The sequence below is a fragment of the Chelonia mydas genome, chromosome 2 (genome assembly GCF_015237465.2).
Source record: "Chelonia mydas isolate rCheMyd1 chromosome 2, rCheMyd1.pri.v2, whole genome shotgun sequence".
Lineage (NCBI taxonomy): Eukaryota > Metazoa > Chordata > Testudines > Cheloniidae > Chelonia > Chelonia mydas.
The window spans coordinates 77,208,092-77,496,449 of NC_057850.1; the positions used below are offsets into that span (position 1 = coordinate 77,208,092).

A 288,358-nucleotide genomic window follows, 5' to 3' on the forward strand; every position below is an offset into this window, starting at 1 on the left:
GCTATGTAGATTATTATTACATTTCTATTTAAACTGTGCCCCCCGTTGTGAATAATGTGGTAAAGAGATGGAGCAATATAGCCTGACTTCTTATAGAAAAGGAGGATAAATGCTTTGGAAAGCAGCACTGAAGTAAGTAGAATTTAGCTTACACAGCAAGCAAATAAAATTCTCAGTGTGCAGAGGAGCTCAAGCCAATATAATGTCAACTGACATGCTTCACAAATTCAAAGAAAAGGAAGAGATCATACCAGCGATAGTTGACACCATCTAATAACAAGGCTATAGGTTGCTGAATTGAGTGTTCCTAGTAGCGAAGGTATCTGGAAGTTGAGCAGTCCTTGGATCTTTTAAATATTCATTTTTAAATTTTAGCTTCTCATGATAAAGAGAGCTAAAATAAATATATCAACCTAGTGTAAAAGGATGAATGGGTTCATACTAATCCAGCAATGTTAAATTAGTTAACAAGTGAAGAACTAAACATTTTTGCAAGTAACTCAAAAATACAAATAGTATAAAAATATCATAAGTCTGTAATGAAATAATATGCTTAGAAAAAAATATACTATGTAAATACATGTTTAAAAAAAACAAGGGATTGGTTTCCCGTGAAATTTATCAGTAGGTAGGAGAGAAAAGGTAACAATGAAGCTTGGTCATATGGGAAAGTTACTATATAAATAAAATGACAAACTCACAGACTGGCTTGTTATAGAGAATCCATGTGAAAGTTTAAGAATTTGCTTAGACCCTGGAGTCTTGAATACATCTATACTTGAAGAGATTACTTCAAAGCTTCTAGATGCACAGGACTCTTGAACCAGAGACAAGTTGCAGGTTTTGGTATTTTAAATTAGATTAACCTAATCTCACGTTTGGTGCTTTGAAAATACCATATAGTCACTCGAGGTTTCTCAGATGACTTTCTGGAATAAGTTCAGCACCTGTAGTGTTTTGTAAAATAGTGACACAACTGTTGGATTATGAAGTGGGGATCATAGAGTGGTGGTCATTTAAACAAGAACATGGGACACACCACAGGAAATGACTAAGGAGGTTCTGAGAGATGCTGCCAAGTATTGAGGAAAATTTCATTATAGGGAAGTACCTTTTAACATTTTGTAACAAAGAGGAATATCATGTTGAAATGAACTCTTTGGCAAATGCAGCTATACATAGATGACATTTTGGCACAGAATGCTGCTAAGAAACAGCATGACCACCCATTAAGACCAGCTGAAGACGAGACACGACAAGCAAACCTCAAACTAGAGAATGGCATGTGTAAAACATGCAGTTCAAAAATTCAGCTCAGGGGGTGCATGCTTGTAGAAACTGAGGCAAGAACAACCCACTGTTGAAGCTGTGAAAAGTGAATGGCACTGAGAATAAGGCCTAGTCTATTCTAAAAATGACCTGTTGCTGAAATGGGTGTTAGCAGGGGGTGCAGCTGAATTGGTGCTGGACATATTTTAGCTGCTAGCATAGCAAAAACCAAACTGTGCTCATAAATGCCTTTAAAAATGTTTTTACCATCAGTCTCTCCATTTTCCCATCTTTAGCGTAAGGCTAAAAATATTCACTTTACTCACAGACACATGTGAGAATAAAACACTTTGAGAGTCTCGGATGGGAGTTGTCAAATGTATTAAGTGCAATTTATTATTTCTATCATGGATTCTATACAGACCAAAAGGACAGGAATGGGAAATACTGTAGAAGGATTGTAGTCAGCTGCCCTTGAATAAAGCAGTGAGAATTTATTCCACTGAGTAGCTGATGTTGTGGTTTATAAACATGTGTACTTCTCAGTAACAGAGTTCCAGATCATGGCTCCTGCCCTGATCCATACATGGTGGTGGTGCATGCATCACCCTTCTGTCTAGAAAGGGTGGGTCAGCTGCCTTCATGGCACCACCTAATTGCATCTTTTCTGTGTTTCAGAATGAGCTTTGAGGGGACAGAGATGGTGTGGACTATGATGGAAGGGGACAGAATAGTGGTGACAATTCATACAGCCTAAGACACTATTCTATTTCCTGAATGACTATACTCCCAAGTTTGTGGGAGTAGCAGCTTTCATGGAGTACAAGGTAGCATAGTTTTGCTGGAGAGCATGGGGTGGGGAGATACTTTGGGGGCTGCAGGATCCAATAAGTTTAAGGGTGAGTCCGGCAGCTATTTCCATGTGGAGCAAATCCCATTTCCCTCATACATACCCCATGTCCTCCAAATGGACTGTGTCGTTGGAAGGATTACCTTGTAGAGAAGTTCTCTAAAAACTACCTTCCCTCCGCTTTTCACACAGGAATGGATAATTTGTCCCATTGTTTTTATGCTAGGAAATGGATGTAATGTTGTGGGATTCATTCTGAAAGTGTAGTCATTATTCAGAGTCACCACTAGGGGACCTATAGTAAGGAGTCTTTGTAAATGGGAAATATAATAGAACCTCAGAGTTACGAACATCCTGGGGATGGAGGTTGTTCATAAGTCTGAAACTTTGTAACCCCGAACAAACATTATGGTTCTTTCAAAAGTTTACAACTGAACATTGACTTAATACAGCTTTGAAACTTTACTATGCAGAAATAAAATGCAAGGTGCTTCTACAGAACTCATTTGATATGGCTACTACTTTTACTCTGACTTTCTTGTAATGTTGGTATCGCTAACCGGATCGTTAGAACATCTGCAGAAATTGTTAACTTTTGTAACATTCCGATCTCCTTAGATAATCATAGGACTGATATGAATCTTAAAAGTTTTTTGTTAGACTAGCAGTGATACCTGTTAAATTCTAAATCACAAGTGTTTTATGCTTATATCATAAATAATTCCTTTCCTCAGTAATCTCTGAACCATATGTCCATATGTGGAGAAGAGTACCACATTCTAAATCAGTCTCCTTTTAATCCACCTACAATAAAGCTGATTATGTTTCACCTCCTTAATGGGATTAGGGACATAATAGGAAGAGCTATGAAATTAACCTGATTTCCTTTGCATTGTAGAGGTTGATAACTCTACTAACTTTGAAGGTAGCCTTCATTTTGTCTGCAATGTGTGTGATATATTTTGGTAATGCCCTACTGGGTCAGATTCCTTTGTGCGTTACAGCCCCCCTTGCACTGCTCAGGATATAAAGAGGCTGTAATTTGGCCACAAATTTCTAGCGGAGAATTCCCCTGGCGTAGGGAACTCAGTGCCACTGTTAGGTCGGTGCCTCCACCTACCCCTGCTTTCGGAGGAGGGGTGCTGTTGGGGGTGGGAGAGAAGAAGGCACATGGAGGGTGTGGTGAGGGAGAACGGAATGGCACCAATCCTCCATTCACATAGGGTCCATTACATAGGCGCTGGCTTCCTCCAGGCCCTGGGGTTGCTCAACCCCCCGCTCTGCCCCAGGTCCCACCCCCATCTGCATCCTTCCCCCAAACTCCCACCCCTGTCCTGCCTCTTCCCACCCATGGCCCACCTCAGGCTGTAACAGCGGTTTTCTGGGGCAAGAAAGAAGCTTGTGTTTTTAAGATCTGGAGTGAGATCCTTCCCTCACTCTGGCTCCTTTATGTTTGATAAAGAAGCCCTAAAAGCCCTAGTTTCAACAGGCGGAGTAGTCGCCACGCACAGGTACTGCAGAAAACAGCCATAAGGCTGCCTCCCAAGGATGCCCTCACAAGACTCGGCATAAGGGGCATGCTGAAGTGAAACTGAGGGTGGGGGGACATGTTGGGTGTGGTGCTGCAGCATATTGCTCAGTATACTGTTGGCCGAGGCTATTCCTCAATACGAGGATGTCTGCCAGGGGGAAAATGTCACTGAGGAGACTTAAGATAGCTGAGGAGTCCAATCCATGCTCTACAGGTTTTTCCACGTATATATGACAGATTGTTGCTTGGAGAGAGCACAGCTGCTGGCCAGGATGCTGTACACTTCTCTTTCTCCTTTGCCGTTTCTCAGCCTCTCGAGCAAGGTGATTCTCTCAAAACGAGCTGCAGCTTGATGTATGATGCAACGCCATTGCAGTCTATTGCTAGTCGGCTCTTTCCAGTTCATGGGGTCAATGTCTCCCTTCTTATGACATACTTTCAGGTGGTCCTTGTAGTCTTTCCTCTGTCGCCCACGAGTCCTCTTACAATGACTAAGTTGAGAAAAGAGGACTTGCTTTGGAAGACGAGTATCAGCCATCCGCACACAATGGCCATCCCAGCTAAACTGATATTTCATAAACTTTGCCTCAAAACTGGTGATGTTAGTTGCTGAGAGAATGCTGGCATTGGTGTGACGATCTTCCCATCTGATATGGAGAATCTTCCTAAGGCAGCGCTGGTGGTACCACTCCAGATGCTTAAGATGGCTTTGATATGTCACCCATGTCTCGCACCCATAAAGAAGAGTGGGGATGCCTATGGCATTGTAGACCAGGATCTTCATCTCCATCTGCAGATCTGTCAATAAAGACATGACAAAGCAACTTTCCGAAGGATTCACTGGCACAAAGGATCCTATGTTCGATCTCCACTGGGAGAGGTAGCTACCACGGTAAGGGAGATGCTCAGTGTTTTCCACTGATGACAATTTGTGTGTGTGTAGGGGGGGGGGACAACTTATGCTAGACAGGCTGTGGAGCACCTTAGTCTTCCCAATGTTGAGGCAAAGTCCCAGACTATGATAGCCACCCGAGAAAAGATCTAGGGTGGATTGCAAGTCAGTGTATAGCTCTGGCTAATATGACCCACATGGCAACTCCCAGAGGCTGCTCTGATTTAAATAGGGCAGCCCAAGATCAGGAGTGTGCAAAGTTGGCTTAAAGCCACCTTAGCCCCTGCTGCCCCTAGGCTATGACTTCTACGCTCTTCCTCTGAGAAGCATAGCACTGAATCTCAGTATAGGCATCATAATTTGCAGTTTACTGGGGTGGGGAGGATAATGCTTAAGACATTTTGCCCGTTGGTACAATGACTTAAGTAAATACACCTTTTCTTGAGATTTCCTTCACAGGAAAGGCCTGTGAGCACCCACATTTACCTCAGTGGAGGCAGGATTGGGCCCAATATACATACAGCTTGACTTACTCCTTATGTCTACTATAATATGAAATTGGGTCACATATTTCTGTAAGGTCCTTCACTATAAGTCTGCCCCTGATATAGAGCTCAAGAGCTCAATTCCTTTGAAATCTGTTACAAACACCCTCATCATCTGGCTTACATCCAAATTAGGCTTATAGAAGGAGAGTAGTGTTCAACTAAGTGCAATAAGCAATTGCGCCAGTTTTCTATTACATGTATATAGACTTTACCAGGATCATTCTGTATTTCAAAACTATCAGGGGAAAGTATTTTAAAAGGGATTTGTGTTTATAATACAAAAGGTAGGGTTGCTGCCTTTCTGATTGCTGGTAACTGGACCCTCAATGCCCCTTGTCCCCCAAAAGCCCTGTCCTGTGTCTTTCCCCAAGAGCCCGCCCGTGGTGTTTAGATGCTGCTTGTAATTATTAGAACTGGGAGCACTGGCTGTTGGGAGTCTGAAAGGAAACAGGAAGGGGGGCAGAGAATTGAGGAGGCTGAGTGAGAGCTACCAAGGGTGCAGCAGCAGCTTGGTAAAGAGGTTTCCACTTTAAGAATAAAGGCCTGTTGAAATTTGTTAGTACCTTGCCTGGTTGTTACAACATTTTGGCGACAAGGATGGATCTTCTGCCTCTGAACCCACCTGCACCCTTTCTGCAAAGCCCAGGTGAGCCTCCAATTGCTTTTACTGCCTGGATCCATGTTTGAGACTTATCTGCTTGCAATCAGTGCTACCGAGATTTCTGAAGTAAGAAAGCGTGCTCTGCTAATCCACTGCCTTGGAGCAGAAGGGCAGCGTATATTTTACACTTTTCCCCTTGCATACGATAAATATGAGACTGCACTCACTGCATTAAAGAACTTTTTTGTGCCAAAAGTGAATGTAGTAGCTAATCGCTACAGATTTCGTCAATTTTATTATATATTACATTTTTTCCTTGATAGCATTGTTTGTCCAGTAATATATTTTAAGACAGAGGTTCTTGAACTGAGCACTTGTGATTGGCTAGCACCTACATGGTGCTGCCTGCTCCTTCTCCACCTTTTCAGTTATTAAATTGCATTATAAGACATCCCAAAACAGCATTAAATATCTGCTTACTGTTACCTTTCCATGTTAGCGTTATTGTAATTTCTATGGGGATATTTTTAAAAATCACAAGTGGGTGAGGTGGTCTGTCTGATGCTGAATGGGAAGAGAGGTGTGCATGGGGGGGGAGGGATAGCTCAGTGGTTTGAGCTTTGGCCTGCTAAACCGAGGGTTGTGAGTTCAATCCTTGAAGGGGCCATTTAGGGATATGGGGCAAAAACTGGGGATTGGCCCTGCTTTGAGCAGGGGGTTGGACTAGATGACCTCCTGAGGTCCCTTCCAACCCTGATATTCTATGAGACAAACTCTCTGATAAAATGTGGAATGTTCCGAAGAGATTTAAGAATCCTTTTGAGTGGTGTTAGACTTAATACTTGGTTACTCAACTTTAGCATTCAATAAGAAACAAACAAAAGTGTTTAATATTAGATGTTCACATAAACCAGGGTAATTTACCAGTGAATACAGATTCACAAGTATATTTGCTTATAGTAAGAGGGAACTGCTCATGACTGTATAACCTAATTTTAATAGCTAGACCACCCTGAGAGTGAACCTGAGCTCTCTGGAAGAAAACACTCTTCCTTTCCTTAGAGACAGCATCTCAGAGGACAGAGATACAACAACAGTAAGGGAATGAAAACATCATGGAAATCTGATTTAGGGCTGATGATTACAAGCACAAAGGAACTTCTGCTGTCATGTTTTCAGATAGCACTCTTCACATGTTTGAACATAGCCCCTTCATTCAAGCTATACCTTCTAGGGCTAAATCTGGCTTACATTACCTGTTTAAATTAATAGGATGATACAAAAGGCTAGGAAGGATTTGGCTTCAAATGGGATTATGCTAGGACAGCTCTGCTGCAAATTTTACAATGTGTGAGCTCAGTTTTCTCAAGCAACATTTTGGATTTGTCTATCTACGCCGAGCCAACAGCTTGAGGGACAAACAGCTGAATTCAGAATCAACTGAAGCAGATTGTCCCTGACACCTCTGTCAGGACTCATTTTTTCAACAGAAGGACATGACCACTGATCCCTTCCTCTTGAAGCTGCATAGGAAATCACTCCATGTGGCTGTATTTGATGTCCCCAAATAAACAAACAAACCGAACTATATTCAAGGAACTCCAAAGTGAGTCCTGAGCTATCAGGGACGTTTTAAGCAAACAGCTGATGTTGTTGATGAAGGTATTTTTGTGCCCAGATTTTCCATTTTCAGTTTTCCAAGACCCAAACGTAGAAAATGAAGCTTTAACATTGCAAATCTGTCTGATGGCCTCTCATTCAGCTTTAAGACAACATACAATTTTGGATTCATGCAAACCTCAAAGTGGAGAAGTTATTCTGTACTTTTCCCTCTCCAAATCTGTTCTGTCTGACTGCCAGCATAGAATGACTGTCAGATTCTTTCCACTTCAGAAGTGGCTGAATTCCCTTGGGGTGAAAAAGAAAAAAGTTTTCAGAGCACTTTGGAATCCTTTTTATGAAAGGCACAATATCTAGTGAGGCAATACACCTCAGAATTATTACATTTATAATTGTACTTATGCAGTGGTTCTCTGAGAAATTCTCTCATGACATTAGTATCCACACATTAGCTGCACCTTACGCAGACACAGAAGTAGTGCAACCAGTGTACTTCCACTGTGTGAGGTTGGGGTGGTGGGGAAATCTACACATAGGATCTATGCAAATCTCCCCACTGTTAGCATGCAAGGCATGGGAGAAACTGACAAAATCTGTACCTGCATGGATTCCTTCCTGCCCCCAAACAGGATCTATCTAAAAAAGGTCCCATCTTAGGCTACATTTGGTATTAGGATTGAATAACTTCTGCAAAATGGTTCTTTCCCCCTTCCTCATCTTGATTGTAGGAAAGCTGCTGATCTTATTCTTGTTTATTAGTTAGCTTCTATTTGAATATATGGTAAAAATGCCTATAGCTTGGGAAAGTCTTTTATTTTTTGTAATAAATAAATGCTGTGTGCTTGATTAGTGACTTCGCTATCTCAAAGAGCCTTCAACCTAATCTGAATAACAAATAAAGGCAAGGTTCTGTTCTGCTGTTTATCAGGGAAGTGTTATGAGTGTTTGTGTTGTGTGGGTGGGTGTGAAGGAAAGTCTCGAGATGTTTATATTGTTAGCCTTTGTCTAATCCCCCCAAAACATGACAAAATTTTTTTTTAAAAAGTAGGAAGATGATGGTAAAGTCAGTTACAAAATTGTACATTTGATAGAAAGCTACATGGGGGAGTAAAAATAAAATCATAAAATAACACGAGACAAATGCAGACGGACTTAGGGAAAGATGAAAGAAAAGAGGAAAGTGAATACCAATAGTGGTCAGACACAGTAAAAGCAAAGACCAGTGATGACAAGTAATAAAGATCCAGGATCAGAGGTGAACAATGAAAGCTGTGGAAATGAGGATGGCTAGTTTCAGTGAGAATACTATTTTATTTAGGATGTTATTTTGATTAAAGCCAGCGAATCTGTTTAAATAGAGATGATCTGTATAGAAGGAGGAAATCAAGGCAAGGGAACCTGCAGTAAAATTCTCAAAAGCATGTAAGTGACTTGGCTTATCTACAGCAGCCTCTGTAGCACTTAAAGTGTAGACACTACCTCTGATGATGGGAGTGGTTCTTCCATTGGTGTAGATAATCTGCCTCCCAGAGAGGCGGTAGGTAGGCTGATGGAAGAATTTAACCTAACTGTTTAGTGTAGACCAGGCCTAGGACTCATTTTCAAAAAAGTGACTTTAGTTGTTTAGAGTCAGATTTTTAAGATATAGATGGTGACTAATGGAATTTTCAAAAGTGCCTAGAGACTTAACTCCAGGTGCCTAGGGGATTTTGAAAATCCACTTGGTGTCTATCTGCATCTTTAGACACCTAAATACCTTTAAAAATCTGGCCCTTTGGAGCATTTCAAGGGATGATTCACTGCTGGCACACCCAGTCATGGCTCTTCTCATCTAGCTTCTGCTCTCCCACTCCCCAGCAGCTACTCCAGCCCTGCAATGGTCCACCTCTTCTCGTGACTCAGCCCTCTGGCCCGGTCATTTATAGTCTCCACCTCACCCTTCCAGGATAGCAGAGCCCAACAAATAAAAAGTCCAGTATCCTTACATCAGGTCCTTAGCCTCCTCTGGCATCAGGGCTTCCAAGACTCCTTATCTCTGTATATCAAGGGGGTTCATGTCACCTTTTCCAGTGCTCTCTCCTCTTTGTTCAAGCCTAGGAACCCCTGGAATAAGAAGGCAAGGTCTGTCTATTCAGTCCCATCCCCTCTGACCTCCTTGGGCTTCTTCCTGTTTCAGCCTGTACAAACTTACAGCACTTCTGCCCTCAAGTTCAAACTTCCTTTCCTCCTATGTGTCCCCTTTGCTCTGTTCCTCACCTGAAGACCTCCCTGGAGCTCTATCCCTTTGTCAGGGCTCACCAACAGAGCTAGCTCCACCCCACTGGCTTCTGTATCTCTCTCCTGGTCTCTTGCCACTATCCTCTAATCAGGAGAGGATCCCAGCATTTCCTCCCTTTATGGTAGCCCTCCAACTACCTAACTCCCTCTCTTCTCCTCTAGTTGGGACTCATCTTTAATTGGGCCTGGCCCACACACAGGAGCAAGCAGTCACCCTAACTGAGCTCATCAGCTCCACTTAACTCTTTCAGTGCCAGTGTGGGGTACACCCCTCCCCACAGTCACACAGCCTAAGTCCCACTGACTTCCAAGAAAGGGTCTAACATCCCTTTTGGAAGTGAGACACTGGCACTTTAAAAATTTTAGCCTTCGGCTTTTTAACTGAGTTCGATCCACTCTTGTGGTATTTTTATAGGTGTGATTAAGACAAGCCTATTGTGAAGAAAAATCCAGTGATTTTATATCGAATAAAACAGCAGCAACATTCAGTACAAAGAGCTCTGAGCAGACCTGCTGGTGATGGTGTGTGCTTATGTAATGGCTACTGCCTTGGCCAACACCAGGTGCCCTTCAGGGCTGAAAGGGTGAGTAGCCACAGCTTGAACTAACAAGCCAGGCTCTCCAACTGAGAGCTGTAACAGACCAATATACTCTGTGGGTGACCCAGAGAGGGACATGTGGGACACACTGACTAGTAGGTTACACTTACATTAGTTAACACTGAATGAACCTCATGGGGAACAAGAGCCAGAGCATGAAAGGCTGGCTGCTGGGTACATGGATAATATGATATTCTAGAGTGAAAACAACAGGTGGGAAAGAACATACTCATCCTCTGCACACTGGCTTGTGATGTTTCCAAGAGGTAGGATTGAAGATGAAGGGCCAGAGCCTCCTGTCAAGGACACCCCATGTGTAATTCAGAGGAATCTGTTTTTTCTATGTAAATGAGTGGCAGCATCACGACTCAAACAGCTGCGGGAATTTGATGGCTCATAATTGGGTACAGCTCCCCAACACCTCCAAGGATGAGCTAGAAGGAAACAATATGGCCCCCATGTTATTTTGGGAGGGGCAAGGACTCAACTCAGCATCTGTACCCAGCATCTGATACTACAATACTACACAGTGCTTAGTAAACAGAAAAGGGAACAACTACAAAGGCATTGGCATCAGGCACAGGGAGAGAGACAGGGTCTGTGCGTGTGACAGTGAGCTGTAGGGCACCTGTCAGGCAGCAGCCTGCAAGACAACTGTGGAGGGAAGGCCAATCTCAGGTGCATAACAGCATGCTCCGCATACTGTAGCTGACACTGGTCTACCACAACACCCTGCAGTGAAGTTGGTTACAGCACGTTTGATTTCTCCTGGGCTTGTCCAATATTTCATTACTCACGCTTCTTATAATGGAGAGAAGCTACAACCAATTTATTACAAAGGTCAAATTCTGACGGCCTGACTCATTCGAGAACTGTTGTTAAGGAGTTTGTAATTCACAAGTGATTTGTGGTGCAGGACAGGCATATGAAGATACAAGTTAAAAAAGGGTAGCATCTACACATTGCTTTTATCCAAAGCTCTTGCTTAGATAAATTGGCTGAACAAGTAATATCTGGCTGGAAAAAAATTACTTTTATGCACTAGGAGAATCAGAGGTTAGAGCTGGGGGAGAAAGATAATTCCATTTCACAGAGGATTTTGATATTTCAATATACGGTTGAATTCCAATTTGGAACAACCTTCCCCCCTCCCAAATTTTGAAATGCTCTGTGAAAGAGACTAGAGCCCTAACTCCGAGGCAATCCACCTGGTGGACTTCTCTAGGGCTGTGGACATAAGAACAGCCATACTGGCCAATGCCAGGTGCTTCAGAGAGAATGAACAGAACAGGCCATCATCAAGTGTTCCATCCTCTGTAGTTTTCTCCCGGGTTCTGGCAAACAGAGGCTAGGGATACTGGTTAATAGCCATTGATGGACTTATTCTCCATGAACTTATCTAGTTCTTTTTTGAACCCTGTTATAGTTTTGGCTTTCACAACGTTCTCTGACAAAGAGTTCCATAAGTTGACTGTGCGTTGTGTGAAGAAATACTTCCTTTTGTTTTAAACCTGCTGCTTATTAATTACATTGGGTGAGCCCTAGTTCTTGTTTTATGTAAAGGAATAAATAACATTTCCTTATTCACTTTCTCCCCACTAGTCAAGATTTTATAGATCTCTATCATATTTCCCCTTAAGTTGTCTCTTTTCCAAGCTGATAAGTTCCAGTCTTTTTAATCTCTCCTCATATGGAAGCTGTTCCAAACTCCTAACCATAGGCACTGACGCCGTGGGTGCTCTGGGACTGGAACACCCAAGGGAAAAAATGGTGAGTGCTGAGCACTCACCGGAAACCCCCCTATCAATAGCTCTCCCTCTCCGCAGAGCTCCTGCCCCATCCCCTGGTGGGCCTCGCTGATCAGCACCTCCCCCTCCCTCCCAGCGCCTCCAGCCTGCTGTGAAACAGCTGTTCTGCGGCGTCAGGAGGTTCTGGGTGGATGGGAGGGGAGAGGAGAGAGGGTGCAGTGTGCTCAGGGGAAGGGGCAGAACAGGGCAGGGAAGAGGCAGGGCAGGGGTGGGGCATTGGGGGGAAGAGTTGGAGTGGGGGCGGGGCCTGAGGGAGCACCCCCTACAGATTAGAAACTCGATGCCTATGCCCCTAACCATTTTTGTTGTCCTTCTCTGCACCTTTTCCAATTCCAATATATCATTTTTGAATGGGGCGACCAAGTGGACCATGGAAACCCAGCCTACCCAGCCAGGTGGGCTGCCCAGAAGCCGGGCAAGTGAGCTGGCAGTATGCTAGGCAGGTTTCAAAACCCTGCCAGAGTTCCATTGTGACTTTGGCAAAATAGGACAGTCTCCGCAAAACATTTCAAATTTGCCAAACTAGCAAATTCTGACAAAACGTTTTGTCAGAATTTTTCTAATCAGCCCCATCAGATATATTTTCTGTTGAAAAAACTCCATCTAGAGCATAACTGTAGCTATAACATCTTTTACTTTCAACTTAGATACTCCAAACTACCCAGAAGACAGCCTTCTGCTTTTGTAGTAGGCGGTGTAATCACTATAATTCATATTCAGTCCCGGGGCAAATTTATCCTTGGGGCGGCTTCCATTCACTTCAGGGATGAGTTTGGTTCCTTTGTGGTTGCATTGCTTGCAAATTTGGGAAGGAATAGCCTCTCTCTCAGTTCCCTACAACAACTCCACAATTTTCAAAATAATATGGGCTACTGGAGCACAGCTCCAAAATGGATTGCAGCAGCTACAACCATCACCTAGAAATATTGAAATAATCGGCATATGGTCATTACGAGCTGAACTCTTCCTTAATAGGACCCCTTCAGCAGGCCTGCTTTGGTCTCCTATTGAAATCTGGGTACGCGGACTTCTAGCAGGGCTTGGAGTCTGGGGCTGACACAAACTGTTCCTGAAACGATGTGATAATTTTGAAATATGAATACTTCTAATTAATCATTGTTCTGAAAGGGTTTCCCACCAGGAAGGAAAGGATTATCCAGACCCTGCTCTTTGAAGCAATGAGCTGGCAGTCTGGCACAAACAGCGGGTGGTCGGCAGTGGCGAAGGCCTATCAATTTCTGCCAGTGAACTCCAGGCAGCTATTTTAAGCTATTTTAAGGAGCTTAATCGGCAGATGGGGTTAAAAACATGAAGGTTCAACAATGAAAAAACTAACAATTTAAAGAACAATGATTCTTTAAAGTTCCAACAATCTGTCTAATCACAGCCCTGTCTCTGACTGAAAGACACCTCCACAAGCCAAAGCTATTCTAAAAGCAGGAACTAGAAAGTGTGTTCCCTTCAATTTAGAATCCTACAAGGGCACAGTGAGTGCCATGTTTCATCAGCCTAAATAATTAACTGCAGAAGGACATGTAATATTCATCGCTGAAAATCATTAAGCAAAATAGGCTGGAAAAAAAATCTTAAACATGAAGTGATATTAATCATTTAGCCACAGATTCAGCTCAGAGCTTCTCTTTTGTTTAATTAATTTTTTTTAAAACCTATTCACTGGCAGATGTTGCTCTGCAAACCCACACAAGATATTCCCACATACGAGGCACCGAGCCCAAGGTTCCTCAGTATTAATTAACGTTATGAGGCATTGTTAATGACAGTGGACAAAGTTAAAACCAAGAGCTCTTTGTGTTCAGTAAATTGGGGATGAAAATGGGTCAAAAGAATAATGCCTTTCAAATAGCATTTGTCTTCTCAGATGCATTGTACACTCCCAGCTGTTCTTATTTGTGCAAAGATAAAGACAAAAACAACCCGAGATTTTTCTACATCTCCAAACATGCACAATGGGAAACCCCCGCAGAGCTCAGGATTTCAAAAGCAAAATGGATTATTCCAAAACCCAGAAGCTTCATTAAGATTTCCGAGCTGGAGGGGCTGAACTTGGCATGTGTAAAGGCTGAACTCAGCATGGCAAGCAGAGGATTTTAGAGTTATGCTGTCCATCTTTCTGATTAGGTGATTTCCGGGCAAACTCTACACGTCTGAATTGTTCAGCTCATGGCCCGAAGAACAATCCTGTACAAATTGACTGTGTCAGATCTCACTAAAGTTTCTTATTGTCCTCTGCCTCTGTGACATGTCTTCTTGTTCTTTTCTCTCTTTTTTTTTTTTTTTTGGCCTGGAAAACTACAACGGGCTGAGCCCCAGACCAGAATCTTTGTTATGGGACTCCATATTTCTTGACAGGTAGGAAGATATTTTAGCAGATAACAGTTAAAAATGCACAGATGAAATGCATTGCACTAGTCAGAAATATCTTGAATAGTTGGGGATGTAAATACCTGAATATCTGCTCCCTTAGTATTTTGTTTCATACCATCCAAAGAACGAATATTTAGAATTTGACCTTTACGAAGCATTTATTTTAATGCTAGTGGTCACATAGGACCAATGGAGTAAGTCCAGTAATTTGACTCATGTTGTGGATAATGCACCATGTTCAGATCCAGTTCTGCAAAGCTTTACTTGTGCAAATAATCCTTACACATAGGAGCAGTCCCCTTGCTGCCAATTGATGAAGACGACTTTGCAGACCAGCACTCTCAGTTGCATAGCACTCATGAATGACTTGATGGAACAAAAAATTATGCAATCAGACTTTCAGAGAATGTTCTTTTTGATTAGAGATATCTATTTCTGAACTGAAGTTTTGGAAGATACTTTACAAATAAAGGGCCAGATTCTGGCCCTCACTAAGGTCCCTTTGTGCTGCTTCAGGGTCTAAAAGCTGCATTAAATGGGTAACTGGGAATTTCTGTAGCACAGGCAAGGTCCAAAATGTTTTTTTTTCCAATCCACCATTTCATGAGACTCAAAGGGTAGGGCCCTGTCCTTTTTTTGCAGATGCAAAATAATATTAAATAAAATAAACAGCAACCTATAAAATAAAGTAAAATGAAAGACTTAGCCCTGAAGTGGCTCCTGCAGCAGCTCTTATCCCATGGGGCTGGGCCCAGCTTCCTGCTATAGGTGTTGCACATTGGGTCTCAACATTGCTGAGGTTTGGTCCATCTGCTTCTCCATCATGACAGGGCTAACTTTGAGTGAGAGGGGATCATGACCTGCACCCCTCTGTTATGATGGAAGGCAACCAGGCCAAAGCTGACTGGCACTACAACCCCGTGTGCCAAGTCGCAATGCCTGTAGCCGGGTCCAGCCCTACAGGACCGGAACAGCTTCTGCAGAGTGAGTGCGGGGCAGGCTCACTTCATAGACCACACCCCACATCCAAGGGCTCCCCCTGACCAGGCCTACCATGACAAAATAAAATAAAAATTCCTAAAATATAAAATGAAAAATTATAAACAATAAAAATAATTTCATGGGAGAGGGGTGTCTATCAAGGGGGCTGACTCTCCACTGACTTATACCTTGGCTCAGTCACTAACACCCACGAACAATAGGTAACATTTACCAAATCAGAATTCTCCATTCACTCACACTGGATGGTAGTATATTACACGCACTTTGCGCTGGTGGAAGTGACTGCACGAGGACAAACCAGGGGAGAATGAGGGCCTTACAAGTCATCCACTGTATTCCTATTTGTTGCATGAGGAATGCAGTCATACAAAACGTTTCCATAAGGTAATTCATATTTCTTTTAGGAAGTTAGATGGCATTCAGGAACAGGTACGGTATCTTGCACATTGATTAGTTGCAACACTTTCTCAGGGTGCCCAAGACTGTGAATCACCATTTACCCTCACTGCCTCAACAAGAGAAAGACTTGCTGGTGCTAAACTGGGCCACAGCTGTTCAACAGTCCAGACTGTACCCTGAGCAATGCTGTGATACCAACCTAACTCCGGGTGTAGATAGCACTCTGTTGACAGGAGGGCTTTTTCTGTCTACGTGGCTACCTCCTCTTGGGAAGGCTGGGTACCTACACTGAGGAGAGAAGCTTTCCCATTAGCATAGGTAGTGTCTTCATTAAGGGCTGCAGCTGTGGTGGTTTAAGGTCATGTCTACACCACTTCTTATGTCAGCAATATCTATGTCGCGCAGTGGTGTCAAAAAACCACCCTGAGTGATATAAGCTTTGCCAGCATACGTGGCAGGGTGCACAGCGATATGCTGGCGGGAGAGCTTCTCTCACTGACATAGCTACCACCGCTTGTTGTGGGTGGTTTAATTATGTCAATGGGAGAGCCCTCTCCTGTCAGCAAAGAGCGCTACATGAAAAATCTTACAGCTGCATCGGTACTGCTGTGCTTCTGTAAACTCTAGTGTTGACAGAGCCTTAGTGTAGACAAGGCCTTAGAGTTTAAACTCAACTTTACCAGGCTAAAATCCATGTTTAAAGCAGTTTCTCACCTAAAGCTTTCTTGCAGGATTTCCAGCCAGAACAGGTTTCCTCATTTCCTTGAATACAGTTGCACTGCTTGATTACTTCCTAAAGTGCAGGATGCAGTACCTCTCTGCCAGTCATAGTCCAGATAAACCTCTGAAGTGCACCCCTAAACAAAGCTCTTCCCTCCTCTCCCCCCACCACCTGCTGTTCAGCTCTTCCTGTTACATTTGCATTTAGCTCAGCCTTGTGACTATGAATGAGACAATACTCAATTTATATTTCAACAGCTAGATGGACAAACGTCTCTGGTCTGGCAGGAGACCAGTTTCTCGCTTCTGCTGGGGAGCAACAGCTTGATACAAACTATAACAACATATCTTCAGTATATAGACATAGCTTTTTAAATAGCATCAGTACATACATTTCACAATATTAATGACCAGCATGATCTGGGCTTTCATTTAAGATCTCACATGACACTCTTTATGGATAGACACTCTGAAAGCAATGTGTTAAGTGTAGTGAGTTTGTCAGGCCTGTTAGGACTTGTTGATACAGAGTAACAAGCCCTTTGCCACTGGCACCAGTGGGCCTCTGGTTCACACTAGATAAACAGGAATCATACACAAATGTTCAATATTACACGCTGTCATGAAGGGAATTACAAGCAAATTTAAATGTTTTCTTGGTAAAAGTTATTAAATCTTTTTCTTTTAAAAAATTACATAGAAAATTCAATTGTCCTATGGAGAGTTACTGTGCCAAATTGGGAGACTAAAATTTAAACTTTTAAGTATAAAAAAGAAATTTTAGTTCTGCTTTTAATAAAAAACGTTGTGGAGAATTTCATTAGAAAAAAGTGAATGATAACTGGAAATTTAAGAACACTTTAATAGATGCCCCAAAAGCCACATTAATGGAAGAAGGCAGTATTGGTTAAAAAAAAATTACCTGTCTTAGAGGGCAAGTGAAGGCAACTATAAAAATAAAATAAAATAAAATAAAATAATTAAATTTATAACAAATGGAAGAAAAGGGAAGTAAAATGTAATGAATATAAATCAAAAGTTAAGAACTGTAGAAAATTGATATAGGAAGCAAAAAGTCGCAAGGAGAAATCTGTGGCTTGCAGAGTTAAGGACAATACATAGGCATTTAAATACATTAAGAACAAAAATAATCTTAACTATGGTGTTGGATTACTATTACTAGATGGAAATGGTAAAATTATCCATAATAATGCAGAAAAGGCAGAAGTGTTCAATATTTCTGTTCTATATTTGGGAAAAAGCCATATGATGATGACACTCTTTCCATTTCAGTAGTAACTCATGAGAATAGTGAACAGCATCTACTGAAACCAGACATTTTAGAATCTGCATGTGCAGATAACTGGCACCCAAGAGTTGCTGAAGAGCTTACTGGACCATTAATGCTGATTTCCAGTAAGTCTTGGAATACTGCGGAAGTTCCAGAAGACTGGAAGAAAGCTAATATTGGGTCAGGATTTAAAAAGAGTAAACAGTCTGACATCGATCCTGGGCAAGATAATGAAATGACTGATGCAGGACTCCATTAATAAAGAATTAAAAAGAAGAGTAGTACAATTAATGCCAATCAACATGGGTTTATGGAAAACAGATCCCGTCAAAGTAAATTGCTTGTTTTAATGAGATTACAAGTTTGATTGATAAAGGTAAGAGTGTTGATGTAATATAATTAGACTTCTGTTAGGTATTTGACTTGGTACCACACCACATTTTGATGAAAAAACTTGAACAAATAAAAATTAACAAAGCACATGTTAAAATGAAATAAAAACTGGCTAACAGGTTTCAAAATGTAATTGTAAATGGGTAATCCTTGTCAAGCACGTGTGTTTCTAATGGTGTCATGCAGGGACTGGTTCTTGGCCCTAAGTAATTAACATTTTTTATCAATGACCTGGACAAAACAAAATCATCACTGATAAAGTTTGCAGATGACAAATAATTAGGGGAGTGGTAAACAACGAAGATGACAGGTCACTGATACAGAGCAATCTGAATCGCTTGGTAAAAAGAATGTAGGCCATACTTACAAGACGGAGGACTCTCTATCCAGGGAAGCATTGACTTTGAATAGATTTGGGAGTCATGGTGGATAACAGCTCAACATGAGTTCTCAGTGTGTTGCTCTGGCCAAAAGGGTTAATGTAATCCTTGGATGTATAAATAGGGGAATCTTGATTAGGAGCAGAGAGTTTATGGTATTTTATCTCTGTATTTGCCACTAGCGTGAACACTGCTGGAAAACCGTGTCCAGTTCTGTTGTCCACAATTCAAGCAGGAAGTTAATAAACTGGAGAATGTTCGGAGAAAAGCTACGAGAATGATTAAAAGATTGAGAAACAAGCCTTAGATTGATAAACTCAAGGAGCTAGCAAAGATAAGGTCAGGGAATGATTTGATTCTGTAAGTACCTACATGGGGAACTTCGACAGTGGGTTCTTTAATCTAGCAGAGACAGGTATAACACAGTCCAAGAGCTGGGAGTTGAAGCTAGACAAATTAAGATAGGAAATAATGTATACATTTTTAACAGTGAGGGTAATTAACCATTGGAACAATTTACCAAGGATCACAGTGGAGTCTCAATTTTTAAATCAAGACTGGACGAGTTTTTAAAAACAGATGTGCTCTATGTGTTATACAAGAAGTCAAACTAGATGATCACAATGGTTGCTTCTGGTCTTGGAATCTATGACCAGCTTCCGTGAAACCGTTCTAACTAGCATTAGTGATATTTTTAGCCTCTCATTCTTTGTTAATAAATTCCCAAGTTAACAGTTCCACTTTTTACATGGGATTGATTCATTCCACAGTTTCCTAGGTCATCCCTTTTAAAATATTGGCACTACATTGGCAGTCCTCCAATCCTTCGGAATTTCTGCAGTTTTCCAAGATTTGTTTAAAAAAAAAATCATTCAAAGAACTACTCAGTTAGTTCCTTTAAGTCTCACTTGTCTAATCCACCTGTTGTACCTTGTCACAGGCTCGACCGTGAGGTCTCTGGGCAGACTGTGTCTGTACTGTGAGCAGCACAATGATCACTGACTAGTGCCTCTATGCCAGAAGTGGGCAAACTACAGTCCGCGGGCCACATCCAGCCCGCGGGACTGTCCTGCCCAGCCCCTGATCTCCTGGCCAGGGAGGCGAGCCCCTGGCCCCTCCCACGCTGTCCCGCCTCCCTGGCAGTGCTCTGGGTGCCAGGGTTGTGCGCTCCTGCAGGGCAAGACGGCAGAGTGTCCGGCTCCAGCCGGGTGGTGTGACTCCAGACATGCTGCTCTGGGCAGCATGGTAAGAGGGCTGGGACCAGCCCGGCGGGTCCCGGGGGGCAGTCAGGGGGCGGTTGGATAGGTGTGGGAGTCCCAGGGAGCAGTCAGGGGGCAGTTGGGTGGGGTGGAGGTTCTGGGGGAGCCATCAGGGGACAGGGAAAGGGGGGGGTTGGAAAGGCGTGGGAGTCCCGGGGGCCTGTCAGGGGGCGGAGGTGTGGATAAGGGTCGGGGCAGTCAGGGAGTGGGGGGGGTTGGGTAGGGGGTGAGAGTCCCGGGATGGGGCAGTCAGGGGATAGGGAGCAGGAGGGGCTGGATATGGGGTGAGGTCCCAGGGGTGGTGGTGAGGGGCAGAGGGGGTGGTCAGGGGACAAGGAGCAGGGCAGGTTGGATGGGTTGGGGGTTCTGAGGGGGGCAGTCAGGGGGTGGGAAGTGGGAGGGGGGCGGATAGGGGGCAGGCTGTTTGGGGAGGCACAGCCTTCCCTACCGGGCCTTCCATACAGTTTTGCAACCCCGATGTGGCCCTCAGGCAAAAAGTTTGCCCACCCCTGCTCTATGCGATATTGTAGTACAAATAATAAATAGGACAGTTTGTGATCCCTGAGTGTGTTAAGTGTATACTAAGGCAGTGGTCAACTGAAATAGAACAAGTTTTACAGTTAGAATGTTTTTTTCAACATAATAAAACACACTATGTTGTGGTATAAAATGTAAATAAAAACCACTTTTTCGCAGTCTTTTTCTCTGGGAAGAGGGGTGGTGCTTTGCAGGAACAGCATGAACTGCCAGAAATGGATGCACCAAACCCAACCGTTCTGCAAAGGAGTCACAGCCTGGATTGTGCCTCCTGTATCCATGCTCATTATTTTGGCTTCAGCTGTAGCTGACTCAATCTGAGTAGCAATGGTTATTGCTTTTTCTAGTGTACATTGTAGTTCTAGAAGTAAGCGTTCTCTTACATAAAGCATGGTTGTTTTCTCAATGAGCTGGTCTCTAATCATCTCATGTGCCATATTCCCAAAGTCACAAGTTACAATCAGACTCCTCAGGGAAGCAATACACTGCATTATAGTCTCCCCTGTTTTATGATCACAAAATTCTGATACAGCCTAATGCACAGTAAACTCTTTCTACTGTACATATTTGTATTCTGACTGTTTTACGTTGTGGCAGTGCTTAGAGGCCCCAGTCAAGAATCAGCGCACCATTGTGCTAGGTGCTGTACACAAACCTAATGAAAAGATGGTTCCCGTCCCAAAGTGTTTACAATTTAAGTGTAAGGCAAAAGACAACAGATAGGTACGAGTACACTGGGTGAGAGAGTTTTGTCTAATAAACAGCAATCCCAAACCCCAACCCGGCCTCCCTCCAGCTGCCTAATTGTTGTCAGGTATTTTGTAGGCATCATGGTATAGGCCAGAGGTGGGCAAACTACAGCCCACGGGCCTCATCCGGCCTGCGGGACTGTCCTGCCCGGCCCTTGAGCTCCCCACCGGGGAGGCTAGCCCCCCCCCCCCCCCCCCCCCCCCCCGCAGCCACGCCGCCTCATGGGCAACACTCTGGGTGGCGGTGCTGTGCGCTCCTGCAGGGCAGCGCGGCAGCGTGTCTGGCTCTGGCCGGGTGGCGCGGCTCCAGATGTGCTGCTCTGAGCAGCATGGTAAGGGGGCCAGGGCCAGCCCGGCGGGTCCTGGGGGGCAATCAGGGGGCAGGGAGCAGGGGGTGGTTGGATAGGTGTGGGAGTCCCGGGGGGCCTGTCAGGGGGCGGGGATGTGGATAGGGGTCCGGGCAGTCAGGGAGCAGGGGGGTTGGATAGGGGGCGGGAGTCCCGGGCTGGCCTATCAGAGGGCAGGGAGTCCCGGGATGGGGTGGTCAGGGGACAAGGAGCAGGGGGGGTTGGGAGGTTCTGAGGGGGGCAGTAAGGGGGCGGGAAGTGGGAGGCGGGCAGATGGGAGTGGGGGCCAGGCTGTTTGGGGAGGCACAGCCTTCCCTACCCGGCCTTCCATACAGTTTTCCAAGCCCAGTGTGGCCCTTGGGCCAAAAAGTTTGCCCATCCCTGATATAGGCTTATAATTATAAATTGTAACAATTGTATTGTTCCTGTAACCCAGCCCACCGCTCAGACAGGCTTCCTTCCTCCACACCCAGCTTGGACTAGATGCCACAGACACTGAAAGCAAATATGTCTATGTGTGTATGTGTATTTGTTCAGTCATTCCTGAGCTATACGCACTACAGTAATATAGTTACATCTAAATTGATGATATGGCAATTGTATTTTCTTTGAGAAACTGAAAAATACAAATACTGTATTAGAATTTCCTGAAAAGTGTGTATGTCTGTGCTGTACAAAAGATGATTGTTTGCACTCAGTTGCAGTATTTCATGGTCTTATATCTGTTCAGATTTCAAAAATACTTTCAAAAGACAACTGTCCTCTTGCTCAGAGACACCCAGAAATGTATTAAAGCTCTGTTGGAAGTATAAAATCTGTTAAAAATGGAAAGTAGTTGATGGATTTCATTTTAGACAATAGAGCAATATTTTAAATGTACTTATAATAATTTATAGGTCAGTATTGTAGGTTCATTATAATTTCAGAAGTATATTTGTTTAAATGTTTCTAAAGCATATGCAAGATGGAAAGTGCTATATAAACCCACAATCCTGCAACTGACAGTGCTTCAGTGGATTGTTGCTTTCACTGACTTCAAAAGATCTCTCTGCAGGCAGAGCAATCCACCTACATGCTATCAATTGCAGTCTTGGGGACTAAATGGTTACAGTTATTATAATACTAAATTAAAACTATATAATATATAATTGAAATTCTATCAATACATTATAACCAAAACATATCATTAATAAACAGTATTAGAATTATCAATGGCTTTGAATTGTATGTTGTTAGTTTTTAGCATATCTTTGTAACAGTTGGACAAAGCTGAAAACAAAAATCAAATATGTACCAGACAACATAAAATAATTTACATATTGAATGATACAACTTCATATCAAGTTAATTACGGTCATTTTAAAAAAATTAATGTCTTTGTGCAAAATAATTTTACACTTTTGCTCACTGACACAAGGGCACCAACAGAGAGTTTGTCAGTCCAATTTTCAGTTTAACTTGTCCATTTGTCCACTCCTTTTTCTGGTTCACAGGCCATGAGGATATTCTGTTGCATAACTTAAGAGACGAGACCATACACTTTAAAGTTCTTCATTTAGTTTTTAATTAAGTCCAACACTCCACCATGTTCAATATAGTGCTCCCTATGAATGACATTCATCCCTGTGTAGAAGGCCCTATGAACCACGTAAGCTTTTCTTAAGTCCTTAATGTGAGATGGAGATGCTGAATTCCATTTTCTTACTTTAGTATATTTTCCTGCCAGAAACAATATATTTCAAGTGTTTCTCTTTTAGCATCTGTAGTGTTAATCTCCTTCATGGAGAATTCATTGATTTTCATTCTGATACCATTTTGGTAACTGTTACAGTTCTGCCAGCATATCTGCTTTTTTGGGTCAGAACCCAGTTTGTTGTCCTAAATTCCTTTCTCCATTACAGTTTTTCCAGCAGTGCTTATGAGGTAGTAATTCCATCATGTACAATCAGGAATAAATATAACAGAATCTATATAAAGGTTTATGCTGAGTTTTCATCAAATTATAGGCAACAGTGCTATGCTTATAAGAAGCACACAGAATCTTTTTCAAGGGGATAAGGCAATATGCCATGTTTATTGAGAGTACAATTTAAGCATTAAATTCAGCATATGCTTCCATTCACACACACACACACAAACACCCCAAAAGGTTCTGTAGCTGGATCTTATAGTTACCAGTCCTTAGTGTTGCTCGGTCAGTTCCAGTGGCCAGCTGAAACTGCACACGAGGGAGGGGAGAAGCTGGAGCTGGGTCTCTGTCAGATGCGTCCAAAGCTCCGATGTTGATGCAGAATGAACCCAAAGTCCAATGGCAATACACCCTTCTTTTATACTAATAAGTTCCCATACAAGTCCATGGACCTTGCTTTGTCACACTGGAGCTGTTAATCACGAGGTAGTCAGGCTCGCTCCCAATCAGCAATCAATTATTTTGGGTTGTTATTGGGAGTATCTGCAGCTGTTTCTTATTTCATCCCCCTGGCTCCACTCTTTATCTTGTCCTTTGGGCATGTGCCTTCGCTTTAGGGTCGTCAACCTGCCATCCGGGTGATTCTGATAATAAGGCTGGTGCCTCTTGACTTCTCCACTCCCCTCTCGACCATCCAGCCCATCAGCACTGGCACCTCCTGTCTCTTCTCTGTTAGCATGCCATACATTCTTCACTCACACACAAAACAGTAAATAATTTCAAAAGCAAGCATTACGGCCATAACACTTCTATCTTTCTAAAAACAATCATTAACACATAAAGCAAAGAATAAAACTAAAACAATTTCTTCTTACTAATTCAAAGGTAACAAAATAAGCAAAATGGAGTAAAATTTACTCGAGACAATTTCTCCCCATTAGGCTTTTGGCCTACAAGAGTACTGCTTCTTGAGTACCTTATCTCTTCCACTAAGAAGTGAAAGATGGTATTTTCAAAAGCACAGTGTTAGCACTTTTGAAAATCCCAGTCGAAATGTTTGTTCCTATTTATCTTCAATATTTATTTTGTTTAAACTATATGTAAACTTCTACCTGTTACTCCTTTCTACTAGGAATCCTAGAATAGAACTGTCTCTAAATCAGTTATGTCTTCAGTCACTTATTTTGTTGTTGTTGCAAAACTACACAGCTGGCAACATAGGTACAAAAGGACATTACAAAGACCCCTTCTGTTTCTGATATTGCTGGTATAAATTCTCTTCTCTGAAATAAACTACTATATTATTTAGTTTTCAGTTCTTAGCTAGGCTACTTTCCCAATCATTTAGGTCTTTTGGGTCAAAAGATGGAGGACTCCCATTGACTCCAGTGGGTAGTGAATCAGACCTCAAGTGATTTAACTGGGACTACCATGTGTTTTATTCCCAGTTACATATTTTATCAAAGTTTAAATGGAAATTATGCTTCTTAAGAATAGGCTTCTTATGCTCTGTCCATTAGAAGGTACAGGGAGATGTGGACGGAGTCAGCTCCTCCTCTGTTTGGATCCAATGTCAATCTTTATTCTAGGCTGCTTTCACTCTTGCAGTGTGGCCTGGTGGCTATAGTACTAGACTGGCACTCAGGGGACCCCAGTTGTATTTCCAGCTCTGCCACCAGCTTTCTGGGTGACCTTGAGCAAGTCACTTCACTTCTCTTTGTCTCAGTTTCCCCATCTTTAAAATGGAGATAATGATGTTGACCTCCTTTGTAAATCACTTGGGAATCTACTGGTGAAAAGTACCATCTGAGATATAGATGGTATTATTATTAATGAGCTGCCCAGTTATACTGTTTAAGGTTTGGAAGCCCAATGCCTCCCTGCTCTGAAGGCAACTCAACACTTTATTTTTGATCTAAGGGCTTTTTAAGACACACACAAATATTGTCGCAATTTTTTGGTCTACCTTTTCAAAGATCACAGGCAATTTTATAGGAAGCATATTAAACTAGTAAAAAAACCAAACATGCTGAAGCCCATATGTATTTATAGCACATTGTCGACCTAGTCAACTTAAATCAGACTTATTCGGAGTTCTAACTTTCTCCTTCAGTTTTTGTCAGAGGGGAGGAATCACAGCAACATAGAGTGAGTCCGCTGAAGCAACTACATACATACCTAAATATTCCGGGCCAGAACCACAGCTTGTATAAATCACCATTGGCATCAATGAGATGGTAACGTACACCAGCTGAGAAACTAGCCCTTTATTTTTGTAAACATTGAAGAGATCTGACATGAGGTTTTGAGCTGCTCTGTGGTTTCTTGCCTCATGAGTATATCTTTTACATATCCATTGTGACAGGGCCAGATGGCTATAGGAGCGTAATAGAAGGCAGATATATTAGCCCCAGGCTAAGTAGGTCCCTTTTCCCTGGGTAAAGTAACAGGGAAGGTTCCAGAACAATCAGGAACCTTCTGGAGACAATTAAGACAGGCTGATTAGAACACCTGCAGCCAATCAAGAAGCTGCTAGAATCAATTAAGGCAGGCTAATCAGGGCACCTGGGTTTTAAAAAGGAGTTCACTTCAGTTTGTGGTGTGCATTTGAGGAGCTGGGAGCAAGAGGCACTAGGAGCTGAGAGTGAGAACGTGGACTGTTGGAGGACTGAGGTGTAAAAGCATTATCAGACACCAGGAGGAAGGTCCTATGGTGAGGTTAAAGAAGGTGTTGGGAGGAGGCCATGGGGAAGTAGCCCAGGGAGTTGTAGCTGTCGCACAGCTGTTCCAGGAGGCACTCTAGACAGCTGCATTCCACAGGGCCCTGGGCTGGAACCCGGCGTAAAGGGCAGGCCCGGGTTCCCCCCAAATCCTCCCCCCCAAACTCCTGGTCAGACACAGGAGGAGTCAACCTGGACTGTGAATTCAGAAAAACGGCCAAGCTGAGGGCTGTCGTGAAGCTCAAAGGAGAGCAAATCCGCCAATAAGCGCAAGACCCACCAAGGTAGCGCAGGAACTTTGTCACACCATTTTGTAGCATGATATATGGCTAAAAGTATAAAATGCAGTTTTTGAGCATATAGCTGGTGTAAGATGCAGAGGTATATCTGTGTAAAAAGGCAATTTTGTGGCTTGCAGTTTTTATGAGTTCTGTAATATTCTTATTACCTCTAATTTCCTCTGCGAGTGGTTGTAGTGATAGGACAAATAGAAGTGGTAGGATCAGACATTCTTGTTCCCTTTTGGATGAATATTTGTTTAGTAAAAGAGCCATTTACCAAGATGTTGGTTCTTGCAAGTCAGTATAAATTGTTCTTTAAAATCACTCAGCTCTGGAGACCTATTTTTTAAAGCTTCCCTGCTTTCTTACAGATGGTTTTCATGTGAGTGAAATAAGGAGAAGGTTGTAATATCTTAGACCATCTCTCATGCAACTCTCATCATTTCTGCTTGGCCTGACAGCTTGAACTAAATTGCCTATCACACTGACACACTCCTCAAAATAAAAAATTAACGATCATCTTTGAGTGATGTTTATAGTTTCTTTTTAACAGTGTTTGAAACTACCTCTCCCAAATGCCTTTGGGTCCTTGACGGAACTTACAAGCCAGTGGTTTTTTTGAAGATTGTTGTTAGATAGGTGCCCTCGAAACTGTAAATAATTTTTAAATTCAAGAACCTTGTATTGCAAATGTCTTGTGTTTGGGTGAAATTCAGCTGGTAGCCAAGGCCACCAATGCAGCAAATGACCTATGAGTAAAAAGAATGCAGCTGTAGAAAAGGCAAACTGTATCTCTTCAGTGCACCACCTTTACCCTATGGAGCCATGTCAGAAATGATTGAGTCGCCTTATAAAAACCAGTTGAAGCTCTACCCCACCCACCACAATGGGTAAAGGAACCAGAAAATGCATCTACTCTTCCCGCCATCCCAAATAACAGTGGAAGTTTCCAGAACAAAGTAATAAAAGCCCTTATTTCAAACTAGTGTTCTAGCCTGATCTGGCTTTCAGCCCAATTTCCAGAACTTGCTTTCCTCCTCTGTTTTTATCTGCTTGCTGTTCCTCAGGTGATTATGCATTTGCCTAAGTAGCCCTTTGGTAATCTAACTCTTCTAAAAAAGATAGATTGTCTATTCACAAACCCCAACAGTGTACACCATATGGGTGGGGAGTAATGCAACATCATCTTCCTCTTCAGGAGTTCATATCTTGGCATGGGGATGGGATGTGCAATCACAACTCCTTCCACCCACAAGAATGAATCAAATGCGCAGACTAGGTCAGTAGATTCTTTTTAGCCGAGAACTATATAAAATGTGAATGTACTCCTAAAATGTATGTAGATTACAACGCTAATATCATCCTGCGGTTTTGAGGACATGAATAAATTACTTGAATTTCAATCTAATGGTTTAGGATGTAACCATAACATGCCTGATAGCATTATATCCTCATTATCTATGTGGGAGGGTACATTATTCCTCAGATACCAATACGACTACTGTTTTCCCATAATGGACTAACTGCTATGTCTAGATAGTTGTTTATCCCCTTCTAAACACTCTATCATATGATATACTTATTTTTCCTATGGGTTCCTTGGTATCCCCCAAATGTAACTCTTAGCACTGCTCTCATCAGTGGTGACCTTCCCTCCAAATAGGAGAGCAAGAGCATTCCTCAGAAGACTGAATGTTTTAGCTGGCCACAGGGGGTCACTAAAAATCTTTGGAAAAATATTCCTTCCTGCCTCCCACCCCAGACGCAAAGCAGCGCTAACATCTTGTATGACATTCTGTATTAATTTCAGGGATTCAGTGAGGGAACAACAGCTTTGATGGTTTTCCTTATAATTAGAGCTGGCTAGAGAATGAAAATTCACAACTTTCAAGGTTTCTAAATTTGTTTTCATTCCACATTGGGAAAAAAACCAAACTTTTTTTATGTTTTTTTGAATGGAATTGTGTCAAAATGTCCTTTTTGCAGTTGAAATGATCAAGTTTTTGATTTGGGTCTTTCGGTGGCTTTCTCTCTCTCTCTCTCTCTGGAATTGACTAGAAAACAGACTCTGGACTGGAGACAACTCTCTAAATTGACATCTCAGTAAAACATTTTGGCTTCAACAAAACAGAATATTTCAATGAAAAAAGTTTTGTTGAAAATGTTCCAACCACCTCCACCTATAATCAAAAAGCTTTTACAGCTGATAATTACCCATTTTTACTAGATTAGTGATTCCCTGAGACTATATCTTTTCCTTGGTCAACAGATCTCAGTGTTTAAAAGCAGAACTATCTATCCATTTCTTTAAGATGATCTCCTGTGTGTATCTCTCCATTGCATTTGAATATTAAAATAAGTGAGCATAAAGGTCTCCGTTTTGGTGTTGTAATATTTGTTAAAGCGGCAAAGAGTCCTGTGGCACCTTATAGACTAACAGACGTATTGGAGCATAAGCTTTCGTGGGTGAATACCCACTTCGTCAGATACGTGCATCTTTGCCGCTTTTACAGATCCAGACTAACATGACTACCCCTCTGATACGTAATATTTGTTTTGAGGGGGCAGAATAGTGGCTTCTTGCAAAGCATGGTCATATTTCAGGTTAGAATTACAAGAAGTGGCCAACTAAGCTCTGTTCACTTATCTATATGATGTCTGCCTCCTGTTTATTTTTTCCCTCCAAGTTTCCACATAGCTCATTTTTATTGTATCAGTGGTTGCAGCATCTAGTCTGCTCAGCATTCTTCTGTGTGTGTAACATTCTGTTCCTTCCAAAGGATAGTGGGAAATAGTCATGAGAGGATTTATTCTGTGAGAAAGCAAACTGTATGTACTATAGATCATAGTATTGAGGTTTTACTATCTGTCACTTTTGCAATTGACCATAAAGCTTGGGAGCCTCAGAGGCTTTCCAGTAAATAAAACAATCACATGAAAACATTTTCATCTCATAAAGTTAGCCAAATGCAATTTGATTATTTTCATTTAGGTGGCTAATGGGGCAAACTGATGTTAGTTAATCTTAAACAGGAATAGTGCATATGCTGAAGATCATGGGGACTTTGAAATTCCTTTACCCTTCAAGACTATAGCCATTTGTCTTGAGCAATTACATTCCAGGCCTGATACCAATCAAATAATATTTGGAATAGATTAGGAAATAGAGTTTAATTTACTGAGGCAGTTACAGCAAAAGGATAGGAATGGTTTTAAAATTAAAAAAAAAAGAAGGCCAAATGGTTGAAATGGTCAGGGAATTATGGTCCAATACAATGAGTTATTGCACTGGAAGCATTTTGCCTCTTTCTCATGATACAGATTGCATAAGGGATAGGAAGTAAAACTATCTAACTCTTTGCTTCTGACAAATTTGAATTTAACCCATCCCAATTTGCAGTTGAAGAGTAAAATCTCATTAGCCCTACTGTTGAGTGACTTGGGCCATCCAAGGCCATGCTATTATGAATGTACGTTTGGTATGCAAAATACAAAAGACTGATTTTTATGTTTGTCACAAAAATTCATACAATGAGCACTTCAGTGGCACTGGAGTTCAGTACCCCTCTCACTGCTGCTCCTTGCTGAAGGTTGTGTGTGGCAGCAATCGATTCTGAAGTGCCAGTGTTCTTCTGCAATGCTGATAATTCATTATAATTATTAAATCCATACCAAAAAAGCTGTTAAAAGAAAATTTAGGTTGCAAAGTCAAGCACCTGAAAGTTAGGAAATGCCAGACTTACAATTGCCCAGGCAACCTTAATTCTGCTGCCTTGTGCATGTATGTGTGCACTGAATGAGGCAGGAGTCCTGTGGAAAAAATATTATGTGATCATGTAATTAAAGGCTATATCATAAAGCATAGGTACAGAGAGCTGAATTAAGGCTGTGTGGGCAACCATAAATCTGGCATTTCTTAACTTGTGAATACTTAATTTTACAACCTATATAACATCCTTTTAACATACACTTTTTGTGTCACTTCCTAGAGACTTTTTTAAAGGAAAAAGGTAAAAACAAATTATGTTATTTACAGCTGTAACAACCTTCCCATCGTCATCATTAAGACTTGAGCCTGAACCTTCAGCATTGGCTTCTACTACTTGTGCTACAAGTCTATAAAATCATGAGTGGTGTGGAAGAAGTAAATAGGAAGTGTTGTTTACTCCTTCTCATAACACAAGAACTAGGGGTCACCAAATGAAACTAATAGGCAGCAGGTTTAAAACAAACAAAAGGAAGTATTTCTTCACACAACACGCAGTCAAACTATGGAACTCCTTGCCAGAAGATGTTGTGAAGGCCAAGGCTATAACAGGGTTCAAAAAAGAACTAAATAAGTTCATGGAGAATAAGTCCATCAATGGCTATTAGCCAGGATGGCAGGGATGCAAAACCATGCTTTGAATTGTCCCTAGCCTCTGTTTGCCAGAAGCTGGGAATGGACAACAGGGATGGATCACTTGATTACTTGTACCGTTCATTCCCTCTGGGGCACCTGGCATTGGTCACTGTCAGAAGACAGGATGCTGGGCTAGATGGACCGTTGGTCTGACCCAGTATAGCTGTTCTTATTAATTATATCAGCTGGTAGCGGGTGAAAGCTGTTATCTGAGTGCAGGGGAATGAATTGCTGGCACCATGTGCTGGGTCCCAGGGATGGTTATAATGAACCTGGTCCATCTCTCTCTCTCTCTCTCTCCCTTCTCCACCTTTAGAGTTGGAAGACCTCTAGCATCACGTGATGCTCCCTGTGGAGGGGGAAATGCTGGGAGCCAGGTGCATGGGGGGATGAGGTTATTGTGTGGGATCCCAGCCTAGTGCCTGCCCCAGTGTGGTTCTCTCAGAGAGGCGCATGGCCACTGGGGCCCTGTGCTAGGTCCAGCAGGGGAGGAGCTCAACTTTTCTTCTATCCTTCCCAATACAACTGCTCCAGCAGCTCCCTGGCATTCCCAGTTGAGTGGCGGCTGCTGCTGCTTTGGAAGTGGGGTGAGCCTGGCCTTAGAACATTTTGTTGTTTTGTGGACATGCTGCCAAAGTTCTCTTGAGCAATGCCAATGAAAGAAGGGAAATGGTGATATTTTGTATCTCAGAAAAAATCTGAAGAGAACTTGATGGAACAAAAGAGAGGCAATTCTGTAACCTTGCTGAATAGCAAAGGTCTGCTGCAAACAATGAAGGCATTTGCTTTTTTAAAAAAAGAAAATCCTGCCTCAGGGCCCAAAATGAGATCCCACTGTGCTACATTGTACACATTGTAAGAGACAGTCCATGCAGTGAGGAGCTCACAATCTGAATAAGTAACAGGGTGGCATGACACTTTTTGGGGGGTTACCTGAGATGTCTGGGATGAATCACTACCATCTGCTTACACCATGAGAGAGCCTTGTCTGTGCCCACCAGGGCAAACCCTCCCCAACCACTGGCTGCTGGAAACATCAGCACTCTGCTCTGGACTCCAGGGGCTCTCACACTCCATTTTCAGGCTAGCAATTTACACACCCCACTTTGTTACGCTCGAGTCCCTTATTTTGTGGCCACCTGCAATGAACACCAATCTGCTGCCTTCATGGTAGCTGTGCACCCCCATTCACTGGTTTCACTGCAGTTCAACTCTTTCCTTATTGCATGGCACTTAGATGTGTCTATGGTGAAACCAAATTGCAGTTTATTTAATGGAGCTTGAGGTACAGATTCAAATAAACACAAGTACAAGGGTTTGGAAATATAGGGCTACAGGTAAAAGAAAAATATAAAACTCAGTCTATAGCCTGTACTTATTAACGGGCAAGGTTCCTGTCTATGAAGGTATTTTTCACCAAATGGTCAGTCCTTGCAGCACTTGTGCAGTTCAGAAAGCTGGGAGCCACTTTCATAAGAGACGCCCTATCATAAATATAAAGGGAAGGGTAAACACCTTTAAATCCCTCCTGGCCAGAGGAAAAACCCTTTCACCTGTAAAGGGTTAAGAAGCTAAGACAACCTTGCTGGCACCTGACCAAAATGACCAATGAGGAGACAAGATACTTTCAAAGCTGGGGTGGAGGGGGGGAAACAAAGGGTTCTCTCTGTCTGTTTGGCTTTTGCCGGGACCAGAGCAGGAATGCAGGTCAGAACTCCTGTAAAGAGTTAATAAGCAATCTAGTTAGATATGCGTTAGATTCTGTTTTGTTTAAATGGCTGATAAAATAAGTTGTGCTGAATGGAATATATATTTCTGTTTTTGTGTCTTTTTGTAACTTAAGGTTTTGCCTAGAGGGATTCTCTATGTTTTGAATCTGATTAACCTGTCAGGTATTTACCATCCTGATTTTACAGAGGTGATTCTTTTACTTTTTCTTTAATTAAAATTCTTCTTTTAAGAACCTGATTGCTTTTTCATTGTTCTTAAGATCCAAGGGTTTGGGTCTGTGTTCGCCTATGCAAATTGGTGAGGATTTTTATCAAGCCTTCCCCAGGAAAAGGGGTGTAGGGCTTGCAGGGATTTTGGGGGCAAAGACGTTTCCAAGTTATATTTGTTAGACACTTGGTGGTGGCAGCAATAAAGCCCAGGGACAAAAGGTAAAATAGTTTGTACCTTGGGGAAGTTTTAACCAAAGCTGGTAAAAAATAAGCTTAGGGGGTTTTTCATGCAGGTCCCCCATCTGTACCCTAGAGTTCAGAGTGGAGAAGGAACCTTGACACGACCGCTGGTACAGTCTCTTTTCTGTAATGGATAACATCTTTTACCTTTTTTGTTTTGTTCATTCCCATACAGTTACAGATTATTGTCTTGTAACCCAGAGGCCTCCTCTTCAGAGATCTCTCCTTGGTTCTGTTGTCTTGGTAAATGTTCAAGTCTCCACCTGGTCCAGACAGTAAATGTAGGCTGTCTCCAAAGATGCTCATTGTTCTCGATGCTTATCGAGTTAGCCCTGACACCTACCTCACTTCGGGTGACAAGTTTCACTTCAACAGTTCTGAAACCCAATATCCTACATGCTATACAACTCTCTGATTATTTCCTGTACAAACATCACGCTACAATCATAACAATCAGTTAGTTCTTAGCATTCGGAAGAGACCACACAGGGCCCCTCTGCCTTGGGTGTAATATTGAGATGATTGGGCAAGGAGGCACTGTATCCACCCAGATATATCTATGTCATAGGTGGGAGACAGGGAGTTTCATCCCCATTTTAAAGATGGGGAATTGAGATATAGACAGACTACATGACTTTCTCAAGATAGCAGAGGCAGGAACTCACCCCAGATCTCCTGGCTCTCACTTCAGTGCCTTAACTACAAGACTATCTTTTCTCTCTTACAGCAACTTCCTCCTCCATTATTGTGTTCAAAGACAAATCACAGTACCTGGGACATAAGCCCTTACTGACGGTATATTTTGCCCTGTGGATTAGAAAGCAGCAATCAGTTTAACAATATGTGCTGTGGAAACTGTATTGTAGTACTGCATGCTTGGAACGGAGCGAAAGTTGAAAGCCCCAAAGTAGGTGCTTGGTGAGGAACAAGGGAGAGTTTGTTCTGAACTGAAAAAGAGAGATGAGGTAAACACAAAACTTAGCACATGCATTTTAAAAGGTGGGTGTGCAAATTGAAGTTTCCCTGGGACTAATTCCAGTAATTCTCTCATAAATACATTCTTTCTGAACTTGGCAGTATTACAGGCACCTACTATATTTAATAATGACTTTCTCATGGATAAATTCTTCAATGTATTAGGCACAAGCAGGCTTTTATTTAACATTAATTGTGGCATATTTTTCCACACATTTTTCTCAAAACTATTCATCATGACCATTGCAAATCAACATCCCCCTTAGTATCAGAGCTGCACCATGTCCTCCTCATAATATCCAGGGTAGCCAAAATACAGTGCACACTTCTACTCATGTCATCTTAGTATGGTACTGTAACAGGAGGCAGGGCACTGCCTGGTCCCCAGTGAGCAACTTTTAACTCTAGGTCAACTTCTCTCCCATTGCAAAAGGACTATTATATGAAAGATGAGAAGAAAGGATTATGGGAAAGTAGGGTCCATGGCCAAGTTCTTAGGACTGGGCTGCGTAAGTTTTTTCTATTTATTAAAGGGACAATCTCCCTAAGAACTATTTATGCCTCACCTAAATCCAGATTATAGCATTTCCTGTGGAGTTAAAGATGACAGTAACAAAATAAACAGAACACTCGATATTTCCTGTATCTAAAACATTTCAATAGAAGTACATCCTCACTCTGTTTTGATGCATAGAAGTGGCTAGATATGGTGATGGGTATAAATGTCTGAGTAGATAGACAAATTACTGTCTGGGTGATTCTTAAAGGTTCAGAGAGTTGACTTGGTTTGAAAAAGCATCTGAACATTTGGATGTGTTTCCTAATAGCATCCCAAATATTTAATATTTCCTACTTCCAGAGAGGAAGGAAATACTGCAACAGCATCCTGTTTCATGAGATTTTTGAAATTTCTGTTTCTAGCCCCAGCTGAAACTGGGAAGCACAGAGCTTCATGTAAATGAAAAAATAATCGAAAAGACCTCAGCAAAGGTTTGCTTTTCCAGGGTTCTCGGATACTGTAGTGATAAGCAGCAGCAGAAAAGCCTATGATTTCGTTCAAGTTTTGACCAAAAATTTAGGTCAGTATGAAAAATAGTCCAATGAAAAAGGACTCACTTGGCGCCTTGACTCATCATTTCCTCTTGTCCTTCATGAAGTCATCTGCACTGGTGCAAAAAATAGGTGTAAACTGCCTCCATTCTGATTGGGTAGCATTTTACACGTAGTTTCAATATATCTAAATGACAGCACAAGAAGCAAGAACCACATCCTCTTTCCATGTTTTAAATCTATTCTCACCAAAATGTCAGGGCAGCATGGTGGATTTTTGGTTGTGTGTTTTTTGAGTCCCATACTGTGTGTTGTCCTTCCTTGAACAAGATATCAGGTAAAGGCAGGACTGAATAAATTAATTATGGAAGGACAGGGTCCTTTATACTTATGGCTGTTGTTTCTAGAAACAAACAAAATGTTCTTTTCAAAAAGTACCAAGCCTAAGACTTTCCTTGAAGTGTTTCCAGAACCCAAAGCATATAGTTTTTCTCAGCCTTAGAATAATGTGTGTGTACGTTAGGAACTTTTTTAGTAGAAATCAATATCTTTTTATTTAATATAATGAATAATAATAGATACCTGTTATTTTGTGACACTCTGTTTGCAAATGAAAACAGAATTTTGCAGCTACTGCCAAGATAGTATATTATTAGATCTTAGTACTTAACTGAGTTTCCTCACAAACTTTGATTTGCTGTTGCTGTTGTTATGACTGTTTCCAGGTGGTTGTACAGTTTAAAGAAATATGCAATTAAATTTAATTCAGGAATGCACTATCACAAAACTATACTTGTTACATTTATGTCTGTCTTGGAAAAGCACTTTAAAGTGTGTCATTTGAATCTACTTCAGAAATGCAAGGCTCAGTTTTTACCAGCAGACTCCTAGATCTTTTTCACAAAAATAACAGGAAGAGAGACTATCTCTAACAGAAATGTCTCCCCAATTAGAATTGCTCCCCTGAGACTTCTCCACAGCCCCTCATAATGACGCATATCTCCCATTTTTGTCTCATGTTTATCTCTGATCTACCCAGACTTTATGTTCTCCCACTTTTAGGATAAAATATCACTTACCTCAGAAACACTGCATCCTAGAACTGAAGTTGAAAGGGAAGTCAATGCATGCTAAAGAAATGAATACTGCATCATTTTAGGCTTACGGAACCACTGTTATTTTTCCTGATGTCCCTTGTTCAGTGTCAGTTATAAGAAGTAAAACAACAAACTCAAACTGTAATGACCTCAATGTTCAAAAGTGATTTTGGGTGCCCAATTTTAAGACCCCTTAAAGGAATCTGAATTTTCAGAGGCTGAGGCTCAGCACTTTCTGGATATTAGACCCCTTTGTAACTCTTTGCTGCCCATTTTATTTAGTTTTTCAGGTGGTTAGTCGTTCCAGAAATTTTAACATATGCTACTGAAACTTTCACTGGGAGGAATTTATTTTCATCATCCCAACTATACTGCACCACAGTAGCAGAAAAGAATCCATTGGGTTCATTCACCTGCGTAGTTTGTTTTTCCATCCATGTTAATATTGGGCTCGGTCCCACAGTTTTGGACATTGGAAGTTTGGCCCAAGAATGGATCAGCAAGATCAGGCCTTTTCTATGTAGTCTATGAAAAGGCAGCTACTGAGCAAGTGTAGCACTGTTATAACAGATGGGCATCATGCATTCAACATCAACAGGGGTATCCTCTGCAGGGAAGCAGAATAAAAAGAAACTCTTAAATGATAAAAATGATGCAGAGAGTTAACCAGGGTTATGTCATCACACCTTTCCTATTCATTGCCCTGTTCATTACTTCTACTAGTACATGGGATCTGGGTTTCCACTTAAGATCTATCTCTGAAAATGCTATCAGGGCTTGGACTCAGCGAGTGCTAAGCCAAAGTCTACAAACGTGTGCTTTGAAGGTCTCTGTAACCTGAACACATTCGATATTCTTTGTTAGCAGTTGCCAGTTGGGATTTTTCATTCTTTGTGTGCTTTTCAAGGATCCATGTGAAAGAGACTTGGTTTAAGGCATTACAGGGGAGACCAATTATAATTAAGGCTACGAGTCGGTCACAGAGGTCATGGATTCTGTGATTTTATGTGACCTCTGCGACTTCAGCCCCAGGGCACTGGGTCTGAGGCTTCAAGCCCAGGGTGCCAGGGCTTAGACTTCAATAACTCCATGATTCATTGTTTATTGCCCACATCCTGTCCACGACTTTTAATAAAAATACCCATGACAAAATCTTAGCCTTAATTCTAATTTTCAAACATGTCAAACTTAAACACTTAAGTAAACTGGGGCTTGCTCCTTCAGCCATGGCCCATCTTCTATTTGCAGAGTTACTATGTGATTCCTGGAGTTACTTTTTTTTGTCAACATGGTCAAACTTTTTCTGATATATCTTTCAGTGTTTCCTTACCACTCTTCTGTTCTCTCCCTCCCATCTCCTCTTTCTCCACTGCTGTGTCTCTTTGCTCATTCCCTAGTCCTCCCCCTCTCGCCCCCCCTCCCATTTATTGGCTTTTTTTCTCTCTGCCCATATTTCTCTCCTGTTCTTGCTCCTCAATTTCCCCCTTCCTTATACTTTCCCCTGATATCCATTATTTCCCCTTCCTGGTCTTTTCTTCCACACTCCCACCTAACCTCCTCGTTCATCCAACCAAGCCCTTTCACTCTCACCCACAAACACACACATTGCCATTTTCCTTATGGCCGCCTCCTGGCGGCAGATGAAAATATGCTACACTTAGAACTGACGAGAGCTAAGAGGTGGGTAGGCAAATATGAGGCACCCTTGACTGGTGACCTTCTTCTTATTCTCTGTCATTCCTCCCCACAGCCTATCCTGCTTTGTGGACATAAGAGGCACAGCTAGAGCTAGGGAGCCAGTAGTTGGAGCAGTAAGAGTGAGGAAAAGGAGGCAGACCTGGCTGCTTTCTCAGCAGTCCCTAAACGGCTCCTCACACCCGGGGGAGGAGGGGGGAGGAAATGAGAGGAAAATTTTGCTGCCTCCCTGCAGTCTCATTGGTGAGTGACATGTCAGGTGGAGTGGACGGCCTGACTGGTGTCAGGGGAAAGGTGCAAGTATGGCATGTATGAATTGTTCTTGTACAGACCCCATACTGCTGTATTTATGGCATCACAGACATTACCATTGCAACCGAGCGGGCACGGGTAGAAGTAAAATGTGAGTCTCTGCTGTTATTACAGAATTATAAATACCTTCAGTGAAACCAGATGGAAAAGGATTGGTGAAATAATATTTTTGTTTATAAACAAAATTCAGTAAATATTAGTTTGCCCAAAGGCTGAAGTCCCCTCTGATGTAGCTTGAATTCAAACCATCCTACTTTTTTCTTCTTCTCTTGTCATGGGGCTACCTCTGCTCAAAAGCACACAGTGGCTGGTTGGTAGGATGAGATTAAGTCACTGGTGAAGTACAAAAGGCAGAGACACAGATACAGTAGGCATACGGAGCACTATCGTTTCCAATTTACAGATTGAAAAACTGAAACACAAAGAAGGCATCCTCAGACAGGTTGTTGGCAAAGCTGGAATTAGTTGCCAAGTGTACTGATGTTGTGTCTTTGCTCTACGTACAACATTAAGAATATGAGGAAACAACACGGACACAGTTACGTTTCAGATAACCATGTTTACTAACTATACAAATATACAAGGTTTAACTACATACATACACTGCTGCTCTGCTAGGGTTCAGATGGCTTCTGCAATAGAAGAAGAGAGGCCATTAGATGGCTTCCAAACTATTTAAAGGGGTATTACTACAACTGACAGGTTTGTGCTCAAATCTGCCTCTATTCCCCAATGTTAAATATAAAACTGAATATATTTGTTCTTTTTTATTAGTGCATACCAAAAATATACAGGATGTGCAACACAGTCAAGTTAACATTGCTAGAGTAACCTTAACTTTTGAAACTTCCTAACTTTTTTAAATGCTTGATCTCACAATTTTAGTGTTTCTTTAATGACAAAATTTTGTGTCCTTTTACGAAAATTAAGGTTTGGGCCAATCTTTTACTTTACCTCTACTGGTATTCTGTATTTATAATCATCTTATTACTTTTTCAGTTAGTTTCTTACTTTGAATGAATTCTTAAAGGGACAAGATACTTGTTTAAAATTTTCAAAAAGCTACAGCAAATAAAAATGGAGTAATTATGAAGCATTCAATAGACTGATGACACAAGAATATGTCAGTCTCAGTCGATAGGGAACAGTCAAGGAGATATTTTCACAGATATAGTGTGGTCTCAGTTTGCTTAAAAATCTCTTAGATGTTAGTGGGATTTTCAAGATGAAGAGCTTTGTATAGGAAAGATACAAATGTTTAGATTCTGCTGAAAATGAGCAATTTCTAGACAGCAAGAGAAAATGTACAAATCATATTCAATGTAACAAATCCCACAGTTTGTTAAAATTGCTGAAGAGAAATAGAAGGATAAGTGCTGTCCATAAAGTTTTAGATATGAATCTCTGAATTCTGAAACAGCAGAAATGAGCATTTGGTGGGAGCTTTGTACACAAACATGTTTTTCTTCATTTTAATCAGTAGCTGAAGATTCTGCTAAAAAACTGATTTCGATAATAGCTTTATATACTATTCTTACAAGTGCGGACATGTTTGGCAAGCTATATTTTCTAAAAAAACCCACTTTGTAATGATTTTCAGGAATCTTCTCCAGAACACGAGGCCAAAGGCAACTGCCATATAATTCCATTTGCTCTGGACTGGACAGAGTCATGGTATCCCTTAGGATAAGAAATTCAGTGTGCCTTAAAATCTCCTCAAGCAGAAGACACAGTGCACAGTCTATTGGGCATTACCTTTTGGCCTTGAAGATAGACTGGTCTACAGCTAACATGGAAATCTTAGGGGATTTGGGTCACTTTTGTGCCCTGTGCAGTGAATTAAAGAAATATTTCAAAGTCAGACTTGCCCTCCAGACACAAAAATATATTGGGCATGTCATTAAAGGAATTTCTATTGGCTAGAAATCCTATGACTTACAGTTTCATACAAGGCATCTATTGCTTATCTCCAAATGTAAATATTGGGTATTATGCAACATAATTAACTAATGAAAAAGCTTTTAATATATTGTTTATCTTTTCCTACATGGAGCGTAATAATACTGACCATGGCATTGTACCAACATATGAAAATTGAATAGAGTAAGCAAACATGAAAGCATCTGTTCTCTTGTTTAATTCAGTAATCATCAAGTTAATGGTGCAGTCATGTAAAACTTCTCCCTTTAATTAAATTTTAACCATCATCTAACAGACAGTATTATGTCATGTTATAGCCATCATTTGTACAGACAGGGCTGGCATGCATGCTCTAGCAAAAGAAAGAATCATGTAGCTAATAACATGCATTTTCATCACATATGATCTATTCCTGCTTTCAGGAATTGCAATTATTTGTGTTCCCACGTATTAGAGAAGTACATTAACCATTATATACTGTAATCCCAAAATCTCCCTTGTCCTGTCTAATGAGGCTGACAATAGTGCTGTCATTTGTGAGGGTGGGGTTTTGTAATGTGGATGTTTTGTTCACTAGAAGCTGGGCTAAGACTATCAAACAGCTCTTACCTGGTAATGCCTTTCACTGACTACCACCCTTGGCTAGATTTGGACTACTGCCGTCTTCGGCATTATAGGCAAAGCCCCTCAGTCTGAGGCTCTTGGTTGTTCATGTGGCAGCAAGTTCTTGTCTTAAAATAAAAAGTCACACTGGCTCAGTTTTGTCTTAATTTTAGGCATGTCTGATCGTGGCAGATGTGCTCAGCAATCATTAAACAGGCTCCAGATGGTAGCTTAAAAGTTGGCTTAAAAAGTTTTGTAACCTTCAGTTGCACTTCCTTCATGGAGAGCTCCACAGACGCATGACATGCTCGATTTTGTACCCAGCTCCACTCTGCAGATAAAATGTTGAGGTTCATGAAGAAGATGGATGATGATGTTATCTTGTCTTGAATCTGCTGCAAGTGAAATTTGTAATAGTCATCTGTACACTATTAGCTGAAAAGGTTACAAGGAAAAAATATCCAGGTAAAAGTGTATTTTTCAGTTCTCAAGAGAACTGAAAAAACGTTTTGACTTGAGTTTCTTATCCATCATTTGATAAAAATGAATCTATTTATGCAGGATGTTTACTTTTAAGTTATCCTAGTAAAGACTTTTACTTTTGCTGAGGTGTTTGTCCTTCTAACAGAGTGCAACTAAACTTTAGGTGTAAAGAGCGATTTAAAAAAAAAAATTTAAAGAAAAAAACCAATAGATTTTTACACCATTCGCTATTAGTTATTACAGGGTTTTCACCAGACCTGTGCAGACTCAAGCAATAGATTGATTGTTTGCCAAAACCTGTGAGAAAGTTGGTCTTCACTGAAAGCTTTGTAACTTAGGAAATAACTTCTAAAAATTTAGTATAGAATTTCCCATATAACTTCATTTTGAGACGTTATTGCTCATCTCTCCTTTAAAAATAGATGCTGTTTCCATAGCAAAGCTTCAATATTCCATCTCACATATGGCTATATGTGATGAATGAATATTTGTTTGATTTTAAAGAAATTGGCTTTGACATCTTTTACTGTTCTAGCGATAACTTTACTAGCAAGAGTACACACTGAAATGTATCGTTGTAAATGAATATGTGTATACAGAGTGGAAACCCAATTCTAAAAGCTACATTCACCCATTCAGAGAACAGAAATGTCCCATGTGACCAATACAGCCAATCAAACCTAACCAAAACAGAAGAAATTTTGAATACTCACACCAAGCTGTTTTCTTACTATCTACAGACCGAGAATTATTTGCTTCAATTTTTCAGTGAATGGTTTCAAATACATTAAATTGAGACCAAGAGGTGAAATGTGTTGAATAAATTATTTGCCATGGGTTATTCACTCCATCTTGATGTAAAGACCCAGTGATGGGGTGTACAAATGCCACAGTGGAGAACAAGGAGTTAAGGAGAAGCTCTGGGCCCAGGCTTCCGCACCCAGCTGCACCTGCAAAGCCTACACAACCTGGAGGCGGAGCTTAAAAGGGGAAGCTGAGCTGCTCAAAAGGAGTAAGCAGTGGAAGGGGACAGACCCCTCCGCTCTTTGGGGAAGTAATAGGCCAGGAGCTCTTGTTGCCTGAGCGCTGACCACATGACTAAATCAAGCCTGCAAAGGAGAGACTGGTGACTTTGTGGGAAGGTCAGAAACTTTATTTTCTGTTCAGTTCTTTAAATTTACCCTGCTGGAGAAAAGGGGGGCTCAGGAAGGAAGTGATCCAGACAGGTAGCTATTTAGCACCCTTAGGTGCAGAACTTAGCTGCCCACCACTGGGCCCTGGATTGTTCCCCAGTGGAGAGCATGGGCTCAGGTTCCTCTACCAACGCCAAAAGGTGGGACAACAAAAAAAAGTCTACCCCTCAGCAAGGTATGCAGTTGGGGAAAGCCCTGAATGCACAAGGTCCAGACCTGAAGCTAAGGAGAAAGCCTTTGCAGGTACCAAAAGACTTCTCCATTAGGTGCGCACATGCCCTGAAAGGGGTGGACTGCATTGCAGGACCTGGCCAGAAGGGTGAGCAGCAAAAGAAAAGACCGATCTCACAGGACTGAGTTCTGGAGGAAAGGGGAGACATCAGGAAGGGGGACCACTTGCCATGCCCTTGCCTGACCACTAGGCGGCACTTCAGGTGCGGGTCACTCTTCACAGGGCTATTTTCACCTAATACTCCCCACTATCACCACACCACCAGTGGTAACAGTAGGAAGAGCTTTAATGTAGACAGGGCATCAGGCACCCAATGGCTTTTTGACCACTATGTAAACTTAATACTGCACAAGGCAGGTCTATGCTACACTGGAGCCTTGACTACACTAGCATTCCCACCATTGTTACCACCAATGGAATTGCACCAATAGTAGTAACCACTTATCCACTGACATTTTAAAAACTCCCGCACCCCAATCTGGGTTTATGCTGGTTTTGTACTATGTATGTATCATGTGAACCTTGTAAACCAATACTTGTAATCCCTCATAACTCAAGCCTGGCCCCAGATGTACAGTACCTTTCCTCTTAACTTGTGTAAATTTGATTTTAAACATTAATTTTAGGGGAGTGGGGAGAGTGAAGCATAGACAAAGTCTGAAAGTTGAATTTGGCTCTTTATTTGTAAAATACTTTGAAATCCCTCTGGATGAAAAGTGCTCGATAAATATTGTTATGCTGAAGGTGTTAGTGATAGCTCTCAAGTGGGTTTTTGATCTATAGACATTTGCAGACCTCATTAAAGACAATGGGTGTGCTAAGCACCTTTCTTTCAGGTTAAATAGGAGGAGCAATTAAATGTCCCATTATGTAGTGATAGCTGGAACAATAGGGAGCCACCAAGACAAATGGCTGTATGGCAAGCTGAATCAGAATCTAGCCAGGTGGGCAAAGGGGTTTCCATGGGCTGATTGTAAAATGCAGAGACTAGGGGACTGATTGATTGCAGTGCGGTGTGCCTGTTTGTGAGGCTTTGTCTACACTACACAGCTTTTAGCGATACAGCTGTTCCACTAGAGCCGTGCCACTAAAAGGTGCCCAGCGTAGCCACTCTCCCACCAACAAAAAACTTCCATCCCTAATGAGTGTCGGTATCTTTGTTGGCAGGAAAGTGCTCCTGCCAACAAAGCACTGTTCACACTGTTGCTTTTCCTTGAAAAAACTTTTGTCTTTCAGGGAGAGTGTTTTTTAACACCTCTGAATGACAAAAGTTTTGTTGTTCACTTGTCAGTGTAGACAAAGCCTGAGAGGCAGGAAGTGAGAGATGTTTATGAATGTGGCACTAAGTGAGCCAAGATACAGAGCTTCCTACAGGTTTGTTACTGGCTGGAAAGACAAGCTTGGATTTCTGAACAAAGAAACTGCCTGATGTTATTTGTTTCTACTGTGTTCAGGGAAACAGGACTTTGTGTACATTCTTGTAAATAAACAAGATTGAACCCAAGAAATATCTGACTCCGAAACAACCCGGCAAGGCCCAAATATAGTCTAACTGCTTAGGCCAAAAAGGTGCAACAATATGTTTAACCTTGGCAGAATTTGATTATTATATTTTTGTAACATGGGATAATATCGATTTTTATTTTTAAGCATTTTTTTCAATTTTTCTCTCTTTGAATTTTCACAGTTATGGGAAATTAAGGGAGGTAGGGTTAGGGCAGTGCTGACAGCAGGGCTGCAGGAGGCTCCCAGTGCAGCTGAGGGTCCCAAGACATGCAAGGGCAAGATGCAGGGGATGCTGCAGTCCTGCTTGATGGAGGAGAGACCCCCCCCAGCCCTGGCTGTGGGGAGGAGGACTGGCCCCCGGCCATTTGGGAGGCCACCCTGCTGCTGAATGGCTCCTGCCCAGGGATGGCCTCTGCACTCCCAGCTAATGAGTGAGTGAGCGGAGCCATGATAGCGGGGTTGCTGAAGCCTATCTACATGGCTGTGGGGCCAGGGACACTGAATCCTTCTGGGTGTTAGGTGCAGGGGAGGCTGTCAGTGTCAACTGTTGTCAATGGGTTTTGGGGGTTTTTTTTGGTTAATTTCTGTGTCAAGGGAAATACACATTTACCGACAACTAATGATTTAAACTGAATCCTGCCAAGCTTAATATACTGCTTAGACCCCTTTGCTGTTAGCCTTTGTTGTACTTCATAGGTGACACAGCCATTACATCGAGCAGCACTGGCCATGGCTTTTAGCCTTTTATACCAAGTATTTAGGCAGCACCAAAACAATTAGCCATGTTCAGCATGCTTTATTTGTACTTGTGAACAGTGTAGCTACTACAAATATACTCTCGTACATTTTATTTCTGCACAACTGTTGGACTTATACTATGAATCTTTTCTTATGGAAGATTCTGTTGAATACAGTTTCAGAGTGGTAGCCATGTTAGTCTGTATCAGCAAAAAGAATGAAGAGTACTTGTGGCACCTTAGAAACTAACACATTTATTTGGGCATAAGCTTTCGTGGGCTAAAACCCACTTCATCAGATGCATGCAGTGGAAAATACAGTCGGAAGATATATATATATATATACTGAGAACATGAAAAAATGGGGGTTGCCATACCAACTCTAAGAAGACTAATCAATTAAGGTGGGCTATTATCAGCAGGAGAAAAAAAACTTTTGTAGTCATAACCAGGATGGCCCATTTCAAACAGTTGACAAGAAGGTGTGAGTAACAGTAGGGGAAAAATTAGTATGGGGAAATAGTTTTTCGTTTGTGTAATGACTCATCCACTTCTAGTCTTTATTCAAGCCTAATTTAATTGTGTCCAGTTTGCAAATAGTTATAATTTTATAATAATTTATAATATAAATTTGTTAGTCTCTAAGGTGCCACAAGTACTCCTTGTTCTTTTTGTTGAATTCAGTGTACGGCATGGAAAGGGATCAACTGTAAAAATGCTAAAATAAAATAATAGACTTTTAAAATTGTAAAGCTTTTTATGACTCAAGAGCCTGGGCAGTGCATTCATTTTAAGATGGCTATTCATCATAAGGCCTGAACAAATTAAATCAGCTGTACATGCCTGTTCTTTTCTCCTAAGAGGTGGCATGTATCCAAATCTAAGCCTGGCTTTCCACCCTGGGTGAACTCAATGGAGTTGTCAGAATTGTAATTCAGGGCCGAAATTGATCTGTGCAGCATAAAGAAAAAGGAATTCTTCATTCCATTGGAGTTATTGTGGATTGGAAGTTTTGATAATGATGAATTAAGGAGTCAAGATGAATTCCTTAAGTGTAATTTGAAACTATGGTACAAACTTGGTACAAACTTGTCCAGAAGGATGTTAAAATCAATATAACTACAGGGTGAGTAATTAGAATTCATTCAACAAGGAAAGTTGATGGAATCCTAAGATAAAACCAACACATATTTGGTGGAAATCATAATTGTAATGGGTGCATTATGTAAAATTAGAAGGTAACCTTGGTATATTCTTTAAAACTTACTAATTATATATCTCTCTAATACTCCCCCTGTGGCTCTCTGCTCAGTGCACATATGGCTCTCCATAGCTCTGTTCAGGGCTTTTTTCTTTAGATAAGTACGTGGTTACACAACAACCTCACTTCAATGTTGCGGCTGACCTGAGGGAAAAAGTGTCAATTTAAAATGAAGACACAGAGATTTTCATTTATGTAGGCAGATGGATTCAATCCATCTCTGTGCTGATAGTCAAGGTAATGTAAACTTTTATGCTGATGATTTAACTTTAAGAAAATTGTCCTGGTGCCAGTTCAATATAAACATTTCAGAGTGGCTGGAGCCTGGTCTACAATAAAACTGCAGAAAATTTTAAAATTGGTTTAAAGAAGAACTAGCTATAAAGCTATTCAGAATTAGTGGGGATGTGCAGATCACGTTTAAGTACTTACCCACCTTTTGTAAAACACGTTGAATATCCTAGGATGAATCATGAGTGCCCCAAGGGTCGGTCCTCAGGCCGGTTTTGTTCAATATCTTCATTAATGATCTGGAGGATGGTGTGGATTGCACCCTCAGCAAGTTTTCAGATGACACTAAACTGGGAGGAGAGGTAAATACGCTGGAGGGTAGGGACAGGATACAGAGGCATCTAGACAAATTAGTGGATTGGGCCAAAAGAAATCTGGTGAGGTTCAACAAGGACAAGTGCAGAGTCCTGCACTTAGGACCGAAGAATCCCAGGCACCGCTACAGACTAGGGACCGAATGGCTAGGCAGTAGTTCTGCAGAAAAGGATGTAGGGGTTACAGTGGACGAGAAGCTGGATATGAGTCAACAGTGTGCCCTTGTTGCCAAGAAGGCCAATGGCATTTTGGGCTGTATAAGTAGGGGCATTGCCAGCAGATCGAGGGACGTGATCGTTCCCCTCTATTCGACATTGGTGAGGCCTCATCTGGAGTACTGTGTCCAGTTTTGGGCCCCACACTACAAGAAGGCTGTGGAAAAATTGGAAAGCGTCCAGCGGAGGGCAACAAAAATGATTAGGGGACTGGAACACATGCAACCCGTGCAGCTCCAACTTTTTGATAACTTCACTATCATTCATTTTCCTACTTTTCTGTCCCTACTTCTCTTTCCCAAAATAAGAAAACAGAAAATAACAAACCAGTAACCACTCTGTCTGTTCTCTAGCCACCACACTTAAAACTCATTCAAAATCACCACCAGTGTTTCAGGGCAATAAGTTCTGCATACTATCCTGCTCGACTACACCACTGTGACGGTGCCTTAATGGGTCACAACTGAGAATGCCAAATTCAGAATGAACTGCTGAGAAATAGGGCAGATACACCCCAAGACTGGTAGCTAATCCCCATTAGGATATACCAAACCAGCAACAAAGGTACACTTCTGTTTCACCACACTGGCTAACGAGAAAACATAAAGGCAGTTTCCTCAGGCATTTCAGTTCTTACATCACCACCAAAAACACTGGATTCAGAGATGAGTGGTTCTTTACAACCAGTCTCATCAAATAATAGGTTCTTCTGATCCCAAAGGACCAGCCACACACCCAGGTCAATATATAACTTAGATCTTACCCAAAAATCACACTGATGCCAATCCTTTAGTATCTAAAATATAAAGGTTTATTCATAAAAAGAAAGAAAGAAAGGTGAGAGTTAAAACTGGTTAAAGGAATCAATTACATACAGTGATGGCAAGTTCTTGGTTCAGGCTTGTAGCAGGGATGGAATAAACTGTTGGCTTAAGTCAAGTCTCTGGAGTACATCCACATTCAGTCATTCAGTCCTTTGTTCAGAGCTTCAGTTTGTAGCAAAGTTTCTCCAGAGGTAAGAAACAGGATTGACACCCAAACGGAGGTGTTTCCAGGGTCTTTTAAAGCTTTTGCCATGTGGAGGGCATCCCATTGTTCTTACTGTGGAAAATTACAGCAACAAGATGGAGTTTGGAGTCACATGGGCAAGTCACATGTTCATGCTCAATTTCCCTCAGTCATTGCAGGAAGCCATTACCTCCACTCCAGACAGTACGTTTACATGACAGATGGGCATCTCCCATTGTCAACCAAGTGTTTCTTGATGAGCCACTTAATTTGAATAGTCCCTCCAAGATGTGCTGGCTAGCTACCTTGTGGGCGGTACATTTGAAATCCAGGTATAGAGTCAATACTTATAACTTCAAATACAAAAATGATATGTGCATACAGACAGCATAATCATAACCAGCAAATCATAACCTTTGCATAAACACCTTACTTTACAACCTTTGTACAAGGTTTGTTGCAAATATATAAAGTAGTTGCAACAATGATCTACATGGTCATATTTTAATCAGATAACGTCACACATTCAGCCCCTAAATTTTGCAGTATAAGTTCATGAGACACCTGTGTTTCTACAGATCCCACCAGATGTCTGGATGCCTACACCCCAGAGCAATGAACAAACAGGAGACGTTGGGAGTTCCTTCAGCTAACTCATGTGCAGGACCCAATCCAGGAAGTGTAGTCAGACCTCACCTATCGGACTGGGCTCTTACAGGTGAGCTTACACAAAATGGCCAGGGGGAGGAAGGTGACCTATCTCATAATCTTTAATCCAGTGGTTAGGGTACTCGTCTGGAATGTGGGAGACCCATGGTTCAAGTGTCCCCCTCCACCTGAGGGGCAGAAGGGATTTGAACAGGGGTCTCCCAACAATCAAGTGAATGCTCTAACCACTGGGCTGTGGGGTAGTCTAGTATGAGGCTCCCTCAGTCTCTCTTATTGAAGCTGTTCCACTGTGAATAGCTAATTTTAAAAATTCACTGGTGCAGGGGGACAGGATCCTTGGTCTCCCACCTGCCAGGTGAGTGCTCTAGTATTTCTCTCTCACCCAATGTTGAAGGTGTTGCACTGTGGATAAACAATGAAAGAATCATTGGGACAGAGAGAGGCCACCAACAGCACCGCCTCCCCGCATGCCCTGGGCTTCTTGGTGCCTAACACCAAGAGACGGTTTATAGCTGAGAAGCCCAAGCAGAGATAGGCACCTCCCTGCAGCCTGGGATTGAGTGTCTATCTCTGAGAGAGAGATGGGACTTAGCACACCTCCTTCAGCTTGGCACCTCCCATTGGCTAGTTTAGGCCAGGACCCTCCAAGTGTGCAGGCTTTTCTGCATCCCCCATTCTTAGGTCCCTGTATCGCCCCACTCCTTGTACGGAGAGCCTAGGTACCTAACTCAAGCTTTGTGACTCATGGTGCTTTTCTAGGTGCCCCAAAATTAGGAAGGGTTACACTGAGCACCACCATGCTTAAATTACTTGGTGAATCTTGCCCAAAGTGTACAGCTCCCACTGTATTCAAGGGGAGTCTATTCATTGATTCCAGTGGGAGTGTGTTCAGTCCTTTATACTGTAATAACATTTCTACATAACCTTTGCAGTTCTTTAAGATTTTTTTTTTAAATAAAAGAACAAAGAATTTATGATCAAGCACTGCATAATCTACCCTACACAAATCGTTAAATGTCAACCTTTCAAATTTTAGGGGAGTTGCCTAGCTAGGCACTAATTTTTGCCTAGCTAGGCACTAATTTAGGGGAGTTGCCTAGCTAGGCACTAATAATTCAGCTGTGAAGCGTGAGTGAAAGTTTTATAAGCCAAGAAAATAAAGATTATAAAAAAGAAAAAAGTAGGAATGATGAACAGAGAGGAAGTTGCAGTTTTAGCCTATTATCACTCTGATCTGGTCAGTACATCAATCTCAGAAAACACGGAATTCTAAATAATGCACTGTTATTTCTATGGTCTGTGGGTGAAACAAAGGCTTGGCTAATCAGGCAAAATCCATCTCCCAAACCAAGCAGCAAGGCTGCAGCATAGTCCCTTTTGGCAACTACTCCAACCTATAGGCTGCAATGCCAGACATAGCCCTTCCGTTTTATTAGAGTGTATTTGTGGATCCTGTGTCCCTTCACTGGGTTGGCTACAGGCTTGTCTCCAATGTTGCCATCTGTGCCAGCGTATATGGAGCTGGCACATGTCTGCTGCATAGCCACTCATTACCCCTCTCTCTGTGAATTTCACCATACGGGCTAGATCCTGGTCCCACTGAAGTAGCTCAAGGTCTTTTACACTGATTTCAGTAGTGCCAAATTTGGTAATAAGAGTATTCCATATATGTAGTATACTGTAAGATACTATAATTTTTTGTGGCTTTCTACAACTCCATTCACTGAAGTGCTTCTTATCAAATTAAACTCCATGTTCAAATTGCAATAGAACAGCCACATTTGCCTCAAACTTTTGTTTTATCACTGTTATGCATAAGACTGACAAGACATATAAAAGTATTTCCTCTGATTACTTCCTTCATGTTTCGTTAGAGCATGTTTCTGCATTAATTCAGATGTTTCATTTCACTATTTATGACTGCTTCCCCTAACACAAACAATTCTAGCTTGGTTTTAGAAAGAAAGGTTTATATGATTTCCAATAACTGCCTTAAGTGACAGCAGCCACCATTACTAGCTCACTACATCTGCAAGGTTACTGGACTCTAAGTGCATTTCTTGCTTTTAATTGAATTTCTACATGCTTCTAAGTTTTTTCCTTTGGTCTGATAATTAATTTCTTCATTCCCTCCTACAGTTTTCATGTTCACACACTAATTGTCTCTCTCAGGCTCCTGAGGTGTTGTGTGTCCCTTAACCTTGTGTCAGAGTCAGAGTTCTCTTCAGAATATTCTTGTTTTTAACTTGGGGCCAGAGTCTGCTCTCCCAAACCATGTATATCTAGAGTTACCCCATCCACTTCAATGGAATTATTCTGGATTTACACTGATGGTGTGATCAAGGACAGAATCTGGCCCTCAGTTGGGAATGAACTGCTTTTTCCCTGCTATGCAGCTCCTTGCATCACCTAGCATGTGGTACGGTATTCTTGACTGTTCTGCATGATTGCACCAAAAAGTAGAGCTAAAATGCAGGAAACAATTGCAATACTTGCTATTATGTTTCTTCTGCCTTCCAAATGATTGCAGTGAACTTGGTACCTAAGAGAAAGCCAGCATGACTAAAGGTTTAGTTCACTTCTCTAGAAAGAATGGCTAAATTCAAATTCAGCTGGTTACGTCTGCCTGGCCAGCTGCTATTTCTTCTTGTATGCCTGAGGAACTGCTCATTCACTGCTTGATTTAGGGACTGAAAAGCCATTTACAAATAATCATAGGGCCTATGTTTCCCTCTATTAAACAGCAGTTAGAAGCACAGGAGCAACTAGTCATACTGAAAATTGGCAGCAAGGAACAGACAGCTATATGGTCTGAGCCAATGGCATCATATATAAGCCATCAGCCCATCTGCAGCAATTACATGGCTGACCCATTATGCAGTACCCAGAGGTCTGGCCTGCCAGTGACGGAGGGGCCAGGGACTAGCCACTCACAGCATTTTCAACCTGGAAAAAGTTAGGCCACATTTTTGGCAGCATTAACTTTCTCTGTTCTAGAATTGCCAACTCTCATGCCGAAGAATTAGGGACGTGTTTGAACAAATCCGTTATAAAGTACTTAATGTAACTTGTTTGTTAATAACAAGCTTTCACACAAAAAACTAAAAATTACATCTACTGCACTGAGGTGCCTTCCATTTAAATTTCTGAATAATGTACGTCAGTAAGTACTGAAAGATAAAAATATATAAATGGAAATTAAAGATACGAAAATCATTAAATCTCTGATCAGCAATTAATAACAAATTTCAAGCACTGAAAATATCAGATACTAGCTCTCTTGCAACACCAGGTGATTCATATTGTATTAGGCGGACTATTCAAGTTATCCAGGAACAGCCATAGAGTTAGGCATACACTTCTGTCAGATGTTTTGCCTATCTAGTGTTAAAAGCAACACCTGAAATTACTCCTGCTGACCAGTATTAGAGAAGTGATTTTCTCTGTTTTTTCAGTTTGAGTATTTTGTTCACTTAAAGATGAGAAACCTGTTTAGGCAAAAAAAATTTCACCAAGGAAGACACAGGAAATCAGCCCCTTGCCCTTCTGTGGAAGGTCATGACAATGAGAAAGTCAACCGTCGTTGGAAAGAAGAAAGGTTGGTAAGAAATCTATTTTGAACAAAGACTGTAGCTTATTACGTTTAGTCTTAGCCACTGAAAAGCATATTTTGTTTTGTTTTACTTGTAACACTTTCTATCTTCACTCCTCTATATTTTAACTCACTTAATCCTATGTATATTTTGTTATTTTTTTAATTGTTACTATAAACCAACTCAGTGCTGTGTTTGAAGGGAAGTGTGTATTTACGCCAGTTAAGTTAATAAGATGTAATATACTTTTGTCTCTTTAAAGGAGCAACAACACATTATTTCTCTGAGTGGTCCAGGTGAAAGCTGGACACATCAGGGCACATGGTTTGGGGGAAATTTGGGACTGGGAGTGTGTTGGGGTCACCTTGCTGGTTGTAACCAAGGCTGGTGGAAGCCAGAGGAGGGCTGTAGACAGGCTGGTGGGGTCAGGGTTGCTGAACCATGGCTGGCTGCATAGCACACAGACACTCAAGGTGTGACCTGCATGCTCGTTGCGGAATTGTGAGTGTCCCAGGCAGAGACCTACAGTAGGAAAGCATTGTGAGGCACTCAGGATTAAAACGTAAAAAGTGACAACCCTTCAGTGGTCAGGATTGCACCTCAGTCCATGATATAGTCCCTAAATGCATGACTTTGCACTATTAAATTTCATCCCATTGCTATTACTCCAGTTTTCAAGGTCATCCAAATCTTGCAGTTGACTATTCCAGTCCTCCCTATATTGGAAATACCTCCCAACTTTGTGTCATGTGCACACTTTATTAACACACACCCACTTTTTGTGCCACGGTCATTAATGAAGACATTAAATAAGATTGGTCTGAAGACTGATCCTTGAGAAACTCCACTGGTAACCTGCCTCCAATCTGACAGTTCACCCTTCAGCATGACCTGTTGTAGTCTTTCCTTTATCCACTTTCGATTCTCATGTTAATCCCCATCTCCTCCAATTTAACTAATACTTTCCCAAAGGGAACTGTTTCAAATGCTTTATTGAAATCCAGATAGATCTACTGAATTTCCTTTGTCAGAGACCAACCTGATCTCTATCTTTTATAAAAATCGTGTTATATTTTATCCCAATTACCCTTTACCTCTATGCTCTCTTTTTAACTACTCTTTTTTCAAGACCTGTTCTAAAACCTTGCATACAATTGAGATCAAACAGGCCTGTAGTTTCCCAGATCACCTTTTCCCCCTTTCTTAAGTATAGGTACTATATTTTCAGGTCTCCAGTCATAGGGTATGACAGCCCCTCCCCCACCCTCCGAGTTTTCAGATTCATTAAAATCCTTCCTATTGGGCTTGCAATTTCATGTGCCAATATCTTTATCTGGGGCCCCTGGTTTGGTCCCATTAAGTTGGTTGAGTTTAGCTTCCACCTCAGATGTGGTCATTTCTACTTCCACATCCTTATTCCCATTAGCCACTCTGCCCCAAGTTCCTCATTACCCTTATTAAAAACTGAGGCAAAGTATTCATTTAGGCATTAGACCGTACCTAGATTATTTTTAATCCCCACCCCATCCTGTGTATAGCAGTCCCACTTTTTCTTTCCTTGTTTTCTTTTTATTTGTGTGGCTAAAAAATCTTTTACCATTGTTTTAATTCCATTTGCAATGTCTAACTCTGCTTGGCTTTTTGCAGTTCTCGCTTTTTGCAATTCTCACTTTTCCCCTATACTTTATGATTTCCAAGAGGTAGCTTTCCTTGTTGATCCATCCCATCTTCTATTCCTTGTAGGCTTTCTGCTATCTGTTAACCTGTCTGAGATGCTTGTTCATCCAGTTTGGTCTGCAACCTTTCCGTACAATTGTTTCCCCTTGCTTGGGATGCAGGCTTCAGATAGTTTTTGCAACTTTGACTTAAAGTAATTTCAAGCCTCTGTCACATTCAGATCCTTAAATTCTTCAGTCCAGTCCACTTCCCTAACTAATTCCCTTGATTTTTTTCAAGTTTGCCCTATTGAAATCAAGAACCCTCTTGTGGACCTATTTTTTGGTTTATCCTTCTATTTGGTTTAAACTGAATGAACTCATGATCACTTGAGCCAAGATTGTTTTCTAACCAGTTCTTTTGAGGTTCTTGCTACTTACCAGTACTAAATCTAAAATGGCATCACTGTTTGTTTGTTCAGTGATTATTTGGTGAAGAAATCTGTCGGCTATCACATCCAGGAATATCTGGGGCCCACCATTATTAGTAGCACTTGGAATATATTTGGCCCTCTTTGATTGCTTTGAAATCTCTGTTGAAGTTACAAAGTCATCCTAACACCCTTTGTCTCAGGGATCTGGCAACTACCAGGAAATGTGGTGCAATTAATGCACAAAATTATTATATAAGGCAAATTTCACATACATTTTGCAGGGCTGGGACTGAAAACCTGACCCATCAGCTCCTAAACACAACCATCTGCTGCAGCTGAAGAAGCCTTGTCTGCTGCTCGTAGTAGATCTGTAATCACTTCTCTACAACCTCAGCCACAAGAGGGCTTCATTACTTACAAATGCAAAGCATTGATAGCTGCCTGTTCTATATGTACCATTTTAAAGGGTGAAAAGTAACTTCCCAGGAACTGAGGAAAGCTGGGTATCCCCCCCCAAAATCTGCATAAGACAAACATTACTCCTGTTTGTTAAACTCAGTTTAGTTATATACATTTGATAAAAGAATGGTACTGAACAATTTAAACTTCATTTTGCCTGAAAGTTGAATTGGCTGCTGGTTGTTCTAACAGGCTGGCAGTGTTTCCCTGAAATGCCCTATCTTGTTAGCAGGTTTTGCTGTTGCTGTGGGATACTAAGTAGATTCTGCTGTTTCATTGAGACAGGTAGCTAGTTACCCATCTGGACAGAAGGAAAGTAGAAATGGTAGTCTAGAGAAGGATGACCTATGGTATGGGCTGAACATTTATGAGATGGAAACCCCTGGAGCAGCTAAGGGTAAGAAGATGGGTTGAGCTGAGCTGAGCTTAATGTTGTGTTAGTATGAATTTCTGTATTAAAATCAAATTCCAGGAAGGGGATGAATTTGGGTTCTATGTACTGTGTGGACTGTTTCTATCTTTGGTACTTTTATAGGGCCCACTCACTTTAGTTTGAGTGCCTCACACTCTTTAATGTATATAGATTCACAACACCACTGTGAAGTAGAGAAGTGCTATTTCCATTTTACACGAGGGGGAATTGAGGCATCGAGAGGCTAGTGACTTGCTCAAGGTCACAAAGAAAATCTGCGGAAGAGCTAGGAATTGATGTTTGAGAGCATGTTGCAAATGACACTCACTAATAATGATTGATGTGTGTATTTTGTACTATACTTGATATTTTGTGAACTGGGGAGTCTGAAAATGTACATAACTGTTTGTTTGCTTTTAAACACAATATTTAGAGAATGTCTTCACATCAAAGCCTAAAAGAGCTTATTTAAAACAAAGCTTCACAGTCTTACTGCGCTGACATGAGCAGCAAATGATAAGAAACTGGTGTCAGGAATGTACATAATGCAAAATCTGATGTCTGTGAAAGAGAATAAGAGAAGTCAATAAAAAAATCCTGTTACTTTAATCCACTGTTTGAAGTTTAAATAGGATTTGATCAGTGCTGCTCTTTACAGATGACCTGGAAATCAAAACAAAAAACAAAACCAAAAAACAAAACACAGAATGTATTTGTAAAAGCGCAAAAGTGTTTGCCTACAAAAAATTGAACATTTTATTTTGACTACATTTGAGACAATTGCAGTAGAAAAAGTGTCCAACAGTGGGGTGTCTATAATGCCCAAAGCTTCTGATTGAGGACATTCATGATTAATCTGGGCCCACATCCATCAGAAAATAAAAACAAACAGTGATGTTTAACTTACAAATCTATGATCATTGCTACATTATAGGATGTACATTTTGATTCCACTTCAAGGAATATTTATGTTAAAAATGCAAATTTTTCTCAAAATAAATGTCAGTGTTTGCTCCAATGATTGTAAAGCTTTTCCAATGTTTAGCTGAACGTTTAGCTTTTAGCAGCTAGTATTCACAGAACCAGGAAAAGTAATAAATAAAAACAATACATTTTCCTTTACTCCTTAGCTGCTTTTGTAAATAAGAGATTTATCTTAATATTACACAGCAACAGAGATGGTAAAACCTTGCTGTGTCCAAGGTTTGGTGAAACTCCCAAACTGATTTTAGGGTTTACAAAACTAGTTTGAGTAGGTGAATCTTTCTCCCCACCATCCCCTCTTCGGATTATCTGGATAGAAGTACTAAGGCACCCATCATAGTCAGTGATATATGAGCTCTAAAATGAATTAAACACATTCAAATAAAATGAGGACACATGCTTAAATAAAACATTCAGTCTGTAAGGCCACAATTTAGGAAAGCACAAGTAAGTCCCTTTGAGTATTAAACATGTGACTAAAGTAAAACACATGATTTCCTGGATAAAGATGGCGTGAGGCACATTCTTAAGTGCTTTCATGAACTGGGGTCAGACTGCATTTTCCTCCCTTTCCTCGTGTAGCATTGTGAGGGTGTGATGTTATGTTCTCTCGACGGATAGTTATTGGGGGAAGAAAGCTATGGGTCAGGTGGTTTTATTCTGAAGATGGAGCAATGCAGAATCGCTATACTGTCTGACAGAGGGGGAGTTCATTAGTCATGGGTCTGCTGCCAAGAAAACCTACAATGCAAGAGGGCTGAGACAGTTCCAGCACCTCTGATGAATGCAGCTGTTGTGCTAGGTCAAGGAAAGGGAGATGGTGTTTGAGATAGCTGGACACCAGGCCACCTAGGCCTTTGAAGACCGGGGCCTTACATTGGATTCATTAATGGACAGAGAACCATTGCAGCATCAGAGCAGAGGGTGATGTTTCTTTAATCACTCTGTGCTGCTCTGAAAGCAAGCTGCTGCACATATCAAATGGAACTGCTTCATGGCATTCACATTCAGCTCCTGGTACATCATGCTCCAACAGTTGATGCTGCAGGAAATACATAGCCACATTTGCATTTGACAGAAAGGGACAGAGCTGAAAATGGTAGAAAACGTTTCTGGCAGCCAGCACTGTCTCTATATGGAGCTGAAGACAAAACTACCCCATTGGTGGGCCAGCTCTTCAAAATCTTCTCCTCTTTGCCACCAGCATCACCTCTGTCTTGCCCAGACTTAGGCCTTGTCTATGCTACAAGGGAAATTCGATCTAAGCTCCGCAATTTGAGTTATGTAAATAGTGTAACTCAATGTAGCTTAGATCAACTTACCGCGGGGTCCATACTATGCGATGTTGACAGGAGACACTCTCCCGTCGTCTCCCATTACTCTTCTCGATCCGGTGGAGTACAGGAGTCGACGGGAGAGTGATCGGTGGTCGATTTAGTGGGTCTTCACTAGACCCACTAAATCGACCACCAATGCATCGATCACAGCTCCTCGATCCCTGGTAAGTGTAGACAAGCAAGTGCTTAGAGTATCTTGCTGTAGCACTGGGAAAGCTAGCTTGTAATGATGCCTGTGTTTGCTATGAAGGAGAAGTGGAATCCGGTATCAATGCATGCTCCTGGCACTTAAGTGCCTTTTGTCTCACAATCTCTTCTAAGAATTTTGAATATATCATGATGTGCATAAGACTGAGCCAATATGGAATTGCACACAACACTCTCTAAGATCTGTCTGAGACAACAGGGTGCAATTCTGTCTGTCCCTATCAGATCTCAGGCAAATCAGAAACACATCATGGCCAACTCTGTCGGAGGTGAGGGTGGGGATGGGGGCACACTGGGTCACGTGCTGCCCTCCCCCAGATTTCTCCCAGTGAGTGGGTTCAAAATACGTGAGTGCACAGTGGGGGAGTGGGTTCAAAATACGTGAGTGCACAGTAGTTTATTTCAAAACAGACACCAGCAATAGTGAGGTGCACCCCCTTTTTCCTCCCCCTTTGCAGGCCTGGCTCACATTGGTGCTGACCCACTGCTACCCTCCAGCAGGCCAATGGGCCACACCTGGGGAGCAAATTCCACACCTGCCCAAGGATTGCAGGGCTGGGCTTTCCAGGGGGTCACTGCTGACCGGTGGGGCCAGCTGCCTGCCCAGTGTTTGTTTGGGTCTCGCACAGAGATCCAGGCGGTGGAGGGATTTAACCAGGGCCATGAGGTGACTAATGAGCAGGAGCCCCTAGGTGGGGGGGACCTTGGAAGCCCTGGCTGGAAACCACCCAGCCCCCAGGGGCTCAGGGAGGGACTGTCTGACTCCTGCATGTGAGTTTCCTGTTAACTCAGAGTCGGCCCCGCTCGGTCACATGGTGCTTCCAGGCCCCTTCCCTGCAGAGCAGCTGGAAAAGCTGAGCCAGTCAACTGACCTCAGAAGCTGGGAGAGCCCCACGGGGAGAATCCGGAGCAACAGCTGGGCGCTGCAGGGAGAGGCCGCTGCTTTCCAAAAGGGGAGACTGAAGCTAAGATAGGGGCCGCCATGGTGTGGGGCATGATTCAAGTTTTTCGGGGCAGCTGAACCTTGAAATTGTGTCCACCCCTGCTATCAACAGTTAGGTGTCGTCTCTGAACTGTCAAACCCTGCTGACAGATCTAATGACTTTGCTAATGTACCTAGTCTACAGTTCATATCTAAAAGGAGGTGATTCACTAGAGCAATTGGTGCTGTCTCAGTGCTATATCCTGGTCTGAAAATAGCTGTGAGAGGGTCTAGGAAGTTGGCAGAAATCAGTTGTTAAAGTTCCCCCTTGGTTTTGCACCCTCAAGGGTGATTCAACTTCTAGCGAAAGTTGAAGCCTGTACTATGAATTATAGGTAACATTAAAAAAAATTAAAAAACCTTCCAAACTTAGGCTAGCACAAACGCATGACCTATATAAGGCACACATACTTTGATTCTTCACTGGGTTGCACCTTGTGCAGTCACTTACCCCAGTGTAAAGTGGATGTAGAATGATAGAGTTGTGCACCCATTTTGCCAGATGGAAAGGACTACACAAAGTACCTGGCAATTGAGAATCAGGCCCACTATATTTATGTTTTCATTAGGAATTCTCTCTTCCTGTCTCTGCTCCTTTACACAGTCTGTTTTTTCATTCTACCTCTGTTTTTGCTCTGGAATTTCCCTCTCTACTTAGGGTTGCTGATTTTAGTTGGACATATTCCCGGAGGTTTCATCACACGACATAATCTTTCATTAAAAATTAATCTTTAATTCCTGGAGACTCCAGGACAATCCCTGGAGGCTTGGCAACCCTATCTGTATTACTGTTCCTCCCACCACCCCCATAGTGTATGCAAGCCCAATAACATCCTCGGTTTGAAGTAGACTTTTGAAGCTAAGTTCTTTGAGTGGGTTCAAAATGTTATCATTTCTAGTAAGCAATGTAAACATTCACCACATAAAATGATCCTGTGTGGATAACCAAACAATATAATCTTTTGTTGCATTCAGTCTTCTTCAGAGGAATTTAGAATTTGATGTGTTGACTTCAGGGCAGCTGCTGGACTGTCATGCCTTCATATTTCTGCCCTACTTTTATTCCCAATATTTAGGGTGTTTCAGATGGCAGTGGAATCCTAATGCAGAGATTACATATTTAATGGTGCAGTGTCTTCATTCAACAGATTGAGAGTCACTTAAAAGGCACACACTGCTCCACATATCACATTGTCCTCCCCCCATCCATCTATAAAGTCACCTTGTCAACAGGTATAGAATCAGCGTAGAACTTAACTTACTATTGAGAGTGCTGCTGGAGTGAGAGAATTTGGAGAGTCTGGCTGTGATGGGGCTTAACCCCCATTACCTGTAAGGTAAGAGAAAGAATCCCAAGTAGTCATGCTCTGCACATGGCGAGGGGAGGGTGAGTAACTAATTGCCTCCTAGCCAGGGGAGGCAGAGGAAGGCCTTATAAGAAGACTGGGGGAGCTCCATAGGGGAGAGCCTATACAGGACACAGGTTTTTCTGGTGGAGATAAGCTCTGGGATAGGGTTTAACAGTGAAGAAGACTGTTACAGGAACAGGTCATTCTTCTGCAGGGAAAGGCCAGAGGTAGAGTCAACAAGGGAATTACAGTGAAGCCAGAGGGGGCAGAAGGGCTCTAGGCTGAAAACTTCTCTGGATTTTTGTGTTACCCAGAAGATGTTCAGATTTGTAACACCCGGAAAGCAAGTCAGGAGAACAGGCAGTTGGAGAGGCCACTGTAGGTCTAAGGGAGAAAAGCACCCTGTGCAGTGTTGTAACCGGCGATAAGGATGTGCTAGAAGGTGAGGACATGCTACTACAGTGGCATACGGGGGACATGTAATGACTAAAGGCCATATACAGACTTTACTTCTCTGACTTTAGTAGTTGTGTAAAAGATAATGAAACTCTTTTTATCTGCGTAATGCATTAGTGCAGTCAGTTGTAGCTGAGAAATGCAGAGTCCACATCTATGGTGGAGATGATCTATTAAAACGTTCCTTCAATCAAAATGGAAAAGACACACGTGAACAATGTTTCTGCTGAGATTTTCAGGAATGCTTTTTACAGTATTTAATCCAAACATTTTAGAAGTTCATGTGTTTAACTCTGTGTGATCACTAACAGCACTAGTAGATGAAACACAAAAAGAACAGTCTCCGATTCTTTGCAATGTGCACTAAAACTACACACTATTCCTTCTAAGGACATTACAGGGAGCTAAGATTATGGTGGGATAAACATCTCCTTTCCCCAGAATACAGACTAGAGAATTATAATGGTGCCCAGTTCTTCCAATGAAATTCAAAAGCACTAGGAAATCAGTCCTCCTTTTGAGCTTCCTGGGGGAAATGAATGAGCGCTGGTTTTCAACTGAACTTTTATCTAGTTTTGCAAATGAAGACAAAGGGTATCGGCTACCCGAAGATGATTCTGGTTGACCCAAGCCTTCTTTCAAAAGAAAGCCCCCTTATCCTAGTTAAGGAACCCAATTCTTAAAAGTTTTTTGGGGATGAGGTAGTCATCTTCAAACCTCACTTTTAAGGAGAAAGAAGGAGCCCTGGTGAAGCTGCTGCCTCCCAGTCTTCACAAGGGGTTTTTGGAGAGGACTCCCTCCCCACTACTAAAAAAATGGGGCATTCTCTGCTTCAGAATGCCATGTTCTGAGCATAATTTAGATCTCTAGCCACAGTCCAGCTGGGACTGTTTCCATCCCTGTTGCTGAAGGCAGGGCAGTAGCTATCATTTCTCCTCTGAAGAAGAGCCTTAGAGGACTGTAGGGCAGTGGACACATCAACCTAAAGAACAGAGACCAGGGAGGAAGTATTTGAGGTCTCCTTAGGAAACTGGAGCCCATTAGATTAGTCTATCTACACAACTATTTGATCGGAAAGCTTTCAGGCATTTTAAATATGAAGCTTTCTCAACTGAAGAGAACAAACCTCATTTGAATCAATAGATATCTTTGAATGAGCAGACAACAACAGTTCTTGCTGAGAGGCTTTGATGTCCCCTTCAATATGTGAATTAATGGATGGATATTTTTTCGGCTGAAATGCTATTGGGCTGGATGTTCCTAATGCTATAGCATTGCTTGATAGAGTCAAATTTTAGGCTTTTGACTGAGAGAGGACGAGGTATTCCACCTGGTCTACTTTATCATGCAATATCTCTGAAAAAGGGATTCTTGTGGGACTTACCTTTTATGCACACTTATTAACCACCAGCAAACAACAAAAGAAAACATTACCAGTAGATTTATATTCTACGTAGACTAGCTGAAACCCTAACACTCAAGGAATCTTTAAAAAAGAAATAAAACTTTGATTTACAGTGAGTCTTGAAGCAGAGTACACCACCAAATTCACATTTCCTCACTCAGGGCTTGTCTATCTTGGATGGGGGAAATCAACACTATTAATGTAGCTATGCTGGTGCACATGCACCAGTGCAGCGTCTACATTGGGTAAAACTCAACTTGCATCCATGTGACTTATCCTGGTGATTTGCTGGAGTAAACTCCACTGGAAAAGGATCAGGCCCTACAGACACATTTTCTAATCACGGTTGCTACTTGAGTCAAAGGGTTCAAGTTTTCTAAAAATGTTTTATAAAAACATATGACACCTTTGGGGTTTTATATATATGTAGATAGTTGTGTTAGGGAATATCTGAACCTGCTTTGCTGAAAACTTTGAGAACTGCTAAATTAAAACCTGGGCTATATGGCAGGCTCAATTAAGGCTAGTGCTTTGCCACAGCAAGTCTCATATCCTGTGACTTCTGAGATTTGGAGGAGGGGGGTGGAGGTGAACCAGAGCTTACATAGCTGATAGTGCTGAGTAGCAGCAGCTATGGCTTTCTTCTTGCACTTTCTTCCTCACTTCTGCTGCTGTGGGGCTGATCTGGCAGTCTACCCGAACAACAGTTTTAAATAGGTTTAAACTGGTTTTTATTGCACAACAATTGCTATTTTCATATTAAATAATTTTGGCAGGTTTCACTATACATTTGTGGCTTTTGCCTTTCTTCTGTGACCAGACCATGATGCAGCAACTGGGTCACTACTACTTTAGATGCTATCTCGAGGATTGCACCATGTGGACAAGAAAATAGTTTCTTTTGAGATATGAAAGTTGGCTCCCACAACTCCAGCTCCCAGACTCAAACAGCCTGCAACCACCCTTTCCTAATTGTTTCTCTTCTGCCATGTGCCAGGCTTCAAAGGGCTGCTGACTGAATTAGGAAGGGCACAGACCACGTACATGCAGTGTCTAATCTTGGGAAGATTCTTCAGCCCACAGCTGGAATATAGACCCTGTGTTGTAACTTGTAGGGGTAGTGTGGTATAAGCTTAGTACACTTCTGAAGTTGCAAAACAAAGTTTCCCTTTTTGTTATGGGACAATTAATCTCCTCCCTTTTCTTTGAAAGGTCACTGTGCCTGACATAGTTTACAGATATACCTTTAATCAGGTGAGGGCTGTGGCCTTTAAAGGCTTGTCTACACTACAGATGCAGTAGGTGTGCCGCTGTAACATGTACACTTGGTACAGTGATGGGGTTTTTCACAGCTGTAGTTAATCCACCCCCTCAAGAGGCAGAAGAATTCTCTCAATCCACGGTGTCTATAGTGGGACTTAAGACTGCTTAACTTCATCTCTAAGGCATGTGAATTTTTTTTACACCCTGCGTGATGTAGCTAGGTCGACCTAAGTTTTAGGTGTAGAACAGGTCTGAGATCAGCAGATACTTCTCCAGGTAAATCAAAGTTATCGCCTTCAGGGGGTATCTTCGATCACTACTAGAAGAAATGTGAGTATCCCCATTAGAATCTTTCCATTCGTCTATGTTGTCCCAGGAACCTGTAGCCCAGCATGTTTATTGTTTTGTTCTAACATTTATGTGGATAGTGCAACCAACTGAAATTTTCTCTGTAGTTTTTGCTAGGGAGTATGGCTACCCTAACATCAGATGCCTGCCAAGTTACTTAGGAAGAGGCTCTGAACTCAAGAAAAGTGGCAGGAACCCTACATGCCCATGTGTTGTGGAGTCCTGCTGACATTAAACCGACTGCCCAACTGTTGTATGTGCATTTGAGCCATGGCAATAGTGATGGCTGTGATAGTCTGTACTCCTATATTCACCCCCTTTACAGAAAGAACTCACCCCCTTGTGAGGTATCATTTCAAAACTTATAATATGCTGATCATTATCATCCTGGTGAAACGTGTGGCAATGTTGCATGTAAGGTTATAAGATTCCTCTGTATGGTATTACTAGACATGTTCCAAATCTTGGGGGAGCAGCCACAAACCAGTTCCTCGGAGACAGAAGGCTGGCCAATGTCTCAGTCAGCTGTCCACAAAATTAAATGGATCAAGTGGTCATTCTTTGGCAGGAAAGAGGATGTGGGTGAAAATGTACATCTTGACAAAGAAACAGCTGGGGGTCCCCATACACACAGCCTTTCCATCTCCTGAACCTCAGCTGGAGATGATTCTCTAAGAAGAGAAAGAACTATACGAGGAGCGAGAAGGTGCCCCAAATGATTCCTCCTTTCTCTCTACCCATGGCTTCCACAACACCTGAAGAACTAAAGAAAGTGCTTTGGACTGGAGGAGGAATACTTACTGAAAGGAATTCAGCCAGTAAGACTACTGAAGCATGTGGTGAGAGAGACCTTTACTTTGAATTCACTTAGCTTGTTAAGTTAGGTATTAGTTGCATTTTACTTTTATTTTCTTTAACCAGTCCTGACCTTTATGCCTCATTACATGTCATTTGCAGTAGAAAAGGAGCCTGAGACATGAGCCCTTGTATCAGAAGCCCAGTGTGAGACCTGAGGCCTGAACCAAAGTAGTGGTCGAGCCCTGCTAATAGAAAGCAAAGTTAGTAAAAGCCAGGCTGTGAGCAGACATCAGGCTTGGCCTGCATGCAGTTCACAAATCTGGCAAGAACAGGGCTGATATTGCAAAAAACATATGCATCCCTCCGAAATACTAGGCACAGGACACTCATGCAAACACATTCCAGAAGGGTGGTACCAGAATACCCCCATACCAACTATGGTACAAACACAATCTCTGAAGATGATACAAGGACACACTTACTAACGGTAAGGTCAGGGTGACAGTTTGATAGAGATGTTTTGATGGAACCAACATGTACACGGTAATGGGTGGTAACAAACCATGTCAGGGGACAGTAACTAACTATGTCAGAAGGGCAATACATAACTTTGTTTGTATCGGTGTATAAAAAGGAGTCTCAGAGGGAGTGCTTTGACCAGCCAAGGGGGAATGGAAAGTCCCGCCATTCACTGAGCTGAGTCCATTGCAACAGGTATACATGTGTTAGTATACCTGTAACCATTGAACCAGGGCATTAGGACCATGCTTCATTGATAATAAATCTAACAGAGTGCCTTCGCTTCTGAAATGGGTCTTGTGGTCTCACGGGGCAGTTTGATCGAAGTCTGCTGTGCCAACTATCTACGCAGAGCTGGGACAACACACAGAGAGAACACACATGCAGCCAGCATCTGCTGGGTCATCACTTAAAATCTACCTACTTGTAGTTAATAAACTGGTTCTACTGTTTTATCTGTGTTTGGACTGAAGTGTTTGGGAAACTCCATTTGGGATGACAGGATTTGTGCATATCATTTTCTATTCATAAAATGATGGACTCTATATGAGCTTGTGTTGTCCAGGGGAGGGCTGGGCAGTACAAGACGTACATTTCTGGGTGAAAGTCTGGGACTAGGAATTTATTGGTGTTGCTCTGCAGTGTAATTCATGAGTGGCTGGCTATAGCACTCATACAGTATAGCTGGGAGTGACTTACATGCTGGAGGCTTTGTGTGAGTGGACCATGGGTGGTAGCTCTCAAAGCAAAGTAGCATAAAAGGCAATCCAGGTTGGAGAATTGAACTGTTCATCAGTCCAGATTGTATTCTGGGTAATGTCACAGTGGCGATAGGGGTAAATGTGGCAGCATGGAAGACTTTCTATAACAACACCAGAAGAAATGTTGGCTCCATTATTGGCTTTAAGAAACAGGTGAGACTTCATTGCTGCAGAATCAAGAAACCGCCTAGGTCTAGTGAGCTAGTAGCCTCCATAGTGAACTAAGACTAAAGAAATCTCTGGGGTAAAAGAGGGACTGGAAGTTGAGAGGCTGTACCACCATCTTCTGCCATTGTCTGCTCACACAACACAAGCTAAGCAGAATCAGCATCCCCAAGGAACATATGTATACAAAACATAAAAATGCTGTGGCCATTTAATGTCTCTTTTTATATTAAATTGGTGTTATCTCTCGAGTCTTGGCTAAGTTCTCTTTTAGGTAAGTATGTTCTCCCTAGTTAAATCACTCTGGAAACTTCAATTGCAAACGGTATTTTACATTTGGTTGTCTTGAGTTGCTTTGCGATGTTCAGCAGTTATGTTTCACTCCAAGATTGGTGTTAAAATGATCCTGGGACACCATCTGTAGCTAAACTGGGCAAACAATGAAAGGATACATTACTGTTACTCTATTAAGGGGTTACGCCTGTAAGTGGGTGATGGGACAGAGTGTCAGTGTTTAATTTGCTAACTATTCACTGAAGTAATTCTAGGAGCAAGGTAGTATAGCATCTTAAATTCAGCTGGAGCTATCTGGAGTGGAGCTGCAGTAAATATTTTCAACCCCCTGAAGTTTTTACAGTATGTTGGGAGAGGAGGCTGTGGGGGGCTCTGGGAAATACTCTAAGAATTTAAGCCCTATACTTCAGTAAAATGCTTAAAGGGGAGAGAGGTGAAGACTAATGTTTGGGGCACAGGTCTGGGAATTTGGACGTATTGAGTGCTGATTCTGGCTCTAACAATAGTTCACTATGTGGTTTTAAGAAAATTGTCATTTTGCCTCAATTACCTGGTCTGTCAAAGGGGATAATACTACTTGCCTGCATCTCAGGGCTATTTTGAGAATGTTTGTTAGTTAATCTTTGCAAAGCATTTTGAACATGTAAAATGCTATATTAGTTTTAATTAAGGTATTTACTGTGGATTATAATCCCTAAAAGTTTTTTGCACCGAATTATATTACCTGCTACTGCAATCTTTAACCAGCAATACCATTGTTACTCCTATTACCAGCCCTCACAGCTTACTTTATGTGCCACAACCTTTATCTGGTCTCATTCACACTGGTTTGATATTGCTGGGGAGTCCATCTGGGTTTGTGCAAACAAAACATGTAGGATGTTGGCGGGGACGCCCTTTAAATAAAGAACTATATGGATTTTGCAAACAAACTTGTCCTGCTACCCTTATCATGCTCATTTACCAACCTTAGGTGTGGGTTTTTTTACAAGCTGATTCTCATGCAGTGCTAGCAGCAGGTGGAGGGTGGAGGGTGCAGACTCCAGGGCAGAAGTGACAAATCTATCACTTCTGGCACTGACCTACCACTTCCAGGACCAACGTGCTGGCCCCCGGGGCCCCCCAAAGTGTGGGGCCTGGAGCAGTTGCCCTGATTCGCTGTACCCCAGGACAGATCTGGCCAGCAGGGAACCTGATTGAGTGAGTTGGGCTTCACAGGGGAATCGAGTTTTCCTGTGTGGATGGGCTTATTGGAATGTAACCCTGGGCTAGTCCCTGTTAGGTCAAACTGGCCTTCAGTTTAGATTTTATACGGACAGGTTCATTTTTAAACTTCAGACCAAAACAAATATCTCCATGCAGTTTTGTATGCAGTGTAGTTGTACAAAAGTTTAGAGAGACAACATGGGTTATGCATCCGATGAAGTGAGCTGTAGCTCACGAAAGCTCATGCTCAAATAAACTGGTTAGTCTCTAAGGTGCCACAAGTACTCCTTTTCTTTTTAACATGGGTTAGGAATTATCTCTTATTGGACCAACTTCTACTGCTGAGAGAGAGAAACTGGGAGTACTGGTCCCTTATAATATGTGCTAACTACTTAAGCTAAACAGTCTGGTTTCAGAGTAGCAGCCGTGTTAGTCTGTATCCGCAAAAAGAAAAGGAGGACTTGTGGCACCTTAGAGACTAACAAATTTATTTGAGCATAAGCTTTCTGAGCTCACTTCATGGGATGCAACTGATCAACTGTTCCACCTTAGAGTTAGCTATGAAGCTGGGTATGTCTTTCCCACACCTGAAGAAGAACTCTGTGGGGCTCCCAAAGCTTGTCTCTCTCACCCCCCAGAAGTTGGTCCAATAACAGATCTAGCCTCACCCCCCCTCGTCGCTCCATGCCGTTTTAAAGAGGATCAGGCTCAAAGCAAGGGCAAACCGCTTCTGCTGCCGTGTTTGCAAAGTCAGACCGGGGGGGGTAGTGCCTGGGAACAGGAAAGAGAAAATGACCACACAGACGCAGGGGAAACTGCTAGCGCCCAACTAGGGGAGCGCCTTCCCAGGGGCTTCCGCGGTTGATTACCTGGCGCGTTGGTCACGTGAGTGAGGAACTGTGTAATGATTTCTAGGCTTTCAGCCCCACTAGCCGTAGCTCTGTGGGTTAATTCGCAACGTGTCCCCTGCAGCAGTGGGGTCAGTCGGCCCGCAGGAGTGGAGCACTAAGGACTGGGAGGCGGCGAGTGCCCCGCACGTGGAGCTGGGGGAAGGCGGGCCGGGGGCGCTGGGCGGGGCTGCCCCTCCGTCCGGTGAGGGGGCGATGGTTCCGCCTTCCCCCGGCAGCTCTGCGGGTGGCCGGCCAGAGGCTGGCCTGACTCGGCGCGCGGGGGCTCCAGCCTCCGCTGCCCCGGGAGCTCTCGCTAGAGAGGGAGGCTGGGGAGTTTCCGCTGGGACCCGAGCTCCGGCCGGCGGAGAGCCCGCGACCTCCGGGCGGCTCGCAGCTCGGCTTGCGGTAAGGGCCCCCCGCCGCAGGAGGCGGGCATGGGGGCTGCTGGCTGCGTTTGCCCGGGGAGGGAGCTAGGGACACCTTCGCAGCTCAGGTGACTTTGTCTCTGTGCGGTTATCCATGAAATGCGCTCGGTTCTTCCCCACCGGGCTGCCTAAACCTGGGCTCTGCTGGCAGCCAAATTACCCCGTCTCTGCCTCCTGCCGAGGGACCTGCCGCTGGCTCGCCGTGGGGCCAGGGTGTGCCCGGAGCTCTGGGTCGGCTCGGGCGCGGTTCCGATCTCTCTTTCTCCCCCAGAGAAAACCACTCTTGATCTCTCGAGAGCCAGGGTGGTTCTGTCTGTGGTGCCAAAGGATGCGGGGCTGAAATGTCAGCGCTCCTCTAATGCAAAGTCAGTCCCTTTGCAAGGCTGGAATGAGGGTTTCTTGTCGAGGTTTAAACTAACTTTTTCTTTCTTCTTGTCTTAAAAGTTATTTAGTTCATTCACATCCGTTTATTTTAAATCTCTTTGTGGTGTTGGCTTTCACGAGCTGCCCTTGAACTTTTAGGTCCTGATCCAGAGCTCACTTGAGGTCATTGGGGGGAAAAACTTCCACTGACTTCAGTGGGTTTTTGGATGAGCTGTATAGTAACTTATTGTAGTGTGTTCCTCGGTTTATCGGTGAATGAAGGCATGCAGAGAGTACCTGAGAAACGAGACAATTTATCAAAGTCTTGATGTGAACTTACTGCTTAATCATTCAAGGAGCCAGAAGGTATTTTCACATAACTGGTGTTGTATAATACTATAGATCACTTGGCCACTTTTGAGTTCAGTTTTGTTCAGTGTATGCAAATGATGTATATCCGTGTCATTTTAAATGTAACTAATTTTTTATTATGTATTTTAGTGGCACTCAAGTGGCAACTCAGCAATGAAAAACACTTCAAAAAAAATCTTCACAGGAATAAAAGAGGAAATGAGCTGGCTTAGTGGGTTTGGGGTAGGGGAGAGAAGGGGAACAGAAGGAAAACTTGTTGTTTTGGGGGGTTTTTAGGGACATCAATGTGTTATGGACAAATTATGTCATTAAGAAGTTAAAGGAACTCTGTAGCTAGGTTACTTTATTCTGTGACAAGTGAGCTAAGTGAAAAGATACAAACCTCCTACCTTTCCACTGACGGACTTTTTTGGGGGGCGGGGGGGGGGGCAATATTGTTGCACAGCAGAAACTTAGAATTCAGGACATGGGTTCAAAAATAAAAGGTAGTGTTACCTGTACAGTTTTTTGGGTAGCAGAGTGAGTGAGTGGGGCAAAAAGCAAGTCATCTTGGCATTCTAATACCACTTTGATTCACTGCAATCAATAAACAAGAACCCCTATTTGAATGTAGAGAAATTATGAAAAGATTTTGCTTTTTGTCTATCTAGTTATACGCACAAACACCAATCCTGCAAATGTTTGAACATGTTTTTGACTTCACGCATGCTAATCCCATTGCCTAAAATTAAGCATTTGTATAAGTATTTGCAGGATTGGAGCCTCAGGTGTTTTTAAGCAAGTCTGTGTCTTTATTACTGCTCTACCTCCCACGTTCCCTCCCATTGTTTATTACGCTTCCTTGTGTCTTGCCATAAATTTAACTGTAAGATCTTCAAGGCAGAGATTAAGCTGTTTTATGATTATTTACAGCATCTACCCAATTCCCCCAATCATGATTGAAGAAGAAAGTACAGCTTTCTATGCTTATCACTGCCCCTCTTCCTTTACATAGTCCCTGTAAAGAAAAATAAAAATCTCACGAAATGAGACAAATAATTTTCTGTCCTGAAGTGATTTTTGTTTGTTTATTGCTTAATTAATATGAATGCCTTCTATATGAAGCATTTAAGGGGTAGGTGCCATAATAAACTGAGACTGCAAAATCATATCCCAAAGACAGGGTAAATAGGAGCACATGGTTTACCTTCTGTATACCATTCATCCTATACAATATATGGCATGGTTTAAAGTGCATTAATAACAAGGCATAATTGCTATAACAGTATTAAGGTTTACATTGTAATAAGGGGAAATGAAATAGAAAAATGCTAAATACATGAGCAAGTGGGCTGAGCTGAGCTTGCTCTGGTAATGTTTGTATTTAGAATTTCCTGAGTGTTCTTGAAGCCTTAATATTTTTCAAGCTATAGGGATTGGAGGGGTTTTGTGTGTGTGGTTTTTTTGTTTTGTTTTTTAGCTCTGCTCTTTGAAGTGACTTGGAATTGAAGATCCATTTTTGTTTCAAATTCCACATCAAATGTGGAACTTTACAACTAAAGATTTTTTTTTTCCCTTCATCCTGACCTCTATGAACATTATGTTGGCTTCCTTACTCACAATATAATATTGCCGGTAATAAGGGTTCTGAAAGCCAAATGATGCCTTCAGTTACATTTGGGCATGGCTGTATTACAACTGGTCTAGCAATTTGAAGAACTGTTGAGATGTCTGCTTTCTTCTCCATCCCCTCATACTTCTCTCCCCACTGGGTTCCTGTGCAATCAAAATGGCTGCCAGGTACCTGTTCTATTTGACTGCCTATTAGTTCAATGCCTCTAATTAGCAGTTGTGCCCCCCCCCACCCAAAAAAAAAAAAAAAAATCCTGATCTTAGAGAGAAATGTATGCCTGCAACTGAATTGATACCTTGGAGCTAAAGACTCCACAGAACGCAAAAAGGAGAATGAGCATGGAAGGTGAGAAACTTAAGCCTAAATCATCCAATATGTCAAAGAAATCCTCTAAATTCCTCACTTTTATATTCCAGGCGAAGTAGGTGATACAAGTCCAATGGTTGAATGTTGAACCAGAAATAAGGTGCAAATTTCGAACAATGAGGGTAGTTAACACCAAGTGTCATGGTGGATTCTCCATCATTGGAAACTTTAAAATCAAGATTGGTTCTTTTAGAAAGAGATGCTCTTATTGAACTTGAAGCAGTAAATAATTCAGGGCATTACTTTATGTATTTATACATATTTATGTAATACTGTTATACATGAGGCCTGACTAGATGATGATCTATGAACCCCTTAAAATTTGAATCCTTAAGCCGGAACCTTTTTTATTTTTATTTTTTATTTTTTAAAAGCCCAGTCTACAGTAGGGAAACTTTCTAAAACTCTTCCGCCATTGCTAACATTGATTGAAGGCATTGTCAGTTAAACTCTGTCTTGGTGGGACAACTTGGTAAGAATTTTTGGAAAATTTCTCTAGCATACTTAGAGCTGCACAGTTCAGATCGGAAAGTTTTATTTCAAATGTATTCCATTTGTCCTTATACTGAACATTTAGTTCTCAGCCTTCTTTCACCTGAGCCCCCAGACTAGACATGATTTCTTGCTGGAGCCCACCCATCTCAGTCCTCTGACTGCAAAGGATTGTAAGTTAGATACGGGCATGAGCATTGATTGGCTGAGTGTGCTGAGTCTGCAGGGAGAATGGTGAATAGGTTGTATTTGGAGTGAGGTGTGGATGGATGTCTTATTTGGTAAGCATGGGTTTGTTTCCCCCCACCCACCCCTTCCAACCAAACAGTCAGCAGTAAGGCTGCACCACTTCAGATGGAAGCTGTGGCATTAGCTCATGTACTAGAGATTTTCAGTCTTGCAACTTGCACAGTGTTTTGGGTTGTTTTTTAAATCAGGTATCCTGTTTTGCTTACCCACCGCGCACTATGTCCACATGCAGCACTTGCTGCAAACTTTGCAGTGTCTGTGGGCTATTGCATCTATCCCAGAGTGCTCAGCTACGTTCCGGGAGCAGGAAAATGGCAATGGTGAATAGTGCACATGTTCACAATTTTGATTTGTTCCAATGACTGATAAGAATAGCTCTGTCCAGTATGAGGAACCACATGTGTTATGAAGGGCTAGGGCTATGACCTTCCACCTGAAGTTCCTATGGTAGAGTATCAGCACCTTCCTCCCACCTGTGTTCCTGGAAGTCTGGCGTACGACCTTTTTGAGTTTCCATAGTTGAAAAGGTGACGAGCTGGATTTTTCTTTCTCCTTTTAATTGCTTCGGTAACTTTTTATGTTTCTTGTTGCTGAACTAATAGCTTTTTAACGTCTTGTTTCTAGGATACAGAGAAGGAAATAGGCTAGAAACATCCATCCATGGAGCCCAGAAAGTTCTCCCAGCATGCCACAGCACTACAATGGAGTCACTGAGACACACACTGTTCTTTGGGGAAGGCTAGGGAAAAATGAGCGTGTGCTGGGGGACTGTGGAGAGGTAAGTGGCTTCATCTATGGTATGAGGGGTTGTGATAGCTCTACTATGTATCTTTCAAGTAATGACCCTGTTCTGTTTTCTGTTTATAGGTGTGTGTGAGGAACCACTGAGGTAGTGGGTTGACATCTGTGGCAACGACCAGTAAAATAAATGCACAGGAGGGGATTGTCTCAGTGTCTGTGTCCACCTCTCTAACAGTTAATCTTGGTCCTTTTCTGTCTTTCAGGAGAATACCAAGGAGAAAGGGGATGGGAGGAGACAGGGTTGCCAGACTTCTGTAGTTTACTATTTGTTTCTTTTACTCTGTGTTGACTTTGATTTTTGGGGTTGTGATGTGGCAGTTATAGGGAGGTTTGAAAGTAGGAGTTACTCAGCTCCTCTGTGCTCTGGCTACCACCAGATTGTCATGTGGACTTGCATGCTAGGAATCAAAAAAGTGATATGAGTGTCAGATATCTCTAGTGCAGACAGAACTGGGAAGTGTCATGTAGCTCCGGGACAAGTGTTTTGCTTGTGGGGAAGGGAAAGGGTGAGGACTGAATGAAGTGGGATTACTTATAAGTTGTGGCAGAGGCATCAGGATCTGCTTTTCCTCATTTCTGCTGGGTCCTGGTGCCCAGAGTATTTTACCAGGTGATGCTTATCCTGCAATGGGATGTACCTCTCTGGATTACACCTAAAATCTGAAGGGAGGAAAAATAAAATGACTGTATGTTAATGGTGTGGGAGGTTTCTTGTTATATATGACGATGTTACTAAATACTATAGCTCTTAAAAGAACTTGAAATATTAAAAGTTAATGAATATAGGCTCACTAAAATTTCTAAGCTCTCATTTCAAGCTCAGTAACTAAAAACTTGTTGCTGATTAGCCCTGGAGTTCAGTGCTGAAAACTGATATGTGCACTTCTGTTCTTCTAGCTTTCTTTATCACTTATAGATCAGAACAACATGTGGTAATGTATCCCAGGCCTCTAATGTCTAAACCTTTTGGTATGAATCTTATTATGGAATTCCTCCATAACTGCCTTTATTGAAGTCAGTGGGGCAGATTGTGACCCTGTTGACATCTGTGCGGGAGGGGTTCACCACCACTGGGCGAGTGCTGCACTTGAGGAGTGGTGGTATGGAAACACCAGAAGGGCCATAACATGCCAGTCTGGCTCCCCAAAAGGGTGCTGGGATGGCATCCTGGAGCATTCCGGCAGGATTTGAGCACCATTAGCCAGACTTGGCTCATCCCACCTTTGTGGAAAAGCAGGGCTTGAGGACTCCCATGGTGCTCTCTCACCTATTCCCCCTCTGCCTTTCTTGGATCTTTTGGAGCCCCCACCTTTGTATCTAAGGGTTTGTGCTTGGAGAGCTAGATTGGACTGAGGGAAAAGTGGAGTTGGCTCGGGGAGAAAGGGACGCAAGTCTCTCTCAGTTGCATTAACATTACCCTATAGCCCCCACTCCGAAGATTGCCTGGAGTAGTTGAGGTCAGGGGGAGTCCCTGATAGTATAGTTCCACTGGAGCCACACGGTCAAGGAATTAGGGATAGAAGATGACCCGGGGTTACGGCTAGAATGGGTTCACAGGCGGCTCTACTGAGGTTAGGGCAAGCTTTGTCATAGGGGAGGAGCAACCCTCCCATCCCCTCAACAAGGAGTGGGGACTAATCTCTGAGGTAATACTTCCAGAGAGTTCCTTTTTGTGGCGGGGGAGAGAGTTGTTCCCCTCCTGCAGTTTTTAATTCCAAAGGGGACAATCTGTCACAATGTTGCTGTGGCTGCTTAAAATGTTCTGCAGTAGATTTGTAGACCCAGAGGCTTTATTTTAACTATCTCTCTGATTTTTCATATATAGATTACAAATCATTGAGTTAACTAAATTGCACTAATTATTCAGGCTAGGCAGTTTTAAAATTGTATAACGAAGCTGTACGGCTCTGTTCAATGTGCACATAATAGTCTGAGCTGTGCTGTCTGAAGTGAAACTTGGCCTAAACATGAACACACACAATTTAAAACGACGCATGTAGTGAGCGCTCAGTAAAGAGATAATTGTGCTGACTTTAATTGATACTGTTCTTGTCAGATGGGTATATTCCTAACACACCGTGACTAATGCTAATTTGTGTAATTTCCCTCCCCGGCCCCAGCTTTCTTCCACAAATATAAAATATATGGGAGTGCATCTTGAGATTTCTCTAAAGAAAACACTGTGGAATTCACAACCTCAAAGCAGAAATTGTGCCAAGAGCAAGATGTTTGCTTTTTTTGCTAATGGACTACCTTAATCTGGTATCATCAGAAGTAATATTAGGTATCTTCCTACATGCTTGAACTGTGTCACTGAAAGGGCTGAACTGGCAGCACAAGACATTGGAGGCACAATTTCACCTAAGGCGCCTAATAAAGTCTCTCTTGTAGACCCCAAATATTGCATTAATTCCCGAGTGGTTTGATTACAGCCACTCCCCTATGATCAGAGAAAAAGAGACTGGAAGGAGAAGCAAGAAAACTGCACATGTTTAATTATGTGTGAGAGAAATTCCCATTGAGTGCATGTATTCAGGTTGTTTGTCTTTATTGCAGTAAGACACACAAAGCTATGCATCCCAAATAACTTTACCAAAAAAGTTCAGGGTTTGGTAACTGCTAGAGAACATGTTTCTTACCATTATACGTTCAGACTTTCTGAGCATCAAACAATGTTACTTGTTTTGTTCTGAGTTCTTATCCAAACTAATATCAATGTTATGCAAATAACACAGCTTTCTATGGGCGATTGAATTAACTTTCTCCTTATAACCAGAAAGGGATCCAAACTCTTTATGAAGCAGGAATGCTTCTATCTGTTTGTCAGAGCTAATCCTATGGATCTGAATACAGCACATTCGTTTTAGTAACTAAAGTTCAGGTACAGGGAGTGGCAACAATAAGTAGGCTTGTTCTGGGTCTCCCCTCCTCCACCCCAAAGAGCCTGAAGAGGTGAGAACACTAGGAGCACCATCGGGAAAGGGGTTGAATGGAAAAAGCCTCCTAGTTAAAAGAATGGAGGAGTTGGATCCCACCTCCCCCACCATTCTAGAAGCAGTTCACACTAAAAACATGCTGCATATAAAGGAGGGAGCACTGGTTTCTCCTTCCACCAGTTTCTGACTACTAATATCCAGGCAGTGTACCATATCTGTAGCTGGAAGTGGAAATAGCTTCCACAGCGGGAGATGACAGCTCTGCATGTTAGTTAACCAGAAAGGAATACTATGAAATAAAGCTACTTAATTGGCTTCCTACAGAGTTCCATGTCTGAACTAGTTGTTTCATGCCATATACAAAAAAAATCAGCCAGAGTATAAGTTCAAAATGGTGTCTGTCACACTTGTGTCTAGGCATCTACGTTCTTCATAGGCATAATGCATAAAATGGCAAATATGACATTGAGATATAGCTTAAATTTAAGCTAACAGGTTTGGAAGCAGTTTTCATTGTACTTTATGAAGGATTGTATTTTAATTAGGGCTGTCAAGTGATTAAAAAGTAATCACGATTAATTCTGCGGTTAATCACACTGTTAATAATAGAATACCACTTATTTAAATATTTTTGGATGTGTTCTACATTTTCAAATATATTGATTTCAATTAGAACACAATACAAAGTGTCCAGTACTCAGTTTATATTTATTTTTTGATTACAAATATTTGCACTGTAAAAAACAAAAGAAATAGTATATTTCAATTCACCTAATATAAATACTGTAGTGCAATCTCTTTATAATGAAAGTTGAACTTACAAATGTAGAATTATGTACAAAAAATTACCGCATTCAAAAATAAAACAATGTAAAACTTTAGAACCTACAAGTCCACTCGGTCCTACTTCAGCCAATCGCTCAGATAAATGAGTTTGGTTACAATTTGCAGGAGATAATGCTGCCCAGGTCTTTTTACAATGTCGCCTGAAAGTGAGAACGGGTGTTCGCATTGCACTGTTGTAGCTGGCATCGCAAGATATTTACATGCCAGATGCGCTACAGATTCATATGTCCCTTCATGCTTCAACCACCTTCCAGAATACATGTGTCCATGCTGATGCCAGGTTCTGCTTGATAATGATCCAAAGCAGAGCGGACCAACCCTTGTTCATTTTCATCATCTGAGTCAGATGCCACCAACAGAAGGCTGATTTTCTTTTTTGGTAGTTGGGGTTCTGTAGTTTCCACATTGGAGTGTTGCTGTTTTAAGGCTTTTGAAAGCATTCTCCACACCTGGTCCCTCTCAGATTTTGGAAGGCACTTGAGATTCTTAAACCTTGGTCGAGTGCTGTACCTATCTTTAGAAATCTCACATTAGTACCTTTTTTGTGTTTTGTCAAATATGCTGTGAAAGTGTTCTTAAAATGAACATGTGCTGGGTCATCCTGCTAGACTGCTATAACATGAAATATATGCCAGAATGCGGGTAAAACAGAACTGGAGACATACAATTCTCCCCCAAGATGTTCAGTCACTAATTAACGCATTATTTTTTAACAAGCATCATCAGCATGGAAGCATGTCCTCTAGAATGGTGGCCGAAGCATGAAGGGGCATATGAATGTTTAGCATATCTGGCATGTAAATACCTTGCAACGCCGGCTACAAAAGTGTTATGGAAATGCCTGTTCTCACTTTCAGGTGATATTGGAAATAAGAAGCAGTCAGCAGTGTCTTCCGTAAATGTAAACAAACTTGTTTGTCTTAGCAATTGGCTGAACAAGAAGTAGGACTGAGTAGACTGGTAGGCGCTAAAGTTTTACATTGTTTTGTTTTTGAGAGCAGTTATGTAACCAAAAAAATCTACATTTGTAAGTTACGCTTTCATGATTATGAGATTGCACTACAGTACTTGTATGGGGTGAATTGACTAATACTATTTCTTTATCATTTTTACAGTGCAAATATTTGTAATAAAAAATAATTTAAAGTGAGCACTGTACTCTTTGTATTCTGTGTTGTAACAGAAATCAATATATTTGAAAATGTAGAAAACATCCAAAAATATTTAATAAATTTCAGTTGGTATTCTATTGTTTAACAGTGCGGTCAATCGTGATTAATTTTTTTAATCGCAGTTAACTCACGCAAATAACTCAAAAAATTAACTTTGATTAATTGACAGCCCTAATTTTAATGGCACAGAATTTAAAGGAAAAAAAAAATTGACATTGTATTTTCAAGTTCTGAACATCACTTTACATTTAGAATTTAACATGAGCTTCCTATAAACAATAGGTATATCCATACTAAAATGTGCCAGGTGAAAGATTAAGCTTTCATACACAGTAAAGTCAAAGTTTATATGTCTGCAAGCACTGAGTTATTGAAATAGGTTAATATTTTCTTTCTTTTTGTGAAACACATGAAGCTCTGGATTTCTCTGGAAAGCATATATAATGGTTTTGTCATGCAAATATAACTTGTTAAATACCTGCTACTTTTTTGTTTCCACAAACATGAACACACTATGAATAGACTTATTCCTTTAACAGAGCTCTCATTTAAAACACTTCTTCAGTTGGTTACTCGTGTCATCTGAAAGCTTAAGTTTTCATTATAGTTTTGATTTAGTCTGCTAAAAGTGTCTTTTATCAGATATTCATTTACAAGGGCTCCATTGTACTGAATTTCAGAATATTTTTATTTGCGCTGCAATCTAATTTAACATGTACTTCTACATTGTACTCCATTGCTTTCAGAATCCAGCACATCCTAATGCACTTTAAGAAGCTTTATGTTTATATTGTACAAAACCTTTTGTACCTTACTTTTATGAACTCTTAACATCAGCTTTCAGTGGCAGGTGCTAGTTGCTAAAGGAACAGTTTCCTTCTCCTGTGGCTCTGTGCCATACAAGAAATAAGATTTTTTCAGCCAAGCTTTGGGCTTGATTCTGCTACCAGGGAAGTCGGTGGCAAGACTCAGGCTTTTAGCCTCTTTCTCTTCTCCCTCCCCCATATATTCGTAATGATTGCAAAGTAGCCAGATTCAAAATTCCATTAGTTCTCGTCACTTCAGGCTGGGTTATATAATCTGATAGAGGTTCTTACTGGTTTAGAGAAGGCTACATTTGACCTCAAGTAACTGAATGATGGAAGGTGAAATCCCTGCTGTGATGTGGGGGGCCAGTGAAAGACCTTGTATATCAGTTACTAATAAACTCCAGGTAGGGGCTGCAGTGGGGGACTGTGGGCACACCAGCTGTGCAAGGGTGAGTCTATCCCTTACTTGCTGTGGAAAGGGTCCTCACACTTGCCTTATGTAGTCTATAAAAGACTGGAATGGAGCAAGAAGAGGAGCTACAATATTCTCAACTGCATGGATTTAGTAACCCAACATTCTCCACAACTGGTATGGAGGAGCTATGTCCTTTAGTTTTATAGCTAAGAGGATGAAATGACTTTGTGGGGAGCTGTGCGTCAGCCTCTGGTCTTGGCTTCAGGTTTTGGAGTTGATTTCCTGACTCTCCATATTGCACATTCACAGAGCATGAACACTCTGGCTTTCTGTAATGGATTTTTGCCTTCACTCCAAAAATAAATAAATAAATAAATAAATTTGTCTTTGAGATTCATTCGGGAAGTGTGAGTATTATGGAAAAATTGTTAGGACTATGGACATAAACTCAAGTGTTGCCAGTGCCCCTTGCTTAGTAGCTTACATAACCATTATGCTTTATATTTACACAGGTTCTCCTGAAGAAAAGCCACTTAAGAGACATAGTTAGTTCTTATGTCCTTTTTTATTTCAGGTTGCTGTCTCAAAGGAAAGGATGCTAAAGATGATACAGCTAAATTAAGAACCTATTGAAAAGTGAATCATGCACCTTTCTGAAAGGAGCTGAAATGCAGCCCTCTGACAGGGTCATGAACCTGAGACAAGTCTTTGTGACTATATTGATGTTTGGAGTAGCAGGTCTACTCCTCTTCATGTACCTGCAGGCCTGGATTGAAGAACATCATACAGGTAAAATAGCTTTCTTAACTTTATTGCCTCCATTGCTTTAAGTTGCTGCTTTAAGCTAAAAGAATGATTTGTTGAGAGGGTGTGGTGTGGATTTTTTATGGGGAGGGAGGGCAGCGGAATTGGGACCGTAACACTTTATACTACAATGCAGCAATCAGCATACATATCAAGGAATTGCCCCATGCTATGACTTGCATTTATCAAGCATCTTTTGCTGCTACCTAAGGCCTTGTCTACACTACGGGGGTAAGTTGACCTAAGTTACGCAACTCCGGCTATGTGAATAATGTAGCTGGAGTCGATGTAGCTTAGGTCAATTTACTGCAGTATCTACACCGCGCTGCGTCAACGGGAGAAACTCTCTCCCATTGATTTACCTTATTCCTCTCATTCTGGTACTGGAATCGACAGGAGAGCGATCTGCAGTCCATTTAGCGGGTATTCACTAAACCCACCAAATCAACCCCCGGTGCATCGATCGCTGCAGCATCGATCCCAGTAAGTGTGGACGTGCCCTAAGTGTTCTGCATGAATAAACACAAATGCAGGCAGTGTTCCACTATGGCAGGAGTGCCACTGTTGTACTAACTCATCATATAGCCGTAAAACAGTTTTTGGCTTTCTCTGAGTTTCATCTGAGTGACACGTTGTCTTGCGAAGAGAAGGTTTTAAGTCCTCCCTTCCCTTCTCTCCCCTCAACCCTGAGCCCTCCCGCCCCCAATTTAAAAAGCAACTCTTTTTAGTCCAAACACCTGTATCTCCTTTACAGCACCTCCCTGCTGTTTACTGTCCCTGATTATGATCTCTCTCTTCTAAAAATATGGTCACTTAAATGTTGCTACTAAGTAAAACAATTTGAAACATTTGTGAACATACAGTGCAATTTGAGATTACTTTAATATGGATATTGAATTTACTCTTCAACTGGATTTTTTACTTTGTCTGTATACCTGTGGCTTTTTGGCAATGAACTAGCTTGGAGTTTTGGGAAGTTCCAAGTTGACAACTATCAAAAAGATTTTGTGTGCTTCTTTAATCATATCAGTAGCAGCGTGCTGCCAGTAAGACAGCTAGAGGTTCTTAGTCTGCAAATGACTGTGTTTTTTGTTTTGTTTAAAAAAATGTAAAGCATGCTTTGTGCACACTTTGGAACTGTCACGCTAAGAGCCTGTAGGGACAAATGTTTTTGCTGTAGGCAGAACTGGTTTTAGCCTTTGCAGTGCCCTGCTCAAAATGTACAAGTGTCATATCTGCATGCAGCTGCTATGTGACTGAAAACTGGCTAGGTTTGAGTTTAGAAGATTATCTGCTCCTACAGCACTGAGCATTCAGTTTCCTGGTATATCTTAATTGAAGCCTGGTACATTGCTGGAGCATCTGCTAAACTTCACATTATTGCTAATATGAATGTTCTACTCCGGTTTCAAAGGCTCTCCTAGCTGTGGTGTTGCCTCCTAACCAGACCTGGATTTTTGTAGGGAAGCAGAAAACTACGTGTTCATTAGCACTCTGTCCCCTGATAGGTTACAGGTTAGATATTTACTTCCACTCTAATCATTTTTTTTTCCTCATTAGAATACACTCTTTGCTATCTCTCCTCTTTCTCCAAGTGCTCATGTATGCTCACACCGGACGTAACTCCATGTTCTTCTATGGCTTGATCTCACTCACTCACCAGCCCCTCACACATCTTTCATTTTTCAATAGTGCTGTGACTCCCACATTTGCCTTATGAATGTCCTCTTGACTTGGTCTTCCCCAAGCACCTCTGTGTCCACTCTGATTTAGCTTTTCACACTTGCTCTGTCACTCTCACCTCTCAGGACCCAGTTTAGAAAGTAACTTGCTAATCTCAAATCCTTCCTGAGCCATCTGTTGATTCAGTGATCTCAGCTTCCAACTCTACCATGTACTCTACTCTTCTGTCCTCTGCTCCTCTCTCCCACTGCTCTGTGCACCTGGAATCATCTTTTTGCTCTTTCAGTTCATGCTCCCTGCCCTTGTGTACAGCAAGGAAAGGGGAAGAATAGTAGCTAAAGGGGTCTCAGAAGCAGCTTCTTTCAGGAGCCATCTCCTCTGGTTTGCCAGAAGGGACTGTCTGATAGGACTGAGCAGGTGCATCATACTGTCTTCAGTAAGAGAGGATGAAGGCCTCCCAGAGGGTGAGGGTAAGTATGCCCCCTACACTTATCTTAGATTACTAGAGCACTGTTGCCTGGTGTGCTGGATTGAACTGAGCAGAGAGCTGTATGGGGTAGCACAGCACTAGTGTGCTGAGGCATCAGTGCCTGAGGGGTTCCCTGCATGGCTACCGGCCTTACCTGGGCAGAACTTCCATTGAAGCCAACATGTATACAACAGTCTTGAAGTGTGGCCTTTTATGTGATGTCAGTGTGAGTTTTGCCTGAGTAAGGATTACTGGGTTTGGCCCATTCTCCATGCCATCTGATGTACTTCAGAGAAAACATCAAGTATTGTGGCATGAATTGAAATGTAGTAGCTATTTCTTAATGTTGTTCTTTAAATTTAAAGACCCTGTGAATAATAGCTGAGCTGTGTGGCTGAGGGACAGGTGCCCTTATGCCTGGGCCGCTTCCTACCTTGGCTTTTGTTCCTCCGTCAATGCCACTGGTCTGTTTCTGGATTCCTTCTGGAGTTCTCTGTGCTCCGAAGGGTCTTCCTTTATTAGTGGCAGTCCATCGTTCCTGGTCTCCATGGGGTAAAGGACTTATGGCCGCTCAGCAGTGGGGCCTGATCTCTGCCAGATGGAGCCCAGCAGCTTCTCTGCAGGAGCTTGCTGTTCAGGACTTTGTGCACCCAGACTGAGCTGAGCTGCTCCATTTTGAGCCCCACCTCCAATGTGAGCATGCCAAGCGGCTGTGGCTGGGCAGGGCCATCTGGGCCCAGAGCTATTCTTTAACCCTCAGTTCACCAGGGTGTATGAGCACTATACCATCGCACTCTTGCACACCAGCCCTGCAAAGTTACCACACCAGCATTCCAAAACATACAGTTAGGATCCTTAATTCCAAAATTTCTCCTCTTAGTTGATGTCTGGCTCCTGACATGAATTAATGTGGCTTAGTCAATAAGTACAGCTGGCTGAAGACTACAAAATAATTCATGAATAGATGCTGTAAGTTTGGCAGCTTGGTTTCATTGTTGTTTTTTTAATAGGGTTATATTGCTCATTGTTGGCAAGTATTCCAGTGTGTGGTTGGTGGTCATGAAAACGTACATGAATGCTGAATTTCCTTGGACTTCAGAACGAATGATTCATCTGGAAAGTTATGCCATATGCCCTCTCCTGGAGCACCACTGGTTCCTGAGGATGGAAAAGTCCACTTATTCCTCCCTCCTTGGTGGCTTTGTAGCTCACCTGAGACGAATCTGGGCTCTCTATATGCTTCTCTCCTTCCCTTCTAGAGCATCAGAGAAGCTGTGTCCCCTCCTGCTGCAGTCAGACTCCCTGAAGTTAACTTTCTTCTCCACAACTCCCGCTCTGTCTGGGCTCAGCAATAAAGCTGATCAAAAAAATTCTGCCAAAACATTTTTATAAGAATTTGCCAATTTGTCAAAATCAAAATGTTTCACCAAGATGGTTCAACTTCCACAAAATTCCAGAACCGAGGCAGGGTTCCATCACAAGAGTGCCTGGTTTCCTGCAAGCTCACTCACCCAGCAGCACACCAAATGGACTGCCTAGGACCTGGGGCTTGATTCCTTTTTATGGAGACTTCTGAAATTTTTGGTTTTTCATTCAAAATCTGAACAAAACCAGATTTCAAAATATTGATTTCCTCTGCAGAATAGAACATCTTTTTCTGCCTAGCTCTACCCATCACTCATGCCTGGGCAGTCTCAATCTTATGCAGGCTACCCAGGGCATGTCAGTCAGGCTCCTTGCTCCTACAGACTGTTCATGGTTCAGCCACATTAATAGGCAGATCCTTAAGGACTGGAGAAACCTGTTCTCATCTGGAACCTCCAGATAGCAGGGGGATACATACCTAAAGGATTAGATTTAGTATTTCTCATTTGTTAAGCTTTTATTAAAAGACAATCTAATCAGGGAGCAGAAACAGTGTCATGTGACTTAGATGACCAATCACACACCATGAACTGCCAAAGCAAATAATTCATGAATAAGCCTGTCATAACCATAAGGGTAGCCTAAAATTCCTCCTTACCTGTAAGGGGTTAAGAAGCTCAAATAACCTGGTTGGCACCTGACCAAAGGAACCAATGGGGACAAAAGATACTTTCAAATCTTGCGGGTGGGAGGGGGGAAAGGCTTTTGTTTGTGCTCTTTGTTTACGTGGTTGTTCTCTCTTGGGACTGAGAGAGCCCAGACAGAAATCCATCTTCTCCAACCCATCGTAATCCAAGTCTCCAATATTGCAATCAGTATAAGTAAGCCAGGCAAGGCGGATTAGTTTATCTTTTGTTTTATGTGAATTTTCTCTGTGTTAAGAGGGAGGTTTATTCATGTTTTCTATAACTTTAAGGTTTTGCCCAGAGAGGGATCCTCTGTGTTTTGAATCTGAATACCCTGTAAAGTATTTTCCATCCTGATTTTACAGAGATGATTTTTACCTTTCTTTTTCCGCAGGAACACCCTCTAAGAACTGCTCCATTTGCATTTGGAAGGGTAATCTTCTGGAGATTTAACACTTGCTCCTGATATCCAGGCATCCCAATGTTTCACAATGTGGTAGGCATGTCGGGTAAATGACACGTCTGGTTTCCACCTTAGGGCTCTGAACTGCCGACGGGAATGCTCGGGTGTTAGCCCCAATCTGACTCTTGCCTGGGTTTTAAAAAGTTCATAACTATTCATGTGTTCCTTAGGCATTTCAGCCGCCACCTCTGCTAAAGATCCACTGAGCTGCGGTCTCAACTCTACCATGTATTGGTCTGTAGAGATGCTGTACCCAAGGCAGGCCCTTTCGAAGTTTTCTAAGAAGACCTCACTATCATCATCTGCCTTATCGGTGGGGAACTTTCTGGGATTGGAAGCAGTACCTGGAGAAGGATTGCTAGGGTTGGTTGGTATATTCTGCTGAGCCCTTGCCTTCTCCATCTCCAGTGCATGCTTCCTCTCTTTTCCCCTCTCCTCCATTTCTTTTTCTTTTACCTCCATAGCTCTTTTGTGGGCAGCCTCTTCTTCACTAATTTCTAATTGTCTAAGTTCCATCCGTTTGTTATGGTCGTTTTCTTTCTCTTTTGCTTCCAGTCTAGCCAGCTCTAGTTTAGTAGCTGCTTCACTGGTACTCATGTTCCTGCTTTCTTGTGCTTAACTCTAGCTATACTCGAGAGTTAGGGGGAAAAAAAAACAAACTTGTGAATTTCCCTGCAGGAGGTTAACTACCCTGCCTTTAGGTAGAGAAAACTCCAGCTCAGAAAAGAAAAATCCCTTTGTAAAAACACCTCTTTCTCCAGGCAAAGAGTCAGAAAACCCTCTAGCTGCTCTCAGCTTAAAAAAACCCAAAACCTCTTCAGCCTGTGCTTTTGGTTCAAAATGATCCCACAGCTGCCACCATGTCCAGGTTCCTTCCACACCTTGAACTCTACGGTACAGATGTGGGGACCTGCATGAAAGCTCCCTAAGCTTATTTCTACCAGCTTAGGTTAAAACCTGGTACGCTGCCACCACCAAGCGATTTAACAAAGAATCAGGGAAGAGACCACTTGGAGACGTCTTGGAGACAAAATATCCCCCCAAGCCTTACACACCTCCTTTCCTGGGGAGGCTTGAGACTAGTATCCTAACCAATTGGTTACAAAATGATCAAAGACGCAAACCCCTGGGTCTTGGAACAATGGAAAAATCAGTCAGGTTCTTAAAAGAAGGATTTTATTAAAAAAAAAAAAAAAAGGAAAAAATCATCTCTGTAAAATCAGGATGGAAAATACTTTACAGGGTATTCAGATTCAAAACACAGAGGATCCCCCTCTGGGCAAAACCTTAAAGTTACAGAAAACAGGAATAAACCTCCCTCTTAACACAGGGAAAATTCACATAAAACAAAAGATAAACTAATCCGCCTTGCCTGGCTTACCTATACTGATTGCAATATTGGAGACTTGGATTAGGATGGGTTGGAGAAGATGGATTTCTGTCTGGGCTCTCTCAGTCCCAAGAGAGAACAACCATGTAAACAAAGAGCACAAACAAAAGCCTTCCCTCCCTCCCTCCCCCCAATTTGAAAGTATCTTTTGTCCCCACTGGTTCCTTTGATCAGGTGCCAACCAGGTTATTAGAGCTTCTTAATCCCTTACAGGTAAGGAGGAATTTTACGCTACCCTCATGGTTATGACAAAGCCTTTGTGTGAAATTTGTCCAAATATACTAGTCTGTGACTACCTAATATAATTGTAGAAACCAGGATCAGTGTGCAAAAAGGGCCAACTTAGCAATAGACATTTTCAGTGAATAATTTAACCAGATCCTTTTTAGTAAGCTTGAAATGCTTCTCTAATAGGAGTCTTGGGTAGCTTATAGGGATCATTTTTTGACTGTCTATCTTACAAACTCAGCAGGAGCAAAACAGTAATACAGTAGTCAACCATTCTTCAGTTACTGGTTTGAAATGCCCCATTTCTACTGAGGCTGCCCTTCTGGGAGTATTCAGTATTTATCCCTGTTGTCAAAATACCCACTGTGCATAATTTTTATCGAACCAGTAATGGCTTGAGGCAGAAAGAGAGGATTTAAAGGGATCAGTAAATGCTGTTTTGAGGGAGGTTATAGTGCTATTGGAAAATCTCCCAGAGAGAACAGGATATAAGTGGATGAATTTCACTATATAGATCAAAACAGAGTTGGCTTTTTCTGTATTAAATGTATGCTGAAGGGAGGCTGTGCAGTACTTTTCTACTCCTGTATTTGGCAAATATCTGTATCAAGGGTAGAGTTTGATACTTTGCATTGTAACAGTCTTAAGAGTAAAAATATAGGAAATGCCATACTGGATCAGACCTAATGAACTTAGAGTCTTATCCTGTCTCCAGCAGCAGCCAGGACCAGATATTTCAGAAAAAAAGTGTAAAAATCCCCATAATGAAGCAGAACAACCGTGTCCCTTGTGGGGGAAACTGCGTCTGCACTCCAAGCATCTATTGGTTGGCCACTATCCTGAAACCTTTCTTCTAACTTTGTTTAACCTTATGGTAACTGGGCATGCCCAATCTATATAAATATGTAGTCCTCTTAGAGCCTACTATGCTATTTTCCTCATATTGTGGCGGAGTTCCACAGCTTGGTTGTGTTCTAAATGGTTGATTTTAATTTCCTTGGATGTCCCCGTGTTCTTGCTGTGTAAGAGAAGGTAATCTGAGTGTCTTGGTGGCTTTCTCAATGCCATTTATTCAATATGTGTTTAAATATGACAAGTGAAATGGAAGTGGGGTGTCCTAAGCACCTGTATTATAGCTTCAGTTCTTACTATTCTGGAGAGTTATCCGTTCATGTGAAGTTGAAAATAGCTAATACATGACAAGAGGTGGGATATAATCTTTAAATGTACTGTAGAAGCATCGGGCACATGATTTCATTTGTTCAGAATGAACTGAACAGATGTTTTTGAAATAGGCACCTACAGCTTTACTGCTATAATGGGATGGGATTTAACTGAATTGTTTTTCATAACTTCCCCCCCGCCCCCCCCCCCGGATGATTGTCTGCCAGTTTCATTGTCCTCAACGTAACCTCTTTGCCAGAGTTGAATCTGGAGAATATATTGAAACAGTGTGACATCTTCAAATCACTTTCCTGTTTTTCATACCCTCGAAGCAAAAAAATGGATGGGATCTAGAAATCAAAGCAGTCAAATTTGCTGTACTGTTTTGTGTGAAGCTCTTGGTGGGTGATCTAAAAAGGACTGTCTATTAATGGACTGCACAGCTGATTGTACAATAGGCCAATATAATGTGTACTGATTAATTTCTTTATAATGCTGAGTCAAAAAGGGAACTTTATTATCGGCAGCCAGTGTAGTATCAATCCCCCACAACGGCCCAGGTATGGCTTTTATAACAATTCTTAGTTTAATAGATATATGATTCCAGGTAATGGTTTTCTTAGAGATTGACAAGTCAGGCGAGGAAACCTGCCTTGTTTCCTGACAGCTTGCCTGCCAGGTGGGCTACTGCAGAGCCTGGAGGCTCTGGAAGCCCCAGCTGGAGCCTAAACTCCGAGGGCTGCCAAGAATCCTGCACTAGGTGGGGAACCTAGAAACCTGGAGAGCCTCTGCTCCAGCCGGGATTGCCAGGTGCCTGGCTCTGAGTCTAAGGCAGCCTGCCAGGGGCGTGGTAGGTGAGCTTTCAAGAAATCAGGCAGGTTTCCACTGGACAATTGGATGAAACTGACAATTCCAGCAGAACATGTAGATTGTCAAACTGGTATTTTCCAGTTTAAAAAAAAAAAAGTTGAAAAATTTCCAGGCAGCTCTAGTTTATAACATTACATTAGTCTTATTGCAGACCTAGCATTTCATTTCATTTGGGGAATATTGAAGAGAGTCCATTGTCTGACTTTGGATGATCATTTGGTCACATCGGAGTTGAGCTACATATTATATTGGTATATTAATGGAGGAAGAATGGTCCAGTGCTTTGGGACCCAAGTTCAATCCACAGCTCTGTTTCAGGCTTCCTGTGTGAAAGTAGGCAAGCCACCAGCCTTAACAGGAATAATAGTGCTTTCTTACCTCATAGGGTTGTTGAGGTGTTTAAACATACTATGATGATGGGGTGAGGGGGAGGGCATATATACCTAGAATAGATCAATATTGCTATACAAACAGCATATGATTTAGTTGGAACTATTCAGGACCAATTCTTGGGTTGCAAAGTGTTCAAGGAAGAAAACTGTCTCTACGTTGGATAATGTTTTTTAACTAAAGAAAAGAAGAAACTCTGAAGATGATGTAAAAGAAAAAGCAAGACTAAAAGGCAATCGTTTAGTCTTTATTATAGTACTTAAGCACATGGGGACTAACTATTTTCTACATTGTTACTGTGTTTCTGTGGAAAACTTCCCACAACTTTTAATTGGGGTTCAATGCAACCTATTCATGGTCTTATATTTTAATTTGAGACTAGCGTAGCTGAAAAGTACATTTCACATCAGGAGGTACCTTTTCTTCCTGCTCTGCCACTTCAAATTTTGACCTCTGGATGTATTTGTGATGTGAATGTTACCAGAATACGGAGTAAACTAGTACCATGTATTAGTGTGGCTTCTGAGTCTTTGAAATCTTCTGCCAGTCAAGTCTGGTTTAGTAGTCAAATCAATATAATACAAAAAAATCTTTCATATTTTTGTGAAATCTTCACAATTAATTTATTTAGGGTAGTGATTTTTATGACTTCTGTAGGACAGTGAATTTTAGACACTACTATATGTACACTGTGGAAGAAACTGTACTCTGTTACACTTGTGCAGCCAGTGGAACTAAATAGGGTTGAATGTATGTAATGAAGAGCAGAATTTGACCATTTGGTTTAGGTGATGATTAATAGAAGACGTGGCTAAATCCCTCACGGCTTGGAAAATCTCAACCTGTATGTGTATCCCATACAAGGTATTAGCAATGTTATGTAGCAGCACTCCTTCCAATCAAATTCCCTACTGCAGGGCTTCTCCTGGAGACCAAATCCATAAGTATCATTGTCCTCTTACACAATGTGCATCTGTATCTTCTGACAAGTATTGCATAATGAGTGACAAATTTTATCACAAGACTTTGGCCTTGTCTTCACTACAGAGTTTTGTCAACAAAAGGCAGCTTTTATAGACAAAACAGTGAATGCGTACACATTGCAATGCAACTTTCTTTGGCAAAAATGCCGTGTTTCACTGATAAAATAAAACCACCCTGAGGGAGACACAAGACTTTCTGCACAAAATTTTTGTTGAGTGCCAGTGTAGACACCGTGCGTGATTTTATCGCTCTACTTGGCCTCCAGGAAGTGTCTTGTAATGCCCAATCTGACCACTCTAGTCAGCAATTTGAACTCCCACTGCCCTGCAGCCAGGTAAACAACCATGCTCCCCTCCCGCTTAGAAGCCCTGGGAATTTTTGAAATTCCATTTTCTGTTGGCTCAGCATAGAGAGGTCTCATCACATCTTCTCAGGTGACCGTGGCAGGTTATCGCAGCAAACGCTCTCCTGCTTGGACCACTGCGGAGCTGCTGGGTCTGATCAGTATATGGGGAGAGGAGGCTGTGCAGTTCCAACTGTGTTTGAGCTGTAGGAATTTTTATATCTACGGGCAGATCTGTTGAGGTTCATGCGAAAAGGACTATGATCTGGACACACAGCAGTGCAGAGCAAAGATAAAGGAGCTGAGGCAGGCCTACCATAAGGTGAGGGAGGCAAACCGTCACTCTGGTGCTGCACCTAAGACTTGCTGGTTCTCCAAGGAAGTGGACGCTATCCTTGGTGGCGACACCACCCTCACTGCCAAGAGCCCTGTGGATACTTCAGTGGGCCTGGAGGTGGTGGAAAGAGGACCTAACCCAGAGGACAAAGTCATTGATGAAGAGGTGGAGTTAGACAACAATGATGAGCTCCCGGTGGAGCAGGCAACCAGGAACTGTTCTCCACTCCGGAGGTGTCTAGCCAGTCTCAGCAGTTGCTGTCCAGCGAGCAAGAAGCAGGAAAGGAGATGCCTGGTAAGTGCCTGTGGTTTGTGTAGTGCGGAGGTGGGTTCAGGGTATAGAAATGTACAAGGCTGACTGTTTCTGTATGCTACACATTTGCCCGTGCATCTAATCATTACGGAGGAATAGGGTGTTGATGCACGCTGAGATATTTGGGGAATCCTCCAGAGCAGGGGTGGCCAATCTGAGCCTGAGAAGGAGCCAGAATTTACCAATGTACATTGCCAAAGAGCCAGAGTAATATGTCAGTAGCCCACCATCAGCTCCCGCACCATGCTCCCCGCACCCCCCGCCCACTGGCAGTCCCTTCGATCAGTGCCTCCTGCTCCCTCCCCCACCTACTGATCATCTGTTTTGTGGTGTGCAGGAGGCTCTGGGGGAAAAGGGGGAAGAACGAGGGCTCTGCAGGCTCAGGGGAGGGGGCAGGAAGGGGTGAGGTAGAGTGGGGGCAGGGCCTGTGGCAGAGACGGGAGTTGAGCAGCGAGCAGACCCTGGCACATTGGAAAGTTGGCGCCTGTAGCTCCAGCCTTGGAATCAGTGCCTATACAAGGAGCCACGTAGTAACTTCTGAAGAGCCACAGGTTGGCCACCCCAGTCCAGAGAGATCTCTAGGAAAGTTTCCTGGAGGTACTCAGCAATCCTGTGCCAAAGGTTCCTTGGCAGAGCTGCTTTGTTCCTTTCCCCATTGTCGGAAACTTTCCCACCCCATTCAGCAATCACTTGTGCAGGGACCAAAGCAGCACACAGGTGAGCAGCATAGGGACCAGGGTGGAAGCCATAAGTGTGTAGTAGATGTACCCTCACTTCCCTGCTTACCCTCAGCAATGAGATCTGCTACAATGATCCCTGCCTGTGGAAAAGTGTGGGAGAATTTTAGAATTTTTTCCCTAGTCAGCTGCACCACAACCCTTGCAGAGTGCTCTTTTTCCCCATGTAGAGCACCACCCCCAGCCAACATTCATCATGCTTTGGGTGTTTGTCAAGATGTGTGCTTTCCAAGGGTCAGTGAGAAAGTGATTGTTACGTTGCAAAAGGTGTATTTTACTGAAATGTTTCAGTGCATTGTTCCTTGTGCTTTGGAAGATGTGGCCTTCAGGAACACCCCCACACACACATACTCGCCGAGTGTCTCTGCCAGATAAGAAAGCGCCCAAAACGGAGAAAAGAAATGTGTTCCGGGAGGTACTGCATCTCTCCAATGCACAGAAAAGGGAACTCAAGGAGGGAAGCAAAAAGGCAGGACAGAAAAGAAAATCAGAAGTTTGTGAAGGACACTACTGAGCAGATGATTAAAGTAATGGAGGACCAAACACAGATGCTGAAGTCCTTAATAATGCTGCAGACTGAGTAGATGCATGCCCACCCTCCCTGCAGCACATTGAGAACTCTTTTATATGCGCGTCCCGCACCCCCCCCCCCCAAAAATTAAAAAAACAAATGAAAACCCTCTGCCTGCACAGTCCTTTCCGGTTTCCGGGTCTTCTCAGTTTCCCCTTCATTCCCTCTTTTCAAAATGATAGCTGGACATACACACAGCTCTGAAAGTCTGCCCTTCCATGGTACCTCCTTTCCTACCAAGTGCGCCTGTGAGTGTGTGTGTGTGTTGTTGCTTTATTAAACAAGAAAAGGTTTTGAACAATAACTCATCTTTGTTTCCTACAAATTGAGATAACAGGCACTTTCCACTACATACACAGGCAGTGTAATCATTTGCTTACTGGAATGTAAGGCCCTAAATGTCGTCATTGCTTCCTAGGAAAACTACATGTAATGTAACATTACAGCACCAATCACAGAGATATACATTATTGGTTCTCATTTTCAAAGTGTTGCCTCAAAGTCTCCCTGATTCGAATTGCCCCTGCTGGGCCCCTCTGATAGCCCTGGTATCTGGCTGCTCAAAATCAGCAGCCAAGTGATCTGCCTCAATGTTCCACCCCTGAGCAAACCTTTCACCCTTAGCTTCACAAAGACTATGCAATGTACAACATGTGTCTATGACCATGGGAATATTATCCTCATTGAGGTCTAACCTGCCACAAAGGCATCGCCAGTGCACCTTTAATCTTCCAAAGGCACATTCCATGGTTATCCGGCACCTACTCAGCCTGTTAAACCGCTCCTTACTGCTGTCCAGGTTTCCTGTGTAAGGTTTCATAAGCTATGGCTGTAAGGCGTACACCCAGGTCTCCCAGCATTACTATGGGTATTTAAACATCCTCCATTGTAATCTTCTGGTCCAGAAAAAAAGTCCCTGCTTGTAGCTTAAGAACATAAGAATGGCTGTCCTGGGTCAGACCAAAGGTCTGTCTAGCCCAGTGTCCTGTCTTCCGACCATGGCCAATGCCAGGTGCCCCAAAGGGAATGAACAGAACAGGTAATTATTGAGTGATCCATTCCCTGTTGCAAATTCCCAGCTTCTGGCAAACAGGCTAGGGACACCATCCCTGCCCATCCTGGCTGATAGCCATTGATGGACCTGTCCTCAATGAATTTATGTAGTTCTTTTTTGAACCCTGTTATAGTTTTGGCCTTCACAACATCCTCTGACAAAGAGTTCCACAGGTTGACTGTGTGTTGTGTGAAGAAATACTTCCTTTTGTTTTAAACCTGCTACCTATTAATTTTCATTTGATGACCCCTAGTTCTTGTGTTATGATAAGGAGTAAATAACACTTCCTTATTTACTTTCTCCACACCACTCATGATTTTATAGACCTCTATCATATCCCCCCTTAGTCATCTCTTTTCCAAGCTGAAAAGTCTGTCTTATTAATCTCTCTTCATACGGAAGCCGTTCCATACCCCTAATTTTTGTTGTCCTTTTCTGAACCTTTTCCAATTCCAATATAACTTTTCTGAGATGGGGCGACCATTTCTGCACACAGTATTCAAGATGTGGGCATACCATGGATTTACAGAGAGGCAATATGATATTTTCTGTCTTATTATCTATCCCTTTCTTAATGATTCCCAATATTCTGTTCACTTTTTTGACTGCTGCTGCACATTGAGTGGATGTTTTCAGAGAACTATCCACAGTGACTCCAAGATCTCTTTCTTGAGTGGTAACAGGTAATTTTAGACCCCATCATTTTATATGTATACTTGGAATTATGTTTTCTAATGCACAATGCTTTGCATTTATCAACACTGAATTTCATCTGCCATTTTGTTGCCCAGTCACCCAATTTTGAGAGATCCTTTTGTAGCTCTTTGCAGTCTGCCTCAGACTTAACTATCTTGAGTAGTTTTGTATCGTCTGCGAATTTTGCCACCTCACTGCTGACCCCTTTTTCCAGATCATTTATAAATATGTTGAATAGGACTGGTCCCAGTACAGACCTCTGGGGGACACCACTATTTATCTTTCTCCATTCTGAAAACTGAGGTTGGTGTTCCTGAAGATGCATGCATCATGCTCCTTCTCGGACCACCCCGCATTGATGTCAGTGAAATGCCCACAGTGATCCACAAGTGCCTGCAACACCATGGAGAAGTATCCCTTCTTATTGATATACTCCATCACAAGGTGGTCTAGTGCCAAAATTGGAATATGTATGCTATCTATCACCCTTCCACAGTTAGAGAAACCCATTTCTGCAAAGCCGTCCATGATTTCATGAACATTTCCCAGAGTGTCAATCCTTCATAGCAGGATGCGATTAATTGCCCTGCAAACTTGCATTAACCCAGTGTTTGACTTCCTGACTTCAAATTGATTCGTGACTGACCGGGAGCAGTCTGAAGTCACCAGCTTTCACACAGCGATTGCCACACACTTCTCTACCGATAGGGCAGGTCTCATTCTGCACAGTTTCTGCATCTGAAAGTTCTGTAGCCACTGCTTGTCATCCCACATCTGCATGACATATGATCCTACCATTCAGTGCTTGTTTCCTGAGCCCAAAAGTGATGGTCCACCCTCTACAGCTGTAAGCCAAATGCAACCTAAAGTTGCTCCTATCCATGTCACACAGTATGTCAGGCAACTGGGAGTCTTCTTCAGTTAGGAACTTGGTGATTAACTGCAGGAACTTTGTGATTAACTGCACTGTCATTCGCAATGTCTTCATGACAGTTGTCAAAGCATAGGAGAGCAGTGCGGGATCCATCCCTTCTCACAAAGATACCGGGGTGCACAGCAAACAAGGACCATTGAAAAATGCCACAAAAGAAAGCCGGAAGCCCCTGGAATGCTGGGACAGAAAGCAAAGCATCATGGCACATTTTGAGCCAGGTCCCAAGATGCGCCGCGATCCACTCTGCCTTCCCACAACACCTAGTGGCAGAAGGTGTCGAGCTGGACTGTGGGATAGGTACCCTCAGTGCATTGCTCACACCACTGATAGTGCTCCAACTGTGGACACCCTTTGCCAACACAGGGAGCGTGTGAACATGACATATCGATTTTTACCATAGCAATTTTTGAGTGTCTGTCACTTTTGTTGACCAAAACTCTGTAGTGTAGACAAGGCCTTTGTGTTCATAGTGACAATGCAACTTTCTATCTGCACGATCATGCTTGGCATTCACAGTGCACAGCTTTGCAAAAGCTGGCTGTGTAGGCAAAGTCATCCTCCAATTTCCTACTAGCCAGCTTATCACCCTCCATTAAAGACAATAATATGGCAATTATCAGCATACCCGAAGGCTAACAGAGATTTTCCTCTGAGCCTTTGCAGTGTATGTGGGCAGAATAAGTCTACTAAGCAAAGACAACTTACTTCTGGCTATTGCCTTCACATCTTATTATTGTAGTTTAAACTCAAATGTTAGCCTAAGATTCCTTCTAGAATTTTTTGATAGTCCTTTGACTTGCCATGACTGCAGAATTAGGATGTTACCATTTAAAAAAAATCTAACTGACCCTTGATACATTTACCAATAACCTTCTCCTTGATTTTTCCACTATATGCATTTCTCGGTTCTTGTGTTCTTTTGCTCTTTCACTTCATTGTGATTGGGTTTTTTCCTTGTCTGTGATTTGGAAATATATTTGATTCATATACAACCAAAACACTCAGACCAAAACAGAGGAAGTTTTAATGTACTTATTGACAGCATAGCTCTACTCAGATAGTCTAGCTTAGCTTCTTTCATCCCTGCCCCCTTCTCTGGTCATATAGATGGGCTCCTATAGGGTTTTTTTTTGCCTCCCCTCCCTCCCTCAAAGTTTGAGAGGTTGCATGAAGTATTTCACTACAAATAGAGCATATAATGGCACCATTTACCCTCGAATGGTATATCTACACTACAATGCAAGTGCATGCTTGAGACCAGGCTCAAGCCTAGCCCCCCTTGCGTCTATACTGCAATTGTGCTAATCCAGAGTCCCGGGATCTTGCAGGGCTAGAGGGTCTGAGCTTGAGTTAAGCCAGGATCCAGGGTCTGAGTCCTATTGGCTTGCAATGTAGATGCAGCCCTGCTTGACTTGGGTCCTAGGAATCAGTTGGAAGTATCCCACAATTCAATGGGACAACTTCCTTAGTCCTCTCTATTCTACCAATCTGCAGTCCACTCTATTGAAAACTGAAGCTACCCCCTCTTTGCAAATAACAGCAACTCAGGTCAGCATTAACCTATTCTCTTCGAATCACCGATCTGCAAGCACACTATCACAGAGCTTTCTGGGTTTGCAATGGAAAGCGAGCCAATGAAGCCTTTTGTAAAGTGAACTACTTCCTGGTAATGTACAGGGTGGGCAGTAAAGTTTTTTACCATAGTCCTAGGGGTGGAGTGGCCACATTTTGGGGAAAGGAGGCGCTAGGGATTCTGGGATATAGTTATTTTGACTTGGGTCAGCGCACTGTAGTGTGGGTGCCAGAGCACGGGTTAGAAGAGCCCTACCATATGGTTAAAATACAGTGTAGATGCTCAAGCCCAGAGTTTCTTGGCATGAGTCATCTGACTCAAATCCCACTAACTCTGGGCTTACATTGCCGTGTAGAGAGAGTGTGTGTGTATGTGCACACACTGCTTGTCTAAAGTATAGAAAAGTTGTTCTAAGATTTAAAAAAATAGAATATACGTTTTAAATTATGGGATGTGTAGGGTGAGAAGGTAACGTTGAGCTCTGTATCAGTGTATGAAATATCTAACTCTGTGGTCACATAATGTAATTTAGGTCGTATTAGCTGCATAATGAAGAAGCTTCACCCCAGGATCTCTCTTCCTCCTCACTCTCCATTTCTGCAGTATGCAGAATTTAGGAGGAAAGAGGGCAAAGTTGGCTTCAAGCTACCATTTTACATCTCCTGTGTTCTGCTGTGATGGGGTCTACAAATCCCACACAAAACATAGGCATGAAGATGTTGAGAACCTTCCCTGTATGCAGTCACCAAAACCAACCCCAGACCTGTTCAGGTCTGAGAAATCTCCATTATGGAGAGTGATGACCCCAGAAGCAGAAGCGGCTGGAGCCAAGGCCTAAATACTTCCCAAGTTAAGAAACCCAAGTAACTTATTACAAGCATCCACTTAAAAATAGCTCCCATGTGATCTGCGATCCTCTTAAGCTGTGGATTGTTCCTTGGGTTCACAAATCCCCTTACATGAGTTGATTGGAGGAGGAGAGAGTTGAAGGGTGTTTTTATGTTAATCCCGCAGGGAGAGCATGGTGTGTTGGTTTTAGCTAATTCAGTTAGAAACACTCATTTGTGTTAAATGTGAAAAAATATTCATGTCTGGCACTTCAAAAGTAGAATTTTGGAGGTGCATTGTGAAGTGAGGAAAGCATTTTTAGATGAAAAATGCTAAAATAACTTTCCTCACATAAGTTGTTTTTTTATTTCTTAAAGAATAGGCAGACACTATCAGCTGAGCTTGAGGGGAGCAAGCCTATTTGTTATTGCAAATCTCTTACGTCCAAAAATTCTCAAATTTGGACAAAAATAATGCCTTAATGGGGACATAAGTTTTGATAATCCCCATTCTCTTTTGGGAGAATGCAGTGGAGAGGGAAGTTGTATGGTTTAAATGAGAAGGCATTGTTCTTGACCTAGAACAGCCAGTGCTAACTTATTAGCATGGTATTTTATCTGACCTGGTAAACCCTAAATTCTGATAGTGTTTACTTTCTTGGTCTGAGATAGGACAGAAGTAGCAGATAGTCCCGGCATAGAATACTCTTGTACTGCTAGGCATATGGAGATAGACTTCCCCCAGTTCTCATACTCATTAAACCAGCCATTCAGTGGCTTTGTGACTACGGCTGGCAGATTAAATGAAATGACATGTATGCTATGCAAACTCCATGTGAGGATCAATGCTTTTAGTAGGAATGGCACGCGTTCAAACCAGTACTCTTAAAGGACATGCACAGTCAATCCAATACAAAACAGCTATTCTCATTGATGGTGGTTGGGAGAAAAAAGTCACAAACTTTGTGACCTGGTGTCCAGGGTGTTGCCCTTTGTAATACATTATGGAGCTCATAATAGAGTAAGAGGAAACCACAGCCCCTTCATTACAGGATGGCTATGAGAGAGAGAGAACTGAAAGCTTATGGGGTTTACACCTTTTTCCTTTGTCCTCCGCCTCCTACTCTGTTGCTAACTTTGCTCTTATAGCCTGTGACCCACAAACCTCTCAATGCCAACTGGCAAGGGGCTTACAAGGCTATTCTTATTCTGGTATGTAGATTCTAGTTCATCAAAGAATGTCATGTGAGGTCTTATGAAAGCCAGCGTCACATTTAATATCATTGTAAAATGTATGTACGGATACTCAGTACATATATTGAAAATCTGTTCTAATGTCTGTATCACAGGAGAGGTGGAGAAACCAGTTTCCTGTCAGATGTATGTTTGCCTATCTCTGTTGCCATGTAAATTTAACATTGTAAGCTAACCCAATGGGAGAGAGTTATTTACATACAAAGTCAACTGGGGCAGGAAGGGGATGTGAAATCACTAGGCAGCGCATCAGAGAATAAGTTACGGGGTTATCCTGACTCTGAGAACAGACAATGAACTCTTGGGGATATAAGGAGAAGGCAAGGAAGACACCCCTTTATCCTATACCTAGGAAGCAATCGGCTAGTGTGATTATAATCATGAAAAGAGATCACAGCCAGCCTTGTGAAACACAGCAAAGGGCATCTGGGGTGAGAAACTTCGTTAGACAGAAGATGAGCCTGTTAAATTTAATTTCTAGAAATTATGACTTTATTTTATCTGTAATTTGTTTCCATTATCCTTACTCACTAGCTCTTGAATCTTTTGATGATAAACTTGTTTTTCACTATAAATATATCTGTGCTGTGGTATCAAACAAGAAACTGATCCTGAATTGAATCTTGCCAGCTGGTGTGTACACTGTTCTCTGGGGGACAGCAAACCTGTATTTCTGTGAGCCTGCATTGGAGAAGCGGCTGGACATTATAGGAGAATGCTTTACAGGGGAGTAGGGTACACTTATGATTAACCTGCAAGACAAAGTAAGAACTGGCATAGCCCAGAGGAGAGCGTTTGGGTGGCCTACAGTCTGGTAGTGTCAGAGAGTTGACAGTTAAGCACCAGCAACTCTCCCTCAAGCTGGAGGCAGGCCAGGTAACAAGAACCTGGGTACCAAACTATCGAACAATCCCCACATTATAGGAGGGACTTTAGCTCTCAAAACTTGATTAAAACTAGCTGTAAGGATTGGTGGGTCTGGAACCCGGCTCAACAGAACCACCAGACATTGGACACCTCCCTACAGCTATAGCAGCTGTAATCTGGCAGCTTCCCACAAACCAGTGGATGTATGCTATAGGAAGTCCCACCTGAGAGACTGGCTGGCAATCTTCTTGGAGGCTCCTGATTGGCCCCATAGAAGCCCATAGGGTGTACCAGGAAGTGTTCAGGCAACCACATGGATTCCTTGCAAGCTGCCATGACAGAGTGTGCTTCTCTGCTCCCTAACTCCTGGCATCAATCTTGGCTCTGACTTGGGTTTTGACTTGGAACCCCAACACAACCAGGCCAGAAACCTGACCTCGGACTGCTTGAGCCCCAACCCAGGACCCTGACAGTTTGCATGTACTACCCCTTAGCCCTGGTGAAGGCCAGTCCAATGGGAACATGAAGGCCGTAGGTCATCCCCACCCAGCATGTCTCAAAGGGCACCACAAATGCCTGTACAAATTGACTGTCTTCAAGAGGAACTCCACATGTTGAGCACAAGTGATTGTGACTCTGGCCGGAGAACCGGACCTTGTGGGTGCAGACGACACAGAAAACATTGCGCTGTGGACTCAACTGGCATAGTACGCTGCCGAGGACCAGTCCTTGCAGAAGCAGACTCCCTTGCTCCTAAGCAAGAATACTGCACTCCAGACATGCACCACACCCAGCAGCCCTGCATACAGGGGCTGACTGTTCCCATTCCTAAATGCTTCAGCAGAGACTGCTGAAAATTCAGGGGTTTCTTAATGTCATTTACAGTTCCAGCTCCACCCCTAATCCTACTCCACTGATCTAGCTAAGGTAGGTTTGGTAATTAGCCTCTCAATGGGAGAGGGGTTGGATTGGGCCTCACTCCTGCTAGAACAAAGAACTCTAATGCTGATGAACTGGGAAGCCTTCCTTCAGCCATTTCCTGCTACTTTCTTAATGATCCTCAGTGCACTTACTCAGCTGAGGTGGCCCTGTGAAAACTATTGACAGGGAAGGAATTGTTTGCCTATGCTGCCCTCTTCAGGTGACTCATCTTTCACACTGAGTACAACGAGTCATCCCAGCTGTACCAGATTCAGTGGGGATTACACGAGTAGGTTTAAAGATGAACTAGCTTGTGTGGAAACGCTGACCCATTTGGTTGCCTTTTGTCAGTCCATATAGTGAGGTCAACTGATTGCGTGAGCAATGCAAAGAAAGGAAGGGGTCAGTGCCACAGTCTAGCCAACAGTCCCTGGTAACATCCCTCAGCCTGGTCCCAGAACCCATACAGCTTGCTGCTGTGTGATTCCAGAGGAAAGATGCCATCACCACCATGGTGTGTGGTTTCTATTGTGGGAAACGTGGCAAGTCTTCAGTTTCCCCCACAATGGGCACTCGGAGCAGCAGACAACTTAATGGATGCTGATGCTGCACAAGCTATGAGCATCCTAGTGCAGGCCCAGGCAGCCCCCAACTTCATAGATACTAGATGGCTCATTCCTGTCTTCAGGCCCAGTGACATAGCAGAGTATGCCTTGGGAAGTGTTATCCACAGTCACCAAGGTACCCTAAGGGTTGGAGTGATCCGCTCACCACGCTTCCCCATAATCCTCTGCATCTCATGGTTGGTGACCCCTGACCTGCACGCCCTGTGGCAGAAATGGAAAACCATTTCTCAAGACCTCATGTCTTTGGATCAGCTCAGTGGTAGGAGGAAGCCCCCACCCAATGAACATCAGGTATAGGATGCCTTACTCTATTTTAAGGGTTGCTTGTACATCCCACTGGGATGCTCCCAGCTGGAGGTCCTGGGACTCCGCCACAGTTTCTTGCTAGCAGGCCACGTTAGCAGCCTCAAGACCCTTTGTCTGACTGCTCACACCTTCTGGTGGTCCTGGATGTTAGCAGTGGTGCATTCCTACATAAATTATTGTGAAGTATGCACTCATGCCAAGAGGACACACATGAGACCCCCCTGCTTTGTCACTCCAGTACTTAGAGACCCTGGCTATACTTTGAGTGGCCACCACCCTGGACTTTATAACGGAGCTCCCTGTGTGATGGACACACTGTCATCCTCACCATGGTTGATGCGATAACCAAAACGGCCTGCTTCACTCCCATTGCACGCCTGCCCATTGTGGAAGAGATGGCTCAGTTCCTGGTGATGCACATCGTCTGTCTCTATAGGCTTCCCAAATAGGTCACATCCAACCAAGCTCTGCAACTTTTGTGTCACCGTTATGGCAGAAAACCTTGTAGCTGCTCAGGATCCTCACTTACATGTCCTCTGCCTACCAACCACAGACGGATGATCACTGTGAGAGAATGAATCAGGTTTTAGAACAGTATCTACGGTGCTTTACAAATAATCACCCAAACGATTGGTCGCTCTCCTACCTCAGGCAATATTCACCCACTATAACACCAACCATGTCTGCACCAGGCAGAGTCCATTCTACATGAATTTTCTTGTTCTGTTCCCATTTTCAGCTGGCTGTACCTGCCATCTCCATGTCAGCCACTGTGTGGGTATAGCAGATCCACAACGTCCAGGGGGAGCTTAAGACACATCTTGAAAATGCTAAGAGGAACTCCAAGCGATATACTGAGTGCCAGCTCCAGAATACCCTGACTTTTTTGGCAGTTGGACAAAAGGTCTAGATCTCAGCATACCACCTCCCACATGGACCATCTTTGTTGCAAACTGGATTACCAATAGCTCATCCTGATCAACCCAGGCTCCAGCTGCCCAGATCCTTCAGGGTATCCCTGGTGTTCCATGTATCGCTGCTGAAGCTACGTGTCAGCGATACACTCCTTTGCTTGCTGACAGCGGCCTCCACCCTCTCTAGTACAGGTCCAGGGTCACGATGAATACAAGGTGCATGAGATTTTTGGATTCTAAAATCAAACATGGTTCCTGTTTGGTACCTCACCAATTTGGGAAGATTACAGCCCTGGGGGGAGCAGTCCTGGGAATGGGCCTCCCAGCTCCGTGTGCCTGACCTCGTAGCAGCCTCCTGTGTAGTCCACATAGACAAACACTGTGCTCGGGCAGGGGGAAGGTGTCCCTGGAAAGAGGAGGTTAAGTAGGGACTCAAACCTGGGTCAGCAGAGCCACCAGACAGTCACCTCCACATTGCCACTTGACATCTGTAACCCAGCCGCTGCCCGTAAACCATTGCAGAAGTACACTGTGGGAAGTCCCATTCAAGAGACCCAATTGATAACCTCCTTAGAGGCTCCTGATTGGCCCCTTGACCCCACAGAAGCTCACACGGCATGCCAGGAAGTGTCTTAGCAAGAACATGGATCCCCAGCGAGCTGCTATGACCAACTGTGCTTCTCTGCTCCCAACATTGACTTTGGCTCTTGGATTCTGACCCTCGCTCTGGACCCAGATCCCCAGTGTCAAATTCTGACCTTGACCTGGAAATCTGACCTTGAGCTGCTTGAGCTGCCCCAGGAACCTGACACTAGTGCAATAAAATCTTTCTTTATGCTTCACTAATTTGCACAAAAATCTTTGTCATAGATTAGGAAAGATCATTTAATGACTCAGCACTGTACTGAAAGCAGTTGCTAGGACTTCATTATTTTCACAAAACATATTGCAGTAAATTAAAGTATTGTAAATTATTAAAATTAAACTTGTCAAAATGAGGAAATTACTCTTTGATGTATTAGGCTTACTTTTTTAGTCACTTAGCTGCTAACTCAAAAGGTTCATTAATTCACAGTGGGCCTCTGTCATTACTGAGAATTAACAAGGTACATATGTAAAAGAAATGTATTTGTATGGGGGAAATAATCCATTTCTTCCCCTCACTTGGAGCTCCTGATGATGTCAAACATTTCGACGCTGAAGTACCAAGGAAGAGGAAAAATAAGACTTGCTAAAGTGTTACTACTCCTATATTTTTAATGTTACCTAATCAGAACAAAATATCTATTTAATAGACACAAAGAATAAAATGGACTTGATTATCATGATTGTGATCTACAATTGTTTTGGCCCATTACAGATGGGGAAATAATTTCAGCATTTTTTCCCTCTGTCTCCTTTGTTTTACTTACCTACTTAAATGTTGAAAATGAGCCTGCACATTCTTGACTGCTTGTGTAGGCCAAAATAGTTACTGATGAAAGAGTGAATAGTTCAAAGATTTCATTAGCCCATGAGCAGAACTTCCTTCCTGCAAGAATTCATTCATATGGCTGAGGTATGTTACTTTTATCTTTTAAGATATGATTGATCACGGAGTATGACAAAACATTGACATCATGCTTGAGACTGATTGACACATATCACGCTACTAGATTGTGTGACTGATTGGCAGGTACGTGCTAGCCTAGGTGGGGGAGCCAAGTTTATGTCTCCAGTTACATAGGCTCACTTAAATATAGTGGAGTTGGGATGATTGTTTGTTTGCTAAGAAAAGCACATTTTGGATAGCAGTTGGGAGGCAATTTAAACCAAACAGAGACTGAGCTCTGTGATGACTGCCTAACTACAAATGTATAGGCTATTTTCTCAAGCTACAAGTTAACTTGAACATTTAATATTTTTAAAATGGAAGTATACCTGCTTAAAGTGGATGCCAGTCTGCATTTCAAACAATAGTATTCATTTGGGAGATATTTACTTTTTGTATCTTCTTATGCACTGTCCATTTTTTCCCTCTATTCCATGGGGCCCCACCCCTGGAAAAAAATATTTCAGTCAAATTGTAGAACTGAATTTTTGCTGTGGTCTGTCTTTCACGTTTAGATGGGCAGGAGGTTCAATTACAATTTCCATTTCCCATTAGAAATGAAGAAAATTGAAACTGCTTGTGAAACTCACTATCCTTTTTTGCCCTATAATTAGATATTGCTTTATGGATCAGTGGAATGACTGCACTTAACTCTAGAAATGATAGCTCAGCACTTTCTTCTCCAAGGGCAATGATCAAAGTATTAGCAATAGAAAGTGTGAGCACTTAACCAACTTCTGATGTTGACAGCAAGAGACATATGTAGTGGATTCAATGGGGTTTACTGAAACACAGTTTCATAACAAAAAAAAAACCTGGCAACAGAGTTTGCCATTAGCCCTTTTAATCTTTCCTCATTGGTCAGTGTCTGCCTTCCTCTTCCCCCACCCCTTTTTCTATTTCCTGTTCTTTTCTTCTCTTCTTTGACCAGCAACGGAATTGTGGAATAAGTAGATTGAGCTCACAGACGAAATAAAACCTTTTGCCAGATAAAGTAGATTGCTCTGTTCAGCCATCAGGTCTTTTTATATTAAGTAATGCACTTGCAATTTAGTATAACATCTGACACTGTCATCTAAAACCTGAACTAGAAATTTGATTGTATAGGAATACAATCATGAAGAGTGAAAAATGACTGAAGTTTTAAGGAATAATGAACATCCATGTATCAAGCTAGGGGTGTCTATTGAAGGCTTGGGGTTAGTTCTGGTGCACCTTAACATCATTCTTAATCTGGCATCTTAATAAAACTCACCACTGATAGATGAGGTAAAGTAGGAGGAATAACTTCTGTTGACAAATAATGTCCAGTGGCGGAAGAATAATCTGAAATCCAAGTATTTAGTGGAAGGAGGAACCTGAAAAGCACCAATAACCATGCATCCACAGCGGCATCATCTCACAGCCATGTTCTCAGCAGTGTGGTAAGAGTCCCTCTCTGTATTTGTCTGAACTAATCACACTAGATTAGTTTGTTCAATTCCCCTGGAAACACATTGCCAGAAAGATACTGACAAATTAGAGGCAAATCAAAGAGCAACAAAAATAATATGGTGAGTTTGGCAAATAAGGAAAGATTAAAAAGATGAATTCTACTTAGTTAGACTAGTTTATGATGTGCCCAGATCCTTTATCTAAAAATATTTCAATGTAAATGCTAAGGATATGGAGAAGAGACGTTTAAGGTGGTGTAATTAAAAGTGTTAAACAGAACTTTCCAGACTGAACACTGGGAGAAACATCTGGCAGTCAGATAAAAATTAGGCTTTGGAATTCCCCATTGTTTAGAGCTAGATTTGACAAAACACTAGAAAATGAACTGTAGGAAAAAAACCCTTCACTGGCAGATCTTCCAGTCTATTTATTCCCCACCCCCCACCATATTACTCCTTTAATTCTGTGAAAATGTTTTTCATGAGAGGATGTGTGATCTTTTATCGCTGAAGGCCACAGAATATTTTTCCCATTTTTGTCCCTACAGAGACAGGAACTTTGTTGTTTTGTAAAGATGATAGTTAAATAATGTGTGTGTTCTGGATCTACAGAAATGCACCACTAAAAGTGAGATTCTTCTTGGTGATCAGTACCTTCCACAGATTCCTCTAGCAAGTATTAAATGTAATAGGTTATGGATGGTTACATCACACTAACTACATATGTGCCAAAGGCTCTGGTTATATCTACACTTAAAACACTATGGTGGTGCAGCTTGCCACTTCAGAATAGACACTCATTACAGTGATGAGAGGGGTCTTCCATCACTGTAGTTAGTCCACCTCCCTGAGAGGCGGTAGCTAGGTAGATGGAAGAATTCTTCCATCAGCCTAGTGCTGCCTACACTAGGAGTTAGGTTGGCATAGCTACGTCTCTTAGGAATGTGGATTTTTTCACACCTCTCCAAGTCGTAGCTATGCCATTGTAAGTTTCCAGTGTGAACCAGCCCATAATAGTAAGGCTATGACTATGCTATGGACCTTACAGCAGTACAGCTGTACCACTGCAGCTGTGCCGCTGTAAGATCTCCTGTCTAGCCGCTCTTTTCTGGCAGGAGAGAGTTCTCCTGCCGTCATAATTAAACCACCGCCAACAAGTGGAGTTCGCTATGTCAGCAGGAGAGCGTCTCCCGCCGACATAGCACTGTCCACACCAGCGCTTTTGTTGGTGAAATTTATGTTAGTCAGGGCTGTGTTTTTTTTCACATCCCGACCGACAGAAGTGGTAGTGTAGAAAAAGCCTAAATTGGAGAATGCTGCTCTAATTACTTTAAAGAGGGGAATCTATTAAACTGTAGTCTTGACTCTTCTGGGATTTAAGTTCCACCTTTGAAAGGTCTAATTCTTGATTGCTTCCAAAAATGAGAGCTTGCTGGCATGAGAGGTCACAGGTCTGCTGGAGTTCTTGGGGTCAGGTTGAGCAGCACTTCCCTCTAAGCAGTACAGCATTTCTCTGCTAATGAGGACAGTAACAGGACTGAAATAGTCATTAGCTTTGTTGAGGTGAATGATTGTTTATGTTCAAAGCCAAGAAACATGCTTCTTCCAGTGCTGAGACTCAAAGAGGAGAAAATAAATGAGGACTCACATTTTATGCAAACTTTCATTAAGGTGGGCAGAATCCCATATTTATTTAACATGAACATGAGCAAAATAATGTCGCTTGTAATGATTGGCAAAGGAGTTTGATCTTGTGGGGTAGGAGAGAAGCATTTTACCATGAAGAGATACTATATACATGTTACCAAGGCATTGATATTTTTCTTTTATCGCCTTCTAGGATTAAGTAAATGTTAGTGCAGTCTAACAAAGACAACAGTAAATTTGACCAGATATGAGGAAGTAACTGTCAGCTTTCATGGCTGTTTTCATTTTGTTTTCCTGTCTCTTGTTTATATTCCCATAGATAGAAGCTAGGAAATTAAACTGCAGATATTTTTTCAGTAGTCGTGGAACATTAAGAAACTTCTTAACTATTTATTACCCATAACGGGATATAAATTCAGTTTATTGTATGCAAAAACCTCCTAAATTCATTCAAATATATTAGAGATCCATTGCAAATAACTGATTAAATGAATTTGTGAGTGAGAAAGAAAATAATAATGCATCACTTTATTTATTTGACAAATGTACTTTAATTAGTTGTGATAGTACTTCATAGAATACTTTCAAATATTCTGTAATGGCTTGTAAAAATAATTGATTCCTCTGAGACCTCACTACATCACTCTGCTGTTAAACTTTTACTGAGAGGTGAAGAAGCCTCAGAATTTCGTAAGTGAAATTCTGTGTGCATGGATGAGTGAAGTGTGAATTAGAGACGTTCTAATGCACCTGCTTTTGACTGCACTTGGTTAAATATGGCTGTAGATGAAACCCTCTTGGGGATCCAGTTCTTTCAAGTAAAACCAGCATGACTTTACAATACAGATTGCTGTTTGTTACAGGACTGTCAGCTACCCTAAGGGTTGTTTTCCCTTTTAAGTTGTTTGCAAAAGGAAGAAAGGGAAAGGCAGTCTTTATCCGTAGATCCAAATAATCCATAACTAGAGCAGGTAAACAAATTTTAAAGCTTTCTGAAAGGTAATTTTAAGCCATTTGGTTTTGTGAGGAGTCCAAGTGTTAAGTCTGCCTTTTTTTAACCTAGTTGATGCAGAAACCTGATATTTTTTAATAAATTTATTCAGATTAAAATCTTTTTACAGTATCAGTAACTATTTTTGGTAATTGTCCAACAACTAACAGGTACAAAAATTATTTTAAAAATTCTTGTGGTTTTCTGCTGACCTAGCTAACGTATTTCTTCTAATAAATCCTCAATCTTTTCTTCAGAGCATTGCAATAAACTAGAGCATGGTAATCACTCTAAGTTCCATTTTTAAATTGATAGGGTTTTATTTTTAAAAAAACCACGCTAATCTCACTGCTACCATCCTAAAACAATACTGGGTCCCTGAATATAAAACTGGATTTCTAAAGCTGCATAAGAATATTGCATTGTACATAAAAATGATTCAAAGTTTAGTAGCAGAAAGTGACACAAGCACTTGAACAGACAAAGTGACAAGTAATAGAGGAGACTGTAGGTTTATGTAAGCTTCATATAGCTTTTGCTTGATAGACATGTCAGTATAAGTTGACTTCCTGGCCCCTTAAATTGCAAAACGTCAGTCAATTGCAGTTTTTTACAGAAATTAAGTTAGTGTCAACTCACTTCAGTGTTACACTGTTGATGCCTAAAACAAATAAGACTTTCAACCTCACTTGTGGCCAAAGCAGTTTGAGATATTTCTTTAGCTGAACCATAAAATAATGTAACTTGATTTTCTTATTACATTCACAGATGACACAGCAGTTGCCACTAAACCAGCTGCATTTTCTGTGCCATGGTATCATAGCATCAGAGAAATACGCGCACGCACACACACACACCGGAAGAGATGAGATTACAGTGTATTTAAGTTCAATAATCCTTTAATACAGAAACCCATTGTGCTGACCCCCACACCCACTACTACATTCAGTTGTGTAGGATGTATATCTGACATGCAGTCTTCTCACAGTAGAATTAGAATTCTCGATTACCAGTTGCAGTTTGTCACCATTTCTGTTTCGTTAGGATCTAAACAACAATGCAGTGTGCCATTAGGTAAATGACCATGCTGACATGTGAGTGGGGGCAAAAGTATCAAACTCAAAAAACGTGGGGGGAGCCCCGCTTCAGTCTTATATTTATTGCGCATGAAGATGTGAAAGTAGACCTAAATGACTACTCATTTCTTGTTTGACCACCACCTGAGCTGGAAAGCAGGAGAAAAGACACATAGGTGTAGTACAGTGCGGTAGGGTTTCCAATCGTGCATCCCCACAATACTGGACAATACCACACATACATCTCCCCACACACACACACACACCTGCATGACCACAGTCACGCTGCAGGGAGGATGCCATTTTGACGAGCATGCTGTCCTGCCCCCGCTGGCATGACCTTGCAAGCCCAGTGCATTTGACATCTTACTGGTAGAGGCGAGTGGCGCACTCTTCAAAATAGTGTGCCCTGTCCATGATACCAGTCAAAACCATGTCTGATTTTGTCTCCGTATCAGATTAGAGATGAAACCGTAGAAAAAGAGGACTATTTGGCTTAAAGTCAGACAAATGGCTTACCGACAGTGATATGAGCTCTTTATAAATACCTGAAAAAGTGCAGAGGGCTTCCATGGAGCTCAGATAGCATCCAGACAAGAATATAAGAAAAGATTCATAATGCTAAGCTACATCTTGTTGCAAAGTTTTGCCAGGTTTCTTCATGGCTATCCTTTTTTTTTTTTCTTGTTAAGTGAATTGGTGGAACGCTGATCATGGAAAGCTAAATGCTCCTGTGAGGTATAGTGCAGCAAAGCACAAAACTGGTGGAGAGGGCCTGATGATGATGTGACTCAGTAAGGAGGAGAAATGGGGCTACACAACACACTCCTTTCTTTTCCTTGCAGTAAACCCACAGAAGTTTCTTTGTGGATTTTGAGGGAACATGTCTGCTCTTTGAAGGGCAGGCTCCATATGACATGTTTGGCTGGTAAATTGCCAGATTTCCAAACAAAAGTCTATGTGGGCATGCATGTGCCCTTTACAGTAGGATTTCATCACAAATCCATTTACCCCCTCCTTCTAGGAAGAAAGGATGACATTGCAGACCCTATACTGTGACTGAAGAGACCTAAACTCAGTTTCTGGCTCTGCCACAGAGTTCCTGTGTGACCTCGCACAAGTCACTTAATTGTTCTGTGCCTTAGTTCCCCATGTAGAAAATGGAAATACTACTAATTCCTCTACCTCCTGGGTTTTGTTAGATTCTCAGATCCCATAGTGATAGGACCATTGAAGTACCTAGATACCAAAGTCTTAACAGGTGCTTTCAGAATGACTTGTAATTCCTGCTGACAACCACTGGAAACTTTCTTTGTTGGATATTTTTAAATCTCGCAAATAGAATCCATGGAACTTCACATTCTTATTTTCTTTTTATTCTCTCAGAAAACCAAAGGTTGTTACACTTGGAATACCAAGATTTTATCTTGTAGTTCTGTGTTAAAATTGTTTTGGCTTTAATTGGCTTTAATTTAATTGGCTTTAATTGTTTATGAAGATGCTGTAATCCATTGATAGTATTTTAATATTAAAATACTATTCACCTAAATATAGTCCTTATTAGGAAAAGCAAACACCGTATTTGGAAAGATGAACAACATTTGATCAAACGCATCTCCACAACAAGCTAAAGGTCAGATTATACTAGCTGATTGTATGCCTCACATCACTGTATAGAGCAGAGACCTGGCTGATGTCAATGGCTAACAAAAAGAGATTGGAAGCTGCCCATCACAGATTGCTGAGGAAGATACTAAACATTCCATGGGAAGACAAAATAACATTCAAAAGTAAGTGAACTGACAGTAGGATATGTTAGAAAATACCATCAAAGGAAGAAGTCTCAGCTGGTTGGGACATGTCTCCCATCTTCCATGTGATGTACATGCTAAGAAAGCATTGAACAGGGTACCCAAGGGGGGGAAGACAAAGCAAAGAAGGTCAAGGAAGAATTGGCAGATGATAGTAACAAAGGATATTGAATATGCTGGAACTGCCCCAAAAGGAGTTCCGCAACTAGCAGGCATGACACAGAGGCCTATTGGTGGCAATCTGCAGTGTTCATTGTTCTTTACTAGCAACTCCTGTCTCAAACCTGACAAACTCACTATGCCTAATATACCACTTTCATGGTACTTATCAATAAAGAGTAGTATGTGAGGTCTCTAATGAAAGCTTGTACCTTATTAATACTCGTAATCATTGGTATGTGTTTATGGGTAATATATAAGGACTAGTTACATTAAAATTATGTCTTATGGTCTTGGAGTAAAAGTTAATGATCAGGGAGTCATATGTCTCAGTAATGCTCCATTCAAGCAAGAGAAAATTGCAATCCTCCCTGGTTCGCCAGTGACATAATGCAGGGCTTAATTGTCTACCCTTGCCCTATCGCCGAACAGTCAGTGGAAAACCATCAAAGACCACTGAAAACATCTGAAACCACATGGAGGTAAAAAAGGGAACATTATAACAGACCAGGGATTACCCAGTCTGTGAATAAGGACAAAACACTGATTCATTATATCACAGGGTGGAGAAAAACACTCTGCATCCATTCACTGAGGAGGCATCTTGTTGAGCAGAGTGTTTCATGAAAGACTGGATCCTGGTTCCTGTGAAACCAGCCAGCTCTGCAATTGACAGCACTTGGGGTGGAAAATCCTACTTTATGAGACAGGAAAGGTAACTATTAAATGTAGACCCTAGTTTATGTTTTATTATTTTGTTTTGTGTTGTAACTATTTGTTTCCATCAATCTCATTTGTAGTGGAACCTCTGTTCTTTCTTAAATACTTACCGCTATTGCATTTGGAGTTGGGATTTATATTTTTAATACAAATAGTTTATTTTTTTCTCCTGCCTGACTAGGTAATAGTGTTCTGGGGTAGTGAGAAGAGGGTTGTTTCTGTAAGTAGCTGAGATATGAATAATTAAAAATTCAACTTTTCCCTTTCCATCTCTTTCCCATCCCTCCTCTTCTTCCACCCATCCATCCATCTTTCAGAGCCATTTAGAGCAGAATTTAGAGCAGTTTCTCTCATCTCGTGCATTACTAATTGCAACCTGAACACACAAGCTTTTAGAACTTGCATTAAAAGTATGTGATATCTTTCTTTATTAGCACTTGTTACACAGATAATTCAGTGTGGTATAATGCTTATTGCAATTAAAAAAAAGCTTGTCTTACCAAGAGCTGTATAGTTTCACTATTTTAACTTTTATCAAATTGTAACTCTCAAGGTACGATAGGAAGGAGGGAATTAGAGTGGCTCTGAGAAGGAAAGGTATGCTTTGTTCCTTCTGGCTAGAAATGTAAGTCTTTCATTTGTTTTTGTATACTGAATTATCTGGAGGGGGTAAAAGTACAAAATGGCACTTTGTTTATTAAATGATTAATCTGCTGGAAGTTTAATGGTTAGTTGGCTGATGTAAAAGGACAAAACACTTTGCTAGTAGGTGTCACTGAAAGTAATGGCACGTACAGAGTTTCAATGAATCCAGGTAAAGCAAGTGAATTGAAACTAGTGACCATTACAAAATGTTTATCATCACATACTGTATTCTTATTGTGATGCTGAAACTCTGCAAACTAACTTTTCACAAAAGTTTGGACATGAAGGTGTCAGAAGCAATAGAATTAAAGTGGAACAGGTAAGCTGCTCACTCCTCAAACCTAACCCACTTTAGATATATTTGTGAATTACTTTGTGATTCTAAATCTTGGGTTTAAAAAAAAAATTTCTGATTAAACGGTCAAAAGTGGCAGAGGCTCCTAAATTCCCTTGATTTCCTATAAGACTTAACCACTTGGAGCCTAAATCACTTTTTACCCTTTGTTTTTAATTTCTCAGTGAATTTAAACAAAGATATTTGTGCAAAAATATTTTGCTATAGGAAAATGTAATTGCTAAATCACAAAAATCACCAGGGATATTGGGGCAGGGGATAATAACTGAACTTGTTTGTTTTTTGCAACTGACTAGATTTTTAAATGTTTCATATAAGTCTGACAATGTCCCTCCATAATATACTGGAGTACAGAGTATTTCACTCTTACAGGAAAACAGTAATATAATGGAATAGTTTTTTCCTTTAGGAGAGTGAACACCATAGCATTAAAGGGCAGTGTTCTTTGTTTAGGCAGCTTGGTTTTTGTTCACTGGTGTTCATTTGATTAAACTGAGGACTATCTAGATTGGAGACTCATCTGTTAGTAACTTATATAGACTGGTTTTTAAAATGTTCATATTGCAGTATTTACCTCACCATTGAAACTGATTGTTCATCTAGCTGTTTATTTTATGTTCTGTTTTGTATTTATAGATCTGTTGCACTATAGCAATTAAAAGTTTTGGCTCTGAAGAATTTACAAGATTAATATTTCAGAAGTTTGACAATGGTAATATTGTCTACTGCACAGGGTCCAGCAGTGTTCCTACAGTACCAGGGGCATGCAAAAGCAAGTGTTAAATATGTAAAAATGTGGATATAGGCTGCTGCAGTTTGAATAAAGATACAGTAACTCCTCACTTAACATCGTAGTTATGTTCCTGAAAAATGCGACTTTAAGTGAAACAATGTTAAGTGAATCCAATTTCCCCATAAGAATGAATGTAAATGGGGGGGTTAGGTTCCAGGGAAATTTTTTTTCCCATACATATAGTATGGTACAGTACTATAGTTTGGTGGTGCCCCTTGCTTACCCCACACAGGCTCAGCCCACTGGCACTGGAGACAATGAGGCAGGCAAAGAGGCTGAAGGCGCTGTAGGCAGAGAGAAGCATGTTGCACAGCAGCTGCGGCAGCTTCCACTACTCTGCAAGCACCAGGGGCGGGGGGCTCAACCCTCAGCCTGCCCACTCCACCCCTTCCCCTAAGCCCCCACCCTTAACCCGCCTCTTCTCCCCCCCCCTTTACTCCGCGCACTCCGTCCTCGCTCTTCCCCCCCGCCCCCCCCGCCTCCTGCTCACCAGCAAATCAGCTGGCTTGCAGCATTCAGGAGGGAGGGGGGAGGAACGAGGACATGGCGCACAGGCTCCCCCTCCCTCCCCTGCCTCCTGAATGCCGCAAGCCAGCAGATTGCCACAGGCAGGAGGAAGGGGGGAAGCTGAGTGCCGTGTCCTCATTCCTCCCCCCTCTCTCCTGCCTGTGGCAGTCAGCAGGCTTGTGACGTTCAGGAGGGTGGGGGGAGGAGCAAGGACTTGGCACGCAGCCTCCCCCCTACCTCCCGTGCTTCCTGCCCATGGCAATCAGTTGGTTTGCGGCGTTCAGGAGGCACGGGGAGCCTGCACGCCAAGTCCTCTCTCCTCCCCCCCCCCCCGTGAATGCCACAAGCCAGCTGATTGCCGCAGGCAGGAGGCGGGGGGAGGAAGGGGAAGGCGCTGATCTGCAGGGTTTGCCAGCAGGCGGGAGGCACCAGGGGGGACACGTAGAGGAGCTGATGGGGGGCTGCCAGCTGTGGACAAAGCAAGCAGCCAAATGACATTATAGCAAAGCATTGCACAACTTTAAATGGAGCATGTTCTGTAATTGAGCAGGGCCGTAAGATCAAAACATCGTTAAGCTAGAGGATGTTAAGTGGGGAGTTACTGTACACATAATCAGGCTTACTTAGACTCTCAGACTTTAAGGCCAAAAGGGACCATCCTGATCATCTGACCTTCTGCACGTTGCAGGTCACAGAACCTCACCCACTCACTCGTATTATAGACCCCTAACTTCTGACTGAGCCACTAACATCCTCAAATCATGATTTAAAGACTTCAAGTTATGGAGAAGCCACCATTTACTCTAATTTAAACCTGCAAGTGACCCATGTCCCATGCTGCTGAGGAAGGCGAAAAACCCCCAAGGTCTCTGCCAATCTGATCTGGGGAAAAATTCCTTCCCAACCCAAACTATGGGGGTCAGCTGGACCCTGAACATGCTGGGAAGACTCAACAGCCAGACACCTGGGAAAGAATTCTCAGTCGTAACTTACAACCTTCCCCAAGTAGTGTTCCGTTTCCTGCCACTGGGGACACTTGCTCCTTGCAGTCACAGATCCTCTACATGCCATTGTAAGCAGCTGTCATACCAACCCCTCCATAAACTTATCAGACTCAGTATTGAAGCCAGTTAGGTTTTTTGCTCCCACTGCTCCCCTGGAAGGCTGTCCCAGAACTGCACCTCTCTGATAGGTAGACACCTTTGTCTAATTTCAAGCCTAAACTTGTTGATGGCCAGTTTATATTTGTTTGTTCTTCTCTACACACTGGTGCTTAACTTAAATACCCTCCCTGGTATTTATCCCTCTGATGTATTTATTGAGAGCAATCCTATCTCCTCTCAGCCTTCATTTGGTTGGCTAAACAAGCCAAGCTCTTTGAGTCTCCTCTCATAAGGTTGGTTTTCCAGGCCTCTGATCATCCTAGTAGCCCCTTCTCTAGACCTGTTCCAATTTGATGTCATCTTTCTGAAACCGGTGAGAGCAGAATTGCACACAGTATTCCAGATGAGGTCTCACCAGTGCCTTGTATAATGGTACTAACACTTTCTAGTAGAAATAGGGAATACCTCACCTGATGCATCCTAGGATTGCATTAGCTTTTTTCACGGCCCCATCATATTGGTGGCTCATAGTCATCATGTGATCAACCAATACACTCAGGCCTTTCACCTCCCCTGTCACTTCCAACTTGCAAACCCCTAGCTTATTCAAAAAATTCTTGTTGTTAGTCCCTAAATGCATGGTCTTGCACTTTGCACCATTAAATTTAATCCCATTTCTGTTACTCTCGTTTTCAAGATTGTCCAGATCATCTTCTATGATATTCTGGTCCTCCTCAGTGTTGGCAATACCTCCCAACTTTGTGTCATCTACACATTTTATTAGCACACTCCCACTTTGTGTGCCACAGTCATTAGTAAAAATGATAAATAATGTTGGTCCCAAGACCGATCTCTGAGGAACTCCACTAGTAACCTCCCTCCAGCCTGACAGTTCACCTTCCAGTATGACCCATTGTAGTCTTCCCTTTAACCATTTCCTTATCCACCTTTCAATTTTCATATTAATCCCTATCTTCTTCAGTTTAATAACTTCCCATGTAGAATTGTATCAGCTGCCGTACTGAAATCCAGGTAGATTAGATTGTCTGCATTTCCTTTGTTTAAAAAATCAGTTATCTTCTCAAAGAAAGAGATCAAGTTGGTCTGACACGATCTACCTTTTTTTAAAACCATGTTGTATTTTATCCCAATTACCATTTACCTCTATGTCCTTAACTACTTTCTCTTTTAAAATATTTTCCAAGACCTTGCATACAATTGAGGTCAAACTTACAGGCCTCCCAGATCACTTCCCCCCCCCCTTCTTAAAAATAGGTACTATATTAGCAGTTCTCCAGTCATATGGTATGAATCCATAAACTCATAGCCCTGAGTTTATGTATTCATTAAAAATCCTTGCTATTGGGCTTGCAATTTTCATGTGCCAGTTCTTTTAATATTTGTGGATGGAGATTATCTGGTCCCATTAAGCTGATTGAGTTTGACTTCCACCTTGGATGTGGTAACTTCTACTTCCATATCCTCATTTCCATTAGTCACCCTGGCATTACCCCTAAGCTCCTCATTACTCTTATTAAAAACTGAGGCAAAGTATTTGTTTAGGTATTGAGCCATGCCTAGATTGGACCACCCATCCTCAGTGCTTAGTGGTCCCACTTCTTCTTTCCTGTTTTTCTTTTTTTATATATATATGGCTATAACTTAGTAATTTTGGAGGTGGTTGGAAGTTATTAAATTAAGACATCTTTGAGAAGTTAAATGCATTTGCTCCTTCACTCTTGTCATTATTCTTAATGAATTATGGAATTGCTGTACAGCAATATTGGAAAATATCTGTTGTCTGAAAGGCTACAGAATGAGAGGGTAGCAGGAGGGTAGCATTGCAGATACGAGTCAGCCAGTGACCTGTACTACTTTGATAAACATTTTGAAGATGTATAGTTCATACAATGATTTTTATGTTTGCAATTAACAATATTTGAAGCCTAGAACTGGGAGTCAAAATGTATCAAGATTTGTATGCTTATGCTCTAGAGATAATCTATTTCCATTTATTATACCATGTGGAAGGCGTTTATCTCAGTACTCTACTTAATCATGAGTATATTTGTTGCTCTCTCAATTCTGTTTATCCAGTTCAGTCCCAACACTCCTACCCTGTTTTTACATTCCAAATACAGCATCTTGAGGCCAATGTTACTGAGCTGCTGGAACAGAGAGAGGTGGAACTATTCACAAAAATAGCATATAGGGATATTGTAAAGTGGCTCCATATCAGAATTGGCTGCCCTGGTCCTTGAACTGAGAAAACTTGCCTCATGAGGACAGAATATAAGATGGAATGGAAGAACAAACTTAGACAGGGCCCAACTTCCAACAGAGGTCTTTCAAACTTTGGGGTCACTTAAAGAAATGGGGATATCATTGAGAGAGACTGTCTGTGGGGAAAGGAGTCACTGATCATTAGAAATGGTTGTGGTAAGTGGTTATTATGAGAACAATTCTATGACTTGCCTACAAGGTACAAAGGTGGTGAATCATGTAGAAAACTGAGGAAGGGGCTTGTGGTCATATATATTGGTAACAAAGGTATAGAAAGGTGGAAGGTGAGTTCTGGAAGCTTAATGTAAGTTATTAGGAGGCAAACTTAAGCTCAGTGCTTCCATGGTAGCTTTCTTTGAGGTGTTTTCAGTTGCATACACAGAGCCATCTAGATGGGGAGACTTCAGGGTGAAAGTGTGTGGCTGAGATGAAGGAGTCAGGAAGATGGATTAAAACTTACTGGGCACAGGAGAACTTTTGGATAGAGGGAGCGCCTGTACAGTAGCGATGGACTCTTTAACCAACGTGTAGCCATACCGGTGACACACACAACTAACTTTGCTTTGGTTGTTTAACTTAGAAATGTGGTGTAAAGCCAACAGGTACTGAAGAGCACTTTAGTCAGATAAAGACATCTGTTGGTGAGGTCTGTAATAGAAAAGCAGCTGGCTATCCAGTAGAAAGGGCGGGACAGAAATTACATCTGAACTGTAAGAGCAGATGGATTGAGATCAGAGGTGCATTTCAGAAATATAACAGGATGTCAACCACTGGAAGGTACTTGACATACTAGGTATTATTGAAAAATTAATGGAGTATTTGCAGGGAGGGGAGACTAAGTTGTAGAGGTGAAGAAATAGTATTAAACCTGAAAGATTTTAGAGATTCTAAAGAGAGAGAATTTTTAAGTTGAGAGGACCATACTGTATAGTAGTAGTATCTATATAGATACAATTCCTAACTCATAAAAATAAAATAATGGGGTTATATTACTGACAACTGCATTAGGTAAAAGATAGGGGAAGGGATAGCTCAGTGGTTTGAGCATTGACCTGCTAAACCCACGGTTGTGAGTTCAATCCTTGAGGGGGCCATTTAGGGATCTGGGGCAAAAATTGGGGATTGGTCCTGCTTTGAGCAGGGGGTTGGACTAGATGACCTCCTGAGGTCCCTTCCAACCCTGTTATTGTATGATACTTGTTGCCTCTAAAAGTGACGACACAAACAACACTGGATCTCAATGAATGGTAATAACTTAGGAAAGGTTTTCATTGTGTCTGGCCATCTTGGTACACACCTACCAATTTCCCCCTCAACATAGTAGCTGGCTGTCCAAACAGCTAAGGACAACTAACTGAAAACATCTGTTTAAGGCACAGTAGCAGTCAAAAGCAAAAATATTAGGATAAACAGGTTAGAAAATAATTCTGAAAATTATTGAAATGCCATTGTATAAAGTAATGATAGTCCGTCTCCATGAATGCCAGTATCACAAACTCAGAAAGGGTTTAGAGGTGAGTAGTGAAAAGTAGAAATATGGAAAGATTTCCAAGGGAAAAAAGATGATTCAGAGAAGAGATAAATCAGGGGTCAAAATGTAAAGCAGTGGTCCCCAAACTGTGGGGCGCGTCTCCTAAGAAGACGCAAAGGACATTCAGCAGGGTGCACGTCACGGCCGGCCGGCCCCCCTAGGGGGCAGGGAAGGAGCACCCCCCAGCCGCAGCTCTAGCCACGATTCTGTTCCACTCCGCCCCAGCCACAGTTCTGCCCTCAACCCTCTCCACCCGCATACTCTGCTCCGCCACCAGTTCCTCCTCCAACTCAAGCTCCTCTGCTGAGGAAGCCTTGGCTGTGCTGTAATGGAGGGGGGACGCAGACAGATCCCATTACTGGTAAGTGGGGATGAGACAGGAAAAGTTTGGGCATTCCTGATGTAAAGGTATGTAAAAATAATGAATGACATAGAGAAAATAATCCAAGTGCTTGTTTCCCTTTTCTCATAATACATGGACAAAAGGACATCCAGTGAAACTGAGAGACAACAAATATAAATTTGATCAAATACTTCTGCAACACACAATGAATCTGTGAAACTCACTGCCATAGTATACCATTGAGACCAAGAGTCTACCAGGATTTTCAAAATGGTTTAGGCATTTATATAGATGAAAACACCTACAGTTACCCTAGACAGGGTAAGAAATATGAGAAATGCAAGCCTTTCTACTTGAGGTCGTAAACCAATCTGAAACTAGGAAGAAGCTTCCCCTATGGGCAAGTTATTCCTTAGCTGTGCGTTAACGAGGGTTCTTGCATCTTGGCTGATACCTCATGTTTCCAGCGACTATTGGAGTTAGCTTACTGGAGCAGATGAACCACCGAGATTGATTTGATTTAGGAATTACTAAATTCCTGCACTATGTTCCCCTGAGCAAAGCTGTAGTAACTGTATGTTCATCACAAAACCATACTCTGACTGATTCTGCTTGCTTTTCTTACCCCAGGCTCTGACACCCATATGTTTTAAAAAAACTTTTATTCTAATTCTTGACCGAAGCAACTTTATAAAATTGCATCTTTCCAAATTGTGTGGGCTGCAATCCTGACCAGGCCAAATAAGATTTTTTTTCCTGAGAATTGTAACCACTAACACTTGTCTGTTATCAGCTTTCATGGCTAAATGTAGATCCAGAATACTACCACCATCTCCGATCACCCTCCTTCCCTTAAATAAATAAATTAAAAGCAGAAAGTGGCAAAATGGTACTTTGGGGACTGTCCCTCTACTGAAACTGACAGTCACAGATTAGGAGTTGAATGTATTTACTGTATCCCATGTGAGGAAAGAATTTTCTTCTATAAGCCTGAAATAGGGCAGAAAAATAAGTCAGGCAACAATATGGATTTACTTGCTATGGAACATTATTAAAGCAGAACTACCAAACCAGAAAGCACAGCCTTGTAAACTTAAAGCAATGTCATTTTTGATCTAGGTGTTTTGCTGTCAGAAGAAATGCTTAATCTTCTAAGTGAAACTGAACATTTTTTCCCTGAATGAATTTCAAGAAAATATTAGTGTAGTGTCAGTACAGTTTACTTGCAAGTAGATTTCCACCTGGATGAATCTCCATTGATAAAGTAGCATCATAGAACTCTTATTTTACCATAGAAATCAGTGCCATGTGTGGATAGTTGTAAACAGTGCTTGGCATAGATTTTTAGTAGCACCAGCAAGGGTGAATCTATAAAGATTTGATGAAATTTAATAATGATTCAGGTTGGCAAATTCTGGCTTTATATCCAGGTCTGATTTTTAGATTTGGAAAAAATGTTAACTAATGGTACCTTCTAGGGCTGTCAAGCTATTAAAAAATTACTCGTGATTAATTGTGCTATTAATTGCACTGTTAAATAATAATAGAATACCTTTTATTTAAATATTTTTTGATGTTTTCTACATTTTTAAATATATTGATTTCAGTTACAACACAGAATACGAAGTGTACAGAGCTCACTTTATAGTTTTTTTATTACAAATATTTGCACTGTAAAAAACAAAAGAAATAGCAGTGCTAGCTCCAAAGTGCCATGTTCTCATTTTCTGGTGACATTTTAAATGAGAAGCTGGCAGCATTATCTCCTGCAAATGTAAACAAACTTGTTTGTCTGAGCGATTGGCTGAACCATAGGCGCCGACTCCGTGGGTGCTTCGGGGCTGGAGCACCCACGGGGAAGAAATGGTGGGTGCTCTGCACCCACCATAGCTCCCCACCCCAGCTCACCTCCGCTCTGCCCTGCCTCCGCCTCCTTCCCTGAGCACGCCACATTGCGCTTCTCCCCCCTCCCTCCCAGCGCTTGCCACCGCGAAACAGCTGTTTTGCGTGGCAAGCGCTGGGAGGGAGGGAGGGGGGACGAGCAGGAAAGTGGCGCACTCAGGGGAGGAGGCGGGGCCGGGGCCAGGATTTGGGGAAGAGTCCAATAGGGGCAGGGAGGGGGTGGAGTTGGGGTGGGAACTTTGGGGAAGGGGGTGGAATGGGGGTGGGGCAGGGCTGGAGGAGGGGCTTGAGCACCCATCGGCACTGGGAAAAGTTGGTGCATATGGGCTGAACGAGAAGTAGGACTGAGTGGACTTGTAAGCTCTAAAGTTTTGCATTGTTTTGCTTTTGAGTGCAGTATGTAACAAAAAAATCTACAGTTGTAAGTTGCACTTTCATGATAGAGATTGCACTACAGTACTTGTATGTGGTTAATTGAAAAATACTGTTTCTTTTGTTTAACATTTTTACAATGCACATATTCGTAATCCAAAATAATAATATAAAGTGAGCAGTGTACACTTGGTATTCTGTGATGTAGTTGAAATCAATATATTTGAAAATGTAGAAAAACATCCAAAAATATTTAATATATTTCAATTGGTATTCTGTTGTTTAACAGTGCAATTAAAACTGCAATTAATAGCGATTAATTTTTTTATCGTGATTAATTTTTTTCAGTTAACTGCGTGAGCTAACTGTGATTAATTGACAGCCCTAGTTCCTACATATATAGTTTATTTTCTTGTTTGCAAGACCTGTGTAGTTAAAGACTCCTGGCTGCATGTTTTATTTAAATATACATTCAACTGTAAACCAAAAGTAAGATTTGGCCCCATACACCAAGTCTCTGCAGTCCTCCATCCCTGATATTATCTTTGAAGATGCCTGGTACCTCCTTGCCTTTACCAAGCAGAAGGTATGCAGTCTTGCCAAAACTGCAGATTTCTTCTGTTAAGGGAATGGACGGCTCCCATACGTATGCACAGTATTATGGCCCCTTCATCTTCCTTCAGAACTTATTGGGGTCCATTTTAACTTTCCACTCTAAGCCCTGCTGATGAATAATTGGGCCAGCCTCTCATTCCAGCCACTGTAGGAACTTTACCACTGGAATGGCAAGGGCTAGTTTGATTATTCAGCACCATTGTGTGAGGCACCCTGTCCATTCCTTTCCTCAAAATCTTAACATTGGATTCAATATCTTTATGAATAATGTCCAAAATAAAAATGCTGCCATCTTGGTAAACCTTATGCCTCCCATACACAATCTGTTTGTTTCTGACAATCTGACCCTTAATGGCCAGGATATGCATCCCAATCTCCCGTTTCTAGATAGTTTGGATGCCCCCCACTGCTAGATAGTGGAGTTATCCTTCATCCTGGTCCCGAGGCATGCAGGCCTTGTGCTTTAAGCAGCAAATCTATGCCTTTGAGTGAACTGCCTCAAGTGCTTAGAGGAAGCTGATAGGAAAGACCACTGCCAAATTTGTAAAGAATTCAAGTCCCGGATCCAGAAGGACTGTGCTGCTTGTCTGAAGGTTCTGCTCATGGAGGCAGCCTTAAGACTGGCCTCAGAGCCATGCTAGGGCTCAGCACCAAGCACCTCAACGAGAGTCCCTCGGCACTGATCATCTTCACCAGTGCCTAAGAAGAAACACTGCAAGTACCAGGAGAAGAGCTGATCTCTGGTGCCAAGGGACAAAAGGGACAGACAAAGTGAGACCTATGTCAGGCTGCTTTTCATCCCCAGTGCCGCATTGCCTGATGCTCACAGCCCTGGCTTCACAGCATCATACAATACCCACTCAAGACCAGTGTACCCCCAGGTGGCAGGGAGTCTGCACCAGCACCTTGACTGGTACCACGTCATCTGTCCCAGGGGAAACCCATGCTGAAAGCCTCCAAGTCCCCTCGGCGACCTTCTCCAGCACCCAGTGGCATGGCACTGCTCTGGTCTCCACAGTGCATCTCTTCGCCCTCATCGGACTCAGAGGGGGAATCATATTCCTACCACTGAAGCAGTCAACCACACTGTTCCCCTGGCCACTCCCATTCTGTCACAGCACCAAGCTCGTTGGAAATTCCAGGGGCCCCATCTGCTATGCAGTGGCCTTTTTGGAACCAGTGGGGGTTTCCACCATCTCAAGGGACCCCTTCGAGATTATCTTATTCGGTCATCTCAGTGGCTAAAGCACCTCTGGTGCCACATACCGAACATTATACCAACCCCAAGAGGAAGACTTGCAGGCTCCTGCTGAAATTGAGGCTCCCCATTTAATTGAATTGAGGCTCCCCGTCTGGTTTTAGCCTCCTCCTCATCCTCTCCAGATAAGGCCACAGTGGCACCTGGAGTCTCTCCAACTCCAGATGACCATAAGGCATATTAGGACCTACTGAAGCAGGAAGCCTCAAACCTAGGGGTCCAAGAGGAGGTGGTTATTCTGGCTTGTGTTCTTCCCCCTTGTTGTTAATATTAATTGTGTTATGTATCTGATAAACATTTTTTTTTTTAGTGAAGACTGAAGCAAATTAGGCATTAAGCACTTCAGCCTTCTTGATGTCATCCGTTTTTAGCTCTCTTTCCCTGTTAAGTAGCGAATGTACATTTTCATTTTTTTCTCTTGCTCCTAATGTATTTAAGAACCTCTTCGTATTGCCTTTTATGTCCCTTGTTAGATGTAACTCATTTTGTTCCTTATCCTTTCGGATTTTGTCCTACATGCTTGTGCTATTCTTTTGTACTCATCCTAAGTAATTTGTCCATGCTTCTGCTTTTTGTAGGATTCCTGTTTTAATTTTCAGGTCCTTAAAGAACTCCTAATGCAGCCACATTGACCTCTTAACTAGTCTTCCTATCTTGCCTTTGCATTGGGATAGTTTGCTGTTGTGACTTAAATAGTCTGTTTCAGAAACTGTCAGCTCTCCTGAACTCCTTTGTCCCTTCTATGGGGGAACACATGGAAAGTAATATATCTAAAAACAGATGTTTTTTAAACATCTAGGAAATCAATTTTATGCAGTAGATTTTGCCCATTTCATCTGCCTCAATGCCGTGTGTGTGTGTGCGCGCGCGCCCTTGACATCTATGCAGATGTGCCAACTCTGTGGGTTTACCAACCCATCTTTTGGGAAATCTCCTGTGATTAGTTGTTCTTCACCATTATCCTGGGGAAATGCAGCTAATCAGAGATACTGCACAAGCTTAGGGACAACCCAACCCTTAGCTACTGGAGCAGGCGGAAGCCTGACCATGCCAACCATCTATCAGCTGTGAAAACAAAGGGCTGAGGGCTTCAACTGTGCTCAGCCTTTGATTCCGGTCAGTTGGGAAGCAGCTACTCTTCCTGCCTCTAGCCAGGGATGGGCAAACTACAGCCTGGGGGCCACATCCAGCCCTTCAGATGTTTTATTCTGGCCCTCAAGCTTCCGCCAGGGAGCAGGATCCAGGGCTTGCCTGGCTCCATGCCATGGCTCTGCATGGCTCCTGGAAGCAGCGGCATGTCCCTCATCTGACTCCTACACATCGGGGCAGCCAGGGGGCTCTGCACGCTGCCGCTGCCACAAGCGCCCCCCCTGCAGCTCCCATTGGCCAGGAACTGCAGCCAATGGGAGCTGCAGGGGCGGCGCCTGTGGATGGGGCAGCTTGCGGAGTCCCCTGGCTGCCCCTATGCGTAGGAGCTGGAGGGGGGACATGCCACTGCTTCTGGGAGCTACTTGAGGTAAGTGCCGCCCGGAGCCTGCACCCTCTGACCCCCTCCTGCACCCCAACCCCCTTCCCTAGCCCTGATCCGCCTCCTGCCCTCTGAGCCCCTTGGTCCCAGCCCAGAGCACCCTCCTGCATCCCCATCCCCACCCCCAGCTGGAGCCCTCCCCCCAACCCCCTGCACCCCAACCACCTGCCCCAGTCCAGAGCCTCTTTCCACACTCTGAACTCTTCATTTCGGGCCTCACTCCAGAGTCCTCACCCCTTCCACACCCCAACCCCCAATTTCATGAGCATTCATGGCCCGTCATACAATTTCCATACTCAGATGTGGCCCTTGGGCCAAAAAGTTTGCCCACCCCTGCCCTAGCCCCTCCACCCAGGCAATGTGGACTAAGCCCATGCTCTTCCCACTCCTTGAGGTGGGTGCTTCCCCCTCTAAGTGCTGCTGTTCCTCACCAACTGTAAGGTGCCATTTGTCTCCTATGTCCCATGTATGGACTGCAAGACCCAGCTTCCGGCTTAATATGGGCATCTTCTGGAGAAGTAAAGTGGTCTCCTCTCCTTCTGACTCAAAGGGATGGCCGAATGCTTCCTACGTGTTCAGGAGACTGCTGTCCATTCAGTCCCATGGAATGCCAGGATCTTCAGGAATGGGCTGCAGCTTCCCCCCAACACAGCAGTGCCCACTTCTCAGACTAAGTGGTGCTGAATTCCACCCTGCTGGCTTTGTTCAACTTCATGCTTATGGGGCGGGGAGTTCCCCTGGGCCAGCGGGGTTGGAACCAGAACTTAACAGCTCAGTCTGCACATCATGGAGGGGGAAGCAGCACCCAACAGGAACATGGGGAGGGAATAGGGTAGGAGCAGCAGCATAGGTGCTGGAACTACGGGTGCTGGAGGCACTGCCGCACCCCTTGGCTTGAAGTAATAATAACGGCCCAAAGGCATGGTTTCCACCTTCACCATCCCAACTATAAACATTGTTTCACCACCACCACAGAGAAGCAGTAGCTCAGGGGAGTACAGTCAGAAGCTCAGGAGTCATGGGGAAGCACCAGCACTCATCCTAGGAGTGATGGGGGGCAATAGCACATCTGTTTGGGGGGCTCATAAGGAGTGCACTATGGGGAAAGAGCCAGTTGCATGGGGAGTGGGGAGATTTGCGGATTTCTTGGCCAGGGAAAGGGGAGACAAGGAGAAGATCACAGAGGCAGGGGGTGTGGTGTGGTGTGTCCACATGCAGGAATGGAACTTCTGAATGCTGGGAAACCTTGCTCTTCTCCTAGGCTCTGCCTCTAAGGCCTTTTATTCACAAGGAGAAAAGGGGTGGTGGTGACTAGAGTTAGCTAACCTGAGGTAAAATCCTAGTGAAGATAAGGCAGTGTGTAGTTTTCACACAACATAGCAGGTTGCATTAAAGACCATGAGAGATCCTAGGATCTTGACCTGCTAACTTGTGTGAAACCTACCAACTGCCTTGTCTTCACAAGGATTTTACTTCAGGTTAGCTAATGACTTAAATACATACCTTTTTTCCTAGTGAAGGTGCCCCCTAAAAGGTCGATCCTATGTTTGTGCTGCCCCACCCCTTTTGATGTGTAGGGGTTAGGCTGGTGGAGGCAACTGCTGACTGTTCTGGTCCTCTGAGGTGTATGTGCGGAAGGCCTGTATGGAACGTGTGAGTTTGGAGTAGCGGGATGTATATCGAATGAGTGGCTATATTTATGCAGAATGAATCAAAATCGGTGATAGCACTTTCCATACCTACCCATTCATTTATTTTCTCTGGGGAACCACGTGTGGGTAGAATGAAAGTGGATGTGAAATGACAATGAGTTGGGTATGTAATGGAGTAAATGCAGGGAGTGGCTATGAATGGGAGAAATGGCAGCAGTCTTCATGTGAATTTATACAAGTGTATGTATAACTTATACATATCTATGCTAATTAGAATCTACTGGGTTTCTCTTTTTAAGTGTTGGTAGTCTTTCCATTAACTTCAGCGGGTATTGGATTAGGCTCATAGTATACCTTATTTTGTAATAAGGACATCATTCCACTTACACTGCCTTCGTTCCCACAATTTATAAGGCAGTACATTATTCTTTGGTTTTTATACACTATTGCATGTCTGCCAGTTTTCCAAAAACATCCACTTTCCGAATGAAGCTGTGCCATGCAAGCTCAAGATTAAATTTCCCTTGTTTTTAACCTTTTTAAAAAATTCTTCTTTGTAATGCCTGTTCTACTAGCTGATGGTCTTGATTTAAAATGTAGTTATGCAAGGTAGTTTTTGTGTGAAATCTGTGCATTCCTCATGGCACTTTGTTAGAAAGGGAAACATTAAGTTTAAATGAACGTTCTTTGTATCCTAGCAACAGGATATGATTAATAATACCTCTTACATAAGTATTTGTGGATAAATGCCTGAAAGTGAAAGCAGATTCAGAATTGGTTCATGAGAGATTGGTAGGGCAGTCAGAGAGAGAGAGAGAGAAAGTAATGTGATAATTTGTAGTGATCTTAGCTATAAAAAGAAAATAAAGGATATATTTATTGAGAGAGATCTCTTCAAGTGCCAAATAGGATGCATAGAGACGTTCCCTTCCCCCCACCCATTAACAATTAAATGATGTATGGAGGGCCTTTCTATAAGAAGAATTATTCCGGAATAGCTATTCCTGAATAATTCCATTGGTGGACACGCTTATTCCAGAACAAAAGTGCCTTATTGGCAGGAGACCAGGACATGACTGGCCATGCCTAGTGGTTGGAGCAGGAGTCAGCTGCCATAGCCTAAGGCAGGAATCAGAGCTAAGGGTCAAAACCTGAGTCAGAGACCAGATGCCAATTCAAAGTCAGAAAACACATTTGAGGGTCAGGACTGGGTTACCTGGAGTGATGTGGGGCAAGGGCAAGGCTGGGTTCAGGCTACGAGCTATTACAGCCATGGGTGAATGCTTTGACCAGGCACTGAATTACTGTTGCAGCTAGTCTTAAAAGCCAGTCTGCTGACTTTTCCAACCAATCAGGTGGGGCCATCCATCAGATGAGCTAGTTGATGTGGCCCAGCTGTGCTCATTAAGCTGTCAGGATTCTGAGCAGGCAGAGCTGCTGGGGATTCCTGACACTTATTCTGACTTAATTTAGTGGATTGACCTAATTCAGAAGAAGGCACTATTATTCTGGAATAAGTGTCCACACAGGGAGTTACTCAGGAATACTTAGGATTTGAATTTAAAACAGACATCTTATTCCAGATGAACATTCATGTGTAGACAAGCCCTGAGAGGGAGTATATAAATATCCTTGTTTACCACTGTTAGTTATCACTAATTTACCATCCATGTTTTCAACTTGTGAAGAAGCTGAAACAATCAACAATAATTACTGTACTATCATAGTTAAAAAGAAATGCAGTACAATTTGATACTTATTTAATGTCTTCATAGGACAATATTAGCTGTCTTCGGTCTAAAACAGCTCTTTTAACTCAATATTGGGCTTCTTAAAATTAAAATAACTCAAACATAGGATATGGTATTTAGTTTATAATTAAACTTTTTTAAATACAGAATTGCAGTTTTTTTGTTACTGACCAATTCTGTATTAAATAACTGTTATTCAGCTATTAAAAATAAATAAATAAGCTTTCGTGCAGCTCTAAATTTAATCGTATACAAAAAACATTATGTTGAAACATAACTTATTCTATATAGTCTTGCATTCGAAAGTTAGGAAATGCCAAAATTTAGATTCCCTCTTGTGTGCTCATCGTATGCACTGAAAGAAGCACAGGTCATGTGGAAAGTAACAAGTGATCATGTAACTGAAGACTATCAATGCATATTCACTGAATTAAGGATGCATAGGCAACTGTAAATATGGCATTACTTAAGTTTCTACGGTTTGACTATGCAATCTTTTACCTTATTCATTTGTATATAATTTCTAGGGTTTTTAGGAAAAGAAAGGTAAATATAAATTCAGTAATGTGTAACTGTAGTGACCTCCCTGTGATATTCCAGGCTTGAACCCTGAACCTTCAGCAATGCAGCACAGATTTCTGTCACTTGAGATACATAATGAATTTTTTCAGATGACAGTAGGAACAGGATGTTCTCTTGGAGGGGCAGAAGAAATGGGTGTATGGGCTCGATGCTGACCTTACGGGGCTAGTTGTCAGGAATTGAACCTGGCTCAATCCCCGCTGTCCCCGCCACCCTCAGATGCTCCAGCAGCTTTTGGGTATTCCCAGCCCAGCATGTGCAGCTACTGCCAATTTGGTGGCAGCACGAATCCAGCCGTAGAATGTGTGTTCCATTTATTAATTTGGCAACTTGCCGGAATTCTCCTGCACAACCCAAACATGGTACAGAAAATTACATTTTTTAACAATTTATATCTCAGCAAAACCTGAATTGAATTTCATGGCACAAAGAAAAGGTTCTTCTCTGGCCCCAGGGATTTTTTTCCCTACCAAATATTAAAGGTCTGCTTCAAACAGTCAAGGTATTAGACTCTTAAAAAGAAAAAGTTATAAGAATTTTGTATAATGGAAGGTGTTATGCAACCTAAATGTAGAGGTTGCTCACAGCTCACCCTATAATACTGGGCAAATTAGTGTTTTTGTTTAAAAAATGGAACAGCATAGCTCCTCACATGCAGGATATACAGGTTCTAGTTATCCCCAATACAGTCCTTTGGGTTTTACCATACATACTAGCATCTTTATTCTGCCATCTTTTTTGCCAACAGCTTTTACAGAAAGCCTGAATCTTTATAAACCTCCACCTTTGGAGCAGAAATAAGCTATTATGATGCAGAAACACTGTGTCTGTACTGAAGACTATAGCTCAAAACCTGACGAAGTTATTTTTTTTCTGAATTGTTTAATTATACTGATAGTGCACTATCTTCTACATGGAACTAGTAAAGAATTTTTCCAGTTTTACAGTACTGCATATAGTTTATTTTTATTTGCTGTTCAATGTCAAAGTGACACTTTCAATTTATTACTTTTGAGTCACAGAAGCTGTGGAGAAAATCTTTTGCAAGGTTAACTGTTGAAAGCATACCTTGTAGCCGGCCTGCTATATTTTCAGTCACTAAACTACAGACCAGCAATCATTCTCCTCCTCACTTTTTTTATTCTATACATGCAAGGCTATTCTGTCATGCATTATTCTATACTTTACTAATAAAATAGATGGGAAATGTTTATGTCCTAACATAATTAGAAAATGTTATTTTGCTTAGTAGGATTACAGTTTGTGCATCATAACATAGTTTTATGTTGTAATTTTGTAATAGAGTAGAGGGTTAGGATTTGCTGTACTAAATCAGGAAATTGATCCAACTCAAATATCTTCCTTTTAGAAAGAGTTGACTTGTTTGTGCAACAATTGACTATTTTGCATCAATTGTAGCACAAGAGCATCGGATCAGCTGGACGTTATTGGGTGAGGGAGATACTCTTGCCTTATTTCCCTACTAGAGCTGCCCCAAATCTATTCAGCTGCAATGCTCTCTCCCAACATGGTGTGTTATCATGTCTGACAGCTGTCAGAGCTGACAGCTTGCTCAACAAGAGAACCTTTACCAGTTGAGACTCCCCCACAGAGTCTGCCCAGTTTGGCCATGCCCCTCACATTATGGCCCTCCCACACTTTCCCTCCTCTGCTCTGGCTCCACATGTCTTCATCTGGTAATCAGTTTGTGAATCCCTGGCTGAGACTCCATTTCAGCCCTCCCAGACATTCCCTTCCCCAGTATTGTCCTTTTCATGAACTTTTATCCATTTCTAGCAGTGTCTGAAGATCTGATTCCTCAGCCATCAATGGTTGACTGGCTGGAGCCATAACATGAGGAGTGGAGCCTTTGGTTCATCAGAGTGGGACTTGCAGCTGCCATACCTGTATAGTTAAACCTTCAGATGTTTCTACCTTAGAAAAAGAAAATAAAGTTAACAAATTGTACTTTCTCAGATATGAGATTAGAATCCATAGAGCCAGAGATGTGTGGTAGGCTATTATTAAAGTATAATCTCAGGGGCTGGTATTCGGTATAATAAATACACTCCTGAATATTGACGGTTGAAGTATTGACGATACTGTGACAAAGCCATTGGTTTTGTTTAGCCTTTTTAAAAACTCCTAATGCTTCACAGGAATTCCTCTAATATGTCATATCTAGAAAGGATTAGCTAAAATGAATCCTGGGAAGGAAACAAATTAGATATTTTTTCACACCTGGGGACTGATCCTGCTCTGACTAAAATCACCAGAAATTTTGCCATCAACTTCAATGGGAACAGGATCAGACCTTTATTACTCAGCTGGCTCCATTTTCAATGAAGTCTCTCTAGATCTCTGCCTGTGACCTACACGATCCATCTACTACAGGTTAGACCTTCAGAGCAAATTCTGTCATGAGATACATTTTTCTACCCGCGTTAATGGATTCCCTTTAAAAATACAAAAAGGACAAAAACCTATAACCACTTTCTTTTTGGATTATGGTTTCAGTGCAGCATTTGTTGTGCTGGCCAATTGTATTTTTCACCCACAAAAGAGAGACTCTGGCAGGGCCCTCAGTTAAAATAAGATGAGAAATTATTTTGAAATGTTACTTTCCAACCAGTCAAGTTCTAAGATAGAGTACAAGTAACAAAACAGCTGTGCTCTGCTGTTATGGAAATGCATAAGATTTTATTGTTTAACGTAGTATTGAAATACAGTGTGTTTATGCAAGCAAAACAAATCTGAAATGATAAATGGCTAATGCAGGGAAAACTGACGTTGCCTCATACTGACAAAACACAGATATGAAAATATTTCCATATGAAATAGGTGGATGCCACAGTATTAGATGAAATCCGTTACAAGTAGTGAAGTCTGTTTCCATTGACTAATAACTAAGAAAGGAGTAATTGCAGGATATGTTTGTTGCGGTGTACATAGCCTAAATTTTCAGAAGTCACTTGTGATTTTGGGGTAATTTTCAAGAGCCTAATTTGAGATTTCTTGAAGGCGCTTGTGTTTCAGAAAGTGCTGAGCATCCATCTGCCCTAGATCAGGGAGTAGGGGGACAAGGGAGAGAGGTAAAGGACTGTGGAGTTTGATGCCAGTTTTCTCCCTGACTCTGTCTTTTACTGTAACGTGTGCCAAGGTGGTTGGGTTTTTTTTCTGCAAGGAGAAAAGTGGCTGGAGAGGTAGAAGGAAAGGAGTGATTTGGTGGAGGAGAGGGAGGAGTGAGCATTGTTTCTGTCTCCCCATTTAGTTAGCAAAACTCTTGCACCCATCTTCCTGATGCTGAATAAAATGGTCTCCTGTGCCCCCCTGTTTCGCTTTGTGAATCCGATCACTGCATCTGTAAGTACCCTCAATATCACAGCATTTTGCTGTATTGATGAGGAACAACTACATAAGCTGAGAAAAACCTTTGCTAAAATATTTGTCTCTGGTCAGTTTTTTGGGGGTGTGGTGGGGTGGGCAGGATTGGGGCAGTGGGACCCTCTCCAAAAGAAGATTCCAGGAGCAGTTTGAGAGCACTATGTTGAGCTCATACCGAAGAGCAGTTAGACTTCATGGTTTCGTTCTTTTGGAGGTCTATGGCAGGCAAAGGTGCGCTAGTGAGTATATTATGTTTGCTGAATCCTGTTCAGCAGACACAGAGTGATGTTCATATGGACTCGCCCAGTTTTCTCTTTCACACATGCTTACTATGTACAATGTTACCATTGTTCCTCATTATGGAATGAAGAGAGATATGAGTTCCTTTTTTTTCTTTTAAAAAAAAGCAAACTGTCAAGTCAGACTAATCATTTCTGCTTTCAAATGGCTTCTGGAATCTTGTCCTCTAGTAAATAGGTAAATATGCTGACCCAGTTGACATCCCTTTTAAATGTAACTTAAAATGGCTTTGAGGCTGTTTGTTATTTTTATTCATACCTCTGCTTTCAAGTGTTTGGGGTTTTTTTCTTCTTCAACCTGATATGTTTGGCTTTTTCGTTATATTCTATTCTCCCAGTCTGTTCAACATTTAACTTGGTTTTCTGCAATTCAGTCTTTTTTCCCTCTGCTTGTGTGTATTTTCCTCTATTTCTGCCTTTTGTTTCATGAATATTTTAGAAATGTCTATTTTTCATATTCAGGGGGGAAACTGTGCAAGGGTAACCTCTCTCTTTTTTTACCCATCTGTGTATACTTGTGCTATCCAAGCCTGAGCACTTCCCATCAGTTTTGCCTGGCTATGATAACCCAGCTCCTGATCTGAGTGGCACAACTGGACAATACAACATCACCCTTCCACTGCTGCTCTTAACAGAAACGCTCTTCAGCTATAATGCTGCTTTGATCTGGAACTGGATTGCCTTGCACATCTGTTTAAGTATTCAGTTGTAACATTCTGATCTTAATCTTTGTTTTCCCCCGGCTAGCTGAGAAGCAGTGTCACATTGCTTGGCTATGAATTCATATTGTCCCAGACTCTTGGGGAATAACATTTTTCCAGTCTGCTGATCTATCTTTATTGCTTATATGAAAAAAAAAAATCCACCAAAAAAATGTAACACATACTCAAACTGCACTCAATAAGCCTTAGCTAGTTCAGTGAAAGTCTAGGTGGACTTGTGGGACACAGTGGTTGAAATGGTCTATTTTTATACTTACATTATCTGAGTGTGGAAAATATAGACATATTAGCTCTCTGGATAAAGCTGAAAGGCTATTTTAAAACAAATCTCAAATTCTCCTGCTTGTGAACTCTTTTGTTCTAGTAAAATTTTACCTGTTTTTGACCTTCAGTACAGGACAGTTTTTCACACCCGTTGTGCTTGTATTTGCACATGCACACAGGTATATGTGCATGCACACTGAGTAAGAAAGAGCTGGCATTTAAAAAAAACAGAAAAAAAAAAAAAGAAAATGAAAACAAAGAGAGCCTAAAAATGAAATGGCAAAAACAAAGCCACAATAATACAGTAAGAAAAGGTTTGCAGGGAACTAACAGTTTATTTTTAAAAATGTGTTAATGCTAGCTATGAGCCATAAGGGAAACAAGGGGAAACTTATAAAGATAGGCCCTGATCCTGCACTTGACTTTGTACAGAGCCCCATTGTAGTCAGTGGTGTATCTCGTGGGCATGGGCAATCACCTACACTTACACTTTTATTCTCACTTTCTCCATGTGTAAAATGTGGGCTGACACTGATCTGCTAAATAGGATTTGTAAAAGTACTCACTGAGTTAGACCCTGCAAGGTACAAAGAACTGGAGCATGTAAGCACATGCGTAACTTTCAGCACGAGTTCCCCTGTTGATGTCAGTGCGACTTCTCATGTGCGCTGAAGTGCTTTGATAGGTGCTCCGCACCTTGCAAGATCAATTTGATATCGCACTTTAAAAGCCTTCTTTAGTAGATCACTGTAATAACGATCTTACTGTTTTGCATTTAAGGTGAGTCAATGGCAGAGATGAACGGAACTCAACATCTCCTGGCTCCCATTCCAGTGCTTAGTCCATTTGATCGTTTCATTTCTGTGTGGGCATTGCTCTAACTTTTCAGCAGCTTTTTCAATATCCATTGACTTTTCAGCTTATCGCACACAGTCAAATTCAGTGAAGCTATGAGTACTCAGTGAAACTAGAGAAAATTTCAGATGTTTTACAAACTGTGAAAACAGCCAAAGTTTGTTTGGGGGGAGGATTGGGAGTTATGCTTATTTTGCCTGGCTGTAGTAATGCAACAATAAGCAGTATAGGCTTATAAAGGATAAATCCATCCAGATTGTTTTCTTTCCTGATACGATTACAAAATTAACTGTTGAAGGGGAAAGCGGTAGGTATACAGTATGCTCCCCATTATCTGAATAGCATGGGGGACACGGATTTTATTTGGATAACTGGGAGTTCAGATAATGGAGAGGGCAGGAGCCATTCAGCAGCATGGTGGGCTGCCCCCTGGCAAGTGGCTCATCCTCCTCGCAGTCCTGGCCAGGGTCTTCTGCTCTGCCCTGCCGGGACCACAGCCTTTCCTGCACCTTGCATCTGCAGGTGTCACTGGCCCTATGGCAGTGTTGAATGCCTTCTGCAGCTCTGCTATCACAGCCCCACTCCTGTGACGGTGGGTCTGCACAGCGGCCTCCCCCTGGGGCTTGGGACTTGTCCTCCTTTTTGCAGCACTGGTCTGGGGGCTCGTCTCTATTATCTGAACCTTTGCATTATCCGAACCGCTTCTTTTCCCCCCAGCATAGATTCATGCTTCAGAGGGTATGGATCTCATGATGGCGGACAAAGAAGGGATTCAGATAATAGGCTTCAGATAAACAGGAGTATGCGGTAGTATATGCTTGGATTTCAGTAAAGCGTGTGATACTGTCTTATGAAAGCTTACCTGAAAAACTGATTCAGATTGGCTGGGATGGGAACACTGACATGTGAACTTTAGATTAGTTGAAGGACTGTAAATAAAGAGCAGTGATAAATAGCGAAGTATTGAGGGGGTGGGGAGGAAGTGGACCAAGGGGTGCTGTAGGCATTCAAGTTAATCCCAATTTTTATTATTTAACATCTTCATTAATTCAGCTCCTGAATATACAGTTTACTCCCGTTTTCATTGCAAGCACTAGTAGATAAATAATACTAAGGCAACTAATGAGATTAGCCATGGCAGAAAACAACAAAATAAGATTCATCTTGGAAACATTCAGATTAATAAATCTAGTGAATAATCCAGAAACACTTACCTGAAAGCAGGAAGAAACAAATTAGTAATTCTGAGCGAGAGATAAGGGTTGTAGTGGGTAGCAGTTTTGAGAGATCGCTTTGTAACTCTTCACAGTGTGCTTTGGACTTAAATATCTTGAGTAATTTTGTATCATCTGCAAACTTCATCTGCCTCATGTTTTACCTCTTTTTCCAGATCATTTATGAGTATGTTGAACAGCACTGGTCCCAGTACAGAACCCTAGGGGACCCTGCTATTTACCTCTCTCCACTGTGAAAACTGACCATTTATTCCTAACCTTTGTTTCCTCTCTTTTTACCAGTTACTGATCCAGGAAAGAACCTTCCCTCTTATCCCTTGACTGCTTACTTTGCTTAAGAGCCTTTGGTGAGGGACCTTGTCAAAGGCTTTCTGAAAGTCCAAGAACGCTATATCCGCTGGGTCGCCCTTGTTCACATATTTATTGACCCTCCGAAAAGAATTCTAATAGATTGGTGAGATGAGATTTCCCTTTTCAAAAGCTGTGTTGGCTCTTCCCCAGTGGATTGTGTTCATGTATGTCTGATAATTCTGTTCTTTACTATAGTTTCAACCAGTTTGCCTGGTACTGAAGTTAGGTTTGCCAGCCTATAATTGCCAGGATCGCTTCTGGAGCCTTTTTTAAAAATTGGCATTGCATTAGCCATCTTCCAGGCAACTGGTACAGAGGCTGATTTAAGCAGTAGGTTACATAACACAGTATTTCTGCAATTTCACATTTGAGTTCCTTAGGAACTCTTGAGTGAATACCATCTGGTCCTGGGTGACTTATTACTGTTAAATGTATCAATTTGTTCTAACACCTCTTCTATTGACACCTCAGGCTGGGACCAGTCCTCAGATTTGTCACCTAAAAAGAATGGCTCAGGTGTGGGAATCTCCCTCACATCCTCTGCAGCAGAGACTGATGCAAAGAATTCATTTAGCTTCTCCGCAACAGCTTTGTCTTCCTTGAGCGCTCTTTTAGCACCTCGATCACCAGTGACACCACCGATTGTTTGGCAGGCTTCCTACTTCTCATATGCTTAAAAAAAATTGTTAGTTTTTGAGTCTTTTGCTAGTTGCTCTTCAAATTCTTTTTTGGCCTGCCAATCATGATTATACCTGACAGAGGAGACTGGAAGGCTGCATATGACAGGAGTCGCTTTACTTGGGGGTTCTTTAGCCATTTTTTCACTAGTTCAAGATGACTGACTCTGCTAGAGGAGCCAGATGAGGTACGGGGAGAGGGAATGACCCTGCCCACCTGAACACACATGGTCTCCCAAGGACTCCAAACAGGGCCGGCCCTAGGTACTTTGCCACCCAGGGTGAAAACCCCAATAACCCTACACCCCAATACCCCTCAAGCAAACTGGCATCTGAGTGATGTGGCACACTCAGAAGTCGACACTCAGGGCACTCTCACTGATTGTCCATGCCCAAGGCTGGCCCTGACTCCCAAGGAAAGGATGAGCTAGAGTGAGTAGCATTGTGTTTAGCATGTTTGTTGTTATCTATGTGATTTGTACCATCTGTGTGTTTCTCATGCTTGAGAGCAATGCTGTGTTAGAATCCTGTGCAAAGTGTGTGTGGTATGCTACACTTGTCAAATGGCCCTTTGAAGAGAGGAGACTAGAAGGCTCACATATATGGGTGAAGTTCTGGAGGAGGGTGTCTTTAAGCTATGGGGGAGCCTATGGAGCCAGCACTTGAGCCCAGGGGCTAGGCAGCTGTGTTGTGTGGTCCCAGCTCTCTGGAAGGGATCCTAGATAGAGGATCTGTACCCTGAGACTGCGTCTAGGGATCCTAAGACACGGGCAGTGACTGGACTCTGTTCATACTCTGAAGGGTTTAAAACACCAAGGGAAACTAGTGGTTGGCTCCCTTCACAGCAATCTGGTGAGCTGTCAGCAGGGGAAGCCCAGCCAGATCTTTGACAGGGCCTTATCCCGACATTGTCTGAAGCAGAATGCAAGCACAGCTGTGGTAGAAACAGGCTCCATGTTTACTGAGTGTCAATCCCCTCTGTAACTTCTACAGAGCTGCTACATGGCCACCAGGCTTCACCCCTTTCCCTAGAGTCTGAAATGTGGCCGCTAAGTCCACTTCCAAGCAAGTGTGTCATGAAAGGGGAAAACGCCAATGGACCCGGATGGGGAATTACACTCTAAAAGGTTAGAATTTTATACAGGCTTCCTAAGGTGTTCAGCCACATGTGGAAAATAACTGGAAAACCTTATGCTGAATAATCAACACTGAAGTGCCACTGCTTAAGGATTTTAACAATCTCAGAGCAGAATACCCACGGCGTGATCTCACAATCAACGCCACCAAAACAGGCGAGAACAGGTGTCCTTTTCAAAAGGGGTCACAAAGCACCTTTGATGTGGAATGGAAAATAACACTAGAACACCACGGTCAGTGATACCAGGGATAATCAAGTAGAGAGTTGCAGCAAGTGATTCACCAGACACTTGAACTCTGGAGAACAAATCCTTAGAAACCATGTGAAAAAGCTATGTAACTTGCTAAGTTCCCTCTACCACTCCTTGTAATTAATACTGCATCGATGCTGCAAATCTTTGTGAATCTTAGCTAGCACAGTAAAACCAAAGCAGTGGTCTTCCATCAAGTCTTCTACAGGTTGACTTGAAGGACTCTTAACACTAAGGGAGCTGAAAATAATAAGAATATAAATTGAGCACAGTATAGCTTAATGATTTTTGTGTTTTGGAAAGAGGAGGAAAATACTGTTATAAAAGCAAAAGAATATGTACCACAAATACATTTGTGTGTCATTGTAATGGTTTATGGGAGGCTAACCTCCAAATTAGTTTGACATTTTGTCAAACAATTAAGATAACTATTTTGTATTCTGCAGCATGTTAGACAGTACCATAGATTTTTACAAGTTCACTTGTGAAATGTCACTTATTTAGTGGTAATTATGTTTGTACCATTTAAAGTAATTGTTCAGTAACACACAGTACCTTGAACAATGTAATGCTGATCCTAATAATTTCAGACCAAAAGTTTGCTTTAATTTTCACTGGTATTTAATCCCCTGTATCTCCACTGATGCAACTGAAAGTATAATAGAACCTAGAGAGTTCTATCCTGCACATGCTGTAAGCCCTCAACTCATATTGACTTCAGTGGAAATTGAGCATTCGACACTTAACAGGATTGATCCCATACTTTGTAATTTATTAACTGAAGAAGCACCCTGACCTTCCAGATTCTCAGAAAGATGTAAGAGAAGAAGTATAAATAGAGAATATTCGCCAAATAAATTAGTTCACAGATGGATTGTTTAATAGTGAGCTAAATAAAAGTGGCTTCTGAATAAGAGACCATTGCCAAGAATTGGAGTGATCAACTAGAAGTTAGTCTGCCATACCACAACAACTGCCAGTAGAAAATATTTTTGTTTTCTTGAAAACATTTTGCAACAAACGAATCCTAGTTCAAGCATGAACTAAGAGAATATGTCTCTATCCCTCTTAGTTTGGAGCTGTTAAATGAGAAATCAGAATTCTCAATAGGAGAATGATCCTTCTACTTAATCTGTAAACTACTTGGGGCAAAGACGGTCATATCTGTTTTGGCCAGAGTCTAGCATACTAGACTTCTGATCCTGATTAGTGCTCCACACCACAACTGTAATGTTTAAAAATTATACTATGAATTTGTTTGTCAGGAAGCCACTAGGCATATTGACTTACTCTAATTCATGCTGAGCTACATAATGGGAACAAGAAGTAAAGCAGGCATGGGAAGATTAAGAATGTTAAAGAATGTAATGATGTTATGTAAATAAATAATTACACATAGCAACATGATGCTTGAGCAACCATCAGAGATATTGAAAGATTATTGGCGATGTTACACTGTTTTATAAGTTCATCAGCAACAATGAATATTACATTAGTAATGTTAAAATTGTGCAAACTGATCACCAATGTTGTGATCCGGTTTCTATTACATTCAGTGGTGGTCTTTCCGTTGACTTTTCTAAGATGAGTTGGTCCAGGTAATTACAGAACAAAGAGATTTGAGCAAAACAAGATGCTGTTTCACAGATTGTGGAACCAGGCCCTGTGTGGTAACTGCAAAATCCCCAGTAGTTGAAATACATGTAAACAGACAAGCATCTGGTAAGCAGACTGCTGATAACATCACATCTTCTAAATAAGTTGAAGACTTTAGCTATGAGACCTGAACTTTCTGCTCAACAAGTTATAGACCGAAATAAGCTTCTACTATTTCAAAGCAGAATGGGAATGAAGGGTAGAAGATGAGACATGCACATGTAAACCCCAGAGCTAGAAAGCTGGGAGAAATGGAATTCTCTACTTCTCACTATGGGTGAAAGAGGGAAAGCCAGCTCTGGGTCAGTTAATTTACATATTTGTCCCATCGTATATCTGTCCAATATGTATGTATTGGTTTGAGTTTCTGTTCTGTATTTGGAACTTATATTAAATGATTCATTTAATTGTATTTATGAAAGAGAAGAGAGCTTGTGAGAGGTATAGCCTGTGACAGTTGGGTCACCCTGAGCTAAAAGGTAGTGAACTCTGGGTGCAACTCCCAAAACTCAGGGCGTGCAGAAGGACTGTCTGAGGGACCTGGGGCTCTGTCCAGAGTGCCTTTGTTGTAGTCCTGCTGTGCCCTAGGCTCCTATCCAAATCCCAGAATCTGTCAGACTGGACTGATGACAGCAGCAAGGACTTGGGGTTTGCTAACATATTCTCTATAAGTATGTACGGCTTGTGTTTTCCAAATTAAAGGGGGTTGGTGGTTTCTTGCTACAGAGGATTCTGAGAAATACCTGGAAAGGTGACTAGCGAGGTTAAATTGTAGTTTCTGAAGTGGGAGTATGGCTCTGGATGGCAGACAGAGACATATATTTTGTTTGTTTAGAAAGGGTCCCCTGGGCTTATTGAATTCCTGGCCCTTTCTGTTACCATCTATACCTGGCAAAAAGATTACAGTTTGGGGAGGCTCACTCAAGATTTCTGATGTAGTAATCTTTCCTAGCAAAGTCTTGGACACTCCATTGATCAGAGATAAAAGAAATGTTGGTGTATTTGGGGAGATTTATGTTGGATTTTCATTATGGTTTTGTATATGTTAGAAAATTGGTGCAAAGGTGCATACTGAACCCAAGAAAATCATTTTAGTAATATAGGTAGCATTTAATGAGGGCACCACCGAGACAGTGGAAACAAAATGGGAAGGACATTTTTGATGACGATAAGGACTCCTCACAGATGATCAGAGAGATAAGTCTAAAAGATGTACTCAGGCTGAACTCTTAGAAAGTGACAAGTTTGCTTTCTTCAGTGATCTGGAAGGGACATGATGAGGATTTCATTCCTTAAAATTGGATAGAAAGCCCAGGATGGGTGTAACAATTAACTTCCCTTGCTGAAATCACATAGCTTCTCACAAATCGAAAACACCTGCATGTGAGTCTGAGTGCTGGATCTATAGGAGAAGCCAGTGGTGGCCAATGACTTATTAGAGATAAGAACCTTATTACCCAGCTCTCTGTCTCTCTCAAGCCCCTAAGGGAAGACCACAGCAACCCAAAAATTCAACCAATTTGATGAGAAACATGTTTTGGGTGATTCATTAATTATTTTTTTTTTAATCTGTGTGGTGTAGCTGTGTGTGTGTGTGAGAGAGAGAGAGAGAGGTACTGTAAATATCCTACCATTCTTGAACATGCTGCTACAGAGAAAATCATATTCTTTCCTTTGGCATGACAGAGAAAATAAAATCAATGGAGTATCCTAAATGTTATAATAATAGGGAGAGGGAGTAGGGAGAGGAGCAGAAAACATTTTTTATTTTTTCATTGTGTATGCTGGTAAAATTTACAGAGAGAGAGAGAGGAGAGACTTAATGCAGTAACCGTAGACTTTTGAAAAGAATATGAAAATAGGTATATATGTTACAAGTAGTAGTACCTATTTCAGGAGTTCAAATACTCTTAATAGCTGCTACCATCTTGTTGATACTTAAAGGCAAGTCTGAAAATGGACCTTTAAAGCTACCCTCCCTCTTACCAATCTAAATACATTAAAGAATACTTAACATGGACGCCCTTCTGTGGAAGCTGCTTTTATACTAAAGCAATTTATGCACTCTGCTTCACTGAAAAGAAAACTAATAGAATTTTGATCATTTTAATTAGAGTATCCACTTAGAATGAAGTGTATGAGGTCAAATGTTACATGTGTTATAGTAATATTACATTTCCTACATTATCTGCAAAGCCCGTGAGCATTTGTGCTAGTGATGAGATGGACTCTTAGATGAAATTTTTTATTCCTTCTGAGTACTTTCATTTGGAAAAAACATTTTATTTCTCGTTTATTGTTATTCAGTTAAATTTCTGATGGTCTTTCAAATATTAACCCCAGAATAATACTCATAATAGCAGGCAAGATCAGTTGGGCTCTTTGGGCTAATATAACCAATATTTAAGCATAGACAGGCTGTCAAGGCTGATTCCCCACTCTGGCACTTTGCGTGCAGAAGATGGGTGCCTGCAAGGATTCTAAAAATTAATACTGGCCACTCCAGGCTTGTATTAAACTCCCAAGGTTACAGCTTTTCTCGGACGTTGGATTGATAGATACTGCCACCACCCAAGTGCAGAACCCCTTTGAGAGCCCAAGAAGGAGCACTTGGGAATTCCTTCCTGTGGGATGCCCTCTATCCCTTACGCACACACACACACACACACCCCTGGGGGGGGGGAAGGAAATCCGCTGTTGCCACCAGCTAATTAAACAACGTGCACAAACCTCTTAAGACACACAAATCCAATTCTGTTCTTAAAAATGTAAATTTTATTTTTAAAAAAGGAAGAAAATACAGCTGGGAACTTAGGCTATTGCTAGACTTTAAAAGAGCAACTACAAGGATTAAGCACCAAGAATAGCTTCCTTGAGGTTCAGCTTAAAGGTTACAAGCAAAACAAAAGCACTTGGTGTTGGGACAGAGGAATCCACAAGCCACAAAGAAATAAAAGGGAGAAACCTAATCGCACCTTTTTACGCATTTCCTGATCTACTTACGTATCTGGGTTTTCAAATGAGTAGTTTCTAGGTATGATACTGATGATTTTTTCATACTTGGCCCAAGCTTCTTACAGCATAGCTCTGCCCTGTCCCCTCTCCCTGGGAGAATAACAACAGACAGACAAAAGGGGAGTCATTTTTCAATTTTAAAAGTTCTAGCCTTCCCATTGGCTCTTTTGGCCAGGTGCCCACTCACTTCCTTTTACCTATGCATAGCAATGAGACTTTTTAACCCTTTACAGATAGAGAAATTAGAGAACAGCTACTAAGAGGGATTTTATAGCTACTAGCTGGCTGGGTGTCCATAAAAGGGAGTTGCCCCCCCCCTTTTCATTTATCACACAGGCTGAGGCAGGTTGTTACAGTGGAGGGCTCTTGAGTCTGAAATTTTGTTTCTTCCACTCATCCAACAGAATAGGAGTCTGGTGTTCTTTAGGACATTGTGCCAGCACTATCTTTTTATGTTGGCTCTTTTGCAGGCAGAATGATTAGATTGGTTGGTGTATAGGTTGGTTTGGGATGGGTGAGAGGAAGGAAAGAAAATGGGGGTGAAGTCTTGGTGGTTGTTTTGGTGGGAAGGAAAAGTTATTTTTGTTCTTTACTTCTCTGATTCCCATAGAGTAGTGGTCTATGATGTGTGCTAATGGACCTAACTGGGTTCCATGGCCCTTTTTCCCTCATCTAGAACCAAGTTCCCTGGCCCAGCAGTTGTCGAGAACAGATTCCACTTTGGACTCATGATCTTTTTACTTAGCCAGTCCCAGTCATCCAGAAACTTGCAGAAATGTTACCATTAACCAACTGCTAGAACCAGGCTTAGAGTGATCAACACGCATTCTCTTCCCAACTCAAAGTATGTATTAGCACAAAGTTCTTGGCGCTCCCTGATGTGAAGGTGTCTAATCTCTCATCAAGTGTACAGGTTCCAGGGACAATGCTCCTGCTCCTCAGGAGGAGAATGTACACCCCTTTGTTTTTAGCTTTAAAAACTCAGATATAACCTGTGATTATACAGTGTTTTTCTTTGGCTGGAGCACATGGAGGTTTGAGTCTATGGTCTCTGACGCTTAACTCAGGCAGTAGATGCTTATCATTTTAGATCTATAGGTCCCAGGTTTCAGTCCTGCTGATGATAACGTACCCAGGTGTTTAATGACATCTCATTAAACAAATATAGGGTTTGTCTACACGGGGACACTCAGCAAAATTAATCTGAATTAACAAAAGGTGTGAATTTAAAGTGGATTAGTTAAACTGTATTAAACTTCTGTGTGGACATTCTCATTCAGAGGAGACAGGAAACTGAACCCCAGGGGATAAATTTGACCTTGAAAACCAAGACAGACTTTAAGATATAAGGACACACAGAAAGACTTGAAGTTCTCTTTCATGGGAGGAGACAAGGAAAACCAGCGCCTTGGACTCTGGAGGGATCCTGGCTAAGAGTTAGCCAGCTAATGCTGGGCAAGGAAGATTAGTGAGGAAACTATCTTGAACAAAGGCTGTAGCTTGTTAAGTTAGGTCTCAGCCGTTAGAAAGTGCTTGTTTGCTGTTGCTTATTTTAACCATATAATTTAACCTATATACGTTTGTTAATTTTTTTATTTTTACTATAAACCAACTCAGTGCTGTGTTTGAAGGGAAGGGTGTGTTTACCCCACTTAAGTTAGTAAGCTGTAATGTACTTTTTGAAGAAGCAGCAAACTTAATATCTTTTGTGAATGTACAGTGATAAGTGTTGTGCATTGCAGAGAAACATCTCAGAGGAACTCAGGGTCTGGAGTTCACTGATCGTTACCTGCTAGCAAAGGTTAAGAGTGGTAGAGTATTGAGGAGTTTGCTGGTTGGGAAGATGACTGGTATGGCAGAGAGCAGACACACAGCCTAATCTCCAACACAGTTCACCTTTGCTGAGGCAGAGAGGTGTAACAGTGGCTCACAGCTCTGGGTATCCCCAGCAGCATGTTACACCCTCAAACCGGAAATCCTAAGTTTTGACCAGCGCTAATAGCAATTACAAACGATTACACAGGGTTTCTCACTAGGGTATCCTTGCACTGAATATTAATGAATTTGTAGATAGCCACATACATAGACTGAAGTAATAATTTTAATATAGCAGTGAAACATTTCTTGGGGGAAGGCTTATGTTTTTATAAAGAAGCTGTAGTGCTGTGTGATGTTAAAGGATATAATTTGTGACTACTAGGTGCTATATTCAATGCATTCAGTGCACTTACACAGCCTGAAGCTTTTCTTCTCTTGAGAGCATCTCTTCTACTTCCCTCCCCAGACCTGAGGCCCATATGTCCCTAATGCTGGTTGGGTTGAGGTTGGGAAGTGTCATTGCCCAAGGGTAATGCTGTATATGTGGCTGTGGGTTAGGCCAGATGCTGACAAACGAGTAGACTTCATGCCTCCCTCTCATGTGACAGTACATGTGCATTCCATGCTCCACCACACCTCCTCCACTTATGCAAAAAAAAAAAAAAAAAAAAAGTTCTATGGTATTATAGGAGGCCAAGCTGCTGAAAAGACTATTAGCTGGTAATTGTCAAGGACCATCTTCTAAGAAAGTGCCTACTTATCTGCCCTTAACCAGAAAATCTGAATGCAAAAATCCCATTCCCTGTTTTCAAAAGTCATACCCTCTGCTATCCTTAGTAGTTGTCGGTATTCAAACAGGCTTATGAATTTCACACACAGCCTACTTATCGGCAGCACCTGTTCCAGATATTTATTTACTTAGGAAACTACAAAGTTTACCTCTCTTCAGTGGAGATTTGACTGTTGCTGTTTAAAGGAAAAATAGAGAAGAATGACCAAGGTTTTTATCTCATTTTCTAAGTACCATAGGGTTTCTAGTGGGATGATTTGATGAGCTGGTCGGAGAGAGAGAGAGAGAGAGAGAGAGTGTGTGTGTGTTTCACCTTTCATTCAGGAACAAAGTAATCTTTAAAGGCTCGACATTTCTAATTCCTCCCATTAAAATAACTGTTCTTTCTATTATGTACACAACCCAGCATCGATATTTTTATGTTTCTAAATTTCTGTATAATTTATTCTTGCTGAAGATAGAAACTTCTCAAAGTGTAACTACTCCCCTTGCTGGTCTGTTGCAGTAATGACATTTACCTTTTACTTTTTAACAATTTCCTCCCAATCTAGGACAACGAATCATCACTGTTTAAAGTCAGAAAATGTGAAACTAAACAAAGTCAACCTTGTAATAAGAATCAAAATGCTGGTTTGTTGATATACCCAATATAAGAATAAAGGGTTTTTTCTGTAGCTCAGTGTTTATTTGTGGCTTACCTCTTCTGCAACAAGACAATTTATTAAACTAATACATTACCATTTATTGTCACTCTAGTATGCAGATCTTTCAGGAGAGTTTCAGATTCTTATTACAATAATTATTTAAACATTGACATGATTATATTTTGGCTATTTTTGTTTTATGCAATGACTCATTCTCTAGAATGTAGATAGTGGTAATCAAAACTTTTTTTGTTCAAGATTTGGTGAAGAATTAATTATAAACACTCGAGAGTTTGATGTGTTTTTATTTACATTTTCAAAAATCAGTAATTGAAACCCTTTTCAGTGATTGTCAGTGTTGTTTTACTAGCTACTTCTGACAAAAACAGTATAAGCACTAAATTATTTCTGACTCACTCTTAGGCAAAGTGCTTTCTTTAAGGAGCAGATGGAAAAGTCACCTCCAGCCTCTGTGCCTGGCTATGCAATCCACCAAAATATTAAGGGATAGAGGAAAAACAACATAGAAGCAACATCAGATTTTTACTGAATTTGGAGTCTTCGTGAGGAACTTGCTGTGGTACATATCCCTGATACGTTTATTAGTCTTAGATCAGAAGATGATCCACAGCTATGTTTAAAAAATACACTAATTGCAACCCATTATAATAGTGTTTGGTGTTATGAAGTTGTAGCCTGAGACTAATCTAGGGTGCAAAGTGCACTAGTGACAGGTAACAGGTTCTTTACTCTTGAGGCTGTGTAAGATATTATTAATTATGAGACTTGTGAAACACGTAGGGACATGAAGATTTGATTTAGTATTTAGGTACAAAAATTATAGAAAAGCAAGATAAGTACAGGAACATATAAGTATAGTAAAGCACCCCTTAGCTCCCAGCTAATTGTCCATACTCATAACCAGATGGAAGCCAGTGCAGACGAAGATGGAAACAAAGTCAGAGGAGAGCATCCTAAAACGAGGTGATAGTCCAGGGTTCCACTTTCTTATCACCCCAATGTCCCAACAAGGGATGGGTTAACCCTTTTATACCCCTTTTTTCCAGGCCACCCACATACATCTGGGACTGTATCTAATTACGTCTCAACCCCCTATTCATAGTTGGTATTCCAGTTGACCAATTTTAGGATTCCGGTTATCCATATATGGCATTTTGTTTGACTGTTGTTACATTTCCAACAGTTAAGCCAACCATTCACGTCAGTCCCTTTCCCAATATTTTTGATACATCAGTGTGGTTAGCTCTATTAAAATGCTACCATCTGTCTGTTTGTGGATTACATGTTTATCGTGCATTGCCAAACAGTAACAAGATACAGATTGCTAAATTTTATAGCCTTAGATCAAGTACGTATCATTTCATAACCTTTGGTCAAGCACATAATACTCATACTAACTTATGCCAGAAGCCAACTTCTGCTAAACCTCGCTCTAAGCCTTTAACACTTAATATTTAAGACCTATAGCCAAGCCTATTTATAATACATATATTTTGATTCTTCTGCTTGATGTTACAACTTCAGTAATTTCTATAAGCATGCTTATGAGATAGGTTGTATTTTACCCAAAATTATAGACCCTCCAAGATCAAGTTAGGGGTCAGTGATCAACGTGGAATAGATTTCCTCTGAGGAGACCTCAAGGGACTCAACATTAGTAGAATGTGACATGTCTGCCTATCATTGTCCTGTGAAACAATAGAAGAGTATGTGATTTAAATTAATATTTTGTCCTTTAATGAGATCACCAAACTCTTTACAAAGGTGGATATGTCTTAGCCTAGTTTTGTAGATGAGGAAATGGAGGTAAGAATTCCTTAAGCGTGAAGTTCACCCTGTTGTAGAGGACCCACACAAGGTCCTTGCAACAATGTAAGGCCCTATGCAAAGATGGAGCTATTCAGAGAGCTTTTGGTTGGAGCATGGATGCAATGGCACCACTGCATAGGAGAGACTGCAATCTCTATTCCATCATTTGCCAGTCTCCCCACCATATCCTGCACAAAACTTGATTACTTGTGCCTTCTGCACTGTATTTGACTGAATAAGGGCCTGATCCAAAGCCCGTTGAAGTGGTGTGGGGGGAGGGTGGCCATTAACTTCAAAGGGCTAAGATCAGACCATAAACTTCAGTACACCTACCATCTGGAAATAGAAAATAGAATTATCAAATTGAATATTCAGAATATAAATTACATTATTGAAACATTATTGCTACATTTCTGTATGAGGTTAGTGTGATGTAGTGATGGAAGTAAGTATTGAAGAGGTCTGTGCCTTTAAAAGGTTTTCTATTCAAGTGGGCTAAATTGCCTATTTTTTTTAATTAAACCCCTGGAGGCTAAATATGGCTAGTTGAAGGCACTGTGGGATTGTAATCCAGAAACACAGAACTAATTTCCTTGTTTTACTTTTAAATTAGTTTTCTCTCTTCTGTTAACTAAAATTGAAATGTTTCAATTATGAATAATGCCAGGAAGAACTAGTACACTTCAGTGGATTTAATGAATCACATGTGTTCTTGCAGCTTTGTGAATGACTGCATGGAAGCGGAGTTTCTGAGAGCTATCATTTAATATATGCTGCAATGCATGTTTTATTTATGATGTATTAATTTTAACCATCTTAGCTTTTTTGTTTTATGAACATAGTTTCTGTAAAATCTTGAGTTCATTTTAATATGTGCCAACGAAACTTCCATGAACACTGAATTGAGTAGGTTTCATACCTCTGGAATACAGTTAAAGTAGCATGCTTCTTGGCCACATTTATTAGCCTTAAGAAACCACTGGATCAATCTGTAATGATTTAGAAAGTATTAAATGCCAATTTATTCAGAGTATTATTGTATGCACAATCTAATTGTCTTGGTCAGCTTAGCTGCATTTTGAAAATCAACAGAGTGTGATGTAAGTACTATCTTAAAATCAGAGAATAGAGCTGTATTGATGCTAGGATTTTGCCTTATTTTAAAGTAACTTAAAAGGCTAAACTTGAGTTCAGAGCATGTAGTGATGATTTCTATTGGTCTAAAGAGACAAAGCATTCTTAGGGAGTTTGAACATACATCTGTGTGTGTGTATACAGTGTGTGTATGTGAAAACAGTTACATCTTTGGACACATTTTATTCAGCTTTATTTGTTTTAATCCAGTATGAACTGTCTTCTGGATTCCATATCCTGGGTGATTTATTGTTGAAGAGCTGTTTTAAGTACTTAATGTGATATTCCAGAGCAATGTATGAGCTCTTCCTGCTGGATCTAACAACCAAGCATGCGGGAGGACTGTGCATGTTCCTGCGGACACTCTTGATTATGGTAGTGCAGACAATGAAGCAAACGAAACAAACGTAGTTTAGTTACTTCATTAGAAAAGCAGGAACATAAAATTCATGTTTATCAAGTAAGGGGGAAAATCACTGTTTATACAAAAGAAATCATATTCTCAAGCTTCCAAGCGAGCATTACAGTGGAGAATAACATTATTTATTTAAAGGAATTGACTGTGGCCTTTTTAAAGATGACCCAGAATTATCTTGGAAGCTCAATTGTAATTAACATTGTGGTGTTCTCTAGACTGCATAATGGAAGAACACTTGAACAATGGCAAAATTTCAATTTTCTTCAACAGGAGCAGGATTAAGCCTATGACAAGCGCTTTTGAAATTCACACACAAACTTGATAGAGTATTTAGGAAAAAAAGGCGGGGAGGGTTTTAGTGGACAAAGAGTTTTCCTCAACATCATCAATTAAATATAAAACTGATCAGCTACTCTTCTGCTCTCACCTGTAGCGGGCAGCAGTGCAAAACAAGGCCATCTGTAACCCCTTCTGAGATTGTTTCCAACTACATTAATAGGAGAAGAGGGAAAGTGCTCTTTTAAATCTGATTCATTTGCAGCCCCAGCAGTCCCTGAATATTGCCCCTTTAATCCTACATATTACCTGTAAATACTACAGATTACACATCTTTGCTTTAGCAGGTGAGGCTTTTTGTAGTAATGTCCTAAGGGCTTCGGTGTTAGCATAGAATGGTGATTTCCCCTTTACACTTTTTTTCATAGTTGTCAGTCAATGAGAAGCGTAAGTGAAAACAAAGATGTAATTGTTATATTGTATACTTACATTTATTTTACCAAGGGTCTGATCATAAAAATCCCTTACATGAATATTTCTATTGATCTCAGTGTGCAGAAAGACTGAGTGAAGAGTTTGCAAAGTTATGCTCCAAATAAATAAGTCTCTTATTAGGCTAGCACTTTGATTTCACAGAGAGGCATTTTTCTCAAAATTACATCTGTGATTTTTGTATACTAACGTAAATGTAATGACCGTATTTTTGTGGAAGTTGGGGAGAATTATATATATGGCTTGTAAATGACTGTGAAAGTAATCCAGAGTTGGACATTGTCACTAGGGGGCACTTAACCACACAAAATCAGCTTTAGTTTCCTTGAAAAACCTTTCTTTTTGAAAACAGATGACTTTTTGAAATAAATATGTTGATCTTTATGTGGGATCAAATGTATGAGCATATAGATATGGGAACAGTCCTATATATAAAAAAGAACAGCAAGAGTGCAGATCTATAGTATCTACATAGCACAAGATATATCGATCCATATGTAAGCTGCAAATATGGCAATGGAATTTATTGTTTTCAGTAGCATGTACTGTGCTTGTATTTAGTCTATGGAGAAGTTATCAGGTGATAAGAAGTAAAATGTGGGTAAAGATATCATTGATATGAGCACTGGAAAACCTACATGATTTTAAAAAACAAAACTCAATTTAGGACTATAAAAATACCCCCATTAAAATTTCAGCTTCAGAAAATTACATGCAAAAACTGCCCTGTGCATAAGTAAATACCCCACTAAGGCTCTGATCCTAAAAAGACTTTCATATGTGTTTGTTTTTTAAGTGAGTAATCCTGTTGTCAATGTGAGTACTTACGTGAGTAGAACTACATGTGTGCTAAGGGCCTATTGAAATTTAAATATAATCTGGACTCATTGTTTTTAGGTTGTTTGTTTCGCCAGAGCTGCACCTTACCACAGTGCACCTCTGATTAGATGCAAAAGATGTCTTTATAATAGATATTTGGCTCTTACTGGCATGACTTAAAAGGTGTATTTGTGTATATAAACGTACATATTACTCGTCAGTTATATGCATGGGAGGAGTTTGCCAAATAACCACTTCTGCCCATACCCCCCTGTTGTTGGCCAACTATCCACAATATGGAGAAAGGTAAATTGAGAGTTCTGCTGATGGGTTTTTCTGTGCTTCTCCTATCTGCTACTGCCAGTCATGGAGAGTAAAAAAAGATATTCTGGAGTTATGCACTGCCAGGCCATTTTAATGCTGAAGCATACAAAATACAAGTATTAGTTTACAAATACTTTAATCGTGGCATGCATTAGCATCTCTATATTTATGTGTCTGTTTAACATTTCTGTACTACACTCCATTTATCAAATGGCCCTGCTGAGCTTCTCACTGAAACTTCCCATAGAAGGTCTCAGCCTGATGGTAGAATTGTTTACTTTTGACCAGTTTGATTTGTTGGTTTGTACATTGAAGAGAGGCCATCAACTTGAAGTCTAGTTGATTTTAAAAACTGAGTTAAAAGTAGATAAATATTTAATGTGGCCATTTAAAATCCTCCAATCCACTCCCCTTTTCATGGGGGGACCACTAAAAGGAAGGCATAACATGTAAGGATTGGAGCTGGGGAAATGAAGATGTGATATATGAGGAATATTGCAGTTTCCTGAGTTTTCCCTGAAGAATCACCACAGATGGTGCATGGTCATGCCTGCCACACATACCGTAGGACCTATGTATGCACAGTTACGTAGTTTTAAGTCTGTCTCTCAACATGCCTTTCTTTATGTTAATACTTCACAATTTTGAATGCACTTTTACATTATAAAGTGTGTTCGATAATCATAGCATGAGTCATCATTCTACTACAAAAGGTTAGTGAAAACCTGTATTTCTGTACAAAATCAACTCATTTTCCCATAGCTTTCAGATACTTGTCTCCTAGTATAAAGCAAAATATTCTGTATCCATCTTATCTAAACTTCTTATTAATTCTGGTAGGTTGCAAGAATGAAAGCAAATAACATCAGTTCCATGAAATGTAGCTGTGACGTTACATTCCATATGTTTTATGGAAATATGCTTATGAGTGTGAATATGATGTAACTGGAATATGCTTTATGCAACAGGTCTCTTGTAAGGTATCATAACAAGGTTATAAACTACTGAATATATTCCTCCTATTTGTATGCATGTATCGTTCTTGTATCTGAAGCTAGAAATATATATGAGTATAACTCTGAGGTCCTATTGAAATTATGCAAAGTGTGGGCCATTAATGGTGGTTTAGAATCTTGATCTCTGCCATTGACTAGGCCAATCACTTAGGCCTTAGTTACTTGAAAGCCTTCCTGAGTACATGTGGGCCAGCCCATGGGGAATGGAGACTAGGGGTTTTACGGTGACATGTGACCATGTCACCTGATAATGAAATCCATCTTAAATCTGGTACATTTCCATTTAGAAGGAGGGGTGGGGACCCAGAGAGACCAAAGATTCCTGCCTTGTGCCAAAGCTATAAAAGGGGGTGGAGCAGGACAAAGGTGGCTGCCAGTCATGAGAAAATCCCTGCTTACCACCTAAGATGTCTGCTGGAACTAACAAGGACTGTACTGGGGAAAGGATTGGGCCCAGACTAGGAAGGAGTCTAGTCTGTGAAAGAAGCTTATTGGAACATCTTTGAGGGTGAGATATTACCTGTAATCAGTTTCTTAATGTATTAGACTTAGGCTTGCGTGTTTTGTTTTCGTTTGCTTTGTGACTTACTTTGTTCTGTCTGTTATTACTTGAAACCACTTAAATCCTACTTTTTATACTTCTTAATAAACAGAAGTGATTTTATTAATCCCAGAGTAAGTGATTAATACCTGGGGGAGCAAACAGCTGTGCATATTTCTCTGTCAGTGATATAGAGGGTGAACAATTTACGAATTTACCCTGTATAAGCTTTATACAGAGTAAAACGGATTTATTTGGATCCCATTGGGAGCTGGGTGTCTGGGTGCTGGAGACAGGTGCTGAGCTGTTTGTAGTTAAAGTCTGCAGCTTTGGGGGTGTGGCCCAGACCCTGAGTCTGTGTTGCAGCAGGCTAGCATGTTTGGCTCAACAAGGCAGGGTTCTGGAGTCCCAAGCTGGCAGAGAAAACGGGCTCAGAGGTAATTTCAGCACATCAGGTGACAGTCCTCAGGGGACCTCTGTGACTGAACCTGTCACAGTAGTAATATAGCCAAAGTTCAGCTACAACAGAATGGAGAATTTTGATGTCGGAACTTGCATTACTTGTCCCTTTTCTGGTAAGCAGCCTGCTGTTAATTTTAATAAATTATTGCAATCAGAAATGACCAAATCCATAAACATAATTTCATCATATGACCTGAGGTGCAACTAGCCGTTTCACCTACTGACCCAGTGTAAGGTGTTTTGTCAACTCTCCTATGGGTCAGTGGAGTTGGAGTTGAAAGTGCAGGTCACACTTGGTAAATCTTGGTTACTGGGAACATTGCTTAGGCTGGCTGGCTGGTAAGGCTGTTGAGCCAAAAGATCAGTTTGTCTAGTTTTCCATGCATTATATTGATAATGCTGCAGTTCATTCATATATATAATGTTTTTCCCTGTAGGTCTTTTAGTGACTTTGGCCACAATGGTGCAGTCTGATCCATGCAGACATGAAGGTCTGCCCACATGCCTCAGGTGCTCATATGGCCCTCATCACAGTCATATCTAAGTATTTGGATGGATGGATCAGGGTCTACATGCTGAAATGCTTTTTCCTCTGTCTGCTGTGTAAACAGGGTGACCAGGTGTCCAGTTTTCGACCGAAACACCCGGTCAAAAAGGGACCCTGGCAGCTCTGGTCAGCACCACTGACCGGGTCATTAAAAGTCCGGTCAGGAGTGCTGCGGAACTCAGGCAAGCTAGTCCCTACCCGTCCTGGCACCGCAGACCACGCTGCGCCCTGGAAGTGACCCTCAGGTCCAGCTCCTAGGTGGGAGGTTCCACGAGGCTCTGCGCGCTGCTCCCACCCCAAGCACTGGCTCTGCATCCCGTTGACCAGGAACTGCAGCCAATGGGAGCTGCGGGGGCAGGGCCTGCAGGCGAGAGCAGTGTGCGCAGGGCCGCCTGCTGCGTCTCCGACTAGGAGCCAGAACTGGTGGCCACTTCCAGGACACAGTATGGTCCGCGGAGCCAGGACAGACAGGGAGCCTGCCTTAGCGCCCCCCCCCCCATACCCCGCACTGTGCTGCTGATTGGGAGCCACTGGAGGTAAGCCTGCGCTCCGACTCCGAGTCCCTGCCCCAGCCCAGAGCCCCCCCAAACCCAGAGCACCCCGGACCCTTAATCCCCGGCCCCACCCCAGAGCCCACACCCCCAGACAGAGTCCACACCCCCCTCCTGCTGCCCAACCGCCTTCCCGAGCCCAGAGCCCCCTCCCACACCCTGAACCCCTCTGACCCACCCCCCAGCCTGGAGCCCCCTCCTACACATCAAATCCCTCATCCCCGGCCCCACCCCAGAGCCTGCACCCCGTGACGGATCCCTCACACCCCTGCACCCCAACCCCTGCCTCAACCTACAGTCCCCTCCCGCACCCTGAACCCCTCATCCCCAGCCCCACCCCAGAGCCTGCATCCTCAGGTGGAGCCCTGACCCCCTCTGGCACCCCAACCCCTTGCCACATCCTTGAGCCCCCTTCCGCACCCTGAACCCCTCATTTCTGGCCCCATCCCAGAGCCCACACCCCCAGTTAGAGCCCTCACACACTCCCGCATCCTAACCCTCTGTCCCAGCCCAGTGAAAGTGAGTGAGGGTGGGGGAGAGTGAGCCACCGAGGGAGGGGGAATGTAGTGAGTGGGGGGGTAGGGCCTCAGGGAAATGGCGGGGAAAGGAGCGTGGCCTTGGGGAAGGGGCAGAGCTAGCTAGTTTGGTTTTCTGGGATTGGAAAGTTGGCAACCCTATGTGTAAAGTGTCTCCACAGTGCAATCCACCATGCTGCCTAGCAAGATGGGACACTAATTTGCTTTCTGTTGCTTTTAAAGGGGGCTTTGTTCAGTCAAATTTGGCTTAAAAATAGTTTTTTTAAAAACAAGATTTTTGAATATTTGTAGGAGGGACCTTCACAACAAACATTCCCCTGTATTATTTGCAACCCAGAACAGAATAACATGGTGCTAGCTTATGAAAACAAGAAAATAAAATGGCCTAAAAACTGGTCATAAACAAAATAAAATGAGACTGGTCAATTTTTTTTCCTCAAGGCTGAAAGAAATGCAAAATTAAACAGCCCTGTAAGAGAAAATAAACTAGCATGTAAAAATGTCAGTGAGGCATGGTGGTCCAGTGGATAATGCACTAGGCTGGCATTCAGGGTACCTGGATCCCTTTCTGGACTTGGCCTGCCCAGTTGCTGAGGGACCTCAGGCAAGTTGCTTTTCTTCTGTTTCCTCATCTGTAAAATGTGACTAATAATACCACTGTAAAGTGATTTTAGATCTAGAGTTGCAAAACGCTACATAATAGATAGGTTGTAGTATTATTTATTAAGGTGTTACTAGTAGGATAAATAAGAGGTGCGTGTGTATCTGTGTATAAATTTTAAAACTGACAATGTCTCTAATGGGTATGCTTGTTAAATATTTATTTGTGTTTTGCCTGGCTAATTTTTCCATTTTTAAAAATCAGTGGTCTTATTTACCATAAAAATGATTCACTGGAAGGAAGAAGGAGGGTTTTTTTTAATGTACAAAGTTTAATTAAATCAAATGCAATGATATTAAATCTACCAATGTACTGTAATTAGAACACAGCGTTTGCTATAATGACAGTTGGGTTTTTTTAAATGAATGTCTGCTTTTATGAACCAATCCTACCTAATTTACTTTTTTAAAAGTTCAATATTAGAGACTTTGGGATGTATCCTGGCCCTCACTAGGGCTGCTTTGCCCAGCTCCACTGATGCGAAGCTACTAGAAGGCCAGAAGATCAGCTCCTCGGGGATCCTGCATGAGGGTAGAGTGTATTCTCAGGTGGCACAGTGACAGAACTGCTGTAGTGGCTCCTACATCGCCCCTCTTTCCCAGTGCTTGGCAGAGAAGAAGAATGGTCTATGGTTGTGGGGGGCAGAGGGTCTGGGACATGGGAGACCAGGATTCCATTCCCCGCTCCATCATAGATTTTCCGTGTGACCTTGGGCAAATCACTTAGTTTTTTTGCCTCGGTTCCTCATCTGTAAAATGGGGATGATAACACTTCCCTACCTCACAGGTGTGTTGTGAGAATAACTACTATGGTGCCGAGGGCTATATAAGTACCTCAGGTAGACAGATATCTGAGAGAAAGGGATTGTGGCCTGGTGCCTTTATGTCACAGAGACTCATGATTACTGGCCCTTTGGGGTTAAGAGCAGCTAGGCTACTGTTGCAAATAAAGGGTCCCCATGTCAGTCCCTGGTCAGCTGCAAAGTAAGGGGTTTTGTGACAGTTATTTTAAAGCAATTTTGATGTGCCACTGCACACACGTTTGTGTGTGTGTGCACATGCATGCGTGCGTGCGCGCGCATACATACACACAAGAACACATACAGAAGAACAATAACATATAAGAAACACCACCACCACTCTCCTTTCTCTAGCTTGGTCAGCAGTTCAGTGTGTCGTTAAGACATTAAGGGCATTCAGCTATCAAGGTGTCCTGAACAGACTCTGCAATAGTTTAAACTGTGGGTTTCTTTTTAGCTCCCCCTGCTGTTACAAGATATGGAATCACTGTTCTTCAGAGAATGTAAGCACTAGATAAGTTTATTTTATTTATCTGTGGCAAAAGAGATTAAATCTTGGGATCATGGAGTGCATACATTACATATGAACAAACAGGTAACGCTTCTGAGGAGAAGTGTGTAGGACTGTATGCTGTCCAAAGCAATGGTTTAACCAAAGATACTTTCCATGCTGAAAGACCAGGAAGTTATAATGCACTGGTAATTGCCCAGAGATCTGCAAATCCCCACTGTCATTACAGAGAAATGCGCCAATTGTTTTTGATACGGCCAGCGCGGTGAAATGAGGAGAGACATGTGGATGGATTTTAAGCGGCATGCTGTAATGTTTATTAAATGTAAACACAAGGGAGAGGCACTACCTGCCCACCACCCATACTCTCCTAACCCAGGTAGTTAATTGGCTTCAATGCGGGAGTTCCATGGCTTCTTCCATGTAACCCATAACTCAGGATAGGCTCTGTTCAGCCTACCCCCCAGGACTCAGCTCACTCTGGCCCCTACCACCATCATCACCACCCCACAAAGAGGAGAGAGGGTGCGGACCTCAACCTCTGAGGGCCACGAGGTCTCGCGCTATCCCATGAGCCGAAGACCCATCATCAGGATCCCAGGTTTCTACCTCTGGTAACCATGCATTTTATCCACACTGGAAACTGGCCCAAAGTTGCAACAAATTAACTCAGCCAAGTACCCCCACCAAGCACATTCCTACTTAACCTACTGTGGCTTGAAGGTGCTGCAAGGAAGGCAAAAACTCCCCAATCGTCTGCCAGTTGGCCCATGGGAGAAAATATTCTTTCGTGGAGCCCAAACAGCCAATTGGCTAGACCTGCAGAAGCTGTCAGGCCAGATTCCCATTCCTAGTTCAGGGAGGGTAAGTTGGGGCTTCTGGAAGAGAGCCAAAAAAGGCTCCACGTGGCCCCTGCCCCAGGTTAAACCCTGGGATCTGCGGAATGCTGGCCAGTCAGCATAACCCTACCCCCCAGCTGGCCAATGGGTGCCAGAGACTCCAAGGGGAGGGAGGAATTACTTTGTGTCTCTCAGTGAGCTTCTCCCTCCCTTGCTGCTGGGAGGAGATCTCCCCTTTCACAGTCAGCTCCCTTAGATCCCCCACCTGTTGAGATGTGATTTCAGTCCATGTGGCATTATTGGAATCACTTTTGCTTTAAAAAAGATAAGTAATGTACTGTAAGTTCCAGTTTGAAATATTTCTTCATCATATGAAATTTCCTGTGTTTCTTTCTCTTGTCTCTCATAAGTCTATGTTCCATTTTTTTAGCCGTAGTGTGACTATACTTATGTTTCATGTAACCATGGCTCTGTGCCATGATTAACAGAGATGTTTGTCTTTCCTCTGTGGTCTTGGGAGCTAGTTATCTGTAATCCAAAGGGAAAGAAGGTATTGTGGAAAGCAAACACCTCAGTGATACACTTTTCGTTAACGACAGATGAAATCGGAAAATTTAGGTTGATTGCAGTTCTCCAGTTTTGGAGTGTATAGTTAAACACCTGATTCTCTGCCCTTTGGAAAAATGCTGTCCACTCCCCTTGGCTTGGAGCCATAAATATTAACATGCAAAATGTATTTTCTGAAGATCTGTTTCTTTGAGGTTTACAGTATCTGGAGTCTACTTTTATATTTAAACAATCCAAAATTGAGAGAGCTCTCTATTAATAGCAATAGGCCAATATGTTCCTGGTGGTTAAGATCTAGAAGTATTGTTCTTCGAAGTCCAGTCTTGTGAAGTCATCTTTTTTCCCTTAGTTTCTTATTTAAATAATGTAAATAGTAATAGGTGTGGCTTTAGTTTTAATCCAAATTACTCTTTAATCAACAGATAGCTTTTCAGTTTCCTTTGTTGTTTCTTCCCACATTTCTTTAATTTAGGTTTGTAGATTAAGAATTATATTCCATTATAAATAAACAGCAGTAATGGGTTAACTGGAAATGATTTTTCTTTATCAGCAGAAGTTATTAAATTCTTGTCCAGGAAGAATAATAAGTGTGACATTATCAAGTTTTATTGATAATCAGAATCAATATCTTCTATGATTCTATTATTCTAAGAGCAAAGAGGAATGTCCAGTCCCAAATGCTCAATTCAGTAGAAATTAGTAATTTACATGATGAGCATAATGGCAAGATAGTCTGAATGTCACTTAGTACTTGCTGAAGCTAATTTGGTCAGTAATTCACATGCTAATTCACACCAAGCATGCATGATTATTTTTTAATGTGATGGAAGAGAATATAGCTCACCAGGGAAGAATAAGCATCATGGTCTTTTTAGTCATAATACAAATATTTTAACTTAGTCATTTGGTCCTAATGACTTTTTCAGAATTCTCTTTTCACCCTTGTGAAATAAGCATTTAAATTGTCCTCCATGGATGCATTATCTCATGCATGTTACTTGCTAGAAATACTCAACATGCAATCAGTAGTAACTAGATTTCCATTGTTAAATCATCCTTTTATTCATTAAAATGGTTTCGATTTCAGTTGCAAAATTCTAGATCTGCTTCTTGACATGGTTTCTGCCTCATGGTGGTGAGTATAAACATTACAACATTGTTTTCTAAACATTTATAGATCAATAGTTGTTGACATGCAGTATGGCTACATTTTTCTAGCAGGTGTCTATTAAATTGCACCTGCATGTTTTATGTATACAAATTGTGCCCAAGTGCTGGGTTTTGTGTGTGTGCTTTGCAAGAAGCAGTATTAATGGAAGGGGGGGACACAAATGTTTGCATATGCAGAATTTGTGGGTGTGGTTTTAGAGGCCCATTTGACTCCACAACATTAAAAGTGCACGTGAAACATCTATTTATAAATTTCAGTGTCATCATTTGGCACAAAATGCATCATTTTCTTTTTTGCCACTGGAGTACTTTATAAATGTCTGCACAACTCTTACTGCTGTTGTTTTCACTCTCTGTTTAATTAAAAGGAAATATTTAGCATGTTTTCAATGAAATGTGTAAGGTCTTGAAATGATTTCTCTAGATGAACTTGCTTCATCTCCCCTGCCGTTTCCCACTGTGTCCGCAGCACTGCCAATACCTAAGTTGGCATAGGAATGATGGCACTCAAAAGTGAGATGCAATTGAGATTTTTAAAGTAAACACAAGATCCCTGCCAAAGCAGAAACCAAATATGTGACAGTATTTGTAAAGCATGAAGTGTCAGGATCCAGGATGTTTCACCTGTAGCAAAGCCTGGAATAAAGGAGGAGATCATTACAGTTAGCAAATGAAATTTTAAACAATACATATTAATTTAAAATATCTTTATTACTCTGTATTTTTCAGCCATATGCTCTAATAGCAAAAGTTAACAGTAGTCTAGTTGTAATTGTCAGTTTCAGGATAACTGCACCTGTATTTCCCCCTCCACAGTCTCTTGAGGGCACCCACCGATAGACCCCTGCGTGTATCCACATCCGAGCAGCAAGACACAAAAATTGTCTCCGGATATCCGCGGATTTGCAGGGCTCTTCTTTCCGTGGCTGGGCTGAGGCTCTGAGTCACCCCACCCACCGCCGGAGCCCAGTCAGGGAGAGCTGTGTGGGCAGCTGTGGCGCCCACTCGGAGTCGCAGACCTTCCAGCCAGGTGGGGAGCCTGGGGGGTGGGGACATGGCCGGAGGCTGCTTTCAGCCTCCCCGACCCTGCACCGTGGGCAGGTGGACGTTCTGCCGCAGCTCCCCACAGCTCCCCAGCTGGGCTCCATACTGGCCTGGATGCGGGGGAGACCTGTGGAACTGCCCGGGGAGATGCTTCTTAAACTATCACCCAGCATGCAAAAAAAAATTTCAGAATCAAAAAGGATATGGGTGTTTGAGAGAGGAAGGTATACTTTTATATTAATATACCTTTTTTTAAACCTAACACTCCTACTTTTGTAACAGCTATGAAAAAACTGAGCTTTAATAGTATTTTTCTAGGGTGGGACAGGAGGAAGAGGTGATGGGTTTTAAAATATTTTATTAAAAGGAAATTGATTCAATCTAAAGTAAGCAAACAAGAAACCTCTTACCTGAAAATGCAGTATCTCTCTGTCGCTCTCTCATATGTATATATTACTGATAAATATTAGTATTATTTATATTCTATTAATGGTTGGATGCTGAAAAATATCAAATTGTAATTGATCTGCTGTTCCTATATTATTCAAATCAATTTCAAAACCAAAGATGATTGTCATGATTGTGATTTCCTCCGCCTCCCCCCGCCCCCCAAAGTTCTTGAGACTCACATGAGGCAAAAAGCATAAACCTGATCCCCTGCACTTTTCAAGCTCATATTATATTCTTGTCCATGAATGACCTTTTACAAATGACTACCAATAACTGCAGCTGAATGCAAGCACCGGTCTTGGTAGCAAAAGGTCATACTCCAGTGTTATAAAAATGTGGATAAATTTGTACTCCCCGCAGCAATGGATTGTTCTAGGTTTTTATATTGTATTTGACCATTAAGGAAGCTTACACTCTGCTTTTGTTTAGTTCTGCTTTTCCTCCTCCAGCCACCTTTCACTACAAATTAGACTTGTTAGAGAAAATTTATTTCTTTACAAGTTTTTAACATCCTAGTTCAAAGGACTGTAACCGGCTACCTTCCCCTTATTTTTTGCATCCTGTGCTCAAGGATTAAGGGCCAGATGCTATCACTCTTACTCCTTATATTAAGTAGTACCTTACTCTCTGAATAGTCTCTATCTAATGGCCAGAATCCTCCATCCTTATGCACTCTGGGTAATACTTACTTCATGAGAAGCCCCATTCATTTCAATGTGTGATGTTTCGGGAGTACTTAGGGCTGTGAGGTACCCCAATACCACCTGCCCTTAGTGCAAGCAAGCCTTGTGTATGTCTGCTATGGGTCAGTGCCCTAAGTCCACCAGCCTCTGGCAACACAAGCACTGCCCTCCAGGTCTCTGCAGGCCAGTGGGAGCCGCGATCGGCCGAACCTGTGGACACGGCAGGTAAACAAACCGGTCCGGCCCGCCAGGGCTTTCCCTGAACAAGCGGAAGACCGGCTTTGAGAACCACTGGTCTAGAGCCTAGTCTTACCTAATAAGGCACGGCCATTTCAAATCAAGTTTAGCTCACCTCAAAGTTTTTCCAGTGTGTTTCAGCCAGACTTGGCTGTGATCCTTTTTTTTTTTTAATGAAGCAAACTCATTGTCAGTTTGCTTCCTAGGTGAAGAAGTCAAGAGCATATTTGTCTCTTACAGTTGAAGTCCAAAAATCCATTGTCTTCACTTGCAAACAGGACTCCCTCCTGGTGGTTTATCTTCCTTTACATTCCCTCTCTGGAAGATTTCACAATCCCTTCATTAGCATCCAGCTCAGACTGTAAATGGGCATCCATTGTAAACCATACAATACTCAGTTTACATATAGCCGGACAGATAGATAAATATCTTCTGCTGGAAAGGAACTTGTTTGATCACCTTCTGGTGACAAGCCACAATTCGCAGTACATGCATTTTTCAATGATTATGGCAACCACATGAGACAGGCTTTCAGTAGAGCTCTTATATGACCCCCTTTCGTGAGGTAGTATGTAGATATCAAACCCAGGGAACCCCTGTAAGCCTTAGGCACCCCTGTGCCCTCTGCCAGTTGGCACCAAGAGCCCCTCAGTCACACAGGGGCTGCTTGTGGCTAAAGTACTACCCAGCATGAGTTAGGGTGGCCCCAAATAAAGGAACACACCAGGATTAAGTCAGTAGAGAACCCTTATGTAGTCATGGTAAATTGAAAGAGCTTTTGGCCTCCTGTTTCATTGGCAATTAAACACATTTTATTTTGACATGTATTAGCTATAGACTAGGCTTCCCATGGAGACTCTGCTTTGGGACTATACTTTGTAATTGCTGCCAAGAAGCTGGATTTCCCCCATCTGTAGTTGGACTTGCTGTGCACACATCAGGTATGCTTCTGCTTCAGAGATTCAAACGAGAAAACCCTTGTGGCCTGGTGTGTACTCTGCAGTTGTTCTATCAGATGACTCAAAAGGAAGCCTCCCTGGGCTTTCCTTAGTTGCAAGTTATAGTGCCATGTTGTGACACTTTCTTGGGGAGCCCAGAACTGTGAGTCACTTGTTCCCCCCTTGCCTCAGTGATCATAGGTTTCTTTGTCTTAGAAATGGTCTAATCTAATTGAGATTATTTGGGGTTTGCATGTTTTAGAGCTGGATTTCAGTTCTTTTTCCTAGAAGTGTAAGAACAGTGGTTTACCTACCCCAGAAGATGTCAGATTGCAGACCATGGGCTGCATATGGCTCCCCCAGTGTTTCTAATGTCACTGCAGCTGCTCCACTTTGGTTGGTGAAGCCATGTGTGTTCAATGTGGGCAGAAGTTGGGCAGGAATCAAAACCAAAGCAGAAATGGTGGTGTGGTGACAAGTCTACACAGCCCACAGCAGTCAGCCTCCCACACAATAAAAATAGCTGGGTAGCCATTGCAACTCAGGCTCTGAGGCCTAGGAAGGGGGGTGGTTTTCAGAGCCCAAGCCGCAACTTCAAAGCACTGTCCACGCAACTATTTTTAGAGTACTAGCCTGAGCCCCGCCAGCCCAAGTCTGTTAAACCAAGCTAGGAAGCTCATTGCTATGGGTTGTATAGATGGACCCTAAGTGGCCTAAGGTAGCAGTACAATGCGTTGATGAGATAACTGTGCATGTTCATGGATTTATTTCTGTGTGGGATGAGTAAGTACTGTGCTTTTAGTTTATCTATTTAGTTAGAGATAAAGAGATCAGTATTGAAATTAAACTCAGATCATAGTCTGGAGGACATTTTTACATAATATGTAATTTCCATGTAATCAACAGTTGTTGTTGCTATACAGATGTTGTGTAATCAGAAATGGGAGACGAGATGGTCTGTGTCATCTCAAATGGGAGGAGAGGTAGCCCTTGTTAGTTTGAATGTGAAGTTTCATGTCTGTAAGACAGTCATTGCATTATGATGAGGTCCACACTGTGAAAATGTTTGTGAAAATGCATCCATATGTTAAGCCATGATCCTTGCGTACTTAACTGCAGATTACTAGGAACCCAGAAAAAGTACCATGACTTGCCCCATTAGACCTTTCAAAGGGCAGAGAAATTTAGAAAAGTCATGAGGTATCCAGAAAAAGCAAAAGTAGATTTTCTATGGTGATTTGGACATAAACAGAATTAAGCAAACTACTCTTGTGATCTGTTGGATGCAGACCTACAACGTAATAAACATGGGAAATGCACACAGAATTCTGTTGGAAAATGTCACATTAATATTGCAGTGATGTTAAAACTGTTGTATGTAGTATTCTGATGTCTGAACGTGTAGTTATTAAAGGAACTATGATGATGAAACAAAGAAATACAGATGTAGCTTTCCAATAAAAAATGAATACCCTATACTACAAATGGAAATAGTAGAAATACTTGTTCATAGAAAATTATACATCTCTTGTAAACATTTGATACTGCTGCAGGCATGGTAAAGGCCAAATTCTGCACTGCCTTATATCCTGTGTATTTTCCTTGGTTTTAATGGGATTGCACAGAGTATGAGTCCATTCAAAATTTCACCCAGATTCCATTTTTTTTTTTTTAGAATGGAATCTTCAGTTTTCCCCTTCTAATGCTCAAAAGAATTCATGAACAAGGCGCTAAAAAAATCATATTAATACTAGAGCGTCTTTGTGAAACCCAGAAGAACAACTTATTTTGCTCCTTTTTGTTTTATTTGTAATTACTTCATTAGATGAAAACTAAATGTGCACGTGGATCAGCCCAAGACATTTGGCTACTTGAGCTTTCGTAAATGTTTAGGTTCCCAGGGTCCTTTGAACCTCCCAGGGAACAGTTCTGCATCCTTATTAGAGGCTGACAATTAAAGGTCTGTTTTCATATCAAAAATAATCACCAAAAATTAGCCAGGCAGACCTTGGAATGCTGTGAGAATTCAAACACTTTGAGATGGCCAACTTTCCTTCATTTGGTTCAATCAATATCAACTTGGGGTTCTTTTTATGTTTAACATTGCCAGGGTAACATGTGAGTTGGCCTCGTGACAGCTGAGAAGGATTATGCAATACCGTAAAGATGTAATTTAATGCATTGTGGGCCCTGGCAATCATAGTCAGTTGCATAATTAGACAGAGGTTCAGAAATATGTTAAAGGACATTTTTAAAGCAATGTTGTAAATAAGCAGTTTGTAATGTTTAAAACTGATGGAACAAAAAGGAGAAAAATGTCGTTGCAACTGAAAGATGTTTGATAAGAGCTATTGATACATAGACAGCAATATGATGAATTTTTAGGGGAGCATTCAGCTTTATCCTAGAATATTTTAGATTGCTTTTTTTGTGCCAGGTCACGAGAGAAAGCAATATACTGAACCCTCAGTAATGAACTCTCTTCCTCATTTGCCCACCCCCTTTCATGAAAGGACAAACCCAGAGCTGCAACCCCTGAACACTACGTCACAATGCCACTCCCTCAAGTTTAGCCCCGTGGCTCTCCCATCATGATGGAGGCCTGGTGGGATCAAACCTGTGCTGGCAGGGGGTGAACAGCAGGTGGCTGACCCCTGAATTATGGGGTCCCCTGTTCAACGGCCCTTCTCAGGGATGGGGAGTGGCACTGCACCTGGGCATTCCAGGCTGGATGTTGGGGCTGAGCATGGCACAGACTCCGTAGGTGAGGCTCTGGGACCAGTGGCTGCAGCGGGGATCTCTCCATAGAGATTATGGAGCATACCATATCAGAAATTTCACGGGATGGGGGGTGCCTGATTAAATAAAATAGTGGTCTTTTGCTTTTTGGAATGAAACACTTCACTGTTCCTCAGTGCGAAGGGAGGAAAAAGGCTGTCAGAAGTCATAATGTGCCTGGCTGTTTGAACACAAGAAACAGCAGCAAGCTATTCTGAGTACTCGTCACCAGAATAAATATTTCCTTACTGAAACTTCTGTAGCCAGTGATCTTAATCATATGTGCGCCGGAGGTAGTTAAAATCTGGAGGAATTATGCCAGATTAATCTGCAAACCTCCACAAATATCGCTTTCTCTTGTATGGAGGAGGGGTGATGTAGTGTAAATACTTACGTGCTGTTCTCTTCATACGTTGTGTATGTAAAGATGTTTGAAAAATAAATGTTACAGTACATCATGAGAGCAACAACTACTGCACGGCCTTGTATCCAATATCTGTCACATTGAAATACATTTCAGTCTTTATATCCTTCATTCAAGTAAATGTCAATTTTTATTTTATTGATAAATAAACTACCTTGGAAACACTAACATGTGACTGAAAACACTGAGAACTCTGAAAAGCATGGGCTCTGCATATGTTGTTTTAGGTTAAGTAACCTGAGGCTCATATAGGAAGGCTGCTTGTCACAGACTCTTCTAAAACAGCTAGAAATATTGTCTTACCTTTTTTGTGGCAGAAGAAAAATGGCTTTAAAATTATTTAAAAGACAATCCAGTGAATATAAGGACAGAATAGATGCAGTTCTCCAATTCAGTGATACTAAGGATTTTTAGGGGTTGTCTACACAAACAAGTAGTTTGTGGCAAGATGGGGTGAGAATCTACCACACACTAGTCTGCCACAGACTAACTACCCATGTGCGTTCTGATGACCTGCATTAACAGTTTGATAGAGCATTTTGAGCTAGTCCCAATTCAAAGAGGACTAGATCAAAGTGCTCTAATGAGCTGCTAATGCACTTCAGCTGGGTGCACAGAAACAGTTAATCTGTGACAGGCTAATGGGGGGTGGATTTGCACCCTAGCTTGCCTAGAACTAAATGTCTGTGCAATTAAGTGTCAGCAGGTTGGCAAGAATCCTGGTCTTAGTTCATACTGGTAAATGTAAGTTGTGATTCAATAAAGTCTTGATCATACATATTTGATCAGTGATGAGGCCTTCTAATTTGTCTGTATTACCAAAAGATGGTTGGATGACACTGCTGGAGCAGTTCAGGAGCAGATAAGTGGATGTCTGGTACAAAATCAATTTATGGGAGAATCAGCACGGAGATGGGACAACTAACCTGAAATGTAGGACGTTCCCCTCTTAACTGTAACGAATACATGTATCCAATTTCCAAGTGGAATTAGGATGGGATTAATCTGATGTGTCAATCATCCTGCTGCTTCTTGTGTATGTTTGTATCTCATCTCAGTGGTATTGGAGAAACCAAGGCTTATAGAACTTGGTGACTTTAATAGACATATATGACGGATAAGACTTCTGAATCAACTCAGGATTTCATGGACACCATGACAACCACAGGACTATCGCAGGTGGTGGTTGGCTCTACCATATTCTTGAATTAGCTGCAGGACTGGAATTAAAGGTTGGGTATTAGAAATTTTGATCAGCCATTGCCTCCGGTGCTTTGAGTTTGGAGCTCATGTCTCATATCTTCCACTTTTTAAATTGCTGAGCTGGGCAAAATGGTTACCAAAGTCAGCCATGAGAACAGCTGCCATGACATAGCGTCAAAACACCAGCGTCTTCAAACGGGCCGTAGAATTAAAACATTCATTCCTACTGTTAGTGTCCACAAAAAGACTACACTGTGTGGAGTTAAGGATGGATGGATGGATGTCTGTATGTGTTTTAGGAGCATGGAAATCAAGGGCCAAATTCTGGTCTCGATAAAGAGAACTCCGATTGTGCTCTTTGGGACTGGGATTCAGTCATAAAATTAGTGTTGTAAGCATAAAAAGTTAGAAATCTCTCTTTTTTTTTTTCCAACTCAGAAAGTTCTTATTGTTTATAATGCTTGTTAAAGTGAAAGGAGGTTAGCATTGATTGGAACCAAATATAATACATGGAAGCACTTTGCAAGCGGCTTGATATGGCTGTGCCAGTGTGCTTCAATCCTAATTCACAACATCTCTGCTAATACTGATCTTTGCCTCTTCTGAGATGGCTGCTGATGCCAAATCTATCTGGTAGTTTTCTAATGAGGTCCAATATCAACTAGTGAATAAACAGAGAATGCAATATTCAGTTTGCTTGTGACCTTGAGTTTGACCCCTTTTCTCCCAAAGTGGACAGTCAATGTTTGCCCTGTTTAGCCCACATCATCTTTGCTGGCAGTTCATAAGGATGTTTAAGTGACTGCCATTGTAGTGATAAAAAGAAAAGGAGTACTTGTGACATCTTAGAGACTAACCAATTTATTTGAGCATAAGCTTTCGTGAGCTACAGCTCACTTCATCGGATGCTCACGAAAGCTTATGCTCAAATAAATTGGTTAGTCTCTAAGGTGCCACAAGTACTCCTTTTCTTTTTGCGAATACAGACTAACATGGCTGCTACTCTGAAACCTCTGAAACCTATCATTGTAGTGATAGCATTGTGTTTAAACCACTAAAGAAAGGATGGTACCCAGTTTCTGCTTTTAATTTTCCTTAACTGTGTCTATTAAATTGTCACAGATGTATTTTCAAACTTTCACTTCATCTTTAGGCTTGTTTGAGGTAGATACCATAGGTTTTGATTGACAATGCAATTTGCATCTTGAAGCATCACTTTAAGTACAATGAAATGAAAGGTTACTTGCACAAAACTCACTTTTCCCTTTGGGCTGACTTTAGAAACTCATTGATGTCACTTCCTTCCTCAGTCAGCAAGTGAATTTTTGTTAATTCTCAAGACCAGCTGTCCATGCTGTCAACAGAAAGCTATTAAAATTCCTTTAAAGTGAATCAAAATAGCCTAAAAACAAATATACTAGAGAACAGGAAAGCATCAGTATTCAAAGTCCACAAACCTCAGAGCAAAATAGTGTTGATCCAACCAGAGATTTCAAACGTATTTTCCTAGCAACTTGTATATCATTAAGGAATGTTAAAACACATAACTCCTTAATCCTCTATTACCAAAAACCTTATTAGGTTAAAAAAATTAGCCCCAAGATTTAATTCCATTTCTCACAAAGATGATCTCAATAAACCTGGGAATGACTTACCGTAAGTCTCCCCTAAATGATGTTTCCTTTTTCCCTCTCGGACCTAAAAAATACCATTTACATCTACCAAACAAAAATACTACACCAACATGCAGGAAATAATTATCATAAGATTCATGCTATGTTACAGCCTAAAGTAGTGTGTTGTTTTCAGTTTTTCTCCTTAGGATGAGGCTCAATAGAGAAGATCATTTTTCTTATTAATAATACCTTGTATTACATTTAAAAATTCATAATATTGTTACCCAGTCTTAAAAAAAATCTATATTTTGTACACTCTATATGTCAGTACAAAGAAATTCTTATGAAAAGGGACACTATTTACATAACTATTCCTGGAGGAGGGAGTGCTTAATGTCACTCAACAGAAATCCCCTGGGCCAATTAAAGAGTGATACTGACAAGCTGCAAAGGGAGTTCCATCATTATTGGTCTAGAAAACCATGGCTAATATATGTAGAGCTAAATGTAGGTGAGGGTGAAATTCTTGGTCATCCACAAAGGATGTGGAGTACCTCCTAGCAGAGAGAGTGTAATTAATCGAGCCACACTTTTGACTGTTACTGTATGGTAGCACTTTGCAAGATAAATTTACTGTCTCTTACCTGAAGGTTGAGACTAGGTTTGATTCTACAAAGATATGTGATTTTTGATAGAAGCATAGAAACTCCCACAATGAAATAAAGAAACCTCTATCCAGGCTGGTATCTTGTCTCCAAAAATACACCATAGGGAAGGTTCAGAGGAAGGTCAAAATAAGTAAATAAAACCATAATTCAACTAACCAATTTGTGTCAAGTTATTATGAGATGGAATTTCTTCATGGCTGTGGCTGGGGAGTAACTTTTGCTGTTTGTGTGTGTGTCTCTCTCTCTCTCTCTCTCTCTGTCTCTCACACACACACACACACACACACACACACACTCTGAATGTTAATTTAGCTAGTGTAACTGTAGATGTCCGTCTTATTCACGTATGTGGCTAAACTTTATCTAAATATTACAGTGAATCCCACCTGTTAATTAAGATGATTCATAAAGTATATTTGCTATTTAACCATTTGAAATTTGTTTTCATTTTAAATGTCTAATGTTTTGGTAATGTCTGATGTAATTAATAGGGTAGCATGACTGGCTTTCTGTCTATACTATTCATTTTATGACATCTTCACTACATCTTTTCTTCTTCTCCTTTCCAAATGAAATAATATTTGTCTTTTTAACTTGTATGGAAGCACCTTCTTGTCCCATTCACCCAGCCAATGGATGTCTTCCTTTACAATAAAACATCTACCTTTGAAATCAGATCACCAAAATTCAGTGTGATTGCTAAGATGAGAATGTATCATTGACTTAACTGGGGCTTTCCAGATTTTTAAGGGGAAAAAAATATACTCTTCCAAGCAAGGCTTATCTGAGTTTGCTGAACTGGAACCAAGCTTTTTTCTTTTTGCCAAATTGCCTGTAGGTCTTTCTTACAAAGATGGGTACAAAAGTGGCCATCTCCCATTCCTCTTATGCTTTTAAGGTTAAACTGAATATTAACAGGTTAGCTACCTAATTTTTTTTACTTCCCACCAAATTCTGATAACTATGATCCTGGTATATTACTGCAATCTAGGTTCCATAGTTTCATCACCACCTTTAAATAATTTTTTGATACTCCGAGTGACTAACAAAGCCAGTCACCTTGATTGACTTCAGATGTTAGTTTACAATAGGTGTTTTCCCCATCTTCCTGTGTGGTGAAGATCAATTAAACTGAATTACTTAGCTGCTCTGCAATTTCCTTCTTTCTTTATTTGCCTCATTATGCCTTGGTGGTCTAATGATTCTGATCTCTTTATGCTTTGTTTCATATTATTAGTCTTGATGGTTTTGGTTGGCTTTCCATCAAATTCCCCCTTAGTGCTCTCAATCTCTAGTTTAAATGTTACAGACATTTGCTCCAGTCTATTAGTGTTATCACTTTGGCTGGATTTCTTTTTTAAAGATCCTTTTTTAGCCTTGTGTACACCATTCGTTATCATATTGTGTGTTCTGTTTTCCTTGACTGCCTCATTTTTATTGTTACATATGAGATCATTTTATTCACTAAAATATATTACAGCTAATTATTTCTGTTTCTTTTTCTTTCAGTGTCTGGAGAAAAATTACAACAGCAGATAATTAATCAGGTATTTTGCCATTTTTACACACTTTTTTGTTACTCTACATTTTTTTATGTACTCTTGGAGAATTTTAGCAACTTTGAAAGTGAGAAACTCATAGGAGAGGCTAAAGTTAGGCATAAGGCAGGCTGATGGTATGAGGTCCCCCCATCCCGCCCTGCAGATCTGCCTATGCACTTGAGTTTAGTATTGAAACACTTCTTTCTGTCTGAGGCCATGGCCTGTATCTTAAGCAATTATGTGTGCCAGTTTGTCATCATGCTCTGTGACATGGATAAAGCCAGCAGGCAATTTGTCTACTAGGACCAAGTTTGAGAATGCCCAACTGTTGACTTTGTATAAATGATAATTGCACCTATTTGACGGCACAACTTTCTAAAAGTTGGTATGAAACATTTATGCTGTTGTATTACTGCACCATGTGCAAATGATAAACAGTGCATTGCAATGTGAAGTTTTGGGTTGTTTTTTTTAATTACAACTGTAAATTTTTACACCTGCTTTGCTAAACTGTGACATTGCTTGTGACATTGTCATACTCCAATGGCTGAGCTATAAAGTAAACTAATTTTTTATTCTACTTTTTATTACTGCATCAATTAGGGAAAAATACTGTTTGCAAAGATAACATTTTAATATTATATTTACTATTTCTGTGTCAGAAGGAATGGGTACATAAATGAAGGTCATTAATAGCAATTCAGAGTATAGCAGCTTGCATATGTTTGAAAATTATACTGAAGTGGAATTGTTTCAGCCAATGAAAGGCCAGGAAAACTGTAGTTACTTGTTTAGAGCTGGTTGGGAATTTTTCAACAAATCATTTTCCTTCAAAAAAAGCTGATTCATCTAAACTGAAACTGTTTGCAAAACAGGTTTAGGTTTGATGAATTTCCCAGCTCCTTTCCTCCCCCTCCCCAGCCCCCAATATGTGAAGAAAATAGTTTTGAAATTATCAAAAAAAAGTTTGCACATTTTTTAAACGAAAAATTATTTTTTCTGGTTCAAATTGTCTCTTTGGGTTTTTTTAAAATTTAAGCCAATTAGACTAGTTTTTAAAAGGTTGAAATCAAAACAGCATTTTTCAAAATTATTCAAACAAAATGTTTTGGTTGACCTGAGATGAAAAAAAAAATCAGTTGTTTTGGTGCATAAATGTTTTTAAGATTTTGAAATTTTGTGCCAATTCAAGACAGGGAAAAATTTCAAACTTTTGAAAATATTTACAGGATGGAGAAACCATTTCTTGCCCAGCTGTATACATATTCTAAGCAGTACATTTTTTCTGGATGATGAAAGGATTTATTTTGCTTAATTATATTGTTTTTCCTAAATAACCGCAAAGTATGTAAATCCCTGTACTCTGACTTATTGACTGAAAGGTATAGCCAGTAGTTTGACTACACTCACGGTTCATTCTTAAAAATGTTCAAAAGATCAAATAACTGAACTTAAGCAGACATATTGTCTAAATAAAAAACAATACAGTACAAAAAGGAGACATACATATCCACCCTTCTTCAGGAAAGCAATTCTTATCCCATAGCGTGTTCACTTCACACAGATGGTGTGCTTTGAAAATATGCATTTAAACAGTTACAAAACTCTCAATATGTCACTAAAATTGAACCCACCAGTTCATAACAGTTCCTTAACTTGTTGTTTTGTTCTGTACTTTTCTTATCTCTCTTTTGGATACTACATTCGAAACCTGTAGTAGGACATAGAATGAATATATCTTGCCTTTGACAAGTTCTCTATTAGCTAATGCCAAAGCTGACTTCAGCTTTGCAAGTGTGAACAGAAATGTGGGAAGAGCATAATATATTCAGTTGGCATAACTTGGCCAACACTTATGTATACAATGTATATTACATTAGTAATGTGCGCATAGTACAAATTAATGTGGTGTAAACTATGTCTAACATATATGTAGTGGCTAATAAACTGAATACAGAAAAACATTTGCAAAATCATTGCACTTTTTAAAAAATGTTATAAAGTAATCATTCAAATCTGTGTACTCTGGCTGCAGTCCTAAAATTAACCATGGATACCTCAATTCTACCTATACTCCATGCCCAAACACCCAGTGTAACCCCAAATATTAATTTTAAAAGGGATTCTGCTAAGTATGACTCAGCTTTTTATGGGGTCCATTAAGAGGATATTACTGAATAGAAAATGGATCAGCAGCTGTGGTGGCCACATTTGATGGAGGCATAGGGAAGGAAAAACCTGACCGCAACAGTCAGTTGGAGCAAAGGAGTGTGTAGCAGCCAATCAGCATGCCAGGGTATGGAGTGCCCTTTTTGGTATGACATTAATTTGAGTATGCTCCCTGTTAACTCATTAATATCTGTTTCCTGTGGATGATAAACTTAGACTGTGTCCTCAGAATTTATGTAGCTATCAAGAACCTTCCAATTTTCTAGATAACCATAAAAGTATTCATCAGAAACTCTACGTTGAGCAAGAACGACGCAGTTTTATTTTAAAACATAATTTGTTACATTGACAGAGGGCTGCATTAGATGGCTGACTAGAGACCTAACTCTTGATATATTTTCAGTGGTGTATGGTTTTAAAAAATTAACCTAAACTAAACCCCAATCAAGAAGGGGGGTAAACTCTGTTTGCCTTTGACTAGGCTACTGTATGTTTCATATTACAAAGTAGGTTCAGTGTACGATGTTTCCTTTTACTTATAAGTGTAATGTAGTGATATAACTCATATTTGCTATAATGATCAAAGAGGCTTTAGGTGCCTTAGCTGTTGCACCTATGCCTGCTCCTTGTTTGCCATTGCATGCATGATACAATGTAATAACATAGTATTGTCTCCCCTAACTGGAATTGTTTAACTGCCCTATCTGTCTCCAATTGACTTTGGAACATTTAATTTTACAGTAGAAATGCATTGCCTTCATATGTTTAGTTCATATTGAAATAATGTTGTGGTTTTGAGCTAAAGCTGTATTTCCATTTTAAATACAATCATAGAACCATAGAGTTAGAAGGGTCATCTAGGCTATCCTCCTGCCCAGGGTGTAGGATTTGGTGTGTTTAAACCATCCAAGACAGATGGCGATCCAGACTCTTTTTGAAAACCTCCATGTGAAGGAGCTTCCACCTCTTCCCTAGGCGGTTTGTTCCATTATCCTACTGTTGTTACAGTTAGGAAGTTTTTTTTTCCTGAGATTTAATCTAAATCTGCTATGCTGTAGTTTGAACCCATTGCCTCTTGTCTTGCCTTCTGTGGAAAGAGAGAACAACTTTTCTGCATCTTTTTTATGGCAGCCTTTCAAGTATATGAAGACCGCTATCATGTCCACCCTTAGTCTCCTCTTTTCCAAACTAAACACACCTAGTTCCTCCAGCCTTTGCTCATATGGCTTGCATTCAATTTCCTTGATCATCTTTGTTGCTCACCATTGGATCCTTTCCAGTTTCTCTACATCCTTTCTACACATTGGTGATTAAAACTGGACACTACTCCAGCTGAGGCCTAACCAGTGCTGAGAAGAGCGGTACTGTCACCTCCCATGACTTGCATGCTGTGCCCCTGTTAGTGCAACCCAAAATTGCATTTGCCGTTTTTTTTTTTTTTTTTTTTTTGCAACAGCATCGCAATGCTGACTCATGTTGAGGTTGTGAGCCACAAGTCCCAGATCCTTCTCAGCAGTGCTGCTGCCAAGCCAGCTAACTACCCCATTCTGTATTTCTGCAATTGGTTTTTCTTCCCTAAATGCTGCACCTTCCATTTGTCTTTGTTTAATTTCATTTTGTAGTCTATAGCCCAGTTCTCTAATTTATCAAGATCCCTTTGAATTTTAGCTCTATCCTCCAAAGTGTTCGAAGTAGCTGTGTGTCATCTGCACATTTGATCAATATGCTTTCTATTCCTACATCCAGGTCATTAATAAAGATGTTAAATAACAATGAACCCAGAACAGATCCCTGTGGAACCCCACTTGAGACCTCCTTCCAGTCTGACATCATTCCGTTAATAGTTACTCTTTGTTTGCGGTTTTTTAACCAAGTATGTATCCGCTTAATGGTAGTTCCACCACTAATGGAACTGCTGGTGCCCTGTTCTATATTAATTCCCTTTGAAGATTTCCGAGAATAAACTGGAGAAGATTCATTTTTAATTTACAATCTTATTTTTAAACCTCTTTGAAAAAGTGTAGAAAGCATGAATGTGGTTTGATTCGAAGAAGTGTCACTTTGATTTAAAAAAGGTTAAAATGGGATGGATTCTGATGGCATGACACTTGCAGAAAGATTCTGTTTGTTTTCAGTACAATGTAAAAGATTTCACATGCATGGCCAGATCGTCAGCTTACGTAAATTGGTGCAGTTCTCCTTAAGTCAATGCAGCAGTAGTAATTTAAACTGGCTGAGGATCTGGCCCAGAACTTTTAGTGAGGAAGAACTGGTTCTGTGGAATGTTAATGTGTAACTAAATTAAATTAGAATCTAGGAGGACAAGTGCATGAAATGGGGTGGTGGGCGGGGTTTCCATAACAGGGCAAGGATGATTGAAGAGCAGACAAGAATGGGGAATAGGGTCAAAAAGCTACAAAGCTGCTTCCTCCTTCAGTGAGCCCCTGCTTGGTTAAATTCTGACTTAACAATGACAAATTTTGGACAGCTAGGTCCAAATGCTAACCACTCTTAGACCCTGAGAAGTCCATTGCAATCAACCCACTCATGGATTTCTATATTTTCTACAAGGTCATTAGCGCTCTCTAGTTTTTAAGCAAATTTTGGTGAAATATGTATAAATGTAAAATCAAGGCTCCATCCTCCTCCGGACAAAATATTTATTTACAGTTTGCCACCTTCACTGACTCTTCTTCCACTTGATCTTCAGCCAACTGCTGGCTTTCTCAGCCACCTCTTTTTGTCCATATTTGTTTTATTTTTTTAGCATTGCCACTTCCAAGATCCTTCCACAGCAGTGAGTCACCCATAAATATTTTGCTTTCTGCTTTTGTGTACCCTACTCTATACTACCTTGGCAACCTAACTTATATCCTGGTGTCTGTGTGCAGCCCAAGAAGCCAAGATGTGTGTTACGTACCACTGTGGAAAAGGAAAGGAGACAGAATATGCCTTGCACTTAAGACCTACTTTTAGTAGCAGTAATAACAACCCTGTGCAAGAAATATTTTACAGCCTGCCTGTTGAGATTTGTGTTCAAGTCAGTCCTTGGGCATCTAGTCCTGCATGTCCCATCCTTCACTCTCAGAGTGTTTGCAGAGTTAGACTATCACGGTAAATATAAAGTTTTTCTATGAACTATTATAAGTTCATTACATACAATATTTTGTGGGATTGACCCTTTCCAATTTAGTCCAGATTTCTTGCATCTCCAAACTCACTGCTCTGATCTTCCTCAGTTCTTTTCTTTTTCTCTACCTTTGTCTGAAACCCATTTAGAAAAAAATGAATCCATATCCTCCAATATGGAAATGAAGCTACTGTGGTTTTGGTATTGCACTATTATTTCTGTGGTTACGTAGCTGACATCCCAGCTTTGAGTCCCCATTCTTCATTGCTACTTACTTAATTCCCCAAAAAGTAGGGGTTTGAGGATATGCCTGAGACAGAACTCAGCACTACATCAGAGCCAGTACTGTTAGTCCTCTAAATCAAAGTAACCATTCTTTTGTTTCCTTGTATACCATTTTCTCCACTGGACTTGAATGTACACAATACCTGGCAAGGTAGGCTAGTTCTGCCCTGGAAAGAGACCAAACCTGTAGATGGAATTCTAATACCCCTGCAGGTATCATCCTTTTGCTTCCAGACTGGTCAAAGCGGCAAGTGATATGACTTGGCTGTATAACTATCCTATCCATTCTGAGTTTAGAACAGTCCCTCATTGAAGAAAACAATGTGTAATATGGATATGGTATTCTCTTCATTGTGCAATGAAAATGGCCTAGTCCTGTGGCTTAACCATAACTAACCATTCTATCTAATAATATTTCTGCCTCAAAGAGGGGTTGTGATTTATCTAGCTCATGTTTGTACAGCACGTTAAAGATGTGTAGCACTGTGTATGGGTAAATATTAAGTGTTAGTATGAATTTCTTAGTGTAAGACTGCATATAGCCAGAGATGTGTTTAGGCTCCTCGCCAGCCTGGGTTCCTATACAATCTTATTTATCTTTTTTTACATTTTTTTATTTAAAGATAAAGTCATCTAACTTTACTGAAACACAAAGTGTGATTGAGAGAAAATGTATATGCGTTGAGACCTCTAGAGAATTTACTCTCTCTTTCAAAGCAATTTGGGGGAAGTGGAATTTGTCATTGCTGAATTTATATCAATATTCTTCATTTGAACGTAGTTTTCATTTGATCCTCTTAGTGCTATTTCTAAAAGAACAGAATGTCTTGTTTTTGCAGATGGATAAGTGGGTTTACCTACAGATAAGAATGGAATGGTCTCTTTACCAACAAAAGTTCCCTGTGAAACCTACCACATCCTCAACTAATGTGGAAAATATCACTGTATTCATAGAGCTGCTGCATTGCATTATGTGCCTCTCTTCTCAAAAGAGCTTCTCCCCTCCCACTCCCCATTTTGTATACTTTTGCTTTTTTGGGGCCTTAATGTTCACAGCCAAAAATATGCTCTTAGAAAGACTGATGAAGATGATTTAGGTCTTGATTCAAATCCCACATGGCTACAATTAGGCTGTTTCACCATACTTTAAACATTATGGGCCCAGTTTTTAAACACTGGTGCCCTAATAGGACATCCAAATGCCATGTGTGGATATTCAGAACATCACTTAGGTGCATTTATTGTCAATTTAGACAGAGAAGAGCTTATCTGAGTGCCCAAATCTGGGGTTTGGATGTATTGTTAAGATGTTAATATTTAGAAATTAGGCTCTGTTTTTAAATGTATTTGATATTGATACAGTTATTAAATGTTATGTACTGAATTATTTTCCAGGTTTTTTTGTTAAATACTAGATGGGCTAAAGTGTGTCTGTGAAAAATAGTTAGTTGCTTTTAAAGTAAAATGTGATCAAAAATACGTGCCTGCTTTGAGTTATGAACATGCCAGAAAAAGAGATAACACTTATTTTTGTTTTGAGGTTTGTTTGTTTTTATTTTTCCTAATATGACCAGTATTTTAAAGGTTACTTCTTAACCTAAGTACAGTGTACCTGAGAGTAAATGACTTCCAGAAATACATTTATCAACAAATGGGAGCCATCCATAGCTTAAAGCACAGAGGGAAGTAAAATGATCTAAATAGAAAAAAGAGAGATTACATATTAATCTCATCTGTTTAGCTTAAATAAAAAATTAACATGTAACATACTAAACTTCCTGACTCAAGATTACCTAAAAATTTATTCTTTCCTAAGATCTAAGGTCTTTATATACATATAATTGGGGTGTGCGCTGTATGCCAACTGCCGCATTGTAGACATACAAATATTTTTGCTTGCCTAGAGCACTACAGTCATCTCTATAGTATTTTCCATAATGAAACTCAAATCATCCTCTTATCTGGTGTCAAAATTTCATTTGATGTTGCTTAGGCGACTTTCCTCTGCTTATGGATTTTAGCCTTGTATAGAGAAAAGAATGCAAGTTTGATAAACAACACTGGTCAAATATATTGACCTACTAGTGAGTCTGAAATGAAAATGCAACAAGCTAAAATCATACACAGAACTGATGGGACTCTTTTGCACTGATTCAGATGTGGTTTACTGGATAGCGATATATGCTGGTGACGTGAAAATCACAATAGTAATTTGACATATAGTGATCATATGCAAAAGCTTGCTGGTTGTATTGGATTAATGGATCAGGTATTCTGTGAGCCAGTATCTGTATTTCCTATAATGAGCATAGAGAAATACAAGGGAGAATACTGCAGATACTGAAATAGCTGTGTTTTTTTTGTAAAATTGTGACGATTCTCAGAAATACCACTTCCTATTAGTTGGCAGCATCCTGATATCAGAAAATTCTGGCCGAGTAATACAAATGTTACAGAAATAGTGTTGAACCACTTGTAACAGACTTAGTTACATTGTATTTTGACAATATATATTATTACACACACAAAATCTATGTTAAAAAGAAATTAAGGATGCAAAGTCAAGCACTCATTTAGGAAATGCCAGAATTAAGGTTGCTCCGGCAACCTTAATTTGGCCTGCCTTTGCAAATGCATTATGGTAAAGTCTTTAATTACATGATCACATGCTATTGTTTCCATAGTATCCCTACCTCATCCAAAGCACAGAACGGATGGTGCTCACTTAATGAGCAGCTATTAATTATTTTGTTTTCTACTCATTGTTTAAGGTGTGCTCCAATACCTTATTTACTGCACTCTGTTCAAACCCTGCTCTGAAAACAGAGTTATTAATTTCCTCATGGGGGTTTTTTTATGGTGCTTGTCACTATGGAAACTGAGTGCTTCACAAACATTAATTAATTTATCTTCACCTCTGTAAAATGGGGAACTGAAGTACAGAGAAATTGAGGTCCAAATTATCCACTGATTCTGGGTGCCCAATTTGTGATGCCTGGGATCTAAGTTTTCAGAGTGCTTATCATCATATAGCATTTTATGTATTCAAAGTGCAGCTCCCATTGACTTCAGTCGCAGCTGTGAGTGCCCAGCACTTCTGCAAATCAGACCCCAGGGTCTGAAGTTGGGCACCAAGAAAATGAAAACAAAGTTAGTGACCACCTGCTCAGCCCCAGGCAGGTGCATGCCACAGTGGATGGAATCTTTGTGGAATTTAGCTGTTAAACTCTAGCAAGTTTCAGTTGAGCATATGCGAACTGCAGTTTTTCAGAGGCTTATAATTTGGTCAAATTTGGGTGGATTTTCACAAAAAGAGCAAAATGCGCATCCCTGACCCAAAGAGCACCTCCTTGCCAAATTTCAAGTCCCTGCTCCAAAGCATGGCGGTGCTAGAGCTTTTCAAACACAAGATTGCCAGAATTGTTTAACATGGACAAAACAGTGTATTTTAGCCTTGTTCTCAGAAGTGTCTGAACATTTTTGGTTGAAATTATTCAACATTCACTTTGAGGCACACACCTAGCATGGAAAATATCAGCCCAAATGGTTAGTCTGGTGAAGTTATAAGCAACTGCAAACAGGATCTTATCATGGAAAGTATCGGGCAACCTTATCAGTGTTTTAAATAAATATATCAAACACTATCTACTCTTCATACCCATGCCCATTTCATTGCTGCTCTCCTTTGTTTTTCTCATGAACCTGAAACAGATACCAGTGGGGGTTCCAGCATCTGAATTACCATGCTAAAGTTATAGAAAATTCAAACTACCTTCCCTTGTAACTCTGCAAAGGTGTCTCCACCCCCCACCCCCAAATCTTTTTGAATGTGAATTTGGTGTTACTTAATATTCATTTAAGTCCTCTTACATTTACAGAATAGGAACAGTCCAAGCAACAAGAGAACAAATTTACTTAGACTAGATGCCTCAGCTCTGATTGAGAGGAGAGTTCACATGTTGATTCATTGATGTTGGTGCTTCTGCCGAGGAGTGCCAACAAAGATACCAATTAATATATATTATAATGGAGGATTCTGTGATATGGCTACCCAGTTTCTATATTCTTATCTCCTTACTGCCACTGTTGTAGCTGAGTGCTGTACTAATTAATATAACACTGCTGCGAAGTAGATGGTATCATCCCCATTTTATAGCTGCGGCAAAGGTGGGAATTAAACCCAGATCTCTTGAGTCCCAGGCTTAACCACAAACTATCTTTCCTCCCTCTTGATTGAAACCACTAGCTCATTTTATACAGACCCCTGGAAGCTGTTGAATGGTAAGAACATTTCCACAACGCATCCCCTGTGCCAGGTTAGAACAAGTGACCTAGACAAGAAAGGCGCAGCATCCTATTTCAAGTCCCTTCCACTTGGTGTCTGTCTACAGAAATGTGAAACAAAAATGTTCCTCTGTAAAACACAGTTTGGTACACTGGTGGCTGTTCCCCTTTGAATTTGTAAGCAGAGTTTTTTGAAAAATTAGGATTCCAGGGAAGACTGGCAGAAAGATAGCTTCACTGACAAGTGACTGAGAGGTATAACCAGAGGGGATGAGAAGAGAGTAGAGAACAGAAGGGAAGTGCTGACTGGGGACATGGCTAGGGAAGGTGTCAGGACATGTGTAGGCCTGGTGAGGCTTGAGAAAAGAGTACCACCAATTCTCCTTCCCTTCAGTGCAGCCCTTGATTTATATATAGCTTGCATAAGCCAGTGGTTTTCATCCTGTGCTTTTTTAGAATGAGTATTGTCAGAGACTTACCCTTAATAAACTGTAAGTAAGTGAAGTTAATAAGATACCAAAGAGTAGCAATCTTTTACCTTACGTCTGTGACGAACTCTTGGTCAGTCAGTCTCTTTCAAGAGCTATTATAGGGATTTGTTTAAGCTCATTAACACTAGACTGCAGAATTTCTATGGGAGGAATGTGTATATTTTTTTATTGGGTTTGTTGTAATAATTGTTTTCTGACCATTGCCAATTATTCTTGGCAAATATTGTCCTAGTACAAAAAGACTGTGAATAGCCACTACTCTTAACAGGCTTATAGAATTTGTTTCTATGTGTATATAATAGCAGTGGCTTCAGTCTGATATGTTGGAGGCGGATGCTATGCAAGCCCTCCACATACCGCTGCTAATGCATCTTAATTCTGACCCCTGCTGTCACAATCCTGAGCCTTTACTGAGGAGAGAGTTCTAATTGTGCTAAATTTTATGTGATCATTTCATAATTTAAATCAATGAAGACTGGGAAAAAACTACCAAACTAATTTTTACCTGTGACCTACATCAGGTTTAGAACCCAGGTAAAGAAGAATGTGCAATAACTCAGTGACCTAACCAGTCCCCTCCCCGCCCCCCAATGGAAGCATTCTGGAGAGTCTTTGTATATACATTTTTTCAGCCCTTACTAAGCTTTCATAGCTCTTGAGAATATCTTGGACTGAAACTCTTAATTGGAAACAATAAGTTTATGACCCACTATGGAACACAACAGGAAAAGGAAATCAAATTAACAAAGCAACAAAAAGAAGCTTACATATTTACACAATACTTTTCTTGTTCTCGGAACTTCCCATGTCATCATTTTCCCCCTAGTCTTTGTTCACCACCATATCTGTTTGGAGCCTTTTTCTTCTTCTCAGCTTGCTAAGAGGGGACCACTTTCAAGTGACTCTTGCTGTGTGTAAGTTGTTCTTGTGAAGTGTTACCTGAGGCTCCTCTGAATCGCTCAGCCCATCCTGCTCCAATGGAGTATTCACTCCTGTCACAAACGCTTCAGCATTGGTCCCTACATTTTTGTTCTCAATTTCTGAGGTAACCAGGTTGAAATCCTGTCATCTTCTTGTAGCTCCTTTGAGTGTCCTCAGGGATAACTTTGATCTTGGTTTTGAGTCCCAAATGGACCATTTCTTGACTCAGAACTGAATAAAGTCCATAGCAAGGTTATAGTCACCTCAGGAAGTCTATCCTTTCTCTTGATTTGATGGAAACAAGCCAGCTCTCCAGTTGTAAAAAGTTTCCCCATATGATCGTCCATCATACTACTTAAAACTCTTATACTTTATCTAAGGGTATTCAAATTTGCTCTGTCAAACATATTTTTGTATTGTGTATATATAGTCCAAATGATCCAAATTCCTTTGTTCCTCTTCCAAAGTGTTAGGGTCCTCAGCTGCTGATCAAATACGAGGAGTCATGAGGTACCATTATACCTCTTGATTTCTCTTTTTATTGAGTTTTGAGAAACACTGAAATCATCGGGTACTGTTAGTCAGTCAGACTCTATCTTAGGCAAAAGCGTGAGCAAGAACGTCAATAACCATGCTCCCCATTGGAGATACCCGCACCCCCAAGATGTTAGTCCCCTCACTGCCTTAGTGGGGACGCTCCTTTTACCAAAAGCACCATATTTTTATGTTGTTTCTGTGTTTTATCAAATAAAATTCTCTCAGAGGTTGGTTAAGGGTTTTGTAACCCCACAGTGTCCAGTTATTTTAGTATCATTGCATAACTTTAATACTAGTTATATAGATTCATCTACCTGCAGCCAGTGCCTGGTGTGTTTCCCTATTTCCTATACAAAATTGCATCTTTTAAATTCCAGACTTTTCCACTGTGACCAAAAGCATTTACTTTCCTCTGTATTCTGAGAGAACACTACTATATTCCACAATGGTTGTGGTTCTCTTCTATTGCGAAATTCCGTTGTTTCACCACCATTCACTGTGGTATCTGAATGCCACGTGAATTTACAGTCTTTCACTGGTGCAATATTCCCTGCTTCGGGACTCTTTCGCTCTTAGATTTCAGCACTCTCTTGAATCCTCCCCATTCTTGGGCAAAAACTTGGTCTCAGTCTCTAAATATATGCATCTGTCTAATATGAAAGGGGTTTTTTTTAAAAAATCATGGATGAGACCAAAGTGGAGGGCAATCAAGTGCCTTTTTGTAATTCTTTAAATACTAAATTGCACTCTGCCAACCACTAAAAAGGCTGTCCTTTTCACTGAATTCTATACAATAGTTTTACAACTGACAAATGGAGAAATAAGAGCAGAGCCTTTTAAAACTCTTTCCATCTGTGAGAGTTTGAGGCAATATAGAGCTGGCTGATTCCCCAATGACCTTTTTGGAAACTCCTTCCTCACTGATCATATGGCAGGGTAGGCTACTTCTTCTTGAAACTACTTGCATATCTGTAGGCTCAGTTTCAAAATGGTATTCACAAGCTTTATACCATCCAGTACTCTCTCTGTAAATAATTACAAATTCATGGGTGTAGTGCATAATCTAAAGAGGCAACACTACTTTATATTTGAAATAGCCCCAAAACTGCCAATTTTCAAAACCCCGAGTTGAGAGCCACTGTGGGAAATGAAAACAACTACCTTGTGTATCATCAAGTTGTGGCAAAGGTTAGAAATCCTTTAACAGTGACTTCATTGTTTTCCTATAGACCTCACAAACTCCAGTGCTGTTAGGAGAGATTTTTAAAACACGGGCCTCCTTTTTTCGCACCTGCTGCAACACCTCCACACACACACTAATCCACTGATTCCCAAACTAGAGGCTGAAACCCCAAGTGGGGTTGCACCATCAGCCGAGAGGGTCACAGTGATCCCAACTGTGCGGAGGAGGCCATTTTGCTCACTTGTACGGTGTGGGCGAGATCACGCTGCAAAATGGCGTCCTCCGCACAGCATGACCTTGCACGTACAGGGCATGCAGCGTCACACAGTGTGGAAGACGCCATTTTGTACTGACATACTTCCTGCTGTCTGGGATCATGGGAAGCAATAAAGCTGAAAATGCAGTCAAAATGTTTGGAAACCGCTGCACTAATCCTTTCAGAGTAGCTGCCTAAACTGTCACTGAGTCCCTGCTCACAGCCACTTAAATCCTGTCTGCGCGAGGAAGTGTTCTAAACATTTCTCACCATTGCTACACAGAGTTCAATTCCAACAATGTCTGGAACTTCGGGAGCCATAGTGTGGTCAGCCCACCACCTGCTAATACCGTTTTAAGCACTGTGCTGGCAAGTCTTGCTCTGGGCAGCTCTAATAAACCCAGTGTTTAAATTCGCTTCAGTGGTTGTCAGCTTGTCTACACGAGGGCTCTCAACATTGCTAACGCCAGAAAGGGGCCTAAGGTTTAAAGCCAGCAGGGTTGGGCAGGTGCATCAACCTCCCTATGTACAGCTGTTCTGAATCTCAAAAAGATACTCATTTCGACTGACTTACTGGAGCCCTTGTGGTTAAGAGGAGCTGCTGTTAACTAGCTCAGTTTAAAAGCATATATTGCTCTCATCAGTTAACCCAACTTATAAATAAATTAGATGTCTAAGAGTGACTGTAAACCTGTCCTGTGAGTTTCCTTCCCCATCTCAAATAGAGCTGCTAGCACAAAACGTATTTTTCATACCTCTACTGCTTTTGCCACAGTAATAATGCTTTAAGTGAATGGGGTCAGCCATGCCGAAATATGCTTTAAATTTTCATTCTTTTAACGTTTACAGGATTCCAAGCTCCCACACCCAGAGGAGCTTGCCACAGCACCAAAAAATCAGAGTGTTGCTACTAACCTTAACAAGCGACAGACAACTGTAATCATGGGCAGACACTCACAGGAGAAAGCCAGTCCTTTTGGTGAGATAGCCAGCTCTTTGGTGAGCCGATTATCTGAACCGCAGAAGATGACTAAAGCCCTTCTAAAACAGCTTAAACAAGTGAATTTACCACCAGTGATGCGCCCTTTAAATAAGAGTTTAATCAAAGATGACAGATGGAAAAACGTAGATGAAGCTCAAGAGAAACGCAGATATTTTCTTTATGACTTCTGTAAAAAATACAGTAGTGAGAACCGGCTCAGAACCCATCTAGTGCGTATGGTGTCCAGAATATACGTGGAGGATAGACACAAAATCTTATACTGTGAAGTGCCTAAAGCAGGCTGTTCCAACTGGAAAAGGGTTCTGATGGTGCTTAATGGACTTGCCTCTTCAACATTCAGTATTAGCCATGATGCCGTGCACTATGGAAAGCATCTAAAGAAATTGGACAGTTATGACTTAAAAGGGATACAGACACGTTTAAATACCTACACCAAGACCATATTTGTACGTGACCCCATGGAAAGATTGGTGTCTGCATTCAGGGATAAATTTGAACATCCAAACAGCTACTACCACCCAGTGTTTGGAAAGGCAATTATTAAGAAATATAGACTTAATGCACATGAAGAGGACCTGAAAACCGGATCAGGCGTGAAGTTCGAAGAATTCGTCCAATATTTGTTAGATTCCCATCGCCCAGTAGGGATGGACATACACTGGGAGCAGATTAGTAAACTCTGCCATCCCTGCCTCATCAACTATGATTTCATAGGGAAATTCGAAACGCTAGAAGAAGATGCCAATTACTTCTTGCAACTGATAGGTGCTCCAGCAGATCTGAAGTTTCCTAATTTCAAAGACAGACATTCCTCCGATGAAAGAACAAATACGGAAGTAGTGAGACAATACTTAAAGGAGCTGTCAGGTTCAGAGAGACAGTTGACCTATGATTTTTATTACTTGGATTATTTAATGTTTAATTATACAATGCCAATTGTATAGCTCTGAATGATTTCAAAATTCCATCAGACATTTAACGATTTTGGCCTCAGACCAGCAACTGTAATATTACCATACAGTTCTGAGTGGAAGAAATGTAACTACTAAGTGTAATTGTCTTGACTTTGTGGAGATTTTATAAATGAAAGTGACACCAATTGACACAAAATTGTTGGAGCAATGCACAAAAGAGACCTATAAACTATCTAATTTGCAATAAAAGGTCTGAAAAAAGCTGCTTTTGAATATGGATTATATTGTGGAAGCAGTAATCCAGCCAGCTGTTTCATTAGCTCAGCTAATGTTCTTGTAATGGTTGAAAAACATTCAAAATAGCATGGATTTGTGTGTGTCTATATAGGAATAATGTGTCGAGTGTTTTGAATGTATATTTTTTGCTGTCTGTGGCATATTAATAAAAATCATTGGCTAATTCTGTAAGACATATGTAGTGTTATCAGTGGCAGTGATGTACCCATTTATCACCTACTCACCTCTTGGCATTTTAATTTTTAAATAAAAATCCATCATGTGATGTAAACTATGATCCAAATCCTGAACCTAGTGGCCATCCTCGGTGTCTGGGCAGAATCATAGGGTGGAGGCTGTGGAACATCTGTAGAGGTTTTCTGTGGAGGTAACATCAGTTCAATGGCTATTATCCACCTCCACCGACAGTGGCAAATCCTCCAGCCATGTCCCCTGCTAACTATTGCCCGTGGGGTATGCACTCATTATTTCAGGACCACTGGTAACCATCAGTAGGAATTGCTCTATTGCAACAGATGCTTCCATCAGAATGCCTGCCACTGGTAGTGCTCTGTGTTCTGTTACCTTTTCTCTCCTTTGCTGAGTTTGGGCCATCAAGCAGCAAACCTCAGAAAGATGGAGGATGGAGCATTCTGAAATGACAGGAAGGGAAATGGCCACTGTAATCCCTGAGGCAGAATTATGGAATTTGAGTACAAAATCCCATCATCCTGGTTATAAAGGAGTGGAACCTGGGGGCAAGAGGGTGGAATACCCTGTCTGTGGCAGATAGAATGAAGCCAGGTATATCTTGAGACTATTGTATTTAACTTTATAGCTTTTATCTATATCTCTGTGAGCCAGGGATTGCACAATGGCTGGTTGAGGAGGGTTGTCAAGCTCCTCGAGGAACTAAAATCACTTGGAGGTCATTAATGCAAAATCGCAAGGCTGGTTATGGAGATACCCAGCCCTTTAAGGCTTGGGCTTTCTGAGGAAAAGGGGAAAATGACTGGTTTTAGGAGGCTGAGAAAAAGCTTTTTGGGGGTGTAACAGACTCAGGGGTCGCCTTTTTGATTCAGTAAATGGACATGGCCTTTTGTTCAAGAGAGCACCCAACCCTGCTGAAGGGTTGGAAAGACTGTGACCTGCCAGGGTCTCCATAGGACAGATGGGGATTTAGTTCCTGGTTTGGTTTTGTATGTTTTCATTTTTATCCATGAATAAACCAGCTCTGCTTTGGAAGAGCTACATGGTCATTGGTAAAAAACACTCTAATTATTCTGAAAGAGAAACTAAAGAGCAGGAGTTGGACATTTGTCAGACCTGCTTGGGATAATCACAGTGAAGTGCCAGCGGGACTGCAGGCTAAAACTTCGGGTTGGAAGGGAGTGGGACATGCATCTCTGCCCAGAGAGAGGTAAAGGCCTGGGACCTGAGCAGATCACGGAGGTGGGGTTAAAGGTGCAGTTATTCTGAAACTGTGACACCATCATCCCTGATGCGGACAGTTTCTTCTGACGCATTATGGAATAGATGCTTGGAATGTCCCAGAATGGGGGGAACCCTCTGCAAAAACTAAGGGAAAGTCCCCATAAAATCTCTACTAAACCTATGAGAACCAAAACCCTACATTTTTTTTATAGTTTTGAACAGTTGCTTCCAGTCTCGGAATATGAGGAATTTTAGAATGAGGAGACCATTCTACAGGAAACTGTCATAAGTAAGTGACTCCCCCTTCTTCACTATCAGAATTACTGCTTCCCGGATTCGTTGTGCCAAACGACTGTATGGCCCTGATCTTGTCTAAGGCAGTCGCTGGGGCGGGGAGATAGGAGAGCTATTTAGCCACCATATATACACTCTGAGGAATAGGGGGACCCCAGTGCCTTTTTCTACTCTCAACTTTCAGCCTGTGGCAAAGGAGAAGAGAGGGGAGGCCAGTTCCAACCCCAAAAATGCTGCTGCACGCAGCCGGTTCCCTCGCCAGTAGAACTGTTGAACAGCTGATGAGCGCAGGTAAGAGCACCACTCAGAGCTGAAGGCAGAGAAGTTCCACACTGAGCCATCAGAGGGGAGACCCTACGTTCCTCGCTGCTAGCTGTGCAGTAGTAAGGGGGAAGGAAGAGTCCACTCCCCACATGACTGGAGCATGTGGAAGGAGGAAGAGGACACCTTTCAGCTCTCCTCCCAGTGAGGAGGAGGAAAGTACAGCTAGGAAGGGAACAGGCAGCCTGTATTGAGGAGACTGTATGCAAAGGTTGGGTGGAGAGAGAAGAATGTGGAGAGAGGACACTGGGGAGGGGGAACATTTAGCTCTACGTGGACGCAGAAGTACACAATGTTCTAGGCATGTGTGCACAGGGAAACGTGGCAGCATTGGGTGCACACACCTAGATGTATACACAGTATGGACATATATTTTATTGTACAAATGTAGGACATTGTGGGTCTTTTGGAGGAGAGTACTTGGTACGTTTTTGGAGCCAAGTATGGGCAAAAATCACTCCACTGATTTTTTTTTCCCCTCTTCTTTCCCCACCCCCTCCAAATGTTTGTGTTGGTTGTTACTATGAATCCAGTAAGTCAATGGAACTGTACCTGTGATAAAATCATGTATGTGCTTCAGGATTTCGGGGATCAGGGATTGTGTGTTGAATTCTTTTCCCCCAGATGTAATTGCTGGCCTTTCTTCAAGGGCTTCTGAGTATTCCTCCTTGTAGGATTTGGCCCCCTGGCCATAGAACTGTGGAACTCCCTCAAAAGGCTGTGTCCATTGGGGGCATACAAGTGTGCTCATCTGAGGATGACCTCCGTGTACTACTCTCTATAAGGGAATGCAGCCCCAACCACCTCGGTTCCTGGAACTCTACCAAAGAGAGCTAGCCGAACTCACGCCTTTAGTGAACAGAACCTTCTCAGCCCCTTTTTTTGTACTTACTTAGTTTAGTGCAAGTATTTAACTAATCCTGAAATTCCCCCCTCTTTTCATAAGAACATAAGACTGGCTATACTGGGTCAGACCAATGCTCCATCTAGTCCCTTGTCCTGTCTTCTCACAGTGGCCAATGCCCGATGCTTCAGAGGGAATCAACAGAACAGGGCAATTATCAAGTGATCCATCCCCTGTCATCCACTCCCAGCTTCTAGCAGTCCCTTGCCCTGGAACTTTCTAGTTCCTTCACCAGGGCTATGCCCCACCCCAAGACCCATAAGCATTTCAAGAGGTGCGTCTCTTGTTCTGCTATTATACTGCAGTCTGATGCCCACATCCAGAGCCTATTTTGCCTGGGTGAATTGCCACAGACTGCACATCATCACCTAGTGTGCAGTCTGCAGTGCCTTTAATCCCTGGACCAGAAAGCAAAGAGACACATGAGGCTCCAGGCTCAGATGTCTAGAGCCCAGTGCTCTGGCAGGTCCATTGCTGGTGTGGAGACCAGCATCAGTGCCGACATCCTCACCAATCAAACCACAGAATCACCTCTCAACTCCAGGCTCAGTGCTGCCTTCCACTAAGGGCTCCAGACGAGGATCGCACTTATCCTGGGCAGGGGGCTACTATCTCAGCCAGTGTTGCTCTGGCTGAGAGAATTTCTCCCTGCAGAGGGTAACCCTCCTGAGGACCCATATTAGTCATTGTTGAGGGAGAACAAACTGGGCATCATCCATCTCCCTGCCTGGTGAGCATAGGCAGCCCGAGGAACTCTTGGGGAGAATGGCTGTACATAAGTGATCCACTTTGACATTTTCTAGGTTCAAACTACAGAAAAACTGGCTCTGTCCCTCAGAAGTGGCTGTCTTAATTCAGTCAAGAACACCTGGCTTTCACCTGTCTCATTCCCTCCTCTAGCCAGAGAAGGATATTTAGCAAGGGCCATCAGTTTTTATTCCAACAGCCACTGGCCAATTTCCCGGTGGTATCAGCAGCACAGGAGAAGTCTAGGGAGCTGCAACCTCTCAATCACCCCCCTCAGACAGAAAGAGGCATAAACTTTCTATTAGAAAGTCTCGACTTGCGGGACACCTGTTTTCATGTGGTGATCAAAAGAATTCGCACCAAATACCTCAGGTTCTGTGTGGGGTCAAAGCACTATCTCTTCAAAGTCCTGCAATTAGATCCATCCACCATGCCTCAGGTATTCACCAAGTGTCTTGCTGTAGCAGATGCTCACCTCAGATACCCAGGTGTCTTTGTTTGCCTGTACTTTGATGACTGGCTGCTAATAGCCAAGTCTCAGAACTTGACATGGGCAATTCAATACATGTGCAGTCTCTTCTAATCACTGGGTCTCCTAATTAACAGGGCAAAAGCTTTTCTTCATACCACACATAGGATCTCTTTTTTTCAGGGCACATCTCCACTTGACCAAAGCCAGGGCTTTTCTCACAGAAGAGACATACCTCAGGATGCAACAAATTCTGACTACACTCAGGGAGCAGAACAGACATTCAATTTTACATAAGACTATTGGGCCTGATGGTCTCCTTCCATATGTCATTCCTTATACTCATCAGTCCATGAGACCATTGCAACATTGGCTTGTAGTACATAGCACACTTTGGTGTAAGGTATATGCCTTGGTCATTGCCCACACAAACAAAGGCCACGTTCACTGCTCAGAAACCAAGGGGGGGTGGGAATAGTAAGTGATCAGAAAAAACTCAACAAAATGCAGATCAGGGGATTGCATGATGAACCCAAAGGATAAGAACAGGCTGGAGCACTTACAGTAATGATATACAAGTGGAAAAGATATTTGTGGGAAATCATTGGTCTATGTGAAATTAGATGGGAAGGCAAATAAGAACGCTACCACAATGAACACAGGATATCGATACTGGGAAGAGAAGATGGTGGATACCAGGATGGAGTTGCATTGGTGCTAAAGCTGAAGGCAAGCCAGGTTCTAATGTTATTTAACCTAATATCTCCTCATATATTTGAAGGTCAGATTTAGAATCAAATCTGAATCATATAAAAATATATGCACCGAACACAGTAGTGCCCAAGGAAAAAACTGATGAATTTTATAGCAATCTACAGAAAGCAATATAAGACGCTTCAAGATAAGACATGTTATTGGTGATGGGAGATTTTAATGCAAAAGTAGGACAGGACTAGAATTTCTGTGCTGGAGCCATAGGCAAATTCAGACCTGCTGAAGAAAATGCAAGAGGAGAAAGGCTACTAAATTTCTACATAAGTAACAAGTGGGTGATAATGAACACGCTATTTCAATAAAGAAAGCTGTGAGCAAGTGTAGTTGGATGTCACCTGATGGGCAAGTGAAGAACATAATAGACTTTGTACTTGTGAATTGCAGATGGAAATCAAATGTGTGGTTGTACAGATCATTTGTGGCCGATATTGAATTGGATCATCAATTAGGGCTGGCACCAATGAAGTTGAGGCTACCAGCAACTGAAAATGTACCAAGAAATAAAATTTATGACAGGGACAAATTGAAAGTGCCAGATATCCGGAAGGAACACAAAGAAGTCATGCAGAGAAACATCACATCTCTGGTGAAAGAAGAAATGATTGTTGAAGAGACATGGAACAATGTGTAAAATGGGATTATGAGAGAGGCTGGGCTACAAAGCCAAAATGAAGAACCCAAAGTGGATACTGATGGAGTGCTGTAATTGAGTGACAAGCACAGGAAGCTGAAGGAAACAAAAAGGAAGACAAAAATCTAAGAGCTAGGTTCAACAGGTTGACTAGAAAGAGAAAATAGAGAGAGACAGAAACAATTGGTTATGTGAACTATGTAACGAAGCAAAAGAATACACAAAGACAAATATGGCACGGGTTGTATCACATGATAAGAAAACTGACTGGGACATATGCATTGAAGATGTCAGTGGTGAGATACCAGCATGGGCAAATAATTGAGGACAAACAAGAAATGAAGTGATGAAAGAATATTTTGAAGAGCTGTACAACATGCAGAAGACAGTCAATGAAATGGTCCTGGAGAAGCTTGCCAGTACAAATAAGGGAGAGCAGATGCTGGAATTCTTAGAAGAAGTAAAGATCTCAATGGAAAGTCTGAAAAAGAAAAAGGTGCCAGCAAGTGACAACATAACCATGCAGCTTTACAAACAACAGCAAGTGCCGAGCGAATGGGGGAAAGTGATAATAGTACCAATCTATAAAAAAGAAGATAAGAGGAATTATCTTATTGAGCATGCCAGGAAAAGCATTCACCAAGACATTGCAGAGGAGAATGAAGAAGTATGTGGAAGCAGCACTTGCAGAGGAACAGGCCGGAGTCAGACAAAGTACAGTAGATCAGCTATTTGTGATAAGACAGATATTGGAGAAGTACATAGAACACAACTGAACCTGTTACAACAACTGTATAGACTTTGAACAGGCATTTGATATCATGTGGCAGAAAGGGTTATGGCAAGTCTTGAGAATGTACAGCATCCCTGAGAAATGATCAAGCTGGTGTTGCAAGTGAATGAGTGCAAAGAGAGTAGACAAGAAACTGACGGAATGGTTCAGCATGACCATAGGAGGGGACAAGGATGCAGATTTGTTATCATCAGATTTGTGCACCTTTGTTTTGGAATCAGTAATGGCTGTAGCACTCTGAGATGAAACAAGAGGAGTGCTATTATGTGGGAGGAGTGTGCATCACCTTAGACCTACAGACAGTGTTGACCTCATAGTATTGACCCAGGAGGATTTACAGAAAATAACTGAAAACGTAAATTGGAAAAGCAGAAAATTTGGACTGAAGATCAGCACAGAGAAGACAAAATTATGGCAATTGGAAGATGAGAGGAAGAGGTAAAGATCAAACTTGGAGACAAAGAACTGGAACAAATGGAACAAATTGTGTACTTTGGAGGACTACTATTGAAGATGACACAAAAAGAGGAATCAGAATAGCCACTATTGAATTCAGAATACTCTGTAAGAGCTGGAAGGCTAAAGACATTGTGATAAAAACAAAAATCAGTATGTGTGAGATCGTTATCGTGCTGATACTGCCGTATGGACCGGAATGTTGAAGTATGAGGAAAGCCAACAAATAAAAGATTTTGACTGTGAAAATGAACTAGCTGAGAGGACTACTGAGTGTTTGAAGACTTTAGAAAATAAGAAATGAAGTGATGAGAAATGGTTAGGGAAAGAAATAACATTGTTATAGGAGATCCAAGAAAGACAACTGAGTTGTGTCTTGGAGATGGGTCAAGAATGGACCCAGAAAGGATACCATATGTGGTAGTATATAGCACAAGGAACTAGAAAGAGAGGAAGACCAAGGATGCATTGGATATCTGTGGTGAAGAATGACACAAAAGAAAAAGGTTTAAAGATAAATAAAAATGTGAAGTTGGTATAAGACAGAAAATGGTGCAAAGGCTTCATTTGGCCCCCATTTGTCACTGCTGAGCTGATGGATGGGAATCAAAGAGAAAGACAGAGAGAAGACATTACGCCCAAATTCGTACAGTCTGCAGAGGAGAATGTCTTTCACTCTTTGTATGATCCTATAGCTATGTTTCTGGGAGAAGAGGGACAGTATCCTTCCAGGGGGCCCCTTCATTCTTGCCTCCCTTGCTCTCTTAATCACACCAATGCTTCCACTCTGGGATGGGGTGTGCTCTGTGAAGACCTCCAAGTGCATAACCTTTGGACTGCCTGGGATTCCAAACTCTACCTCAGCTTGTGTTAGAGCTCACAACAGTGCTGTGGGCTCTCGTGACCTTTCATCAGACACCATAACAGAAAGCAGTACAGGTAGTCATCTGCAACGCGGCCATGTACTACATCAGCCAGGGGGGAAGAGCACGTTCCCTTTCCCTCTTCTCAGAGACAAGAAAGTTGTGGCTGTGGTGCACAGAAATCAGGTTTACCCAAAAGCCACACATCTGGCAGGGCAGAAGAATGTGCAGGGGGATGTGTTGAACAGAAAAACATGGGACAAGCACACGAAGTCTCTAAAAAATAAGTGACCACAGCTCTGTTTCACAGAGATGGACCTGTTTGTTTCAAAGCACAACACTAAGTGCAATTTATACTGCACCAGAAAAAAAAGAGACAAAAATTCCCTTTGAGACAAGTTCCTGCTGAACTGAAGTCAACATCACCTGTACACCTTCCCTCCCTGGCCCCCAGGGCCCATAAGAAAAATCAAGGTAGACACAGCTAGTGTGGTACCTAGACCTCCCTGCACCTGTCTGGAGAACCAACCTACCCTCCACCTCTCTCTCCAGGCCTCCTGTCTAAGCAGCAAGGGAGGAGTCTACATTCTAATCCTGAGACAGTGTGGGGGATAATCTGTTAATTGCAGACTCTTTCTGCTCACAGGGAATCCAGATCATCCCATTGCAATCTAGGAAAAGCTCCGCTCTCAAGTGCTACAAGTAAAAATGGATTTGGTTCTCCATCTGGGCCAGTTCAAACAAAACAGAACAAAAACAAAGCCTAACCCTATCTCAAGCCAGGGTCCCTGCAACCCAGGGCTACTACTTATACCTGAAATCACAAGGACTAGCCTCAGCTTCCCTCAAGGTGTGTTTAGCTGCCATTTGAGTCCTCCAGAGGCATATTAAAGATGGGCCTATATGCTCTGCTTTTAGGTTCCTGAAAATCATTCTTTCTACAAAGGAGCCTCCTCTATCCTTGGATTGAAACTTGTACCGACCAAACTCATAGGCTCTCTCTTTGAGCCTCTTAGGGGACGGTGTTTTAGAGCATTTCCCTATGAAGGCAGCATTCCTTATAGCCGTCAATTCCGCAAGAAGGGCTAGTGAACTCCACCCATCCGTGGCCACACCACACTGCACCATGGCTCATAGGGACAAGGTGACCCTGAGGCCAGACCCTAATTTTATGCCCAAGTGATGTCAGACTTCACCTTATCCAATACATCTCCCTTCTGGAGTTCTCTCTACACCCCCGCTGCCACTCCCAGGGAACACCTCTGCACACGCTAGATGTTAAAATGACACTGCTTTTACCTGAAGAAAATCAAACCCTTTAAAAAATCCAACAGACTATTCATAGCCTATGGGGAAAGATACCAGGGAGAACCTATTTCCAAGCAGAGATTGTCACACTGAATAAAAAGACAAATCTTAGGTAACCCTGTAGAGACTGTGGTCCTACAGATGTATTCCACCAGAGCCACTGCTGCACCTGAGCATGTCTGAGCACATACCTATTATGCAGATATGCAAAGTAGTAACATGAAGTTCAATGCATATTTTTACCAAGTACTGTTCCTTAGACTTGGCATCCTACTCTGACGCCCAATTTGAGAGAGCGCTGCTACAGTTCAAGACCACTTCACCCCCCTTCTATCCAAGGGGCACTGCTTGCTAGTTTCCTCTGAGTGGGTATGCACACCGGCCTTCAAAAAAGAATGGAAGTTTGCTCACAAGGAACTTTTGATCTTCAAGTATTGCTCCTATGCAGATCTATTGGCTAAGTCATGTGAAAACTATTAACTGCCTAGGCTTCACTAGGATTTTACCTCTTTAGTTAACTCAAATACACTTTTTTCCCTAGTGAAGACAGGACCTCTGCATCCTATTCTGTTGTTTCTCTGTCCTGATGAGTATTCACTCGCAGTTTAAATCATCTGTGAATTCCTTTGAGGTGCTGTTTAGACCTCTTCCAGATTGTTAAAGATTTTAAATAACAGATGACCCAATACTGACTCCTCTGACACCCTTAACTTTTCTTTTGCTTTGTGTGGTTTTCTGCATGCATATCTACCACAATTTTAACTCTCGTACAACATAATGTTTTTGTGTACTAATGAGTCTCAAAGATTTTGTATGTTTCCACCATGCATGAAAGAGAGAAGGGTTTTGATCCCACTAATAAGGTATACAGGCCAACAATGTGTTTGAGTTTTGTAGGAAATAATTATTTCAGCAGTATAGATAGAATGATAAACTACAAAGTCACTGAATGAGAACCAAACCTTAAACTTGTTCCCACTAAATGAATGATAAAACTTCTATTATCCTCAGTGGTGCAGGATTGGGGCCTGAAAGGGATTTTGGAAAATACCTATTTATATTTTTGTTGGACAAGCGGCATGGTCTCACTTCATGAAAGATATGATTTCACCAACTAATTCTTATTAGTTAAAAACAGTGTTTGAATCAAGAGGGGAGAGATGGTGTTAAAAAGTGTTGAACTTGTGCTAATGAGAGCAAAAATGAACAAAGAGCACTGATTAATGGTCATTTGCAGACACACATCACCTCCTTGGATTTTGCAAGTCTAATAAATTTTGCATATACGCTTTGAGGTGGGAGGGTACAAGCTAAGTGTGTATGCACAAAACCATAATTGTTTTAGTTGCACTGTTATTCAATCGCTCTTGTGAAAGTAATTTAACTTCAGTGTGTGCTCAACGTCAGATGTCATAGCCCCTAACTGCACTTAAAATTCATTTTTTTGAAAATCTAACTCTGACTGTTGTAAGGAAAAGGCTCTCCCCGGTCCTCTTCAGCAACCTGAGGGAATAGGATGATCTCAGTAGCAGACTCTAGATTGTACTTTGCCTCATTAACCACATTTTGAAACTCACCATCCTGCTTTGCCAGGAATTAAGTTACATGATTTAAAATTAGCATAAGAGTTTAGTATAATTGAATTGGGACTGTGATATTTGACTTCTGAGATTACAATAGATAAAGGACTAATTTGCAGATAACCTCTATTTTTAAAAGTAAATTTTAAAAGGTCACAGGGAGTCTGGGTTGTAAATCAGCTGATGTTTAGAAAGATCAGTAAGCAAAATCATAAATTGAAGGTCGTCCAATATAATCTATATAAAAATCCACCAATGTTTGTTGTACTCAAAATTATATGATGTGTTTTTGGCTGAGGTACAAAAATGCACATTGCAGTATAGTAGGCAATAGTATCTTTAGGCCTACTAAAAGGATCAACTGCAATAAGCAATGCCTGTCTTAGGGAGTTACGTTAAGGTATCCACATGTCTTCCAGTTTAATTTTTGTTTGACCTTTTAAGCTTACTTTGCTATGTAACTAATATTTGGTCACTTGATACAGGTTTTGCTGTAATAATACGTAGTAGTTTTCTACGTCCTGTGTTCTGAGGATCTCAAAATGCTTTTCAGACATAAGTCAGTTAAGTGTCACAGCCACTTAGGCACAGAGAAGTTGAATAGCTTGGCAAAAGCATTACAATGAGTCAGTGGAAGTGCTGGAATGGAACCTACGTGTTCCAATGTTCATTCTGTTCTAATCACTAAACTGCACTGCCTCCCTCCTAGAACAAACAGCTAACCGTTATTTATTTTAGGCAAAATGAGGAAAGTAAAAATTTCCTATACTTCCCCTTTTTAAGGCATCAAAATTAATTCTTCAAATCAAATTAAAATACACTGGTTTGTGTGTCCATGAGAACTAGAGGCCAATTTAAAAATATATAGATATAGATATTTACACCAAAGCACTCACTGGGAGAACTTCCCCAAAAGACCAAACTTACTGGAGCTATTCGGGCCCCATATATTAGTGTCAGGTGGCTGCTTTTAACTTGGAGATCACCAATTTAATTTTAAATGGAGTGCAAATTACAAAATTACACGTTTACAAAATTGGAGAGGAAATTATCTTTATAGAACTCCAGGAAACTCAGAGTGTGTGTATGTGTGTGTGCATGTGTGTGTCACACTTATATATAGGTTTGGGAGGATTAAATTTTTATTGGTAAATGTCAGTAAACACCGATTTCACTGTACACACATAAATTAATGAACAAATATTTCCACTGACAACAATCTAAATACAGATAGAGGAAGTAAGAAAAATGCTGCTTGAGAACTTAGAGTAAAAATCCAGTGGTTTCAACTTTCGGATTCGGCTTGTTACAAATGAACTAGCGAATGACAAGTAAAAACAGATACAATTTGTTGATTTAAGGATATTTACTTCGTATATTTTGACATGGGCTGTTGACAATTTGTGTGCATGGTTTATAAAGCTTTAACTTTTTGAATCTGTGTCTACTGTCATTAAATAATTAACTGTGTCCCCCCTGCATAATTTCCCACAACTGTGAGTTTCATGATTTATTTTGCATTATGTAAAAAAGTACATCAGACTTCTATTTATTGCCTTTGAACTTCATTGGGCTTTCGTACTCAGAGTACGCAACCTTGCTTTATATCTTCTTCTGAAGGTGTCAGAGAAAATTGAGGACTTTTCAGCTATGTTCAAATAATACACTGAAATGCTTCAGCTCCATTTTGTGCAGTTGGCAGTCTCAAGAATCAGAGCTTCTGGTTCAGCTCTGTGTCAAAACACCGAGAATTATTAAGGTTTCACCAAGCACTGACCTGACCTAAAACTACAGCCAAGTTGTCTAACCCGGAGGAACGGCCCCATTACACTGTTTCAGCCCTTTAATCCAGCATAAAGCAGCTGGAACAGGAGAGACAATCTTGTCCTAAGTTTTATTATGATCATTAGACTAATTCATTTCATTTCAATATAATATCCCAAAATAAAATGATACTCAGTTGTACTGTTCTACAGACCTAAGGGCAGGCTTGAGTGCACTGAAGCCCACCGATGTAGCTGCACTCATTGGGGACTACTAGAAAACTGCAGAACATATTGAAATATAATCCTGGGTACTTTTCATCCTTAGAAAGTGATTAGGATAATGATTAGAAACAGCAGAAAGAGTCACCTATATTTCAAAAATAAAGAGAAAATGCCACTTCAGCTACCACAACTTTTCTTCTGTAATAGCCCTCGGTCACTACCCTTCTATCTTTGCATTTTCATCATCTTGCTTTCTCATATCCCTTACATTTACAAATGTCTCCCATGCCAATTTGTCTTTCAATTTCCTCCTCAAACACATACTTCTTCCACAAAGCCTTGCTTTCAGCACTGCTCACACCCCAAGATCTGCTGTGCTGCACATTGGAAACATCATCCAGTAGAGAGTTTGTATCTGAACAGTAGTGTGTGTCAGAACAAGGGCCCAGATTTACAAAGGTATGTAGGCACATAAAGGTAGGATTCACAAAAGTGCCTGGCTGAGATTTACTAAAGCTCCATAGAGGGTAGGCACCTAATGCCCATTGAGCACAGGAGCAGGGCCCAGCTCCTCAAAGGTATTGAGGCACATAACCTACTCACATACTTTTACAACGCACCTATCAGCATTTTTCAGCACCTAAATAACTATGTCAATATGGTGTAAGGGTTCCCATTCTACAGTGTTTCCAGTACAGGGTGCAGTACACTCACATAGAGTTATGGGCAGCCCTGGGGCTTTCGACTGTAAGCTGCTAGTGAGAGGGACCGTGAGTTCTTCCATGTTTTCACAGTGCCAAGCACACTGAAGGACTCAATCTACATATTTTTTTAAAACTCATGTTTTCCTGCCACTCAAATTGTTCTTCACTGCTATAAAGTCACAAATAACTGACTGGCCTTTCCCTGAATGAATGAGAACTATTCTTAAAAAGATGCAAATGTTGATATCTGTAACTGCAGCCAAATAACACGGACCTGACCAATTAGTATTGGTGATCTGAGCATGTGTGACAAAAGTATTTAAGATTGTCTTGATGCTGAGATGCACACCAGCATATATAAATCAGGAAGAGGATCCCTGGATGCCTCTAAAGTTTCTTGTACCCCACACAAGCCTTTTGAAGACACCAATGGCATATCAAGGTATGAGTCTGGTGCATATGTTGTTAATATTCATTCATGTTCATCCGAAAGACTTGACCGAATGGTCAATGGAAGTGAGCTGACTTTAGGAAATTCACGAGAGTACATTCATTCGGGAGCTCACAAAATATTAAAGCCAGTTCTGCAAGTCTCTCTCTTCTGGAAAGGCGACTTTGCATCTTGTTTCCTAAGCAGTTCCTTCTTCTCAGCATTTTTCTGCTGCTACCATTTTTCCTTCTTCCCCACCCAACTTCCTACTAGTCTTAGATCCTTATCCAAAATGGCTTGCAGATCAGAACTTTCAGATGTCCATTTGAAGAAGGTGCTGCAGCAAACGAGAGAAATACATTAGGCAGTCCCATTTCTAGCTATAGATGATAAAAACCAGTCACTGGGTGACATTTGAAAACTGTTTTAAAATGGACAGCGCATTGAGACATTACTGTTAAAAATATCCGCATAGGAAATATATTCTTTTTCTCAAGCTAATTACTTAGCTACAATTACTTAGCTAATTACTTGGATCCAGATAGATTAGGATTCAACCTGTGAAACAATTCCTCTTTATAGAAAAATAAACATACACACATTGTCAATTTTTTTTAAAGAGTAGGAGGGAAAACAAAATTCTAACCCATTTAGAAAACCAATTTCTGCTCATACATCTGAACTCACCCGTCTTGCCAATTCACTCATTCTCATGTGTGTCTCTGTGTATAAAATCTATACACACACTCCACATATACGATTAAGATTTGCAATATGGGCTTGGGCATTTAGCCTCATGTATCCATTCAGTGGGTGTTGTGTGCTAAATTCTGTAGATGGCTTTGAAAATCTCTATTATATATATTTTAGGCACCGTTTTATTTTAATGTGTATGTTTATCTATATGCTCTTTGCACTTACAGAGATTAGAATAATTAGATATAATGAAGAGAGAGTGGTATATACATGTTGTATGTGTGTAACATATATTGTGTGTTTTATCAGCATGAGTCTCACGTGTTTTGAAGCCACCTGTGAGTTATTCCAGTCATCCCAAATGAATCTGGGTTGTAGTACAGGAATTGCAAGTTTGCATCATTAGTGGCCTTCTTTTTTGGTTGTCCAGGTTGAGTGATACAGGGGAAGTGTTTGGGGCCAATTCTAAGGATGTGTGAAGTGTGCAGTCATAACTAATGCTCTGGTCACTCTGGTCATCTTCTGTCTACAGATGGCAGCTGTCCCCTTTTCCATTGACTTTTTGCCATTTTTCTAAAAAGATGGAGGTCGGAGTAGAGAGGGTAGCAGATAGCCCCTAGTGAGAGGCAGGGAGGCTCAACTGCAGCTGGAGGAGATGACAAATTCTAGGGAACCGGTGCCTTTCCAATCAACATGTCATAGGATTGGCTCTGGGAAGCACTCTCAGCTCCCAGGGAGGGTGAGGGTAATGACTCTTACAAGCTCCCTGGTATGGGAGGTAGGGCAAAACAGCAATGTTTATAAAATCTGTTAGCCAAAATTAGTCCCTCTCCCACCCAGTCACAAGTCTTCTCAGCTGCTGTCTTCAGACTATTCACTATAATGGGAACAGATCCTTTTGTACACACAAGCTCCCCTGACTTAATTGGAGTTTTTGGTTGGGCAAAGGAAGGCAGGATCAGGCCACCATTTTGTTTCCCATCTTGTCTTCATTAAAAAGTTAAGAGAATAAAGCCCAAATTTCCAAATTTGGGTGTCTAAGATTAGGGTCCTAAATCAGCACCTAAAAGAAGCGGCCCGTTTTCACAGGTGTTGAAAATTCCCTGCTGCTGCCATTGAAATAGGAAGTGCTCAGCACCTTTGAAAATCAGCCCACTTCTACTGGATTTTGGAGCCTGAATTTAGGCATCCAGCTTCAAAAATGTTGGCAAAGTTCTTTTAAAAAACCAAATGCAACCACTATTCCTCATTTTTCTTTTATGACGGAATGGAGAAACATTCTTCAAGGCAATGTTTAAGGCTATCGTGCCCAAGCCACTTCCTTTATTAACAAGCTGATTAAAAAAGGGGGAGAGAAACTTTCATGACACCCCAAGGCTTCTCTTTATCATTTTCAGGACATCTCTTCTTTATGAGCATAGATGGATTCCTCTAGTTTATTCTAATCTGCCAAAGGAAAACAAGCTGTCCCAGTGACAGCTTTTTTAGGCTAGAAACTGCTCTTATTCCCTCTAAGCTGCACTGGTTGCAGAGCTGTGCACTTGCTGAATGAGAGAAGCAGGGTATTTGTCATGTAAAATCTATAGTTTCTGGACTTTCTATTATTATTATGCTTTACCCCTTGTTTTGGCTCAGCAGCAAAACCACAGTGATTGGACAATTATAGGATGTGGGGGGGAAGGGGAAGCTTGTCACAGACCCTTGCAATTGTCTATGTTCCCAAAACCTCTGAAATGCTCCAGGCCTTTCAACATCACCCACATACAAGGGAAGCAATGTTCTTTTAACCAGAACACTTCAGTGCCAACAGGACACTTTCCATTGAAATGCATAAAAAGTCTCCAATACCTCTTGTAATTCTAAGAAATCTCTGGAGTGTCCCCAAGGGCTTAGATTCCCTTCACTTTTGCAAAAAGAAAAGGAGTACTTGTGGCACCTTAGAGACTAACACATTTATTTGAGCATAAGCTTGCTGTAGCTCACGAAAGCTTATGCTCAAATAAATGTGTTAGTCTCTAAGGTGCCACAAGTACTTCTTTTCTTTTTGCGAATACAGACTAACACGGCTGCTACTCTGAAACCTTCACTTTTGGTATGTGGCTTACATTCTTCGCTTTCCAAGCAAATTGCACTTGTCTGAAAGTCAAGTGTTTTGTTTTTCCCCTGTTTTTGCAGCCTTCTCACTTGAATGATGAATAAAATTTAACTTGTTTTCCACCCAAATTGGGTCTCATAAACTTCCATAATCTCTCCCCTGTGAACCCTCCCAGAAAATGCATACTGTAAAGTAAAGGGGACAGGACTCTGTTCAGTGCCAGAAAAGAAGAGTTACTTACCCTACAGTAACACTGGTTCTACAAGCTGGTGTAATCAGTGGGGATCCCATTGTAGGTTAGCAATAGTCTCAAGCAGAGGAGACCGGAGGTTATTGGACTAGCAGTGTCTATTAGGGCCACACAAGTGCTCTGTTCCGTCTCATGCTCCCATACGAGCACGTAAAGAGATCCACACTGATATGTACTTGAATAATAGGAAAATCAGAGCTATGTGAGATTACCAGATAACTCATTTCACTAAGTGCGGCTTATTCCCTGACTCCTCCCAATGGACCTGATTCTCCAGTGAACGCAGCATCTGCTGAGTGCAGTACATGAGGGTGCTGTCAGGGAGCCGGTTATGGCTATCTGATTTTCTGCCTTGCCCTGGCACAAGTTAGAACAGCCTAGGGGCTGAACCCACTGGCCATGGTCCCCTAGGAACTGCCAACCAGCTGAAAATAGCTATAACTCATCACAGTACAACTACTCCCCCTCCCCGCTCCACCCCTCCTCACCCATGAAATGGGGAGAGGAAGGCATATGAGTCAGCTCTGTTGGACTTCACGCTGTGGGTATCCTGTGGCCAGTCTCTGCTTCCTTTACACTGCTGGAGTGCAGAAGGTGGGGGGGGGGGCCAAGAATCTGACCCACTAACTCAGCAAATTATGTGTTACAGCTGGACCCAGCTTGATTCGTAAGCCTCGCCTACTCATTGATCTACCTGTTACAAACGAAACCAAGCTGTCAAATGATTCATCTAGAATTAGAAGAAGGTTTTCTTTTTATCATTCTATTCTTGTGTGTTAATATATTTCCTCACGATTATTTTGTCCTAAAACCTTCTAAGATCCCAGATAAATCTAAGCTGAGATTCACCATTAATGTCTGAAGAAGTTAATGGGCTGCTTGAGACTGACTCCACAGTTAGGTACAAAATTTGCTAAGCTCCTGAAGAATCATTGTAAGAGAGAAAATCTTTTGTTCAAAGAGACAGAACTATCAGGACCTCAATTAAAGCTCAGTCACAGTCAGAAAAGTGACTGCAAAAATAACATTGTGCGGTTGCATATTTAATCCCTCTCAATGACTTCCACATCAAATGTGTTGATTTTACAAGTCAAAAAGAGCTGACTACCAGCTCAGCAAACTCCCCCCTGGATCTGAAAAACAGGCTGTGTATTTTTCTGCCTCTTCTTACACTTCCAGGAATAAAGATTCCACAATCAGAGCCTCACTGATAATCGTGTTGATGATGCGTGTAGCTGAAAAGAATCTAGCTCATTCTTCCATAGATGTGCTGGTTTTGCATTACTAACAGTAGTAAAAACTTGTTTTTGTCTGTCAAGTAAGCTGACATATGGTTTAAACTGGAAGGCATTGGGTACAGCAGGCATTTAGTTTATAAAAGTGTGGAAAACCCACGTTCTAGGGGAAAATCCCCGGGAAGTTTTCATCTCTGTGGATCAATTTATTCAGGAATCAAGCTTTTCTAGAATATGGCCTGGAGGTAAGGGTAGGATTAGCGATATCTGAATCCTTTCTTACCTCTAAGGCACTACCTGCCTTCACCAAGGAAACTCACTTTGAACAGGACTCTGGACAAACCTATCCAAAAATGGGAGTTAAGGGAAAAAGCAACTTGCTGATTCTAAAGCTACACGCTATGGAAAACTGCTGCAAAATTGGTCTATGACACATTAAACACGACTTGTCTAATTTGCAAACAAGTATATGAAAAATTACTCCCAAAGATCTCCAGAATAGCGCTGACTTAAGGCATTTTGGAGAGAATTTTTTTTAATTATTTCATATCTGTTCATTCACCACAAAAAAATTTAAATCAGCTTTATAGAACAACAGCCTGCGTGTGCTACTGTGTCCAAGCAAGAAGTCAGTAGCAAAAACAAACCAACCTATGAGACGTGAATAAAACATGATATGATCCTTGACATGTCTGGTTTCTTACTCTACTGCCTCTCTCCCCTACTGTCCAACAATGGGGAGTTCCAGGACATGCATTGGTAATGGACTAAGAGAGGTCTTTAACACTAGCAGACAAAGGCATAACGAGATCCAGTGACTGGAAGTTGGAATTAACAATGACCAAGTAGGAAATAAGATTCAACTTTTTAACCGTGTAGCTTTGGAACAATTTATCAACAGCTGTGGCAAATTCTCCATCAGCTGGAATCTTTAAATCAAGACTGTATGTCTTGATAAAATACACACTGTATCTCTTTTCAATCATAAATTGTTGGGCTAGAGACAGGAATCACTGCATGAAATTCTATGCCCTGTGTTATGATGGAGACGAGACTGGTCATAATGGTCTCTTCTCACCCTAAAAATCTATCAAATCTATTAAATATACTAGCTTGATGTAACTGCAGCATCTATGCCACAATCTATTAGGATCACATGATGAAAAAATTAAATATGGTCAGAAATGAAAACATTGTTCCCCAAAGTATTTGAAGAAAAACATGCAGTCAGTTTTTCTTTATAACCCTGCACAGCAAAATAGCTTGTCTTGTAAACAAACATTTGTCATCAGATTCTACTTTTCAGTTAGTTCGGTGGAAACTGGACCTTATTATAAAAATGAGCAATAAAAACTTTAAAGGCATTGGGTGTAGTTTTTAGTAGGTCTTAGCATTGAGGGAGAAAATATAAAATACATAATTAGTCCCAATTATTAAAACGTCAGTTACTATTTTATAAACCACAAGGACAGTCTAAAATATCTGAAGCAGAACTGGCTTTGCCAAGTATAGACAGCATAAACTTTGCCTGAGGTAAGTTTTTAGTGCAGCTAAGTAAAACTTATTTTCATGATGATTTTTTATGTTTTATTTCATCAAAAAAGATTATTTTGTGATTACAACAGAGAGCTGAGTCAGGAGAATCTGGGTGCCAGCTAAGATTTGTGACATATTTTCTACACGGATTTGGACAGCTCAAAAGTAGATATTCCTAATATCGATTCTTGTGGGCATAGAGTGAGGAACAGTTTTCAGAAAGGGAAGTCCAAGGTTCATGTTCTTCTTGGTACAAATAGAGCCTGTCAAACAAACCTGATTTCATTCTTTGAGATTACAAATTTGGTGCCGCACAGAAATAAGAAATTTTTGGAACGCACTTGATTTAGCACTGCATGACATTCTGATTAGCACCATACAATATCAATAGAGCATACAGATTACGAACTGGCTGGCAGATCTCAAAAAGTAATTGTCATTGGGGAATCAACATTGAATGAGGGTGTTTCTAGAGAGTTCCACAAGAATCAGTACTCAGCCTGATGCTAGGCAACATTTTCATTAATATCTTGAAGTCAACATAAAATCATTGCTCATAACATTTCAGGTAACAGAAAGATTGGTAGAGCCCTGCGCGGACACAAAATTTGTATCCGTATCTGATCCGCAATCCACAGAAATGATCTGCAGCTATCCGCAGATTTGCAGGGCTCTAAAGATTGGTGGAGTCGTAAAAAACAATGAGGCGAGGGCAGTCCTACAGAGTAACAGGGATCATTTGGTAAACTGGACCATTCAATCAAAATATGTTTTAATACAGCCAAATGCAAGGTTATAAGTTTAGGAACAAAGCACGCAGACCATGACTCCACAATGGAGGACTGTATCCTGAAAAGCAGTGATTCTGAAAAGGATTTTGGGGTCGTAATGCACGAGCAACTGAACATGAGTTCCTACCGTGATGCTGGGGTAACAATGGCTAATGCGATCCTTGGATTTATAATCGGGGGAGCAGTGAGTAGGAGTAGGGAGATGATTTGACCTCTGTATATGGCTTAGGTGAGGCTGATAGTGGAATACTGAGCCCAGTTCTAGCGTTCGCATTTTTAAAGGGATATTGAAAAATTGGAGGGGGTGCAGAAAAGGGCCACAAAAATGATTGATTTGAAACAATTGGGAAAATACCTTACAGTGAGAGACATAGAGAGCTCACTCTATTTTGTTTATCAAAAAGAAGATTGAGAGCTGACTAGATTACAATGGATAAGTACCTTCCTGGAGAGAAAATATCAGATACTAGAGGAGCCCTTTACCCCAGAGGAGAAAGGCATAACAGGAACCAATGACTGGAAGCTGAAGCCAGACAAATTCAGATTAGAAATAAGGCACACATTTTTAACAGTGAAAGTAATTAACCAATGGAACAATCTACCAAGGGAAGTGATGGATTCTTCATCTTTTGATGTCTTCAGATCAAGACTGGATGCTTTTATGGAACATGCTCTTTCACCAAACACAGTTATGCCTTAGTTAAAAACAATTTATTAGTCTCAGTACAGGGGTAAATGGGTGAAATTTATGGACCTGTGATATACAGCAGCTCAGACTAGATGATCTAATGGTTCCCTACAGCCTTAAACCAGGGGTGGGCAAACTTTTTGGCCTGATGGCCCCATCGGGGTTCCGAAACTGGAAGGAGGGCAGGGTAGGGAAGGCTGTGCCTCCCCAAACAGCCTGGTCCCCGCCTCCTATCTGCCCCCTCCCACTTCCCACTCCCTGACTGCCCCGCTCAGAAGCCCTGATCCATCCAACCCTCCCTGCTCCTTGTCCTCTGACCACCCCTTCCCGGGACCCCCTGCCACTAACTGCCCCCCGGGGACCCCACCCCTATCCAACCCCCCCACCCCACTCCCTGTCCCCTGACTGCCCTGACCCCTATCCACATCCTGCCCCCGACAGGCCCCCCCCCCAGGACTCCCATGCCTATCCAACCACCCCCTGTCTCCTGACTGCCCCCCCGGGACCCTCTGCCCCTTCTCCAACCCCCGCGCTCCCCGCCCCCTTACCATGCCGCTCAGAGCACCAGGACTGGCAACCCCGCCGCCCAGCCGGAGCCAACCACGCCGCTGCGCTGCCCGGCAAGAGCTCACAGCCCACTGCCCAGAAAGCTGGCGTCATGGTGAGCTGAGGCTGCGGGGGAGGAGCTGGGGGCTAGCCTCCCTGGCCGGGAGCTAAAGAGCCGGGCAGGACGGTCCCATGGGCCGGATGTGGCCCGTGGGCCGTAGTTTGCCCACCTCTACCTTAAACACTATGACAATCGTGTCAACAACTGTTCACCCAGTTACTGAAAGAACCAGTGAAAATTAAACAAATGCAGGAACAAATGGGTAGTGAAGGAGCTAAATCACCTTTTGCTTGAGCAACCATCTGCTTTGTGCATGCAACTGGAATATTTGCACTTTAAATCTAAGCTCAGAATTGTACGTGCCTTGTTTACACATGAGCCTTAGGCTTCCTTGTTTTGAAAATTGGCTCCTAAGTGTCATAAAAAAATCAGGACTTTTCCCACAGTTTATACTCTCTTTTTTGCAAACAAATGCAGCCATCCTTATAGAGAAATAGAGCACATTAAGTGCAACCCTAACAGTCATTTTTAAGCAGCTAATTTCTGAGGAAACTGTAGGTGAACCTTGCAGAATGGGAAAAGGTGGTAATGTATAGGAAGTGAGGAACTAATTTGCATATGTCTGATAAAATTTGTGATTGCAGAAATGAATTTCACTTTTACTCCTATCAGAAGGCTGATACACCACTAAAATCCCACATGACCCCTCTCCCCCACACCAATTTGCAGCAGTTACTGCAGCAGCTTTGGGTGTGCAGTGAAGTTTCTCTTGTGTTCCCACTGCATAACCAATGTTGCTGTAGTTACCGTTGCATAATCACAGCAGTTTCTAGCCCTACATTGTGTTTATTTGGCACTTTTGTTTTTCAAATAATGTTTACCAGAGGAACATGGCAGTCCAAACCCCGCATCCCTCAAACTGTTTCCCAGTCTACCATGTTTTCAATTTTGTTTGTTTCTACTGTGTTTTGCTCTTACTGAGTTGGAAAAACAAACCATTTCCAAGCTATCACATTAGATAAGTAATAGATAAGGACTAAAGAAGCTAGCCAGTCATCCATTCACATTACTGATTTCTTGTAAAGCCTCTAACAAAATTTTGAATGAATCACTGTAATGAATAATCATTCTGTCCCTTTCTCTCACTTCTCTTTACCTAGCATAGGACTCTGTGGACATTTACTGTAGGTACAGAGTCCACAGAAAATGGAGAAGGAGAGTAAAACTAAACCCTCTGGAGGACAGCCAGCAGCAATGTCAAAATCTCTTGACTGATTTCCCAGGGAATTCTTGATCTAAATGTCAGGAGTGCACATCCCTGCAGCCAAATCAGAACCAGGCTGATACCAAGGCATGACAAACTGAGCTACCTATGCGAAAAGATTACACTTTTGTGTAACTATAGGAATTTAAACTTTACAAATGTGCAAGGTTAGATTTACATGAAGGGTAGAATGGTTTTAAGATCTTTTTAGTTGGCAAAGCTGAAGTCTAAGCATATTTGCGATCTTAAGACATTTCCTTGGGGTGTGATTGAGATCTTTCAATTTACTCAATCGACAGTTGTAATCAGATGCATCTGTCTCTACCATAATAAACAACTGTAGCAAAACTGTGCATATGTTAAGCAGGACAAGCTTAATTTGGATATAGATATTTTAACTGTTAATTGAGCTAGTGCTGTTATTGGGATGTTGTCAACTTGAGTATTGTACAATTGCTAATTTTAAAAAATTCTAGTAGAGCACTCTTTAAATGATCTGCTTTTACTTAATTCCTTCTAAAAAATAGAGGTTTTCTCCTCTTTTGTTGAAATTTAGAAGCATCTTTTGGGTGCACCCCAGATGAGCACCAAATATGCCCCTCAGGACGACTTCTCCCCCAGCATCCCTCTCGCTCTGCTCACACGTGCCTGCTGCCTCTTTGGTTTCCGTTTCAGCTTTGCTGCTGCTACCACTGGTAAACACCCTTGTGGCCAGATTAGGTGATCTTCACCCAGAGCAATGCATATGGGGGTATCCAGCTACCACGTGAGCACTGCTGTGCTTAACACTTGTGCTAGCCTGGTAGTACTGCTGAAAAGGATCTGGGAGTTGTGGTGGATCACAAGTTGAATATGAGTCAACAATGTGATGCAATTGCAAAAAAAGGCTAATATTCTGGGATGTATTAACAGGACTGTCATACGTAAGATGCAGGAGGTCCCACTATACCTGGTACTAGTGAGGCCTCAGCTGGAGTACTGTGTCCAGATTTGGGTGCTACACTTTAAGAAAGATGTGAATAAATTGGAAAGTGTCCAGAGGAGAGCAACAAAAATGATAAAAGATTTAGAAATTCTGACCTGTGAGGGAAGGTTAAAACAAACGGGGCATGTTTAGCCTTGAAGAAAGAAGACTCAGGGGGTCTGGCAACATTGTTCAAATATGTTAAGGGCTGTTACAGAGAGAACAGTGATCAATTCTTCTCCATGTCTCCATGTCCACTGAAGGTAGGACAAGAAGCAATGGGGTTAATCTAGAGCAAGGGAAATTTAAGTTAGATATTAGGAAAAACTTTCTAACTAAGGATAGGTAAGCTCTGGAATAAGCTTCCAAGGGAGGTTGTGGAACCCCCATCACTGGAGGTTTATAAGAACAGGTTGGACAAATACCTGTCAGGGATGGTCTAGATTTACTTGGTCCTGCCTCCGCTGGATTTGATGACTTCTCTAAGTCCCTTCCAGCCCTACGTTTCTATGAATCTATGAGACTGGAAGTACAACTGACCATCAACAAAACAGTGAAACTGATTGTTATAAACAAACAAAGTGCTATCATATACTCAAAGTTAAACAAACTAGGAAAACTAATAGAGAATTTTTCTAATATTTATGTAACAACAACTAAATACAGATATATACATTACAGATCATGAGGTGCTGAGAGACTCTGGGAATGGAACTCATGCAAGTACTTAAGATTGGTAGAACGGTTGATACTTTATTTTTATAAGGGAACGTAGTCTTCAATCTGATTTTAAAAGGACACAGAGTTTCTGCAAGTGGAATTGTGTTTCTAAAAGAACAATAGATAATCAGAAGCGGTTATATCCCAGTTTAAAAAAAAACTTGGACTTAAGAGCCTGAGCCTCATTGAAAGTCAATGGGGATTTATGCTCTTACTTTTCAAAAAGGGACTTAAGCTCCTACATCACTTAGGCGCTTTTAAAAAATTTATCCAAATTGTACTCAAAACAGTGACTCCTTAGCTACTCCCTGTAAGGTGCTCAAGAAGTGGAGAAAGCTGTGGTTAAAACAAGCTTCCATTTTTGTTGTGATGTGTAAAAAAAATTATAAATTCTAAAAGAATTGTGTGAGAACTAGGGTATCTGGGGAGCTTAAAGTCAGCTCCCTTCCCCTTGGACCTCGGAGCAAGTGTACACATCCTTGACGTACAGCGCAACACCTCCTCCTTTCTTCCCATACCTATCCTTTTGGAACAAGCTATACCCCTCAGTGCTAGTACTCCGATAATGGGAGTTGTCCCACCAAGTCTCTGTAATGCCAATTCAGGAAATCATAATTTTCTTCATAAGCTCTTCTTATCAGATTAGCTAAACATTGACCAAAGATGCTCTTCCCCGTATTTGATAGATGGAGCCCATTCCAGCACAGTAATCCTCTTTCCTGGAACATCAGCTCGTTGTCAAAGAAGCCAAAGGCCTCTCACCGACACCACCTGTGTAACCACACATTTACTTCCATGATTCAATAGTCCCTAGACAGGCCTTCTCCTTCAACAGGGAGGATGGACAAGAACACCACTTGCTCCCCAAACTCTTTTACCCTTCTTCCTAGAGCCACATAGTCTGCAGTGATCCACTCAAGGTCATTCTTGGCAGAATCGCTGGTTCCCACATGGGTAAGTAGGAAGGGGTAGTGGTCCAAGGGCTTAATGAGTTTTGGCAGACTCTCAGTAACATCCTGAATTCCAGTTCTAGGCAAGCAGCACACTTCTTGGGATTCCTGGGCTGGAGGGCAGATGGATGACTCTGTCCCCCTTAGGAAGGAGTTCCTGACCACCACTACCCTTCCCCTCCTCTTGGGAGTGGTGGTCATGGAACCCTGATCCCTAGGACAACGCATCCCATGCCTTCTGGTCGACAGGGTCTCCTGATCCCTTCCCTCAGATGACTCTTCCAAGGCATTCTCAGCAGTAGTACCTGTGCAGAGAGCCTGAAAGCGGTTGCTTACCTACTCTCAATTTGTCCAGAATACATTTGCCTAGGGAGGTTGTGGAAGCTCCTTCACTGGAGGTTTTCAAAAGGAGGCTGTACAGCCATCTGTCTTGGGTGGTTTAGACACAGCAAATCCTGCATCTTGGCAGGGGGTTACACTAGATGACCCTTGTGATTCATTCTAACCTTATGACTCTATGATTCTAATAACAAAATTATAAGGGAGGAAAAATTAAGAACACTTGAAGTACAAGGAAGATGAGGGGAGTTGAGAGCACCAAGAAGAAAACACAGGTTTGCTTCCTAATTATGTTGTGTATTCTCTAACCTCCCAACCATGCTGTTTTTATCTCAGAAACCCTATTGGCCATATCTGGCACATTTACCCAAGCTGAGTAGCACCTTATTCCACAAGTATTTCCACTGAAATTAATGGAACTATCCACAGTTGCTACTCAATGTACAGTGTAAGAATCTGATCCTATGAGATTTTCAGCCTTTCTCCATAACTATGCAAGATTATTTTGGCTGAAATTAGCTGTGTAAAAAATATCATAAATTTGAGGAAATCCCAATCCCTTTCCAAGGTTTGCCCCTTCATCCATAACAGTCCAAACCAAACCCCCACATACAAGCATCCCTGAAGCTGGATCTGAATTTTTCCAAGAGGACATGTCTAATCTTAATGTGCAATGACACCTGCAAGATCTTTAATTTGTAATACTTCTAAAAATGAGGCATTTTAACAGTTAGAGGAGAAGGAAGAGGTTCAACTGTATTACTATTCTCAGATGTGGATTCAGGATAAACATCATTTTGGAATTTTTCATACGTTCTTTTACTAGATTATTTTTTAGCTGTGCTGGACATAGAACATCTCTCTCTGAGTGTTGGCTAACATTCCATAAAACCTGTCTGAGTAATAGTGGTGACAGGCTACTAATGTTCTCTCTTGTGATTCTCCCATTTTTTGATTACATTTAATATTCATCTTTATGCTGATCAAATGGCAGATCACTCAGATCAGACACAGGACACATACAAGAAAAGGGAAGGGTGGTCTTTTGTTTTGCTAAGTTAATTTAGGGGGTGTGAAAATTGCTGGTTCGACAGCCATTAGAAGGAAATTCCTCAATTTTGCCACAGAACAGGTGCATTATGTGGAGACAATGTGCAAGCTACCTCACACCACCTCTACTCTGATATGGAATGACCTCTTCGAATGAAAGGATAAATCAGTCTCCATGCCCATTTCTCTCTTGGCCTCTCTACCAAGAGTATTATCAAGAATGTCAGTCATGATGATGGGTTTTGTGATGTAGGTGTCCATTTGTATGTGGTGGACTTAAGCAGCCAGAAAATTACTTGTTTGTGTTAATGGAAAAAGAAAGGTGGGAGGAATTGCAGCAACAAAATTGTGTAGAAGTATAGTGAAACGAACTCTCTCCCCCTCCACTCCCCTTCAGTGGGTGCAGAAGGCACTGAATACAGCAGAACTGGTGCAGGTGAACTATACAGATGGGGAAGAAAAGTCCTTGCAGAGGATCTACTTCTGAGGCACTCCCTTGTCTGCTAGTGCTGAGAGAGGTTTGTCGATGGGATGTGGGGTTGGGGGGTGAACAGGACCAGGGCTACATGGATAAAGCCCTGTGTGGAGGAGCCCCCAGTCCCAATCCCCTTCATGTAGAAGGAGATGCAGAAGCTATTTGCAGCTCTGATATTTAAAAAAGATAGTGTGGTGAATGTAAAATGGGATTATGTGTTAATGTGAAGCTAGGAGGAGGTTAAGTTCCTGGAATCACTGACTGTGTCAGATTGTGAATGGCATGACCTGAAAAACCCTTACCCAATGTACTGAGCATAAAAGCAGAGCTGTGCAGTTACAGCTGTGCTACTTGCTGACTGATGTTGGATATAATCAAATGAAATCCTGAGAACAAGACATTCAAGCACTAAATCAATTGTTTTACTTTTATTTCTGGCTCACAAACATGTCTTGCACTTCCTGATTTGACACCCCTGGCCATTTGGTTGTAGGTAGGTACACACACATAAAACATGCATGCTAGCATTTTATCATCTTGTGCTTACTGCAGTCTCTAATTAGTATTAAATATGTGGGCCTGATCTTCTATTACTGTGCACCATGCGTAGTCACTTACACAAGTATGGTTTGAGTTGGTAGTGTTTTAAATTACACCCACTTTGCACTGGTATAAAAAACTACATTACAAAACTATGGTGCAGTATAATAGGGACCCTGTGACAGGATAGACTTGACCCTGCCACACCCTGCCCCAGAAAAGAGCAGTGGAAAGGGTCCTCCAAGCTGTCTAGAGAGGCAGTCTGGGATACAACTAATCAGGAAAGAGGCTGCAGGGAGCAGCCAATCAGGGCCCAGCACGTTGGTATAACAAGAGCTGCCGGGTTAGCATGAGTTCAGCTTGGTGGTAGGGACCTGGGTAGTAAGAGGTGCTCTTGGCTAGCTGCAGGGGCTGAAAGGGCTGGACTGATCAATTACTGGCAGGGAACAGGGGAGCCCAAGAATATCACCTGGCTTGCTGCTGGGACTAAGCAGATAATTACTGGCAGAGAGCGGGGGAGTAAGCAAAGAGCTTCTGGCGGTCTGCTGGGGCTCAACTAAGATGGGCTACGGGGAAGTGGCCCAGGGAAATGTAGAGCAGCATAGTAAAGAGATGCAGCACAAGGCTGTTATACTTAAAGGGTCCCTGGGTTGGAACCTGGAGCCGTGGGTGGGACTGGGTCCCATCCCCCCAACACCAGCCACTGTACGAAGTGACTATGCCCTAAGGAAGGGAATTAGCACTGTGGCACTTCAGGGAAGGGGGCTGTACTTGGACTGACTCAGCAAGGAGCTGTGGTCAGCTAATTGAGTCCAAGAGGGGTGGCTCAGCAGGAAGGCTGGGGTCACTGAGGACTCAAGTAGAAGCAAGGAGTCCCCAGGGAAGAAGACCTCGGGGCGCTATTCAATTCCAGAGTAGGGAGGAACCTTGTGACCTAGCCAGAGCAAGCAAGGGTACTGCAATGGGGCTTGTAGCACTGTTTTAGAAGACTGAGCCCAGGGAGGGCTGCAGAACATTGGGGACACTGTGGACTGTGTACCCCAGAAGGGGTCTATTTGTGCCTGCAGTTTTTTTCTGCTCATGGTGCTCCTTGTGCTTGTCAGGTAAGTCTTTGGTGTCTCAGCCCTCTGGCTAATTCGCACTCTGTGCATGTGCGAATCACCTGGAGGGCTGAGTCACCGAAGACTCACGTGACAAGCACAAGTGGCACCATGAACAGAAAAAAAACTGCAGGGACACACACACACATTTGATAAGGGAGCGCTCGCAAGAGGTAGGTGCCACCCCTTTACAGACCCAAAATCTCCAAGCAGAAGATAAGGTGGTCCAAACTGGTGATGGTAGGGCTCCATCCATGCTTCTGCACCTTCCCAAATGCCTCTTCAGCTCTCTGTAGCTCTCTACTGGTCAGAAAGACTTCCCAAAACACTGGAATTAGCCTGGAACATGCTGGCAACCACATAATGAATTTTGAAGCTTATTACAGCTTTGATAACAAATATATGTATTTCCTGTATGTGTGTCATTTTTAACATGCTTTTAAAACCATACAATTTCATATTTAAAAAACTCTCCTTTAGAATATAAACATGCAAATTCTATATATAATGCACTCAAGGGCCAAAAGCCACTCGAAAGTACTCTCTTGGAGCTTTGATCCATTCCTCCCACCCTCTGAAGTCTGTTTATATAGACACACACACACTAAGCCCCTTCCAAAAATAATCTTGTGCAGAATAACACTACTGCAACCTGGTGCTTAGTGTTACCTAAAGGCTTTTTCTCTCGTTTCCAATGGTTCTTTCACAAAGTGGGAACAGTTTGAATTTCTCAGTAGCTCAGTGATCTGACTTCACAAGTTTTACCATTTTTTTTCTTCTTCATTGAGATCCCACCATGGGCCAAACTTCAGTGAACTCAGCAACCTGAAGAGGTGTTTGCTGATGTCCACGTTTTGCAGTCATTCTAGTTCTGATAATGTACCTAGAGTTATTTTATAACAATAATATTGCCTGGTAGTCAGCTGCAGAATAAAATTTAGATTGCAAATCACAAAGTAGAAGACATCAACTGTATAGGAGTAAATGATACTAAAGCCCTATACTCTGACAGTACCAGTCACCACCTAACAAATGCATAATTTTGTTTCCCGTTTTTTCTTCATTCCTATTGTTGTAAAGCCTCTGCTGCCATGGAAGGTGTAGTTTCTGCTGCTGTTTGTTTCCCACTCTCATTTGTAAGACACAGCAAACCAGATGCATTATATAAATATTTCCATCATTAACAACGATGGCAGGTTCTAAATAGTGTCTAGAAGGATGATCAGGTAAGGGGAAATTATTTAGAGTTCAAATATAACTTAGTGACTTGCCACATGGTTCAAAATCTTTCCACCCCTCCACTCCAAAAACCCAATCAGACAAGTAGCAGTAATCTGACTCCCAGTGCGCTCAGGGCTGTGCGCCTGGCTCTTAGACCTCTGTCTTCACTGCACACCACCCAGGGAAGGAATGAGTGGCAGACCAGCAGCAAGAAGCTGGGGGTAAGCGTCTTGTTCTTACTAGGGAGCTAAGCCTGAGTTTGTTCGGTGGACTTGAGATGTTTAGAAATTGCAAAGGTGGCCCGGGCAGGCATGGGTGGTGTGGGGAGGGGAGGGGGTTTGTTCCTGATCTTTTGTAATCAGCTGTATTTATTAGAGAGTATTCTGACTGTATTTTTCCTGCCACTTTTAGAGCAACGAAGGACGTGTGAAGAGGGGAAAGGTGGGGGAAATACAGATCTTCTCCCGAGCCAATGCACTCAGCACCTCCCAGCCCGACCCCAAACCCAAGCGAGCACTCACCCAGGGGTTTCCCCGCTTTCCAACTTGGCTCGGCAAGGGCTGGCTGTCCAGCGCGGCTTGAAAGAAATTAGCAGGAGCCGGCACAAGCCGTTCAGAGCAACAAACCCCGCTTTGTTCTGGGGCCGGGCTGGGCCCCGTCCAGCGCTGCGGGCGCGAGTTGCAGCCAAGGGCCAATCGGCCGCCCCCCCACGGAGCGCCGAGGGGGCAGAGCGGGGAGCGCAGGCCGGGGGCCGCAGCGCCGAGAGGGTTAAATGGCTCGGCGCGCCTGTTGCCTGTGTGACGCCAAGGCAGCTGCGGCTCGGGGGGGGGGGGGGGGGGCGGCTGCTTCGTCTGCCCTCCCCAGTGTCCTGCGCCCAGGAGCCCCGCTCCCGGCTTTCTTCGCAGCAGCCCCTCCCTCCAGCCCCACCCCCACCTCCTCCCCCTCCCCCTCCCCGCTCTCCGAAGCGCAACACGTGAGCGGCGCCTTTAACACCTTCCCCGACCATCCCCGTTGGCTCGGGGCTGCTGCGCTGGCCTTCCCGCTCGCTTGTGAGTTGCGCTCTTGGTGGGTTTTGTTTTCCGCTCCCTGGGCAGCCGGTGGTTGGCTTCCAGAGCTAGGCAGGGGCGGGGAGGGATATTTGTTGCAAGATCTTGGCCAAGAGAGCCTTTGGTTGCAGTGGGATGAAGCTGCCCTAGTAACTGGGCTAGCCCGTCCCTGTCTGGTAGAGGGGTGGGTGTTTTGTCTGTGTGCTGAACGGGAAACATTAAACCACACGGGGCTGCAAAGTGGTCACGAAAAGGTCAGAGGCGATGCATTGCCTTTCGCCTGTTTGGACAGGGTCCTAAAAATACCTTTGTCTGTAAAAACAACGAGGAGTCTGGTGGCACCTTAAAGACTAACAGATTTATCTAGGCATAAGCTTTCGTGGGTTAAACACCGCTTCTTCAGATGCATAACTATCCCCTGATACTTTTCAGAGTAGCAGCCTTGTTAGCCTGTATCCGCAAAAAGAAAAGGAGTACTTGTGGCACCTTAAAGACGAACAAATTTATTCGAGCATAAGCTTTGGGATGCATCCGATGAAGTGAGCTGTAGCTCACGAAAGCTTATGCTCAAATAAATTTGTTAGTCTCTAGGGTGCCGCTAGTCCTCCTGTTCTTTTTCTCCTGATACTTGACACTTTGTATGTAAAGTGCTTTAGGAGCTGCAAGCTGCCTCTTAAATACACCGGTCAGTATTTTAGGGTACAGGGCTTGTTGCAGAAAGTCGCTTTCAGATTTTGCTTCTGAATAACCCAAAGAGATTTATATAGTATTTTTAAGCAAAAGTGATGTATGTTCTTTAAAATTCCCCTTCTGCTGTTTTAGGACCAGAGTTCTAATCATCCACATTTTCCGCAGCATTTAGTTTAACAGGTGACATGTGAAAACACCGTGGACATTTTGCACCTGAAATGCAGTATTTATTATTACTCTCTTCTGTGTGTACAGATAAGGCTTCTGTTTGTCTGCTCTCTGCGCTCTTAACCTGGACAATTATGGCTTGGGATCCTGAGTCAGGTGCCAGGGAACAGTATTGCTGCAAGTACTATGGTGGGAATGGGCCAGCAGGGGGTGGGCTATCTTCAGGGCAGCACTCATCCATTTTTCCCCTCCTCCAGAAAGGAAATGGCTGGAGGAGGGGATTTCATTCACTCTCCCTGGGCTTCTCAAGCCAGGGAGCCACAACCACCCTCCTTTTCTTTATGTTCTGAAACTGTTTTTTGCTTGTAATATGGGGTCACTGTTAGGGCTGCCAACTTTCTAATCACACAAAAGGGAACACCTCTGCCCTGTGCCTTCTCCGAGGCCCTGCCCCTGCCCACTCCATTTCCCCCCTCCCCCCCCAGTCACTCACTCTTCCCCACCTTCACTCACTTTCACTGGGCTGGGACAGGGGGTTGGGGTGCGGCAGGGGGTGTGGGCTCTGGACTGGGGGGGGTGCAGGCTCTGGGATGGGGCCAGAGATGAGGGGTTTGAGGTGCAGCAGAGGGCTCTGGGCTGGGGCAGAGGGTTGGGGGGATGAGAGCTCCGGCTGGGGCTCGGGATGAGGGGTTTGGGGTGCAAGAGGAGACACCCAGCGTTCCCGTCGAACACCAGATGCCTGGCAACTCTAGTCACTGCCTAGAAAAGATTGAGAAACACTGCACTGGATGGTTCCATCCAACCAAGCCATAGGTTTGGTTTGGCTCATAAGTTATAGGTTATTTTCTCCTGAAGAACTACAGTACACGTGTGTTTCTTGCAAAATTGGGTTGAATTACATTTTAAACCAAAACAAAATTGGTGAGAAAAGCCTAGGACAGCATGTGCTTGCCTTGCTCCAACATCTGACTGTCACACAAATTGTATGCAGGGTAGTTGTAGACGTGTCCGGCCCAGAATATTAGAAAGACAAGGTGGATGACGTAATATCTTTTGTTGGCCCAGCTTCTGTGGCGAGAGAGACAAGCTTTCGAGCCATCCAGAGCTCTTCTTAGACATCCAAGTGAGTAATGTCTGTTGAACTGCAGGCAGCTGTGCCATAGAGGGCTGAGAGTGCTCCAGCTTGCTACAGAGGTGACTGTTAAAATATTTGTGAGATTCACAAAACATTGAAACAAGTGACACGTGGAGTGTTGTTTGTAGTAATCCTTCACTTTGTTTGCTCTGCTCACTTTTAATCACTGACATAATTTTAGTTAGAAAAGGATGAATTTTTAAACTTTAAGTGAACTTTCTTAGAGCAGTCTTTATTAGTAGTATTGCTTATAGTAATGCTTAGAGACCATAATTCAGGTTGGGGTCCTATTTCACTAGGTATGTAAATAGTAAGAGACAGTCCATACCCCAAAGAGCTAACACTGTAAATAGACAAGGCAGGCAAAGGACATGAGGGAAAACTGAGGCATGAAAGTGAAATGACTTGCCCATGGTCCCACAGCAGATCAGTGGCAGAGTGAGAAATAGAACTGATGTCTCTTGACTCCCAGTCCACTGCACTACCCTTTAGGCCATAATGCCAATCTTCGTATCAATCACAGTTCACATTTCAGTGTCATAGCTACACTGGCACATCCATGCCCATAGGATGTTAAGAAAGAGAGGTGTGTGATGGCCGTCATGCTCGCTGAGGCACCCAGGTCCTCCAGAGCAAAAAGCATGAGCAGCTCCAGCATGAGAAAAGAGTTACAGCTCTGTAACTAAGGGCTGTAACAACTCATATCCTCTATGGATCAGCACAGAGGGGGACCAGTAACACACTCATTAGCGGGTTACATGTGCGTAAACAAAGCAAACACTTAAGATAATACTTGTAAAAATATAGATGAAACAATACAGGGCTACTGTGTTTTTCCACGAAGCTTAACAGGATGGAAATTCACCTTCTCTTGATAAACAGAGCCTGACTATTCATTTGTGTAGTGCCTTAATATAATACTTGGCTCTTAAATAGCACTTTACATTTTCAAGACCTTCATACTCTGACCTGGATTGCGAGTTTGCAATCTGCCCTTTGTAAGGAGCAACCTGTTGTTGCACTGACCCTGGAGCAGCCTAGGAGAGACTGTGGCCTGGTCTACACTACAGAGTTAGGTCAAGGTAAGGCAACTTACGTCCATCTGATTATGTCAGTGTCTACTCCAGCCGATGTAAGTGCCCTACTACACCGACATAATAACTCCACCTCCACGAGAGGCATAGGGCTTATGTTGGTGCAGTTAGGGTGATGCAGTGTCTGTGTAGACAGTGCATTACAGTGTTGGCTGTCATTCTTGTCAATTTCACAGCTCCTGACTGGAGCCCTGAAATTGACTAGAAAGGCAGGTGGGTTCCCTCCTGAGAACCTTGTGCCCGACTCACAGCTGGTTCTGTCACCCCGGAGTAGGTGGAGGACTCCAGCTGTAAGCCCGGCTACCGCCCAGGCTCTCAGCTACCCACCTGCCACGGAGCTAACTGCTGGAGCCTGGGCTCCCGTCGCCCCATTCATCACTAGGAGCCCGGCTGCCACCTGGGCTCCCCACTCTCTGACAGGAGCTTGGCAACTGCCTAGACTCCCTGCGGGGACTCCATGCTCAGAGCCTGGGCTGCTGCTTGGCTCCCAGCAGAGAGCGGGGAGACAGGAGCCCATGGGGCAGCTGGGCTCTAGATGGAGAGCTCTGCAGGAAGCTGAAAGCCCAGACTGTCAGCCCCCCACCCCCATACTGCTCCTCTTAACTCAGAGGAAGTGCTGAAAGTGAGCAAGAGCACCATCGACAGTGTAAACATGAAAAACCACAGTAATTACTGTGGTGGCTGTAAATTGACCTAACATGGGTCAACTTAATTTTGTAGTGCAGATGTGCCCTGTGACTCCCCAAATTAGTCTCCCTTCTGGTCTCTCTGCTGCTCCCGGGAGGGAGTAAACTGCACCAGGTTGATTCCTAGATTTATAGATTTCAAGGCCAGAAGGGACCAGTGTGATTATCTAGTCTGACTTCCCATATAACACAGGCCATAGAACTTCCCCAAAAGAATTCCTAGAGCAGATCTTTTAGAAAAACATCTAATCTTGATTTTAAAATTGTTAGTGATGAAGAATCCACCACGCGCTTGGTAAATTGTTCCACTGGTTAATTACTCTCACAGTTAAAAATGTGTTCCTTATTTCCAATCCTAATTTTAGTTTCAATTTCCAGCCATTGGATTGTGTTATATCTTAGTCTGCTAGAATGAAGAGCCCATAATTAAATATTTGTTCCCTATGTAGACACTTATAGACTGTAATCAAGTCACCCTTTATCCTTCTCGTTGTTAAGCTAGATAGATCAAACTCCTTGAGTCTGTCTGTGTAAGGCGTGTTCTTTCATCATTCTCATGGCTTGTCTCTGAACTCTCTCTAATTTATCAACATCCTTCTTGAAATGTGGACACCAGAAGTTACTCCTGAGGGAATTCTGTGCCAAAAAAATTAAAATTCTGCACACAATATTTTAAAATTCTGCAAATTTTATTTGTCAATAAATAAGTGTGGAGGCTCCAGCATGGCAGTGGGGAACACAGACCACTGACTACACAGAGGTAGGAGATCACCCTGTGCCTCCTCTCCCCCAGACATGGACTCAGTGGTAAAGTTGCACCTGACCCTGACATAGTGCAAGACCAGGACTGTCCCAGAAACACCCCAGGGCCCTGCCCCTCCGTGCCAAGCACACTAGATGTAGGCAGACAGGCTCAACCCAGCAGGATCCAAGTATGGAGGGACTTAGTATAGGGAGATCCAGGTGTGGGTGATAGGGTTCTGTGTGGGGCAATCTGGGTATGGGCAGGGTGGTGGGGCGTCCGGGTGCAAGGGAGATCTGGATGAACAGGGGCTTATTGGGGGTGGGGGTTCTGGATGCAGACAAAATGAGACTCTGCTGGGGGGTTCAGGTGAAGGTGGTTGGGGCTCAGCAGGGGGTATGGGTGTGGAGGGCTCAGCGGGGGAGTCCAGGTGCTGGCTTTGTGGGGTGCAGGTCCAGGTGCTGGCTTGGTGGGATTCAGTGGGGTGGAAGTCTGGGTGCACGGGTAGGGTGACCAGATAGCAAGTTTAAAAAATCGGGACGGGGTGGGAGGTAATAGGTGCCTATATAAGAAAAAGCCCCCAAAATCGGGACTGTCCCCATAAAATTGGGACATCTGGTCACCCTATGCAAGGGACTAGTCAGGGTGGTCCAGGTGCAGGTGGGTGGAGCTTGTTCTGGTGCGGGTTCAAGTGCAGGGGGCAGTCTGGGTGCAGGGGTGGGGTCCAGATGCAGGGAGGTCGTGCTCGGCAGAGGGGTCTGGGTTCAGGGGGCTCCAGATGCAAAGAGAGGCTTGTTGGGGTGTGGGTTTGGGTTCAAGGGAGTCAGTGGGGGGCGGTTCTGGGTGCAGGGCATGAGGCTTGGCAGCGCAATCTGGGTATGAGGTGAATCTGGATGCACGGGGGTTGGGCAGATGGGGGAGCAGCTCCCTGTACAGCGACCCCTCCCTCCCACAGCTGAGGAGCAATGGGGGCAAGAAGCAGCAGGGGAGGGAGTGCAGCGCTTCCTTCAGCTAGAGAGATTTCTGGGGGTGGGTCTGACCCAGCCCTGGCTGCTTCTTGCAGAGGCAGAGGAAGTCCTGTCATCCCCAGCCCAGCCAGGATTACTAGCTGAGCCTGGCACAGGGTAGGAGCCACTGACCAGGACATCCCTAGCCTGCCCCCCATCCCCAGTGATTACCACTCCACTGGCTGCTCCAGGCTCCCAAAACAATGCACCCACGCTGCTGGGGAGTGGCGCATGGCCGCTCTTGTGGCTTCCCTTTGCTTCCCTGTCAGAAAGTCATTTTTTCTGCAGGGAAGCAAAGAAATCTGTGGAGGACATGAACTCTGCGCACACTAGTGGCACAAATTTCCCCCAGGAGTAAGAACTGGGCACAGTATTCCTGCTGCAGTCGCACCAGTGCCAAATATAGAGGTAAAATAACCTCTCTACTCCTACTCAGGATTCCCCTGTTTATGCGTCCAAGGGTTACATTAGGCCTTTTGGCCATAGCATCACACTGGAAGCTCACGTTCAGCTGATTATCCACCACGACCACAAAATCGTTTTCAGTCACTACTTCCCAGGATAAAGTCCCCTATCTTGTAAGTATGGTCTACTGTCTTTGTTCCTAGATGTATGTATTTACACTTAGCCATATTAAAATGCATACTGTTTGCTTGAGTCCAGTTTACCAAGTTACCTGTCCTCTTCATTATTTACCACTCCCCCAATGTTTGTGTCATCTGCAAACCTGACACATCATATGCTCTCTGGCTAGCTATGCGTACAGGTACATTTGCCAAGGCTCTGCCCCTTTCTGCCTACTTGTGCAGGGGTGGGGAAATGAAGAGCCTGCTGCCCCTGCATGCTGGAAGCAACAGTACAGCACACTGGTGCAAGGGAATAAGGAGGCACTTCAGGCCCCCTTACATTCCCCCAGCATATAGGACAGGCCACAGTGTCCTCTGTCAGGCAGGAACATATTTTTATTCTAATTTTACAGAGGAGGAAAATTAAACACAGAGCGGTTGTGATTTGGCCAGCATCGCACAATGACGTGAGAGTAAATCCAAGGTGAAGATGAGGAGTTCCTGTCTCCCTGTCCCATGCACAACGCACTAGACTACGCTGTTGCCAGGGAGGTAGTATTTGGTTGGATCTGTGTTAGAGTTAGGCCAGCGGTAGAGGGTGGGTTTAAGTGACAATCTGGTTTAGGGTTCAAATTCAGTGTCAATTTCATAAGCTGGTTTTGTGAACATTTGGCCATTTTGAATGATAGAAATGTTGCAGGGTTAGCTGTTGTTGCATGTCTTAGTTGTCTGAGTGTGACTAGGTATATTCCTCCTGGCTGGGAGCCCCATGGTACTACTATACCCCAGCCCAAGAAATAGCAGAGAGGAGAACAGCAGCGAATATGGGTCCTCCAAGCTTACCTAGAGAGGAGTCTTCAGAACAGCTGTTTTGGAAACCACAGGGACCAGGTACTCCAAGGGCTAGAGGGGTCTGAAACAGCCAATCAGGCCCTAGTGACCCAGATAAAAGGAACTGCAAGGGCCTTAGCAGTTCAGTTCCTGACGGGAGCAGAGGGGAAAGGAAGGGTGCTCCTCTCTGGCCACAGGCGCTTGTGGGATAGCCAAAGATTGTTTTCTGGCAGTATTTTGCAGAGCTGGGTTTGCAGGGAGAGAGAGTACCTAAGAACCTTAACCCTGGGATAAGGGTGAAGTTAAAATGCCTGGTGGGAAGAGGCCTAGGGAAGAAGCAGCAACTGATTGACTCAAGCAGTGTGTGGTTGCTGGTGTGTGGGTTCCAACCCAGGTCAGGGACCCTAGAGTAGCAGGCAGGCCTGCATTCCCCCACAAGCCACAGGTAACGTGGCATAAACCCCAAGAAGGGGACGGAGTTTGTTTAGGAGCCTGAACAAGGGGCTGAACTTAAAGGACCCAGAGCCGCTGCTGAAGACCCTACCGAGGGCAAAGAGATTGTTTGTTTATTTATTGGGCTCTTTAATACCCTGGGAGGGGTTCACTTGGACTTTGTGACTTGGACAGAGGGCCAAGCCACTGAACACCCACAAAAGTCAGTCTGCAGGAAGAACCTGGGGTGAGAGAAGGACTGCAATACTGCATCCAGCCCCATGGAGGTGCTCAAGAGGTGAATTTGTCACACTGTGGTTGAAATCTTGAGAAAACAATCTCGTCTGGGTCAAAAAAAGAAAAATTTTATCCCATTCTTGTTCAGGCCCTGACTGAAACCAAAACTCTAGATGCTGGTTCACATCTAGGTATCCAACATTTTAAAGGGGTTTAAGGTTCCAGTTTTGCTTTATCTCTTCATTGCTTCCGTGGGCGGTTGTCCCAGGGAAATGCAGCACTAAATAGTTAAAGGGAAGCAGAAGGTGGCTGCTACTTATAAGGTCCCTGGGTTGGGACTTGGAGTAGTGGGCATGCCTGGGTCCATTCTCCCCGCCCCACAAACCCAGGCCACAGGTGGAGTGGCCAATTCCCTGAAGAAGAGGCTGAAGGCCTAGAGAGGGACAGTATTTGTGGGACTTCTGATACAACACACACATACACACCACAAAGGGGACTGAACTGTAAAGAGTGACCCAGCTGAGACAATAGGTGAAGAATCTCCAAGGAGGAAGCCCTGGGGGCACTGCTCCATACCAGAGCAAGGACAATTTAAGACTGAGCCCAGGGAGGGCTGCAGGAACAGACCAACTGTGGGTACTTGATTGGCCCTGTTGGACTTGTACTCCAGAAGGGATCTGTTCGTTGTTTCACAACAACAGAGGGCTGAGTCACTGAAATCTGCCTAAGACGTTTAACTGCCAGTAGGGGTCACCGCAAGCAGAGCAATGCGGAGGGAGTGCAGGTGTAGACACACACTCAGCCAGTACGGGTGCTCACGTGAAGTGGGTGGGCCCTGCCACACCTCCTCTGAGAGCATCAAAACTGCGCTGCTGAGAAATTCATGGTCATGTGTGCCTCTAGTGCTTATGAAGATACATAATGTATTCTTTCACATGGAAGTGTTGTTGGGTATGTACTATGGCTCAATTACCTTACGTAACCGGTTATTACATTCCTCCATCCTTCCACTTGAAATTCTGCTCTGAGTTGTAGAAGTTATTTTCCTTTGTTTAAATTAAAAAAAGAAAGAAAATCTTGTCTGCATTCCTTGGAAACTCATAAAATGCTCCCTTTTTGGTTTATTCTCAATTTATTAATACTACAAATAACTCTTCTTCAGTAACCCACTTTCATAGGTCTCTGGGCAGCGAACAAAAATGTAACTCATGATGAAGGCAGCGTAGCCTACCTAGTAAATATTGGTGCTGGTGCACAAATGAAACCAAGGTACTTCTTTCTCCTCCCACCCACAGCTCTCCACACTACTTATCCAATAAATATTACTACATCTCGCTCCTCACCCTACAAACATAGCCCAAAGGAAATTGAATGTTTGATTCAGGGGACAAGATTTAGGATTTCTTGTATTCTCCTGCTTGTATTCATTTTACCAAATGTCCAGCCTGAAGAAACTGTTTCTTATTGACACAAAGTAATATTTCAAAAAGAGGCTCTCTTATAAACACTTCTAGGGCAACTTCCAAAACTGCAACACCAATGTTGCAGTTTGGGAAATTAGGATTTTGATTGGGCTCTTGGCCTTTTATTAAAATATTGTATATGTGCTGGTAAAGTACAAATTTGCACAGAAAGGGAAGTTCTCCATCAAACACACACAAGGGACAAAGGGGCCACTGAAGTTAATGGGGTTTTACAGTATGCAAGGTCAATGCAGGTTTCAGAGGAGCAGCTGTGTTAATCTGTATCCACAAAAAGAAAAGGAGGACTTGTGGCACCTTTTAGAGACTAACCCATTTATTGGAGCATAAGCTTTCATGGGCTACAGCTCACTTCATCGGCTGCGTGCAAGTTCAATGCAGACTTTGATGCAACTAGAAGGACAAACTTACTTATTTAAAAAAAAAAAAAAAAACTATAGGCTTCTTTACCTGAAATTCCATCTATTCAGAGAGACTTTCCTTCTCAAACATGATGACTAGTTGCCCTGCGTCCTTTAGACTGCAGTATACTAAGAACAGGACTTCCTGAGCATGAGTGAGGTTTGTTTAGGAGGTCACTCTCTCTCGCAAGGCACATCTTTATTATTAGCCCCACCATAGAGTGCCCAGTGTTGCTGCCATCCCCAGAAGGTCAGCCATATAATAACCCTCTGCAGCAAAATCTAAGGCTGACTTGGTGAATTCTGATGCAGATTTGTTTTCTTTTTCAGTAAGTGTGGACGTCTGTGTAAGTGTGAGACCATCATGGTGGCATTTAAAGGCGTCTGGACTCAGCCTTTCTGGAAAGCTGTTTCAGCAGAATTTTTGGCCATGCTAATTTTTGTCCTCCTCAGCCTTGGCTCTACAATCAACTGGGGTGGATCTGAAAAGCCTCTGCCTGTAGACATGGTCCTTATCGCTCTCTGCTTTGGACTGAGCATTGCAACCATGGTGCAGTGCTTTGGACACATCAGTGGTGGCCATATTAACCCTGCTGTGACTGTTGCTATGGTCTGCACTAGGAAGATCAGCCTTGCCAAGTCTGTCTTCTATATTGTTGCCCAATGCCTGGGTGCAATAGTGGGGGCAGGAATTCTCTACCTTGTCACACCCCCAAGTTTGGTGGGAGGCTTGGGAGTTACTACGGTAACAACTTTTGCTCCTACTCTTAAAGTAGAATAACTTTTTAGTGTCAGATTTAAACCCAGAAAGTAGAAGTGATGGTTTAAGTGCATTGCTGGTTTATTTACAGCTCCTATATGTGGCTTAGATCTCTCATTAGAATGGGTTTATGCTAAGCAATATTTACAGCTATTCTTTTAGAGAATATTTCTCTTCTAGAATTCCCCAAAATCTGGTAACAGCAGGTAATGCTAATCTACATTCACAGTTTAAATATATATGCATGAAATACAATTTCAAGAAGAATTCTGAAATTAATTCTATGCCAATATGATGGTGATTGAAAAAACATCAATTTAAAATGACACACTTCTGAAATAGATTGTGCCTTAGATTTCCACTTTGTTCTAAGCTAATAAGGAATGCCATCAGTTAGCCCTGTTGCAGGACTTATTAAAAATGCACTTGAGCCACACGCTGCTTAATTTTTAATTGAAATTTCAATTAATTAAGTCAGGGCTAATTAATTAATTTATAATTGAATCGTAAATTACAGTGCTCCCAAGGAAAAAAAGTTGTGCAAGTTTAACTGCAGCATTTGCAAATTCAAGATATAATAAATGCAGTCTGGCTTTGAAGTGCTACATTAAAATCCAGTAAGAACTTTGTCAGTCCATCAGTAATTTTCCATGGCTGTCAGAAAAAAAAAAAAAAAAAAAAAAAGGGGGTAAAAAATGAATCCATACCTTTCCAAAGTACAGTGCCATTTCATCACTGTGCATGATTCAACATTTTCAGTCATAAAACAATTAATATTTGTAGTAGCTTTTTGAACTGCTAACTCACATTTGCTTCATCTTCGGTGGTTGTTTCTTTTTCCAGGTACATGGAGATCTTTCCGCTGGCCATGGACTTCTGGTGGAGTTGATAATTACATTCCAGCTGGTTTTTACTATTTTTGCCAGCTGTGATTCAAAACGAAGCGATGTCACTGGTTCAGTGGCTTTAGCAATTGGATTTTCTGTTGCAATTGGACATTTATTTGCTGTAAGTTAATGACTTCTGTTTAAATAATAGAGCCCTTCTTCCACTGTCCCTACTCCTGAACTAGATGGGAGCTCCAGGAGCCTTTAGAGCTGTAATTCTTTAATAGCCTATTGGGGATCCATTGCAAAGCCCATTGAGGTCAATGGGAGGCTTTCTATTGATAGGGTATTGGATCAGGTTTTTATCTGTCTATGTATATGTTAATTTTGTTAATTCTGTCACTAGAAGGGTGATCTGGAGAATGATAATAGTCTGATACTACTGTAGCTGGTAGGAATACAAAATCAGAGTTGGCTCGAAGTGGTTTGTGTGACAGTACTGCATTCCAGCAAATGGCGATAGTAAATGGTTGAATAAGAATGTTCTAATAATACCAATAGTTAACATTTTATTTTTACTGTAGATCAACTACACTGGTGCCAGTATGAACCCTGCTCGATCATTTGGACCTGCAGTTATCATGGGGAAATGGGAAAACCACTGGGTAACCGCTTTTATGCTTCATTTATAGTAGCAATGACCAGCTACCAAATTATATTTTTTCTTCATTTGCTCTTCTTATTCTTCATAATGTTCCATAGAGACAATCACTGAGAAAGATGGGCCACTGACCTGCCACAAGCTTTACCATATTTATCTGTTCTTTGCCTAAAGTACAGGTCTTAAAGTTGTACTCTGTCTGTCCTGTGTGGGATGAATTATAATTGCCTATTGTGTATTTGGAAGTTAGGTTTTTGAGGAGACTGCAAGCATGGAGAGAGAATCCGGACATGTTAAAAACAAAAAACGCAATGTGATCAAAATAATTTTCCTTATTGGAAAGAAAGATACTTTGAGCTTGATTGCAAACCCCTCAGTCAAGCTGGGGAGTAGCTACTCAGGTAATCCATTGGCTTCCCATTTTCTAAATGCTTCTAAAAAAAGGAGGCCAGATATGCAATGTGAGAACTTCTCCATTTTGATCTGGCACCAGTGGGCATACGTGAGTAACTGCTCACCAATGTGAGATAACGGGATCAGAATCTGGGCTTTTGAAAGTAAAACCTGCTTTGATGAGCAAACATCAGCCCAACTAAGAGTACATGTGCGGGAGGCCGTTTTGATTAACAGATTTTGCAGTGCTAATGATGCAATAGTTTATTAAAGCATTCTGGATAAAATAATTATCAAAAACAAATTCACGTATGATAGGCAAGAGGGGTAATGTCTTACTTTCCCCTCATTAAAGTCATGATAGGCATTTTTAGAGACACTTCCAATATTATTTTTAAGAGGGCCACATCCTGTCATGTTTATCTATATTTCCTAATTTGAAACAATGGGCCCATCTTATTTCCCCTGCAGTTCATAGCAAAACTTTCATTGCCTTCAACTGGAATAGGATCAGGCCCATAGGCTCTGATCCTGCAAACACTTACAACACGCATAACTTTTCCCCCCCATTAGTCAACTTACTGAAGTGGATTTACTATTACCACCAAATGGTTTATTCAGATTTTAAAACTACTGTAATAATTCACAAGATTAATTAATTATCCAAAGCCGTCTAATATTCAACTGTCAAGGTTCCTTCCCAACTCTGACCTCTAGGGTACAGATGTGGGGACCTGCATCAAAACCTCTTAAGCTTACTTTTACCAGCTTAGGTTAAAACTTCCCCAATGTACAAACTATTTTACCTTTTGCCCTTGGACTTTCGCTGCCACCACCAAACATCTAACACCAGTTACTGGGAACGAGTCTGTTTGGAAACGTCTTTCCCCCCGAAATCCTCCTAAATCCTACACTTCCTTTCCTGGAGAAGGTTTGATAAAAATCCTCACCAATTTGCATAGGTGACCACAGACCCAAACCCTTGGATCTTAAGAACAATGAAAAAGCATTCAGTTTCTTAAAAGAAGAAAAAGGAAAAAGAATCACCTCTGTAAAATCATGATGGTAAATACCTTACAGGGTAATTAGATTCAAAACATAGAGAATCCCTCTAGGCAAAACCTTAAGTTACAAAAAGACACAAAAACAGGAATATCCATTCCATTCAGCACAGCTTATTTCCTCAGCCATTTAAAGAAATCAGAATTTAACGCATCTCTAGCTAGATTACTTACTAAGTTCTAAGACTCCATTCCTCTTCTGTGCCTGGCAAAAGCATCACACAGACAGATACAGACCCTTTGTTTTTCTCCCTCCTCCCAGCTTTTGAAAGTATCTTGTCTCCTAATTGGTCATTTTGGTCAGGTGCCAGTGAGGTTATCCTAGCTTCTTAACCCTTTACAGGTGAAAGGGTTTTTCCTCTGGCCAGGAGGGATTTTACCCTTCCCTTTATATTTATGACAACAACCAAAAGTGTAAATATATGTATAGTATTTATTGGAGCAACAGCCCAGGGGAAGCAGAACTGCTGTCCTAGCTGCTTGAAAGATCTCTTCTGCTCATGAAATAAGAGAGAGTCACCTGCCCTTAGCAAAGGCAGGTGAGACCTGTAACAGTACATGGCTAACTAGTATTGCAGGACTATTGGAAATTATGTTGAAGCAAATTGGCATACCATGCATTTGTGTGCAAATAGGATAATTAGAAGTCTAATTGCCTCTTCTGGGTGAACAGAAATCAGGTATGCAGAGCTGTCTGCAATTTCAGAGACCAGGTTTGCATTCTTTTGAAAACGTGGTCCTAAAAATAGAAGTAGAAATATTTGTTTATGCACTCTGATTTGTTTTCTGCATTTATACACAAGACAATAAGGTGTTGGTGAGGAAAAGAAAGTTTTCAATTAATAAAGGGTTTTATTTTCTTTGTGCCCTCTTGCAAGCAAGGCAAATATAAACATGTCTTTAAGTGACCAAAAAAACAAACACAAGGACATTTAGAGGAGGCCTTATGACAGACCATATATCAACTAAACTCCCTAACAACTGCTTTCACTTTGCAGATAAGGGGCTTGACTCTCCACTGCCTTTCTTGCACAGTCACTGACACCTGTGCAAAGCAAATACCAAATGCTACCACCACAGAATAATGGCATTTGACCCTCATTTTGCACAGGTATCAATGACTGTGCAAGGGACAATTCCTTTTCTCCAGAGGGAATTTATTGCTGGGCTTGGCTTGGCCCAAGATGCTTTCAGCATCTCCAGCCTGCCTGATAAAGAGTTTGAATTTTTGCCATGCTGGGAAAAATCAAAAATTTAAGCCAGATCTCTTCTGTCCCCTCAAAGAGAAAAATAACATAGGCGACTGGGGTGGAGGTGGGGAGGGTGGGAGCATGCCCAACATATACATAGGTAGGCACAACTACACCAAGAAGCCCGCCAATGCCACTGTTTCCAAGACCACCGATGCCATCTACCCAGTAGTCCCCAGGACCAAAACTTAAGTTGGGGACCAATGAGGCTGGGTGTCTGCCTGTAGTGAAGCATAGGGAGGCTGAGGAATACTGTACAGAGGTGGTTGGGGACCTCAAGGGGAGGGAAATGTGTGCTCAAGATGAAGCATTTTCCCTGTGTCCCGTGTTTGTCATAGTATCCTGACCTGTCTCATCAGAAAATGAGGGAATGCCTTCCTAGCATTCCTGTAAAACCACTCAGTGCCCTCTCTGCACCATGTTGTTATGTTGCATGGTGGTTCCACTCAGGATGGTTAGTCAGAGTTTCACATATATTATTCTCCTCTCCAGAAAAAGGAGAGAGGGACTGAGAACATGTGAAGGACATACAATCCCTCTGAGATAATCACATGGAGCCCACTGAAATCAGTGGGAGTCTTTCCATTGCCACAGACTTCCTATGTGACTTTAGGCAAGCCACTTAATCTCCCTGTGCTTCAGATTTCCCTTCTACAAAACTGGGATGATAGCACTTATATCTCATAAGCGTGTTGTGAGGACAAATTCATCAGCATTTATGAAATGTTCAGATACCATGGTGTTAGAGGCCACAGGAGGACCTAGACAGGCACAGCCTCATTGCTCAGAGCATGTCCACTTCTGAGCAAGAGAGGTTGGTTAAGCTCTCTACTCAAGGGGCTTTTGTGGACAGTCATCCATTTAAAGTCTTCACTAAACTGCTTTTCTCTGAAACATTTTCCTTTCCATCATGTACCCCTGTGGGGTTTCTTCCCTCTCTTGTAGGTCTATTGGGTTGGACCAATAATAGGAGCAGTCCTTGCAGGTGCCCTTTATGAGTATGTATATTGCCCAGATACTGAGTTCAAGCGACATTTTAAAGATGTCTTCGGTAAGGCTACCCATCAGTCTAAAGGGAAATACATGGAGGTGGATGATAGCAGGAGCCAGATAGAGACTGACGACTTGATCCTGAAGCCTGGCATGGTTCATGTGATTGACATTGAGAGTGAAGACAAGAAGGGGACTGATCCAACCAATGAGGTGCTATCTTCTGTATGACTAGCAAGGAGCACTGAAAGCAGAGAATGGCCTACTAGAGTGTCCACAGATATCCTTCCACCCATTAAAGAGACAGATCTACTGTAAACCAGACACCTGCAATATCTGAAACTGTATGGAGATGACAGCAGCTATGTAGTTCTTCACCAAGCTATACACCTGCTCAGTTTGATTAGAAATTTACTGTATTTAAGAGTCCCCATAGATTCTTCCAAATTCAGAACTGTCCTTTTTTGAGAGAGAGCATCCCCAAGGTCAATTTGAAAGAGCTGATAGCATTTCCTTTTTAATAAGGCCATCAATAGCAAGATGGAAATAGAGATGTTTAACATTCAGATTGACAGTTAAGACTTATCTGCAAATGCCTATAGCACACAGACGAATTTATCAGATTATTCTTCTGACGCTTAATTGGCTGTTGTCAACCCTGATTAGAATGTCTTATCCGTTAAGTGTTCTTTGTAAGGTTCAGTGACAATAATGCCAAAGTACAGCATGTAACAGATTCTTCCAAATTTAGGGTAGTATTTTTTGTTCTTATATATCCTATCATTATTTCTTTACAAACTCTGAAAAACTATATTTTCATAGGCAAAAATTGGTTCCTGTCAGTCATCCTACCAATTTTCATCCATTACATATCCATGTTCTGGTTTAAAAAATACTGCCTTCTTCCCATTCCCCACAACTAAAAATATTGAAGCCAAAGGCTCTAATCTAATGCAATAATGCTGCAAAATCTTTAAATGTATTGTATGCAGGTTAGCATAGTTGTCCATCTGGTGAAACATTCTCTTGAGATTCAGCTATTGACCATTTAGTATTAGCTGACTGTAGGTCATGCAGGGAACCTGAAGGTCCACATGTTACTCAGTAACTCAAGCAAAAGTAAATAAATGTTCAGGTATCAGAAGAAAGGAAGGCGTTATCTGTTTTCAGTGCACTTATTCAAACAAATGTCACTGTGCTAATTTATATAACTAAACATTTAAATTACTTACCCACTTTGCTTACAATCTTATTTTTATTTATTAGCAAAATAAAGGTGGATTTTTAAAAAACTTTTAACTATATTGAAGCACTGACTGGAACATATTTGTAATAACAGGTTATATTGATATGATTGCTTTTGGTTTTGACATTTTTTTGCAAACTGGTCTCTAGTTAGTTGAACAGCATCAATGACTGTGGCACTGTTCATATAATCTTATTCTGTCATGTCTGTGGCAAAGTTTTCTCTGTTAATTAAATTTGACAGTAAGAAATGTAAGCATGTGATGCTTTTTAGAGAAACAGGGAAAGGGATGCCCCAATGATATTACATGCAAAAGTGCTTAAGCGACCAATCCTTCTTGTATAGACGTGTTTCAACAGATGTAGCTAACCCAACATAAAATCTTTATAGAATCTTTTTAACTGGCTCATGGCTTTGTTCCTAACTAGTTGCTTTGGGGTTTGTTTGTTTTTGTTGTTTTTTTTTTTTGCGATTTTTGCAATATGCCATTACAGTGCTTGTTGGAACACCATTTTCTGTCACCCTAGTTGTATAGGTTGTATCTAAAACTTGAAATATGTTAATGATTATTTAACTACAGTACAAAAACAAGGTTGTGGATTGTATGTAATAGACTTGTCTGTCCTTTGATTTACAATATGTGCAAGTGTGTAACTCATTAAAATGAGTAAGGGGTGTGTGTGTATGTATATATAGTAATGGGATAACAGACCACTGCTAGGATCAAATCTCTGCATCATTGCATAAGGGCTGTCTATTACCAACTTATTTCAACCAGTAGTCTAGGCATTATCATGTTATATTCATTTTCCTGATCTCTTCCTCTCTTTGATAGTTTCTATCTCTGTAAGGAAGGGGACTGTTTTTCATGAATTGTATATATCTGATACAACTGCTGCATCAAAATTCAAAAATACAAACATAAATAAGAACATGCAAGACAATTTCAAATTGTATTGATGAATGTTGTCATGTGCGAAGGATGAAATCCATCCCTGTGCAGAGAACAGTGCAAGACCGCCACATATGCTTACCAGAGAGATTTTGCTAAACATTTAATAAATGCATAATTTCAACAGGCTAACTAAAAGAGACAAGTTGTACAACATTTGCGGACTGTTGGATAGAGTTTGTTTCTTGCATTTCAATATTTTAAGAAGCACGGTATCCAGTGACTCATCACTTGTGAAGTTTGTACAGCCTCATGTTCTTTAAATACAAGGCAGTGGTTTTTGCACTCCGTGGCTCGTCTAGACAAAAGGAATGAAACTTGTAGCTTCCTAACCCATCTACAGCCAGATTCTGTGGCTGAGGTGAGCATGAAACCAGCCAAGTCAATTCAGAGACTTTTCCTTGTAACACTCTTTATTAATGAAGCGTGGCAAACGCTCAGAGCCAGTCCCAGGAGAGCTCCTCACACAAGGAAAGAGACAAGGATAAGACACAGAATGTTCAACAAAGAAGTGAAAAAAGGAGGCAGCCAAAACAAATAGGACAAACTGGTAAAGAATATTGCCACTTGCTCTCTGTAGACTTAGGAAGGAAGGGGCAGAAAGTGAGATACAGCGGGTCTGCTCTTCCTCCATTTGAATTAGAGTCATTAAGAAGTTTGCCATTGACTACAATGGAAACAGGATCAAGGCCTAAGTATGTTTTCATTGAGTGCCTTCTTAGGGCTTGCTCCTGTTCTCTGATACACAATGCAATTCACTATCTGTCTTGCAAAATCAGAGGTCAAGAGAGAGCCGTTAGGTATGCCGTTTCATTTTGAAAGTAGACGCATTGGATTTGAGTTTTATGACCCAACCCTAAAATAAACTCCAGCCGTACTCCTCTTTATCATCTGTTCTTCAGCACCACAAGGAGAGAGCACCATTTTTCCAAGCCACAGTTTGATCTCTATAAGAAATTGATTTAGTCTGACTTATTGATTTTTATGTTGCTTCTAAATAGTTTTATGGTGGTATCATTAACATACAATATTTGAGTTAAACAATATAGGCCTACATGATCTTTTTAACTGCTTGTATGTGTGTTTGCCTCACTTAATTTTTAAAATATATTTATTTGTATTTTAATATTCTTTCATGATCACTTATGCGCTACATTTTGTCAGCTATAAGTTTGTTGCAGCTGTTAATGTAACCAATGATCTATTAAGTGATATGTGGGAGGTTTAAAGCTTAAAACTTATTTTGTTTATGATGGCAGATAGTCACTGCAATAAATATACCCGGTGTGTCATCATAATCCCAGAAACTTAGAAATGGAGAAGACTTCTTGTATCCCCGCTGTCAGTATAGGATTGTTTCTTACAGTAGAGGCACATCATGACTAGTGTGTTCAAAATATTTATTTTTAATTACTGTAAATCATAAGAAAAAGATGAACGTTAAAGGTGGGGTGAACTTAAGCAAATACTTTTAGTTTGCAAATACCTTAAGTAGTCTATCACCCAAACGATTACTGATCTCAGCAAAAAATGTGATTCCTGAAGCATCTGATATACTGTAATTCTTACCCCACTGAAGTACTAGAAGCTGTAGCATTGACTACAGTGGGAGTAGGAATAGGCCAATAGTTTCATATCACATGCTGTGCTAAAATCTGGTATATATGTTAGTACACAAACTTTCTGCAATATATTTTGTTTCTGGTTATCAGTACTCTGCTCAGCAGTTAAGTTAAAAACATCCTTTAAAATAATCCTACATATTTCCATTTTTTAAATGTTTGGTTACAAAGATGTAACATTTGTGCTTTGCAATGTTTAGTCTGCAGCTTATGAAAATGTATGCCAGATATTCTACACTCGACAATGTTGACTATATAAGAGAAATTACAATCTGGATATTTTATTCTAAGATCAGAGATGCAAACTAGTTATCAAATTTATATAACTCACCATCAAGGTGTGTGCATCTGAGTTGTGCAACGACTCATTAAATAAACATGTGTGAAAATATACACTCAAGTATTTATTATTCTCTTGTATGAACCAAGTTATAATTGCACAGTTACTGTAATTCAAGATAAATTGTGTAAAACAAACTGAATATCAGGATGTTTCCACAAAGTTATGTATTATTGAAACATTAGTCACCACAATATTAAAGCTAATATAATAGTATTTTAAACTTCCAGTGTGTAACATTTGGAATAATCTACTTAAATGTATGCTTGTCTGGTGCATTTCCCTTGCATTGCTGTATCTCAGAGTGTTGAGCTATTGTAAATAAACTATTGTCTGTTTAAAAAATATATTTGGTCACTGGAAAATATTTTAAAACTATAGCTAAAGTACATAATAATACAAACAAACAGCAGGTGTCTGAGACCTTCTTCAAATGAACAAATTTGTGCTGTAAAGAATGAATGACTCTGTGAGAGAGAGCGTCTCCCTTCAGTGAACAGATGGATGTGTTTCTGGAAAGACTCCATAAGTTTACTGACACAAGCTAAACAAATTGAGGCAAGGGGTTAAACTGGTTTAAGTGCATCGGTATCAGGAGTTTGCACTCATTTAGGTAGATCCATTTCAAATTGAGTTAGAGTAGTTCCACTTTTCTTGTAGAGCCAAGGGGTAACATTTTTTCAAATTTTGATTTGTCAAAAGTGACATAGGCTCTTAAGTGCCTACGTCGCATTGTCTGTCTTTCCATGAGATGAAAGCTCTAAGTGCCTCTGAAAATGAGAACTTGGCTCATAAGTCACATACGCACTTTTGAGATTTTAATCAAGACTTTGGAAGATGATTGGTAAACTTGCTGAGGAGCAAACAGAAAGGCCAGCAAATGTGGAAAGTGTGTCAGATCAACTGCAACTGTATCCTCATGGATGGTAATACAGGGCAGTCTACTGATGAAAATTACCTCATTTCCTCAAAATCAAAATGTTTCTCAAAGTCAACTTCCTCATAATCAAACTTTCTTTTAGACTCTTATCAAGAGTAGATTGTAGAGTGTTTCATGTATTTTAACCCCTCTTAACTTTTATCAGTCTGATAGGACTATCTTGGTTATTAATGCTTTTTCTTTCTTTTTTTTTTTCTTTTTTGTCCTTTAGCAATTAGAAAAACAATTGATACAAGTACAAAGACTGTAAAAATAACCTCACTTAAAATCACAAGGTACTCTTGAATGGAGAAGCAAATCTGTTGTTATTAATCTCTAACCTTTTCATTTATGAGAGAAAAAAACAGGCACCTTCTATGGTGCTCACTATTCCACTCATAGCAAACATGGTTCATAACCTGCCTGTCAAACTTTTCATCTCCAATTCTCTTTTGGCTCTGAATGCCCAAAAAAGCTATGCAATTCATCTTCTTTTTAGAAGATTATATCAGTATAAAGTATAATAGGCTTGTGTGTGTGAATGTACAACTGGACATATCTGCAGGACTTAATCTTTCCCATGCTTCCACCATCATAAAAGGAAATGGTATAGTAGTATAGTATCTTAAGGTGCTCGAACCTTGACATGTTCCTCTCGGTGTTGCTGAAGTACATTATTTCCTTTAAAGAGTCCTGTAGACTTTTTTTCACTTGACCCATTTAAAGGCAGTGTGGTTGTTTGCTGTGTTTTATAACTTGAGGTTCTAGCACTGTAAAGTACTGTACTAGTCTCCCAATATTAGGCAACTGGGGACTGTTCCCTTTTACATCATGATTAAATCTAGCTATTCTATACAGTGTATGCTATGTTGTGTCGATTATTTGCTTTGTAACAGAGTCTCATTAGTTAACATCAGCTCAGGCTGACTCAGCATTCATTTGTTTTTGTGTTGTGTTGTGTTTTTTGTTTTTTCATGCATGAGCCTTTGTAATTCTGATGATGAGCCTATTCTATTCAGGTTCTCATACCACTCCCATCTCCATGGTATGTGTGAGCCCAGCTACTTAACAAGGATCGCTTCAGATTGACATGCTGCCATGTTATTTATTCTGTGCAAATAATTTCTAACAGAATGGGCTCACCAATGATCAGTGGCCAAATTCTTCAACATCAGTGGATCTGTGTTGATTTAAACCAGCTGAAGATCTGGCCCTGGTGTTTTTAGAATGGGGATAGAATCAGCAATGGCCCAGAGGTCCAATAATACATTTTGAAAAGCCTAATGTGTTTCAGTGGCTCTGATTTGACAATTTAAAAATTGAGGAGAAATCCAGTACAGCAGTATGCTGTCCCTGTGCCTTCTTAGCATATACCCAGGAATATATAGTAAGATAAAGACTAACATGTAGTGATTAAACATGACAGAGTAAGGACAAAATGAACTCCAAAGACCAGGCAGATGTACAGAGATGTTTGGCTGTGCTGTTGTTTGCCCAGTGGTGTTGCTCCAGAGAAACAGCTGCACAGCATCTTCTCAAAGCTGACTCAGACCAGCTGCGCTGGGTAGGTTGCACACAATCAAACACAAATGTTTCAAATGCAGTTCCCTCTCCCCGCCCCTTTCCACAGCTGTCCAGAGCAGTTCAAGCTTACAGGGGGAGGGCATACATTGCTAGGGCACAATGCAGAAGTTGCTGTAGCCTCAAGAGTAATGTGAGTATAATGCTGTGTGTCCTACAACCTTTTATCTTTGAAAAATCCTAGAAAATAAAACATAGGCAGTCTTAATATAGAAGGTCAGAGAGTCCCTCTGGATCTGTCCGCCATCCAGGTCACTCCTAGAGCTATTCTTGAAACTTTATTTCATAGATTAATTACACGGAGTGTAAATAACTTCCATCTAATTTCATTTAATACCACTTTCCTTTATCCTTGGATACAAATTTATAGCACCTAAGGTTTTCAATATAACACCTATTGCTATTTTGCCTGAGTGCTGGAGAAAAGGCCGGAGCAAAATGATCTTTTTCTTTCTCCAGAGGAGCATGGTTTTCTGTATTTTTTTCCCCTCTTACGTACCTATGTTCTTTTCTGTACATCACAACTTTATTTTCTATACCATCTTTCCTATATGCTGCATCCTGAAATGCTTTTCAGACTTAAATAGCACAATTAGTTTACAGTTTATCACAGTGATGGCTCTTACTCTCCTTATTCACCCAGGAATATGGATTGAGGATGCTTTAACTTTTTTAAATTATTAATATCCTCCTGTTGCATTATCTGTTTACATCCTTTGCTATATGTTCTACATTTCTACATCTTTCCTCCAGAGAGAGACATACTTTCTATGGGGTTGGCGCAGAGCTTGGCATTTAACAATGAAGTTGCAAATGCCTGAGTTTCTGATAGAAACTTTTGAGCTTTGTTTTTGATTTTGTTGATAATTTTCTATATTAATAATCAAGACACCATGAACTTCACTACCAGCTGGACTGAAATTCTGCCTTTAAGTTCCTGGATTTTGTGACTTTGGTGAAGCAGACTGGAAATTGTGTGGAAGCATGATGTAAAAATGGAGGGCTTTTTAATTTAAAACAAACATGAAAGCAGAATAATAAAGTCCTGCATTGATTTTAGTATAAAAACAATTTAGTGTATGTTGTCCCCAACATCATAAACAGAGTCAAGTAGGGGCAAACTGGAGGTTTTAGCGGTGGTGTAGAGTATAGTGGGGACTTTTGACATCTGAGAGAGCATGGGAGACATTTGAGATAAGCACAGTCATTTTGTATCCCTAGATGTTTCTTCCAAAATGAACATCAGAGAAATAGCTAACATGAAACTCCTGTCTTTAGGTTTCAGAGTTTACAATCCATTGAGAAGAATAGGGCAGTTCACACCTCCCTAAGTTATTGTTTTAGGCTGTCTGCAGATGAATGAAAATAACACTGCATTTGTTAACCTAGAATATGTGAACCAAACGTAAACTTCACATGAGGGCTTTTTTAATGAAAGCCTAGATTCTGGAGTCAATTTTGTAGTAAGGGGTGGATTCCGTGACCTATTTCTCAGCCATAGAAAAGCAGAATTCTTAGGGCCCTAATAATAATTGGTTTGTATTTATGTAGTAGTGGTTGTGTAGTAGAGTTGAATTCATAGAGTCGTTGGCCTGCCAGGCCCCAGAAAGGACAAGGACATGTTGTACGAGGACCTTAATAAAGTAGGGACTTCTATCTAGAAGATCACTCTCTGCTAAATGCTTCAAGTCTGATGTTTTTCTGCCCATGATCTCTTAACGCATACTACACTGTTCACCAGAGAATCTGAAAGCACCTTAGAAACACTGAATCCCACAGCTCTGTTGTGAAGTAGCTAAGTGCTATGTTGTTTTACAGATGGCTAAACTTGAGGTACAAGGGAGGCTGTGATCTGGTCAACGTGTCCCAATAAGTTAGTAATATTCCTTGAATGGAAATAAAACCTAGGTATAACTCTTGTTCAGGGCAACAATAAATCAGCCCCAAAAGGATTGCTTTTACTCCTAAATTCCCCTTTGAGTCTCTCTGGCAGCATCACCCCCATAAAAACATAAATGCAAATAACAATGAGAACGTTGTTCATCTCCATTTTTACAACAACACGACCAGAGTTATTCGCAATGTATCAAGTGTTGGTGATACACATGGTGAGGGTGGATGCCTAATAGAAGTGTATGTGCCAGGCCCCACAGCCTGTGAGGCAGGTATTTTTCCCCAACTAACCCACCAGCAAACTGGACGGCATAGTCACCGTGAAAGCCTTTTTCAAGAGTATCATGATTATTGTGGAACCCCACTCCACAAGGCAGCAGCAGTGGGAAGGGCTACTCTAATTGTTCAGGGGATGGGTCTCTCCATTCACCCAGAGCCCTGGTTGGTTAGAGAACTGGTAGGAAATCCCACCCCTACTGTCTGCTGCCAGCTCTTCCATTGGAGGATGGGGATGCCACTGGAGAAAAGACTTAATTGGCTGCTGTGGGGGGGTCTATTGTGCTGCAGGCCCACAGTGTGAGCTCAGAGCTGGGAGACGGGCCTAAGGAGCAGCTAGAATTCATGACTACTATGAGCTTGCATTACATTCAAGATTCAGTCACCATCAAAAGGAACAGCGGTGACCTGACTGGTGAGTGTGGAGGGGCACTTTGGACTGTGTGTTTGCTGATGGCATTTGAGTTACCTTTGAAGTATTGGCTCCATTAGACCAGTAATGCCAGACCCAGCTATTCAGAACTAATGAGTTAGGATCCCCCGAAATCATACAATTGGCTTTAAGGTCATGAGATGTTTTTAAAATAATAAATAAATGTTGGCTTCTTTTTATTTACCTTCTGGATTTTGAACCTGTGTGCAGTGAAGTCATAGTTTTACAATTTCCTCTGCAATCATGAGGGCTGAAAACTCATGTGACCCCCTGTATCTGGGATTTGAGAAATACGCCTTCTGTTGTGAGACTGTGATAAAATCACAGGTGTTGGCAATACTGTCTTATTTGCATTACCTCTCCCTTTCAGTGACACTGGGGATCTGTGATACAGGTGCTGAATTAAAGAGGTATGCATTGGAATGATTCCTGGGCAAAATGCTGTCACCCCAAAGGCAGTAGGAGGGTTCTTCACCCCAAGGCAGGGGCGGGAGTTTGGTAAAACCTACTGGAGAGGGGAGTCCTCACCATAATTACAATGGACCACACCATAATTACAGTTGGTCAAAACTTCCTCCCAGGTTGCCATATACTAGATTTTTGCCCCCTGTTGAGTATGGTAAAGTAGTTGGGAGAAACCTATAGATACCAAAAGTCTCTCTTTACAGATTTCTTGCATAGACCCTGTCTGGCCTCGAAGTTTTCTCTTTGGAGAGTCCAAACAACTGGAGTAACAGTGTTAGAGTTGCTATATATTATAGTGTTGCTTGTTCACCAAACCCAGTGTTCCATCAAAATATTTTCCATGTCATCTACAAAGCTTTTGTCAAAATACAGTTACAAGTGTAGCCTGGTGGGGAAGGTGTTTGTGCTGCTAATTAGCAAGTCTGAGCTGAAGGTGAGCTCATGGTCTCAGGGGCAGATATCATTTGTTCTAATCTCTTTGGGGAATGAGCTATCATCTCTGCAAAAAGTCACCTGATTTATGATGACCATTTGTATCAATACACTGTAACGGAGTTTAATTTTCTGTTGCAAGGAAAATATTAAAATTACAAGTCTGAAATGCACTAGAGTCCTAATTAATGGTATTAAGGTTGGCCAATTTAAATGTGCTCAGTAAAAAAGCTAAAGCCCTTTGGGATGTACTTTTAAATCTAGACATCAGAGTGTCTGGTTCCAGAAATGTGCATGCACTGAGCATATGTGCTCTCAAAAACTGGGAACATGAGCATTCAGATGCGTTCTTAGGAACCTACAGAGTTGTCAGTGGGCACATTTTTCTGATCGGCGTGCACACTTGTGGTAAATATGCACGCAAGTCCAAATACATTGTGTGCGCTTATGCATGGACTTCTGATTTGTGTTAAACATTTTCCCTTTTTACACACTATTGTGGCGAGCACTTCTCCCTTAGCTGGGATAACAATTAAAAGAGCCAGCACACCATACTGTATAATGGCAGCTGAAACTAAGATGTGTTGCACTGCAGAAACAGCACTAGACTAGGATTCAAGAGACCTGGTTTCTATTTCCAGCAGTGCCACTGACCTGCTGGGTGACTTTGGGCAAGTCACTTTACTGCCCCGTGCCTCAGTTTCCTCATCTGTAAAGCAGGAACAATAATAATCACCTCCTTTGTACAGCATAGCACTTTGAGCTCAAATGATGAAAAGCGCTATGTAAGAGCTAGCTATTGGTATTGTAATTAAGTAAGCTGGAGCCTGATCAGAAACAACCATGCATGTCTGTCTTTAATAATCTGTACCCCAAACTACATGTACTTAATGCATGGACTCTGTTTATAAATCAATCCCGCCAGCTCTCTGATCATTTTTCTTGCACATCTCTGAACTCCCCCAGATTTGTCAATGTCTTTGTGGTTGTGGTGACACCTGGAACTCGTTGCAGCATTACTGATGTGGTTACACCGATGTATGGAGAAAGATTAATACCTTTCAGCTCTAGGATGCCTCTGAATATTGAACTCAAAATTGTCTTTGCTTGCTGCTATGCTGCATTATAAACTCAAAAGGCCAAATTCGGAACCGATTTATTGGGGGGTGGGATAGTTCAGTGGTTTGAGCATTGGCCTGCTTAAACCCAGGGTTGTGAGTTCAATCCTTGAGGGGGCTGTTAAGTTGATCTGGGGCAAAAAATGGGGATTGGCCCTGCTTTGAGCAGGGGGTTGGACTAGATGATCTCCTGAGGTCCCTTCCAACCCTGAGATTCTGTGATTACCTGATTACATTGACAGAATAGGAGAAAGTGTTAATATGCTTTTTCATCAGTAGATCTCAAAGAGCTTCACAATCTTTTTAACATATTTATCCCCACCCGTGTGCAGTACGGAAGTGCTATTATCTCCATTTTTACAGATGGGGACCTGAGACACAGAGAAGCTAAGGGACTTGCCCAAGGTCACAGAGGAAGTCTGTAGCAGAGCAGGGAATTGAATCCAGGTGTCCTAAATTCTAAGATAGTGCCCTAACTATTGGCCCATCCTTCCACTCATAAGTGGCTTATCATATCCAGTTTGCTGCCTACAGTCACCTCTAGTGCTCTTTTAACATTACCATTTGCTGGTTCTTTCCTTCCCATTGATTAACTGTATTTTTCAGATTGTTTTTCCAATTTGAATCTCACTGACTATGAAAATTACAATTTTAAACGCTGGGATGGGGGCAATTTGAAACTCTGCAAACATAACTAGGCACCAAGCCTAATCCTGACCAGCATTACCTCCTCCTTTGTCCTGCCTCCATTCAGCATCGGGGCAGGAATCCTAGTCAGTGCTCTATGTGCTAGGGAGGTTCAGCTATCCTGCCAGCTCATGCACCATTCCCGCAAGGAGCACAGTTTGCTAGCTAAGTACTATGGCTTGCTCCCAACTGATTGATCCAGGTGCTGGTTGGGGTTGCCTACTGCATTTCATTGAATGTGTCACAAACCTTCCTGGCATCCTGCCCTGGCCAACAGCATCCTAAAAGCAAAGGGCATGCCAGGCAGTTTTTCGGCTCACCTACTTGCTGCTGGTGAAAGCAGGATATGACTGATAATCTATCATTCCTAACTAGAATACATCAAACCTAGGAAATCCCAACACCCCGGGGTCATTAAAACTATAGGCAAAAATAGTAACTTTTCTTCAACAGAGCTGCCAGTTTTGAAACTTTCACTTTGCAGCAACCAAAGAAGACTGAACTGGTGAGAGGGGAAGAAACAAGCAGAAGCAACGAGATGGCCGAGGAGCAGAAGGAAAGAATCAGTGCAACCATAAGGTAAAAACAACAAGCATTCGTCAAGCTTCATCAGAGCCTTCTGTACTTGCTTCATTACATGCACATTGTACAATCTCGGATAAGAAGAACTCAGCACTTCTCGTTAGTGAGAGAGCTTTGCTCGCTCTGTTTTAAATGACAGCCACATTGTGCCACCTTATGGTAATACCAGTCCCTTTAGCTTTAGCTTCATACAGGGATGAGGCAAATTTTTTTCTTTCATTATTTTGAAAATGATTTGAAAAGAGAATAATTCTGTTTAATATGACCTACTTAGCGATTCCAACTTCTTTTCTAAGGGGCCAAGAAACTGCAGCCTGGCTATAAATCTCTCGTGTTATATGCACTGAAAGAGTTGAAGAAATTTAAAATATAAGCTAAATGTTGTCATACTCGATCTACACCGCTGAGTTGTCTGGTGCTCACACCTAAACACATTTAATCTACAACCATGTTTATATGTGTGTGTGTGTATCACCTTTTAACACCTGCATCAAGTAAATTGCATGTACCTGGATTTAATGCTTTATGTCCTGACTCCTTTACAAAATACGTCCCTTCCATATTCCGTTGTAGTAGTACGGTCCTTAGAGTAGCGGAGTCCGTCAAATATTATAGTTAGGGACTTATTATGTATATTTAAAGATGACTCTTCCAATAGAAAATACTCTTCCAGTGAAACCCTTATGGCTTGTTTTAGCTGAGACAAGGTGGGTGAGGTGATATCTTTTACTGGACCAATTTCTGATGGTGAAAAAGACAAGCTGTCGAGCTTACTCACGTTCCCATATCGCTTCTCCCCACAAGCCCTCTTCACCTATTGTCTCTCTTTTCCGTTCCTTCCCTGTTACTTTTTTTCTTTATTTCCCCGTTTACAACAGTTTTTTACAAGTGACTTGACAAACATTATTTTTGCTCTCATTGGATAGTCCAATTCTTTGCACTCTGGGACATCCTCCTTCATTAAATTGGACACATCTGTCCCCAATATTCCACTGTGCCAGACATTTTTCCTGCCCCCAGGAAATTTGATGTCCTTTGTGTACTCCAGATTTACAGTTCCAGAGTTGGGCAGAACTTGTAAAGGTGAAGAACTTTGTCATAAGCTACAGCTAATATGACAACACGGTGATCGGCAGTTCACATACCTTTCCTCCCCTTTATACTTGTTACTATCATATTAAAACCTGGTACTAAATGATGGCAAGGTTTAGTCTTGATAGTATATGCTGCATACTCCAAGCATAGATTGTTCCCAGAATGACCTGTCATACTGGGGTAATGGTGTCCAGAAGCCATGTGCACACACCCTGATATTTCTTACTGGAATTTTTTTGTGTATATACTTTACCTCTGGCACACGGCCTTCAAAGTTCACCCCACTGGGCCTGCTCACCTGTGTCATCTGACTGAAAAAGCAAACAAACCAGGCTAATGATATTTTTTTCAGTTGATATGGCAGCATCAGCAATGGCGCGGGGCTTTAATCTTTGTTTTCCAATCTAAATCAAATCTGTCCTTAATCCCAATGATGTAAAAAGCATTCAGTTCCAGTACCTCTGGTTAGTAATGTAAAGACAGATTATCTCTACTAGAGAAAGGCAAGCTAGTGTGGATAAAATAAGAACCAAATTTTAACTGAGCCTAGGCTTTTAGTGAGATTTGTAAAGATCTCTGATAAGATTAATTAAAAGGATTTCAGTTGTCTTTGCACTTCTTGATTTTGGTTGGCAGTGGAGGTATCAAAAGACTTGAGACAGGCAATGGGCACATTGCAGTTGGGTCAAATTCTGCCACCCTTATTGCAGTCCTTTACACCACAAGCTGTCCCAGAATCCAAGGAAGGGATGTCTCAATGGGAGTCAGGGTATCAGACTGTGGCCCTCACTAAGCTTACACCGAAGGTCACATGCTACGTCATTTAGTTCAACTTGTTTGTTTATTTCTCTTATGCCTTGTATTTGTGTATCAAAAGGTCATACTGTTAAAAATTAAACACCCCCCCCCAATCACTGATTAATATACTGTAAATAGCTCAATGAGCTCTAGATCATGCTTTTAACGTGGAGTCCATAGCTGGAGGCAGTGTGGTGGCACACTGTTGTGGGGGAATTGGGGATGAACGGGGGGTGCCTCTAGGAAAGGTCTGTAAGGAAATCTGACCTGAAATGTGGCAGCTGAGCGTGCTGTCTCCTGTATCATAGGTTAGTTGTTCCTGCTGCTTGTGGAACGCAGCTCTTCATTCACAATGTCTGATCCTTCTCCTGTTTACTTCAAAGGGAATAGGATTGGGCTAATACGGTAGTGACCATGAGTAATGAGGTGAACAATGTTTGTGTCAGAGCCAGGAAATTTGCCACATCACTTTTCTCCTTTTTCCTCCCTTTTAACTATCTATACTCTGATTATAAATATTCAATAAATTCCTAGTCAAAGAATGTATTTGCCCCTCTCCCCCTTCAATTTTTTGGTTTTGCTCCAAGTTAGCATCATTTCCTAAATATATTAAATGCTGTTTACATGAGTCATTAGCTTCAAGACCTTCATGTTTCTTTCACCAGCCCCCCGGCCCAGGACTTTCACAAATGATGATTTCTGATCAGTCCTTTTATGGACAGAGGAGTTAGATTAATGCATACCCATGTCTTAAATACACAAACCCTCACTCAAATCAGTGCCAGTAACTGCCTATATAGCTCTATGATTTTTCCTCTTTAAAGTGAGAAAATACTCTAATCTCAGCAACTATGCACAGGAGCTGTAGTGATATTGGTTAATGCTCTCACAAATAATACTTAGGAGAGTTGCATTATATTTTGCATAGATATGCAGATAGATATGGGCAGATATATATCCAGAAATGACATAGCCTTCGGCAAAGCAAATAAACATTAGATGTATTATCTAATGAAACAATGTCAGTCAAATATTATTTTCCCTTTGATAAAATATCAGGTCCTTAAATGACCCTCTTAATGAAAACTACACAGCATGCTAACCATCTGCCTGATCTTGCTATCCAGTGGGGATACAAAGTTGTGTGACTGAGCTAACATAATGCAACACACACAAATTCTGAATCTATTATTGAGGAACAGTTGAGCAACATCAGAGCCTCACTGTGCTAGGCGTTTTAATACAGTAGAAGAGAGCCGTTGCTCCGAAGAGCATATAGCCTAAACAGACAAGATAGACAAAGGGTAGGAGACAGGTATAAAACATATAAACAGAAGATGGGGAACTGAGGGACACAGAGGGAAAGTGATTCCCCTAAGGTCACACAGGAAGCTTGTATCTGAAGCACTTTAGATCATTTGAGTCTCAATTCATTGCCGTAGCTACAAGCCCACCCTCTGTCTCAAGGCACTAAGATAATTAATGAAAAGTTGTCAAGAAAATAAACTGCACACCACACGAGTGAGAGAACTTTAACAAAAAAATATAAATATAAAACCAACCGGCTAACACAGCATTAAACAGTAGTGATTGCTATTACAGTGCAGCATATTTGTGTGACCTCTTTAGTTAATGAGCCAAATTAATGTTTGTTTTGTTTTTCTTCTTCGTGCTAAGGTCCACAGATCTGTTACAGTGGGTACTTCAGCCAGCCCAGTTTGCCTCTTGGGGGCAGAGCTGGGCCTGTCAGACACTGGCAGCAGAGGAATGCCTCATGCCTTGGAGGTCGCTCCCTGAAGGCTCCTCCAGGTTTATCCGCCTCCCCAGCAGCCCAAGGCTCAGCCAGACCTCCCAGCTGCAAAGGTTTTCTGAAAAAATTCCAAACATTTGCTTCAAGCTTCTGAGTAATAATCCAGATCAGTAAAGTGTCTGTCTAATTGTTAGCCATATCACAGAGAGCTGATTGTCTTTCCAAAAGACTGTCCCCTCAACGCCTCTTCCCCTTCTGAGTGGTTTGCAGCAGCAGCAGCTGGGGCCCCTGAAGGCTTCCTTTTTTGCCAGAGGTAAAAAGGAAAGGCCTGTGTCTCCTGCTCCAGCCCTTTACAGAGCCTCTCACTGAGGCTAGCTAGCTTCAGGGATGAGTGGCTGCCCCTCCCCCATCTCCCTGAGGGGCACGATGCTGGAAGGGCAGCATATCGGATGGAAAATCACGCCTAAGTCCCTAGAGCACACACCAGCACCCATACTCCTAACTGCAGAACTCGGTTGCCTTCTCCCCCCCAGGCAGTGGATGCGGGGCATTGGATTCAACACAAACAGTGCCAATGCCAAGGGGTGAAGTAAGAGGCCTTGGCGCTAGTGTGTAACAGGGACAGCACTTCTGGGGAAACTGAGGCAGGAGTGCATGGGGAGCCCTTAGAGCACAGAGACAATTGAACTGAAGGACTGAGCTTTTCCTGCCCTCCACTTCACATAGTACTAGTTTCACTTTCACCACCCTGCAAATCCGTAAGTCACTTGGAAAATAAGGGCCAGATTTCCTTGCATGTTGCAGATGCTTTGCATTGCTCTAGCGATGCAAAGCAGCTGTAAACCCAAGTTAACTGGCTTGTTCTCTCTGGCTGCTTTGCCCTGCTTTGGAGTACTGGTAAATCTGCCTTTAAAAGTTTAAAATTTAAAAAATTGCTTAAAGTTGATATTGAATGTGTTCAAATCATTAGAAATATTGCATGAAGTATTCCTTTTGGGTTTCTTGTTTAGCATTAGTGTAGAAAATGTTTAAGTGTTTTTAATTTTTAAAACCTTAAGGAAATTCTGAGGCAAAATGGTACATTAAAATGGAGTTTACAGTGAGGATATGTCTCAGTAACTTAAGGGACAAATCATTACAGTGATGTTGTAGTTATCCCCAAACTAAGCATTATGAACCCAGAAATTCAGAGTTAAGGTTACACTTAACATATCTTAAGGTAAGAAATGCACAGATAAGTGACCCAACCAACCTTAACTTGGTCCTGATTCCACCCCCAAGGTAGTCCTCATAACTGACAGAGAAGAGCTCTGTGAGAACTCAAAAGCTTGCCTCTCTAACAGAAGATGGTCCAATAAAAGCTATTACCTCACCCACTTTGTCTTTTTAATATTCTGGGGCCAACACTGCTGCAATACTACTTGCAGCATTCATTCCCAAAGAAAATTCAGTTTTTTGTCACAAAATTCAAGAAATATCTTCCTTCCTGCTATCAAGCCTCAGTCCAATTCTTACGAGCACTGACAACTCAATTGGCGGAGAAGTCCTATGTCGCCTGTCATAAGATCTGTCAGGTGGCCACCTGCCCATCAGTTCACCAAATTCTACAAATTGGTCAGCCAGTTTCCATCCAATGCCATTTTTGGCAGAAGTCTTCTCTATGCTTTTGTCCCCTAGTAAGGGGAAGATGGAATGTGTATAATTTACCTCATTTTTGGATGTCCATAGTTTAAAATATGATCCTGCTTCCCACCCTGCAGGCACTGTGCTGTGAAAAGCCTGCTGTAATGGATCTGTGTACATTAGCATGATGAAGAATAGGTTAACGTATGTGAAAATTTCCTTTCTTTGAGTAATGAAGTCCATAGCTCTGGCCTACCCTGGGATCATCTGGAGTCAGAAAGCGATGGTAATTGACATCCAAAGATTCAGGTTCATTTCATCTGCTCAGCAGTAGGATAAACTTATCCTTTTTAAAGTATAGTTAGCAAAATCACTAACTTAGGAAAAAAGGATATAATTATCCAGGCTGAGGTATTTGTCACAGCCGGAGGGAGTGGTGCATTCTCTTGCTGCCAGTGACTGACAAGCCTGGTTATGTCCCCAGGCTGAAGCACCTATTATAATGGGTCTTATTACTCAAAGGCAAGAAACTTTCATGCAAGCTTGGATAAATTTTCCTACGTAGGTTTTGGAAGTATCAATTTAAGAAAGACTTCTGGTTGCCAGAAGACACGCTATATGGTTTCAGAGTAGCAGCCGTGTTAGTCTGTATTTGCAAAAAGAAAAGGAGGACTTGTGGCACCTTAGAGACTAACAAATTTATTTGAGCATAAGCTTTCGTGAGCTACAGCTCACTTCATCGGATGCATTCACTGGAAAATACAGTGGGGAGATTTATATACGCAGAGAACATGAAACCATACACACTGTAATGAGAGTGATCACTTAAGGTAAGATATTACCAGCAGGAGAGCGGGGCAGGGGGGGTGGGGGGGACCTTTTGTAGTGATAATCAAGGTGGGCCATTTCCAGCAATTGACAAGAACGTCTGAGGAACAGTGTGGCTTGGGGGGGGGAAGGGGGGAATAAACATGGGGAAACAGTTTTACTTTGTGTAATGACCCATCCACTCCCAGTCTTTATTCAAGCCTAAATTAATTGTATCCAGTTTGCAAATTAATTCCAATTCAGCAGTCTCTCGTCGGAGTCTGTTTTTGAAGTTTTTTTGTTGAAGAATTGCCACTTTTAGGTCTGTAATCGAGTGACCAAAGAGATTGAAGTGTTCTCCAACTGGTTTTTGAATGTTATAATTCTTGACGTCTGACTTGTGTCCATTTATTCTTTTACGTAGAGACTGTCCAGTTTGACCCACGTACATGGCAGAGGGACATTGCTGGCACATGATGGCATATATCACATTGGTAGATGTGCAGGTGAACGAGCCTCTGATAGTGTGGCTGATGTGATTAGGCCCTATGATGGTGTCCCCTGAATAGATATGCGGACACAGTTGGCAACGGGCTTTGTTGCAAAGACAGGTTCCTGAGTTAGTGTTTTTGTTGTGTGGTGTGTGGCTGCTGGTGAGTATTTGCTTCAGGTTTGGGGGCTGTCTGAAAGCAAGGACTGGCCTGTCTCCCAAAATCTGTGAGAGTGATGGGTCGTCCTTCAGGATAGGTTGTAGATCCTTGATGATGCGTTGGAGAGGTTTTAGTTGGGGGCTGAAGGTAATGGCTAGTGGCGTTCTGTTATTTTCTTTGTTGGGCCTGTCCTGTAGTAGGTGACTTCTGGGTACTCTCCTGGCTCTGCCAATCTGTTTCTTCACTTCCGCAGGTGGATGTTGTAGTTGTAAGAATGCTTGAAAGAGATCTTGTAGGTGTTTCTCTGTCTGAGGGGTTGGAGCAAATGCGGTTGTATCTCTTTGGTCACTCAATTACAGACCTAAAAGTTAAAATTCTTCAACAAAAAAGCTTCAAAAACAGATTCTGACGAGAGACTGCTGAATTGGAATTAATTTGCAAACTGGATACTATTAATTTAGGCTTGAATAAAGACTGGGAGTGGATGGGTCATTACACAAAGTAAAACTGTTTCCCCATGTTTATTCCCCCACCCCCCACTGTTCCTCAAACGTTCTTGTCAACTACTGGAAATGGCCCACCTTGATTATCGCTACAGAAGGTCCCGTCCCGCTCTCCTGCTGGTAATAGCTCACCTTAAGTGATCACTCTCGTTACAGTATGTATGGTGAACACCCATTTTTCTTGTTCTCTATGTATATAAATCTCCCCCCTGTATTTTCCACTGAATGCATCTGATGAAGTGAGCTGTACCTCATGAAAGCTTATGCTCAAATAAATGTATTAGTCTCTAAGGTGCTACAAGTACTCCTTTTATTTTTACAATATATGGTGTAATTTCTTCTCTGATGTTCTCTGTAATCCCATCAGTTGGACATCTAATTCTAGCATCTCACAAGTGTGGTTGCCATAATACTGCAAAGCAATTTAACTCAATTTGTTCAATAGCTTAGAAGGAGCAAGCTGAGACTTTGGTTTTAGCCATTTAAAGATGATGCATTACAGATCTCGAATGTCAATATATCTATAGAGTGACTAGGTGGTTTTTAATGAATGTAGATAATGATGTCGGTCACAGTGCAGTCCTCCTTCACAGAAAGCCATTTCTCTTCTATCCATTCTAAAATGTAATCTGTGCTCTTTGATTACCACCGAACATCCATTAATACATCTGAGTAGAAGGTATCAGGTTCACCTTTCTAACAAAAAGTTCTTCCAAGCAGATACCACATCTTCCTATGCTTTTGTACAACACCTAACACAGTGGGGCTCTGAGCCAGATTAGGACCTTTGGGTACTACCATAATATAAATATTGGTTTTTTTGTTTGTTTGTTTGTTTGTTTGTTTTTTAGTGGCGTGTTAATGGAAAATGGCCACACAGCAGGTAAGGTGGCAGTCTAGCATCAAGAAAATTGAAATGTTCCTCCCACACTTGCCAAAACAAAATAAACTGTTACAGTTTAGTGACCAGCTTCCTGTCCCTTGTTCTCAATCACAAAATAAATACATACACTTTGGGGGGAGGTCTTTTCTTCTGAATATCTATTTATAACTTGAGTGAAAAGTCTGTGTATGATTCTGTAGTAGCAGTAAGGAAAACTGGACAAGCTGATTTGGAGGTTGGAAGGGAACTCCCTCACTCAGACGTGGCCAAAATGTGGAGGATGGAAAATCATTCTTCTCAGCTCCTGCCATTCAGAATTCTTGTCTGTGGCATCTTTTTTTCTTTCTCAAAAAGGAAAAGGACCACCAGGAAACATATTTAAAAATCATCTGTGGCTCACAGAAGGAGAAGAGAGAGAAAGTTGTTGGTACGTTTCAGCACGCCTCGTTAAAAACCTCTCTAGGCACTACAAAGTGTATGTTATCAATATGCATGTGTGATTCTCTAAGGCAGAGTTGCCTTTGAGGTATATTTTCAGGAGGACAGCATTTTCCCAAGTGAGGCAAGGAACAACAGTGAATCATATGTGTGGGAGGGAAAACCCTTCAGGCTATGTACAGTATTTATTCCCTTTTTTGTTTTTTGCTTTTTTTCCCTCTCTTATTAATGGCTTTTGCAATTACTGGTAACACTGCATTGCTAGCTGGCAGAAAATGGTGGCTCACTTGCAATCAGATTGTTTAAGGGGAGAGGTTGTATGTACAGAGAAATGAAATGGTTGCTTACAGCAATAGAATAAGGAAGCTTCCCTGGATCCTCAGCCCCATAAATGAGCGTCAGTGTAGAGGCTATTGCGGAATGGAATTTTGCTCCCATGTAGACAAGGGTTCCGTGTTACATTACTCAATGTTCTAGAAATACACATGCAGATTTTGATATATAAAGGCTGAGGTCTTAAGTACACACGTTCTGTACATCACATTTTTAAAATTCCAACTGAAGATATCAGCAGGAGAGCCAGAGAAGTTGAGCTCCATGTAATCTTAGGAAAGAATAGCTGCCTGCTCAACTTAAAACTGACCAATGCTTTGATTTTTACCTCTGGTCTTATTAAAGATGAGTTCCACCCTGAAAAATGCTACAAAGCGGAGAGATGCAACAAAGGGAGTCATGATGAGCTACCATGAAAAGTTGTTGGAGTTCCTAGCAAGGCTGAGTGATATGACTGGCAATAGGAACAATATTTCCCCTAAGTACTGACCGATAATTGGGAAGTGATGTGAACTGTCATGTATTTAGTAGACAGCAGGTTGCTCAGGGTTGGGCAATAAATTGTAGCTGAGAGAGAGAACTGTGCTAAAAGGACCATTACATCCCAGCAGTTATCCTTCCTCCAGAATTCTATCTTGAAGTGATACATATAGCAGTCCCAAACCGTATGATAGCAAACTATCCAAGTAATGGGACAGAAATAAGGGAGAAGACCTCTCAGACAACCATCTGAATTAGCTTGGTATGCCATGTTCATGGGGTATTATTATTTATGATTATTTGTATTATGGTAGCATCTAAGGACAACAACTGAGAATAGAACCTCACTGTGTAGTAAAGTAAGGGACAACTTCTGCCCTGAAGACCTTACATTCTGATAGCCAAGACAGGGAAATGGTTGAGGATAAAACTTGCAAGCAGGGCAAGCAATGTGATGAGTTAGAAACATGGTGTTAGTTTCATGGTGTTTTGCTGGCTTGTTTCAAGCTCTGTGGTTTTTTTTATACTTTGTTGTTTGAGAGGGGTTAGCTAAACAGACAGAAAAAGGGAGGTAGAGGTCACTGAAGTGAGTGGAAAAAGAGTAATAGGAGAAAAGAATACAGGGCAGAAGGAGGGTAGCTTTTTTTTTTAAGACTAAAGTAACTTTATTGCCTGGTCACAATTGAGCACCAGGGGTGGGGGGGAACCAAGCCTTCCCCCCCCCCCTTACAGTCATGTTAAATAAGGACAGTATGGGACCTACCCCTGAGCTCTTCCCTCTCTCTTGGCCCTTGTCCAGTATTAATAATAACTTAAAATAAATTACAGCGAGCAGCAGGTGCTGGGGAGGGGAGCGCTGCCCCCCATGGCATACAGGAACCTGCCCCCCTACATGGCTAAGGCGGGGGGGGGATACAAGACAGGGGGGCACAGGGGAAATGGGACCAGCTTTGAGAGAGCAGGGTGACCCCCCACACACACACACCAAGATATCTCCCCTGCCCCCCAATGTGGGGGCAAGGTAGAGCATGGAGGGCAAGTAAAAAGTTTGTACTGGAGATGGCAGGAGGGAGTTGAAGCAAACAGGCATTTAGCAGAGGGGAAAGAACATCCAGAGAGCAGTAAAAAGCTGCTGGGGACTGATGACCTCACAGGGCACATAGGGCCTACGTGAGACTATTTCTGCTGCTGAGGGCTGAGTTTCTGGGTCACCCCCTGCAGTGATTACCTTCCCTAAGCTCACATGGCTGAGGGCCAGGGTTGGGCTGCATGGGCCTTGGTGCCCTGGAACGGGGCTCTCCCCTGCACAGTTCTATGTCTGCAGGTACTGGAGGGAAGGGTTTCATTTTGGCTGAGACTCAGCTCCCCAAGTCTGGCTTCGTCATGAGATTCTTGGGAACTACTGTGCAAGGAGAGACTGACATCCAGTTGAAAACCATGACTTGGAGTTGCAGGCCATTACTGGACACTGAGGCTGATGACTATGGTAGAAGGAAGTCTTTCAAGAGTACAGTAGATCCTCAGAGTTATGAACACCTTGGGAATGGAGGTTGTTTATAACTCTGAAATGTTCATAACTCTGAACAAAACGTTATGGTGGTTCTTTCAAAAGTTTACAACTGAACATTGACTTAATACAGCTTGGAAACTTTACTATGCAGAAGAAAAATGCTGCTTTTAACCATCTTAATTTAAATGAAACAAGCACAGAAACCGTTTCCTTACCTTGTCAAATCTTTTTTTAACTTTCCCTTTGTTTCTTTAATAGTTTCCATTTAACACAGTACTGTATTTGTGTAACCTGCACACGTCGAGGGTATGGTGTTCTGTCCCATCAAGTGGCTCTGAGACCACCTAGAGAGAGAGATTAATGAGTCTGCTCCACAGCCTTAGCCAACAGCCACGTGGCTTTCAGCTCATGCAGTAGAGGCTTATGCATTTCGCTCCAGAGGTCCAAGGTTTGATCCCACCCACTGGTGACTGGGGTCTGTTGGTGTTACATTTGCACTTCTTTTTTTTCTTTTTCTTTTTTTTTTTTTTCCTTTTTTTGTCACTGCTGCTGCCTGATGGTGTACTTCTGGTTCCAAATGAGGTGTGTGGTTGAATGGTCAGTTTGTAACTCTGCGGTTCTACTGTATTAGCCTGGTCCAGGTGAATTTAATTAACTGCAAAAGATATTATGGAGATTTTAGGGAAATACTCCAGTAGTAAGTTAAGGTGTTATGCACATATGTTTGCATTTTATATAGAGAAGGTTTGTTGGGGTGTGATTAATATGTCTGCTTTGAGCTATTGGCTTTGCCTAGGCTAGATATCCGTGTATTATATAAATAGGGAAAGCGCTCTAGTATTGCAGATACCTTGAAGATTGACTAATAAGTAAAGCACTTCTTCTTTTGTTAGTAGCTTGTGTCCTTGCATAGTAAGTCTCATTTCTGAGCAGCCAAAGGGGAGTGTTGGGGGCTCCGTAAACAACCACCAGGCAGCTTGAAATGTGCTATTTCCACTCTTTGTAAGACAAAACCAAACTGAAATACCGTCTACCGCTATCCTGGCGGTTGGCGCGCGAACACACTCTCTCCACTTCTCCTCCAGAAAAGCGTCACAAAGTTTTAAACTGTGTTAAATGCAAATCATCCAACATGAAATTGCTCACCTGTTTTTTTTTGCTGACTGGATTAGCAGAGATCCAGTGGTCTGACAAACTCTTTGCTTTACCTAAAGTAAGGTGAATACGAACAGTTGCGGCTGCGGCTTACTGCTCCTCCAGGATTGTATCTTGTTCTGTCTTTTAGATTTGTTTTCAAAATCACTTATCCAAGACTTCAGCTGCCTGTACAAAATTAGAATACAGCACAGTACCAGATTCACTTGCCCTCTCCAGAACCAAACCTATCTCTCAAAATTTAAAGTTCCAATTTATTCAGTCCTGTGATGGGGCGGCTGCCCTCAGTGGCAAAATGGGTTAACAGCAGCCCTATGGAGGCTGTGCTGGAGGCAGCCAATTAGAAAGGGGCTGAAAGGAGTAGCCAATCATGGCCTGACAGGCTCATAAAAGAGAGGCTGCAGGGCAGAGCAGAGTTCAGTAACTGACTGAAGCTTGAGGGGAGAAGACCAGGCTCCTAGTAGGAGGAAGGAGCCCCAGCATCTGGGACAATTCAGTGCTGTAAGCAGGGACTGGGGGAGCTAGAGAGAGCTCTGGTGGGCTGCTAGGGCCTGCAGGCTGAGGCTCTGAGGTAAGGGCAGAAAAGGGTGCTGGAGCCACATGGGAAGTGGCCGTGGACAAAGGACTGTAATTGCCACTGAGGTAGTGGCTGGATGGAGATTGCAGGTCCCCCAGGAGGGGAGAACACAGAGTGTGGCATAGCCAGAGGGCAGTGTCACTGAAAAGGACGCTGCAGTCCTGTGAGCGGCATGGGTCCTGGAATGAAAGTGACGGTAGTGAGGCACCGCCAAAGGAGGGTGCTCTGGTGAGCAAAGCTAATTCCTATGACAGCCAGCAGGAGATGCCAGAGTGATGAGTCCCACCCTATCACAAATCCCCTCAAAAATAACATTTCTCATCAGACCGTCCCATAGCCTTCAATCCAACTCATCATGAAAAGCCCAAGAAACTGTGTGAGCCTTGAAGTGTGTCCCAGATATCAGCAAAGCCTGGATTTGTTGGATTTAAAAGGGTGGACATAAAACCTCCATAGTTGATGGCATTTTACATGAGTTGTCCTTCTCCCTTTTTCAGCTCTATTGAGCTATTAACTCAAGCACAGTTGCTAATTACAATTGCGTGGTATCACCCAGACGGTGAGAGGCAGTCTCCCAAATTATACCTTAAACTTCACCTAGAAACTAAATGGAGCCAGTGCAGACAATGTAGTTCCATTATGTGCTCCTTTTGCAAAGAAACTACATGAAGATGACTGGGGTTTTTCCATCTAATCTGGAACAAATAGTGGTATATGTTACTTTTAATGTAGCTAATTTCCCTAGTAGTCAGTTACTGCCAGACATTTGCAGATGTTCTTAAACTGTCCTGTCCAGCTTTAAGTTCCACCTCCAGATTTTGTTGCACTTGTGCTATGTAGAACTAGAGAAAGGTGTTTGGCTAGTGCTGCATCAAAGGCAAAACTACCCCCAAATAGTCCATTTTTTCCATTCGTTTATATAAAATGCAAAGAACCCGTATTTAAATATTTCTTTTGAAAACATGCATCCAAAATATTACTTTAAAAAAGTCTGATAAATTATACTGAACCTGGCTTGGCTTTGCAGTTCTTTTATCTGAATGGTTCACAAGTCACAACCCTCATCAGATTAAAAGGTACCCGCAGCTATATTCAGTAATATATTTAAGAAGACTCAAAGAATACATCAGTGCCATGTGTGTTATATCTCTGTAAAGTATGAGCAATGGCTATTCAGCATTTATGAAACCTAACTGAGAAGAACAGTCCTCCTCCTTTTTTTATTCGGCTAGGGCAAAAGTGGCTGCAATTAGGTAAAACCTTCTTTAACATCCACCTGTTCAACACAGCTGGCCATAGACCATTCCTCTAGCTGAGGACACTGATTGTCCAAAGCCACATTCTGTTTGTCCAGCTGGGTCCCTCTGATGTCTCAGCTCCCAATGGTGCATAGCTGGAACCTCATCCCTGAAAAACAAACACCCACAATGGCCACAGGACGCCCCAGCTGCAACCCCAACCACCAGCCACTTCCTCCGTAAGCACTCTACAGCCACCTAACCTGTAGCTGTGTTCCTAGCAGTACCAGCCACTCCTGTAAGAGTATATTTCACACAGATAGAGAACTGTGGGGAGGCAACTCTCCAGAGCAGCCACGTAGGAGACCATGAAGCAAAGTCTGCAAAAGGGCTCAGCCTGAAGGGGGCAGACGAAGGCTTACGGAGATGAGGAGAGTTCCCATGCACCTGTGGCTGTGCCTTCCATAAATGACACAGACAACCCTGCCCCGGGAGGAGGACTGCTCACAGAGCCCTAGTATGGTGGGACTATAAGGACTATGCCCAGAGGACTAGATATTTGGGATACCCTACTGACCAGGGAAGGAATGCCTTGCACCTTGGGAAGACCTAAACAGTTAGTTTGTTTGCTGTTTTTAAGTAAACAAGGCACCCAAAATGGGAACCTTAGTTGAAGCACCTAGGCATGTGCAAGTACTTTGGAGGGCCGGAAGAGGGCATGGTGTATCAGATACCTGGGTGTGGTAAGCCCTCTCTGAATGACCTCATTGCCTAGTGGCAAGAGGATAAACTCCCTAATGTAAGCCAATGCTGTTTCTTGAATAATTTGAAGTAGTTAAGTAAGACAACGTAAGTGAGGTTTATTCAGTACTTTTTGGGCAAGTCTCTGAAATGGATACTGTTGGGTTTGTATTTCGTAACAGTTTCTATTCACCACTTCTCTCTGATGTGAATTACGACCTTTAAAATTACACTGGGTCTTTTTTGTGTTATATGAAAACCACCATCTCTGAGGAAAGATGGTCTGTGATTTTGTTGTTAGTTTAGTGTGCATTTAAAGCAAATGTTGAACTGTGCTAAAAATAGTTTTGGGTATAAGTCTATAAATTTGGACCATTTAAAAAAAAATAGAATAACTTACTAACAGCTCTAGAGTCCACCATTAAGGAAAGAATCAAAAGCCACAAAAGGGAAAAATCAGTATTTTGTGCTTAGTTCATGTGCCAACCATGACCAGAAGATGCCCATCCCCCAGCTCCGACCACAAAGATCCAGGACCAAACAAAAATCACCTGTTTGGTTCTTGCTTTTTTTTAAATGTTATCTGAATGTTGCATTCATCTGTTCCTAATCGTTTGATCTATGTCTCAAATATACAAAGAAATTCTTCAATTCTTTTATCTACAGCTGCAGAACTAACGGAGACATTATAGGTACCAGTGCTGTAGAACTGTGGAGGGAAAAAGTTTCACAACTCTTGTTTGGTTGTGTGCTTACAAAGTTACAGGCAGGCTTCTGCAGAGGTATGCAGATTTCACCCTGAATTCCAAAGTCTGAAGATGCAAACCGTTTAATACCTCTTTTAAATTATGGCAGTGCTAGCTTTCAAAGGAGAAACTTAAATGTCTGACCTCTTGCATCAAGTGGCCTTTTCTTGTTCAGAAAATTCCTTTGGGATCTTAGTAATTCCAAGCAAATGAATCATATGTGTGCTCCCTGATTGTTAAAATTATTTTATTTTATTGCCTTGGGATGAAATCCTGCTCTTCTTGCTGTTGACTTCAGTGGGGCCAGGATTTCACTCATTGACTCTAACTCTTGAGGAAAAGACTTTCCTGCAGCAGCTGCTATTTCTGATGAGTAATTTGGCCAGTTTATGGCAGTTTTACAGGGCATACTTTGTAATTTTGTGGGGCAGCAGAGCAATTAATTTTTAAATTGATGGAGCTAAAATACGTGGTTTTGTTGGTGGCATATTACACTGTTAAGACTTTTCTATGTCAGGACTTTAGGGTAACACAATACATGGAATTCACTCGGACTGAGAAGTCTGCTTAATGGATGCTGTCCCCAATGTAGCAAAAAGGTTTCCTTTGTATTTAAGAAAGGGATGCTTCTTTCCTCCCCAAGTTTCTGAAATGCGGCATGAGTTCAATTACAACACGTTCCCTGCTAAAGAGCTTTCTCTTACCTGCCCCCAACGTGATCAAAATACTTAAGTTATCTGTTTTTGCTACCTATAGGCCCCTGATCATTAACAGAATAGGGAGAAAAAATTTGCTGCTGGGACATAGGTTTTTGCTTTGTGTCATTTACAGGTGTAGTCATTCTCAACACTTGTTGTTCTTTTCATACAAAGTAATGCACCACCAAGGGGCATTAACCAGTGCCATTTCTGGCAGTGCACATTAATACACATTCAAAAAGTACAAGAGTTGCTTCCACTCCATGCATCTGATGAAGTGGGTTTTAGCCCATGAAAGCTTATGCCCAAATGTGTTAGTCTCTAAGGTGCCACAAGAACTCCTTGTTGTTGTTTTTGTTTTAAGAGAAGACTGTGACCCAAGTTGGGTTGAAACGCTGCAGACAACTTTGAAGGGTAAAAAACTTCTTTAGATGGGAAGTTAGCTTAATAAGTTAAATGCAGTATTTAAAAAGCATGTTATAATTTTTTTATATGTAACCTGATATAGAAGTATACTTACTGTCTCTTGAATCTTTGATGATAAACTTAATTGTTGTTTTCACTATACATATATTTCAGTGTTGTCGTAGTAAGCCAAGTGCTGATCCTGAGTTGAATCGTACAAGCTGGTGTGTACAATGTACCCTTGGGGACAGCAGACCTGGTATTTGTGAGAGTGTTCAATGGATAAGGGGCTGGACGCTACAGGAGAATGCTTTGAAGGGACTCGGGAACTGGGGTCCAGCTACTGTTAACCTGCAAGGCAAATTAAGGTCTGTCAGAGTCCAGAGCACTTCCGTGGCTAGTTGGCTGGTGGTGTTGCAGAGCTGAGACCAGGTTAAGCACAAGTAAGTTTTCCTCGACCTGGAGGCAGGAGGGGTAACAAGGTGCCTCATAGTCCTTGGTACCCTGAGAACTGTCACAAAGACAAGTCACATTCAGTTCCATCTAAATAATTTATTACGTTTCTAGCCCCAAATTAAAAGAAAAATAAACATTAATTGGATATCAGTTTAGCAGTTTCTCATACAGCTAAGAGCTATATTCCAAGTCATTACAGGGTTTTTATAAGACAATAAAGCATTAGTTATGGATTTCAGCATAAAACTCATTGTAATCTACACCAATAAGAAATCTTGGAATTTGTGGTCTCCCACATGGCCTCAAAACAATACCCAGGAATGGATGGCAAGTGTTACTCATCTCAGAGACCACTATAGAGATAAAAAGGCAAACACAAGGTAGTAATAAAAAATAAATAAAAAAATGGGGAGGGGGAGGCAGGTGACAGTATCAAGGTGAGGAATAGATTGCATATGCCTGTGTTAAAATATATTATATTAAAAAAAAAATCCAGAACTTGGACTTAATTAGCAGTCTCAGAATTCAAAATGGGCCTGTAACTTCATCAAAGAACTTTAGGAATATGACATTTGCTCTTGCCATAAATATAAAGGGAAGGGTAACCACCTTTCTGTATACAGAACTATAAAATCCCTCCTGGCCAGGGTTAAGAAGCTAAGATAACCTCGCTGGCACTTGACCAAAATGACCAATGAGGAGACAAAATACTTTCAAAGCTTGGGGGGCGGGAACAAAGGCTCTGTCTGTCTGTGTGATGCTTTTGCCGGGAACAGATCAGGAATGCTCTTCATAACTCCTTAAATTAGTAAGTAATCTAGCTAGAAATGCATTAAATTTCCTTTTGTTTAATGGCTGGTAAAATAGCTGTGCTGAATGGAATGTGTATTCCTGTTTTTGTGTCTTTTTGTAACTTAAGGTTTTGCCTAGAGGGATTCTCTATGTTTTTAATCTGATTACCCTGTAAGGTATTTACCATCCTGATTTTTCAGAGGTGATTCTTTTTCTTTAATTGAAATTCTTCTTTTAAGAACCTGATTGCTTTTTCATTGTTCTTAAGATCCAAGGGTTTGGGTCTGTGTTCACCTATGCAAATTGGTGAGGATTTTTATCAAGCCTTCCCCAGGAAAGGGGGTGTAAGGCTTGGGGGGATATTTTGGGGGGAAAGACGTTTCCAACTGGGCTCTTTCCCTGTTCTTTAACACGCTTGGTGGTGGCAGCATGGGGTTCAAGGACAAAGCAAAGTTTGTATCTTGAGGAAGTTTTTAACCTAAGCTGGTAAGAATAAGCTTAGGGGGTCTTTCATGCGGGTCCCCACATCTGTACCCTAGAGTTCAGAGTGGGGAAGGAACCTTGACAGCTCTTATAAATTATGTTTGTGATTACTGGGATTGTACACATTTTACAAGATAATGGTAAGAAAGTTGTGCAGTCTGGATTAAGAGAAAAAGTACAAAGAGCAGCAGCAAACATGAGGGGGAAAGGATTTGAGAATATTCATAACATGTTATCTGATAACCTGTCATTATAGTGTTGTCGTCGTCTTTGTTAAGGCTTTGATTTTTTTTTCAGACTCTCCCTTGAGAACAAATGAGAGAGTCTGAATAGCAAAGAGTTTAAAACATCTGCCCTCTTCTTAATCTAAAACAAAGAACAATTCTTCATAAACCAGATCCCTCAAATTAGTATCAACAACTATGTGTACTAATTAACAAATTAACATCAATAGTTTTTGGCACTGTGAAAGATTCAAGAATCAAAAATACTCACTAAAAAAACCACAATTCATAAAATGCTTTGATTCCTAGGAAATAAAAGTATTTTTATTGTAATTAAGATCATCATTCTTTTATGTAAGATCTATCCCATCCCAAAAGTGGCCATCAAAAATAGAATTTCCCCATTCTCCTTGTATTCTAACCAGTTTCATAGATTCATAGATATTTAGGTCAGAAGGGACCATTATGATCATCTAGTCTGACACCCTGCACAACGCAGGCCACAGAATTTCACCCACCCACTCCTACAAAAAAAACCTCACACCTATATCTGTGCTATTGAAGTCCTCAAATTGTAGTTTAAAGACTTCAAGGAGCAGAGAATCCTCCAGCAAGTGACCCGTGCCCCATGCTACAGAGGAAGGCCAAAAACCTCCAGGGCCTCTTCCAATCTGCCCTGGAGGAAAATTCCTTCCCGACCCCAAATATGGCGATCAGCTAAACCCTGAGCATATGGACAAGATTCACCAGCCAGATACTACAGAAAATTCTTTCCTGGGTAACTAGGATCTCACCCCATCTAATAGCCCATCACAGGCCATTGGGCCTATTTATGAATATTTAATTACCAAAACCATGTTATCCCATCATACCATCTCCTCCATAAACTTATCGAGTTTAATCTTAAAGCCAGATAGATCTTTTGCCCCCATTGCTTCCCTTGGAAGGCTATTCCAAAACTTCACTCCTCTGATGGTTAGAAACCTTTGTCTAATTTCAAGTCTAAACTTCCCGGTGGCCAGTTTATATCCATTTGTTCTTGTGTCCACATTGGTACTGAGCTTAAATAATTCCTCTCCCTCTCTGGTATTTATCCCTCTGATATATTTATAGAGAGCAATCATATCTCCCCTCAACCTTCTTTTAGTTAGGCTAAACAAGCCAAGCTCCCTGAGTCTCCTTTCATAAGACAAGTTTTCCATTCCTCGGATCATCCTAGTAGCCCTTCTCTGTACCTGTTCCAGTTTGAATTCATCCTTCTTAAACATGGGAGACCAGAACTGCACACAGTATTCCAGGTGAAGTCTCACGAGTGCCTTGTATAACAGTACTAAAACCTCCTTATCCCTACTGGAGATACCTCTCCTGATGCATCCCAAGACCGCATTAGCTTTTTTCACAGCTATATCACATTGGCGGCTCATAGTCATCCTATGATCAACCAATACTCCAAGGTCCTTTTCCTCCTCCGTTACTTCTAATTGATGCGTCCCTAGCTTATAACTAAAATTATTGTTATTAATCCCTAAATGCATGACCTTACACTTCTCGCTATTAAATTTCATCCTATTACTATTACTCCAGTTTACAAGGTCATTCAGATCCTCCTGTAGGGTATCCCTGTCCTTCTCTAAATTGGCAATACCTCCCAGCTTTGTATCATCCGCAAACTTTATCAGCACACTCCCACTTTTTGTGCCAAGGTCAGTAATAAAAAGATTAAATAAGATTGGTCCCAAAACCGATCCTTGAGGAACTCCACTGGTAACCTCCCTCCAGCCTGACAGTTCACCTTTCAGTAGGACCCGTTGTAGTCTCCCCTTTAACCAATTCCTTATCCACCTTTCAATTTTCCTATTGATCCCTATCTTATCCAATTTAACTAATTCCCCATGTGGCATGGTATCAAATGCCTTACTAAAATCTAGGTAAATTAGATCCACTGCGTTTCCTTTGTCTAAAAAATCTGTTACTTTCTCAAAGAAGGAGATCAGGTTGGTTTGGCACGATCTACCTTTTGTAAAACCATGTTGGATTTTGTCCCATTTACCATTAACTTCAATGTCCTTAACTACCTTCTCCTTCAAAATTTTTTCCAAGACCTTGCATACTACAGATGTCAAACTAACAGGCCTATAATTACCCGGATCGCTTTTTTTCCCTTTCTTAAAAATAGGAACTATGTTAGCAATTCTCCAATCATACGGTACAACTCCTGAGTTTACAGATTCATTAAAAATTCTTGCTAATGGGCCTGTAATTTCTTCTGCCAATTCCTTTAATATTCTTGGATGAAGATTATCTGGGCCCCCCGATTTAGTCCCATTAAGCTGTTTGAGTTTCACTTCTACCTCAAATATGGTGATGTCTACCTCCATATCCTCATTCCCATTTGTCATGCTACCATTATCCCTAAGATCCTCTTTAGCCTTATTAAAGACTGAGGCAAAGTATTAGATATTGGGCCACGCCTAGATTATCCTTGACCTCCACTCCATCCTCAGTGTTTAGCGGTCCCACTTCTTCTTTCTTTGTTTTCTTCTTATTTATATGACTATAGAACCTTTTACTATTGGTTTTAATTCCCTTTGCAAGGTCCAATTCTGCTTGACTTTTAGCCTGTCTCACTTTATCCCTACATGTTCTGACGTCAATAAGGTAGCTTTCCTTGCTGATCCCTCCCTTCTTCCACTCCCTATATGCTTCTGCTTTTTCTTAATCACCTCTCTGAGATGCTTGCTCATCCAGCTTGGTCTACAACTCCTGCCGATGATTTTTTTACCCTTACTTGGGATGCAGGCTTCCGATAGCTTCTGCAGCTTTGATTTAAAATAATCCCAGGCCTCCTCTACCTTTAGATCCATAAATTCTTCAGTCCAATCCACTTCCCTAACTAATTTCCTTAATTTTTGAAAGTCAGCCCTTTTGAAATCAAAAACCCTACCTGCAGATTTATTTTTATTAATCCTTCCATTCAGTTTGAACTGAATTAGCTCATGATCACTTGAGCCAAGATTATCCCCTACAACCATTTCTTCTATGAGGTCCTCACTACTCACCAAAACCAAATCTAAAATGGCATCCCCTCTAGTCGGTTCAGCAACTACTTGCTGAAGGAATCCATCAGCTATCGCATCTAGGAAAATCTGAGCCCTATTATTATTACTAGCACTCGTCCTCCAGTCTATATCTGGGAAGTTAGTCTCCCATGGTCACGCAGTTTCCATTAATATTTACTTTATTAAAAACATTAAAAAGGGCTCTATTCATATCCAAATTAGATCTTGGCGGTCTATAGCACACCCCAAGCACTATCCCAGGGGAGGCTCTAATAGTTTTCTTCCCCAGTTTAATTTTTGCCCAGACAGACTCAGTCATATCCATTTCATCGTTCTTATTTCTTTACATTCTATCTCATCGCTGATATACAGTGCTACTCCACCACCTTTACCTTTATTTCGGTCTTTCCTAAACAGCACATACCCTTCAATACCTGTAGCCTAGTCATAACTACTATTCCACCATGTTTCTGTTATCCCTATAATATCTGGTTTCACTTCCTGCACCAGTAGCTCTAGTTCCTCCATTTTGTTACCTAGGCTCCTCGCATTAGTGTACAAACATCTTAATTTTTGCTGTTTGGCCTCACTCACATTCTGTACCCTATTAGGCACGGTCATTTTACTACCAGTATAACCTATTAGACTTATATCTACACTGCCCTTCCTCCTACCCACGGCTGTATCCACTCTTACTTCATTTTCTTTCCTCTCAATGCTAAATTCTGGCGTGGAGATTACCTGGACATCTCCCAACCATCTCCCCCTAATTCCTAGTTTAAAGCTCTCTTAATCAGTTGTGCCAGCCTCCATCCTAGAAGTCTATTTCCTTCCCTACTCGGATGAAGTCCATCCCGAGAGAACTGTCCTCTATCCATGAATGCCTCCCTGTGGCCATACATCCCAAAGCCCTCCTTATAGCACCACTGCCTAAGCCATCTGTTGATAGTCATAATCTTGTCACACCTTTGTTGCCCTTCTCTAGGAACAGGCAGAATCCCACTAAAGATCACCTGAGCCTCGATTTCCTTAAGCGTCTTCCCCAGCCTACCATAGTCTCCCTTAATACTTTCCAGCAAGAATCTAGCCATATCATTTGTTCCCACATGAAGGATAATTAGGGGATTCTTTCCCGCTCCCTTTAGAATCCTTTTCAACCTCAGGTCTACATCCCGTATCTTAGCACCTGGAAGACAGCACACACTCCTATTCTCTGGATCAGCTCTGGTTACAGGCCTATATATTCTTCTCAGTAAAGAGTCCCCAATCACATAGACCTGTCTTTTCCTAGTGACGGTGCTATTCTCCAGTCTATCCCCTGTTCCCTCTGGCTGCAAGTTCTTTCCATTCCTATTATCCCTTGTAATCCTCCTCAACCCATCCTGTATCCTCCTGGGGCTCATATTTGGTGTAGTCTCCGTTGACTCTTCCCCTTTTCCTATAGGACTAGCTGCTCTTCTCTTCTTCCTTGCCCTTCCACCTTCAGTGACCACCTGCTGAGCCCCTTCTTCATTTTCCAACTCTGCATACCTATTCTTAAGCTCTATTTCTCCTTCACTAGCCCGTCTTTTCCTCTGCCTGGTTCTTTTAGTCACATGCTTCCACTGACCACTTTCCTCACCCAGTCTCCCCTCAGAATTCCGCAGTCCTGCTTCCATCTGCAAGTCTGAGCTTTTCCCTTCAGATACCTCATGTCTTTGCTCCATCATCTGCTCAAACACCTTCCTAAACTCTACCAGACTTTCCACCTGCATCTCCAAACCTCGGATCTTTTCCTCCATCAGCTCTATCAGACGGCATTTCATGCACACAAAACTCTTACCAGGTATCCCCTCCAGGATCTTGTACATACCGCAGCGTCCACATCCAGTCATCTTCATTGTGTCTTCCGCTACATGGGTCACTCCCGCTGCTGCCTCTGTATCTGTCATAACCTTCCCACCTAAATCCTGTTAATCTGGGAAACACAAACCACACCCAAAACACCACCACCCACAGCAAAAAACAAGCACCACAGGACAAACTCCCCTTACAAACTCCCACTCAAACTCCCCTGTTTACAGCTCTGGTTGCTGGCTCCTGTGCCGCTGCCTGACTGGCTGCTACCTTTTAGGACCCCTAGTCAGAGAAGCCCCGCCCCCAATCAGGGCTCAGCTTCTCTCCCAGCACAAAGGCCCTACAAGCCTCTCCACATACAAATACAGTTACAGTCCTTTGGCCAGAGAGTAACTCAGGATCAGGTCACTCCCATCCCTAGAGGGTGAAAGAAGTATCTACATTATGCTGTAGATGTGAAACAGATATCGCCAAACCAGTTTATGGTTTGGAATTTCATAGCATTACTTCAAAGCCAAAGCAGAAACCAGAGGTTAAATACAGATTCCATTGAAGTTAATGACAAAATTCCCATTGACTTCAATAGGTTCAGGATTTTTTCCCAGGAGAGCAGAAGAGACTAATAAATGGTTTATGCAGAGCCCGCTAATTAAGATATAGCAACAAGAAATATAAACAAAATGAACTCTGCTTGCGAAGTTTCATTCTCCCAGAACTTCCATAAAGTGATGCATATTAAAAGCATCAATGAAGGAATTGCAGTTAGTCCACGGCAAAGCTGTTTGTTAGTTTCTAATAGACAAAATAGCAGATACTATCTTTCAAACTCCTACATTTTGAAGATGAACATTTCTATAACCAGTATTTTCAATACACGTCAATTCTAAATGTGCTGAAGGCAAGAAAGGTGCAACAATTGTGAGTATCGCAGGTTGTACCAGTACCAGGCAGTAAACATGCAGCAGACCTTGACCACTAGACATACGATCCATGTCCCAGGGGCCCTCCACAGAATGATCTGTAGAATTACTAGAATGACAAGGACAAAGAACCAGAGGGAACACAGAAGAAGTCCACTCCAGAACTTAAAGCTGTGATGTCCCTGAAGTGTCAGGTCCTCAGTAATGAATGAAAATGTCCAGGCAAAGGATCAGAAAATGGAGATAATAAGGAAGTCCCAGACAACTAATCTAGTGGTAGAGGAGCAGGAGCACAGCAGATTGTGGGTTTAAAGGTGGAATGGGAAGGAATTGGGATAAGGTGGTATCTAGGGAGGACTTGGGGATGGAAGGGGACAGGGCTGAGGTCAACAGGAGAGAGGGGACAGGTCAGGAAACAGTAAAAGGGAGGTTAGAGTTCAGGGACAAGATGTCTCTGGCACTTGCTCTAAAATTGCCTGAAAACAGGAGCTCTTGTCATTGCAAAAACTCCTGCAGCAGAAAGCAAAATCAAGTGATTCACAATTAATTATTGAGAGTTGGCAATAGTAAGGGGAGGAGGAAGAGTTGGAGCTGGGGCATGTATCTTTCTAACTTCTCTTGTGCAGTGTTCCTGTGTACTTAAATATGTAAGTATTTGAAGTACTCTACATACTTGTAATTTTTTTTAAATATTCTGTACTTGGAACTTGTATTTAAGTAAACTTTAAAGGTACTTGAAGCATAAGTAACTTTTTTAAAATCTGCAAGTACTTTTTCAAAATAGTTGTTTTTTGTTTGTGTTTTGTTTTTAAACAATCACATCCCTCCCAACTGTCCAGGATTCTGGCGGGGCCCCCAGAATTCACTATCCCATCTTGGGAGCTTCAGGCTTAGGATTCTGGCTGCCAGGGCTTTTTTCTATTGGCCTTGCCAAGGAGAGCGGCAGCCCCACCTGCTTCCCTTCTGACTGGTCACTGCAACTGGCAGTGGGGAAACTCTTCCTCTATGTGCTTGTTGACCTTTTTTTGACCAGGGAATATAGGAGCTGAAAGTACCTGCAGTTCTTCATACTTTTACATATGAATACATAAATTCTATTTCCACAGCATACTTGTACGTATAAGTACTTCTGTAATGGAGTGCTTGGCACTTATACTTGAGTCTTGTGTATCAGTACTTACGGCCACACTCCTCTTGTGGGGCGCTAGAGACTTGTAGCTTCAGCTGCTCCCTCAGTACAAACCAGACTCATGGCCGTGTGACTTTGAGGAATGCACATGCAGCTCCTTTGAAAGCCTCTTTGGTCCTTTTCTCCCTTCCCCTGTGGCTCTCACCTAGACAGTGTTAGAGAGAAGTAGCTGCAGTATTTTACTGATGAGCAGCCCTGTTTCAGGATAAACTCTTTATTATGAACAGGAACTATGTACAGAATGAGGTAACAGAACTTCCTACTACTCTGGGTAGCTGCAGCCTGCAACTGCTGTGTCCTTTGTCTCTGCCCCCAGTGGGAAGTGTATCCTGGGAAACCACAGACTGCTTCTAGAGTCTGTGGCATCTCTATACCTCCTGGAAGACTTAGTCTGTAGCACATCTTTCCTTTTTCAGATCCCCCCCCCTTTTAAATTTCCTGACTTAGTTTAACTTGACAGTGGTTCAGTTATCACTATTACAGGTACAATAATGGACATAACTTGTCAGTTGGCGTTAACAGAATCCTAACATGTCTGTCAGCCTCTTAGGGCATGTCAGCCATCTTCCCAGTCTGCTCTATGGGAAAACCTTTAGTCAAATCCTTGTCTGTAGCAAACTGTTCAGTCTCCTCACCAATAACAGGGTCAGTTTGTGTACTGTTTTCAACTTGTATGCCTGCTGTCACCTCACTTGGCACATGGGTGCATAAGGGTTACAGGGACCCACTGGATCTGGTATTTACATTCTAGTTCACCAAAGAGTGTCCTGTGAGATCTCGAATGAAAGCCTGTGTCACACTAGTCATCGATATCGTGAAACAAATGTCCGGATGTTGTATAAGGAGTTATGATTTACACTGAAAATTATGTTCTTAAGGTCTGTGTCTAGTGACTGGTCACCAGCAAAGATGAAAAGCAGGTTTTCTTTCAGAGAAGAAGTATTTGTCTGTTTGCATGTAAATTAAGTATTGATTGGTTTGCAATGGGCCTTCACAGTTTTCAAGTACATAAAAGGTTATTACAAGGAGGAGAGAAAGAGGCTAAAGAGAATAATTTCTGAGGATAGAACACTGGGCTTAAATTGCAGCAAGGGAGGTTTAGATTGGTCATTAGGAAAAACTTCCTAACTGCCAGGGTGGTTAAGCACTGGAATAAATTGCCCAGGGAGGTTGTGGAATCTCCATCATTGGAGATTTTTAAGAGCAGGTTAGACGAACACCTGTCGGGGGTGGTCTGGATAATACTTAGTCCTGCCATGAATGCAGGGGACTGGGCTAGCTGACCTCTCAAGGTCCCTTTCAGTCCTAGGATTCATTCACAAGTTTGAACCTTCTCATCACTGTGGGAACTATGATCTGTGTTCCCTTTAAGAGCGCTCCTGAAATCACTAAAAGCTCATTTTTTATAGTTGGAGTATGCCGGTAGGAAGACATATTGTTTATATCACTGCTTATAGCATTTCATTTTGAGCTGTTTCTACCTCCAGTTCATCCCACATGTCTGGGAGTGCAGCATTTGACACTTCTGTCACGTTCACGTGTATATTTATTGCTTTTTCCTGTCTGTGTATTGTCAGATGGGACATACCTCTTGAGTGTGTCTGTCATTACTAAGTGGCATTTGGATTGGAACTCCAGGGTGATAACCTATTTCTGTGTTTTCAAAAGTCGTCACTGTATCCTTGTGGAGCTCCTCCAAATCTTGTTTTGTGTGTCGCTATCAGTGATAAGTTTCTGCTTTGAAGCTACAGTCAGAGAAAGTCATGCAATCTTGTACCTACACTAGGTCTGGCATATGGATTTTTTTTCAATTTGTGCATACATACTCTCTGCAGGTGTCATAACCCTAAATGCATGTGAGATTGGAAACCTATCAGTTCCATGATACTATAACCCTGCTGCTCCTAGCACTCCTTCTGAGGAGAGTTTGATGTCTTTCAATGGGTGTGGTGTGGTATATAACACCAAACAGGTGACAAAAGTGTTAAAGTGGTCTGAGAGGCCAGTTATCCTACTTGGCTGCGTGTGGAGGGGTTCAAGGTCTAATTGGTGATCAAACCCATCAAGGAAGGGTCTGGGTCTTCATAAAGGAAGGAGCAAATGGGCTGCTGGGGGAGAAGCCAAGGAGGAGACCCAGGTGAGAGGTAGCTTTATCTCTCAGGCTGAGAGAAGCCTGGGATGCTGGAAGCCTGACTAAAGACTACAGTGCTCTTCTCAGTTGTTCTTGATGTTCAATGGCAGTGCCATGTCATCAATGTACACTTACATGCCTGCCAGACCCTCTGGCATCTGGCTTATTGCACAGTGAAATATTTCTGGAGCCATTCATATTCCAAAAGGCAGTTTTGGGAATCAGTATCTGCTAAATGGTGAGTTGAAAGTGCAGATATTGGAGCTCTGTGTCCAAGAGGATCTACCAAAATCCACTCAGTGCATCTAACTTGCTGAAGAATTTGGCTCTTGCCATATCAGACATCTGTTCACTTCTCGTGGGTAAGTGGAAGTATTCTGTTTTCAAGCTTTTGTTCAGTTCTTATGGTTCATCCATAGCTGTAGTCCCCCTCCTTTTTTCTCTACAATTACTAACGAGTGAATCCAATCTTCTGGCTGTTCTATTCTCCAAATGTTAGCATTTGCAGTCATGTTTTGCAGGTCCTATTCTAGCCTCTGTCTTAAGGCTTGTGGAACATTTTGTGTAGCATGTATCACCGGTTCTGCATCGTCTCTGAACTGTATCTTGCATGTTACTGTGAGGCAACCGTTTCCTGTGAATAAATCTTCATATGACATTAGGGTGACCAGACAGCAAGTGTGAAAAATCGGGATGGGGGTGGGGGATAATAAGAGCCTATATAAGAGAGACCCAAAAATTGGGACTGTCCCTATAAAATAGGGACATCTGGTCATCCTATATGACATTAACACTTCCCTGTCTGGTTCTAGGTTGTCTTTCTGTCTCTCTGTGTCATACGTTCTCTTAAGGACACGAAGCAGCTCACACATAAATAGTCCTAAGATCAGTTGTTTGCCTCTGTGTAGCACCACAAACTCTCTTGGTTTATCACTTTTCCCTCTGAGTCTCCCAACTCTAGAATTTTTCCTTCATTATACAGTAGTCTTTAACAGATACTTTTGACTCTTCCACTGGACATTTATGTGCAGTCTGTCTTCCCGCTTCAAGACTAAGGACTTTGAGGTCTTGGAAGTGTGCCCTACCCTCATTCCAAATTAGTGGCTAAAGGGAGAAGCAAGGTTGAAGGAAACTCTGTTCCACATGCTATTTCTGGAGTGGCTGTAGTCCTGTGACTGAAAGTTCTGCTGATAGTTATGTTAGCCATTTTTACTAGGTAATTTTAAGCATACCTTCTCCCCCATTATTTCCAAAGGGCCTGATGTCAGGCTGCCCTTAGCTAAGATGATTGATGTTGTAAAGACATTCTTATGTTAGAAATCTGTGCATCTCACACAAATCTTTATTGAAAAATAATTGGAAACCTTGAGATGGACAGAAAGTGCTTTGTGTTTCCTGGGTATTCATTTTCCAGCTCCATTTTACAGCTCTTCTACAGGAGGGGAATATTGGTGTCGGGAGAGAAGGTGGGAAACTAGGAGGGGAGAGAGTAAGTCAGTAATAGGGGAAATGCCATCCATTTCCTATCTTAGAGGTGATAGTAAGTAGAATCTCCATCTGAGCAGCCAGAGAGAGGCACACATTTCTGTGTGCATTGAAGGTCAACTTTTCAATCTGAAATTCTCACAGGTGCATTGGCAGAGGAGCAAAAACTTCAAATCAAGCTTCAGTCTTTTTAAAAATCTCATGATTTTTGGCCTCCCCTAATAATTGTGGGTTTAATTCCTGGTTTGTTTGGGTTTTTTTTGTTTGTTTGTTTTAATCTTTTGAGGCTGGTAATACTGCTTTATTCCCATAGGAGAGCAGTGAAACATTTGCCCTCTTCATGGGAGGGGAGGAGCAGCAAAGAGACTGTCAGCTGGTGAGGAGGGTCTGTGAGGAGTATCGTATCACTGGAGGCAGCGGGCTGTGTCGGGGATCTGCATCAACAGTGTGTGGCAATCTACATCGTGTGAGGACTTCCATCATATTGTGTGGCGATTTGGGAAGGGGGGTGGGGGAATGTATCTATATTTGTGTGTATGGAGGCTCTGTTTTGGTGGTGGGTGTCACTTTGGATAGTACTGTGACTTGTCTGATGCTAGTGCTCTCCCTCATTTACTTTAGTAATTGCAGTCTTTATATTGTAGAAGTGATATTACCTTGTCTGGTGAGTAAAGAAAATAGCCCTTATGTTAATTCTGTTCCAGAAAGCTGTTCTTCCTTATTGTATCTGGCATAGGGATGTTGTCTATCCAATCAGGTTTTGGAGCAGGGGAAGCAGGACATGGACGCAGCACTCCCATACATAGATTATCTCTCGCTGCTCCTCAGGACACATCAACCAGCCTGGATCTGCTCCACTAGTGGAAGCAGAACACGAGTGGGTCCTTGTAGCAGGGCGAGACTCACCAGCGCAGTGCCTCCTGCTGGTCGTCCTGGGAATTAGCTCTCCAGCCTAGGGCGCACCCTCTGCAGGCCGCTGGCCCCTGTGTCCCTCCCAGACCCCGGTGCCCTTTTACCCTGGGGTTCTGCCCCAGCAGTACCCCCACACTCTGGGTCTCCCCTCCCCAGGGGAACCCTTAACCCTCTAAACCCACCTTGCCTCAGTGGCTACTGCCAGTCATCATCTAGCCCCCGCTCACTGGGGCAGACTGCAGTGTAATGGCCACTCATCATTGGCAAGGGGTTAGGACCAGCTGCCTCTGCCTCTTCTCAGGCTGCCCCTCTACAGCCCCAGTACCTTTTGGGCCTTTACCAAGGCCTGCAGCCTGGGGCTTTTACTAGACTAGAGCTCCCCAGCTCCCTTGCCCTATTCCCTAGCACTGCTCTAGTTCAGGTACCTTCTTCTCAAGCAGCTAGCCCTTCCCACTTCAGGGCTAGAGTGAGACTTCTCCAGTCTCTGGCCCACAGCCCTCTCATCAGAGTCAGCTGGGCCCTAATTGAGCTGGCCACAGCTGTGGTCAGCTACACAATCAGCTTCCCCCAGTGGTTCTTAATCCCCTTATTTCCAGCCATAGCTCTCTCCAGGGCTGCTTTTACTATTGGCTCCCCAGGGAAGCCCTCTCCCAGGGCTGTTTTAACCCCTTCAGGGCAGGAGCGGGGTGACCACCCCACTACAGTCCTTCATATTATCTTGATTAAAAGAGTTGATGCCTACTATGTCCAAGAGTTAAAGCCTGCCATGTGATTAGGATGAATGAATGTTTATCTTCCAGTTCTTTTTTGCCAGCTATTTATCTATACATGTTCCACACTCCCAGAATTCCTAAGGCAAAATCCATAGAATTTTTTCAGTTGTTTTTTAGATGAGGTCTTCCATAACCTACAACAGAAACTATATGAATGACTGGTAAAAGAATGCTAATTTTCAGAATGAATTGGGTAGCTTAATATAAGTAGAAAAACACGCCATATAGAACAACTTGGGTATAGTTCTGCAGAGTATCCTGACCAGATAGGTTTGTGCATTTAAACAAACATGCCTAGTGTTTCTGAGAAGTTTCTCTGAGCAGCTAGTACGTGCATATGAGCCCACTGTTCTACAGATTGAAGCTACATGTTTAATTGTTGCTTCAACACTTACGTAGAAAAGTGCGTGACGAAGGAACTGAAGAGAATGTTTGGTGACAGTGAAATTATGGAAAAAGATTCTTTGTGACTCCCAGCTGACAGAATTTGTTGTCAACTTAGTGTTTAGGGCTTCCTACCTGGAGTACTAAAACTGCGTTCATTTGGACTTCGATGCTGGTCAATAAGTGCATGTGTATATAATATTTTATTTGTAAACTGAAAAGTCCTTTGTTTAAACACAATGGCAAATGTGTTAAACTAAAAATTTACCCATGAAATTATTTCTTCGCTTTTTTTAAATCTGTAGGCATTCAGAATAAACTGCCTCTAGTCTAGAACAATGGATTAAAGCATATAAAAGATTGAAGATGTCTACTATCTCTGACTTATAACATAGCTTATTAAATTCAAACATTATGGGTAAAATCTTGATCAAGTTGAAATCAATGGCAAAACTACTGATTTCAATGGGCAAGGATTTCACCCTATATCTTTATCTAATAAAACTACAATTTAACTATAGATTCTGAACCAATGCTACGATAAGTTTATAAACTGCTAATCTAAACTCCTAATAATAAAAAGATGCCTAGAGGGTGGAACACACGTTGCAGGACAGGATTAGAATTCAAAATGACCTTAACAAATTGGAGAACTGGTCAGCATTCAATAAAGATAAGTGGAAAGTACTTCACTTAGGAAGGAAAAATCAAACGCACAAATACAAAATGGGGAATAACTGGCTAGGTGGTAGTACCGCTGAAGAGGATCTGGGGGTTATAGTGGATCACAAATGGAATATGAGTCAACAATGTGATGCAGTTGTGAAAAAGGCTAATATCATTCTGGTGGGTGTACAGGAGTGTCATGTGTAAGACACAGGAGGTAATTGTCCCACTCTGCTCAGCACAGGTGCAGCCTTGGTTAGAGTACCGTGTCCAGTTTTGAGTGTCCCACGTTAAGAAAATTTGGACATATTGGAGGAAGTCCGGAGGAGAGTAACAAAAATAATAAAAGGTTTAGAAAACCTGGTCTCTGAGGTAAGGTTAGAAAAGGGGCATGTTTAGTCTTGAGAAAAGAAGACTCGGGGGGGACCTGATAAGTCTTCAGACATGTTAAGGGCTGTTATAAAGAGGATGGTGATCGATTGTTCTCCATGGCCACTGAAGGTACAACAAGAAGTAAAGGGTTTAATCTACAGCAAGGGAGAATTAGGTTAAATGGTTTTTCCTAATATCTAATTAATATAAGGATAGTTAAGCATTGGAATAGACCTCCAAGGGAGATTGTGGAATCCCTTTTGCAGTAGGTTTTAAAGAACAAGCTCGACAAACACCTGTCAGGGATGGTCTAAGTTTACTTGGTCTTGCCTCAGCGCAGGGAGGTTGGACTTAATGACTTCTTGGTCCCTTCCAGCCTGACATTTCTATGAAGCTAGGTTCCTAGAATATTGGAAGTGTCTTTGTCAAACAAATGTGATTCACAAAAAGCCTTTTTCCACAATCCCTCTCAGATAAAGCATATCTGCATGCCCTTGGGAGAGGGATCTATTCACCTATAGCTTTGGGGATCGTTTGAAGATTTGACAGTTATTGGGATTCTCCTATTTCTTCTTGATTAGTTCATCCTGTCTTCCTTTAAAAGATATGAGCACAGATGGACTCTGGCTATATGACCACCTTGATATGACCATTTCCTTTGAGATGACTGATGTAATGGTAATATGATGTCAAACAGAAGTCAAACTGGCCTCATACTTTTGCAGTTGAAGGAAAAGGGTATTTCCTACGTCTGTTGACTACATAAAACATGTACGTTAACATATTAGTAAATATCTGCACCTCTGCATGTGCGCTAAGTGTCCATGTAATGCCACTGAATGCCTTCTCACAAATTAGCAGTAGTTTATACAGAAGGGTTAATTGCAGCCCTGTTACAGTATGCACTCACTTGCAATCTCTTCCCTGTACTTTGCTAGAGATTGACCTGCTGCTATAGGTAAACAATGATGAAAGCAAAGCTGACGAGACAGCAGGCAGGTGGGGGCACCAAGAGACAGGGAAGGGAAGTCGAGGGGTGATTCTCTGCTTTTGCAATGGTTTCCCTTGAGCCCACCGAAAAAGTCACGTATACTGCCAGGGAGGTGAAAAACCCTTATACAAAACTGAACTGAAATAGGTGGGGGTGAGAGGAGAGATGGCATTTAGAAATGGGTATTTTAGCCAAGAACAGTACTGAAGTGGGTGATTGGGGCGGGGGGGACATGGGGATGATGCAGTGACACAGGAGTGTCTATGGTGGTATTGGGTGGTTGAGGTGTCTTGACTGATATTGGATGCTGTGGGGAGTGAGAAATATTTCTGTATTTATAGCTTTTTAAAACATAGTGTAGAAGAGTGCATCTCCCATTGACTTAACAAGGACTGCCTTTGACTTTGACCAAGTATTTTAAAGGAATGTTCAAAGTAGTTTTAGAAATACCCCTTCCCCCTCCCCCCGTTTGTGTGTGTCCGTTCAATAAGGACATGTCTACAGGTTTAACTGGGTGTGGGGTTTTGTGTATCTTCATTAAGTAGTAATCTAAGATCAGCACAGCAGTTTTGAAATGAATGCTCAGCACTGTGGTTTGACATCCCATGGTGCATTGCTCCTCCTCCTTTCCCGCACCATTTTCAAAGTGCTGTCAGGCAGCCTGGGGGAAATGATGATTGCTGCGCTCCTCAAGGTCATGACTCTAAATAGACTGCTGGTATAATATCTAAAGTAATGCCTTGTCTTTAGAATCAGGGTGATGAGGGCACACAGGAAGGCTGAAAACAATCAAACACTTCTACATCGTTTCCTCACGCAGATTCACTTGGTGGAGTGCCACTCTGGGGCTCTGCCAGCTAGTACTGGGACAGGTTAGTGCTGCAGACATGAGATGACCAGCAATGGCAGCACAACTCCAGGATGTCAAAAGCCACTTTCTTGGAACTCGGTGCAGTGCTCTCCCCAGAGCTACAGTGGTGGACCAGCTATAGGAACACTCCTCTGAGTGCAGCAAAGGACATGGCCATCCCTTTCTGGAAGCCCAACACCCCTGATTGCTACCAGTCAGTTACTAACCAGTTTGGTGTTGGTAGATCAACCATCAGGGGTGTTGTAATGGAGGTTGCTATTAAGGCTGCTATTTATTAAGAAGGCACTGTCCCCCTGGGACATAGGGCTAGTCAAAGTACAGGTGGTTTAATGACTTTCCATGGTTTGTCCCTTAATTGTATACAGGTCATTGATGGGACCCTTATGCCTGTTCTTTGCTCCCAACATCAGATCTTGGAGTGAATCAACAGAAAGGGGTATTTCTCTCTGGTGCTTCAAGACCTTGCTGATCATCATGGATCGTTCATCAATAGTTATGTGGTGCGACCCGGAAAGATCCATAATGCCAGGATCTTTAGAAGGTCTGGATTTCTTACTGTTTCTTAATAGAGCTTTGTCACTCACAGTCTATATGGACATTTAACAGGATTGCCATTTCTCCAGTCATTCTGGGAGATCCGTCTTCTCCTCTCTGCCCCTGGCTTGCAGAGCCTTTTGCTGGCCTATGAGAGAGGGGAAAAAGAACGTCTCAGTTCTACCCTGAGTAGTTGTAGAATGGATTATGGCATGCGCATTTGGAAGACTGAAAAGTAGTTGGAGGATCCTGATGTCAAGGTTAGATGCTGAGGAGGAACATTTTTCCATTAGGATAGCGGCTTGCTGTGTTTCGCATAACCTTTGTGAGAACAAGGGATAGAGACTTGCGCATGTATGGGAGCAGGAGGTGGGAACATAGGTGAACAGCCAGAGAGAAGGCCTTTATGGACTGATGTAACCACTTAGGACTACATAGGGAGGATGGCATTGTGCTCCTACTTCAAATCTAGGACCACTTGTGGAAAATATATATATTTTGATGAGGGTTAGTGATTATTATTGTACGTTAAAGCATTTTTAAAAGTAGAGCTTTGTAGTTTCCAAACCTTTTCAAAGATTGAAGCTGTTGGTCTCCTTTTTGCACCATCAACCTGTCAAGATGTCTGCATTGTTAATTTTTCTTTATATTTAAAATATTAAAACACTCACGTGAATTAGTCTTCATAATTAGATGTAGTAGCTAGACTATATTACACATTACTTTAGTGTTTTCCTTTAATACTCCTTTTTATGATCATTTTCCCCTTTTGTGGCAGCACATCTTTATTTTATTTTATTTTTTAATGAAATTGGGTTTACATGCAGATTTTGAGTTAACTGAAATCTCTTCCTCCCCGGCCATCTGTCACGCAACCTGGAGTGGCTGACAGCCATGAGTGCCTACTTCCAGGCAGACTGTCAAAAACAGGGCAGACACCCCAACCTGGTGGCATGTTTTATAATTAGATTTCACCAAGCCGGAAACCAACATGAAGTCCTGGATCACTGTAACAGTCTCACCATGGAGTCACTGACCGTCTCCTTAGACTCTCCAGTCTATCTTGACACCCAGACAAACTGGACTTAGTGATAAATGGTCACTTACATCAAAAATCACACAATATTCAGGTTGCTCCCAGTCCCAAGAGACCAGTCACTTGCCCCAGATCAATTGGCACCTTAGATCTTACACCAAAGACAACATCTGTAGCCAATCCTGTAATAAAATATCTAAAGGTTTATTTCCTAGGAAAAAAAGAAATAAAAGTTTTTGTTACAGCTTAAAACAAGCAAACATATGCACAAATGAGTTGCAGTCTAAATTCCAAGAGTTGTAGTGATCTGTCAACTCCAAGTGTCTTTCAGGGCAGACCCAGAAGCCAGCCCCTGGGGAACTCTAGCTTCAGTTTGGTGGCTCTGGTTCTGTGAGCATTCAAACTGCAAAGAGATGGAAAACTTTGTTTTATTTCCTTCATTAAGCCTCCAAGTCCATAGGGCAAGTGCTACGTGCATTTCCAAGGTGCAATAGGGCCATTAACCAATCTGTTATTACGATGTTCCTTGATGGCCCATCTGATTTTGATGATAGTTCTAGATGTGGGAGGGGAAAGCACTCTTCCGATCTGGGGTCATAAGTTTAGAGAAAACATTTTCAAAGTTATAAAGCAAAACTTACATATTTCCTTATAGCATGGAATACAGACATTACAAATACGATTAATACAAACATCCTATAGAGTCTAAACACTAAATACCTTCTTATAAGACGAATACCTATTTTGAGCAACACTAACGCAAACATGAACTGGTCTGGTCTCGAGCTATAAGTCTGTCAGTTCTTAGCTAATGCCTGCAGCCTTGGCAAGAGCTGGCATCTGTCCTGCCGGTGTCACACCATCTTTTAATTTAGTTGGTTTAAAGCCCACCAGGCTGTGAAAATGCATCATTGGAGATTTTTAAGAGCAGGTTAGACAAACACCTGTCAGGGACGTTCTAGATAATACTAGTCCTCTCCAGGTCCCTTCCAGTCCTACGATTCTATGATGCTATGATTCTAGGATTTACAGAACATTGGGATACTGTCTGTGATTAGGTGATGGTGTGGATGATAGCATCTTGGCTTAGGAAGATGGTGTGCTGTCTTCCTGCACCTCCACCTCAGCTTAACTCTGCTGAAGCACACTCCAGAGTTCTGTCTTTTTTCCAGGACTTCTCAAAAAGCATTACACAGAGTTAAACCTCAAGGCTATTGATTGCAGGTAGGTATTAATAGTTCTCAATGAACTTCAAAGAGAAGGCACCATACTGTTTCTTAATAAACAAACATTTAATGCACACAGAAAACATGGTAAATGGTATAATATATTGTAAATAGTATTTGAAATACTATGAATAACTTTTAAACAAAAACTATCAAGCAGTAAATCTACTGGTGTTTCTTATACAGATGTTTTTCCCCCCACCCACCCAACTGCTAATTGGCTTCACTATCAAACAGTGAATGTGTGGAACCTGCAAGACTCCACAATGAAACCTTCTTAGACATTTTTGTAGGCTTTTCTGAAACCGTATATTAACGGTCACCCTAATTCTGGATGGTTCTAGGCCACTGTCCTGCCCTCTGCACGTCTGCAGAGACGGGCAGTTCTACGTTATGGGGCTCAGTCGACCTAAGTTACACAACTCCAGCTATGTGAATAACATAGCTGGAGTTGACATACCTTAGGTCGACCTTTTGTGGTGTCTACTGGGTCGATGGGAGAAACTCTTGCACAACCATGTTTATATACAGTCTTTTTGCAAGTGCACTACATGCATTTGCATTTTCTTCAGTGCATCTGTTGTACCTTCATTAGAAAACATTCCCCCTTCCTTGGACCCAAAACATTTATTCAGTGTGCAAACCTGGCAGTTGTGTATACAAATTAGATAATTGCCTTTGAAGAATAAATTACACACACATGCTGATTTGCGCATACAATTACCTATGTTTGTGCAAATGGAGGTTTGCACTTGCAAAGCTGATACACTTGCAAATTTTGAAGATTTATTTAAAGAGGCTTACTGAAAATTTGACCTTAAATATTTTAAACTTGTGAGAACATCCCATTGTTATGACGCGAGTCACCAGATGGCACTGTTACACATAGTCTTGCAAGTTCTTTTCTTAGCAGGCAAACAGTGTACAGTCTGATGAAATGCAGTGTTAGTTTGTAATGAACTTTCTTTTTCAGGGAGCTGTTGCAAACAGCAAATCCCCCTATAGCCATCTTATTTCTATTCCTACCCTATTAAGCCCACATATCTTTACAGTTTTCATGCTTTGTACAGCTGACGCCATTTTTCCTAACACTTATATACGTGAACAGCTGGCTGGCTTGTTTTCTCTGCATTTTCCCCCAAATAAACTATATGGAGAAATGCTACTAGGTGTAGCTATTGCTTTGTTGCCTTACACAAGCATGTGTGTTAGAGTGTACGGATTTTACGTTGTATTCATCATCTGGCACTCAGATACTACTGTGATGGGTTCCACATACAGACACCACAAGATAGGGGAGTTCATTTTAAAAGCGGTTTTCTTAAAGAAAGTTAGCTTATTCTTTTCTCCCAGCCATGAAAGCCTCCTGCCTTTTTGTTCCAAATATTAACTATGCCAAAAATATTCTATGAGCTACAGAATCTAAGTGGTTCGGGATATTATAAATTATAGACAAGCAAGCAACAAAGGGATTCTTTTTGTGATGATAAACAGTTCTTTGCTCTGACCAGCAGGAGGAGAGAGAGCTCATTTAATGGAGTGTTTTTGCAGCACCTCTCAGCAGAAAGTTGAATACCTTTTTTGAGTCCCTGGTCATCCTCCGTTACAAGTGATTTAATTAAAGAAATCTGGTGTCAGAAACAGCATAAAGAGATTTAGTATTCTTTTTTAAATGCACTGTTTTTCCCTGTGCACAGTCTGAGTCATGAATGCAAAGTGGGAGATTCCCTTGTGAATGGTAGTTAAATTTTGTACTACCTTAGTTAAGCAGTTAAAGCAGACATTGCCACTAGCATAATGGTAGCTGCATTTCCAGGCTGTTCCCTAATGAACAGTGGTGCAGCTTCTCTGATGTTGATCTGCTCTTTATTTTTTTTCTCTCTCTCTTCTCCCCCACCGCCTGCCCGCCCCAACCAGCTTTGAGGATTCCAGGCCACCCATACTGTCTGCTAGTTTCTAAAAAGTGGAGCTTCTTTCAAGCACTTCCCCAGAGTGGCTTGAAACTACTAGAAATGGTGTACATGGAAGGTTAGACCAATTTAGACACATTCTGCAGCTTATTAGATACAGTCACATGAAAGTTAGAGTTTGAACTGGTCACAGGAAATTGACTACATGTGCAGGGAATAGTCTATAGCCTTTGCAAATTGTGCTAGTAGCAGTATAAAGAGGAAACAAAGGTTATAGCTAGAGCATGCAAGGCAAGATTTTTACACAGGACTTTCCTTCCACTAAGTGTAGAAGAGTTGTAGAGGCTGGATTAACAAATATAAACTGCTAGAATTTTGAGTATCCGATTGGGACTCAGTGCTCTGCTCTCAGCTGTTGGTACAGCCTCTGTAACTTGCCCTGGAACATTTGAACCAACAGCTTCTTTATCCATCGCATCTGTAACAATATCAGGGCTGCAAGTTCTGTTTGTTGAAGTTTGTTTATTGTTTGTTATTTTAGGGCCTAATCCAAAGCCAACTGAAACCAATGGGCATCAGCTTCCGTGCACTTTGGATCAAGCCCTTACACTGCTAGAGTCGGGATGCTGTAATAAAGGTTTAGGGCTTGTCTACATTGTGCGGCACTCTGCATTAGGGTGATGCACTTTCTAAAGCACGCTAAATGGTCCAGGTAGGCCCTGTTGGCACTAGGGAATCGTTAGTGCACACCGTCAGAGTCTACATGGACTGTTTAATGTATAACACTTTAGTGCACTTTGAAAAGCTCTTGGAAACGTTACTACATTACAGCTCCCTAGGGAAGCTTTAGTGCACACCAGCAGGGTCTCAGAGGATCAATTAATATGCAATATGTTCGTGTGCTTTAGAAATTAACCTTTTTCCCCTTAGTGCACATTACTCCATAGTGTAGATAAGCCCTTGTATGGCCATTTCATTCTAAGGATCATCTTCTCCTAGCCCTTAAAACATTATTTAAAAAGCACAGTTTGGATGGAAAAACCTTCAAACTTCAGCCTCAAGGGGAACTTGTTAGAATGCTATTCTGAATTACCTGCCTGTCTGAGGTACTTATGTGGCCCCCCATTACTGTAGTATCACAGCGCCTGACAATCTTTTAATGTGTGTGTCCTCACAAAACCCCTGTGAGGTAGGGAAGTGGTGGTGGTGGTCCTATTTTAGATGGCAAACTGGGACACAGAAACTAAATGACTTGCCCAAGCTCACTGGAGACCAGGTACAGACACAAATTTCCTCAAAGTCCTGGGCTAGCACTGGGACCATCCTTAACTGGGAACAAGAGATGTTTGAATGCTATAAGATAATCACTGTTTCCTTTTAGTCACCATTTTGGTCTACAACCTACATAGAAATAAAATAGTAGCACAAAAAGTAACAACTGTGATGGGGTCAGGCCAGATGGCTACAGGAGAGTGCTCATGTGGCAGTGGAACTTTCCAGAACCCAAAAGGACCCTCCCCCAGCCTTTGGGGAGAGTCCACAAGGCCCAGGAACTCAAGTAGTTACAGGGGACGATGGAAAAAATAACAAGGGCAGGTGGAGGGTCAAAGGGCCAAAAATAAGGAACCGGAACAGGACATCGAGCAGAGAACCCCGGACAGCACCCACTGCTCCTCAAAGGTGTCAAGGGAGCCAGCAGACGCTGCCCAGAGGAACTCTGCCCGGACACGTGAACAGATGATGGAGAGACGGACGATGGCCAGGGAACTTCCATGACCACCCAGGGAAGATTCACTCCAAATCAAACGATCTGCCCCGATCCCGAGAATTTGGACGACCAAGCACCCAGGAAGGTCTAGGTGGGAGAAGAGGGGAGCCAAGGACCAGCCAGGGGGCATGAAGGGACGGAGTGACTTGGGCAAAGAGGACTGTGGGGCCAGTCGCCCAAAAGACAGAGGGGTGCCAAGGGCCACATATAGATGTATGCATGCAGAGAGTTGGGGCACATAGTGGCGCAGTGTCCCAATGCTGAGGAGCCCATGCAGTGTAACCTGGGGAACTGGGCAGACCGTGTACCCTAATCCACTTTGAGGGGGTTGCGGTAATGCCACATAAATATACAAGGCTGGTGAGACTGAATGGGGTAGAGACAATGGCGCTTGTGGACTGCAGGAGTGCTATCACCCTCATCTTGGGGAAGCTAGTGAAACTCAGCCAGCTGATGCAGGCCAAACATACAGGGGTAACATGCGTCCATGGGGTAGTTAGTTATTACCCCACCATCCTGGTAAAGGTTGAGATCCAGGGGAACATTACCGGGGTAACAGTGGGGGTGGTCCCTAAACTCCCATACCCCGTTCTCATAGGGAGAGATTTCCCAGGTTTAGAAGCTTGCTCCCACCAGATGGGTTGGAGGAGGGAGAGGATCCCAAAGTTAATGAATTGTCCACAGCAGAATGCCATCCCCCGATTTTCTCTGAGATATCTCAAGATCTGCTCCCTGTTCCTGGGAGGGCCAGGAAGACCAAGCAGGAAAGAAGGGCAGCTAAGGCCTTGGGAACCCGGATCCTGACTCAGGGCCAGAAGGCTGCCCTCACAGGCATGCAGACATGAGCAGCAGATAGGTAGGCCGCTCCAGCGGGAGAGGAACCCAAGCCTGATCCCAACCATGATGCTGCTGAACCGGCAGAGGGGGCAGAGCCAGGCTCCCTGAAGCTCAGGCAGGTTAGTCCCAGTTCAGAGAATTTCAGGCGGGACCAGGCGGAAGACCCGAGATACCATATCAGGAAGGAGGTGGCTGAAAGAGTTGGGGTATCCATAGACTGAAAGGCCCAGGGACCAGGACCCTACTTCATGATCAAGAAGGATCTCCTGTACCAGGTCATACAGATGCAGGGACAGGAGGTACAACAGCTCCTGGTGCCACGAAAGCAACAGAGGGTGATGTTACACCTCGCCCACAGCCACCTTTTTGGAGGGCACCTAGGGACAGAAAAGACCCTGGCACTAAGCCTGCAAAGGTTCTTCTGGCCAGGGATACACTAAGTAGTCCAGCGGTATTGTGCCTCCTGCCCCGAGTGTCAGTCACACAGACCCCCTCCCCATTTGAGGGCACCTTTAGTGCCTCTGCCAATCAGAGGTCCCATTTGAGTGGATAGCCATGGACCTGCTGGGCCCGCTGGAGAAGACAACCTGAGGCCACCAGCATGTGCTTGATGTCCTGGACTATACCACCCAGAAGCCATTCCCCCGGAGAACACAGCCTCCAAGTCGATAGTTAAGGAGTTAGTGGAGATCTTTGCCCATGTAGGGCTACCAAAGGAGATACTGACCGACCAAGGGACCTCTTTCATGTCCAAACTGATGGAGGACTTATGCACTCTACTCCATGTACAGGCCCTGCAAACTTCTATCTACCATCCGCAGACCAATAATCTTGTGGAAAGGTTCAACAGGACCCTCAAGGCCATAAGGAAAGTAGTAAGTCGGGACAGGAAAGACTAGGACACACTACTGCCTTACCTCACATTCGCCATCAGGGATGTTCCTCAGGCTTCCACTGGGTTTTCCCCCTTCGAGCTAACATACGGACACCACCCCCGTGGCATATTAGACATAGCCAGGGAGATCTGGGAGGAAGAACTCAACACGGGGAGAAACATAACTGAGCATGTGCTACAGATGAGAGACCGGATAAGGAAAGGAAGACTTGGAATTCTGCCTTTTAGGAGTGGAAATACCCTGGGCTAGTGTCCTAGAAGTTACTGGGGACGTGTCTAAGGACCCCAATCAAGGATTATGGCCGTATTGGGCAAACAAATAACACAAACATGGTCTCTCCCCTGAGAGCGCTTACAATCAAGCATTTAAACAGTACGTAACAGCAGTCTGATCCAAAGCCGACTGAAGTCAATGGCAGTCTTTCCACTGACTTTGGTGACCTTTGAACCAGGCCCCGTCTGAATGGAGGTGAAGGACAAGGTAACAGTAGAAACAAATGCTTTTGTGTAACTTTGTAGGCAGGGTTGTCTCTGAAAGCTGGTGGCTCCCAACATGAAAAGCTCTTTATCCCATAACCAGTCTCCTCTGTTGTTTTCTAATTTTAAACGAGGCATATACATGCCCAAACCCTCCTATGAGCTACGTTTCTAGTATTCTCTGTTCTTAAGCCCGTCCAGTGCAGACAGTGGGGCAGATTATTGACACATCCTTTTGCTTCAAACTAACCAAACTCCTATTTTTATTGAACAGAAAATGTTCTTTTTTTGTGGGTGTTAAACCTTGGGAAGTAATTTACATACTGTTCTTTGGGAAATTCCAGGCAGGGGGAATATATTTTGCACATATGAGCTGGAGCAGTTCCTGTGAGGGAGGGTGATACCTTGCTACTCTCTGAGCTCTATGCTCCTTGAATAAATAACTAAAGGTGTTCACTCACTGGACATCCACCGGGGGGAGGAAGGGGAGACTGAACGAACTGTAAAGCTTTGTGTTTGGTAGGAGGAAAGCGTTCCTGCAAGAAGTGCGAGAATT

At 42.0% G+C, this 288,358-nt stretch overlaps 2 protein-coding genes and 1 long non-coding RNA gene across 7 annotated transcripts; 2 read left to right on the forward strand and 1 right to left on the reverse strand.

Moving 5' to 3' along the window:
- The first annotated feature begins 54,964 nt into the window (after nucleotides 1-54,964).
- On the forward strand, nucleotides 54,965-186,119 carry CHST9 (carbohydrate sulfotransferase 9). 3 transcript variants are annotated; one of them, XM_043539698.1, is made up of 5 exons: nucleotides 54,965-55,049; nucleotides 72,532-72,685; nucleotides 79,461-79,675; nucleotides 170,444-170,481; nucleotides 184,581-186,107. In XM_043539698.1, exons 3-5 carry the CDS (start codon nucleotides 79,555-79,557, stop codon nucleotides 185,676-185,678), a joined length of 1,257 nt encoding a protein of 418 aa, XP_043395633.1. In that variant the 5' UTR covers nucleotides 54,965-55,049; nucleotides 72,532-72,685; nucleotides 79,461-79,554; the 3' UTR covers nucleotides 185,679-186,107. The 3 variants fall into 3 exon arrangements, with proteins under 3 accessions (XP_043395633.1, XP_027687638.2, XP_007069742.2); XM_027831837.3 differs by lacking the exon at nucleotides 54,965-55,049 and adding an exon at nucleotides 68,162-68,433 and having other exon boundaries at nucleotides 184,581-186,114; XM_007069680.4 differs by lacking the exons at nucleotides 54,965-55,049; nucleotides 72,532-72,685 and adding an exon at nucleotides 68,162-68,433 and having other exon boundaries at nucleotides 184,581-186,119.
- A 30,101-nt stretch (nucleotides 186,120-216,220) lies between these two features.
- AQP4 (aquaporin 4) lies at nucleotides 216,221-234,635 on the forward strand. 2 transcript variants are annotated; one of them, XM_043539699.1, is made up of 5 exons: nucleotides 216,221-216,362; nucleotides 226,988-227,402; nucleotides 228,261-228,425; nucleotides 228,829-228,909; nucleotides 232,555-234,635. In XM_043539699.1, exons 1-5 carry the CDS (start codon nucleotides 216,331-216,333, stop codon nucleotides 232,828-232,830), a joined length of 969 nt encoding a protein of 322 aa, XP_043395634.1. In that variant the 5' UTR covers nucleotides 216,221-216,330; the 3' UTR covers nucleotides 232,831-234,635. The 2 variants fall into 2 exon arrangements, with proteins under 2 accessions (XP_043395634.1, XP_007069741.1); XM_007069679.4 differs by lacking the exon at nucleotides 216,221-216,362 and adding an exon at nucleotides 217,059-217,190.
- LOC122464484 lies at nucleotides 227,399-230,597 on the reverse strand. 2 transcript variants are annotated; one of them, XR_006288566.1, is made up of 3 exons: nucleotides 230,534-230,597; nucleotides 228,225-228,343; nucleotides 227,399-228,071 (listed from the first exon to the last, which is right to left on the reverse strand). It is a non-coding gene; the product is annotated as an uncharacterized LOC122464484 (long non-coding RNA). The 2 variants fall into 2 exon arrangements; XR_006288565.1 differs by having other exon boundaries at nucleotides 228,225-228,399; nucleotides 230,534-230,589.
- Nucleotides 234,636-288,358: the final 53,723 nt, after the last annotated feature.

Bases quoted from the DNA above. Each gene is read 5' to 3' on its own strand.
- CHST9 (XM_043539698.1), top strand. From the start codon at position 79,555: ATGCAGCCCTCTGACAGGGTCATGAACCTGAGACAAGTCTTTGTGACT. The intron at 79,676-170,443 runs GTAAAATAGCTT...TTTTTCTTTCAG, and splicing joins GATTGAAGAACATCATACAG to TGTCTGGAGAAAAATTACAA. The intron at 170,482-184,580 runs GTATTTTGCCAT...TAACGTTTACAG, and splicing joins AACAGCAGATAATTAATCAG to GATTCCAAGCTCCCACACCC.
- AQP4 (XM_043539699.1), top strand. From the start codon at position 216,331: ATGAGTGGCAGACCAGCAGCAAGAAGCTGGGG. The intron at 227,403-228,260 runs GTAACAACTTTT...TTCTTTTTCCAG, and splicing joins GAGGCTTGGGAGTTACTACG to GTACATGGAGATCTTTCCGC. The intron at 228,910-232,554 runs GTAACCGCTTTT...CCTCTCTTGTAG, and splicing joins GGAAATGGGAAAACCACTGG to GTCTATTGGGTTGGACCAAT.